The 288,358-nt window shown below is 44.4% G+C and overlaps 8 protein-coding genes across 12 annotated transcripts; 4 read left to right on the top strand and 4 right to left on the bottom strand.

The window, feature by feature from the left end:
- The first annotated feature begins 1,941 nt into the window (after nt 1–1,941).
- On the top strand, nt 1,942–32,162 carry CASR (calcium sensing receptor). The gene is made up of 6 exons (XM_004577850.2): nt 1,942–2,166; nt 4,605–4,911; nt 8,931–9,815; nt 21,894–22,128; nt 28,931–29,080; nt 30,626–32,162. The coding sequence occupies exons 1-6, from the start codon at nt 1,982–1,984 to the stop codon at nt 32,110–32,112; spliced, it is 3,249 nt and encodes a 1,082-aa protein (XP_004577907.2). The 5' UTR covers nt 1,942–1,981; the 3' UTR covers nt 32,113–32,162.
- A 46,700-nt stretch (nt 32,163–78,862) lies between these two features.
- Nucleotides 78,863–92,954, top strand: CSTA (cystatin A). Its single transcript, XM_004578272.2, has 3 exons — nt 78,863–78,957; nt 88,335–88,436; nt 92,794–92,954. Exons 1-3 carry the CDS (start codon nt 78,892–78,894, stop codon nt 92,923–92,925), a joined length of 300 nt encoding a protein of 99 aa, XP_004578329.1. The 5' UTR covers nt 78,863–78,891; the 3' UTR covers nt 92,926–92,954.
- Nucleotides 92,955–101,477: 8,523 nt separating this feature from the next.
- Nucleotides 101,478–122,774, bottom strand: MIX23 (mitochondrial matrix import factor 23). The gene is made up of 5 exons (XM_004577848.2): nt 122,074–122,774; nt 111,713–111,838; nt 109,853–109,999; nt 106,323–106,382; nt 101,478–101,776 (listed from the first exon to the last, which is right to left on the bottom strand). Exons 1-5 carry the CDS (start codon nt 122,122–122,124, stop codon nt 101,726–101,728), a joined length of 435 nt encoding a protein of 144 aa, XP_004577905.2. The 5' UTR covers nt 122,125–122,774; the 3' UTR covers nt 101,478–101,725.
- A 27-nt stretch (nt 122,775–122,801) lies between these two features.
- FAM162A (family with sequence similarity 162 member A) lies at nt 122,802–141,378 on the top strand. The gene is made up of 5 exons (XM_004578271.4): nt 122,802–123,069; nt 137,209–137,331; nt 138,945–139,053; nt 140,548–140,656; nt 141,111–141,378. Exons 1-5 carry the CDS (start codon nt 123,036–123,038, stop codon nt 141,201–141,203), a joined length of 468 nt encoding a protein of 155 aa, XP_004578328.1. The 5' UTR covers nt 122,802–123,035; the 3' UTR covers nt 141,204–141,378.
- Nucleotides 141,379–145,177: 3,799 nt separating this feature from the next.
- On the bottom strand, nt 145,178–146,715 carry WDR5B (WD repeat domain 5B). The gene has a single exon (XM_004578270.3). It carries the CDS (start codon nt 146,372–146,374, stop codon nt 145,319–145,321), a length of 1,056 nt encoding a protein of 351 aa, XP_004578327.2. The 5' UTR covers nt 146,375–146,715; the 3' UTR covers nt 145,178–145,318.
- A 9,101-nt stretch (nt 146,716–155,816) lies between these two features.
- Nucleotides 155,817–213,815, bottom strand: KPNA1 (karyopherin subunit alpha 1). 4 transcript variants are annotated; one of them, XM_058661970.1, is made up of 14 exons: nt 213,622–213,815; nt 190,951–191,084; nt 182,249–182,356; nt 180,368–180,467; nt 178,509–178,603; nt 171,716–171,847; nt 170,136–170,224; nt 169,703–169,802; nt 168,983–169,146; nt 167,645–167,723; nt 164,424–164,549; nt 162,319–162,446; nt 158,556–158,734; nt 155,817–158,124 (listed from the first exon to the last, which is right to left on the bottom strand). In XM_058661970.1, the coding sequence occupies exons 2-14, from the start codon at nt 191,077–191,079 to the stop codon at nt 157,937–157,939; spliced, it is 1,617 nt and encodes a 538-aa protein (XP_058517953.1). In that variant the 5' UTR covers nt 191,080–191,084; nt 213,622–213,815; the 3' UTR covers nt 155,817–157,936. The 4 variants fall into 4 exon arrangements, with proteins under 4 accessions (XP_058517953.1, XP_058517955.1, XP_058517956.1 ...); XM_058661972.1 differs by lacking the exon at nt 213,622–213,815 and adding an exon at nt 213,156–213,298; XM_058661973.1 differs by lacking the exon at nt 213,622–213,815 and adding an exon at nt 194,871–194,894.
- A 15,138-nt stretch (nt 213,816–228,953) lies between these two features.
- PARP9 (poly(ADP-ribose) polymerase family member 9) lies at nt 228,954–254,598 on the bottom strand. Of its 2 annotated transcripts, XM_058661976.1 has the most exons (11): nt 254,459–254,598; nt 253,248–253,281; nt 252,445–252,506; nt 249,726–250,579; nt 246,658–246,876; nt 245,003–245,218; nt 242,704–242,758; nt 239,307–239,666; nt 236,861–236,991; nt 236,067–236,241; nt 228,954–229,645 (listed from the first exon to the last, which is right to left on the bottom strand). In XM_058661976.1, the coding sequence occupies exons 3-11, from the start codon at nt 252,503–252,505 to the stop codon at nt 229,266–229,268; spliced, it is 2,451 nt and encodes an 816-aa protein (XP_058517959.1). In that variant the 5' UTR covers nt 252,506; nt 253,248–253,281; nt 254,459–254,598; the 3' UTR covers nt 228,954–229,265. The 2 variants fall into 2 exon arrangements, with proteins under 2 accessions (XP_058517959.1, XP_058517958.1); XM_058661975.1 differs by lacking the exon at nt 252,445–252,506 and having other exon boundaries at nt 254,459–254,583.
- A 5,856-nt stretch (nt 254,599–260,454) lies between these two features.
- DTX3L (deltex E3 ubiquitin ligase 3L) lies at nt 260,455–267,755 on the top strand. Its single transcript, XM_004578268.3, has 5 exons — nt 260,455–260,790; nt 263,125–263,336; nt 263,829–265,352; nt 266,092–266,309; nt 267,051–267,755. The coding sequence occupies exons 1-5, from the start codon at nt 260,607–260,609 to the stop codon at nt 267,139–267,141; spliced, it is 2,229 nt and encodes a 742-aa protein (XP_004578325.2). The 5' UTR covers nt 260,455–260,606; the 3' UTR covers nt 267,142–267,755.
- The last annotated feature ends 20,603 nt before the right edge of the window (nt 267,756–288,358 follow it).

Below are 288,358 nucleotides of genomic sequence, written 5' to 3' on the forward strand. Positions count from 1 at the left end.
AAACACACACATAACTAAGAAAGGGTCATGAGTCTTGTAAGAAGGACTCTCCCACATTCGAGATGTAAAATGCTGTGTTCTTCCAACTGGACCCTCTGGGTCTGAGAGCATTCAGTTCCTTGGAGACAGTTCCTTGGAGAGTCCTGTAAGTTGCTTACTGCACAAATGAGAGGTCAAACAGGACTGAAATTGAACCTGAGCTCCATTCCTCAAGCTGTGCACCTTGGGGCAAGGCTGTGTCTGCCCCAAAGGGAGATCTTTTCTTCCATCACACAAAGACCCCACAGTCATGAACACCTGAGAGCTCAAAGGCAAGCAGATGTTTTCCAGCCAAGTTTAGGCCAGTGGAAACAGGGAGGGAAAGCAGCATGTGTGAGGTCTGGGCGTTTACAAATTCTAGGATTTTTAAGAAACCAAAAGAGATTCAGTAAAGCTAGAGAATGGAATTCAAAGTAAGTGTGTGACTTGCATGGCGTTCATTATAGCCAGCATTTTCTGTAAGTTGACCAGTTGCACTGCATTGATGGCACATCCAGAGTCATTTTATTGCGATCCCAGAAGTCAAGTGGCTGTCCCACAAAGTCAAGTGGAACTGTGATGCAAAGCCACATTTAACCGCAGAGTCCAAACCACTTGTTTTATTGCATCCAAAGATTTCCAAAAGAACCTAAGTCCAGAAAGCAGGAAGGTCAGTTAGGAAATAATTGCAGAAATCCAGGTACAAAATAATGGCCTTAGAAGTGTGGAGGAGTGGCTGGATGCCAGAGAGAATCTATGGGATTTGGTAATTGAACAAGGAGGACAACGAGAGTGAGAAGAGGTAAGGATGACTCCTCATTCTGTTAATTTGTGGATGGCAGGTTATTTTATGTGATGATAAACAATGAAAGAGGAACAACGTTGAGGGGGGATCAGTGAAGATCTACTTGGTAGAAGCACCTGTGGACGTGCAGATGGGGATAAACAGTTGACCATTCTCATGCTGGGCCCTAAACCTCAAGAGAGGCCATGGGCTTAGCCATGTGACTGATCACTGGACTACCAATCAGGGTACAGAGGGAGAAGATCGGATGGTTCCTATCAAGCTAGTCAAGTTGGTCATGCTATAGTAGGAGGTCGTACCTCTGGATCCCGTTGTTGGATTTTATAAACTAATCTGTGATCCCTGATTTATCTGAACCTTTTATTCTTAAGAGGCTTGTAGAGTGTCATTTTGATCTTCACCAAAACACAAAACAAACAGAAACAAAGGCAGAGAGAAGCTATCATAACTATCATAATTAAAAAATAAAATAGTTGCCATTACTGACCTTTTTGTACAGCTCAAAGTCAAATTTGGATGTAAATATGACTCATTCTGTATTCTATAGAAATGTGTGTGCTAAATAAAATGTTATTAATATTTACATAATACAAGAAGCTGGAACTATGGTTGCAATCCTATGCATCATTCTTATAGATGGATGAATGGATTACAATCCAGCAACACTATCAATGAGGTCCAATGTGCCTTCTAAAAATGAAACCCAGTTCTTCCCCCAACAGGAGCCATTGACATTCTCTATATTTACATGGAGAGATGTAAAATGTGCCTCTAAACCATGTCTTCCCTGTCAGCTACCACCCCCCAAGTTCCTCCAAGTGGAAGTTCTGAGGCACCTCTGTAGTGGGCATCCTAAGAAGAGGGGGTTTCACTTTGGCTGAATCCATTTTGTCTCTTTTTTTTATTTTAGAAAGCACCCCCCACCATCTCTACATAATGCAGCTTCTAAAGACTCAAGGCCCACCTGCTGCACAAGCCCGCTGTGGAGAAGGACGGGACAGAGATGCAGACAGCACGGCTTCCATTCTGTCCATTCTGTCGTTAATCTCCGTGTAGGCTCTGCGCCTCCACCGCAGGGAGCCAGGAGCACTCAGGGAAGCCTCACAGGGCCCCAGGCCCCTGGCACACGTGCGTCTCTGCTACAAAGAAGGCAGAGTCATGGCACTTCACAGCCACTGTCTCATTCTTCTCGCCCTTGCCTGGCACTCCTCTGCCTACGGGCCTGATCAGCGAGCCCAGAAGAAGGGAGACATTATCCTTGGGGGGCTATTCCCCATTCATTTTGGAGTAGCTGCCAAAGACCAAGATCTGAAATCCCGGCCAGAGTCTGTGGAATGTATCAGGTAAGAGAAGTAGCCCACTCCGCAGGGCTGCTCCAAGTCCCAAGCACCAAGCAGCTGGGTTAGGCTTGGTCCTCTCTTCTCACCACGAGGGCTTGGTGGTCATCCTGGGGCTTATTGTTTCTCTCACTCCTCCGCTTTTATTTTCTAAAGAATTTTTCCCAAAATGAAAATGTCAAGGTTACAGAGTAGGAAAGTCCCTGAAACAGGCCTGGTCACTTGGCGGCCAATTTACTCTCATTGCTCATCCAGCAGCAGCATTGATTAATGGAAGCCCAAACCATGAGGGGGAAAGAGAGAGAGAAATCTTCCATCCACTAGTTACTCCTCAGATGCCTGCCACAGCTTGAGCTGAACCAGACCCAAGCCAGGAACCTGGAAACTCTGTCCAGGGTTACTGTCTGGGTGGCCGGGACCCAAATCCTTGGACCATCACCTCCTGCCTTGAAGGAAGCACTGGCAGGAAGCTGGATCTGGAGCAGAGGTGGAACTCAATCCCAGGCACTCTAATATGGAGTCACAGGTGTCCCAAACAGTGGCTTAACCTTCTGGGCCACAACACACACCCAGCTCACTTGTAACAATAACAACAACAACAACAATAGTATAATTTATAGTTAAAAGAAACTTCAATTGTTGGCATGATCCAGGAAACTTCAAACTGTAGTCCACAGCGTTTGGAATTGTGCACATTAGAAAGTCTCATAGAAGGATGAATCTACCCCCACCCTCATCATGCATCTCCATCCCACCTCTGCAAACACAGAACACACCTAACACAGATAGAGCAGCACAGAACCTATCTAATTCTCTCAGTGGACTCTCACTTACTATGTCCTAGAAAATGTCTTCCTGTTCAGACCAGACAGTCGGGTTTTGCACTATTTCCTCCAGGACATGAATTCTAGACCCCTCCCTGTTCTGGAGCCCTACCTCTGCTGCTTTTTCATCTGTCATGACCTCCTGGCACAATCCTTTCAAGTATTACCGGACTCCTACAGACGGCAATGAAACTGGGTGTCACCCCCCGTAATTTGGACACCAAAGACTAGAACTGCACCCCCAAGCCCTGATCCACTTCTGAACAGGAGTAGGACTTTCTAAAATTTGCGACTTGCTAAAAAGGTTCAGAACTTCCTCATTCTTCCTGAGCCTGACCAACGAACACTAGGACTGACCAAGCCAAGCTGAATTTCCATTCATAGTGCTATGAATACAGAAAAACTAAGTAAAATCAGCTCAGCCATATAGGTATTTTATGTAAAGAGAAATTTTATAATATATCTGAACAACTTGGCAGGTTATTACAATGAATAATTAGACAAACATATGAAGGAAACTTAGGGAAACTGATGAAGAGAGGATATTACATTAAAAGTTGGATCAAGAGGCAAGCATTTGGCCAGCTGATAAGATGCCCACTTCCGTATCAGAGTACCAGGGTCTACTATTCACCCTCCATGCCTCACTCCAGCTGCCAACTAATGCAGACCACAGGAGGCAGCTGGTGATGGCACAAGTAACTGGGTTTCTGCCACCAAATGGGAGATCTGAAGTGAGTTATCTCTCTCTCAAATAAATGAATATTTTTTAAGGTTACTCTGGGAACTTTGGAAGTCTGAGGAATACGATGAAGTATAATGGATCCTATTTCTCATATTACCAAGCTCAAATATGCAGCTCACAATATGAAGGAAGAACCTTCTACGCAGTTCTCTTTTTCCCTCTGGACCCTGGTATGCTGACTAAGCACATTCGCTGAGCCCTTACTCCAAGTCAAATGCTAGAAGAGGGAAAATGATGCTGCTGATCCTGGTTTTCCATTTGCTTGATCTTTAAAATACCGTTCTTCTTTGAAAATCAGTGCATGTAACATTTTTTAAATTTTTTTTAAATATAAAGAAGCCAAAAACACACAATTTCCATCTCTCCCCCTCTGTTTTGTTTTTGTTTACATTCATTTTGTTTCATTTCCCTTTCTCCTTTGACCTGTAAAGTTGTCATTTAAATTTGTGACTCTACAAATCCAAGACTCCATTTCAGCTCCCAGATAATCATAGCCTAATCCATTCATATTTTCCCTAATCCCTTTCCTCTTTAAGTCTATATATTACTTTTCTGAAAGTGCCCCACATCTCCTACTGCAAACCCTTTGCTGCAATCAACAGATAGAAACAATGCAGTGAATTACTAGCACCAATCTTGAGTTACTCTGGTCGCTGGACTCCATGTGAAGCACACACTGGAATTCTCACATCGCTGTCTCCCGGTGTCAGCTTCACCACCCCCATATGAGCAAGTGCTCTATCACCCTCTTACAAAGAGTCTGAGTTTCCAAAAGTGAGCCATCAAGCCCAGCAGAAACGAAGTCAGGATTGAAACCCAGCTTTTCCCAGTCTTTACCATAAGAACCTCCATTCATGCCCCCTTCTTTCTTGCAGGTATAATTTCCGCGGTTTTCGCTGGTTACAAGCCATGATATTCGCCATCGAAGAGATAAACAGCAGCCCAGCCCTTCTTCCCAACATGACGCTGGGATACAGGATTTTCGACACTTGTAACACCGTTTCCAAGGCTTTGGAGGCCACACTGAGTTTTGTTGCCCAGAACAAAATCGATTCTCTGAACCTTGATGAGTTCTGCAACTGCTCAGAGCACATTCCTTCCACCATCGCAGTGGTGGGAGCCACTGGCTCAGGAGTCTCCACGGCAGTGGCCAACCTGCTGGGGCTCTTCTACATTCCCCAGGTACCTGAGCTTTTGTAGATGGAGAGCTGGGGAAGGCGGCAGGAGAAGCAGCCTTTCAGGGCAGAGAGCCACAATAGCCTTACAATTTGTTGTTTTCCTGCCTTTGGCTTCATGTCAGCCCAAAAGATCCTGTGTTAAGTTGGGGTGCTGCCTCATAACCATCTGGAATTTCTTAGAACCCCAATGTCAGCAACATCAACTAGACCTTCACTAATCTCCCAAAATTTTTCATGTGTGCCTGTATACAACTTTGTCCTTTTTTTTCTTCCAACGTGTTGAGTTACATATTTCCCACTTGAATCCTTTAGTAAGAATTGTATTTTTGGTCAAAGGAATGAAACCCTACTTTGTAGACTTTGCAAATGCAAATTTTCTTTCCCCAGTCCTATTTCCTTAAAGCTCTCTGCTTCTCTGCTGTCTGGAGGAAAAATCAGCTTCAAGGAAAACAGAGCTTAAAAATGGCATCACCTAGTCTAGAAATGGAGAATATTCCATGTTATTTGGCATGTTTGTATAGAATGCATATGAATAAACCACTTTCGGCATGCAGGAGCTCAGCCTAGGTGGAGAACTGATTGCATTTGCAGATAGTAACTGTTCGCAATAAACTCTTTGATAAACAAAGTTGCGTTTTTCCACATACACAAAAAAAAGATGATAACAAACTCTAGCTATCATTTGATTGCCTGATTTTTTCCCTTTAGCACTATATAGGTAAACTCTTTTCTCAGTTTAAAATGTAGAAAGAGATCAAGGACATCATTTTATAATATTGAAAAGTGGGAAAGTAAAAATAACTTAAATGCCCATGGTTACTTCCATGACTTAATGGTGGCATACCCCTTATGTCAAATTTTAAATTAAACTATAAAGAATACTTTAAATGTATTCTTTTTCATGTTTGTATTTAAAATCAATTAAGAGTGCTCTCAATAAATTCTTGCTTCTGTCCTGGGAATGGCCATTATCCGTTTACACACACGTCACGATGAAGAAGGCCTTGTCATCATTCACGGAATCCTACCACAGGGAATTAAAGGTGATTCCCGTGGGGCAGCCCTGGGCTGGGCACTTTCTGCCAGAGTGACAAAGCCCACATGAGCAAATGTGTTGGGTATATTTACATTTCTGAATTGCCCAGTACAATTTGAAATGCAATGTAGGCTGTCATCACCTTATAGCCAATAGGCAAAAGACAAAATTGGCATCAACTGATGGAAGAACATGCAAGGGTGGATTTTCATTCGTGGAGGTACAGGTGAAAGGTCAGAGAGCGTTGCACTTGAATTAGAGAAGTGCAGAGAAGATTGATTGTAGTGATAACCCAGCAACAGGATGCGAGTTCATCCCCAGCACTGTCATTCTGGACTGTCCAGCTCATACTGGAATCACGTGGAGGCTTTGTAAGTATGGATACCCGAATGTCACCAGAGATCTGAGGTTAACTGAGTTGAGATGCAACCTGGGCCCTGGGAGTTTTGAAAGCTCCTCTGTGGGTTCTTGTGTACAGTCTGGGAATCCCTGCTTTGCTGGTAGGGTGAGACACCAATGCATTTCTAATGCCAGTTACGCCACCCAGTGGATGGAAGAAGCAGAGCAGCTAGAGCTAGCCAGAAATTTTCTGAATCATCCATGGAATTCTCCCTCTTTGTACTAATAATTTTTAAGAGTTTTGTGTTTCTGTGTTTTTTAAGAGTTTTTTTAGGAGGAGGATAAAAGCAAAGTACCTAAGGTGTATTTACCTCACTTTATAGGTTGTTATTGAAAAACATGATAAATATTTTAAGTGCATCTTTTAAGGGAGCATATCCATAAAGAGTATTTTTGTTTTCATTTTTATATCTCTAAAATTCTTCTGGCCTTTTTTTTTTTTTCAAAAAATCCAGAAGCAAGAAATAATGGGTGAATTTATGAGATGGTAGATTTAGCATTTGCAAAACCCTGATTCAGGAGCACATGTTAACTAAACCTTCTAAAAATATTAGAATTTAGACCAATTATTTAATTTAACCATCTACCTCATAAACGTCTGTGGAAGAACAACAGGCTTTATTCAGATCAAAGGAAAAATAGCCAATTCCAGATTACAGATCTAAAACCCGTCACCAAGGAAAGATCTTACTTGCCCTTTAGCCAAGTAAAACCCAGTCTCCTGCAGACAAATGCCTTTTGTGTTTTTAATGTAGAAACTGTTCACTGGTAAGAAGCAGCATGTTAGGAAACCTCCATTTAGAAACAGTCAATGGAAAAAAATATCAACTTATGATAAACGCTAAAATGTCATTCTTCCAAACATCTTCAAGTTGTTTATTTAAAAAAAAAAAACTATGTTTTAAAAGCTCTCTGGAGAGCACAAGGTATTAAACATTATTTCATTTCCTAAAAGATATTTTATTGAGTGCAGAAATGTTTTGTTCTTGGGGCTGGTGCTGTGTCACAGCGGGTTAAGCTACTAACATTTCATATGGGTGCTAGTTCAAGTCCTAGCTGCTCTATTTCCAATCCAATTTCTTGCTAATGTGTCTGGGAAAGAAACAGAAAATGGTCCAAGTGCTAGGTGCTGAACCCATGTTAGAGACCCAGAAGCTTCTGGGTACTAGCTTTGGCCTGGCCCTGCCATGGATACTGTGGCCATTTGGGGAGTGAGCCAGGGTTAGAAGATTCTCTCTCTCACACTCTCTCTCTCTCTCTCCCACTCTCTCTGTCTCTCCTCTTTCTCTGTGTGTGTGTGTGTACATACTCTCATGTCGCATGTCTGTCTCCTCCTCCCTCTCTGTAACTCTCAATAAATAAATAAAATATAATTTTATTTTTTCAAAGCAATGTGTTCCTAATTGCTGAGTCACAGTCACGCACTGAGTGCTGTGAATGGACCAACACCTGTCCCATAAAAGATCTGGACACACACCCCCCTCCAAGCTTTGGGCCAATGACTCTGCAGATGCTAGACAATCAGAGAACCCCCATTAGGGTTGACCAGTTACACATCTTATGTGTTTGCCACAATGTCAAAAACAAAGAGAGTTGGGGAGCTCAGTACTAGTTAATGCTTTGCAGAAATTGGAGGAGCCTCTTTAGACAACATCTTCTGACAGATGAGGCAAAGCTTTCTCTCCCTGGTGGCCCACATTCGTGATGACTTGGTAATGGCCACATCCTAGAGAGTGGGGACCTCTGAAGACAGTTTCGCAGGACTCCTGTTCAACCTGCATAAGGTTTTAGAAATCCATAGGAACAGCTTGTCAAACCAGATCAGCTATCACCTGGAACTGAATGAAAAGAAATGGCTCCAGATGGGAGTTGAACCTTCTTAGGACAAGAAAGGATTTTTTTCAGGCATTTCATAATGCCTGTCATTGTCATTCAGGTGCAAGGGGAACTGAATTTCATCTGCCTAAATAGCTGAGTGAGCCTAACAGCTGAAACGTTCCTAGAAGTGACTGTGATGAGGGTGATTCTGAAGCACTGCGGGGGAGGGAAAGCTGGAGGACAGGAAGAAGGCTATGAGACGGAATAAGAAAGAGCTCCTCTGGGCTTCTCTGAAGAGCCTCAAGCTTGTAAGGCACAGGTTCTTGCAGACATGGGTTATAAACCAAGCACTCATTAGGGTGGGGGAGAAGTCAAGTGTTCAGATCAGAACTAGACAGAAAATGGGTAGTGAGATCTGTTATGACCACTGAGGCTGCAGAGGGGAGGTGAGAAGAAAACAATGCATGCAAACTTGAAGGAAGAAGGAGGTCTCACTATGCTGGCTTGAGTTTACGGCTAGGCCCTTCCCCCGACATTTCTGAAGAATCACTCACTCCCTGGGATTACAGATGCTCCAGAAGAGACTAACAGGGGCTGGGGTACCCAGACTGCAATGGGACACATGCCAGTTGCCTGCCCCCTGTCGTCCCTTCCACAGAGGACGCATGTTTGATGACTATGGTGGCTCAAAAGACAGCCCCCACAGCAGCTTTGAAACTTGCTGGGCTCCTTGCTCCGCCACACAGTCACTCTGTGTTGGTTCTTTCCAGGTGAGCTACGCCTCCTCCAGCAGACTCCTCAGCAATAAAAATCAGTTCAAGTCCTTCCTCCGTACCATCCCAAATGATGAACACCAGGCCACAGCCATGGCAGACATTATTGAGTATTTCCGCTGGAACTGGGTGGGCACAATCGCAGCTGATGACGACTATGGCCGGCCAGGGATCGAGAAGTTCCGAGAAGAAGCAGAGGAACGGGACATCTGCATCGACTTCAGTGAGCTCATCTCCCAGTATTCTGATGACAAAGAGATCCAGCAAGTGGTGGAGGTGATCCAGAATTCCACGGCTAAGGTCATCGTGGTCTTCTCCAGTGGCCCAGACCTGGAACCCCTCATCAAGGAAATTGTCCGACGCAATATCACAGGCAGAATCTGGCTGGCCAGCGAGGCCTGGGCCAGCTCCTCCTTGATCGCCATGCCCGAATATTTCCATGTGGTCGGAGGCACCATTGGATTTGCTCTGAAGGCTGGTCAGATCCCAGGGTTCCGGGAATTCCTACAGAAAGTCCATCCCAGGAAGTCCATCCACAATGGTTTTGCCAAGGAGTTCTGGGAAGAAACATTTAACTGTCACCTGCAAGAAAGTGCTAAAGGACCTTTGCCCATGGACACCTTCCTGAGAGGCCACGACGAGGGTGGAAGCATGGTAAGCAATAGCTCCACTGCCTTCCGACCTCTTTGTACAGGGGCTGAGAACATCAGCAGCGTGGAGACCCCTTACATGGATTACACACATTTACGAATCTCCTACAATGTGTACCTAGCGGTCTACTCCATCGCACATGCCCTGCAGGATATATACACCTGCTTGCCTGGGAGAGGACTCTTCACCAACGGTTCCTGCGCAGACATCAAAAAGGTTGAGGCTTGGCAGGTACGTCCCTCACTTAGATAATCCGTTCTGTGTGTCATGAAGCAGAGCTGGGCTGATTCACGGTGGTAACTTCAGACTGGCAGTATCCAAATGAAACCACTAAATGGAGCTTTGGACTCAGGGTGTTCTTTCTTTTTTTTTTTTTTTTAACATATATTTTTATTGCATTTCCTTTTTGTTAGAACTAATTACATTGCATTATGTGATACATTTTTTTATGCACTGGGATTCCCCCCGCCCCTCCCCACACCCTCCCCCCATGGTGGATTGCTCCACCTTGTTGCATTTCCATAGTTCAAATTCAGTTGACATTCTTTCATTGGAGGTATTTACCAAGCATAAAGTCCAGCATCTTATTGTCCTGGTAAGTTCAATGGTTTCTTGGTGAGACCATCTCTGGTCTGAAGGTAGAGCCGGCAGAGTATCATTCCAATCAATTAAAAGTCCCAACATAATATTTCCAACCATTTACAACATTATGGCATTAATTGACATTAACCAATATGTTAATAGGAAAATGCAGATTCTCAACCACAACCTGTGACTTCTTCATAGACATTTCAATTTTGGTTTACATTCAACCGTATTCCATACACCTTAAAATGGCTTAGATTGCTATTCAGCTGTCTCATGCCTATTTTAATTTTAGTCTTTAGCAGTTTATAGCATTGAAGCATGATTTCGCTGAACCTGGCTGTTTTTCGGGTGGTCTAACTCTATAATTCTAACAGGATATATGTCAGCAGTTTAGGTGAGCATGTTTAGGAGGGGTGTGCAGAGAAATCTTCCATACCCCAGTTAGGAGTAACTAATCTTTGTGTCCCACCCAGTGAGTTATAAGTGCATCGCCGCTGACTGTTTCCTGTCTGGTTCTAAGCTTTCCTTGTTGTTCTCCGTCTATCTATTCTAGTTTTGTTTGTTTGTTTGTTTGTTTTGAGGGGTTTCTGGAGCGCTCCTGATGGTTATTATGAGAGGGGGTGGGGACCCAAAGTTGGAAGCAGGCAAAGACCAGAGTAATCTCCTCTCCCTAGTCCCGAAGGAAGTTTACTGTTCTTCTGTTTCTGCGGACCGCTCAGGGATCCTGGTTGTTGTTCCAATGACCTTGGAACCTGCAAGGCAGAATTTGGGTTTCTTCCATCCCATGTGGTAGATCCAAATGGAGGTGGTTGATCTCAGAGTTCTTGGTCTCCGAAGGCACTCCATTTCCCCGTGGTCTCCTTGGCAGTAGGGATGTAGTCCTCGGTGCTCCTTGGTGAGGTACTGGGAGTCTTCAGGATTGGGATAAAAGCCTCCTCCTGTCTGCCTGCTCTACTCTGGGGTCCCCCCCTACTCTATGCGTATGACCTCCTGTTAAGAGGATGTTAGGATTACTCCTGATTCCCCCATATGCCTTTGTAGTTTTGCTATTGTCTAATGCTAATTCGAGTCTGTTGTCTATGAGTTACCAGTTATGATCCTGATAGGTTATATTTCCCATCTTCCTCACACCTTCTAGGGTGATGTAAGATTTCTCTGCTCTCCCTCCCCATTTCCAAGTATCATGGGGCCTTACAAGTACATTAGGTTTTACAATTCTTTGATGTAGATCATAAGCAATCTGCCTCATATCATTGGTTACTTCACAATATCTTATTGCATGAGAGACAGGCTGTTTGGGGTTGAAATAATATTACTGTTTTTCGGATTGACATCATTTCATAACAGGCACATCGAGCACAACAACAACAACAGCATCAACAACACATTGCAACACCCTGATAAAATAATGTGCCACTGAGTAAGCAACACATGCTTAACTAAAAGGAAACACAGAAGTCTTTTGGGAAAGATGATGCCATCATATACTTCATGAGCACTTGATGAATTCTACTAGAGAAAAGAGATCTTTCAAACGTTTGAGCAACTGACTTCTGCAAAACAGAGAGTGATTTCATTTGATTATCTCTTAAACCTTCACTATCCTTTCATCCATTGGTTCAGAATACCTAAAGGATGCACTCTTAACTTTTTAAATATGCTAAAACAGACTTGGTGCTGAGTGGAGTGTTTTATCTAATGGCTTAATAAAGAGATCATTCTCTCATGAATAACAAGTACGTATTGCATGCTTTTTAGTGTTCCATACCTGTAGGGGCCCAAGACTAGTGCTATTGTGTCCAGCCATGTCTTTGCCATCATATTACAAATGGTGACGAACCTCCAGCAGATCAACTAGACACAAGCTTGGGACACATGCTAATCAAAGGCACAGCTTTAGTTGATGCAGAGGGTTTTGAAGAGAAGCCCTGTCATAGTGCTCACCAAGAAACCAAGAATGTTAGTGGAGTTGCCACCCTCATTGTATAATTCAGTCTTGTGTTTTTGAATCGCATGTCAGAGAGACATCACATTCTTTTTTGACTCCTGGAACTTCTAAAAGAAATAGTCTGGTCCAACTCACACCTTACCAGCAGTCCATGTCTTGCATATGTCCCTGTTTTAATTAAACAGGCTATGTCTCTTACTCCTTTTGTATTTCTTCCATTCCAAACTGACCTGTCGGAGAGAGTGCATGAGTGCAGGAGGAGGGATTCCTGCATTTAGGCTGAGTGCCACAACATCTGACTCCCCCATTTCCAAGCTGTGTGATCTTCAGCAAGTCACTGCTTTAGCTCACATCTCCTCATCTATAGAATGAACCTGATGTCTGGCTGACTGTCCAACTGAGATTCTTTTGAAAGCAAAATGCACTTGCAAAATTTAAGGTACCCATAGTCAACCACAATCCAAAGATACATGAATGTTGCCAGAAATAATTAATGAACTTTAAGTTATGCTCCTATCTAAGTAGAATGAACAAAATCTTGGATTCATCCCTCCTAGAATGGGGATCATCTGCTTAAAGAGCAGACCTGTGCCATATATAGCACCTGCCCATTAGTTACTTAAAGCCATCTAAGCTATCAGATCAACTGCCATGGAATACAATATTGTGCTCAATTGTTTTTTATTATATTTTTTTAATAATTATTTTGCATTATGTGACAGTTTCATAGGCTCTGGGAGTCCCCCCACCCCTCCCAGCCCCCCTCCCCCATGGTGGATTCCTCCACCTTGATGCAGTATTACAGTTCAAATTCAATCAAGATTCTTTCCTTGCAAACATATACCAAGCATAGAGTCCAGCTACTTATTGTCCAGATGGGTTAAACAGTTTCTTGGGGAGACTGTGCTCAATTGTTTTATAACAACTTAACTGTGTCACAATGCCTATATCATTAACTTCATTTCCTCATGTAGGCCTTGTTTTATCTCACATCATGCTAAGATGCAACATCTTGAGAGAGAAACCACATCATCTAACTTTTATGGTAGTATATTATTAATTGTTGTCCAGCACCTACTGTGTCTAACTTATAATTTAAACTTCAAGAGCCACAATGCTGAAAAATAAAGACATAATCTTTACATAGTACATACTGCTGTCTCTCCTCTCTTGTTCTGGAAGAAGGGCCCTTGAAAAGTTTGCCAAGACCAGAGTGAGGTTGAAGGGTAAGAAAGTTTCCAGTGGAAACATGGGAGTTCTTCTCTTGTAACTCCTCTCTCAGACCACGAAGTTAAGATCCAGATGGTCAAGGCCTGAGCTGGAGCCTGTGAGGAAAGCACCAAGGGTTGGGCTGTAGTTGATATTGGGACTTTGAGTTGCTCAATAGAAAATCCAGACCAAAATGCCTTAGAACTAAAAAAGAAAATTTAGTGTCTCACGTTACTGAAAAATCTCAGAAATATTCTAGGTACTAGTTATTTTGTCTCTGTCTTTTTTATTCCTTTTCACTCAGAATTTTCAGTAAATGCCCTAAACCCTTTGCTGCTAGGCTCTCCTTACTCCCTAGGTTCTCCTGGAAAAAGTCCCAGAATTCCTGTTCATTGACCAGTCCTGAGTTACCTATCCCTCTCCAATGGCAGGAGTCCATCCCAGCTACACAGACTGAGAGCAAAGATGAGAGGTTCCCCAGAGGGAGGCTAGGATACTACTAGGAAGAAGAGGAGGAAATAGAAGCAAAACAACCACGAGGTAAAATGTCCACTACATAGACATCTCCTGGGACCTGCGTCTGGGTGCGCAAGTCCTCCTGACTCAGACATGATCTGACACAATGCATCCCAGAGAGGGGACAAGAGAGCAGTGGCCAAGTTGTCCTCTGTACTTGTCAAGAGCACCCATTAAACCTCTGGGCCTCAAACCCGTCGGTGAACACTCCAGAATTTAAAATCTTGGTTATGTCTCCAGCAGGAGATGCACTGGTGAGGATTTACTCTGATTAAGACCCATATGAAAGCCATTTACCTGTTCAACCTAGTTCAGGAAACTCAACCTATAATTTCATGCCTGCTTTTTCTCAGCCTTTTGCTTCTAATTCAACCTAACTTGGAGCTCATCACATACACACATACAAACAAACAAACAAACAACCCTGACTAGTTTTTAGGCACAACATCTTTGCCTAAGCCAAATTCCCACACCATATGGCCCATTTAGTTTCATTTCTATCAACATTATCTACCTTGAAATTTTCCATCTTTTCAAAATGCACTTTTTCCTAGAAGTCTTTTCAAATCATATTCACACATACACAGACACTTTCCCATCATTATTCTTTGTTTTAATTGTTTATAAATTCAGATTAAGCTTCTAGAGTTCTTCAATGGACTGAAATAAAGCATAACACTTCTGCTTAGCTGAGCATCAATCATTGTATTTTTTCTTTGTTGACTTTTTCCCCTAAAGTGTGTCAATCAACTCATATGCCTTAAGGGATAACATAAGTTGGTTATTTAATAGCATATAACACATAATTGCCTTCTGGCCTCCCTATTGCAATCAAGCCTTCCTCATACCCTTCTCCAGTGCTTTCTTCACCCTGATTCCTCCCCTGAATTTTCAGATTCTATTTTTCTAAAAAACAATGTTTATTACTATTATTATTATTATTATTATTATTATTATTATTATATTACACAGTTCCATAGGCTCTGGAATTTCCCTCATACCCCTCCTCAAATCCTCTCCCCCTCCCACTGATTTCCCCTATATTATTACAATAGTAGAGTTCTTCATAAACAGACATAAGTCCATCATTACAGGCATGGACAATGGCAGAGAGTCCAGCATCCTATTGTCAGGATATAGTTAACAGTTTCATTGGGGGTCTTTGATTTGGAAGCAGAGATGCACGCTACATTGCATCCTCATATCTGGATATGTTAGTCTCCATTTCACAGTTACTATACATTCCCTAAGTGAAAAGCCACAAAACAAAATCAACAACAGGAAGAAGAATAAATAGAAATTTCCAATGCCATCAAGTTAAATAATATGTTACTGAATGGCTAATGTATCACTGAAGAAATGAAAAAGAAAATCAAGATCATTTTTGCAAAAAATGATGCTACTACATGACCTATGAATCAGTGAAGAATTTAATGAGAAAAAAAAGTATTTTGAAGAAATGAAACTAAAAACAAGGAACATCAAAATCCATGAGATATAGTTTCCACTGATCTTTGTTGGTGAGATGTGTCTCCTGTAGGAAACAGGTAGATGGGTTTTGTTTTTTGATCCAATCATTAATCTATGACCTTTGATTAATGAGTTTAAGCCATTTACATTCAGGATTAATATGAATTAGGTGGTAATTTGGTCCTGCCATTTTAGCAATGGGTTGTTCATTGCTTGATTTAGTCTTCTGTTGTTATTTTACTAGGATATTCTTCATATTTGCTTTTGGTTTTAGTGGGTGCTATTATTCTTCTCTGTCAAGAGAACATCTTTATCATTGTAGGGCAGGTCTAGAAAAGGCATATTCTTTGAGCTTTCTTTACTGTGGAAGAATTTTATTTCATTTTCAAAGACTAAGGAAAACTTTGCTGAGTACGTTACTCTGGACCAACAATTATTTCCTCTTAGAATCTGGAATATGCCATTCCATTCTCTTCTGGCCTATAGAGTTTCCTGTGAGAGGGTAGTCTGATTGTCATTCCTCTATAGGTAAGTTGATTTTTTTATGTGCATGTTTAAGGATCTTTTCCTTATGTTCAACTGAAGAGATTATGTATTACGTGACATGGTAAAAACCACTTTTGGTCAACCGTGTTGGGAGTTCTATGCCCCTCCTACATTCTGTTTCCCAATTCTTTCTCCAGATCAGGGAAATTTTTCTTTATTATTTCATTAAATACATTTTAAACCCAGCTTCTCTTTTTGTGCCTTCTGGAACTCCCATAACTCTTATATTTGGCTTTTTAATAGTGTCCTTTAATTCTTGAATACTTTTCTTACTTTGACTCACTTCCTCTTCAAACTATTTGATTGTTTCACCAGTGTGGCAAGAAATATCTTCCAATTCTGAGATTCTTTCTTCTGCCTCATCCATTTTATTATGGAGACTTTCCACTGCATTTTTAATTTGCTCCATTGTGTGCTTCATGCCTAATAATTCTGTTTGATTTTGTTTCAGTGTTGCTATTTCCTGTGTGACATGTTCCTTAAATTCCTTGAACTTCTGTATGTGCTTATCATTGTTGATAAGACACTTTGTAAGAAGTGTTTTGAATTCTGTATCCCCTATCTCTTCAGTTAGCTCTGAGTTTGGTAAAGGCTTTTGTTCCTTTGCAGGGGAGTCTTCAGTAATATTCATTGTGTCTCTGCCTCTTCGTTGGTTCTTTGTCATTGCACTTCTGGTTAGCAGATTCTTCTCCCTTGGGGCAAGTTTCTAAGCTGTGTCATCCACAGGTCTGCAGTTCCATTTTACCTACTGCATTTGGTACCCGGTTCTTTGTTTGCAGTCACTTGTGCCACTCTCTCCAGTGAGTTTCAGGCATGGATTCTTGTGTTAGACTTCCACCATGGTCTCTGTAGCCCCGGCTCCTGGCTTACTACTCTTCACCTCCTGTGATCCCATACTGTGGCTGTACCATTGTCTGTACAACCTTTCTCTCACTTTCAGTTCAAGCAGGTCCCAAGATTAGGGAAACACCATGCATCCTAAAAAACTAGGTTGTTGGTAGTGCTGATCTTGCTGGAACCTGCTGACCATTAGGTCTGAGGGCTACCCGGGCCTGTTTTGACCCATAGGATGCCAAAGCCAGTATTATTTTCCCTGTGAAACCAGTGCAATGCACTGAGCTGGAAGTGCGTTCACTCCCACCTCAGCACACACACAGTTCACTGTTGTCCCTGCAGTCTCAAAGTCTTTGCCACACTGTACAAAATGGTTCCCGATGTGCCACTGGTGGAGTTCTGGATGTGCTGGCCATTAGGTCTGGGGGCTACTCAGACCTACATTGGGTGGAACCTATAGGATGCAGCGTTAGTCCAATGCACTGAGCTAGTATTGAGTTTGCTCTTAGGTCATTGCATGCACAGTCCTGAACTATATCCTTTGCCTTCCTACACAACAAGATGGTACCCGATGTGGCTCTTGTAGGGGTATGGGCTGTGAAATCCACCCTGTTCCTGCACCATCTGTTTGGGGTCTGCTAATGTGTCTGCTCCTGGTCAAATCAAATGGATCAGCAGAACAGTCAGTTCTTTGCCTGGGTTCACCTCCTGAGCTCCTGTTGAACTCCCCTTCCCACCTGGCTGCTGGTAGAGCTCCAGCCACTAGTAGAGCTCAGAGCACTGCTCACTGACTGCCCCTGAGGTGTCTGGTTACTGCAACACCACACCATTGTCTCTGTTGCTTTCCTGTGTCCGTCAGTCTGCTTTGCCATTGGCCTGTCTTCTATTTCCTGGAATGTGCCCGCTCTGCTTCATGCTGAATAATGATTTTCCATCTGTTTAAATATGCCCTTACCCTATTCTGCCATCTTGATTCTCCTAGATGTCTTTTCCGAATTTTCAGCTTCTTAAGAGCTGGAACCTTTGCTCAGCTTTTTGTTCATAATGCCTGACACCAGCATATTAATGGAATGCATGAATGAGAAGCAATCTAGTTAATTTGACCTAACACTACTTACAGTCCCTTACAAAGAACTGTTTGATCTAACAACCCATTCTTTAACCAATCATAATGCCATGGCACCCTAGGCTCTGATTGGCCAAGTCTGGATTCTATGTCCACCATCAAGCTTGAATGGAACAGCACAAAAGTAGATACACTCAGAATTATTCTTCTCTTGGTAAAGAGTGATCAAACATAACTCACCCTTCCTCATTTCCTCCATCCTACCTCACGGGTTGAAAACAAGCATGCATGGTGACAGAACCATGATGATAACAAATCAAATGCAGTTGATCTGACAACTGCTGATACTGCTGGATGCTGGAAGATGCATAAATTGGAGTGAGAGTCAGAGACATGGAAGGCTGAGTCTAGGGAAGAGATTTGGCCCTGGAAATAGGTAAGAAGCAACAAGGTTTTATCCATGATAACCTCCCCACTCTATGTGCATAGTCACTATGTACTGTATTGAGAAAAGGTGCCAAGTGTAGGTGCTAGGAGTCCTGGACCGTACTGCAGTGTGTGTGTGTGTGTGTGTGTGTGTGTGTGTGTGTGTGTGTGTGTGTGTATTCTAGTCTCTAGTCTGGCTGAATTCAGTGGATTCAATGGACACAAATGCACGCCAAGAAGTCATTCCCATTTATGCTTGTAATGATCAAGAATTTAATTTTGGAAACCTTTAGAGGAAATACCCTAAAAGTCCACAAGATGGGAATATTACCACATAAAAGTGGTGTATGGCATGGCCTGTGTGTTTGTCCCTCTGCTTGATATATGTCTTTCCCATGCTCAGCTGTGTGAGCCTAACAGTCTTTCTGTGTCTGTATATTGTCTTCCATACGTAAGTCTTCTTCCTATAGCATTTTTTGTTTCTACTTCTTTTTCATTATTTTTTCTTTTTTCCTCTTACTACTTCCTAAATAAACAATTTGGAAGACTATGATACTGGATTATAATCTCAAGTGAAATTATTTCTTTTTTTTTTTTCAGTAAAACAGTTCCTTTTTACATTCTAAAGAGTAGAAGTGTTCTTTCTAGGAAAAATGTCTAAATTAATTTTTAACTAGCATTGTTTTGGGGGAGTTAATGATTCTCAATTTAAAGGTACCCTGAGGGTGTACATTTGACACAAAGGTTAAGATATTTCTTGTGGTTCAGTGGGTTAAGCCACCCACTAAATTGCCTGAGTCCCTTATGGGCAAAAGTTAAAGTCCCAACTGATCCATTTCCAATCCAGCTCCCTGCTAATGGGCCTGGGAAAGTGGTAGAAGACAGTCTACGTTTTTGGATTTCTGCACCCATGTGGGAGACCAGAATAGAGTTGTAGGCTGTTGGCATCAGCCTTAGCTGAGGGAGTAGACCAACAAATAGAAGATTTCTCTGTTACTGTCTCTCTGTTGCTCTTTCAAATAAAAATTTCATAAACCCTAAAAACTACACAATTAAATTATATACACTTTATTCTATGTGAATTCAATATCAATAAACCTACATCAATAAAAGATAATGAAAAGTCACTGGAATGCAAAAGCACAAGGCTGTGTGTAAAGATCAGGATATCACTCAGTTGGACCACTTTTCAGTTAAAGGCCATCCATTTTGAAATATATCCATCTGCTTGACTGAATTTTTACACTAGCTTGCCTGTTGTAAATAAGCACAATGATGCATGCATAAGTGGTAAAGTGTAATGATTAAGAGTTTATCCTCTTGAATTAAATTGAGTTGGTTGAAACACTAATTTGTCACTTAATAGCTTTAAGACCTTAGCAGTCATTTACTGTCCCTCACACTCTGCACCCAAACATGGAAACAATGACACATATCTCCTCAATTTAGTACAAAGATGACCTTAACTAATATCTATAGAATGCTCAGAATAATGCCAGTACGTAAGAAGTATTCAGTAAGCATTGACCTCAGGTACTGTGCCTTTGTGGGTGAGGAAAGAAAAAACCTGAGGGGCCCAAATAGCTTTCCCAAAGCCATGTATCTAGTGATTTAGACTGCCCGCATTCGCCCAGGTATCTGTTCCCTTATGGAGCTAAAGTAACTGCTAAAAAAATCGGATGGTCAGTTTTTCCCTCTCAGTGCATGGTTTTTATATCCTGGCTGACTGGTCTACAGGTTCACAGCGTTGAGCCCTGGATTCTGCCAGAGAATCCTGACACACTGGTTCACATACAGACACGAAGTGTAGGGTGTAAGTAATGAAGAATGGCCACAACTAACCACATTGGAGTATATCAAATGTTTCTTTGTCTTGAGTATTTTTAATATTGTGTCCCTAGAACAGTCCTTGCTTGGGCCATAGTAGTTTCTCAATAAATATGTATTGAATAAACAAATACATAAAGGATGAGAATAGAACAAAGGTAAATACTGAACAACAGAGGTTAAGCTTACAGTAAAACATTGCATGTGAGAGGTCTCAGGGAAATGGTCGAGATCTTTTTTTTAAAGATTTATTTATTTTTATTAATAAGTCACATTTGCAGAGAGAAGGAAACAGAGAGAAAGATCTTCCATCTGCTGGTTAACTCCCTGAGTAGCTACAATGCCCAGAGCTGAGCCAATCTGAAGCCAGGAGCCAGGAGCTTATTCCATGTATCCCATGTGAGTACAGGGTCCTAAAGCTTTGGGCCCTCCTCGACTGCTTTTCCAGGCCACAAACAGGGAGCTGGATGGGAAGTGGAGCAGCTGGGATATCTTATCCAATAAAAACCACAGCAATTCTTACTTCACAAATTTGGGCTGAAGCTAAACCTATGCATTAGCAAAGACATAAAAATGAGAGGAAAATAACACTTTAGAAAATATGTTAAGAATATAAACAGGGTTTTGAAGCATAAAGATCCAGAAACCATTGCATCTTAAATTCTTAATATTTAATTAATGTATGCTTCCTGAGACTCTTTTATCAGAAACAAGTTCATCAGTCTAATATGCGCTAATAATTGTGCTTATATAAAAAAAGCAATTTTAGTTTTCATAATTATTTTGGCCCTTTGATTTACTTCTTTGCTTGCATTTGCTTCAATATAGAACTTAGATCTTTATGTTTTCAGTCTGAAGCAGCATGATTGATCTGAATGGCACCGGCTAGAACCTCCAGCACAAAGGCATACAAACAATATGAGAACAGACATTTCTGTCTTGTTCATAATCACAATGGGAAAACATTCTGCCTTTTCCCACAGGGCCTGATGTTAACCTTTGTAGATGCCCTTAGTTGGGTGGAGAAATGCTACCAATAGCATGTAAATCCCTTCTGGTGTTATACCTTTTCATGGAAATTTTACATACATTTTTATTGGTTCCTTCTTTGTTCAAGTTAGGATCTGCAATATTTAACACTTGTAGCGCATGATGATTTCTGAGTCATTTTTCCAGACTGACCAGTGTGAAAGGTGATCATCTGGCTGTGAAGTGAATTTGTCCCGGCTTCCTTCCCAGCTTGGCCACTGAGGCCTGGTCATTGTGGCCATAGCTAAATCTTTAAATATAGATACATATTCAAGGATTCACCATGACTCTGACACACAGTGGCGGCCATGCTGCACTCACAGCCTCATTTCTTTATTCCTTTAACCCCACCCTTGAGGCTATTTGGCACCCAGACACCTCCACAGAAGCAGTACCACAGGGAGAGAAGGTGCACAGAGAACATATCCAGTTGCTCTTCATTGGCTTCCCCCATAGCCCACCCCTTCTACCCATTGTGAGGAAGGGGTTCTGCCTCACACACCCCACCCCTTCTGAACACCACAGAATGATGGTGTCCCTGTAGAAGCCTTGACTGGGCCAGTGGCCAGACTAGGCCTCCTCCTTTCCATTTCCTAGCTTCAAGAAAATGTTTCTATTCCTCTTACAATCTGTATAATAAGTAAAGCCCGTGTCTTACCAAGGTCCCTGCTAAGACATTCGAGTACCTTGGTGCAAGCTGGAAAAGAGGCCTCTTCTTCACATCATTATCTTCCCACTTTGCTGGAACAAGGTAGTTTCTTCTCTTTGCAGTCTTTGCACCATGCAGCACACACAAAGCCTTAGGTGGCCAACCCATGGCTGATACTCATTCATCTCTCTGCCTCTTCAGGTTCTGAAGCACCTACGACACCTGAACTTCACCAACAACATGGGGGAGCAGGTGACTTTTGATGAGTGTGGAGACCTCATGGGGAACTATTCCATCATCAACTGGCACCTCTCCCCAGAGGACGGCTCCATCATGTTTAAGGAAGTTGGATACTATAATGCCTATGCCAAGAAGGGAGAAAGGCTCTTCATCAACGAGGAGAAGATCCTATGGAGCGGGCTCTCCAGGGAGGTATGTGTTGCCCCTTACAATGCCAGACACCTCTGTTGTTGCCAGGAAACCATGCTGGGCTTTGCAAGGCCTTGGGCCACACTTCTGGACCTCCAAAGTGATGGATCCAGTTTCCTCAACTCACTAATGCTGCATTTCTGGGGCTCCTTGTGACATCAAGAAGTGTAGAACATAGAGAAGAGAATCCCTCTGAACCTGAGCCAATGCTTTTTTGTTAATAATGCATCAGTTTTGCTTTTCACAAATATGATTCCCTTGCAAAGAAAAGGGTTTTTATTTTCTTGCTGTTAAAACTATCCACAACTAGAGAAAACTAGTTAGGCAAATGTGAACATCACTCAGATCAGGGCTCTGAACTGGAACCAAAGGAAGCATCTTACCTGGGGTCGGGGAGGCAAGTTTGTGAGGTGGAGAGGGCTGCTTGGGGACAGATAGTCACAGTTAGCAGGATATACTAATGACCTTCAGTACTCAGTGTCCAGAAGCACGAAGTGTCCGGTTTATGTGGGAAATATACTTCTTTACATAACAAAGAATGGGTCCCACCTATGTTATTAAGAGCAGCTATTGAAAGACCATCAAGTCTAATACAAAGCTGGATTATCTGGACGAGCCATTTAGTGATATTACTCTTGGCCCTGGACAATTCACACAGAGGCAGTTCCCTGTCTTCCAGATAGCTCAGGTCTGACTGATAAAGCAGAGGGATAATTTGTTCTCACTCCACAGAAGACTTGTAACAAAGCAAAGGCTGCTGACTGCCTGTGACAATGGTCATGCCCGCCCCTTCAGGATCAGGATCCCTGTACCTGAAGCCTGATTAACAACCAGAAGCCCATCAATCAGCGAGTGTGCACTTAGGAAAGACAAGTGATGGACTGAATGTCCATTCTAAGACATACATGTTCTAGAATGTTCTGATGGTATTCCTCTGCCACTAATTACAGTGTTATCTAAACCATCACACATTTCAACTGGCTGAACCCTAAGTTGATCATCTATAATATCACCTGTTTACACTTATTACATTATCCAGATTATCTCCTACCTCCATTGGTGCACATAATTTATTGTCTCTAATTGGAGATATTTTCCCTCCTGCATGAAAATTATTTCCTGTACAATTCTCTGTAATTGTAATGTCTTCTCCCAGGCTATGCACATCATAGACTTAACACTAGTAGAAAATACACAGAATCCTCATAAACTCATCTCTTATTTTCCTGGATTAGTTGACCCAGTTAGAGATTAAATCTGGGTCTTCCATAGAAGCCTTACCTGAAGCCCAGCACACATGATAGACCCAGTCAATCTTCAGGTCAAGTTTACTGTTTCTTTCCTGTGTATTTTGTAGAACTGATTATAATCATATCATCTGTGTTTAACTACAAATTTTATAGTAACAACTTCTCTATGTATCTCATAGTTGATCATGAAAAAATTAGATAAACTGAATTTTACTATATAAATGTAAACTGTCACTGACAGAGCAATTACAGCTTAGCCAAATTTACTTACAAATGGGCCCCTTTAGACTTGGGTATTTATTAAAGATCTGTCTCCAGCTGTGTAATTAAAAGTTGGTGATACTGAGTTTTAGAGAGGAAAAGGTTACTACCTGGGCCACACAGCTGGTCACTGTGAGATTCAGATCAACCACCAAGTGCCCCAACCCCAACCTTAGTGTTCCATCTTTTAGAATGTACTGCAAATACTTCTTCTTGTGCTACAAAAAAAAATCAGGATAATAGGAGCCACTTTAACCAGAGACTTAGAATTTGGATGTGCTTTCTAGGCCAGAAGTAGCCAGGCATCTTTATTAAGGCTGCAGAAGACTAGAAGATACTTACAAAATCAATCTTGCCAGTGGCTGCCTCAGCCCATTCCTGTGGTGATGGGGTTTTTCTTTAGCTCATGGATGCTGAACATGAAGGGCGTGCAGAGGGAGACATTTTTCTCATCCTTGACTAGGATAAAGCAGAGCTTGGTGTGATGAAAAGTGCAGACTTGAAAGACTGGTTTGTGTGAATCTCAGCTCTCCAGCCCAGACCACTGTGTGGCCTTGAGCCTGTTCCCTAAACATTACAAAGAAGAGAAATTAAAAAGTATGGCACAGACTGCTGAAAGCCCCCAGTATTTTGACTTCCTTTTTCCATTCAAGAGAAGACTCTGTTTTAGCTGGACACATGACCATCCAGAATAAAGATGACATTTTCCAGCCCCCTTTTCTGCTAAATGTGAGTTGCGATGTTAAGTGGAAATGCTGTGTGATGGCTTCCAGGAATCTTCTTTAAAAATATAATGCCTCCTGTCTTCCTCATTCCTACCTCTGTCTTTTCTTCTGGAAGCCAAATGCTACTTTCAAAGGACCATGAGGCAAAGACCAAACATGTCCAAATAGCAAAATGAAAGAGTCGAGGTCTCCAGTACCGTGGGGCGGCAGATCACTATGGACCACACCCACAGATGTTGCTAGGAGAGACAAATGCGTTTCAACCTTCTTGGTGCCAAGAAGGAAAACTAAACTCATTTTGTGAAGCTAAATAAATATTGATATAAAAAAGACTAAAGCAGCACAAGCAAAGATAGTTACAGGACAATGCTGTTTATAAACGTAAATATTCAAATCCTAAATAAAATATCAGCAACCCTCTATCAGCAATGTATTAAATAGTGTATCATGACTCAGTAGAGTTAACAGTGAATTTACATAAATATAATGATAGCCAAATATAGCAAATTTCCAACATGTAGCTTATCACATTTATAAAGGCAAAAAGTTCTGTAATATCAACACATACAGAGAAAGTATTTGATAACATTGAGTACTCTTTCAGATTAAAAGCAAAACTTCATAAATATAGTAATAACACAGACCTTACATTGTCTTACCTTGATAAAGGCTGTAACAACCATCATTCTTTAATAGGAAAGATTTAGAACCGTTCCTGGTGCAGGTGTGGGAAGCAGGATCCATTGCTTTCACTCCACAATCAAGCAGGTTGGTAACTAAAGAAAGCTGAAAGCTGGGCCCTGGGTAACTGGTCATGAGGGCTGAAGCATTCATGTGAATTCCTTCACCCTTTCCTTCATTTCCCAGGGTTCCCAGGGTCTTAACAACCACCAAACCTACTTCCTTTTTTTTTTTTTTTTTATTTTCCATGATACAGTTCCACAGGCTGAGAGATTTCCCCTTCCATCCTCCCCATTTCTCATTTCTCCCACCCCACACTGTTTCCCTCCACATTATTACAGTAGTGTAGTTCTTCAGCCACAGTCCCAAGTCCATCATTCAGTTGCTTCAGTGTATCATGACACTGTAGGTATAGACAATGGGAAAAAGTCCCTGTCCTGCTGTTGTTAGAGCACAGGATTGAGCATCTTCTGTTCACATGTTTTGGAACTCCTCTGTCAAGTCAATATTTCTTTTTTTCTGCTAGAAATAGTGACAGTTGTTTGATTGCCTTTTATGTTTTCAATTTTGTGTCATGCCCTAAGGCAGTTAGGTAAAGGGGAGACTTGGAAGCAGTAAGGGCCCTGGTGTATATTAAGTCTTATCTACACATTATGCCACTGGAGCTATGAAGATGAATGACATTTGCACCCTACCGTTATAAATGTGAGATCAACATTCATTCTTGCCATATATTATCTCTGAAATGTGATAAACTAAAGTTCTAAAGCACTTAACTACTCAGCATGATGAGAGAATGACAGAGAAATTAGAAATGGAGGAAAAGTGAAAAAACTGAGGAAAACCATCCAAGATTTCAGGGATCTTGAAATCAACAAAAGCCCCCAACAAAACTAGTTTCAGGTTTTGTTTGTGCGTGTATATTAGGAAAACTAATGTAGCTGTTAGGGAAAGTGGTCATCTATGACATTATATCCAATAGTTTGGTTGGTTTTCCTTTGAGTTTTTTTTTTTTCTGTATTGACAATCACATCACTTGCAAACAAGACAAATGTATTCCATTGCTTCAGTATATATGCAGTTAACTTTTTTGTCTTAATCTACCAGCTAGCACCTTTAGCACAACCCTAAATAAAAGTGGTGATGGTGGACATCTTTGCTCTCAAGGAAATGCTGTTGGTGTCCTCACATACAGAATGATGTTTCCTATAAGAGAAGGTTTATGTTACCCCGTTTGAGTTGCAGGTATTTCTTCCTACCCCTTTTTCACCAAGTTTTGCCATTAGTTTGCGTTGAAGTTCATCAAATTTAATTGCTGACCATATGAACTGTGTCTATTAATTGTTTTTAATGTCATGAATAATATTTATAGGTTTTCTAATTTTTTGGTGCACGACCAATATGGTCAGGGTATATCTTCTTAGCATTTCCATCTCTCTTTTTTTAGAGATTTATTTATTTTTATTGGAAAGGCAGATTTACAGAGAGAAGGAGAGACAGAGAGGAAGATCTTCCATCTGCTGATTCACTCCCCAAGTGGCCACAAAGGCTGAAACTGAGATGATACAAAGCCAGGAACTTCTTCCGGGTCTCCCATGAAGGTGTAGGGTCCCAAGGCCTTGGACCATCCTCTACTGCTTTCCCAGGCCACAAGCAGGGAGCTGGAATAGAAGTGAAGCAGCTGGAATATGAACCAGCGCCCATATGGAATCCTGGCACATGCAAGGCGAGGACTTTAGCCACTAAGCTACTGCGCCAGGCCCTTTCCATCTCTTTTAAAAGTGGAAAGTGGTGGTGCTTTTTCAGAAGTCTTCAGATTCCTCACACTTTGTGGTTCCAGGGCTCCTGGATACTTTGGCCTTCAGTTACCGGAATGTGCTAGTCTTTTTCAAAAGTCTAGCTACGGTTCAGGGGACCTCACCTTGCCTGCAGACTCAGGAAGGTATCAGAACCTAGGGATTTATATGCCCTAAGACAGTCTTAGCCCAAGAGTGATGTGAACAAATCAAGTCCCACCTGCTTCTCAGGACACACGGAGCAGAACTTCCAGGCCTGAGTTACCCTGTGGAACCAGGCAGAAGCTCCTCTCCAAGGGACCTTGCTGATACCCAAACACCGTCCCGCTTGTCCCTTCCCCTTCTTAGGTCCTGTGTCCTTCATTCTTGTCTGTTTGCATCAGGAACCCCTGCTTGCAGGTAAATCCTTAGAGTCAGCTTGTGAAGATAGTCAGTGAGATGTAAGCATGGCTGTTTTCACTTTCCATACGATTCTTGTCTGGTTCCTCAGGGTTGTACCAAATGACGAGAATGAGTAATAGAATGCCCACCCACTCCCACCCTTTTTCCTCTCCTCGAGTACATTTTTTTTATAAGATTACACTGACCTCTTCCTTAAAACTTTGGCATTACCACTTGTCTGCAATGAGTATAGAACAGTGGTCCTCTTAGGTGTGAATATGTGATGGGGAGCTGGAAGTGAGAGATGGAATAAAACAGACAATTAGATAGCTGTTATAGATTATTGGTTATTAGTTATTGGTTATGGGACAAAATAGGCTATTTTCCTGGGTCTGGCTTTCTCTTTGAATGGCAGAAATTAAAAATAAAATTCAAAAGGATCCAGGGTTGACCTTTTGGCCTAGCACTTAGAGGGCCAATAAAGATACTTGCATCCAGAGCCGGCACAATGGTTCAATTGGCTAATCCTCCACATGCAAAACCCAGCATCCCATAGAGGCACCAGTTCATGGCCCAGCCGCCCCACTTCCCATCTAGCTCCCTACTTATGGCCTGGGAAAGCAGTAGAGGATGACTCAAAGCCTGGAGACCATGCACCCACAAGAAGAAGCTCGTGGCTTCAGATTAGCTCAGCCTCAGCTGTGACAGCTATTCGGGAAGTGGACTAGCAGACAGAAGATTTTTCTCTCTGTTTCTCCTTCTCTCTGTAAATCAGCCTTTCCAACATAAATAAATAAGTCTTAAAAAGAAATAAAGACACCTGCATCCATCCCACATTGGAGTGGCTGGCGTTCTGGTTCCAGCTTCCTGCTAATTCAGACCCTGAGAGGCAGCCGGTGTTAGCCCAAGTCACTAGGTCTCTGCCAATCCCATGGCTTGGCCCTGGGATCTTTCAGGCATCTAGGAAGTGACACAATGGATGAGAGTTCACTCTCTTTTCTCTCTCTCTCTCTCTACATCTCAAATGCATAATGATTTTTAAAATAAAAATTGTAAATAAAATTTAACCAAACGTGAACCAGTGATGACAGAAAGAAGCAAGGACTAAAATTGACCAAAACTGTGTGCCTGAATTCCATTAATATAAATAATTCTATAAATTGTACATAAAACCTGTGATCAGGATTTCCTGCAGCTCCCACAGCATTTCCTTCGGCACTGCTCTCTGACCCGTTTACTTCACATCCTTCTATACCTCTCCCGTGTGCCTCACTGGGCTGTTGCCAAGGTCTCAGAAATTACCCTGCAGTGCTTAAAATAAAAATACAGGAATTGCAATTCACCACAAAGTTCAGAGTCCCACTTTCAAGCAAATTTCCCCTTGTCTCAGTTTCTCCCCTGGTGACTGTTCCTCTGAGTGGCAGTTCACGTTCCCGTACCTTGTGGTGTGTGTCAAGCTTTTACATCCATGAAGAACAAACAGGTGTTTCATTCTGGGACTGAGACACTGATGGGAGAGTGAATTATTTAAGTAGAAATTGACCACGTGTAGACTCTCAATAATTAGTCATCACAGAATCCCCCACAGACATCACTCCCTTTCACAAGTAACAAAATCGAGGACCCCACCCCTCCTCTGCCTGGAAGGGGCGCTGTCTGCCACACAGATCCTTGTGCCTAACTCCTCCCCCTCATCTAGGTCTGAGGAGCCAAAGTCACTTCTGTACCTTCTGTCTTCCAGGTGCCCTTCTCCAACTGCAGCCGGGACTGCCTGGCAGGGACCAGGAAGGGGATCATTGAAGGGGAGCCCACCTGCTGCTTTGAGTGTGTGGAGTGTCCTGACGGGGAGTACAGCGACGAGACTGGTAAAGGAACCGCCCCATGCCAGCACTGTGTGGTACATGGTCTTCCAGGGGGAGGGGCCTCTGTGCCTGACACAGCGAGGCCCATGGAAGGGATGGACTGAGGTGGTACTTAACCTGGTTTCTCCTCTGACAAAATTATGTCTGAGTACTGGACAGTGCTGGGTACTGTCAGGGAGCAGGAATGAATGTTAGGTGTTTGAATACCATGAGAGCTTCCGGACATACCTGCTACATCCCTGTTTCTCACTTTTTTAAAGACTTTTTTTTTTGAAAGGAGAAGTTGCAGAAAGAGAGATCTTGCACCAACTAGTTCACTCCTCCAAATGACCACAACAAGCTGAGGTAGGCCAGTCCAAAGCCAGGAGCCAGAAGCTCTCTCCAGGTATTCCACATGTGTGCAGGGGCCCAAGCATGTGGTCCATCCTCTGCTGATTTCCTAGGTACAGTAGGCAGAAGCTGGGTCAGAAGTAAGCATCTAGAACTCAACCCAGTACCCACATAGGATGCTGACACCTCAGAGGCTTAACCTGTATGCCATGGTGTCAACCCTCTGTTTTTAACGTTGATGCTGCTCTCCAATGCCGTTTTTTTCTTGGCACTCAGTGGCCCTGAGCTGAGAAAGTTCCAGCTGCCCCTGACTCCAGAGGCAAGAGGTCTGGATAAGTTTGATTGCTGGCGTCTGGCACTGTATACATTGTCTGACATTCTTCCTGGCCCTCAAGTCTTCTTAAGACAGGAATAACCATGAAACCTACCTTAAAGATCTTTGAGAGTTAAACAAATGAGTAAAGCACATGACGAGTTCTACATAAATCTTTGTTAAAAAATAACTGTGGCATAGTGGAAGCATTCTAAAATGTTAACTGTAATTGTCATTTAACTTCATCCTTGTGACAATAATGGGGTGTTATTGCTTCCACTTTTACAAATGAGAAAACCCAAAGCCACACAGCCAGTAAGCAACATGGCCAGGGTCTTGTGTAGCTCACTATCTACATCCAAACTCCCTTTGCTATCCAAAATTGCACACTGCTGGGGACATAGCAGAGACCTAGTAACCATGTGGGGGTTGAATGAGCTTGCAGCCAGGTGGTAGCTGGGCTTCTCTGCCCTATCATCATAACTGCTTTACTGTCTCTAGGTATCTCGTACCTGCATGGTGTAAACCTCAGATACACACAACACAACTCATTAAAACAGCAGGCAGAACAGAATCAGGCTGTGAAGAGCTGAGGAACCATGCTACACCACTGGTGGCCAGGGCAGTGTCTGCTACAATCAGGAGATAAAGGAAGCACCTACTGTCCACCCAGGTGCAAAGGCAAAACAATTGATAGAATCATCAAAGGCACTTGAAATCCATATTCTTGTTAGTGAACAGAAACCAGAGCTTAGTACATTGTGGGTAATGCAAAAGTTAGAACGATTTCGTCAACAAAGAAAACATAGTGGCCACATGCAATGCTGACTGTCTGCTCCCAAGACCACTCACAGATTTTATTCTAACCCACGCAGTAACCGATTCTTCCCTGGCACATTTTGCAGATGCCAGTGCCTGTGACAAGTGCCCAGATGACTTCTGGTCCAATGAGAACCACACTTCCTGCATCGCCAAGGAAATCGAGTTCCTGGCCTGGACGGAGCCCTTTGGTATCGCGCTCACCCTCTTTGCCGTGCTGGGCATCTTCCTGACCGCCTTTGTGCTGGGCGTCTTCATCAAGTTCCGCAACACGCCCATTGTCAAGGCCACCAACCGCGAGCTCTCCTACCTGCTGCTCTTCTCCCTGCTCTGCTGCTTCTCCAGCTCCCTCTTCTTCATCGGCGAGCCCCAGGACTGGAATTGCCGCCTGCGCCAGCCGGCCTTCGGCATCAGCTTCGTACTGTGTATCTCGTGCATCCTGGTGAAAACCAACCGCGTCCTGCTCGTGTTCGAGGCCAAGATCCCCACCAGTTTCCACCGCAAGTGGTGGGGACTCAACCTGCAGTTCCTGCTGGTTTTCCTTTGTACCTTCATGCAGATCGTCATCTGCGGGATCTGGCTCTACACGGCGCCGCCCTCCAGCTACCGCAACCACGAGCTGGAGGATGAGATTATCTTCATCACGTGCCACGAGGGCTCGCTCATGGCCCTGGGCTTCCTGATTGGCTACACCTGTCTGCTGGCCGCTGTCTGCTTCTTCTTCGCCTTCAAGTCAAGGAAGCTGCCCGAGAACTTCAACGAAGCCAAGTTCATCACCTTCAGCATGCTCATCTTCTTCATCGTCTGGATCTCCTTCATCCCCGCCTACGCCAGCACCTATGGCAAGTTTGTCTCTGCGGTGGAGGTGATCGCCATCCTGGCCGCCAGCTTCGGCCTGCTGGCCTGCATCTTCTTCAACAAGGTCTACATCATCTTGGTCAAGCCGTCCCGCAACACCATTGAGGAGGTGCGCTGCAGCACGGCCGCTCACGCTTTCAAGGTGGCTGCCCGGGCCACGCTGCGTCGCAGCAACGTCTCCCGCAAGCGCTCCAGCAGCCTCGGGGGCTCCACGGGCTCCACACCCTCGTCCTCCATCAGCAGCAAGAGCAACAGCGAAGACCCCTTCCCACAGTCTGAGAGGCTGAAGCAGCCACCGCCGCCACTGGCCTCACCCCAGCCGGGGCCGAAACAGCAACAGCCCCCACACCAGCCCAGATGCAAGCAAAAGGTCATCTTCGGCAGTGGCACTGTCACCTTCTCCCTGAGCTTCGATGAACCCCAGAAGAACGCCATGACTCCCAGGAACTCCCAGCGCCAGAACCCCACGGAGGCCCAGAAAAGCAACGAGACCCTGACTAGGCACCAGGCATTGCTACCGCTGCAGTGCGGAGAGACCGAGGCAGAACTCATGATGGGCCAGGAGGAAAGCATGCACGGGCCTGTGGGCGGGGACTGCCGACCAGACACGGAGGCCCCAGAGGAGATGTCCCCTGGGCTTGTGGTGTCCAATTCACGGAGCTTTGTCATCAGTGGTGGAGGCAGCGCTGTGGCAGAAAACAGACTGCACTCCTAAGGTGGAAGGAAAAGGCCTGTCCAGGAGGTGTCCAGAGAGCCTACGTGGAATCCCAGCCACACAGAGGAGCCCCAGAACCCTTCCTCTCTCAAGGGAGGAAGCCCTGACAGACACAGCCAGTGCCCAGAATTCAGTCGCCCCCTTTGCGATGACAGCGGATGGACTTGAGCCTTAAAAAAGAAAAGCCGTGTGTTCCTGTGACGCCATTGGTCCGAGTCCGGATGAGCAAGCACAGATTGGCTGCACCCCTGTGCCGGCATCTCCCTGCACACACCCAACTCCTGGAAGATAGGCCAAGCCTTTAAACCACTCATGATGTCTGGCATGGACCTCCGGCCTGCTGCTGCTAGCCTGTGACAGCTGGAGAGAGAGTTCCCCCTTGCCGCAGCTGAGCAACTGGAATGGGACAGTGACCTCTGGTTTAGATCCAGGCTGGTGTGAGCCACCACAAGGGACTGGAAAAGGGCTGCACAGATCCACTGAGCTGTAGCTATAGTTCATGCTTTGGCTATGGAAGTGGCCCTCTGTTGTAATGACCAGGAGAAGTCATGGTCTGATTTCTACAAGACAGTATTATCGAGCTCTATTTTCCTCCCTCCATGCCACCCTCACCCACATAAACTGAGCCCCTTGTGGGCTTTATCAGAGTCCTGGAAATCTGGAAGCTCCCCTTTCCTCACCTCAGAAACTTTCAGAAGCAAGCTGCATGCGTGACCCCTGTGGAGAATGAGCTTGAATTGCTGGCCACCTATCTGTTGTTGAGTAAGAAAGAACACCACTCCCCCAGTGCCACTCCCCTTTCCAGGCCAGTGGAGTTGAAGGCATCAGATGTGAACTGCTGAGTATGCACACGTTAGGGCCAGTGAGGATGGGATCCAAGTGTTGGACTGGTCCCTTGCATGCTGGGTGAGGACAGGCAGGGAACTGTCACCTCTCTGAGCCCCATCCTCTTTGTCTCTAAAATGGAGGTAGTAGTCACCCCCTTCCTTCAGACCTGTTCCAAGAATTAACCTGAGATAATGTATGTATTCTAGCGTGGTGCCTTGCACGTAATAAGCACACAATAAATATTAGATAATATTGTGACTTGTGATTATTAGTTGTTTCTTGCTTACTATATAAAGAAGCCATCGTCTATTTACTTCTTATAGTCCAGCAATCTATGATTTTCTAAAACACTTATTATATCGGGAACATATAGCCTGGCAGCCCAGGCTCTCTCCCATGGACTAGCTGTGCCAGGTGTACAAGCCATTTTCCTTAGTGAGTTAGACAAGAATGCCACCCACACACACTGGGGACACAGCAGATGCTGCCAGCTTTGCCATGGTAAGGTGCAGGGATCCTGCCTTTGTATACAGTACACAATCCCTTGATGAGTGCCATACCCCCATTCTCATGGATCCCCATAGGTCCATGCTTTCTGAAAGGCCCCGAGAACATGTCCTGGGCAGCCCACCATCTCTGCTTGTGTCCTTCAGCTTGGCCAATTTCTGAAAGACGGTGAAGGCATCCAGTGGAAGGCAAAGCTTTTCCTTGACAAGTCAGATTTTTCATGACTGCCAATCACAATGGCAGTCTCCATCAAGGGTCCACCAACTCCGGGCCTCAGCTCAGGCCACATAGGTTACACTGGTTGAGAGTGAAGAAGCCAGAAATTCAATCATGCCCCAGAGGGCCCAATGATGCCAGCACCTGCACTTCTGGCACCACAGGAGGGTATCCTCATTCCAGCATTAGCTCCTCGGGTCACTCTAAATGCTACTCTGAAGTGGAGGCCAACATGCAACACTTCAGTTGGCCTGAGGCTTGTGGAAACTTCCTCCTCTGACCAGTGTTTTTCCAGTGCTCTTTGAGGTGACTTCAGCGTATGTTGTGGGGGTGCAGGGCTGGGGGAACAGCCTGGTGAGCACCTTCTCCCCAACTCCACCCAGCAACCTGCCCACACACTGGGAACTGACTGGGGACTTACACTTCACTCAGTTAAAAAAAAAAGGCTGAGAGTTTAATGACTTCCTGTTTACATGTCAAAATGGCCCCATAGAAACTCCTGGGCAAGATGTCATAACAATACCCTCCAATATCTCCCCCAAGGCTGGACTTGGGCATGCTTGCCTCAGTCAAGTGGCCCACGGGAAGTGGGACTCAACATTTACAGAGGCTGGCCAGCTCTCTAGTCAGCATGCAATGGGGGTAGGCAGACTTTAGTGTATGAGAGTGTGAGAGGGGCCAGAGTCAAGACCTGGAAGCTCCTCAGGCTGAAACATACTTGATCACCTTACACATGGGTCCAGCTCCCCCCCACCCCGGGGTTAGGAAGCAAGAACTTTGAGTATTTTCCTAGAGCAACCAGATCTTTACCTCAAATTCCTATTTAGCCTAGTGGCAGAAAGTTGGTCAAACAGAGGTTATTTTGAACCCCAGTGTTTGTTTCAGTTTCAGTGTTTGGGGATCAGTTTAGAGGGTTTTTCCCATCCTCTCTTGCAGGAGGGTTTCTGTGGTGTGGTAGTGAAGGACTCCTTGGCTTTCAGCAGCTCCTGTTGATGTTACTGAGAGCCACTTTGTCAGGCCTCAGTAGGTGGGCCTCAGTGCTAGCATACTGGAGGCACCATACCCTCACGGCTGCACGGTGGTTTCCATGGATGCATCACTATCCCAATTGCCAGGCCCTTTCAGGCCTGCCAACTCATTCCGTCACCTCATTATCTACCCCTGGGGCTGGGGTGGACACCTGTAGTTCTCACAGTCACATCCACGACTGAGTCCCCTTCACAATATGAGAATTCATGGTCACCGGTAAATTGACTTTGAGAAACAATATCTTGAGGTGTCTGTGTTCACTCAGGTGTAACCACAAAGATTTTTAAATATGGAAGACAGAAGAATTTGTCAGAGGGGTGAGTGTTTGGCCTGGCTGCTAAGATACTCACATCAGGTATTGGTGAGCCTGGTTTTGAACTGGTTCTGGTTTCACTTCCAATTTCAGCTCTCTGCTGATACACATCCTAGGAGGTAGCAGGGGATGGTTCAAGTAGTTAGAGCCGTGCCTCCCAGCTGGACTGAGCTCGTGGCTCCTGAGTTTGGACCAGCCTAGTTGTTACAGGCATTCAGGGAGTAAACCAGCGAACGGGATATTTCTGTCTGTAGCGTTCTACCTAGTCCCTCTGCCTTCCAAACATTCTAATTACAAAAAAGGAGTGTGTCAGAAGGACACAGAATAAGAAGACTCCACTGACCGTGGCTGCCTTTGTAATGCAGGGGTCACAAGCCAGGCATGCAGGCAGCCTCTAGAACACGGCCCTGCTGGCACCATGGCTATATCCCAGTGAGGCCCTTTTTGTGATTCTAGCTTCCACAAACACATGATAACACATTTATGCCTTCAGCCGCTTGGTTTGTCATCATCTGTTTCAACAGCAACAAGAAGCAAACACATTGTCATTGCCATCTCCTTCCTGGAGCTGGCCAGGGCTTCTCAGTGCCTCATCCCCACCCTCACTGTGTTGCTTTCCCTCCAGAGCGTTCTCTGATACATCTGTATCATCCGTCTCCATCATCTCTGACTTGCATCTCTATCATCCCTCCGCCTCTCTCCCCGGCCTCCCTCTTTATAGCCATCCTCTCGCTCCTTTTTTTTTTTTTTTTTTGAAAAAATTTTAAAGTTTTATTTATGTTTTTTGGAAAGGCAGATTTACAGAAAAGGAAAGCCAGAAAGATCTGCCATTGGTTGATTCATTCCTCAAATGGCTGCAACAGCTAGCCCTCTCTCCTGCAAGAGAGAGAGAGAGAGAGAGAGAGAGAGAGAGAGAAAGAGGGAGATTTGTTTAGTTATTTGAAAGACAGTTTAAAAAAAGAAGAAGAGAAGAAAAGAAAAATAGAAACTGACAAGACAAAAGATCTTCCATCTGCTGGTTCACTCCCCAAATGGCTGCAATGGCCAGAGCTGAGCTGAGCTGGAGCAGAGAGCCAGGAACTTCCTCCGAGCCTCCCATGTCTGGGGAAGGGCCCAAGGACTCAGATCATGCTCTGCTGCTTTGCCAAGCTACAAGCAGAGAGATGGATTGGAAATGGAGCAGCTGGGACCTAAACAGGTGCCCATATAGGATTCTGGACTTACAGGCAGAAAATTAACTTACTACACCATCTCATCAGCTCTCCCTTCCCTTCTTTTGAAAATAAAACTGGTGTTATCATAGATTCATTACATGGTGGTGGGCTTTTCAGTCAAATCACACCATTTCCTAGAGTATCTTCAGAATTTATTTAGAAGTCCAGCGTATAACATCGTCACCCTGAAAGTCCCTATGACCACCAAAATTAATCTGATTGCATTTATTTCTATTTTAGGGAAGTTGGGGCTGCCCTACCCCTACTTCCCAAAGTCACATTTCAGAGTAGTGTTGTCTGTCCTTCGGGTCTGGCTGACATCACCAGCTCTGCACAGTCCCAGCTTCCCTTTGCTCATCACCTGCGTGTGAAATCAGTGCTGGAAGGAAGACAGAAGGTCACTAAAGGGTATGGTTTTGATTACTGGAGGAGGCAGTCTGTCCTGGTGTGAGCCTGGCTCCTCATTTTAGGAACCCATTCAAGACGAAGGCATCCCCCAAAACCTGGGTGAAATTGGGGTGTGAGGAAGTTTTAGAAAGATGGCTGGACTTCAGAAGATCTTACAGCTCCTGATCTATTTCATGGAATTTCACTAGGATCCAGATGAGAACAATGGATGAACTTTCCGTTAGCCCAAGAAAGACTGCAGTCAAGGCCAAGGAGACCCCAAGGACCAGGTAGGATCAGGCACAGGAATCACATATGGTGTGTTCCAAAGGAAGGGAGGAGGCTTTTAGCCTTATGAAAACTGCTCAGGGAGTGGACCAGAATCCAGTGGGGCTGGGCAGGGCCACCATCTCCCTCTGCTCTCCTGAGGTCTGTGCAAATGTGGAGGCAGTTGGAGCGGAGACCAATGGGGGTGTCTGTTTACAACACGGCACAGGCTGGAGGGTCATCAGAGTGGTGGAGTTGATTGCCTCTGAAATCTGCCCTTAGCCACCTGACTGAGTAACTAGTACAGGAGGCTACCACCTAACCTAACCTAGTCCTAACCCAGGACTAAAACCTCAGGGCAAGGAGGCCAAATGCTTGCAAAATGAGTAAAAACAGATAAGAAATCAAAACCCAAGAACTGTTGGGAGTCAACACAGTATTTGCTCCCCCGACAAAATCATTTGGAAATGTTTTTAAAAGAAGGGAGTATTGGGCCTAGCAGCTAAAGTCCTCGCCTTAAACATGCCAGGATCCCATATGGGCACCAGTTCCAATCCTGGCAGCTCCACTTCCCATCCAGCTCCCTGCTTGTGACCTGGGAAAGCAGTCGAGGACGGCCCAAAGCCTTGGGACCCTGCACGCCTGTGGGAGACCTGGAAGAAGTTCCTGGTTCCTGGCTCCAGATCGGCAAAGCACCAGCTGTTGCGCTCACTTGGGGAGTGAATCATCGGACAGAAGATCCTCTCTGTCTCTCCTCTTCTCTGTATATCTGACTTTGTAATAAAAATAAATAAATCTTAAAAAAAAAAAAAAGAAGAAGAAGGAAGTGTCTTCTTTGACAACCTGGCTATTGCTCAAAACCTTCTGTGTTCTCTATCTCCTGTGCTCTCTGAGCTCCTTCGACATTCACATTATAAACAGGGAGTGCTGCTCGGTTGTGGGCTAACCAGTGATCATTTGTGCTTCTTTCAAATTTCTGAGTATTTACAGGATAAACAAGTCTAGAGAGCTAATATGCAATAGGAGCGCTACAGATAATAAAATTTTACTCTCTTTGGATTGTCTGCTAAAGGAGTAAATTTTAGGTGTTCTTAGACAAAAAGTTTAAAAAGTGGGGGTGGGGGACAGCGCCGGTGCAGTAGCTTAATGTCTAAAATCCTCGCCTTGTACCCACCAGGATCCCATTTGGGTGTCAGTTTGTGTCCCGGAGGCCCCACTTCCCATCCAGCTCCCTGTGGCCTGGGAAAGCAGTCAAGGACAACCCAAGGCCTTGGGACCCTGCATCCGCGTGGAAGACCTAGAAGAAGCTCCTGGTTCCTGGCTTAGGATTGACTCAGCTCCAGCCATTGCGGCCGCAGAGGGTGTACTGGCAAAGCAGTCACTCCCTCTCTCCGCCTTCCCCCTGGCACCTGGAACTCAGCCAGCAGAGCGGCAGAGTGCACGTGGCCCCACTCACAGCAACCTTCCAGGCGTCACATGCGTCCCACGCAGAACCCTCACCTCTGCGAGTTCAGAGAGGGATCAGAGAAAGACGAGCCAGGAGGTCAACGTTGATGATGAAAGGGCCCATCTGGCATCTACCTCCAAGGCAAATATTTTTAAGATCAAACACAAAATGGAAAACACAGTCTGCTGAGAAAAAGACGAGCAAAATATGATTGCCTTTCATCTTAGCTGTGGTAGACCAGAAGGACCCTTGTGTGGGAGACAGCTACAGTGGCAGGAACGGTGGAGAGCAAGCAGCAGTGAGCGCTGGAAGCAGCAGACAACAGGTTCGCCAGAGCCCATTAACACCACAGACATGATGTGCTTGTGTGTGTGTGTGTTGGGGGAATGGTACAGGTTAGTGTCCATTACCCTGCAGAAAAATTGCATGATTAGCTCAAGGTGATGCTCTCTGGGGACTAGAATTGTTATCAGTGGCTTCTAATTTCTTGTTAATAGTTTTCTGGGTTTCTATTTGTTTGATTCAATTTGGTTCCAAGATTTATAGCAAAACAAAAAATCTCTTACTGGGGTTAGTAGATACATGAATTATAGTCATGTTGGGGGGGGGAGCTTTTAGTTTTTATGTGAAAATAATTCCAAACCTACAGAGAATTTGCAGAAGTAGTACAAAGGGTGGAGTCCCCATTCTGAGCAGATTCACTTAGGGTGACTGCCTTACTCCACTTGCTTTGTCATTTGTGCATGGTCTGTTAACAAAATATGATGCACACTGAAGGATTTATGGGTGCAGTCATATAATGTCAATAATTTTCTTCTGAAAATAGCAATGGAGAACAAAACAAGGGTGCAGTGGGGAGCTTTAAAATTTTTCCATAATAAAAATCAATGTTGGGATGGATATTCAGCACAGGAGTTTAGCTGTGTGGGACACCCACAACCCGTGCTTTATTGCCTCGATTCTGGTCATGGCTCTGCTTCCACTTCCAGCTTCCTGCTAACGCACACCTTGAAAGGCAATAGACAATCATGGGTCAAGTGCTAGAGGTCCTCCCCCTGTGAGAGACCCAGGCTGAATTCTAGGCTCTTGGCTTCAGCTGGTAGCCCTTGCTATTGCTGATATTTGGAGAATGAGCCAGCAGATGGATGGCTCTGCTTTTCAATAAATAAAACTTATTAAAAGTCAATATTCAAAAGCAGCTAAGGAGTTTTTTTGAATTATGTCCAAAAAATCACATAAAAGAATTTCCCTACTTTGGTCCTGTTAGTCACCAGAAAAGTTAGTCAGCTAGTCACACCCACAAAAAGAACCTGAAAAAATCAGGCATGTAGCTAAAATTTTAGCTGAAAAAATAGAAGCTATCAAATGAAGGCCTTTACAACAAAGTTCGAAATGTGACTCCTAAGCACATCCAAAAGGCTTTGCAAAGACATGTGCTGCAATTACAATCTTTCCCTGAGATGAACCTACTGTTGGCTGGTTCTATTTGGTTGACTGTCCTTTGGAAAAATGTTTTAAAAGCGGGGGAGGGTGTCAGGGGAAAAAGAAAGAAAGAAAATCCTTAAGCTGTCCTGCTAGCTGTCTGTGCCAGTAACTTCTCTTTTATGCACACCATCCCATCATTTGTAAGGCAGGCTTAGAAGAGGCATATTCTTTTAACTTTTCTTTACTGTGGAAGAATTTCATTTCATTTTCAAAGACAAAGGAAAGCTTTGCTTTTAGAATCTGGAATATGCAAGGAATATCTGGAATATGTTGCTCCATTCTCTTCTGGCCTGTAGAGGCAAGCATATTTGTTCATATCAAAGTGAAAAGGAACCTGCTGGGCCAGGCTGTAGAGATGCTGCACCCGGGCCTTACCAACAGCAGCTGGGGACCTGGAGGAAAGCAGCAGCCCATCCACTCAACACCAGATCATGGCTCACGACACAGCATCAGAATCCCATGGTGGTGGCCAAGTCCACGATTGTTAGATGTGCAAGTGTACAAACTACATCCAAACACACATCTTACTCCACTCTGTAGCTTATGCTAGAAGAATTCAGAGCTATCCTAAACTCAAAGACAGAGGCAGGAGGCTAGTGTGAGGGAGATGAGGGGAGTTAACAGATACAGGCCGGGCCCCAAACCAGCAAGACTGGTCCACATTCTAGAATGTATATCAAAACCTGAATTTAAAACCCTTGCCAACAGACCCCCAGAGGTCACCACCTCCTGCTTCCCTAGACACTTCCAGGACTGCTGACCCCAGAAGCAGCAGGACCTCCTCGCATGGGGTGGCCTCCCTCTCGTCGCAAAACTCTCTGATCCCTCTTATCACAGCCAGTATAGGTCCAACATAAGCAGTTGGTGCTTTGTTCCCCTCAAGTTCTCATTATGAAAGAGCTCATAGTTCTTAGGTCTGGCCAGCATGGTTCCAGCTCCTGTCTCGCCTTGCATCTGGGAGTTGCAGAGCCTGATCCAGCCTGGTCCTTTTGCAGTTAGCACCTACAAACAACTCAACTTACCCTTGAGAATCCTGATCTCAAGAGTTTAGAACACAATACCCAGGACTGGATAAGCCACAAAGGAGAGCTTTGAATTGACTCACAAGGACAAGTGGCTCCATCCCGGGATGCTCTTCTTGCTGGCAAAGAGGCGAGGTAGCACAGGTCTACCTCTCTGTTCCTACAAAACCACCAGGATCCAATCACTGGGTCTCTACCCTGAGGATCTGTATTACTTCTAATCACCTCCCATAGGCAACACCATGAGCTCTGGGAAGCGATAATCCCCTTCACCACCCACTGGCCAATGTGGTAAAACATTCAATAAAAGGGCCTTCATGCTGGCATAGCAAATTAATCCTTCACCTATGGCGCCAACATCCCACATGGGCACCAATTCATGTCCCAACTGCCCCCACTTTCAAGCCTGCTCCCTGCCTGTGCCTAGGAAAACAATGGAGGACAGCCCAAATCCTTGGGCACCCACACCCACATGGAAGACCCGGAAGAAGCTCTTGGATCTTGGTTTCGGATCAGCTCAGTTCTGGCCATTACAGCCATTTTGGGAGTAAACCAGCACAGGAAAAATTTCTCTCTCTGTCTCTCCTTCTCTCTGTAAATCTGTCCTTCCAATAAAAATAAACCTTTGGGGAAAAAAAATGAAGATTAATTGTTATGCCAGACTGGGGGCAATAGGGGCTGGGTCCATGAGCCTTGATGTGTGGAGTCTGGTAGAGTTCAGGTTGCCTGGCCCAGGTCTTTGGGCCTGCTTGCACAGTGGGTGCCAGGTCCATGAGCCATGAGGGGGTCCAGTGGGGCCCAGATCTCCTGGCCTGGCTCCTTGGGCCCACCTGTATGGAGGGTGCCAGATTCATGAGCCCCAGGGACAAGGTTGCCTGGCCTGGGTCCTTGGCCCCGTCTGTGAGAAAAGGTCCTCCTCAGTGGAAAAGACAGAGCAGTTGACAGCATCACTCTGATCCACATGGAGGATATGGCAGTCCATCGGGATCTACAGAGGACATCTAGTACCATAGGAGAACAGACCGACTTAGACAACTACCCCAGGCAAATAATGACAGCAAGTAATGTAGGTAAATGGAGACTCGAAGGTCAACTATGTCAGCCAATGGACATGGGGCTTACTCATCCTCGGATCACCAAAATTGATAGCATTTCAGAATTATCAAAACCACCTGGACAGAGCCCTCGGAGCATGTGCCACATCAGGACCCTGGGTTGATGTCAGGTGGCCATTCCCCATCCCTGGGTATTGTGGCAGTTGGGAGGTTGGGTATGGTAGCTTCCCTTATCTCCCTTCTTCCCCCAGAAACAGGAAGAAATAGAAAATTTGGAAACAACGGTACACTCATTTTCTCCAACCTTAGATCCTTCCCGCCATGATCAACTATATAAACATAACTAAAAATAAAAATGAATTGTTAAAAATCATGTGTTGTTTTGCAAATGTATTAAACACACTTTAAAGCAAATACTACACAAGCAAAATACTATTAGCATTATTCTTCCCATCTCCATTTACTCTCCCTCTCCTGCATGATCAATAAGGCACCAGACCCCCGCAGCCTGGACCACAGCAGGGTAAGCAAGGCTGCTGGGCTATAACCCCACCGTGATTTCTCATCTCCTGCTGCTCCCTGCCTCCATCAGCTGCGTGAGGCGGTTCCCCTGCTCCTAAGGAAAACCCTGAGTATGGCATTTCTGGTTAACTCCAAGTGACACTAAGTCCCAAAGAGCAGGCGATTCAAAACCCAATTTCTCATTATAGTCAGCACTTGACATTTAGGCCCCAGCTCACTCCTCAGCTCAGGCATCCTACAGAGGGCCAAATCCATGGTGAGGGACCAGGGTGTGTTCAGGCCTGTTGGGAAGGTGAAGTGAAGTTGCTGCCTTATGGGTCCCTCCATGGCAACCAGCGTGATGGTAACCAACAAGCCCATCTGCCTGGCTAGGTGCCCACAGCCCCATTATGTAAGTGGTTGGCTCTGAGTCACTTCTTTCTATAAGTCCATAGAAGCAACATGGGGGCAGGGCTGGTTAGGGGCAGATGGGAGTATTGGCAGATGCAAGCAGGTGGATGTGCAGTCACAGATGTGGGAGGAGGTGCAGATGTGCATAGATGGATCCACGCCCACAGAGGAAGATATGCAGACTCGAGAACATACCTCTGAGTGTATCTCTGACCACCATCACGAAGTCCAGTATCACCTGTATGTAGCCAGTCTGCCGTCCCTCGCAAGCTGGTGACCGCTGCCTGTGTATTTCTCACCTCCACTGTGAGCAAAGGAGTCATAACCCCACAAACATCTCTGAACTGTTCCTTGGCCTGTCGGAATCTCAACCTGCTTGTGAGGATACGCAAGCCCTTCTTCCATTCGCCCCACATGTACTCTGCTCTCTCCACCCCTCTAAGACTGCAGCACAGGGAGGAAGAAAAGGAAGTGGCACAGAAAAGTCTCCTATTGGCTGGCTGTCCAGCAGGTGTTCCAGCTGACTCTTGCCATGGATACTCTCAGGTGGAGGGGAGCCCCTCAATGGCTGGGGACCTCTCCCCTGCAGCTTTCTTAGAGGACACACCTTTCAGCAAAGTGTCCAGTACATGACCCACCTCGGATCCGGCTGGAGCAGATAACCCAGGAAGTGAGTGTGGGGAACCTGCACTTCCGTATCGTGGATCCTCCCTGCTGCAGGGGGAGATGCACTCTGCTTACTCCTAACTCTCCTGCAATATATCTACCTTCCATTTACCCCTGCAGGAAGCAGTTGCAAAGAGGATCCAAAACCACACAGCTGACCACTCTCCAAATTCCCCCTGCCCTGGGGTTCTAGCCTAGGTAGCAGTAGCCATGGGGGAGAATCAATGGTCCAAGGCAGAGGCACAAGAATCCTCCGAGTTTTCCCTGACATCCCACTTGACTGGGAGACTGACCGCTGCTGAGTTGTGCAGGATGCTCTTGTAGAAACGTTGTGACTGGGGCGCTCTCCTTTGACCCAAGCTGGAGTCTCTGAGACCTCTGCTGGACTAGGCCCAGCCTGGGGCCTCCTTCCTTGTCCTTGGAGCAACAATCCCATTCAGACAGAGAAGGGGAAACCTCTCAACCTTGCTATCCCACCTCTCTCAAGACCCTCTCCCCCTGGCATGCTGTAGCAGCCAAACACCCCTCATCCTCCACCTCTTCTCTTGGTGATTGTCCACCAGCTGATGCCCACCACCTCTGGTTGTGAGTCCCTACGTGTCCCTGTAGGAGTCAGAGTTGAGCCCTCTGGGTAGATCCTGGCTGCTGTAATCCCTGCACCTGTCACCAAGCCTCTTCCCACCCCTCACCTCCAGCTTTAAATAAATAGATCAGCCTATCCCCTTCAAAGGTGCTTCAGTGAACTTTTTCTAACAGCTGTAATTTCAAGACCTTTCCCTTGAAGGTCACTTCCTGGGGTTCAGCTGCACAAGCTGCTCACAAATCGCTGTGGACCTTCCCCTGCAAGTGGAGGCTGTGGCTCCTCCAGGTACAAAATCCTCCAAGAGAAAGCCCATAATCAGGGCAACCGGGAGGAGAGTCCAGGCCTGAACCGAACCCTCTGACAGCGCTGGGTAAGCTCCCGTTATCTTCATGGCTTAACCTTCTGGTTGTTTATTCAAGATTCAGTAGCTTTTTCTTCTCACCTGATTTCCCTCAAGAAGCCACCAAAAATCATTAGCTTGAAACATTGCACGTCTACCAACCCAAACCCAGTGATGCCCGTATCCCAATAAGCGAGGTTTCCCCAGTGGCTCCACCCACTTCAGAAAACCCACCAACAGTGGGACAAGGTGGACTGCCTTTATATTGCTTTTCTCAATCCACACAATCTGGGGGAAATATCCATTTGAAGCCAAAAGAAAACGTTTCTGTTTAAGACTGCAGTTATGCAGATTACTACAACAAGATGTCAGCAAAGGGGGCCTGGTGAACACTGAACCAGGCTCTTGGCCACAACAGAGACCGTGCTGAGCTTTGACACCACACAAGCCTGGGTGTCGATGGCATGTTCCACCTTGGATCTGATTTGTGTAATAACACACAAGGAGATGCACTTGACCTTTTTATCTTTCAGGATTCATTTACTACACCCTGAAGTGACATCTTCAAATGATGTCTGAAATGTAAGATGTCAAACTGAAGTGTGTTCTAAGATGAAAGTCACTGGGATTCCCTAATGATAGTGAAAGAAAGCACTTAGCTTCCTTAGCAAAACCAAACCAAACTAGCAAACAGTCTGACATCAGAAGCACAAATCAGCCCCCAACTCTGGAACCAAACGATGGATGCACCCGACTATCAGAACAACATCTTTAAAATAAAATTCTTGCAATGCCTGTCTTTATGAAGCTGTCTTGAATAAGGTCCAACTAAGATTACTTATAACAGAATTTCAATTTTAAGACAAACAGATATAAAAGATTGCAAATAACAAAAAGTCTTGTTGAGCAGCCCAGTGGAATCTTTGCTCACTTCCTGTGAAGGACAGATAATAACGCTGGTTCACACCTCAAATTGTCTTTGTCCTAAAGCTCAGAACCTGCGTGTTCATCACAACACACAGGTTGTGTGAAGGATGGTGGCCTTGATCAGAGAGGGGGCGTGCCATGGATATTACAGATTTACCCAATGTGATCCCAAGGGCTGAAGGGGAAGCAGGTGCAGAGTCAGAGAGAGAGACCTGAAGATACACTGCTGCTGGTGTGCTGCTGGTGCGAGCCTGGTAGAAGGAGGAAGTGACCACCAGCCAAAGAAGGCAAGTGGCCTCCAGGAGCTCCACAAAGCAAGGGCCAATTCCCCTCTGGGTCTGCTGAAAAGAATGCAGCTCTGCCAACACCTTGACCTGAGCCATCTTTGAACATCTGACCTCCAGAACAACAAATGTCTGTCTTCCAAGCCCATAGTTGATAGCAGGTGGTTTCAGCGGCCACAGGAAGCCATTGAGCTCACAATTTCTGGGTAGCTGTGCTCACGAGGCTGCCCTGCGCTGGCTCTCTGGTGATGTCTTTCTGAACCACAAAAGAATCAGTCAGACTGGAAGACTTTGTGGGTTCAAACCACAGCAACCTCTAAAACCCTTGCATGATAACCAGAACATGTTGAGATAAAATCAGCTTTGAGAGTATGCCCATGGGATCATGTGACACTGCGATGAAAAATCAGAAAAATCCAAAATACTAATGTTATCAGCCAACAGTCCCGGTCTCTTCAAAATTTAATATGGTGTATGCACTTAAAAAAAAAAGGCTTCCTGGATTCTAAAAGTCAAAAGAGACACAACAGTCTACATCACTTGTGCACTTTTAGTTTGGGAAATGTGAATACTCGCTTTTGGATGGCATTAAGAAAAGCATTATCAGTTTTCTTAGGAGTGACAATGTGTCTAGGATTTTCATTATTGGGCGCAGTTCGATGGCTCAGTGGCTACGGCCTCATCTTGCAATGCCAGGGTCTCATATCAGTGCCAGTTCACATTGTGGCTGCTTCACTTCTCATCCAGCTCCTTGCTTATGGCCTGGGAAAACAGTAGAGGATAGAGGATAGTCCAGAATCCTTGGGACCCTGCATCTACGTGGGAGGCGCAGAAAAAGCTCCAGCCATTGCAGCCATTTGGGGAGTGATACAGCAGATGGAAGATCTTCCTCTCTGTCTCTCCTACTCTCCATAAATCTGATCTGCCTTCCCAACAAAAATAAATAAATCTTTAAAAAAGAAATTAAGAAGTTATTTATTTTTAAAGGATACATGCTGAACTTTTTAGGGGAAAATAGTCACAATATTTCCAAATTACTTTTAAAGGTCCCACAAAAATACATATATAAATATGGAAACATGTATTAAAATATGTGACAAGATGTCCATAATTGCTGAACCTAAATGGAAGTATGGAAACATGTGCAGCACTATTTTTCTGAATGTTTGGAAAATTTTTGAACAAAATCTGGGGGTTTCTTTTTTAAAACAGCTTATTAGACTCTGGCTGACACATTCTACCTTTTAGCTTCAAAGTCTCTGTATGTAGAATTTTTCTTTCTAAACCTACTTGTTTAAACTCAGGGCTACAAGATAAATGTTTACCATGTAAAAAGGTATAGTAAGTTTCCAGTTAGAAAGCTGATGGGAAAACAATGAGATCATCCTATGAATCAGTGGAAAATTACTGCCCTCTGATTGGAGAGAGGCTGCCATGGGGTGTGGGGGTTTTTGGTCTCCACAGATCACAGATATTTTCATTTCTTGATTTTGCCATCAGAAGGAACAAAAGTGAAACTCTGAAAATAGTTAAAAGGAAACTTATGGACAACTGAGAAAAAGCAGGCACTAAACCCCACATCCTACAACCAGTAGCCAAAGGAAATCATAAAAAGCTTGTGTTACCAAATTAGACTGACGTGCCAGGGTTGTGCCAGTCATTTCCTGGTGACACGTGGCAACAAGAGGCCATCAGAGACAATTAACAAGTAGTGTTCTAGTCAGTGTGGAGATAAGAACAGGATTTGCCAGAGATAGAGCAAAGATACGTATAATTAATACTGGCTTCTATTTGTACTAAAATAATTCCTAATAATCTAACCTTAATCAAACTACAAATAACGCTTTAGTGTTTCAAAAATACAACGGGATTTATATATAAAATTATAACTTGATCACATGGAGATAGCCTAGCAAAGGTTTCTGCTACCACCTAGTGGAGTATGGCTGAATTGCAGGAAAAGCCTGTTCTGAAAGGATAAAAAGAGCTTACCAATTTCTAGCAATTTTGAAACACCTTCAAAGGTTTTTATGTTTCTCCCCCAGAATATCTGCTTCTTACACCAGTGCATAAAAATAAAGCTTCTCCCATTATGATTATAAAATGCAGCAGTACCTCAAAACCTCCCATGGGCTACAAATGAAATGTTTTTCTGTCCCCTTGTTATTGCCTTGGACCAGTCTTTGTTAAATCTCTCTTTCTCATCTCTTAACAACATTTTTTAGCAGAATGTGTGTATTTCTTGTTGCTTTTATTTATTAAAAAGCATAGTTTTAAAAATACATTTTTTGAGGGGTGAAGATAAGACGAAGCAGTTAACCGCTTGAGTCCTGGCTATTCCAGTTTCAATCCAGCTTTCTGCTAAGTGTGCCCTGATGACTCAAGTGCTTGGGGTCCTGGCACAGATATAAGAGCTTGGATTGAATTCCAGTTTCCTGGTTTGGCTTTGTCCAGGCCTGTTTGTTACACGCATTTGGGGATTAAACAAACAGATGCAAGAATTCTCTCTTTGACTTTTCAATAAAATTAAAGTAAGTAAGTATTTTTTAAAGATCTATTTATTTTTATTGGAAAGTCAAATACACAGAGAGGAGGACAAAGAGGAGCATCTTCCATCCGATGGTCAACTCCCCAAGTTGCTGCAACGGCCAGAGCTTAGCTGATGTGAAGCCAGGAGCCAGGAGCTTCTTCTGGGTCTCCCATGCGGGTACAAGGTCCCAAGGCCTTGAATTGTCCTCAACTGCCCTCCCAGGCCACAAGCAAGAAGCTGGATGGTGGGGCGAGCTTGGTGGGGGTTATTGTGGGTCGCCCCAACTAGGCTGCAGCTCCCACTGGTTGATGTAAGGGCCGAACCAGACTGGACTGCAACACCCATTGGTTCCAGTGCAACTCGGGACTGAAAACAGAACCAACACAGCAATTGCAATCACCAGCTGATCGGGGTGATGGACTGTGCCGGGCCCTGTGCTTGCTAGAACATATAAGAATCTAGTCTGGGAATACCTCAAAGTATCTTTGGAGATCTCCCCAGTCGAACTGCTGGACTCAGAACTCTAACCAAGAAAAGACAGAAGACAGAACAGGACAATCATTCATCTCAGCTATATGTTGGCAGCAAATTATGGGGCAAACGGAGACTTTATGATGGACCATATCAATCGGTGGACGACCTCATCGAGCGAAACTGGCAGCGATTCATAACTAGAGAACTATCAACACCACTCGAGCACATATCTCAGAGCATGCCCCACATCTGGGACTCGGGGTGGGCGGGAAACCGGGTGGGGCTTCTCCCTCAATATCCCCCTTTACCTCAGATACATGATGGAAACAATATGGACATAATAGCATTACCCACTTTCCTATCCCCCTGAACCTTTTTTTTTTTCTTCTTTTTCCTTTAACTGTAATTAACTATGTAAAAATTGTCAACAACAATACAATAAAAAGAAAAAATAATAAAAAATTAAAAAAAAAAGAAGCTGGATGGGAAGCTGGGCCTCCAGAACACAAACTGGCATCCATATGGGATCCCAGAAAATGCAAGACAAGGACTTCAGCTGCCAGGCCCAAAAATATGTCATTTTTAAAGGATTTATTCTAGAAACTGGTTCCGGGCATAATGGTTAAAGCCACCACCTGCAGCACCAGTATCTCGTGTGGGCACCTGTTTGAGTCCTGTCTACTCCACTTCCAATTCAGATCCCTGTTAATGGACTGGGAAGTCAGTGGAGTATGTCCAAGTACTTGAACCCTGGCACTTATGTAGGAGACCCCAGTAGAAGTTCCTAGCTCCTGGCTCCTGGCTTTGAATCAGGCCAGCACCAGCCATTGTAGCCATTTGGGGAGTAAACCAGTAGGCAGAAGATATCTTTCTCTCTCTCTCTCTCTCTCTCTCTCTCTCTCTCTCTCTCTCTCTCTTCCTGTTTATTTCTCCATCACTCTGCCTTTCCAATAAATAAATGAGTATTTGTAGGGTAGGATGACAGAGGACAGCAGGAGACAAAGAGAGAAAGAGTTCTTCCATCTGCTGGCTTGCTCCTCAACTGGCTGGGTCATCCAGGGCTGGTCCAGGCTGAAGCCAAGAGCTTGCCACTCCATCCAAGTCTGCCCCATGAGTGGCAACAGCCTAAGCACAGGGACCATCTTTAGATCGTTAGCAGGGAGCTAGATTGGAGGCTGAGCAGCCAGTCTTCAAATCAGCGTTGCAAGATGGGATTGTGTCATCACAAGGGATAGCTTAGCCCACTGGGACACAATGGCAGCCCCTAAATCTTTTTTAATAAATGTTTTTGAGAGATCCCTGTCTCTGGTTCACTCCCCAAATGCCCACAACAGCCAGAGCTGGATCTGGCCACCAGGAGCCAGGAACTGAATCCGGGTCTCCCACATGGTTGGCAGAAACCCAGTCACTTCCTGCCTCCCAGGGTATACATTGGCAGGCAACTAAAATTGGGAACAAAGCCAGAACTCAAACTGGGGCTACTCGATGCTCACATTCCTTCCTCTGCCCACTCAGCAGGTGCACTTTGGCTTCAGAGACTGGGGCGAGAATTGGCAGTATCTGCCCTTACACAGCTCATTGCCCAGCCTTTGACTATAGAGATAAGCAGTCAGAAACCTTGAGGAAGACCTTGCGGTTCACTCCACATCAAACCTCCTGAAGAAGCAGCACAAGACCCAGGTCCCCTTTCCTAACTGTTGCTGTGGTAAGTAAATGCAGATAGTGTGAGCTAAAAAAATAATAGGCAAAATAGAATGACATTATTTGAAATAATCATGAATTATTACCATCTCTGATCTTTCCACAAATGACAAATGACAAATTGCAACAGGTATTGGATGCAGTGGTTAAGTCATCCCTTGGGCTACCTGCATCCCGTATTAGAGTGTAGGTTTGCACCCCAGCCACTCCACCTCCAGTTCAGCTTTCTGTAAACATGGACCCTGGAAGGCAGCAGAGTTTGATCAAAGTACTTAAGCTCCTGCCACCCATACAGGAGATCAGGATGGAGTTCCTGGCTCCTAGCTGTGGCCTGGCCCACATCTGGCAGTTGTGTTCATTTGGGGAATGAACGAACAGACAGCAAAACTCTCTCTCTCTCTCTCTCTCTCTCTCTCTCTCTCTCTCTCTCTCTCTCATTTCTAACAAATAATCTGGATACTCGGTCCAGCCACCTCTGCTTTCCCAGGAGCATTAGCAAGGAGCTGGAGCCAAAGCTGAATGACCAGGACGCTAATAGCTGCCCGTATGGGATGCTGGCACTCAAGGCAGTCGTATAACCCCCTGAGTCACAGCACAGGCTCCTGATTCAGACTTCCTAGAAAAGCTTTTGTCTACTGGGGATGAGGGGGGAAACAGAATAATGTCATGCAGGAAGACAAGAAGTGTCACCAAATGGTGATGAACAGTCACCATCTTGATCACTTCCACATGACTGTTGAATAAACATGTCCATTCGTAAAATGAATCAGTGAAAAAAAGAGATCTGTAGTGAGCCCTGCTGGCCTGTTGGATGTAGGAGTAACAAATAATGAGAGTTGATTAAACCTACTTGAAACTTAAGGAATTTGGGTACCTGTAAGTTACAAGGCAGTGTTCATTCCAAGCTTTTCCGTTTTGGTCTATAAACTTTACAGTGTAACACAAAGATGAAGTCTACAAAGTATTAGTGATCTTGTACAGAAACAAGAATTCCGAGTGTTCTTACACAGAAGTGTAGATAAGATATGCTGTTGGTGCCATTGTGCCCCTGTGCACCTGATGCCCAGTGTGCCAACCCTTTCCTTCAAGGGTGAACCGTGAGTTTCTTGCCGTTCCACCCAGGATTAGCTAAAGGGAGGTGAACAGCAGAGTGAGACAACCTCCAAATAATGTCACTGTTTGCCTAGTAGATATTATCTCAATGATTAACGTACAATTCTTTGTAAAAACTGGTAGCATTCATTATATTCCCCAAGTTTAAAGTCTATTTTAGTTCATTTTTTAAAGATTTATTTACTTATGGTTGGAAAGTCAGATTTACAGAAAGAAGGAGAGACGAAGAGAAAGATCTTACATCCACTGGTTTACTGTCTAGGTGACCGAAACAGCCAAAGCCAGGAGCTTCTTCTGGGTCTCCCACGCAGGTGCAGGGTCCCGCGGCTTTGGGCCATCCTCCACTGCTTTCCCAGGCTACAAATAGGAAACTGGATGTGAAGTAAAGCAGCCAGGATACAAACTGGCACCCATATGGGATCCCAGCACATGCAGGCAAAGACTTTAGCCATGAGGCTACTGCACTGGGCCCTATTTTAGTTCATAATTTAAAGAAATATGAAACTACAGCAAAAGCCATTGCTAGTTTTACTTCAGAGCGGTAGTTAGTGAATGCAAACAGGTGAAAGAGATATGTTTCAGGATTGAGGTTTACTTCACTATGTTTAATGGAAACTTTTTTTCAAAAAAGATTTATTTATTTATTGGAAAGTCAGATATGCAGAAAGGAGGAGAGGCAGAGAATAAGATCTTCCATCCAATGATTCACTCCCCAAGGGGCCGCAATGGCCGGAGCTAAGCTGATCCGAAGCCAAGAGCCAGGAGCTCCTTCCAAGTTTCCCACACAGGTGCAGGGTCCCAAGGCTCTGGGCCGTCCTTAACTGCTTTCCCAGGCCTCAAGTAGGGAGCTGGATGGGAAGCGGGGCCGCTGGGACATGAACCGGCAGCTATATGGGATCCCAGTGCATGCAAGGCAAGGACTTTGGCCACTTGACTATCATGCTGGATAGCCTTTTCCTTAATGGAAACATTTGTTTTCAGTGCCTTTAGAGAAGGCTAAAACTTAGTGCTTACATGAAAATGTTTGGTGGTCCATTTTCAACATAGAATAGGAAATTACTATTAGATGACTTGTAGATGTGGCAAAACTCACTAGCAACAAGGCATAATGGATAGCCAACTCACAAGAGGAAATAAAGATACAGAAGAGGAAGGAAGAAGGTACCTAAAACAGGTGACTTCAGAGAAGATTGGATACTCCCTAGCACTCAGCCAGTGAGGAACTGGGGGAAGGGACTGTGTTCGAGGCTATAAATCACTTGCTGTAACTGGTCAGCTTGTGCCCGCTCATCAGTCATCAGGTCTTGCCTTCCCTGCACTGAGCGTGAGTCCTTCTCTGGAGTGGACAGGTGAGGATTCCCCACACTGATTAAAGGTGGGAAGTGATGACAACTCTTTTTCAAAACCCTTTATTACGCATTGTACAGCTACTTTCCTTTCTCATGAAATGTCTCCAGGTCCCTACTGATAAACACAATAATAAGTACAAAAAAAGATAAATGCCGCTGAGGAAGACTCCATTAAAAACAACAGAACGAGCTAGACAGGTGTGAGAATCTGTCCAATGACAGAGCTGCTTTGGTCGATGATTAATAATAGCTGAAGCCTTAGTGCTAAATTGCATGTATGAGGTTTGAATTTATTTATATTTGGGCTTCAAAATGACTATGAAAAGTAGCATGCTTGGCTTTGAAAAAGCAACTCTGCTTTTACTTCTTTTTGAAAGATTTATTTGTTTTTATTGAAAGCAGAGTTACAGAGAGAAGATGATACAAAGAGAAACACCTTCCATCCCCAAGCAGCCATAGCAACCAGAGCTGAGCTGATCCAAAACCAAGAGCCAGGAGCTTCTTCCATGTCTCCCATGCAGGTGCAGGGTCCCAAGGCTTTGGACCATCTTCTACTGCTTTTCCCAAACCACAAACAGAGAGCTGGATGGGAAATGGAGCAGCCAGGACACAAACTGGTGCCCATATGGGATCGCAGTGGTTGCAAGGTGAGGAGTTAACCACTCGGCCATGGCGCCCATGTCTAGTACTAAACTATACAGCATTGTGATCTCTGTGACCAATGGTTTCTCATTAAGTTCTCAAGATTTTAGATCCCCTGCCACCGTGTAAGCCTGTGATACACTAGTTTTATGATAGACCTTTGGGAAAGTATAACCAAGGTGTGACTGGCCACTTGGTTGCAATAAACCTTGACTGAAGAGTTCTTGAATGGTATTAAAGGCCTGCTAACAGATCAGGAGCCTGACTTACAAAAACATTTCAGGCAGGTCCCAAGATGCCGTCATTGGAAAGGTTAGCTAAATGCTTAATGTCTTTTAAAAGTATATAAGAAGCAGAGGGAAACATAGCTTGGCTTTGTCAAAATAGTTGTGGATATATTCTAGAACATTCTATGAAGAGAGATCTTTGAAACTAGAAAAGGTCAAAGGATGAAGAGGACTTACTATCACTAGTATTCAGCAATATCAGCCTCCAAAAAAAAAAAAAAAAAAAGAAAGAAAGAAAGTTAAATTTTTGATTTCTTTGCCTAAGCCCTGATCCGGATAAGCAGTCAGCAATTTTTTTCTAACGTGCTAATAATAAGTATGTTAAGTTTTTCAAGTCCTAGCTCGCCTGCTACTTACTCACTTCTGTCCTTCTAACACCAAAACAGACATGAACAATGCTTAAACAAATAAGAATGCCGAGTTCCAAGGAAACTTTACCTAGAGACGCTGAAATTCTAATTTACATAGTTTTCACACATCATGGAAAACAGGATTCCTTTTGATTTTTTTTCCAGCCATTTAGAAATGTACAAACCATCCTTAACTGGAAGGCTATTTGGAAATCAGGCAGCCGGGCTGGGTTTGCCAATATCTGTGCTAGATGTTCTCCAAACCAGCCCTCCCCTCATTCCTATGTCTGTATATCTTCAACTGCTGTTGATCCATCAGTTAGCTAACGTCAGGGTTAGACTTCGTAGACACCTTTTGGTACCTCCTACAGCCTGAAGCACTTTTTCATGTTTTATTTGCATGCATCTCTATTAGCCAAGAACTGAAAAGGTGTCACATCTATACGATTCATATTACTTTGAAGTAGTTATCCTCCTGCTTCCAAAAATGTGTTTGGATTTTCAAATTTTACCTGTCTTCCCTCTCAGGTACCACTGTCTACTCTCTCACTGCACAGATCCCCGGAACTGCCCTGCCCTCACATGACACTTTGTTGTCTTGAAAATTCCCAGTTGGAAAGCCCCAAAAAACCTCCTTCTCCTTTCTGCTGTAATGGAGTACCAGTTTCACATCAACTGTTGCAAATCAGGATGGCACACAGACTCACTCTGGGAACAGGAAGGCCCAGGTGAGACCACTATTTGATTTCCTCTTGGTCCTTCTTTTCCTCCAATGAAGAGAATCCAAAATATGAGAGTGCCACTTCATGCATTTGTCCTTCTGCCCTCGTTGCTTGAGACCATGGGACACCCACCTTTCAGCCAAACTCTCAATGACTGCACTAGTTGTAATGGCTCCATGAACATACATACAGGGATTCTCTATGCGAAATGTCTCAAACCTGCGGTTTTTTTGTCCCCTACTTGTCAGCCAGCAGCTTTGCAACAACCAAGTGAGGTGGGGATTGCAAAAGACCCCATCTCATTCAATGGGCCTTGTACTCTGATGGAATCTCATTGGAAAGCAGGAAGGAGCCTCACAGGGACACAAGCACTGAGTGTCCATAGCAAGCACAGTGCCTCATTTGGTCCTCCAGTGCGTGAAGAAATCGGGCAATACTATCAAGACATGTGAGGCGTGCAACATCCTGAGAGCCTGCACACAGCTGGAAGCCACCCTGCTTTCTCCAGGCCTATCCCTGCTCCATCACTCCCCTTCCTCTCAGCAGAGACAACAGTGTCAAGTCTCACTTCAGTGTCAGCCAGACATGTTGTTTCCCAACTCTACATTCTACAATTTAATCTCTGAACAACATAACTTGGGGCTAGGACCCTGTGACGAAATCCTCTCCTTGCAAACACCAGAGTCCCATATGGACGCCAGTTCATATCCCAGCCTCTCCAGTTCCCATCCAGCTCTCTGTTTGGGGCCTGGGAAAGTGGTGGAGGACAACCCAAAGTCGTGGAACCCTAAACCCATGTGGGAGACCAAGAAGAAACTGCTGGCTCCTAGCTTCAGATTGATTCAGCTCCAAATATTTTGGCCACTTGGGGAGTGAACTAGTGGATGTGAGATCTTTCTGTCTCTCCTTCTCTCTGTAAATCTGCCTTTGCAATAAAAAAAGAAATAAACCCTTAAGAAAAAAAAGAAGAAGAAGTTAGGGCTGCACTGTGGAGCAGCAGGTCAAGCAGCTGCCAGGGACACTCAGATCCCATATTGGAGTACATAGGATTGAATCCTGCCTCTGTTTGCAATGCAGCCTCTTACTATGCAAACCCTGGAAGTAGCAGATGATAGCCCAAGTGCCTGCGTCTGCCACCCCCAACAGGAGAGACTCTGATGGAGTTCCAGGCTCCTAGCGTTGTCCTGGATACCCACGCGGAGTATGGACATTTGAGTGGTATCAGTCAGCCTTTCTTATCATTAAAAATGAATCAATTAAGACCACTAGGGGTTGATCGCAGCTAAATAGTCTCCCCAAGAAGCTGTACATTCCATCTGGACAATGAGCAGCTGGACTATGTGCTTAGCATCTGTTTGCAAGGGAAGAATCTTGATTGAATTTGAACTGTAATGCTGCAACGGGGTGGGGGGGCCCACCGTGGGGGAGGGGGAATGGGGAGGGGTGGGGGGGAACCCCAGAGCCTATGAAACTGTCACATAATGCAAAATAATTAATAAAAAAGAAAGAAAATGAATCAATAACATAGTTTTAAAAGCCAGGAAGTCTCTCAGACTTAGCATGCAGCATCCCAGTCTTGAAACAATGAGGACAGAATACAAAAATTAAAAAAAATGCAGGGGAAAATCCCAAACAGCTCTAGCCACACACTGTTTTTCAGAGTTTACAAAAATTCCTAGATGTCTTGCCTGCATAATTCTGTATCTATCACCAACTCATCTACTGAAAGATATTGGAAAACTCATTTTCTACTCACAATTCCATTTTCCTCAGTTGAGCATGTGTGTCTGCTATGGCACATGACAAAATCCTGTGTAACTGTTAAATGTCAGGTTACAAAAGAATATGTGATAATATTTGTGACAAAAATCATAAAAGGTGACGTGAACAATGCATTTGTGTAATCACCCCTCTGGAGACTGCTTCCAGGACCTCCAAGGACATCAAGATCTATTTTATATAATAGCACCATATTGGGCCTGGCACCGTAGCACAACAAGCTAATCCTCCACCCTGTGGTACCAACATCCTATATGGAAACCAGTTCATGTCCCAGATGCTCCACTTCCAATCCAGTTCTTTGCTTGTGACCTGGGAAAGCAGCAGATGATGGCCCAAGTCCTTAGGACCCTGTGCCTATGCAGAGACCTGGAAGATCTAGACCCGTTTTCAGATCAGTACAGCTATGACCATTGGGTCATTTGAGGAAGAAACCAGCAGATGGAAGACCTTCTATCTATCTCTCCTCTCTGTGTGTGAAATAAAAATAAATAACAATTTTTGGGGGGCCCGGCATGGTAGTCTAGCGGTTAAAATTCTCACCTTGCACTTGCTGGGATCCCAAATGGCTGCCAGTTCTAATCCCAGCAGTCCCACTTCCCGTCCAGCTCTCTGCTTGTGGCCTGGGAAAGCAGTTGAGGATGGCCCAAAGCCTTGGAGCCCTGCATCCTCCCATGTGGGAGACCTGGAAGATGCTCCTGGCTCCTGGCTTCAGATCAGCTCAGCCTCGGCCATTGCAGCCACTTAGGGAGTGAATCATTGGACGGAAGATCTTCCTCCCTGTCTCTTCTCCTCTCTGTATATCTGCCTTTCCAATCAAAATAAGTAAAATCTTAAACTATTTTCTAAAATGTACAATATTTACATTCAATCCATGCACAAATTTCCATATACTTTAAGTCATTCCCAGGTTACTTATAACAGCTAGTACAATGTCAATGCTATATAAATAGTCGTTACACTTTGTGGAATAATGGCAAGAAAAGTAATCTCTGCATGTTAAGGAATTTTTTACACTTGATCTTAGTCAAAAGGCCAAGAAGCAATAAGGCTTTTTTTTTTTAAGATTTTTATCCACAGCTGGTGGAATTTGCAGTGCCAGAGCCCTTGGATATGAGTACAGCCTATAGAACGTAGTTGGAAAGTTCCTTGCCCAGATTTGAAAAGTAAAAATGCTGCATGGTGAGATTGTAAGTGATTTTTAAAGCTAATCATTTATACTTTCAAATTGCACTATTGTATAATCAGAGAAATAGAATGAATAATTTTATCTAAAGACTACATGCATTCATGGGGTTTATGCCTTACACTATGTATCTGTGATGCCTGGATAAAGAGATTTTTAATAAAACAAGCACAGAGATCATCCATGGGCTTCCTTTTTAATCAATCTCTTATACTGGTTAAAGTATTAGCAGCCCTGTGGAACATATGCTGTCTTATTTTTTGATCGTCAGATTAATGTGCTTGATAAACATGTTTTGCAAATCATATTTACACTGATTTCTGACCCAAAGATTTCCCATGACTGATTTCAGGAGCCCAAAAAAATCTTAGTACATTCTACAAACTACCAGGCCCTGGTTCGCAGGCTGGTTACATGACTCATCAGAAACCTGGTCTGACTGCTTCTCCCAGTCTTCACAGCACCTCACTCCACCTTGTTTCAACAGGCTGTTCTGTGTCTCATTTTGTTCCCCATGGGAAATCTGCCTGCCTTGCCTTGTCACGTAGTCTTAAACGCCAGGAACGGTAGAGAACCAGTGCATTAGAGAAGGCAGATACGGGTGCTGGGCATAATCTATGAAGAATAATTAATAAGAAAGGCAAGAATGTTCCTGCTATTTTGACATTTGGGTGCACTTCACTTACAACCTATTTCTCAGTTATCTTTGGTTTTGTTTTGTTTTCATTTGGCATTACAAAGTGGTTAGGATCAATCAGCAATGGCATGTTTTGGCTCTTTCCACTGAGTTCAGAGTTGCTGTATAAGCAGATAGCAGAAGAGGGATACATCTGCTGTATCAGGATATAACTGAGAACTATACACTGGCTAGTATTTCTTTAGAACTAATCTCACACTCTTTGAATCCTTAGCGAATTCCTCAAAATTACATCTTGGGTCCCTTGCAATGACTCAGTGGCTAAATCCTTGCTTTGCAAGGCCCAGGATCCCATATGGGCACCAGTTTTTGTCCTGACTGCTCCACTTCCCATCCTGCTCCATGCTTGTGGCCTGAAAGAGCAGCAGAGGACAGCCCAAAGACTTGGGACCCTGCACCCACATGGGAGATCCAGAAGAAGCTCCTAGCTTCAGTTCCAGCTGTTGCAGCCACTTGGGGAGTGAAGCAGAGGATGGAGAATCTGTCTCTCCTTCTCTCTGTACATCTGCCTTTCTAATAAAAATAAATAAATCTTCAAAAAGAAAGATATAACCAGATATAATCAGATAGGGCTTGCGACCCTGTAAGAGAGTGAAAACTCTGGGCCCAGCACCATGGCATAAACCTCTGCCTACAGCTCCTGTATCCCATTTAGGGGCTGGTTCAAGTTCCAGCTGCTCCAGTTCCAATCCAGCTCCCTGCTTATGGCCTGGGGAAGCAGCAGAGGATAGCCCAAAGCCTTGGAAGACCCAAGCATCTATGTGGGGGACCCAGAGGCAGCTTCTGGCTCCTGGCTTTGGATTGACTCAGGTCTGGCCATTGTGGCTATTCGGGGAGTGAGCCAAGAGAAGGAAGATCTCTGTCTGTCTCTCCTCTCTCATTAATTCTGTCTTTTGAATAAAAACAAGAAAAATCTTTTTTAAAAATGGTAAATCTTCAACCTAATGTCAGTGAAAAGCTATTGAAAAGTTTCGCTTAAGGAAACCACATGATCAGATTTGCTTTTTTTTTTTTTTTTTTTTTTTTAGAAGTATCTGGCTGCCAGCAGAACCATCCTACAAATGAGAATTCCTATTTCAAATATACTGTGAATCATGCCCCTGGAGCTGGTTAATCTAACAGCCCCATGAACTGCCCTGGCTTGGATCCAACTCCCCTACCTCAGGTTGAAGTAAAAACCAGATGCACAAACTACCAAAACCTCTTGTCCACAGGAACAGATCTGATGAAAATATCAAAGCATCTGCCCAGCCCATGACCAGCCCATAACCCACACTGCAGAGAACTTGGACCCCAGCTGATCATCAGAGCCCTGAACCTCAGACACCCAGCTATCTGAATCTATTTCCTTTGTTTTAGATTCTTTAGAATAGACCACTTATGCTGGTAGCCAAATCAATCACTGTGAACCCAAACTGATCCTTGGCTCCCTCAGCTGCCAAGTGAAAAAGTTGGCTAAGACACGTTCAGCCAATGGCCTTTAAAAACAAAAGTCTGCACTGACTGGTTGCTCCCTTTCCCCAGTAACACAGTGTTACGATGGAGAAATTTGCTCACCCAGCTACCTAGCAGATTAGTCAGGTCATCTAGGAGATACTAACAGGTAGGGCTGGTCTCTTCCATGGGAAATATTTCCATCAGATCATGGACAAGTCAAATGGAGGCAGTGTCTGATCTATGAAAACAGAAATATGCAGTGCAAAGAGCTACAACGCACCATGCAAGGTCCTGTCATCGTTAAGAGCAGGATTGGATGAGGAGCGAAAGAAAAGAAGAGGAACGACATGCTTCTGTCACAGGGTATCAAGATGGAGACACAAATGAGAATGTGGAAGGGATTTGACAGCCATAAAGACCCAGCTGGAAGGGAGAAAACTTAGTTCAAGAAGACCTTCTAGAACCTGAGCGCTCTTAGGACCTAAAGGGGATTTTACAGACATCAGGAAGTCCTTGAGCAACAGAGCAACATTATCTTCTTTACTGTAGGAGAAAGAGTTGGATCCTCAGGAGGAACTAAGAGGGACAGGACCCAGCCAGGAAGTGTTGGCAAGAAGCCAAAAAAGGAAGCAATGAACGCTTTGCTAGGGTGCTTTCCATGAAGACAAATGAGGACAGGTATATTTGAAAGAACTTGGGAAAGCACAGAATCTGGTATATTTGAGCAATTTCTGAGCACACTGCCCTTGGGTTGAGCTGTTAGGTTGGAAGGTTTTCAGCATTCTAGAAGTATCATGCCAATAACTCCTTGATTCAGTCTAAAGATGCTAATGTTTGAGAAGACAGTTTTTCTAAATAAAAATGGATATGGTAAAATTTTTAAATTATTTATATTTGTGGGAAAGGCATATTTATGGAGAGAGGGAGAGACAGAGAAACAAAGATCTTCCATCTGCTGGCTCACTCCCAAAATGAGCACAATGGCCAGAACTGAGCTGATCCAGAGCTGGGAGCCAGGAGCCTCTTCCAGGTCTCCCATATGCATGCAGAGCCCCAAGACTTTATGGCATCCTCCATTGCCTTTCCCAGCCATAATCAGAGAACTGGATTAGAAGTGGAGCAGCTGGGACACAAACTGGCGCCCCATGGGATGGACATGGAGGTGGAGGATTAGCCAGTTGAACTATCACATTGACCCCAAGAGAAGCATTAAAATCTGGCTCTGCCTTTCTTTCTCCTCCAGAGAGCTGGAAAAGCACAGAGGAAAAGGAATATTAAAAGAGTGAAAATGGAAATGACACGGGAACTAACAGCACTCTCTAAGCTGTGAAGAAATACTGATCTTCTTGGCCTTTTGTTTCTTTTGAATTGACACATTGTACATTGTACATATTCATAGGGTCAGCTTGGCATTTAAAATTTATTTATTGTACGTATTTGAAAGACAGAAAGGGGAAAGAGAGAGGAGAAAGAAGCATTCGTGGGTTGTTTAGTCCCCAGATACCTACAACAGTTGGGACTGGGCCAAGCTAAAATCAGGATCTAAGAATGCAATCCAGGTCTCTCACAGGAGTGGCAGAGACCCAATCACTTGTGCCATCATCTGCTGCCTTCCAAGGTATATAAACAGGAAGCTAGAATTGGGATCCACCAGCAAAACTCCAGCCAGTCCCTCTGATATGGTGTGTGGGCATCTTAACTGCTATGCCATGTGCCTGCCTCCAGGTTGGCTTTGAATGATGATGTGATGCTCTTACCATCCTCTGTCTGCTGACTAAAGAGTTCCACCTGTGTGGGCATGGAATCCTCAGCTGGGATTGGGTATGCACGCACTGGGATAGGACAAACACTCTCAGGACTGGCACCTTACATGCCCTCATGTAGCATATGTTGGATGTATTGCGACATGAATCCAGGATCAGCCTGCATGTGCCTCAATATGAACAGCACTTTGCCAACATCCGTGGAAGCTCTTTGCTATGTTTTCTCTGAGACTTCCATCTAGTCTGCTCTTCCAGACTTCTGCCTTTTCACCTCTCTATTGTCAACACCATAGGTTTGGTTTCTAAATTTAGTGTTCAAAAGAATTGCCCAGGTGGGATTTTGTGCAATGCACAGATTCGAGGGCCCACTTCCAAAAGAATGGAATTTAATAACTCTGAACCTGAATCTGTATTGAATAAGCACTGCGGGAGATTCTTGCCTAGGTGGTCCCCAGGTCATGTCATCAGAGATCACTGCTTAGTGGAAGCCCAGCAACCAAATGGATCCATGTCAAAACCAAATACATACATTATCAGTGATCAAGAAGCCTTTGACAGCATGGCTCTGTATGTGTTTGCATGAGTCCTGGTCAGTTTCCTAAAGGTGTCAACTCACACAAAGTCATGCTGGAAGATTCCTGGATCCAGAGTGTAATTCTGAGAGGGAACAGAGTTTTTCCTTGCCGGCAGGTGTAGCAACATTGTTTACGTAATATGACCCCACCCTGGCAGTTATTATTAGTCATAAAACCTGAGCCAACTCTAGTATTGCCTAGTTGTCTGCTGTATACTCAGGGTGAGTAGACCCATACTAATCCCTTCCATTTCCCTTTTAAAAAGAAAAGCAAGACAGATCGTCCAGGCTCCGGAGCAAAGTTTGAATGACCCTTGAGCTCACACAAGCTTTTCTGTATTGTTCTGAGAGCACCCAGGAGCTATGAAGATTCCTGAAATTAACTGCTCCCTTTGTCCTGTGCAGAAAGAGGAAAATTCTTGCAGTTGTGCTTGTGTCATCCTAAACAATAAAGAGAGATTCTCCAAAGATTATTCAGTTTACATATATGCATACACTGCAATGGGAATATGGGTGCCAACTTGAACTGTGGGTGTATCCAAGGAAGGCAAGGCAAGAGGGAGTTTGCAAAAACAACATGGAGAGGATTACAGAAATGATTTTGAAATGATAATCCCTGGCTGCCAGGATCAATAACAAGGGTGACACTAAGCCAAGAATGAACATGCAATCAACTGAATAGGACAATCTTCAAGAAGTGTTTTCTGTGGGAGGTTGTGGTGACCCTTGGGCAAGGTCATGGTTCTGGCAGTCTTGGATGACAGGTCTAAGTCTGACATTCCCTCCTACAGAGCCTCCTGGCTTTGTTTGTTCTTGTATGTGGTGTGTAAGGCTTTGGACAAAAGTAGCTTCATGTTGATTCTGACAACTTTCCAATTTTATAGGGAGAAAAGTTGGCAGCTGAAAATTCTTCTCTCAAAAAATGTCTCACATCTTGTCATTTCTTCAACCATCTAGACGATGCTCCCACCTTTCAGTGTAGTGTTCTAGAACGCAGAGGGAAGTGCTGGGGTAGGGCACAGCCCGCAGGCATGTTGGCTTGAGCTGCAGGAGTCCCATCTTCAGCCTCAGGGTAGTTGAACAAGACTGGGCTGATATTGACAGATATGGCTTAAACAGCCCCTTACAGGCCAACCTCACCTCCCTCTCAGCCAAGTTATCTCCATCTGTAACTCAAGGCAAAGTACCAACCTCTGACTCAGGCTCAGAACTCAACTTTTAGGGGAGACCTCACTCCCTGATCACCACTGACAACCATGCCAAAAGAAAAGCCACAGCCCTCTGTGACCAGAAATTACTTTTTCATTGCTTTGTTTGCACTTTTTGCTCTATTTTGCAATAGAAAAGCATTTCTTGCAGTTTCATGAATGTCCCATAGCCAGAGAAGTCTGAGATGTCCAAGAAATCCCAAGTGGCTAGAATACCACAAGTCCAGTGATTACAAAATGATTGGTCAGGAGATGTGAGCGCACAGGTACATCTTACTTTCTAAAATAGAATTACTAGAGAGGAAGCATTTGGTGTAGCGGTTAAAAACCTGCATCCCCTAACAGAGGACCTGGGCTTGCTTCCCTGCTCCAGCTTTTCACCACAGCTTCCTAACAATGCAGACCCTTAGCAGTGATGGCTCAAGTGACTGAGCCCCTGCCACCCACATGAGAGATCTGGATTATGCTCCCAGCACCTAGCTTTAGCCCTGGCCATTGAGAGATAATCAAGGAGTGGACCAGCAGATGGGTACTTGCTAGCTCTCTATATATATCTCTCTCATATTTTAAGATTCATTCATTTTTATTTGAGAGGCAGATTTACGGAGAAAGAAGGAGAGATTGAGAGAAAGGGACTCTTCCATCCACTGATTCACTCCTCCAAAAGACTGCAATAGCCAGAACTGGCTGAGCTAATGCAAAGCTAGAAGACAGGAATTTCTTCAGGATCTCCTACATGAGCACAAGGACCCAAAGACCTGAGCCATTCTCTGCTGCTTTCCCAGGCCATAGGCAGAGAGTTGGATCAGAAGTGGTGCAGCTGGGACTCCAAACAGTGCTAATATAGGATGCCAGTGCTGCAGGTAGAGAATCTTTCTCTCTCTCCCTCTCTCCACCTCTCAAATAATGCTTGAAGTGAAAAAAAACTTACTATCTTAGTAGAGGAGAATCATTAAAGAAGACTTAATGCAGATACAGACCAATCGCTAAACTCCACATTTCAATAGATGACTAAGAGAACTTAATATAAAAATATGGGAATAATTAGATACAATTACTTTCTCAACTCTTATCTAGCATTACTCAATCTAACACTGCTTTATCCACATTATAAATTTACTTCCTCCCTTGTGCAATGACTTATGAATTGTCAGTCTTGCTAAATTTTAGAGTGTTGAAATTATTAAAAGGCAGGACCCTGGCAAACAATGGTGGTGAAATAGATTGATAAGTCAGGTAAGGAAACACTTGCTTTACATGTTAAAAGATAAGCAGTCACTCAGCTGATCAAAATTCATAGATCCTATAAACAAACTTACTTAGCAAAATGTATCTCGCATTGCACACATAAAATTCATGCATAATTTCATGTTAATGTTTCTTTTTCTTTTTAAAGATTTATTTATTTTCATTGGAATGGCAAATTAGATTTACAGAGGAGGAGAAAGATCTTTCATATGCTGGTTCACTCCCCATGTGGCCACAACTGCTGGAGCTGAGCCTATGCCAAGCCAGGAGCTTCTTCCAGGTTTCCCACTCAGGTACAGGGTCCTAAGGCCTTGGGCCATCCTCAACTGCTTTCCCAGGCCATGATCAGGGAGCTAGATGGGAAATAAAACAAGTGGGACACAAACCAATGTCTGTTTGAGGTTCCGACGCTTTTAAGGAAAGGATTTAGCCATTGAGCCATCACACCAGGCCCAGCTGTTGTTTCTGTTGTGCCGGATTTTAAAATCCCCAGATAATCATCAAGTCTGAAGTCGGAGCTAAGGCATAAAGGTGGTTTATTCAGGTTAACCTAGGTCTCCCAGTCACCTCCCCCAGCCCTGCATGGCTGGGCGGGGGAGGGGCAGCCACAGCCAAGGCTACTCAGGGAGGACAAAAAGAGAAGGAAGCGCAAACCAGAGAGAGAGAGCCAGCCCAAGCCCCCCAGTTCTTATACATTTTAGGCTATTAATTATACAGTCATGATTTAGCAGGCTTCTATTGGTGGGCTTGAAGCAAGCAACTTTCAAAAAGTACAAATCGATGAGCTACAGGGCAGTGGATCTTATCTAACACCAGTTACCTCCTTCCTGAGGAGTGGTCTGCCTACGTGACCTGCCAGGTGTCCTGTCGGGTGTCACGTAGACCATCAGGCCTGGAGTTCACACAGCCCCCAGCCAAGCCGTTAGGGCAGGAATTACAAAAGGCAGAAAACACCTAGGTTCTTCATTTCTCCATCTCAAAGTACATACTCCAGTCAAAACATAAATATATATGATGCTTTTCACTTGTACTAATTTGGAGAAAGTTACTAATTCCTTCCTAGGAGTACATTTTAATAGCTGATATAGGGAAAGTAGATGAGTTTAGTAAACATCCCAGGGGAAACACAAACCTTAAAAAATAAAAACAAAACTCACAATTTTGACTTCAGCAATCACTGAATCTACAAATCCTGGTCACCAGTGTGACACTGAATTCCTTCATCAACAAAAGAACTCTACACTCCATAGCCAAGGCCAGTGGCTCCATTTTGATAAGAGCCACCATCCTAATTGCTGAGTTCCTTTCCAAGAGGTTAAAGTCCCTAAGGCTCTTTACAGACTTGCCTCACAGCCCACCAGTTTGTGCTATTTGAAAGTTGCTCACTTCAAAACCCAACAATAGGAACCTGCTCCTTTGTTATGTAACTATGAGGAACCCCCTGAAGCGTATAAAAACCCTGCACCTTCCTGCCTAGGGGCTCTTTCCTGAATCACTGGGTCTGTAACTGTAATGGCTGGGAGCCCAGGCTGGAGCTCGAATAAACTGTCGCTGTGTGTTTGCATGACTTCAGACTCCTGGTGATTTTGGGGGGAACTCTGAATATGGGCATAACAGGAACCCCCTTCCTTTTCCTTCCCCCTACCTACCTGGATCTAGGCATCCTAAGAAAAATGCCTGAAGCCAGCCACCCTTTCCCCATCTATTTTCTTAGTTTTTCAGACCCTGGCATCAAAAAAGTCAACCTAATTTATGAAATACACAAACCCACATTAACACGGTAACTTTATTTTTAACAAAGGCATCTACAAAATTCAAGAAAAGATTTGTTTTCCAGGAAGAAAGGTTGTAAGTTGCTATCTGCAAAGACAAAAGAAAGTTAACTTCCTCCAGCTTCTCCACCAACACACACACACACACACACACACACACACACACACAGAGTCTATACACCTGTACATCATACAGAAAGAAATCTGAGGTGGGTCATGCCCTTAAGTGTAAAAATTAAAACCATAAAACATCAAAAATAAAAACAAACAAGCTATATTCCTGAAAACATAGGGAAAGGAAAGCAAAGAATTTTTAAACACATCAAGCAATGTCCAGCAAAAGAGAAAATGGACTTCATTAAAATTTTTAAATTCTGCTCATCAACAAACACACAGTGCAACAGCAAAATGGCAAGGTAAATGCTAACCAGAAGGGAAAAAGAATTTTTCCAAAATGGAAGGAGAAATAAGAACCAGGAATGACTTAAATAGGCATTTCACAAAAGAAAACATCCATCAAAAAAAAAAAAACATCCAAATAGCCTGTAAACACATGAAAAGGTTCTAAAAAGTACCATGCATCAGGTAAATGCAAACTAAAGCCACAGTGAGGCATCTTACAAGAATGTTTAACATTAGAAAGACAGACAATACCAAGTACTGGAGAAGAACGAACTACTAGAATTGCCATGAATTGTAAGCAGCTTTTAATTTATTATTTATTTTCATTATCTGAAGTCAAAGAAATTAAGAAAAAGAGATTTTCCTACCCACTGATTCACTTCCCAAATGCCCCCAATGGGTGGGGTAGGGCCAGGCCAAAGGCAGGACTCTGATATCCGTCCAGGTCTCCCACGTGGATGAGGGGGAACAAAGGACTTGAGCCATCAGCTGCTGCTCCCTCCTAGGGTGCACAACCTTTGCAAGTTGGAATGGAACGTGAAACCAGGAATCCAACTCAGGCACTCCCAACATGGAATGCAGTTTCCCAAGTGACTTCCTAACTTCTGTGTGTTGGGGTGGATCCACCCTACTGGAAATCACTTGGCAATTTCTAATAAAATTAAATGTACACCTTCCCTATTTCCCAGAATAACTACTCGCCAAGAAAAATAACTTCAACAAAAACAAACAACAAATGCTCATCAACAGACTATTGAATTAACAAACTTGTTATATTCTTGCATTAGAATACTACGTCACAACAAGAACACCCCACTAGTAAATCTAGTAACATGAATCAATCTCAATCTCATGCTGAACAGATAAAGTCAAACCACAACTGGCTTCCACTCACAGAAAGTTTAAAAACAGACGAAACCAGCAGTTAGATGGCTGCATTGGAGGAGAAGGAACATGAGGCAACTTTCTAGAACGATGGAAATGTTTACAAGCAATTGTGTGAGTGCGCCATTGCAAAAAGAAAAAAAACTACTAAGCTGAGTGCCTGTAAGTTGTACTTTTTACTAAGGCACAGAAACCAAGCTTCAACTTTGAAAAAATTAAAATATCCCCCCCTTGGAATCCAAAAACATGTAAAATCCAGAGGGGAATGAGGAATGTCCCAACCAAACAGATCTTGGTGGAGCAGCCTCACCCTCCACACCATGAGACCTTGGCCGGTTCCAAGGGCTCAGCGGATTGCATTTCCCTTCTGGCCCATCTAGGCAGGACAGCACGCTTCACACCCCTCCTCAGGATACCTAGGCCAAGGCCAGGAATTTAGAGCCTCCGCCCACTTTCTGCAGGTGTTAGGGTCACTAAGAGGGATCTCCTCATGGAGTCCAGCCAGGCCCTCCTACCACCTTCCCTCAGCGGACAGAACAAACACTTGGCTCATTGTCCACCTGAAAGACTGCCAACAAGCTGTGGACACCCTGCACACCCTGGCCATGGGCTTTCCACTCCTTAGGGGCCTGACAAGAAAGTTCGCTGAGGAGCGTGGACAGCACCCTCTGTAGGAATTTTCTGGGAAAAGCAGAACATAAACTCCCACCCAGCCCCTGGGTGCATAGCCAGTCGGGAAGGGGCCCCTGCTGTGTCCTCTGCCCCATTTCCTCAGAGTGCCCACGGAGAGCCCTGTGAAACCTTTAGAATCCCTTCAGGTGGGCCCGGCGGCGTGGCCTAGCGGCTAAAGTCCTCGCCTTGAAAGCCCCGGGATCCCATATGAGCGCCGGTTCTAATCCCGGCAGCTCCACTTCCCATCCAGCTCCCTGCTTATGGCCTGGGAAAGCAGTCGAGGACGGCCCAAAGCCTTGGGACCCTGCACCCGCGTGGGAGACCTGGAAGAGGTTCCTGGTTCCTGGCTTCGGATCGACGCAGCACTGGCTGTTGCGCTCACTTGGGGAGTGAATCATCGGATGGAAGATCTTCCCCTCTGTCTCTCCTCTCTGTATATCTGACTTTGTAATAAAAATAAATAAATCTTTATTTAAAAAACTGAAAATATAGAACTTAAACAAGAAAACATAGGGAGGAAATCTACATAGTTTTTAGTCAGCCAAAGATTTCTTATAATCGTGATGGAATGATTCAGGAAAAATGGCACAATTAAACACATCTGATCTTCCGAAGACACCATTAAGTGGATGAAATGACAGACACTTCCAAAAAACATGTTCAGACATGTAGCTGGATAACAAACTTGTATATAAAGAACTCTCAAAATTTACTAAGAAATGAACAGGACCTGATGCTGTGGCATAGCAAATGAGGTTACCAGCTGCATCTCTGAATCCCATCTGGACACAAGTCCCACTCCCAGCTGCTCCACTTGTGATGTAGTTCCATGCTAACGTGCCTGGGAAAAGCAGTGAAGGGTGATCCAAGCATTCAGAGCCCTCCATCCAGGTGGGAGACCCTAAGAAGCTCCTGGCTCTTGGCTGCAGCCCAGCCCAACCCTAGGCATTGCAGCCATTTGGGGAGTGAACCAGTGGATGGAAAAATTTCTCTCTTTCTCTGTCTCTCCTCTCCTCTCTATAACTCTGCCTTTCAAATAACTAAATCTTAAAAACAGAGAGACTTGTCCTAACTAAAAATTAAAAACAAGTCAAGTGTTCATCAGTAGATGAAACGATAAACTGTGGGATATCAATACCATCTCAATAAGATCCAACTCAGCAATGTGCAACAGTATAGACAGGTCTCGGTAACTGTGTCAAGTAAAAGAAGCCATACAAAAAGAGAGGACCTGATATAGTAATTTCATTTGTGTAAAATGGACATTGGAGGCAGGCATTTGGACTGGCAGTTAGGACACTAGGGGAAAAAAAAAAAAACACCTGCATCCCACATCAGAGTTCGATTCCAGAATCAAGATGCTCTCAGTTGGTGAGTAAAGGCTATTGATACGTTGTGGTGTGACCCCTGACTCTGCGTGGTGATGTCCAGGCCAGGAGTCTAAGGCTCTGGCTTCTGACTCCTCGTTTCTAATTATTCAAACCTGGAGAAGCAACAGGGGGTGCCTACTCTTATGTGGGTGACCTGGAAACAAAACAGTCCAGGCCCCCCAGTTCCCAACTCCAGCTGTTGTACCCATTCACAATGAACACAGTCTCTATCTCATCTCTGTCTCTGTCTCTTAAGTGGAATGAATCATTATTTTGACTAGTGATAGTAAATGGATTCATGGTCCCTTAGCAGTGGAGACAGGTGTAGAGAAGCTGGAGGTGGTAGGGTGCATTACACCGGGCGTAAAGAAGCTCGGTAATGATTGTAGTATCCACACATCTGCATTTATGTCAAGTTATACAACTGAACATTTTAAATATGTGCAGCTTATTGTAAATCAGTTGTGGCTCAATAAAGCTGCTAACTCTTTAATTTTAGAATAACACAAAAACTCGAACTGGGAACCAATGTCAGTCATCCTCAAGGCCCACTTCATATGTCCCCTCACCTCAAATTTTTTCCCCAGCTCTCTGACATGGTTTGTCCCAACAAAGGCACTTCTTATGCTGTAATTATAGGTGTTTTGAATATTTAGTTGAAAGGCAGAGTTACAGAGAGAGAGGAAGAGAAAAAGAGAGAGATCTTCCATTTACTGATTTGCCAGTGCTGGGCCAGGCAGAAGCCAAGCGACTGGAGCTTTCCTTGGGTCTTCCAGGTGGATGGCAGGACCCATGCACTTGGGCCATCTTCCACTGATTTCCAAGGTACATGAGCAGGGAGCTGGATCAGAGGGGAAGTAGCTGGAACTGAGACCAGTATTCCAGAATGGATCACTGGCATTGTGAGCAGTGGCTTAACCTGCTGCACCAAAGTGGCAGTCCCAATAATCATTTTTCCTGTATTCCTCTTTCCCTCTGAATGAAGGGAGATCCATCTGAAACCTTGTAGGTTGAACAGTCCATCATGATATGTTTCCCCAGTGGTGAAGCTTTCTGCACAAGATAGATGCCTTGTATTTTAAATGAGCTTTGGCCTAGAGATCACCATGAGCTAGTTAGAGCAAGCCGAGGGGCTGCTCATTCTCTCACCTCAGAATTCCCCACTGGGACCCCGCCTATACACACAACAGTCACCACCTGCTGGCCAATATTTCCTGGATGTATTCACGTTGACGTGTGTGTGTGTGTGTGTGTGTGTGTGTGCGCGCAAATTGCAGCTTCCCAACTAAGTTCATATAAACAACAACTCAGAACTCTGTCTCAGCAGGTGCCCAACTTTAACGCTGGTGCTCCACTTCCCATCTAGATCCCTGTTTCTGGCCTGGGAAAGCTCATAGCCTTGGGGCCCTGTATCCCTATGGGATACCTGGAAGAAACGCATGGCTCCCAGATTCAGACCAGCCCAGTTTGGGCCACTGTGGCCATTTGGGGAGTGAACCAGACCTATCTTTCCATCTCCCTCTCTGTGTAACTCTACCTTTCAACTAAAATAAATAAATATTCTTAGATAGTTATGTATTTATTATTTGAAAAGCAGATTTAGAGAACTGGGTCAGAAGTGGAGCAGCTGGGACCCAAACAGGCATCCATGTAGTATGTTGGGGCTTGCAGGCAGAGGATTACTCAATTGAGTCATCACACTGGCCCAAAAATAAATAAATCTTTAAAAAAAAAAAGCAAACATGAATTTTGTCATCTGGATTGAGCAGTGGGTCAGTTGGCAGAACTCCTTTACTAACCCTGCATGTTGGTTTTCATTTTTAATGTCATTGTTCTCGGCCATCTCGCCTTCCCCTGCCAATCTCAGGAGTACTGTGCCCAGGTTCTCAATTCACTTAGTGATTCTCCACCTTGTATGGCAAACTACAGAGAAACAAATGTTCATATTAAAAGTGTTCCCAGAGAGCTATTGGAAATCTGCACTAAGTGGAGTAACTAAATCCTACCCATGTGTAGTGTGGGATGGAATGGCGCGACACCTTTTCTCCCTGTGATTGAAGTCGTAGGCCCTGCAGCTGCACTCCTAGCAACAAGTTGATGGGGAAAAGCATTAACAGATCTATTTTATTTACTTACATGACACAGGAAACTTCAGAAATGAAGACCCAAAGACCCAGGGAAAATTGACTATTTTTACCCTTAATAAAGAACAGGCAGCCACATAGAAATGTCACTGGTTGGAAAGAACTCGACCTAAAGGTGATACATTGAGTGGAGAAACCCAGCAAGCTCCACCTGTCCCAATCCTCTCTGCATAACATTCTTTCCTCCCATGAATAGAATCTCTGGAATGAATAGCATCTGGTCTACTAACACAGAACTAGACCATGAGGCCAGTGCTTTGTCACAGCAGGTTAAGCCACTGCCCTCAAGAGTGGTACCCCATATGGGTGCCTACTCTACTTCCAATCCAGGTTCCTGTTAATGTACCTGGAAAAGCACAGGAAAGTCGCCCAAGAGACTCAGGAAGCTCCTGGCCCATCTCCAGCCAATGTGGCCATTTGGGGCATGAGCCAGCAGATGTAACCTATCCCTATGTGACTCTCCCCACTCCGTAATTCTGATTCTTGAATAAATAAATAAATCTCCGAACTAAAAATAAAGAGAGATCAGAGACTGTCTCTAGGGCAAGCAAGGAAGGGCGGCGGGTTAGAATATATTTCTAGGTCTTATGGCTGTTGCTGAAAGAAAGGGTTTCTCATTACAATGGTCTTCCTTGGAGGATAGGAGTTCTTCATTTCCATGATCTGTTTAGGGTAGAAAGAGAAGCAGGGGAAAGTCCAAAGGCGACTCTCTGGGAAGCCCCTCCAACGTCGTTGCACCACACCTGGGGTCGTAAAGAGGTTTATGAAAGCAAACCATCTAAAAACAGCAGTTAGCATGACTGCATTATTTGGGAACACACTTATGTAAGTGTATTATTGGAACAGTAATAACCGGCTGCCTCTACAATTAGTGAACAAAATATAGAAAGCTCAAATTATTAAGACTTTTTATAAATGAAAACCTTTACCATTTAATGAGAAAATGACTAGGTTTCCAGACTAAACCCTAATTCCATTAAAGTTAATCTGATAATTTCCCAAGTATTTATCTAATCAAGAAAGTGAAATTTCTTCTCAGAAATTATAAATTATACTAAAAAAGAAGTCTGGATTAGATCTTTGAAAAAAAATTCAGCTCTAGGGGAAATCATTGCATGTCATAGTAAAGTAACAGCACAAAACTAAAGTTAATGTTTACAGCATACTGAGATAAAATCTGCTCAAACTGAAGAACCCAACTCTGCTACAGTCACTGCTTCTTAGTCTCTGTACCCCAGAGGGCAGCGCTCTGCTAATGCTTTCCAGTCTGCTATCCTCAGTTTCACTGAAATGGCAGTGATAAAAGTAGCATTTTTTATTTTGCCAGGAGTTTGTATGGTATATGATGAAAAATTTCTTTCAGTAAAGTCACTGAATATCAAGGTCCATTATTTCTCATTTGTATCTTACACTGATAAAACCTGGATTAAATTATTTTGCAAAAAAAAAATCATTCTCCCAAGTATTTTTCTGAACAGAGTTGATTTATTTGTTACACTTTTTTTAAATTTATTTTTTTAATTGGAAAGGCAGATGTGCACATAGAAGGAGATACAGAGAGAAATATCTTCCATCTGCTGGTTCACTCCCCAAGTGGCCGCAATGGCCAGAGCTGAGCCAATACGAAGCCAAGAAAAAAGACCACCCCAAAACAAGAAGAGAACAGATTAGTAACACATTCAACAGTGTAGGTGAGCCTCAGGACAAGTCAATGTGAGAAGGAGGCATTGGAGGAATAAACCAGGGGCTGGGAGAATTCTGCTAGTCAGAGAATCTGTCTGTCTCTGCTTTTCAAATAAAAAAAAAATTAGTAAACAGAATTCTTTTTTTTTTATTACAAAGTCAGATATACAGAGAGGAGGAGAAACAGAGAGGAAAATCTTCTGTCCGATGATTCACTCCCCAAGTGAGCACAACGGCCGGTGCTGCACCGATCTGAAGCCAGGATCCAGGAACCTCTTCCGGGTCTCCCACGTGGGTGCAGGGTCCCAATGCATTGGGCCGTCCTCAACTGCTTTCCCAGGCCACAAGCAGGGAGCTGGATGGGAAGTGGAGCTGCCGGGACTAGAACCCAGTGCCCATATGGGATCCCAGGGCGTTCAAGGCAAGGACTTTAGCCTTAGGCCATGCCGCCGGGCCCTAGTAAACAGAATTCTTAAAAGCAATGTATCGCAGCTGTATTTTGCCATTCACCTGAAACTCCACAAGAGAAGAAATTACAGTGACAAAAAAAGACCAAGTTGCTGAGCGTGGGAGGTGAGGGAGGGAGTAGAGTGCAGGCAGCTGAGGACATCCGGGGAAATGGAGCCAGTGTGTATCTGGAGTGTAACCGGGGTCGTACAATGATATTCAGTTACCAAGATCCATCACACTGCACACTAAGAAAGGTGGGGAAGCAGCACTACCTTTGGAAAACTTGGGTATTCTTGGTCTTGCTCTTATCTTGCTTGCTTTCATGAAAGTCTAAACTGCCTACTGCATCAACTCACTGCCGTAAGAATTGTGCAAAGGGGGCCCAGTGTGGCAGCATAGTGGCTAAAGTCCTCGCCTTTGGATCAGCTCAGCTTCAGCAGTTGTGGCTGCTTGGGGAATGAATCAGTTGACAGAAGATCTTCCTCTCTGTCTCTCTTCCTCTCTGTAAATCTGACTTTCCAATAAAAATAAATAAATCTTTTTTTAAAGAATTATGTGAAGACCCAACCAGACTCCTCCTGGCTACCTTCATGGCACATGGCAAACCAGGAGGTAAGGGTGAGTGAGAACAGATCATAGAAAATAGGTTACACTGTAGTTGTTAGGTAAGAGAAACCATTGAAATTTTTGTTTTGTTTTTCTTTTCTCATAAATTTTATTTTTTAATAATGATTACATGGTGGATCATGGTGGGAAGGATTGAGGTTTATGGAAAGTTGGGTGAACTCATTGCTTCCAAATTTGCTATTTGTTCTTGTTGTTTCTAGGGTGAGCAGAGACAAAGAGGGAAACCACTCATGACTTTCCACATGTCCCAGTACCCAGGGATGAGGAACCGCCACCTCATATCAACCCAGAGTCTCTTGGTGGGTACATATTCCGAGGGTTCTGTCCAAGTGGTTTGCATAGTTCTGAAATGCTGCCAATACCACCAATCCGAGGATGATGTCACCCTCCCAATGGCCATTGGCTCCATTCACTGAGATTTTTTGCTGTCATCGTTTGTTTGGGGTTGTTGTCCAGTTAGTTCTGTTCTTCTGCTGCAGTACCAAGTGAGCGGTCATGTTCTCCTTTTACAACAGGGCCTGTGTCCACTGCTCCACCTTTTTCATTAAGCAGGTCATTGAAAATTTTAAACTTTGCCAATACTATTTGTGCTTTGGGAAGATAAAATAGAAAGCCACGAGTAGACAGGTGTATGGTTAAAACAACAACTGACTGCTATCCTCTACTCTGCTCTCAACGTATTTCAGTGCACTTCTGGTCATCAAGGTGGGGCCTATCACCCTCCCACACAGTGCACCCCACAACCACTCACACACCAACAGGGTACCCTACAATTCAGTTGGATTCTGATACTAACCAAAGTTAACATTAGATATCATTGTATAAAGGCAGAATCTTGTAAGATCTCTTCCTCTGCTCCTACCTTCAAACGTTAAAAAACCCAGGATGTATCCCATAGGGACTTCTGACTGATTAGCTGTAATTTGGGCTCTCACATCCCTTCCTTAGGTTTGATAATTTGCTGGGATGGGTCCCAGAGCCCAAGGCACCACATTTATCAGTTTATAATTTAATAAAGGGGTTGATCTCCAAACCCCACAGTTTATTGGTTTTTATGGTGGCTTCATCACAAAAGAAAAATTGATTACTAACTCAGTCTCTATTCCCTCACCCCTTCCTAAGGAATGGAGGTGGGGTGGGGCTGAAAGATCCAAGCTGCTAATCATGGCTTAGTTTTCCTGTTGACCAGAACTCCACCCAAGAGCCCACCAACAATTATCCCAAGAAATTCCAAGAGATTGGAGGCCCAGGATCCAGGGTCAAAGACCAAACATTAGAGCAAAGGATTTTGATAGCATCCCTACTACTCAGCCATATTATAAGGGCTTGGAGAGTTTTGCACCAGGAAATGAAGACGATGATCAATATATTTTTCATTGTAAATCATAATATCAAAGTTGGACCTGGGGGGGGAGGGATTTTGGAGACAGCCAGATTAATTGGCAAGTTGTCATTAGAACAAGGGAAAGGTAATAAGAGCTTGACCCAATGTCATGAAAAATGGACAGGGAGAAATAGGATAGGTGGGACAACCTGTATCATCAGCACTAGCAATGGAGAAAGGACAGAAAAAGGAAGTCAAATGACTGACAGACATTTTTGGGGAGTGAGCAGGAAGATAATTATATTGTTAGTACAATTTGGGAATACAAGAAGACCTAGCTTGATCAAAGAAAGCAATGACAAAAGTACAAAATTATTATTATTGGGCCAAAAAAATCTACCTCTTGGGCCTGGCACAATAGTCTAATGGCTAAATCCTGCCTTGAATCTGCTAGAATTCCATATGGGCACTGGTTCATGTCCTGGCTGCTCCAGCTCCCTGCTTGTGACATGAGAAAGCAGGAGAGTATGTCCCAAGGCCTTGGGACCCTGCATCCATGTGGGAGACCCAAAAGAAGTTCCTGGCTCCTAGCTTCAAATCAGCTCAGCTCCAGCCTTGTGACAACTTGGGGAGTACACCAGTGGATAAAAGATCTTTCTCTCTGTCTCTCCTCTCTGTAAATCTGACTTTCCAATAAAAATAAATGTTTGCCCAAAAAATGAGCAATCATGAATATACTTTAGTGCATGTTTGATCAATTGTATGTTTAATCTAGCAGGTAGAGACAAAAGTAATATTTGCTTTGGAAACAATTTTTACATCTCAAACTATTAAGAATCAGAAGTAAGAGGGAATAGACACATTGAAAAAAAAGGAGATTTGGTTCTTATCCAATCCCCAGGGATACTGGACATGGGTAGTCTGGGCTAGGAAGAAAGAAAGGAGGTGAAAATTAACTGTGACTTCAGTAAAAGGTGCAGACCTGGCTATGGAAGACTTAACTTGGCAAGGCTGCAAGCAGATAAACAGAATCATATAGGACAGCCTAGGATTGTCAGTGGCTAAGGCCAGTGGCTTCTAAAAGCTGAACCGTTCGTATGTGCTATGCTTCTCCACACAGTGTGAAGGCGTCCAGTAAAGAGCCGCCTGCACAGCACCCCCAGATTAGCCAGTAAGATCCACATCTCCAAGGATTTGCTAAGTACCTGCAAAATATAATGAAGCTCCCCTCTGTGTAGTAACACATAGCAATCTCCAAAATGCACCGATAAGGAAAATCAAAATTATAAGAGTTTTTGTAGCAGAGTGCTTTCAAGCAAATATAGGTATATATATATGTATGTTGGCATATATACATATATAACACACATATATATACTCGCATATGTCTACTTGTTCATATATAAAGAGTCTTCAAAAAGTTCACGGAAAAAATTTTAAAAATTAATTTTTTTTAATCATAAATAAAGATTTACAGGGAGAAGAAGAGACAGAGAGAAAGAGCTTCCATTTGCTGGTTTAGTCCCCAAATAGCCATAACAGCTAGAGCTGAGCAGATTCGAAGCCAGGAGCTTCTTCTAGGTCTCACACATGGATGCAGGTCCCAAGGACTTAGGCCATCCTCTGCTGCTTTACCAGGCCATAAGCAGGGAGCTGGATTGGAAGTGAATCTGCCAGAACATGAACTGGCCTCATATGGGATGCTGCTGCTTGCAGGAAGGGGATTAGCCTGTTGAGCCACCGTGTTCAGCCATGAGTATTACTTTTTAATCCCATTTTCACAACAACATGTTGAAATGCCCTGTGTGGGTGTTCATGGCTAGTTATTTATGTATCTGTGTGTGTGGATAACATCTCTGTAGCATACGTAAGGAGACAGTGGTGTCTGGAGAATAGAGAGGCAGACAAGGACTAGGACATTCAACAAAATAACATGAATAAGCATTCAGTCAGCACAGCAATTTTGCTTCTAGATAATTGCCTACAGAAGCCCTCACCCATATATAAAAGAAAAAAATGTAATATTGTGTATATGGATAAAATACTAGAAAGAACCAAATGTCCATCAACAGTCACAGACAGAATAAACAGACCTAGCAGAGAACAGCACACAGCAGCTAAAGGCCACGAGCTGGACACCCACAAAAAAGTCTAAAACTCGGCTGTCAGAACCCAGACTCCCATTGTCATCATCCTCTGGGGTGGGGGCGGAGTTAGGTGGGACCGGATCAGGAAGTTCCCTCCATGGCTGCAATGGATTATTTTTCAAAACATCTACAAAAGAAGGACAGGAACAAAGCATCTAAACTGCTACAAGATTCAATGCCACGTGACAGAAATATGGGCATCTGCTTAATCTTTGTATTTTTCTGTGTTTTGAAAGTTTCTAGACATTCAAGTACACAGAGAAGCTCATTCAGAGAGGTGATCATTCTTTTGTTTTTTTTTATAAAGTGAATTCTACACAGTCTTAGCGTTCTCCAAAAGTATTCCTTGTGAAACAATAAAGTTTTGCAGTGGAGGTCTTAAACAGGTGGGTGTGGTTTCAGGTTTCATACTTCAGACTACACAACAGGAGGAAACCAGGGGCCAAGGGAATGCAGGGACTTTTGATGCTGATCTGTGCTAGTCAGGCACATCCGCTTGCTCATCCCCCAGTCCTGCCTTAGTTCTTCCAAATTCCACTCCCACTCCCACTCCCATGTTCTGTTGAAGAAGCAACAAGATTTGCCCTGAAGCAAGTCACTTCCTTTGCTTCTTCAACTTCATAGAATAAAACGGGTGCGTAACTTCCTTTGGTCTTCCTTTAAAGGCGGAGCTTGGGAACACCTTTAAAAAACTCTGGACTCCACCTCACCCAACCACTTGGGTTCCAGCAAGCTGTTCAGCAAACAAGCAATTAGCCAAAATGATACCTGGAGGCTTAACTGATGCCAAACCTGCCACTCCAGAAATCCAGGAGATGGTTAACAAGGTAAGGAAAATTCAACTATAAGATCTTGTTTCACGGGTTGGCCTTGTGGGTGAATACAAAAGCCAGAACACTGGGAAATGTGTGGTTTTGTTTGGGTTTTCTTACAACGATACTTGGGAGACTGAGCTTTTCTGATGGAACCTTGTGAGAGTGACCTTAAGTTAGTCACATCCCTTCTCAGACCTCAGTTTCCCCCATTTGAAAAGGAAGAATTTGTACTGGGTCATCTCTAAGGCTGGAAAATGTGTGGTTCTAGAATTATTAATTTAATTTCAGATAAAAGCTTTCAGAATCTCATGGAACCAACATGTAATTTAAGTCTAAGGTTGTTAGCTACAGGAATGATGGAAACTGTGCTCTTCGGGGAGATTTATTTGATTGGGAGTTATATTATAAAGGCAATCCACTTACATACATGCTGCAAATCTGCTTTAGTCTTGTAATATTTACAAGGTGGTCAAACTAGAAGAGAAGTGATAGTCTAAGCTGCTTCTGAGATGTTCTAGGCAGACAGATTAATTGTGGGAAAAGCAGAACTTAAGGTCTTTTGCAAGCTGATACTCTACTAACTGCTGTCTTAGGAGCTATCACGCATATCATGAAAAGCTATTACAGTTCATATTTTGTGAAAGAAAAATAATATCAATTGTTAACAGGCTTGTAATTTGTTGCTTATAGTGTTCCTTCTTTTCTCTCTCTTGGAGAATCTTTTTGTGATACTGTTTGAAAACAAGATGGAGGTGGAAGGAATGGGAACCTTGGGATTCCTGGGATTCTACGGTTCCTTCTTTGGGGCTAAATATTTTCCTTTCAAGAGATGTTGCCTGTTTGTTTTTCTGTAAATACCTTGGAGAGTTCCCTTACTTGGAGAAGATATTAGCTCATCAATAAGTTCATTTGAATCCACACATCAGGTCAGGGATCTCTGTCTTGACTGTGGGCAGGAATCACCTGCCGGTCTTGATAAAGAGCAATTCTGTCTGAGTCTGAGTGGCCTAAGATTGCGTTTCTGCATACGGCAGCTGCTAAACTTGAATTCTCATGCTACAGGACCTGTAATACGTGTTGTTCTCCAAGGCCTAATGGAGATGAGGCTTTTAAAAACCAGGGGGCCAAAATGAAAGTACCCTGCTGATCCCAAAACTGCGAGCATGAGATGAGACAACATGCATTAGAAAGGATTACATAGGTCAGGCATCATAATAAATTTTTTTCAAATTTTTGCCTGCAGTCAACTCTGACCCTGAAAAAACTAATCAGACTTGCCAGCAATTTGGAGCTACAAAGGGACAGGGAAAAACAGGCAGTGGAACTATTGATGATCAGAAGGTTTAAGAGTGTTTTTATTTAAAAAAAAAAAAACTGTCAATCTGGTTAACAAGAATAATCATTCTGTTTTCCAATAAGAAGCTACTGCAATGTCTTGCATTGTTAATAACACCTACCTGTTTGCTTCATGTTAAATTCTAAAACTGATTTGAATGTGTGTTTTTTGCTGTGTGGTCACAGGCTGCAACTTTGTCAGATGGTTGTAATGAGAGATGAGTACTAACAGGCTACTTCACCCCCAGAAAGATGCTATACCATTTTAAAAAGCCTTGACTTCCATTTAACCTCTCATTTGATCTTCATAACCCCTGGGGCAGACCGGGAAGATATTATGTCCAATTTCAGATGATGAAACGAAGATTTAAAGAGGTTAGGCTCACTTAGCCCACCTCCAGACTTTTGACTTTCAGCCCTTTTCACCACACAGCAGGTGAATATGGAGAAACCTGGTGAGGGTAGGAAAATTTAACTGAATGACTAGAGAGAGTGTGGCCAACTCATTTGCTCTAGGCAAGCCCCAGCCTCACACTCAAACCCCATGTGAGAAGTGCATGTTGACCAATTGCTTCCTGGTAGATGTATTTCTGGAGTATCTGCTACCTGTTATGTATTATACAAGGTGCATAGGGGAGACAGCCTCCACCTTCAAGCAACTCATCGACTTGGCAAAGTCAAGATAACTGGAGATAATCTAAAGCAATAGCCAATTATGTGCTTTTTCATAATCATAGGTTGTGGAGCAGAAAGGGCATTTGAGTTTGCTCATCCACTCTGCATCCTTTCAGTATTGCTATGCAGCACTTCAGTTCCCCCCATGCCCACTGCCTGGATATCTTTCACCCGCGCTTTCTAGAGGGATAGAGCCTTAGGGTCATTCCCTGTGAAGTGCTGTAAGTCAGAGGCCAAGAAATCAGTAATAGCTTAGGAAGCACTTCATAGCTTAGGAAGCACTTTCACATTAATTAAACCATTTATTTCCCTACAAACAACCCCATAGGGCAGGCATTCTTTTAAACACTGTGTAGGTGAGGAGATGCTACAACTGGTTAGGTCCCCACATAGGGCTAAGCAAATTTGCTTATCTAACATGATTTGTTGGGGTCCTAGGAAGACTTCTACCACCAATTCTTTACTTTGTAGTTTATCCTTTTGGCTTTTAAATATATTTCTATTTTTCTAATTACCTGTAAAAATAAAAATATTTTGGGGAGAGTGGGTATGTGGATTGGCAGATACAACATTGATCAGCATCCCTTCTAGTCTTGGCTCCAGTTCCTCATTGCAGCTCCTCTGCTAAAGCAGACCCTGAGAAGTAGCAGGGGATAGTCCAAGTAACGGGTTCTTGCCATTCACCTAGGGCATCAGGTTGATGCCAGACCGCTGGCTTCAGCTCCCCAATCATTACCTTCATCCTGGGCATTTGGGAGGAAACCAGCAGATAGAAGTTCACCTATACCTTTTCTTTCTCACACCCTTCCTCTCTCCCCCTCTCTGTGTGTCTCTCAAATACATTTTGAATAGGAAATTTTACTGCAAATGTTCATAAAGAAGCAGATGCTTATCAACTTTCTCTGCCTTTATATAGGAACTTCCTTGTGGAATGTCCCCAAAGAAAGCCCCCCCCCCATTACAAAGAGAGGGAAAGTGTCAAAGAGAGGTAATGCCTGCATGTTCAAGGAGTTTGGAATCTAAGTGAAAAGGCAATGCTGGATGAGATCAAAAAGAAAAGAAATGGAAAAAAAAAGTGTGAACATTTTTGAGGGTAAAAGACGAGAGTGTCCACACTCAGTAGGAGACAAGCTGGATGTGTGGTTGTGATTTCAGACACCAAAGGCAGCTACAGGCACTTAGATTCCAGACTGAACTTAGAAGAAACTCCCTCTTCCAAGACTGTGTTAGTTGAGGCCATTGCTACATCTCTTTCCTATTTGAAGAGACACCTTGTCACAAAGGGAAAGAGCTATGGAAGGCCTTTCCATTCAGAAGATATTGGTGATGCAAACAGCACAGTCTGAATTGCCATGGAGGTGAAGACGGATATAACCTGATCGATCCCTGCCTTCCAGAAAATTTGCAAAACCCATAAAAAATGAACAAATAAAGAGCCATTCACAGGACACCATTCAAGAAAAGCCTAAGTATGTGCAGTGAAGGCCAATTAAATGAGTGGCCCCAAGAGCAAAAGGCTATGGGTCATTACTGTTGATCCATTATCTTACAGCCCACATAAATACCCATTGGATGGGAATCCTGAGTATGTCTATGTGAAGAAATGTTATTTCAATCATTATTTTTAGAAATAAGGTCTATGACACACGCATCCAAGCATGCATGTACACACACACACACGCCTCCACCATAAAGCTGATTTGCTGAACATCATTCTTGGCAAACACACATACAATGTGATTTTGTTGGCCAAGACACTACACAAACACCACATCTGCATACCATGCAGGACACACCCTGGAGCTTAGCATGACATGGCTGTCACTCATTCCATCCACAAATGTGTGTCGCCCTCTCTTAACCGCAGCTGTCACCTTTCCCGTTGCCCCACGCCCAGAAAACCTGCTATTCAGCTGCATCAGAATTGGTAAGCTCTTACACTTCCATCTCAATCAGGACATGCCAAGGCCCACTCAGCGCCTTGGGCCTCATGACACATGGTACACACGCTCCTCCACCCTGGTTCCATGACTCGGAGCCCCTGGCCTTGCAAGCCTCAGAGATCACCCCCATCTGTCAGCATACCCTCTCCAGCTTCTGCTCCAGGGACAGCTCTGCTCAAGGAAGACATGGAACCACAGCAAACTCAGCCATCACAAATCTACAGATTAATACCAAGCAACCGCAACAGGCCCTGTAGCTATCACAACACCCTGTTAATCACACATGTTGGAACTTTACAAGAAACCCTACAGAGGTGGACCTGTGGCTCCTCTCCCCTCCATTCCTCCATCTCTCCCATACTCCAGGGTCCCTCCAACAGGGTTGCTCACTTCTGACTCTTCTTAGAAGATTGCAGAGCTCTGGGAAGAAATGGTTCCATTTGTCTTGGCTTTTCCTCCAATCTTAGACTCTACCCTCCTGTCTACAGCCAGCGTTTCCTCTCCTCAGAAGCTTCATTTCTTGCACTTTAAAGACCTCACCCTACACTTTCCTCTTCCTTCAAAACACTGTCATATGACAAATGTCTACAAGTACCTTACTGTCCATTATATTATTGCCTAAACTCTCCTGTATTTTTCTGTTAAAAAAAAAAAAAAGCTCCCAAAGATGGCTTTTTCACATTGCCACCCTATCGTCTACCCTTTCTCTATGAAAGTATGCACAGCCTCCAAGTTTCGGCAGAATGATGAGATTCAGGGAGATGCCAGGAGGTGCCAGGCGACTCAAATCCTCAAATCCCAGGGGACTAACAACCCACCAAGCCATGCTGTATACCAACCAGAAAGGTCTCAACAGCTCTGGGGTCAATGGACGTTTTTCCCAAGGTGCTCCTCCCTAGCAGCCTCCCATTCTTGACTGGGGATGAAATAACAAGCCCACACTGTTCCCTGCAACTCCTCAGCCAGCCACATCATGTCTGAGAAAGGTATGTGCCAAGTGCATGCAGCGCAAGGTGTGTTGGTTCAGCATCAGGCTCTGGCCACCATTCCTGTCTGTCTTCCTCTTCCAGTGCCCATCCTGATGGGCTTTCAGCACCAAGCAAGCTGCTGAAACTCTAAGTTTCACTGCACCTCTACCCTGCTCCCAGTTCAAATCTCATCACCCAGGTCCACAGCCTCTAGCATTCAACAATGGAAATCTGTTTGGTGGGAGAGGGTGAGGAAACTGTGAGTGGTCCAGTGAACCAGAAATCAAGGCACCATCTGACAGGTGCTCATGTTCTTAAGGGAAACAAACAGGAACACTTGAAATCAGTTCTCTCATGGGAAATGTTGGGCTTGTGACATTGTATAGATGTAGTGGAAAGTTAAAGATTTGGCTCTAGATTGACATATGTCTTGTTAGAGTTATAAGTCAGTTTAGACTTCCCAAAAAAAAGCCAGGTTCAGCAAAATTATGCTTCAACGCTATAAAATGCTAAATATTATAATGAAAATAGACACGAGACAACTGAACAGTAATCTATAGCCATTTTAAGATGTATAGAACCCGGTTGTATATAAACTAAAATTAAAATGTCAATGAAGTAGTCACAGGATGTGGTTAAAATTTGCATTTTTTTTCTTTAACATATTGGTTACTCAATACTATGTCAATTAATTCCATTACATTATAAATTGTTGTTGATGTTATGCTGGGGCTTTTAATTGATCAGGATGATACTCTGCCGCAACAGGCCCTGGAGGGTCTCCCCAACAAGCCATTGAACTTATCTGGACAATAAGATGCTAGACTCTATGTTTGGTATATGCTTGCAATGAAAGAATCTCAACTGAATTTAAACTGTGGTTATGCAACAACGTGGAGGAATCCACCATGGAGGGAGGGTTTGGGGAGGGGTGGGGGGAATCCCAGTGCCTGTAAAACTGTGTCACATAATGCAATGTAATTAATAAAAAAAAAAGATTTGGCTCTAGAAATAAAAACTTAGGATGAATATTAAAAATAAATATGACCATCTGATGTTGTCTGTACCAGCAATGTCAGAGCACACTTAAATAATATACTGTGGGAATTATAACTCCTTGTGAAAGACTATACTATCGTAACAATATAGGGAAAATCAGTCAATGGGTGGGAATTTGGAGGGGGTACCCCAGACTTTATGGAATTGTACCATAAAATTCAAAATAAAAATTTTTTTTTATTATTATTATTTAACTTCATTAATTACATTGTATTATGTGACACAGTTACATAGATACTTGGGTTCTCCCACCCCTCCCCAAACCCTCCCACCATGGTGGATTCCTCCACCTTGTTGCATAACCACAGCTCAAGTTCAGTTGAGATTCCCCCATTGCAAGCATATACCAAACATAGAGTCCAGCATCTTATTGTCCAGTCAAGTTCAACGGCTTCTTAGGTATACCCTCTCTGGTCTGAAGACAGAGCTAGCAGAGTATTATCCCAGTCAATTGAAAGCTCCAACATACCATCAGCAAAAATTTACATCATTATGGAATTAATTGACATAGTAATGAGTAACCAATATGTTAAAAGTAAATGCGAGTTCCCAGCCACCTTCTGTGACCACCTCACCTATACTTCAATTTAGTTTATACACAACATATAACATTCAAAACATAACATGTTATACATAACATCATATCATCTTAAATTAAGGCAAACATGTGGTATTTAACCTTAAAAAAGAAAAAATATGACCAAGAAACAGAGCACCAGAAGATATATCAAATACTTATTTTATCATGTAAGGAATTTAAAATTGACTATGATAAGTAATTTTTTTAGCCAGCCATGCTGTCCTCAGGAGCCTCTTTTGTAAAGTAAGGCTGAGCTGAATCAGTTCTGAGAAAGTGCAGAGTGAGCCCTTTCCACTCAGTTCCTAACTCACCCGGTGCCTGGCTGGTTCCCTCTCCTGCAGTAGCTCAAGACAGGTGGAGCTGGGAGGGCCTGAGACAGGAGCCTCTGTCCTCCCTCGGTTTCTCTGTACACAGAAGGACTGAGAGACTGGGACAGGGTGGTGGCAGGGAGGGCACAACCCAGAAAGAGAAAGCCCAAGAGAGGATTCAACCTGCACGTTGCCAAAAACATCAACAATGTTTTGGAGGGTAGAAAAAAAGATTAAGTATCTAGATAAGACCTGAGCATACAGAGGGGACAGTTGAAGCCAGAAGCCAACAGATTCTCGCTGCAGAAAGTTTAAAACAGCTTGTGCGTTAGCAAGCCCAGAAATGCCAAAGGCAAAAGTGAGGCATAGTTCCAATCAGGGGGGTTGATGGGAGATTTGTATAAGGAACCAATTGGATCTCTCAGCTCCTTCCCTCTCACTACGTTCCAACTGGGAAATGCCTGCACAATCCCAAGATCTATCATTAGCAGAACTGACTGGGAGAAAGTGTGGCCGATGCTGACCTACCAGACCCAGTGGAGAGTGGGAAGGAGGGCCAGCACTGAAACCCACTACGTTCAGTAAAACTTTACAGATTACATGTGAAGCTGTAGCTCCCTCCTCCTGCCTGGTCTGGGAATACTGGCCTCTAAACTCATCTTCTCTTGGGGTAGACAGAAAGATGACTCTCTGAAGGCCTGCACACCTCAAACCTGGGCCCTGTAGACATGTTGCTTTGCATGGCCAAAGGGAATCTGCATGAAAGAAACCTAAGGTGGGAAGATTATCCTGGATGATCCAGGTGCACGAATGTGATCACAAGCTCTTTGTAAGAAGTGTGCATTTGGCTGCACACTGGGTTATAAGTTAGTGTTCATGGAGATTAGAAATTCTAATATTGTTTTATATGCTTACTGGATCTGAACAAATAAGCCAGTATATTGCGGATACTAAGCCAGGCTTCTTTCCTGGAGTTTAAGAAGGAAGTTACAAGAAGGAAAAAAACAAAGCAAGTGAATCTGGACAGATTTTAATCACAAGAATATACATATATTATATATGATAGGCATAAAGTATATTAATGCATACATGTAACTGTGTAACATATATGAGCACACGTATGCATAACAATATACAAACTAAAACTGTGCACATGGGTGTATAGATACATGCATTCCATCGCTCTCTCTACCAAACGACCCATCCAATAACATTGAGAGGACACAGAACTCAGATCTGGGGTCCTAAATGCCATTTTTCAAAACAAAACCAACACCTCTCGGAAGACTAGTTCATTCCCGGCTAGAGGTAGGGAAATTTCAAAATAAGCCTGGAAAGTTTTGCAGTTCCAGAAACTGAGTCAGTCCCGTGAAATGACAGGAGCATGTTGAAACGACAACTGGCACCTGCTCAAAGGCCAAATATAGGAAGTTTTGAACACCAAAATAAGCAGCAATGAATCGTAACCTACAGATTACAAGAAATACCAGTGAGTCATAGTAACAAATAACTGAATAAACAAACAGGGAGTGCATAAAGGTCTTCCTTATTTTCAATTAAATGTAGAAGGAATTACAGAAAATTTTAAAATTTACCATTTGGCAGAAAACATTTTTCCTAGACAAGACTCATTCACAGATGCTGTAATTAGTCAATGAGGGAATGATGAAGCAGGATAGTTGCATTAATTGCCAAAGAGAAGACACAGTGACCATACAACGGAGATAGTCAGCAGACAGCCTTACTCAGTAAACTCATCAAACAGGGCCAGCTACAGAATGCGTAGCCCCCGCAAGGACATACTAGGAGCGCATCACTCCTGTGCTGTCCTTACCAAAAGCCTCTCATATTATCATAAAATCAGACAAATCCAAAGGGAGACACCTGCTGCAAACGAGCAGGCCAGTGCTTTTTCAAAGCATTCATTCAGGTTGTGAACAGCAAAAGTTAGGAATTAACTGTGAACGGAGGAGATCAAGATTAATGTGGGAGCCTAGATGGGCTCCTCGACCAGAAAAGTGACATTTTTTGGAGACAACTGGTAAAATCCTAGTAAGACGGATAGTCTACTTGATAGTACATACTAGACCATGTTTAATTTCCCAGTTCGGGCTGTTACTGTATGAATGCTATAAGGAGATTCAGCATACTATTTTTGCAACTTAAAAATTATTTCCAAAAGCTTAAATAGTAAGTAATGCTCTTCTGGGTTTTTTTTTAACTAATCAAACATGATTGTTAGAAGCTGTACATGACTGTTAAAGCATCAACAGTCAAAATTTTACTAGTTTGCCTTGCCATATTGACTCGATGTATAGCCAGTCCCAATATAACAAAATTTGACTGTTTAATCCATTTTGCTTTCTTAGAACAGGTATTTTTGTTGAAATATTTAAAAGAGCCACAGATCTCATTTCCATTTTGTAGGACATTTAGGAGCATGAGATTCTGATATTTGTAGATCACATAAATGGAGTTCAATATAACTTTGATAATTTGCTTCCTCTTTTCTCTTTTTAAGTTTAAATCACAGCTGGAAGAAGAAACGAATGAACGTTATGAACAATTTGAAGCTGTGGAGTACAAAACTCAAGTAGTTGCTGGAACAAATTACTACATCAAGGTCAGACTTCCATATACACTTTAAACTAAAAGATACTGTGTCTATAATTCGATGTGAAGCTCCCTGTTTCCACTTCTCCATAATTTATTTCTTTTGAATGTCCTAAAACTAAGATGCCTACTGTAATAACTTTTGAGTGGTAAACTCCCAAGCTCACTAGATGATATGATATTAATACTGTCTTTTTCTTGTGAATTTAAGAAGCATTCTTACATTGATTATTAACTCAATTAACGGGAATTGTATAAAGAAAGATGTCTCATTTGGTCTGTGACTGTGGCTGCTTTGTATGTAAGATGGAAGCAGAGTTTCACAACTTCCTAAAGGCATGGGGATGCTCCAGGTGGCATCCTGAGGCTTTTTCCACCTCAAGCTTTATGAGTCTCAAGACTAACTGAATGCAAGTAATGACTTGATTTGCATTTGGAGAAAATAATGTCTTATTTTTTTTTACTTTATCTATTTGAAAGAGAAACATAGAGGCAGATATAGTTAGACACAGAGAGAACTATCCTCTGGGTCACAGAGGCAGGGATGGGCTGGGCTGAAGCCGAGACTCAGGGTAGGTCTCCAACACGAGTGGCAGAGACCCCCAGTCCTTGAGGCATCCCCTGCTGCCTCCCAGAGTGCACATTAGCAGGAAGCTGGAACTGGAAGCAGAACCCTGATACAGGATGCTGGCATCCAAAGCATCATCCTAGCTGCTGCACCTAATGCTGGCCTCTGGCCTTGTCCTTTATATCAACTTAACTACTTTTGCAACTCGAGTCAACTCAACTGTAGCAATAAAGTAGTGAATTATTTTAAATAAATATTAATTTATAGCAATTTAAAAATAAATCATGCACTGACATATCCTAATGGAAGACAACACTTTTGATTTTTTTAAAAGGGAATCCAACAAGTCTATCATAGGCCCTTGAGAGACAATTTTTTCTTAAGTATTAAAAAGATTATCACCCTTGGGCTTGGCACTGTGGCCTAGTGGCTAAGGTCCTCGCCTTGATCCCATATGGCCGCTGGTTCTAATCCCGGCAGCTCCACTTCCTCTCTATCTCTCCTCCTCTCAGTATATCTGACTTTGTAATAAAAATAAAATAAATCTTAAAAAAAAAAAAAGATTATCACCCTCATTTTTTAAAAATATCATATATTCAAGTGTATACACGTAATCCAGTGGATGATGGCATGGTTTACTTTACTTCTTTTAAATAATTAACTGCAGGCACAGCACAGTAGCCTAGTGGCTAAAGTCCTTGCCTTGCATGCGCCAGGATCCCATATGGGTGCCAGTTCATATCCCAGCTGCTCCACTTCCCTTCCAGTTCCCTGCTTATGGCCTGTGAAGGCAGTCAAGGACAGTCCAAAGCCTTGGGATCCAGCACCCATGTGGGAGACCCAGAAGAAGCTCCCTGGCTCCAGGCTTCAGATCAGCTCAGCTCCAACTGTTTCAGTCACTTGGGGAATGAAGCAGTGCATGGAAGAGCTTTCTCCGTATCTCCTCTCTGTAAATCTTCCTTTCCAATATAAACAAATAGATAAATACTTAAGACAAAAAAATTTTATGCGTGTTTTCAGCACAAAAACAAAGTAAGTGGGGGCAAGCTGGCTCAGCATATGGAAGTTCTAGCTCTGCGAATGGGTCAGCCCAGCCCTGCTCAGTTGACTCTTCCTGTCCATATCAAGCCTTGGTGAGACACATGTGACCCACCAACTATTCTGAGAGACCAATTGCATTGTTTCCTCCTTTCCCAACTTGCTTTTCCACACAGCAAGATCACTTCCAGGTAAAAGTGTTTCTGAAAAATAGAAATTTACAATGCCATGAAGTTAAATAACATGTTACTAGATATGACAGTCTCCATTACACAGCTACTATACATCCCCTTAAATGAAAAGCCACAAAACACAATCAACATCAGGAAGAAAAAAGAAATTAACAACACCAAGAAGTTAAAGAACGAACCTGCTACTAAATGACTAATGTGTAGCTGAAGAGATGAAAATCAAGAACCTTCTTGAAGAAAATGATGCTACTCTATGATCTACGAGTCATTGAATGATTTAATCAGAAGAAAGTGTTTTGAAGAGATGAAACTAACCGAAAACATCAAATCCCATGAGATACAGTTTCTGCTGATTTTTGTTGAAGTATGTCTCTTCTAGACAACAAATAAATTAGTTTTGTTTTTTAATCCAGTCTGCTAATCTATGATGTTTGATTGAGCTTAAGCCATTTACATTCAGGGTTAATATGTATGGGTGGTATTTTGGTACTGTCACTTTAGGAATGGGTTGTTCATTGGTTTAGTCTTCTGTTGTCATTTTACTGGGATGTTCTTCACATTTGCCTTTGGTTTTGTTTGGTGCTATTCCTCTTCTCTGTCAAGATTTTGTATTATGATTTTTCATTTGAGGGTATATGTATAATAGCTGTGAAACAGAGACTAACATCCAGATGTGAGGATACAATGCAATATGCATTTCTACTTCCAGACAAAGATGGACTTACAATGAAACTTTACTATATCTTGACAATAGGATGCTGGACTCTGCCATTGTCCATGCCCGCAATGACGGACATATGACTGTGTATGAAGAACTCTACTTTAGTAATGATATAGAAGAACTAGGCGGGGGTGGGTAATTGGGGCTGGGATAAGGGAAATACCAGCAGCCTATGGAACTGTATCATAAAATAATAATAATAATAATAAGAAGAAGAAGAAGAAGAAGAAGAAGAAGAAGAAGTAGAAGTAGTAAAAAAAAAAAAAAGTGATTCTGTCCAAAGAAACAGCCCACCAAAACTGGGACCAGTTTAGTAACGTTCCCTTCTCTCTCCTTCCCTCCCACTTTACCTTCCCTTCCCCTGCTTTCTAATTTCTCCCACTGGTTTGCAGCCACTAGCCCCAGCTGCTCCCTTGCTTTCTGGCTGTCTGGGCCCTGATGTCTTTGCCCTGTGCCTCTCTGTTGATTTCAGGCCTTGCTAGTGACTTGAACTTCTCTTATGGATCTTGACTAAATGCCAGGAGGCAAGGTGGTAGAGGAAGGAACACAGGCTTTGGTGTTCCAACAGTCCTGGTTTTGAGTTTCAGTCTTTGAATTTTTCTATTAGAACCTGTGTGATTAAAGTTCCTGCTCTTCTCTGAGTCTCAACTGCCTCATCTGCACAATGGGTATAATAAGCGGCTTTACAGGGTGTGGCGAGGAATGCAAAAGAACTCACAGTGTATCAGGCATTGTTCTAAAGGTCTGAGCTGGGCATGTACCAGCTCGTTTAATCCTCACAAATCATCTATAGGTGTCATCGCGTAACTTATATTATTAAGAAGCAGAAGCCCAAAGGAAATGAAGTAACTAGCAAAGCTACAGACATGTAGGAGGGAGTTTCAAAATATTTGGGAAACATATTTAGGAAAAACCTGTGGATGGATTTCACAATTCTCTCATATCGAAATAAGCTTACCTTTTATTTCTAGTTTTCTACGAACCTTTCGAAGTCTGTGGTCAGAGCAGAACCAAGCTTTGGATCTAGCGAATCTAAGGATCTTCCTACTGACTGTGCTGCCTCTAGTCCAGTTTGTAAAAATGATGCCCTGTTCAGGTGCAAAACAGGAGCTTTTACACAGTTCCATTTGGTACCAAAAGTGCTCATTTAGTGTATGGCTCATAGCTAACATTTCACAAAGGGAATTTGCTATACAACATCAAAGGATGATAGCTACTGTAAGACAAAAACTTTTATCTCCAACAAGAACCCAAACAGAAATTCTTACCATAAATATCCCAAGCCCTGGATAAGGGACAGTGATGCCCTTCTGCCTTCCCCACCCATGACTTCCCAACCAAAACCAAAGGTGGCCTTCCACCTCCTACCAGCAAGACTTGGTGAACTAGGTTCAGATGCAGCTCAGATTTGCTAAGGCAATTCTGATTCTCCTCTCTTGTTAGCAAACCATGTGGCAAAGAGTGTTCCAATTGAGGAGTCAGAAAACCGAGTCCCCAAAAACACGGGCTGACAAAACAGCAAGTTGTTTTCTTGCTCTGCACATCTTCGAAAAACAGAACATGATCTTGGGCTACCCTTTGTGCTAGATTATAATAACGATTACAATAATAATTATTATTACTACACACACACACACAATGAACGTGGGACCTGGTGCTTCTTGCTGTGCCATTAACCTGCCATTTAGCTCATAAATTAAGGCAGTGGGTTTATGAAAGCAGAGCCTAAGTACACAGCCCAGAGGCTAGAAATGTTGTTCTGGTGAAATTTTCATAAACCTGCAGACCACTGCTTTGTTACAGAACTGTATGAATAAAAATCTCCTTTTTATTTTTTTATGCCTTTCAGGTAAGAGTAGGTGAAGATCGTTATATTCACATGAAAATTTTCAAAAGCCTTCCTGGACGAAATCAGGATTTGGTGCTTTCTGCATACCAGACAGACAAAAGCAAGAATGACGAGCTGATTGGCTTTCAGTAGCATGTTCCCAAAGTGGTTTGATTCCTTCCGCTGGCTACTGATGAATGATCCTTGAGAATATATATATATATATATATATATATGTAATCGTCAATAAAGAAGTATTCCTCTTCCAACATATTATTTTGTCCATTATTATTAATTTATTATCATAGGTAGAGATTACCTTTTTTTTTTGAAACTGCTCTTCTTTCTTTGTGTCAATGGGAAATCTTAGAAAAGTCAAACCATATGCAAGGGGCTCAAAGACAGTACTCACAGCACCCCACCAACGGCATGTTCCAACTTGCTGCAGTTCCTAAGAACACAATCAATCCGTCTCTCCCCTCACATTTCCAAATGAAAACAGGTATTTAACCAAATATACTTTTATTCTGAATGTTAAAACAAAAACTAGGAACAGCTAAGTTTAACAAATTTGACTTGAGCAAGAAAAAGCTCCAAGGAACCAGGCAACATTCCAGACTAGAGAAGATTTCCACCCACCCCACACAAGGGTTACATTTATAGTCAGAGAAGAGCAAGCGACACACAGAAACAACCTACCTGTAGCCGGCAATTGCCTTATAAGGACATGGTATGATCAGCTGGTAGTCTATGATTGGCTGCTTTGGTTGAGACTCAGTCGCTTGGTTACAAAGGAATATGCTTAAATTAGATTATAGCACCTTTACACAAGTTTGGCTGCAGTTCACTATGTAGGGAGGATGTTTTGGGTCAATTCATTGGTCAAGTAGAGAGGACACTTTAAGCCATATTTAATTTTAGTTCACCAAAAAATTATTTTAAACTTATGGGACAATTGCCAAAAGGAAAAAAAAAAAAACACTTTTTCATGAACACTTATAAGTTAGTGCCATAATGCCATATCAATAACAAATACTTGTACAAACACCAGAGTGCACTTTCTACATAAAAAGAAATTTTCCTGCATAATTGAAATAAAACATCAAAATCAGGAAATAACATTGACACAGTTAGCATCTGGTCCTCAGACGCCATTCTGATCCCCCAAGTTGTCCCAGAATGTCCTTTGTTACAACATGAATCCAGTCTAAAACCATATGTCTACTTAATTGCTATTTTTCCCCAAATTTTTATTCATTCAGTTGTTTACTTGAAAGACAGACCGAGAACTCCCAACTACTGATTTATTTCCCAAATTCCTGCAATGGTCCAGGTACTGACACTCAGAGCTGAGAACTGAATCTAGGTCTCCCACACGTGTATAAGGAATTCAACTACCTGAATTGTTAAGCCACCTCCCAGGGTCACCATCATCAGAAAGCTGAAATCAGGATCTAGAGGAAATTAAACTCAGGTACTCAGAACAGTGATAGGGGCATCCTAACCAGGGACTTAACCACCAGGCCAATTACCTACATTCATTCATCTTACAGATAAAGACAGAGGGAGCATCCATGCACCGGTTCTCTCCCAGGGCCAAAGCTATGCCAGGCTGAAACTAAGAGCCTGGGCCTCCAACCGGGTCTCCACATGGATGGCAAAAGCTCAAACACTTGCATCATCTGCCATCACTTTCCCAGGCCCATTAACAGGGACTTGGATGAGAAGTGGAGCAGCCTGAACTTAAAACAGGTGTTCTGAAATGGGATGCCAGGCACCACAACACCAGCCCCTTAACAAATCTTAACCACTGTGCCAACTGACCAACCCTTGTCTTTTTTAACATCTTTGCTGAGATAATTTCTATTCCATACAATTCATCTATCTAAAGGGTGTGGTTCACTGGTTTCCCAGAATTTTACAAATGTATAGGATCATCCCCCATGTTAACATTTGCCTCAACTCAAAAAGAAATTCCATACCCTTTAGCTATTATGTGTACATCCTCCTCCACCTCCTCTGTCCCAATCAACCTCTAATTTACTATCTGCCTAGACCTGTCTACTCCAGACATTTCATACTTGTGGAGGAATATAAAGTGTGATCTTCTGTAACTGGCACTCCTGTAAGGGGGAGAGGACTCAGCCTAGGTGAATTTGTGGGCCTCCTGGTGTATGACGCTTTCAAGGTTCATCCAAGCTGTAGCTTGTATCAGCAACAGATTTCTTTTTGGAATATTTGATAGAATAGTCTTCATGATATTCTGTAAACATATTAGTTGTCACTATGTTTCCACGATGTCTCTTTAATTATATACTAATAAATTACAGCTGTAGGCTCTGTTTCAAATGCCCACACCAGCCAGGGCTGGATCAGGCTGAACCCAGGAACCAGGAACTAGGTCCAGGCCTCCCAGTGCATGGCAGGAATCTAATTACTTGAGCCAATGCCTGGTCACTGTGCTCCAAGTCCATCATGATCGGGAAGCTGAATCAGGAACAGAGCTGGGACTCCAACCAAGGCATCCTGATGTGACATATGGTTAGTTGTAAGCATTTCCCACACCATTTGGCCAACCTCCCGGCCCAACGTTATGATTTTTATACAAAATGAGATGATTAACTCAAACATAATAACCCACCACTACCTCAAACATCTGACTTTTTGTGATGAAAACTTTTGAGATTTACCTACTTAGCAATATTGACATGTATTCTACTCAATCAGTAACTATATTTTCTACACTGTGTAACATCTTTTTTTTTCAAGTCACCAAAAATCAAATTTATTCTTTCCATCTAAGGTTTGGTATTTTGATTATCATCTTCTCATTCTCCCTTTCCTCAACCCCACCCTCAAGTAACACCAATTCTACTCTCTGCTTCTAGGAATTCAAATGTTTTGAATTTACCAGGAGCAATGTAGCAAGGGGCTGGACTGGAGGTGGAGTAGCCAGGACTAGAACCAGAACCCATATGAGATGCTAGGGTCACAATCACAATGTCCGTCCGTATTTGTCTAATTTTGCTTTTGAGGTCAAATCTTTAAAATCTTCAGTAATGTTATGTCACTCTTCCCCATGAAGAGTGGTTATACAGCTTCACATTTTAAGTGTTAAATCCATTTTGAGTTGCTATTTCTATGTACTGTGAGATAAAGTGCAACGTTACAGAGCAAGTCCTCAGAGAGTTGGGGAAGATGGGCACCCCGGGAGGATGGCTGCAGTACTCGAGTGTCTGCCATCCACGTGCAGCCCTGGACCGTTGGGATTCCCAGCGTCTGGCTGCAGCCCTATCAAGCTCTGGCTGGTGTGGGCACTGAGGGATTGACAAAGGATAGTACTGCACACTCCTTCCTGTGCTTCTCAAATAAATCAGCTACATTAAAAACAAAAACAAACAAAAAACCACTGGTGAAAAGATAAGTTAACAACTGGGCCTAGTGAGATAGCCTAGTGGTTAAGCTCCTCCTCGCCTTGCACGTGCTGGAATCCCATATCGGCGTCTATTCTAATCCTGACGGCCCCACATCCCATCCGGCTCCCTGTTTGTGACTTGGGAAAGCAGTCAAGGATAGCCCAGGGTCTCGTGATTCTGCACCTGCATGGGAGACCTGGAAGAGGTTCCTGGTTCCTGGCTTCGGATTGGCTCAGCTCCGACCATGGCACCTGCCTGAGGAATGAATCATTGGATGGAAGACCTTCCTGTCTCTCCTCTCTGTATATCTGCCTTTATAATAAAAATTAATTATAGAGATTATATATAGATTATTTTGTAAAGTTCTCTTTACAAAATAATAATAAAATCTTTTTTTAAAAAAGAGAAATCAACAACTTAGCCATGATAACGGTATTGGGCCCAATGCAATGGTTCAGTGGCTAAAGTCCTTACCTTGCATGCACTTATAGGCACTGGTTGATGTCCTGGCTGCTCCACTTCCCATCCAGCTCCCTGCTTGTGGCGTGGGAGGGCAGTCGAGGATGGCGCAGGGCCTTGGGACCCTGCACCCACGTGGAAGACCTGGGAGAAGCTCCTGGCTCCTGGCTTCAGATCGGCTCAGCTCCAGCTGTTGTGTCCACTTGGGTACTAAAAAAAATTTGGATGAAAGATCTTTCTCCCTGTATTTCCTTCTCTCTGTAAATATGACTTTCCAATAAAAACAAATCTTCAAAAAAAAATATTAAGATACTGGTACAGGAGTTGACAAAAAATACCTAATTCATGTTTAACAAATCAGGAAGTGACCGCTGAGACATGAAGTGTGGGTAGGCGTTGACCACGGAAGGGAGTTGGGTCCTCTCTGGGACCAAAGTCATCAATATGGGGGGGAGGGAATAGAGTGCACCACACAGAGCAGTGAGGCAGGAGGCAGCAGCAGGTGGAACTTGACTTTGTAAGTCATTCCAAGGAATGTATGCAAGGCAATGAGGAATTTTCAGCAGATTCAGCTTACCAGTTTCAAAAGCTGCAGTAGAACGTCATTCTTTAATTCTTCTTTAATTGCCAGGCACTTACTATCCCTGCAATGCCCTAGGAGGCCCACACACTCACCTAGGCTAAGGGCTCTCCCCTTTGCAGGAGTGCCCTCAACTGGCCATTACATTCAGGTGTGACCCATGTTTGCTTAAGCCTTTTAGCACTTTGCATTTCCTCCGCAATATAAATCTAGGGAATAAAGTTAAGCTTGCTGTAGATGTACTGGACGTGTTATGTTCTATTTTTTTTTTTTCACTCTTTAGTGTGTGTGCTCAATAATAATGAGATTTCAGGCCTAGCATGGTAGTTAGTGACCAAAATCCTCACCTTGCATGTGTCAGGATCCCACATGGGCGCCGGTCCTAATCCCAGCAGCTCCACTTCCCATCCTGCTCCCTGCTTGTGGCCTGGGAAAGCAGTTGAGGACGGCCCAGGGCCTTGGGACTCTATACTTGTGTGGGAGGCCTGGAGGAGGTTCCTGGATCCTGGCTTCAAACCGGCGCAGCTCCAACCATTGCGACTACTTGGGGAGTGAATCATTGAACAGAAGATCTCCCTCTCTGTCTCTCTTCCTCCTCTTTGTATATCTGCCTCTCCAATTAGAATTTTTAAAAATGGGCCCGGCGCCGTGGCCTAGTGGCTAAAGTCCTTGCCTTGAAAGCCCCGGGATCCCATATGGGCACCGGTTCTAATCCCGGCAGCTCCACTTCCCATCCTGCTCCCTGCTTGTGGCCTGGGAAAGCAGTTTAGGACGGCCCAATGCATTGGGACACTGCACCCGCATGGGAGACCCGGAAGAGGTTCCAGCTTCCCAGCTTCGGCTCGGCGCGCGTACCGGCCCGTTGCGGCTCACTTGGGGAGTGAATCATCGGACGGAAGATCTTCCTCTCTTTCTCTCCTTCTCTGTGTATATCTGGCTGTAATTAAATGAATAAATCTTTAAAAAATAATAATTTTTAAAAATGTAATAAGGAGATCTCATGGGGTATTCAAAGATATTTTGCAAGGTTAAGTACATACAGAAATCACAAGTAATGTGGGATAGTGAGTTAAGCTGCCTGAGATGCTGGCATCTGGTATGGGTGCCAGTGGAAGTCCTGGCTGCTCCAGTTCCAACTCAGCTCCCTGCTAATGCGATCAGGAAAGCAGCAGGAGACAACCTGAGTCCTTAGGTCCCTGCACTCACGTGGGAGACACAGAAGCTCCTCGCTCCTGGTGTTGGTCTGGCGCAGCTCAGGCCATTGGGGCCTTTTGAGGAAAGAACCAGCAGATGGAAGAGCTCCCTCTGTCTCTCCTCCCTATCTATCTCTTCCTTTCAAGTACACATTAAAAAATGATAATAATCTCTACCAACGTAGATTTTTTCAGCTAACTTTTAGCAGAATATTGCTTTTTCTTATTTTAACATGGACAACATATTGGATGGATCTCCCAGGGTGCAGGCTACACTTTAGCAAGGGCCACTGCAGGATGGCACACTGCATACATTACCAGTTTCTCAAACAGGTATCTTTGGAACCAACTTAGAATACTTATTAGGGCCTAGCACCATAGCCTAGCAGCTAAAGTCCTCACCTTGACTCCTGGGAATCCATTTCGGCGCCAGTTCTAATCTCAGCAGCCCCACTTCCCTTCCTGCTCCCTGCTTGTGGCCTGGGAAGGCAGTCGAGGATGGCGCAGGGCCTTAGGACCCTGCACCCATGTGGGAGACCCGGAAGAAGCTCCTGGCCCCTGGCTTTGGATCAACTCAGCTCTGGTCGTTGTGGCCACTTGAGGAGTAAATCATTGGACAGATCTTCCCGTCTCTCCTACTCTCTGTATATCTGACTATTCAATTAAAAAAATAATAAATTAGAAAAACCCTTTTAGCTACTGCACTTCAACTTCTAATTTTTCCAAGACAAGGGAATCATAACATTCTCCAATCAGCTTAAGTCATTTGCCGCCCACCCTCCATCCCCATTCCTGTTTTCATTTTGAATACAACTTTATCATACTTAATATCCTATATAATTTATGTACAGCTGCCTCCTTTCAGTAATTTGCTTTATTATCACACGTATTCCTTCACATGGCAGTTTTCTAGCCTGCTAAACTTGTCCTTCAAATTTCTTATAAATTCTACCTCTCTTGTGAGCCTGTGTGGCTAACACCACCTATCCAAGCACCACTGTTTTTACACTTTTTTTAACAGCACTTTGAAGGGCAATGAACCCATCTTCTGAGGCCTCACATGCCATCCATCACGAACTAAACACACTCATCATACTGTCACGGCACACATTGCTGTAACTGCACATTGCTTATGGTAGCTGTCATGCTGCAATGATTCAGGCGCCCTACTGACATAATGGAGGAGCAGGCTAGGATTTTGGCACACCGGACATTCTGGAAAGGCCATTGTGACTCTTTCCCCAGGATCTGAATTGCTTCCCCTAGAACAGAACCACAAAGATGTTGTTCATCTTAGTTTCGCTCTTGCTACCCATCCTTTCGACTCACCCATCCATCCATCCAAAAAATTACCCACCAACTCCATACAACTTTTTTTCCACTGTTAACTCCTGAGAAATTTAAAAAAAAAAAAAAACTGCTACAAAGGTAATCTTGTTTCACAATATCCTCAATAAGCTAAGTGTCTGACTCACAAGTGTTGAGAAGATTTCCTGAAGGAAGAATGAACACTTTATGCCTTTATTGCTCATTTCCAAATATGTCATCTGATGAAGGTCAAGGTCCTGAAGACCCAGGCCAACAGCAAACTAGGGAAAAGGTCTAACTGGGTCAGAGCCATAGACCTGTGTCTGCATGCTTGTGGCAGGCAGATACTAAACTGGTTCCCCCAGATGCACTACTTTATTCCTATAGTCTGTCAATTAGATGCCGTACCTGTGATTGGATGGTAAAAACGAAAAGTCCCAGAAACCTCCTTATATGTGTAATTAAATTATAACCAGTTAAGTGACTTGACTAAAGATGACTCTGGCAAGCGTACAAACCATTTGAAGGTGCAGTTTATTATGTAGAGGCCAGATTCCCAATGTGTTCACATGAAGAAAAAGATGGGTTCAGTGCTCAGTGGAGTGGGTAAAATGTTGCTTGGGACATTTATCCATTCCCCGGATCTGCTCCCAATGCCAGCTATGTACACCCTGAGAGGCAGCAGGGTTGGCTACAGTTGAGTATGTCATCCAGGATGGAAACCTGCATTGAGCTGCTGATCCAAATCCAGCTGTCATGGGAATCTGGGCAAACAAGAGGATCGGAGTTCTTTTTTTCTGATAAATAAAATTAAAAGCAAAACAAAGAAATACAGGTAGCTTCTAAAAGCTATGGCACCTGGCAACCAGAAACGAAACAGCTCTAGTCTCTACCAACAAACTGATTCAACCCTTTGAAAAGACAACAAACAAGAGATCTGTTGACTCTCAGCTTGCTTTCAGCTTCAAGACCCTAAGTGAGAACTTGGTCCAGTGAAGCCTGCCAGGCTTCCAACCAACAGAAATGTGAGACTATGGGTGACAGAAACCAGCCAAGTTTGTAGTAATTTGCTTAGCAATCATAGAAAATTACCGTAATCTTCCCACACCAGAAAATGTTTTTCTGCAATGAACCAACTCTGTAAGTGTATAAGCTCATAGTGAATATCATGTCAGCCCTCTTTTGCTTTTCCTTTTGGATTTCATAGAAATATCATCCAGGAACAATCTCCAACCAAAATGAGTTTCTATATCTGCAAGACAAACCTAAGGCACTAAGACAAAAGTTTCTTTGGACAGTGTCTAGCTTGCAGTCCTGGTGTCTGACAACAAACTCAGGGGTAGATTTTTAGCCTCATGGTTAAAACACCCACATCCTACATTGGAGTATCTGAATCCAACTTCCTGCCAAAGCACAGCCCAGCAGGCAATGGTGAGTTCAAAGAATCCACTTGATTCCTGGATTGAATTTCTGACTCCACCGATCATGCTCACTGTGGGTATTTGGGATATAAACCAGTGGACAGGAGCACTCCGGCTCTGGCTCCCTCTCTTTGCCTTTCAGAAGAAAAAATTTAATTGCAGTAAATCCACAAAGATAAAGGGATAAATGCATCGTATCCAGAAAGTTTGACATCCATGCCAAGAAACCTGCACAATTAAAAAAACGTAGAATGCAACTAAAATTAAAATTGTGTGCAAACTTTCTCATTATACTCAATCTGGAAAACAAATAAATATATACACTGAATCAGAAAATTATTTTAATAGTTACAAAACATCTCTTTTTATAGAATCAGTATAAAATAGCAGTTGATTTCTCCATAATTATCAGAATTATTTATACTTGAGGTCTTGGCTAAGCGGGGCTGAAATCAACAAAAGGTCTTGGACTGTTGGCTCAGAAATCATCCCAGGAAGCCGTCCTGTTGATGCCTGTCATGCTTAACTCTTGTGAGATGACCTGATCTTAAAAAAAAAATTCATCTTTTCTCTTCTTTACTCATTCTTTGGAGGCTTGAAGTGAATTCGGCAGCGTTCATTAAATACCTGAGATAGTTAAACAGAAATAAGTCACTGAGTCACTCTGCACAAGTCTGGAACTAACTTGCATCTGCCATGCTGCAGGATGACAGCAGTTCCACCCCAGCTCAACAGAGCCGGGAAACTAACTTCCTAGGTCCAAAACGCACTAAAGGGCTGGATATCCACTCAAAGCGCAATATGCGCATTTTTCTAAAACTTGAAAATAGTCAAAGAAAAATGAAGACCAAGGTAATTTAACTAACAAACATTTCAGATGTATGTTCTGAGCATATTATAATCAGATAAAATATCTAAAATAATTTTAAGATAAAGCATTTTTCTTTTTTAAAAACAGAGTTTGTTACCTAGACACAAATTTAACTTTTCTAGACGTGTTCTAGATCTCACAAGCAGGTACACTTGCCAGGTAAACAAATCTTTCATTATAAAACAGTGTGTTTACCACACTTCCCAAGAAGCTAAACAAGTAACATGCTAAATGTTACCTGTTTTCAATATGAGCCTGTCTTAAATAAAAAATTTTGATATAATTATTCAGTGATACAATGTGAATTTAAAAAATAAGGAAGTTCCTTATGCTGCGATTTGAAAAGATCTACAACATATATATACTTTTTTAAATTTTATTTTTTAAAAAGATTTATTTTTATTGGAAAGTCAGATACACAGAGAGGAGGAGAGACAGAGAGGAAGATCTTCCATCCGAAGGTTCACTCCCCAAGTGGCTGCAACGGATGGAGCTGAGCCAATCTGAAGCCAGGAGCCAGGAGCTTCTTCCTCCAGGTCTCCCATGCAGTCGCAGGGTCCCAAGGCTTTGGGCCGTCCTGCACTCCTTTCCCAGGCCACAAGCAGGGAGCTGGATGGGAAGCAGGGCCACTGGGATTAGAACTGGTGCCCATATGGGATCCTGGCGCATGCAAAGCAAGTACTTTAGCCACTACGCTATCGCGCCGGGCCCAATCTACAATATATATTAAGGGAAAAAAATAAAGTGCGGATAGGATACTCCTATTTGGATAACAAAAAAGGAAAATCACAACTAAAATTAGAACAGTTACAAATACCTGAAAGCCTGTAACATTCTTTCAGAGGGAAAGGAAATGAAGTAAGTGAAACAGAGAACAAAGAGAATGTGTACTACACATACATACATCTTGTTTAAAAATAATTTAATTATTTATTTATTTGAAAGGGAGAGTGACAAATGGGGATAGACAGAGAAACAGATCTTCCATCCGCTGGTTCACTCCCCAAATGCCAGCAGTGCTAGGGCTGGGAAGGCTCGAGCCAGGAGCTCAGAACTCCATTGAGGTCGCATCCAATCCTCCACCGCTTGGCCTGGGCCATTCGCAGGCAGCTGCACAGGACTCAGAGCAGCTCAGACACAAATGGGACTCTGACACGGAATGCTAGTGTTGCAAGCAGGAGGTTAACTCACTGCATCACAAGTCTGGCCATAATATATCTTTTAATACTTAAAAACCTTCTGAATCAGGTGTGTAACATCGTAAATATTCAATTTAAAAAGTTTTAGTGGCGTGGGGAAGACTGACATTGTGACACAGCATGTTAAGCCACCACCTGTGATGCTGAAATCCCATAAAAGTGCCAATCCCAGTCCTGGCTGTCTCACTTTTCTTAAGGATTTATTTTACTTGTATTTGAAAGGCAGAGTTACAAAAGAGAGTGATCTTCCATCTGCTAGCCCATTCTTCAAATGGCCTCAACATCAGGAGCCATGATCTGAAGGTTCTTCGGTCCTCCTATCCTCTTCCGGTTTCCCAAGCCATAAGCAACGAGCTAGATGGGAAGTGGAGTAGCGGAGAAAGGAGTTTGGCACTGGTACCACGGTGCAGGTTTAGCAGCATCAGCCTATTTCACTTCTGATCCAGCTTCCTGCCAATGGATGGAAGAGCTCTCCCTGTTCCTCTCTCTCTGTGACTCTGCCTTTCACATTAATAATCTTAAAAATATATATTGAGAAATAATTATTTTTAGAGGTAGGAGTTGCAGTGTAGTTAAGGGACTGCATGGAATTCTAATATCCTCTATCAGAGTGCTGATTTAAGTCTAGGCTACTCTGTGCTTCTGACCTGGCTCCTTGGTAATATGCTGGGGGGATGTGGGGAGTGGGAGCAGGCTGCAGATAACAGCCCAGGGACTTGGCTGGGTTCCTGTCACCACATATGGCAGACATTCTGGCTCCCGGCTTAGGGGGCCTAACTCTGACAGCTTTGGGCATTTGGAGAGTGAGACAGTGGGAGGAATATCTGTCATTCCACCTTTCAAATAAATAACTGAGTGGCTTTTATTTTTATAATTCTAAAATATGAAAGAATTTCACAGAATATACTCTAATGCTTCACTGATAAAAGACAAATTCTTTCTAAAGTTGGAAAAAATTCCTCATGTTAGCTATTAAGCATCATCAAAACAAAGCCCTCTTCCTTAGCCATTTCCTTGTAATTCATTTCACCTCAGTTTCCAGCCCTGACACTTCACTGAAAGTCACAAAAGCTCAGGCCAGAGGAGGCTTCAGATTGGTGGCCCTGGCATCCCTGGCTGGGATGATACCAATGACTTGGTTGAATCTCTCCGCACCTTTTTCCTAAACAATCTCCCAGATCCTTTTACTGGTTTGCTGTAAAGAGTGACACTTCCCTCCACTCCTTAAGACATGAGGGGCCTTCCTTTCTGTGAAAAAGATAGAGCAGAATTTCTTAAACCTAGTATCGAAATCAAAAAATGCTTCACTTTTTCCGCTTTATTACATTTTAGGCATCTCACAAAAGTTTGTATAAGGTTTTTCAAGCTAGATGTCCACCATATTCCCACATTCTATTCTAAGAGTAAAGATCATTTCTTGACAAATGTTACCAAAATATTTCAAATAGCACACTTATCATACCAGTGCAACCAGCAAGAGTGGGGAATGTTGGGAAAGGGGAGAGAATAAAGTGTGATAAAGCAAAGAAAATAGTTTAAAAAAAAAAGATTTGCAAGGCCAGATATACAGAGAGGAAGATCCTCTGACCTACAATTCACTCCCCAAGTGACCACAACAACCAGAGCTGAGACAATCTGAAGCCAGGAGACAGCTTCTTCCGAATCTCACTTGGGTGCAGGGTCTCAAGGCCCTGGGCCGTCCTCGACTGCCTTCCCAGGCCACAAGCAGGGAGCTGGATGGGAAGCAGAGCTGCCGGGATTAGAACTGGCACTGAAATGGGATTCTGGCACATGCAAGGCGAGAACTTTAGCCACTAAGCTACCATGCCAAGCCCAGAAAATAGTTTCTTAATGGCTCTATAAGTGGGTGCATTCTAGGTTTCTGAACCTCTCTTCTTAAATACCAGACTGAATACCACTCTATCAGCTAATGTGAAAACAGAATTTTAAACGTTGGACTTGGGCCCAGTGCAGTAGCCTAGTGGCTAAAGTCCTCAACTTACATATGCCGGGATCCCATATGGTCATCGGTTCGTGTCCTGGCAGCTCCACTTCCAATCCAGCTCCCTGCTTGTGGCCTGGGAAAGCAGTCGAGGACAGCCCAAAACCTTGGGTGCCTGCACTCATGTGGGAGACCTAAAAGAAGCTCCAGGTTCCTGGCTTTGGATTGGCTCACTCCATCCGTTGCAGCCACTTGGGGAGTGAATCAACAGATGGAAGATCTTCCTCCCTTTGTCTCCTTCTCTCTATAAATCCTACTTTCCAATAAAAGAAAAAAAATCTTAAAAAAATAAAAGTGTTTGACCTTTGGAAACTTCTTAGAACCCTCTCCAGTCAGACTTTTGTACTTCCCTGACTTCTACATGTTAAGGCCTGGAACTCCCATCTGATTCCTGCTCAGCATCATGCCAAGTGGATAGAAAGCATGTGAACTGGCTCTATCACCATGCAAACCTGCACAACAGGACGGAGTTTCATGATCAGATGCTAAAAGACACACAATTGTAAGTGGGAGCTAAAGACATAAAAGTTTGTGGCAAGGCCCACTGCAATAGCCTAGTGGCCGAAGTCCTCGCCTTGCATGCACCAGGATCCCATACGGGCACGGACCGGTTCGTGTCCCAGCTGCTTTACTTCCCATCCAGCTCCCTGTTTATGTCCTGGGAAAGGAGTGCAGGACGGCCCAAAGCCTTGGAACCCTGCACCACGTGGGGGACCCAAAAGAAGCTCCTGGCTCCTGGCTTCTGATAAGCTCATCTCTGCCCACTGCGGCCACCTGGGGAATAAGCCAATAGATAGGAGATCTTTGTCTCTGTCTCTCCTTTCTATAAATCAGCCTTTCCAATAAAAATAAATAAATCTAAAAAAAAAAAAAAAGAAAATAACCTCTTTGAAGATTCTAATTATAAACATTAAATATGCCCCAGTTAGTTAGGATACACATGGAATGTCTCTAACTCTGTGACCCTTGCGGATCACTAGACTCTAACAATACCCTACCATCCTCCAAAAAGGGGAAAAATATTCTTTTAAGCGAGGATTCCAAGGCACTCTGTACTTCCTTGCTCCGTCCCACTGCTTTCTGAGAATTAGCATTTTATACCTTCCAGCTCCTGTCATTTACCACTTCTTCAACGTTGAGTTCCGACTGCATCCATTTCAACTGCAAGGAAAGGCGGGAAAGTGAGATTATTACATTGAAAGAGCTAAGACAACTCTAATTCATTTTCCTAAAGAAACCAGTTACCACCCTTCTATGCCTTATCCAACATTGGTTTGGAACCTTCATTGTCATAACCCTCACACTCCTATCCAATTAATTTTAAAACCTCATACTAGAGTAGTTCTCAAACTGCTGCATGTTATAATCCTTGGGAACCCACCCTAAAATCCTAATACTCAGGCATTTCACACAAGACAGTCAATAAATATTTTTTCAAAAAGCGTAATTTCACTTATGGACAAAGTGCAAACCAAGTCACATAACAAAATGAAATGGAAGATGTCTGAGAAAATCTAACATTAGTGAGGATGTGGAAAGAGATACCCTGAAACACACTGTCAATAGAATAAGTTAAAACTTGCATGAAAGGTAATTTGGTAAAAAAAAAAAAAAACTTAGCAAAACCTTATATTCATATGCCTTTGAATCAAACAATTCCAGTACTAGAAACCGATCACTGAACTCCAGATTTGGAAAAGGTAGCACAAAGGAATAAAACGGGGAGGCAGCAACCTGACTGGACAGAAAATTACCAAAGACAGAAAGAGAAATACAGCAGGAAAACAGGGAGAGGGCATGGGGAATGTACGTATCCAGTAACCCAGAGAGGCACCAGTGTCTTCATTTACAACGGCCAACCTAACTGTTCAACCAAAAAAAGGAGCACTCCCACTGCCAGGTCTGAGCGGCAATGTCCATAACACTGCTTCTCCTGCATTTGGTCAGACAAATCAGAAAGGAAAGCAGGCCTCAAGCGCTGGGAAGAGAGCTTGGAAACATTCAGGAAAATGAAGAACAGAAGCATGAACCCTCAGGGTCTCACACTGGGGCCATAGATCCTCAGCCACTAGCAGGGCACCTCAGGAAAGAGTCTGAGAAATTTTCACATAACACTAATAGCAATGGGGTCTGGCAGTGATCCAACAGCTCCTTGTAAACTCCCTTCCCAGAGACAGACCCTACATGGAACTGTAGGCAGGCACATGTGGCCCCACTGTGGATGGAGGCTGAACTGCCCCTCTGCCTGGTGGTCCTACTCTGGGGAACAGTGATGAGTGTGACGAGACCCAGCAAAGCAGCCTCTGTTTCTGAGTTTTAATCAACGATGAAGATCAAAAGTCATTAAAGCTTCCCCACTCTCAAAGCCTAGCCAGGCTGCCAAAGAAGCAACTTCAGTCGAAGAATAGGGTGTGACTGGCTATGCTGCTACTAACACAGTATAACAGCTCTCACATGTTTAAAGGAATGTCAAAGAAAAAGTGTATAGACTCCCCTGGATAGCTCCAGAGGGATGATTAAGCAGCAGGATTTGCATGCTACAGGGTGAGTTTTCTCCACACTCAAGAAAATTTGAACAATTATAACTGTTCAAGAAGGGAATGCAGAATGAGCCCACCCCCTCTCAAAACCTCCCTCTGAGCAGTAGTCAAACAAAAGGGCAGTGTTAAAACAAAAATCACAGGAGGTCACTGTTTGGGGCCCCCAAAAAGCCGACTAAAGATCACAAACCCAAACTGAATTGTTAGCTGAGCTTTCTAGAAATCAGGAGTTTTAACACTGCAGAGAGCAAAGCCAGTTACTCATGGTTTCAAGGCTACCAACACATTCACCTCTCAGATGGCTGTTTTGGAGGCTCTGGATCCCAAACAGGTAAGCCTCCTCCTAAGGCCCTACTAGCAGCAGCAGTTAAACAGTTCCAATGAGACAAGCACTCTATCTAACAAACCACTCAGGTAAAGAACTGGGGATTTTTAGACTGGCACCTCTGCACATAAATAAAACATTGATTCAAGTCATCAGAAGGTGACCACCAGTCACAATGTTGTGTCCACAGCTGGAAGACCTGGAGAACGACTCACTTCCAGCACTTAGTAGCTTGCGAGTCTGCAGATGTTAACATCTCTGTTTCCTCCTATGTCAAACACAGAGACTGAGCTGGGACATCCCAAAGAGCTCCTGGTTCTGATGCCACAATCTGCACAGCAAATTCTGGGGGAAAAATGTTTCCTTATTTGCTTACCTACTGATCTAGCCCTCTATACTATCAGGTGAAAGCAAACCTGAAGTCACTTACCCTTCCTGCAGGTGATTTTCTCTGCCCCGAAGGGCCAAAGGGCAGATCTGAGGGCTGCCTGAGCAAACTGTGACACAATCACTACCAAACACCAAGTGGTATAGCAGAGCTTTGACCTTTGTTCTCCACTAACAAGGGTTACTCTTGTCTGACACTTTTTTAACCCCAATTTGCAAACGGTGATTTTTCAGCTTCTTATTTAACTGCCCTGCCCTGCAGCTTCAAGAGTCTGTTGAAATACAAAATTCAGTTACCCAGACTTAACCAGTTTTACATAAAGCACATTAAGCCTTCCTGAAGGGTAGAGGAAAAACATTTAGGCATTAAAATAGAACTTTACAAGCCTGAGTGGTGGCATACCAGCCTAATCCTCCACCTGCAAGCACCAGCATCCCAAGGGGCACCAGTTCGTGTCTGGGTTGCTCCACTTCCTATCCAGCTCTCTGACCATGGCCTAAGAAAGCAGTGCAGCACAGCCTAAGGCCTTTGGCCACTCCACTCATGTGCAGGGCCAGGAAGAAGCTCCTGGCTCCCAACTGTGAATAAGCTCAGCTCTAGCCATTGCAGCCATTTGGAAAGTGAACCAGCCGATGGAGAACCCTTCTATCTCTCCTTCTCTATCTATAAAAACCTACCTTTCACATAAAAATAAATAAATATTAAAAAAAAACACGCCTACATTACAACTGATTTGGAAAAACAAGGCTTCCTTTGACACATCTCTGAGGACCCACCCTTAAAAATGAAAACACTGCGTTGATGGCAGATGAAGTGGGAAAGGGTATGTCCGCAAAAGCCAAAGGCCACAGCAACTTTACACAGCAGGGAAATAAACTATAATGATTTATGTTACAGTAACTGATAACTACTGTTTCTGCACTCTACCTTTTTTTATGGCTGAAGAGTGTAACTTTTTGAAGCCAAATAATCTGTATTACATTTCAGTAGATTTCTACAGAATGAAACCAGAAGTAAAAATTTTTTTAAAAGTAAAAATATTAAGAGATGTTTCTTCTCAAGTTAAGCCCCAAAAAGTAGGCGATTTCCCTAGAATTCCTAATGTGATGTTGGTCTGTTATGATCCTTTAATGGTAGGGAACAAATCAGGGAACAAAAATACAATCTGATTGCAGCTTATTTTTAAATAAAGCTGCATTAATTTACCAATTAAACTCTAAATGTAGTAAAACAATGTTAACTAAAAACAAAGATCTCATCTGCTGGTTTCAAAAAGTAATCCCATGTCTTTCCCTAAATTTTGCATATCATAAAATGCCTTTATTTGAAAGGCTACATTTGGAAAAACTCACAGAAATGTAAACTGTGTTCAACTTACCTTTGTCTGTTCTTTTCTAAGTTGTTTTAATAATGTTAAATCATCCAAATTCTTTTCTCTTTCTTCTCGGAGGTTTCTTACTACTTCTGAGGTCTGGGCTATACAATTTTTTATGACTCTGTCCCTACTGGCATGAGCTGCCATTAACTAAAAGAACAAAGGAACAAGCGGGAAGGAAAATCACATCAATATATCACGTTTTAGTTTTACATAAAGTCCTTACTTTGAGACTATAGAAAAATGATACTTTCTAAAGTAATTAAAAAACAATGAATCCGGGGCCTGGCGCAATAGTATAGTGGCTAAAATCCTTGCTTTGCATGCACCAGGATCCCATATGGGCACCGGTTCTAATCCCAGCAGCCCTGCTTCCCATCCAGCTCCTGCTTGTGGCCTGGGAAAGCAGCTGAGGACGGCCCAAAGCCTTGGGACCCTGCACACACATGGGAGACTTGGAAGAAGCTCCTGGCTCCTGGCTTCAGATTGGCTCAGCTCCAGCCATTACGGCTGTTTGGGGAGTGAACTTTCGGACGGAAGATCTTCCTCTCTGTCTCTCCTCCTCTCTGTATATCTGACTTTCCAATAAAAATAAATAAATCTTAAAAAAAAAAAAAAACAAAAAACACAGGAATCCATGTAAGAGTATCTGCTCAGTCGCCTAAGGCACAGGAAGGAAGCTCCTGAGGGTGAAGGCCGAGGTTCCTCAGTGCGCCCACTGCTCCCTGTTCTTCCCTTCCTGGAGCACGGCCCTTCCCGACACCCCTCTCTCCCTGTAAGCAATCCGTGCCTTCCTTCACCCTACTCCCACCCTCATGCACCTCCAGGCCATTCACTGCTACTCTACCTCACGCTTTCTGGTCCCTTCATACTGTTTTCCAGACTTATGCTAAAAAGACCTTATAAACTTAAGTAATCTGCACATGGTCTTGGTTACAATAAAGACAAAGAATACTACATTTACTCATGTCAGAGCCATTTCACCATCTGAGGTGTAATAAGTATTGATAATGAACATGAGTATGAAGTACAGATTAACGGTTGCACTGATTGTGTGTGTCAATTACAAAGATACCTGCTGGAACAACTCCTTAACAACATCCATCTTAAAAAAAAAAAAATCAAGTACTTCTCATCTATTTTCTACTTTGATTCACAGGGAACACGGTCATGATTCAAACACATGCCCATCACCATAGTCAAATTTTGATAACATTCAGAAATTCAACATTGTTAAAGCACTATTTCAAGTCCATTTACTTTTTAATGCTCAGTACTGATTTTTATGTTTAGTTTGGACAAAATCAACTAAAATTAGAAAAATGCCATAGATTTAAGGGAATATGTTCTACTGGGGAGAACCACACTGCAATTTTTTTTGAGCATTTCTGAAATTTGGAACTGTGCTAAACACCTTAGAACACATTAGAGAAGGCAAATATTCTTCCATGAGCTATAGAAGGAAGCTGGGTCAGGAACAAACGTAAGTCAGGGTGACTATGGGCAATCCAACGTTCTTGAAAACACAGAGTTCCATTTCTTGATTGAGACAAGACTTAGGGAGTCCAGTGGTACTTACTGGCATGGGCATCCTGCTGCAGGCCTAATCCCTCGTGCAAACCTATCTGATCAAAAATCCTTTATACAATAACATGTTGCCCTCTAGGATACAGATGTAGACAGAGAAACCAAAGCATGTCTATGGAACTGTTTGCGTATAGAAACTAGATCAAAACTTCTATATACTTTTAGGAAACCAAAGATGCCATTCTTTTATTCACAGTCATATCTCATTAGATTTATTCTGCCTATAAAGAAAGGCACAAAAAAGCATGAAAGAAAAGACTCAAAAGATGCACTTACAGACTCATAGAGCTGTTTACAGGTTTGGCTGGCATCAATCTTCCCTGCAAAGGAAGCTGTTGGAACCGTAGTGTTTAATTCATGAACTATTCTGTCATCAATTGTCCTCATCACCTTGAGCAATTCCTATATGCATTTAAAATAAAAGAATATAGCCTGAATGGAAAGTTAAATAATAAAAGACAAGTAAGCAAATAATTAGGTCCTAGGGTTTTAAGACAGGAGTTGGGAACCCAAGCCAAATATAATTCAGCTGTAAGAAATTTTTTGTTATGAGTTTAGGCAGGCTATCAAACAGTAACTTCACACTTGACTACAGCCAAAAGGCCCAAGAGCGATACCATCAGTAATTCCAACAGAGAGCAAACTGTCTCCTTAGCTCAGCAGTGACTGTCCCAAGGATATGAACATTTTACTCATGCTGAAAATCCACCTGCTGGTTATGCTGCTTAGCAAATACATTCTTTCCAGTTCTAGCATACATCCAAGGAAGGGTTCTACTTGATTCCCACAAATTCTCCACAGCGCATCCCCTCTCTACCTATCACCGTAAAAATTACTGTGAAAGGAACAAAATTTATGGAAAGATACAAAAAGAAAGTTGTAGCAATTAATAGATATCCTCTTAGGCTTTTATACATTATTTTGTGACAAAATTAAGTTGAACAAAACATGCTGCTACAGCAGAAATTGAATCTCTTTATAAGGTTCTCCTATGCCTGAAACAGGCAAGAATTAGTTCAGCTTTTCCCCAGTAACCTTAACTCCTATCTCCCCGGTATATCCTCCCTCCCAAAAAACCCAACAAAATGGCAGGAAACAGGTGAGGGGAATTGCAGATTCTTCCTCCCCTTGTTGCTACAGAAAGGTTGTGTATCAGCTCATCTGTCTTTGGTTATCATGAGTGGCAGAAGTTTCTAACAGTATCCTCGATTCTGTTTCTTAAAGGTACAAGCTATACATTCCTCCCAAAAAAAACAAAAACAAACAAAAAAAAATCACTAAGCACAGAGAATTAGATATTAGAATATTTTTCTTTTTTTTTTTCTTTTAAAGATTTATTTTATTTTTATTACAAAGTCAGATATACGGAGAGGAGGAGAGACAGAGAGGAAGTGGAGTTGCCGGGATTAGAACCAGTGGCCATATGGGATCAAGGTGAGGACCTTAGCCACTAGGCCACACTGCCGAGCCCAGAATATTTTTCTTACTAACCCTAATATCTATCTGGGCCTGGTTTGGGCTACAGCCGATTAAGCTGCCACCTGCATATCTTTTTTTTTTTTAAGATTTATTTATTTTTATTGAAAAGTGAGATATACAGAGAGGTGGAAAACAGAGAGGAAGATCTTCCGTCCGACAATTCACTCCCCAAGTGACCACAACGGCTGGAGCTGAGTCGATCTGAAGCCAAGAGCCAGGAACTTCTTCCAGGTCTCCCACACGGGTGCATGGGCCCAAGGACTTGGACCGTCCTTGAATGCTTTCCTAGGCCACAAGCAGGGAGCTGGATGGGAAGTGGAGCTGCTGGGATTAGAACTGGCACCCATATAGGATCCCAGCGCATGCAAGGCAAGGACCCTAACAATTACACTATCGCGCCGGGCCCAACACTGATTTTTCAAAAGCCAAGTCTGGCTACTGGTTGGAAATGAGAAACTCAACAGCCTGTCAGGAGAGTACTATAGTGGTCTCCTAAAGGATCAAGATGGTGTGATACAGCTGTGGCAGAGTTAAGAGGTGGTAGTTGGATTTAAGAGCAGCTTTGAAGATAGAGCTAAAAGGATTTGCTGATGAAATGGTGGAAGGAGGGTGGAAAAACCAGGCAGCCTGAGGAACTGAATGTCCAACAGTGACAGTAACTGAGGGGACGGGAGAAGACTGGGAAGGAACAGGAAGATCCAGAGTTCCATTCTGACCCACAAAGTGATGAATATTATGGGATACTGTCATTTATATGATAGAAGTATTGTGCTAATAATTATTATAATCTTTAAATATCACACAGACATATTCACAGAAAGAGAAGATGTCTGGTATGGAATGTTCTAAACAGTACAGCCAGTAACAATATGCAGATGGGCCCTAGTGGTGCAACAGTATGCAGATGGTGGCCTAGTGGCTAAGGTCCTCGCCTTGCACACACCGGGATCCCATTTGGGCGCCAGTTCTAATCCCAGCAGCTCTACTTCCCATCCAGTTTCATGCCTGTGACCTGGGAAAGCAGTCAAGGACGGCCCATTTGGGATCCTGCACCCATGTGGGAGACCTGGAAGAAGTTCCTGGCTCCTGGCTTCAGATCAGCACAGCTCAGGCAGTTGCGGTTACTTGGGGAGTGAATCATCAGACGGAAAATCTTCCTCTCTCTTTCCTCCTCTCTGCATATCTGACTTTGCAATAAATATAAGTAAATCTTTTAAAAAAAAACAGTATGCAGATGTATCCTAATTTACGAAGGCTTGACTTAAAACTTTTCTACTTTACAGTGGGGGAAAAGTGATACATATTTAGAAAAAACTATCCTTTGGATTCTGATCTCTTTGCAGTAGCAATACTTGGTCCAACACTATCTCATGCTTAGCAGCTCCCAGCAGCGAAGTGAGCGTGAGGGCTAACAATGTATCCTCTACAGCACACTGTGTTACTAGCCTACGCTGTGCAGTAGCTCAGGCGTACTAGATGCATCTCCCACTTACATGGGAGATGGAAAGCCAAGGAACTCCTGCCCCGATGAAGCATCAGCTGACTGTTGAAGCTGGGGGACAGGAACATGGGGCTTGATGCAATTACCTCTATTTTTGCATAGGATTAGATTTTTCTAGAACAGAAGTTTTCCTTCTTTTTAAGATTTATTTACTTGAAGGAGATCTTCTATTTGCTGGTTCACTCCCCAGATGGTCACAATGGCAGCAATTTCAGTGAAAAGTTAGGCAGCTTGACATTTCATAAGGGTTTTTTTTATCAACACTGAACTTTAGCCAGTTCTGAGGTTGAACACTGGCCATAACCTCAATCATTGCAGTCAAGTTCCCCTTCAATAAAACAATTTCAACATACTATTAAGTTCCTCATAGAGCAATGGGAAGTTATTTGCATCAATTAGGTAATTAATCCATTTTCCAGTCTCAAAAATGTGACTAGTCATGCACTGCTTAATGATATAATGATCAATAAGGTGTTACATTTCAAAAGGTGGTCCCATGGGATTATATAACGTAGGGATACTGCAGCCATCTAAATTTGTGTAAATACAGTCTATGTTTATACAGCGAGAAAACTGACTAATGGCATTTCTCAGATCATACCTTACAGTTACGCAGTGTGTGACTATCTAATCCAGAGTTTGCGGCTCAATATGGCAGACACTAGTCATGTGATGTAATTTCTGGTTATTATTATTATTACTTTTTAAAGTTTTTTTTAATTTCTAAGAAAATTCAAATTAAACACATCACAAGAACACGACATAGCTGGCAAGCTGATCACAGTGCTGGCTCAAGTCCCAGTCCTCTCAGCTTCTGATCTAGCTTCCTATTAATGCATTCAGGTAAGCAGCAAGATAACTCAAGTGGGCCTGGCACAATGGCTCAATGGCTAAAATCCTGGCCTTGCAAGCGCTGAGATCCCATATGAACACCAGTTCATGCTCCGGCTGTTCCACTTCCCATCCAGCTCCTTATTCAGGACCTGAGAAAGAGTGGAGGACAGCCCAAGTCCTCGGAACCCTGCACGCGATTGGGAGACCCGGAAGAAGCCCCTGGCTCCTGGCTTTGGATTGGCTCAGTTTCAGCCACTGTGGCCATTAGGAAGTGACCCAGTGGATAGAAGATCTTTCTCTCTGTCTCTCCATCTCTCTGTAAATCTACCTTGCTAATAATAATAATAATAATAATAAACCTTTAAAAGAAAAAAAATCAGTGGTTCTGTGTATCTTTGACTAGGACCTGGAACTCCAACAAGCTTCTAGATTTCAGAAAGCAGAAAAAGACAACTCTGCAAATTTTGTAGTGTCCCAGCTTCTCTTACCTTTGTCTCCAAGAAACCATAAAGCTTCGTATGCCATGAAGCTTTAATTTTAGGCTGATGCTATAAAATGTTCTGGCACTTTCCTTGGAATTGCAGTTTGTGTCTAATCTCTAATTACAGGGAGGAAACCTGATCTTCTTGGGAGACAATTTAGGTATGGAAGGAACTCCCCTATTTAACAATGAGATGAAGCACACAGGAAACTTTTTATGTCACAATTTATTGCTAAGATTAATTCTCAGGTAAATTCTTATTAGTTTGCTTCATTTTTCTAGGACATAGGAGGTAATGATCCATGACTCAAACTACACTATACTATGAAGAATGACCTGGAAGTTCTCTTTTATTCCGTCCCCTCTGCCTCAAGACACACAGAAGCAGATCCCATTCTTCCTTCCAAGAAACCCTACCTTTACAGCCCACTCATACTGTGCTTTCCCCAAGTGGGAGACAGGGATCTCCCAGTAACCTACAGAGGCCACTGACAGCCAGCACCTCTAGGGTGTAACAGGCAGCTTTGCACATTACAAAGGGACCATCAAGGATGCTAGAAATTTATCTAGCTAATTACCACATGATTCAAAATCAATTCTGTATAAACAGAGAATAGTCCTCATAGAAATACCAAGATCCAACCATTCTGGGAAGGAGTGCTTAACTGACTCAGGAGGAAGGGGTTTCAGAGTGGTAACAAGTGGAAATTCCAAGTACAAAAAAACACCCAACAGCATGGTGTGTCCAGGAATAGCAAAGTCTGCATGGTTGGACAGCAAAGCTGAACACATGCTGGTGTGGTAAGACACACTTAAAAGGATAGTAGAAAGAAATAAGTAGGCCCAAGGAGAGGCACTTTGGGATCAAACTTTAAAGGTCATCTATGCTATTTTAAGTAGTTTGGGATAAACTGAGCCTAAAAATGGCTGAGACTGTATAATTCACAATAATATGAAGCCACAGGATTCCAGAGATTAAAATGAAAGAGAGAAATGTTGGAGAGCAGAGGGAAGACAGAAGACTACTACAAACATGAGAGGGCTTTAGCAAGGCCAGTGCAGGTGATGAATCTTCCTACAGCCTCGCCTTCATCACCTCAGCCCAGCCAATCAAAAATTACCCCCTCTGGGGCTGGCGCTGTGGCACAGCGGAGAAAGCTGCCATCTGCAATCCCATATGGGTGCTGGTTCAAGTCCTGGTTGTTCAACTTCCAATCCAGCTTCCTGCTAAAGCAGCAGGAAAGCAGCAGATGTGCAAGTGCCTGGGCCCCTGCACCCACAAGGGAGTCCTGACTCCTGGCTTTGCGCCAGCTGAGCTCCAGCCATTGGCGGCCTTTGGGAGAGTGGACAAGCAGATGGAAGGGGTGTGTGTGTGTGTGTGTGTGTGTGTGTGTGTGTGTGTGTGTTCCTTTCTCCCTTTGCAACTTATCCTTTCAAAAAACAGAAACTCTCTAGATTGAAACTAAAGTCTCCCAAACTGGCTTTAATCCTTTATATAATCACAATGTGGCCCTTTGCAAATCCTGCATTTCAGCGATACTTATTTGCTACTTCCCTCAAATACACAATTTTAGGGGGTGGGGTTATACATTATGGCTTGTCCAGAATTCACTCGGTCCTATCCACATAAGGATTCAATTACCATCAGTTGACGTGTTTCTCTCTGAACTTTTAATGCTGTATGTTTTATGCCCCTATTTGGATTAAGTTGATTCTATTCTCTGTGCACTGGGTTTCCAAGTATTGGACATGTTTACAAGTTCCTTTAGGCATGTGGATCAAGAGTCGGAGATGGACATGCAGAATCTCGAGATGGGCACCCAAGTGTCGGCTGCATAATTCCTTAAACATTTTTGTACTGTTTGAACATTTTCATTATTAAATTCTGCAAAAAGTACATCTCATCTTGAAACAAACACAAAATGCCCTCTCATTTTCTGCTCATAAACTAAATGTACTGCTTTCCACATTTAAGATACTTACAGGCAAAATGTAATGATTTAGCAGTTTAAAAAAATATGAACAAAATTTTTTTAAAAAATGAACTTTGGGGCACGGACACTAAAGCACAGTGAGTAAAGCCACAACCGGCTATGCTGGCAACCCACAGGACCCCTGGTTAAGAGTCCCTGATGCTCTACTTCTGACCCAGCTCCCTACTAATTAATGTGCCTGGGAAAGCAGCAGAGGATGAACCCAGTGCTTGGGCCCCTGCACCCACGTGGGAGACCCAGAGGAAGTTACTGGCTTCAGACTGACACAGCTTTCGCTGTTGCAGCAACTGGGGGAGAGAAGTAAGGGAGGAAGGATCTCCATCTCTTCTTCTCTCATTGTGCCTTTCAAATAAATAAATACGATCTTATAAAAATAACTAATTAAATAAGTTAGGTCATTTAAAAAAATTACGGGGGTGGGTGGTACGGTAGCCTAGCAGCTAAGGTTCTTGACTTGAATGTGCCGGGATGCCATATGGGCGCCGGTTCTGGTCCCAGGTGCTCCACTTCCCATCCAACTCCCTGCTTGTGGCCTGGGAAAACAGTTGAGGATGGCCCAAGGCCTTGGGACCCTGCACCTGTGTGGGAGACCTGGAAGAGGCTCCTGGCTTCGGATTGGCGCAGCTCAGGCCACTGCGGTCACTTGGGGAGTGAATCATGGGGGAGTGAATCATCGGATGGAAGATCTTCCTCTCTGTCTCTCCTCCTCTCTGTATATCTGACTTTGCAATAAAAATAAAATAAATCTTTTAAAAAATTACAGGGGCAGGTGAAATGGCTCAACTAGCTAATCCTCAACTTCTAAGTGCCAGGATCCCATATGTGCTGCTTCATGTCCCAGCTGCTCCACTTGCCATCCAACTCCCTGTCTGTGGCCTGCGAATGTATTTGAGCACCCACGTGGGAGATCCAGAAGAAGCTCCCGGCTCTGGGTCAGCTCAGCTCTGGCCACGGCAGCAATTGGGGAGTGAACCAGACGACTGAACATCTTTGTTTCTCCTCTCTGTATATCTGCCTTTCCAATGAAAATAAACTCTTTATATACGTACACACACACACATATGTTATGGTCAGTATTGTAGCCCAAGCACATTTAGTGCTAACTTGTTGGTATTTAGATATAAAAAGTTAAACCTTTACTGAATGGCACGTGGGACACACCAGACCAGTCTACTGCACACAGCTGTACGCACAGGAACCAGGGCTGGAGGCAGGTCTGGTGGAAGCTACTGGGGGTCACTCTAGCTGGGCTGCAGTTTCCACTGGCATGCATGAGGGTCAAGTGTGTACTGGGCAGGGCTGGGCTTGGCCACAGCATCTACTGGTTTGTATAAGAGATGGGGTTGGAGACAGAACTGACTGGACCTCTACAATCACCAGTGTGTGTAGGCTGATGTGGGTGACAGACTGAGCTGTACTCCACAATGGCTAGTACACGCAGGAGTCAGATCTGGGTTCACCTCAGATAAGTTTCTTTTGGGACAATCCCTCCACAACTGAACTGCTGCATTCAGAACTCGAACCACAGGGAAAATCAAAATTTTAGGATCTTCAGTCTGACCGTGTAAAGCATGAGTCAGAACTGGGCCTCCTCAGCTGTTGCAGACAGTGCAGTAGACAGCATGCCCAGATATGGCCGTACATTGGGAACCACGGAGGACACCTAGTACATCAAAAGATGGAGAGCAGAACAAAATGGACAACTCTCCTAGCCAACCTCTGACAGCAAGTAGTGAATGTAGACTCTAAGGCGGACTATGCCAGCCAACGGACCTTGGAAGGATATCTTTATCCTTGCAGCAACAAAAACAGCATCTCAGAACTATTAAAAACCACTTGAGCAGTACCCTCGGAGCATGCTCCACGTTAGGGACCCTGGGGTGACAACAGGTGGCCGCCCCCACCCTCAGGTACCAAGGCAGTTAGGATGCTGGGTATAGGTTCTTCCCTTTTCTCCCTTTCCCCAGATACAGGAAGAAGAAAAAGAAAATTGGAGACAACGGTCTCATCCACTTCCCCCTATGACTCTTCCACTCTATCAGCAGTCCACAGGGGCATGCATCTTTTTCAACTATGTAAACATCACCCCACCCCCTCAAAAGTTAAACCTTTAGGGCCAGCATGGTGGTTAACAGGCTGATCCTCCACCTGCAGCACTGACATCCTATATGGGCACCAGTTTATGTCCTGGCTGCTTCACTTCTGATCCAACTCCCTGCTGATCGAGTGAGAAAGCAGTGGAGGATGGCTCAAGTCCTTTGGCCCTTGCACCCACAAGAAAGACCTGGAAGTTCTCAGCTCCTAACTTCAGATTGGCTCTGCTCCAACTGTTGCAGCCATTTGGAGAGTGAACCAGTGGAGGGAAGCTTTTTCTCTCTCTGTAAATCTGTCTTCATAAAAAAAAAAAAGAAAGAAAAGAAACAAAAACCCTTATAATGGTTAGAAAGGCAATAGCATCACAGCAGGTACTAGAATAAATCTCCCCTCCAAGCTTCCCAATATTCTGTTCTACCAAAAACAAAACAAACAAACAAAAAAATCAAAAAACAAAAAACACAGGTTAAGCTGCTCCCTGCCATACAAGCAACTCTTATCAGAGTTCCAGGTTTAAGACCTGATCCAGCTCTCTGTCCATGAGCCTGGGGAAGCACTACGACAACCCATGTACTTCAGTCCCTGTCACCACGTGGGAAAGCTGGAGAGCTCTGGGCTCCAGGCTTCAGACTGGTCAGCCTCAACCACAGCAACCTGAGAAATTAAACCAACATAAGAGCTCTCTTTTTGGCTCTGCCTGGCAAATAAATAGGCAAATCTTTTAAACACACACAGACACACAAAGTTGGGTTAACAATTTGTGATTAGCTCAAGAACATAAAGCTGTTAATCGGAGCATCAACTCCCTAACCTAAGAATACCACTGCTCAATTACAAGTTCATTCATTCAAGTTTTGACATGGTAACGTGACACAGCTAAGGCTACCAAGAGGTCAGTGAACCTTAGATGTTTCTCTAACCATCTATGTCTAGCCTGTGAAATACTTCACACAAATTTCTATTTACTGGGCAATCCAATCACATGTGAGGTGGCTAAGGTCATGCAGAAAGGAGCAGCTGAAATGGAAAACAGGGCACAAATGACGGCAGAAAGACTGCCTAGAAACTGTTTTTGAAGAAGTGTTTTTGTAAAAAATTTAATCTTGTGGAGATTATCCAAAAATATCACTATCTATACACCATTCAAAATACAAAGCCTGGGCCCGGGGCAGTCGCATAGCGGCTAAAGTCCTCTCCTTGAACACACCAGGTTCCCACGTGGGTGCCAGTTCTTACCCCAATGGCCCGCTTCCCATCCAGCTCCCTGCTTGTGGCCTGGGAAGGCAGCAGAGGATGGCCCAAAGCCTTGGGACCCTGTACTCGTGTGGGAGACCTGGAGGGGTTTCCTATCTTTGGATCAGAGCAGCTCTGGCTGTTGTGGCCACTTGGGTAATGAATCATTAGGTGGAAGATCTTCCTCTCTGCCTCTCTTTCTCTCTGTATATCTGACTTTCCAATAGAAATAAATAAATCTTAAACACACACACACAAAGCCTGCTACAGACAGGTCAATAGCATGTGAAACAATGTTTCTATTTTTAAGTGCTCATTAAAAACGGGTGACTTTCACAGTAACTCACTCAAAATCCAAATCCCTAATTCTGAAATTGTGGTTAATAATTAGCCTTGAAACTCTGATATTTGGGCAAAAGTAGCTTTGTCTCCCTTCAACGTTACAACATATCCCTTGCTAGGAAGCCAACAGCACCCGATCATTTAGCTCACTACTTGCTAAATAATAAAGTGCAGCTTTCTCTCCAATGTTATGATATCTCTAAGAGTCAAGAACGCCAAAGCACCAGGGCAGGTTCTAGAACGGATCTTCCCTACAAGCTCCCAACCATGAACTGCACTTACCGTTTTGTTTTAGCAAAGAAATAAATCGTCCTCCTTCGCTTTTTTTCTCTGCCACCAGAGCTCAACTTTAAATCAGAGAGGCGAACTTGAGTTCTGGGCACTGCTACAGTTGTGACACTCCCGAGTTTGGCCCCGACAAAGAGGAACGACCCCAAATTCCCAGTCCAGGTCTGCACAGCGCAACAACTACGGCCGCCCTCCCGCACCCCACCACGGGGCAGCCTGGCTCCCTGAGGCCGAACCCGCGCCCCCCGTGACCTCCAGCGGCTCCATAAGGAAACCTTGACCTGGCCACTTCACCCACGGCTGGCCCGCACTCGTTCCAACGCGGGACTAGGACATGGGGTCTAGGGACCAAAGGACGGACACACCTGCCACCTGAGGAAAACCCCATTACCTGGAACTCGGCGAACTCCTCACAGTTCACACCGCCACTGGGCGCCGCCATATTGGACAAACGCGAGGACCCCGTCGCAGGCCAATCACCGCGGAGCAGAGGTGGCCGCGGGGCCGCCTGACGAAAGATGAAGAAGAGAAAGAGCCCCCGGCAGCGCCCCGCGAACCCCCGGAGCGCACGACCCGTCTTCGCGCGACCTCCAGGCCCGTCGGGGCTCGTCACCCCGCCGTCCTGCCTTCTGACCCCACTCCCCCCCTTTAGGAGCCGGACGAAGTGTCAGAACCTGAGGGGCTTGTTGGCCCCCTCAGCATCTTCTTGGGAAAAGGAAAAGGATCTGGCGTGTCCACCCACCAGGTCGTTGGAGGAGGGAATCTTCATCTCGACAGGGGAGACTGCTTTAATCCCTCCCTTTCCTTGGTTTTCCCTCAGTTCCCAAAGTCAGGGGCAGGGCGTGGACATTTCTGGCAGTATGGATGGATAAGCCTTAGAAATGACAAAATGCTGTTTCAAAAACAAGTCCGCAGTAACCCACATGAGATCAACAGACACGTTAACTTCTCGGTTTAGCCTGAGAGACGCGCCAAAGGCCAACAAGAATTGGGGCTACAACGACCACAGGGTAGCAGCGGTACATCCTGGTTTATCCAGGGAGCGCATCCTTTCGGGAATTCGCAGGTGACGAACGTCCTGCGTCGTCCCTCCTGCTTTTGCTCCGTTTCTGACGGAGGAGCGGCACCCCGAAGCCGCCGAGCTGCGCCCAGCGCCCCGCAGGCAGGGACGCGTTCGCGGGCCCCGGCGCGTCGCGCACGTCCCACACGGCGCGCGCGTCCCCGCGGCCCGCCCCCGGCCCGCCCTCTCCGGCGCTCGGTGACATTGAGCGCCCCGGGCCGCGCCACCTACCGCGGTGCTGTGCTGCGCCTTGCACAGCTTGTAACATTGAACCGGGAGCAGAGCAGGCGGCCATGGGGAGTCTCCGCGGCCTGCGCCTGGCGGCAGGTGAGGAGCGGGCCGATCCCGGGGAGGGACGCGGCTCGGGGGCCTGTGTTGCGTGCGTGGCCGCGGCGGGAGAGGGGAAGGCCTGGGCGAGCTGACTCCGGCGGTTGGCCCGGAGTGGTCCTAGCACCTGGCGCCCCGTCTGCACAACTCCCGCCAACTTCCCAGGCCTTGACTCCCACCTTTTCTCCTCACTCTGTCCCCTGCCACTTCTTGGAGGTCCCTCCTTAAGGCACCTGCCGTCCCCAGCAGTCCCGGTCGCTGGCTTCAGTCCATTTTCTACCCTGACCCTCAGCACCCATTGAACTAACTACCTGAGTCTTCCCGCTTCTCTGCTTACCCTTCATCTCAAGAGTGTCCCTGCTCCAAGAAAACCCCGGAGTGTGATTTCCCACCCTTTCAGGCGAGGGATGTGAGTCTCAGAATAAGAGTAATTTTATTTTTTTAAATAGGGAATCCAGTTATCTTTAGCTGAATACTACAGTTCAGTGCCGTTTCTTGTGTACACTTTGTCTTCATAGTAGACAGGTGTATGATGGCGAGTTTGGAAGTCAGAAGCTAACTCTTTCTCGGAGAAACAAACGGGGCCTTTGGCCAAGAAGCTGTTTGGAAACCAGTGTTTGCTTGCTTCTCCACTCACCTGGGTACCAGGTCACACTTACCAGTTCACGTCTGCGAACTTTGAGACAGCATGCTTAGTGGACTAGTCATTTTTCTATGCAAAGTCAAAGAAAATGTTCTTCAGCTGTTCAGGTAATGTTGTTTCAATTATGTACCTAGTCATGAACTTCTCAAACACCCAAGTCTGTAAAAACTTGATAAGGTATGAGCTTCTGTTTCTTGGTACCAAGTTACTCACAAATTGCTGGATTTCAGTTTTCAAAGGAACAGTGGGCTCCAAATTTGGCTGCTGAAACTATGTTAAACGTATGTTGTAAATCAAATAGTGGAAAAGCAGTTTGAATAAGGAATCCTTTCTCAAGTTGGATACATAGCTAAAGATAAGGTTCTGTTTTCTGTGTCTTGTTTTCCAGTGCAGAATGCATTGGAAAGCATGGCTCGGCTGGACATTATTATTCCTTTAGAATCAAAAACCCCCTCGGTTCAAAGTCCCAGGGCGGTTATTGATTTCATGGATATTCGGCAATTTTGAACTAGTTCACCTAAACTATTTGTGTGTGTCCTGGTAAATTTATCAAGCTTTTCAGCAGGGCAAGTAACAGAATCATGGCTCAGAGGAAAACAAAAGACAGACTGTGAGAGGGACTTTATTTGCAACTAAGACTGAATTTGTTGAAAATAATCCATCTTACTTTGAAACTATGTGTATCATGAAAAATCTCTGTCCTTACAGACTTGGATGTTTGAGAAGTTCATGACTAGGTACATAATTGAAACAACATTACTTGAACAGCTGAAGAACATTTTCTTTGACTTTGCATAGAAAAACTTGACTAGTCCACTGAGCATGCTATCTAAGCAACTCTGGCCAGGAAATCTGCTGTAAATGTCCGGTATTTTGTGAGCAGCTTCAGTCTGATTTGTCTTACCATTTTTAGCCCAGCTTACAGCTGAACACTGTCACAGGCATTTTTTTTAAAATTTGATCTCTCTTAACAACCTTTTTGAGTACTCTTAACATCCCTTCTCCATTTAATAAATGAAAAATGTAGGTCAGATCTTTGATTAAACCTTTCAAGATTACAACACAAAAAAAGGATTTGAGCCGTGAGGGCTGTCAGTGTCTTGTTATTCTAGAATGCAGGTTCTTGGCAGGGTTTAGGCCTGCTGGACACTGAAACTGAGGTGACATTGCTCTTTGGACAAGCTGGTGAGGAATGTCCCTCCATTCAGCCCAAGTTCCAGGTTTTGAAAGGTCTAAGAAAAGGGAGGATAAGGGCGTTTTCAGGTAGTCCTTTCGCCAAATAATGGCACTGTGATTGAATGAAAGGCATGCATAATCCTGTTGACCTTCCAGTCATATTAGAGGTCACATTCTATATACAGGGTTGGAAGTTACACCCTAGACCAGGGCAGACAAGCTCTAGGTCATGCCCACAGGTAGCGGGCTGAGACCCGGGGATGATTTACCCACTGGCCATTGGTCAAGCTGCTCTTTCAGCATGTGCCTTTATATGTATTTGTCATGGTCAGTTTGATCTCATTAAAGTAAAATGGAAGTCGTCAAATGCTTATTTGTTAGTGAAAATGGCAGTACATATTCATGTGCAAATGTATTTTCAAGAAAGAAGACTGACTTAATAAACATCCTTAACCAAAGGGACGGCTAATGGGATACAGATATACTCTAGTTAGACTTCGCTTAGCCACAGTATCATTTAGAGTAAGTTGTTTTAGGTGATTGAAATTTCAGAGCACCAAAAAAATTAACCCTTTATATAATGGACTTTGAATTATTTCCATTGCATATCTTTGCTATCCTCCCTTGACAAACAGGTGAGTAATAGAAGCTTTTAGGAGCTTGAATTTGTTTGTTTTGTGCAGGTTAATTCAGACAATCTGTAAGTAGGGATGGTTGACTTCCTGCACTTGAACACGGATGAGAGATCTTGTGAATTCTGAAATTGTGTTCAGATTTGTAGACAGGATACACCTCTCTGCGAGAGCATAGCCTCCAAGTGTTACTCAGGGCACTGATGGAGGTGACGGGAACACACAGGGAGCTGAATGGCAACTGCCCTCCCTCCCCATCCTCTCAGGTAAAGACTGGGTCCGTTTTGTTTTTACTGACTCCTCAGCACTTAACAATACCCAGTTCAAGGGAGACGTGCATACATTTTTGATGGAAGATATACATAGAAAGTGAATTTGTATTTTCCCCTGATGGTCTTTCTCAAACAAGATGGTAATTAAGTCAACAGAATGGAATGGGCCAACCAAAGTCTCTTTGCATCCTCCGAAATGCTTTGTTACCCTAAACTCCATTGGCTTGTCAAATGTTAAAATGAATTTAGTGTTAATATTACCCGTGTACTGGGGGCTGCCTCCTTGCAGGTTTAACCCATATCCCAGAGCTTGAGTTGAGTGATGTCTCAGAAGTCAAGTTGTCCAGTTCACTAATTTTTGTGGATGAGGAGATCTGATGCCGGCAAAGGTAACTGACTTGCTAAGGGACGTGGATGCAAAACCAAGACCTAACCTTGATTTCTAGGCTGCCATTCCCATTTTGTTTGTACTGCACTCTGCTCCTTCATCTTCCTTTCGCTTTGTTCTTACTAACCAACCCTAAATGAAAATGTTCGTTTCAACTGCTCCTGTCTTTGTCTTTGTTTATTACTCTTCGTTTTTTTTGTTTGTTTAAGGATATTTTAAAAATTGTTTTCTTTATTTGAAAGGCAGAGTTACAGAAAGGGTTGGGTATGGGGGAGAGAGACAGAGAGGCTTTCATCCACTGGTTCATTCCCAACAGCCTGGGCTGAACCAGGCCAAAGCCAGAAGCCAAGAACTTCTTGTGGTCTATCATTCCCACCTTTCCCAGAAGCCCGAGTAGGGAGCTGGATTGGAAGTGGAGCTGTGGGGACTCAAACCAGCACTCCAATGGGATGCTAGCCCCACAGTCTAAGGCTTACACATTGTGCTTCAATGCCCGCTTCAGTCAATGAATTTTCAAGCACATCTCCAGCCTGTACACTGTGCAAACTATATGAATGGATTGCTTCACTTTCTAAGACAAGTTTATTGCACAGAACAACCACTCTAGGAAGTAAACCTAGAGAGCATCATGAAATAGTATATATTATTGAGTTCTGGCTTACAGAAAAGATCATGAAGTGTGGCGTCCTTTGATTTTGTGCCTTCTCGTCCCAGTTTCACAGGCAGCAGTGTTACACAGGTGGCTTGAAATCTGGTGTGCTGGGGATGATTGGCAAACACCATAGTTAAAGGCTTCTCCCTGTAAGCCCCTTTTCAAGAACCAGTACAGTAGTGGCTTTCAAGAATTCATAGGAAGGAAAAGTCAGGTCGTTTATGACTGTCGGCTGAAAGGCTCTGTAGAACCAGGCAGGGTGGAAGTGACATGAGTAAAAGTAGGGGTGATAATGAGTGAGTGCGTCTGAAGGTTAGTAAGAGAAAAGGATAAGCTTGGATTTTGATCCAGAGGTGATAGAAAATACCGTGTGACCTTTGGATTTGAATCAGATATTTGGACAAAAAGTAAAACCTTTAAGCAGCAGTCATGAAAGAAACAGTTCATGATTGCTCAATGGCTAAATCCTCATCTTGCAAGCACCGGGATCCCATATGTATGTGGGTTTGTGTTCCAGCTGCTCTATTTCCCATCCAGCTCCCTGCTTGTGGCCTGGGAGAACACTAGAGGATGGCCCAAAGCCTTGGGACCCTGTACCCATGTGGAAGACCCAGAGGAGGCTCCTAACTCCTGGCTTTGGATAGGCTCAGCTCTGGCCATTGCGGCCATTTGGGGAGTGAACCAGCAGATGAAAGGTCTTTTATCTCTTTCTCTCTATAAATCTGCCTTTCCAATAAAAATAAATAAAACTTTTAAAAAGAAAATAAGTTTTTTTTTCCCCAAATAGTGAAATTGTGTGGTTATGACTATATTTATTTTTCTTCTTACCTTTTGTTATTTTCCACATTTGTTTTGGTAATAAACCTGAGTTCCCTTTATAATTTAGAGCTTTTTGTGTAAGATGGGTGAGATGCCATTTTGGCAGAAAAAAGGCCATGGAAAGTTGAGTTTGAAATAGGTTTGTTCCATCATCCCTCAGAAGAGGGATCGCAGATGGAAGGGCTCAGAATGAACAAGGACTGGAATGCTCTCGGGCATGCAGGGAGCGGGGAGAAAACAGCTGCCGACAGCCCAGGTCAGGAGCGAAGGCCTACGGCCTTCCAAGGCCGCTCGGCTGGTAGTGAGCTGCAGTGTTGATGGGAGGACAAGCGATCTCTGAAGTGCAGCACCATCTCACTGAAGCTTGAAGCACACTTACATAGCCTTGGAAAGCTTTTTTGCACAAGTTTTCTACAGTTTGAAAACTGGCCAGACTCCAAATGTTTATTTAGAGATATGTTTTTTGGAAGATTCCCTACCCGCACAGAAACATTTACAAATGGGGATTGAGCAAGCCCGCAGATGCTAGGTGTTGCTGTGTCTGGTTCATTTTCCTTCTCTAGCCTGGTTCTTGTTTGTTGGCTTCTCAGTTACCACAGCTGTCCTATTTGCTTTATGCAGTGCACTTGATCTGTCATGTTGTGGCATCACCTGCTCCCTTCACCATGCTGTGCCCTCACCCCAAGACATGTCTGTTGGGGTTCAGTGAGTCTGCACGAGACTCCAAGGCGAGTGAGAAGATTTTATTGTCTAGTCCAAGGGGCAACCTCTTGCCATAAACAGAAGCTCCCCAAATGAAATAATCATGGGGTTTTTATAGTAAAAGAATCAAAAAGCTATGTGACAGTGAGTAAATACGTGATTATGGGCAAGCAGTGACACAAAACAGCATGCGACAGGAATGTACAACATATAGGCTTGGGGATCCCAATCATATCACTTCAACACAGACAGTAATGAAATAGCATGCCTCAGAGGTAGCTGTCTTTCCCAAAAATCCAAAAACTCCAAGATTATCCCTATCTCCTGTCTGCCTCCTGGTCTTTCAGGAAACAGGAGCTTTACAGGTGTCTCTTTGGAGATTCCAGACTTCCAGGAGTATAGTCACCTTTACAATTAACCCTTTCACCTGTCCTGCATTCTATGCTCAGCCTCACCTTCCTCTGTCACCATTACTATCACTCCCCACTCCAAGCTGCTCAGTCTGTTTGGCCAAAGTTTCCTGGGGTATGGCTGACAAAAGGACTCTGACAGTGGAGGAGAATGGTTGGCCACAGTACCAGACCCACAGAGAGTTAGGCTACAGTCATTGCTTAGAGTTGAGAAACCACCCACGAGATTACTCCCCAACTAGATGCAATGGCCAGAGCTGAGCCTATGCAAAGCCCGGAGCTAGGAGTTTCTTCCAGGTCTCCTATGTGAGTACAGGGTCCCAAGGCTTTGGGCCATCATCCTCCTTTGCTTTCTCAAGCTGCAAGCAAGGAGCTGGATAGGAAGTAGAGCAGCCAGAAGGTGAATGGGTACCCATATGGGTTACTGACACTTGCAGGTGGATTATTAGCCAATTGAGCCATCATGCTGGCCCCTGGAAGGGGATTGTAAACCCGACCAAAAACACAAGTATTAGGCTCTGCAGGTTTTACCTTCATAACTCATACAGCCTGTGTCAGCGAGGCCTCCTGTCTTGGTTTAGTTGAAGAGGATCCTTTCTCCAGTGTGGCAGTACATCAGAATCACTTGTGGAGTCAGAAATTAGAGCTGAACTGGTCTGGCTTGGGTGTATGCAAAGTGTGTAATCTACCTTTTCTAAAGCAGTGCTTCTCAAAGTTTAAAATGTGTCAACATCACCTGCAGGACCGAAGAGTAAAATAAATAAATTACTAGGCCCCATCCCCAGAAATTCTGAGTTTAGCATGGAGCCTGCAAATCTGCATTTCTGTGAGCCAGATTTTAGGCTGTGAGATGTGCTGGCTTCTGTGTATGGATCATAGAGCACGCACTCAGCAACTGTTGAATCTATGAGTGTCTGCTTCTCAAAATTTAATATTCATATGAATCACTCTATAACTAATCAAAAATGCAGATTATATTATTCTGGAGTGGGACTGGGAATCCACCTCTTTAAAAGTTCCCAGGTGAAAAGAGCGACACTTGAGGATGATAAGGTTGTACGTTAGAGTTAACCCAAGTACAGTTTTGTGGGTTTTTTGTTTTTGTTTTTTTAGCAATACCCATCTACTGTTCTTGGATCTGATCCAGGATATTGTGTTGAATTTTGCTGTCATATCTGCTTAGTCTCATAATCTATGGCAGCTTCATAGTCTTTCTTTTCTGTTCTTTTCCTTTTTTTAAGATTGGTTTGCTTTATTTGACAGAATCACAGGAGGGGAGGGACAGAGAACTCTTCCATCTGGTGGTTCACTCCCTGGATGGTGAGGACTGGGTCAGGCTGAAGCCAGGAGCTTCATCTGGCTCTCCCAGGTGGGTTGCAGTGACCCAAGGGTGGGGCCATCCTCTGCTGCTTTCCCAGCTCCATTGGCAGGGAGCTGGATCAGAAGTGGAACAGCCGGGACTGCAACCAGTGCAACAGCTTATATAGTATAGCCAATGCTACACCATAGTATTGGCTCCCTCGTGGCTCGTTTTGATACTGTGTTAAGAAACAATAAGCAGATAGTCTTTCTCAGTACCACTTTTTTCCTGCAGCATCCGTTGACCCTTCATTTATCTTCACCGATCTGAGATTTGGCAATCCCATTTGACAACACTACGATTATCTCCAGGTTGAGCTTAAAGAGCAAGGGAACACACACACACACACACACCATCTAGCACGGGCTTGGAAGGGAGGAGATGTGAGAAGAGAAGCCATGCTTGAACCTCCTTAGTCAGATGACCCACTGCAGCGTGCCACTAGCAAAGACACTTGTAAGGCACGGGCTTTCAAATTCTGAGTTGGCTGACCAGCAGAACCCACATCATTGGTGAATTATTAGAAGCGCACACACTCGGGCTGTGGCAGGGGGGCCCAGGGATCTGCATCACAAGCCCCCAGGAGGCACTGGCAGACACCCCCAACGGCAGACCTGTCCCCTTCCCCATTTACCACTTGGAACTGCAGAGGCAGCCGTGAGGGCTCGTCTTGATTTGTTGCCTGGGATCTGGGGACGTGCAGCTGGTCAGCCAGCTACAAGGTTGCTGGCAAGTGCAGCCAGAAGGTTCAAGGACTGTTTTTCTTTTGGTTTGTGTGTTTTTCATTGTGACCCACCAGAGGATGAAACTTTCTCCCTTTTTGGGTTTTGTTTTATTTTGTTTGGGTTATAACTGAAAGTTGAAGAATAAATTTTTACATTCATTCATTATTTGACTTCCAACAGTTACCAATCTAATTTAATCACTAAGAGATCCAAAATTCTTTGTGTGTGTTTAATTACGATTCATCCTGAAAGATAAAGATTGTTGGCTTACAGTCGGGAAATTGCAATAAGAAAAAGTTGACTTGTTTTCTCTAAATTTTTTTTAAAATTAATTACATTGCACTATATGACACAGTTTTATAGGTACTGGGATTTCCCCCACCCCTCCCCAAACCCTTCCCCCATGGTGGATTCCTCCACCTTGTTGCATAACCACAGTTCTTTTCTCTAAAATTAATGAATAAATTACAGCATAGAAACAGGGACAGCAAGCTCCTATGCATTGGATCATTCCCAAAGTGCCTGAATCAGCTAGCCACAGGAGCTCAGTCCAGGTCTCCTACGTCAGTGGCAGGCGCCCTACCATTTGAGCCATCACTGCTTAACTCCCAGGGTTCAGTCTGTAATAGCCAGAAGTTGGAGTCTGGAACCAGAGCCAGATCAGTCCCAGATGCTCACTGCCTGTGGGACGGGGCTGTCTTAACTGCTAAGACAGACTCCCACCCAGCCCACTGCTGCCCCAAGTAACCTCTCTAACAACAAATTCTACTTATTCCCTTATTCACTCCTTCCCAGCCCTGCTGGGCACCTCTGCGCCTGAGAGCCACTTTAGGGCCTTTGCACTTCTGTTTGGAATGTTCTTTAGCCGCAGAGCTAGCTCCTACACATCCTTCAAATCGGACTTCCCTATCAGAGCTAAATTTTTGCACAAACACATCCCATTCCAAATTCACAAATACTTGTCCCTCATGTCCGCTCCCCCCTGCCCCACCACACACACATAACCCGGCACTTGGTACCCAACCATAAATGGAGAATGTACATCTGTATATTGTGTGTATTTTACATATTGTGTAACACATTATAGGTACCTGGTTATTTGTTTTTGTTTTTGTTTTTTTTTTTTTTAAAGATTTATTTTATTTTTATTACAAAGTCAGATGTACTGAGAGGAGGAGAGATAGAGAGGAAGTGGAGCTGCCGGGATTAGAACCAGCGGCCATATGGGATCAAGGCGAGGACCTTAGCCACTAGGCCACGCTGCCGAGCCCGTACCTGGTTATTTGTTGAATGAATTCTTCAACATACATTTTATGTGGCTGAGGAGGTATACATGTTAACTTTTTTTTTCTTTATTGTTTCTCAAACTGAGAGGCTCCCTGGCTTCTGTTGTATTTCGCTGAACTACTTCTCTTTGAATTAAGAGGGATAGGCACAGGCAGCTCTCTACAGAAATGATCATTGACTTGTTTCTGCTCAGAGAGCAGAGTCGTTGCAGCCTGAAGGCAGTTGACCTTGTTCCGTTGTGTCTGCATGCCTGCCAGAGATAGGAAGGACACCGTGCTTGTGAAATGGGGCTTTCTTAGGAGGCCTCCTGAAATGGCCACTCCTCTGGGGAGAAAGGCCTGGAGGTGGATGGTAGTACTGGTTTCACAACACTAAGTGTATTTAGTACCACTGAATTGTCCACTTGAAAATAGCTGAATTTGGGCCCGGCGCCGTGGCCTAGTGGCTAAAGTCCTCGCCTTGAAAGCCCCGGGATCCCATATGGGCGCCGGTTCTAATCCCGGCAGATCCACTTCCCATCCAGCTCCCTGCTTGTGGCCTGGGAAAGCAGTCGAGGACGGCCCAATGCTTTGGGACACTGCACCCGCGTGGGAGACCCGGAAGAGGTTCCAGGTTCCCGGCTTCGGATTGGCGCGTACCGGCCCGTTGCGGCTCACTTGGGGAGTGGATCATCGGATGGAAGATCTTCCTCTCTGTGTATATCTGGCTGTAATAAAATGAATAAATCTTTAAAAAAAAAAAAGAAAGAAAATAGCTGAATTTGTAAAATTTGTGTTATAGATGTTTTGCTACCATTTTGGGGGTAATACTAAATGGTTCCCAATGTCAGCCTGAAAGCCAGCAGTAAGTGGCAGCATGACCAAGGACCTGCGCCCCACAATAGTTGTTTTGAAAGGTGGAAGTAGGTGGGCCAGAGTGTTGTGGCTGAACAAAGCAGCCAGCTGTTACTGTCAAACTTGGAAGTTGGAGAATCGCAGCATTTGAGTCACTTTTTCTTAATCCTGAGAGCGATAAACAACTGTGGAAGACTTTCAGACTTTTCTCATCCCTGCATAACTGCATACTTGCCTTAGTGAGAAACTTTGACAATGTCAGGGGTAAAATTGCAGTGTTGTGGGAGTTCCATGTAAGTAGTATTTCACAAATGAACATCCCATTAAAACAACTGAATTTCATTACCACATGCTCCCATTTTTGCTTTTCCTTTTAACCCTAAATCAGCTTTTCTAAAGATTTATGTGTTGTTATTTGGAAGGCAGATTTTACAGAGAGAGAAGGAGAGATAGAGAAGGCCTTCCATCCACTGATTCGCTCTGCAAGTGGCCACAATGATCAGAGCTGAGCTGATCTGAAGCCAGGAGCCTGGTTATTAACTGATTGCTAAGCTGCTAAAAAGAGACTTCTGTGGCCACAGAAAGAGGGGAATACTGAACAGTTGTGTTCCCAAATGGCCTGAGTGGGGCCAGCCCAAAGCCAGTAACTAGAACTGCATTCTGGTCTCCCCTGTGGGCGGCAGGATCCCACTTAGGTCATCTTCTGTGACTTTCCCAGTTATACTAGCAGAAAACTGGATCAGAAGAGGAGCAGCTGAGACATGAATCAGTGTTCATTTGAGATTCTGGCATCAGACAGTAGCTTAACTCACTGCATCACAATGCCACCTCCAAGGGCATTTGAGATTCTGGCATCAGACAGTAGCTTAACTCACTGCATCACAATGCCACCTCCAAGGGCATTATTCTTTTTTTTTAAAAAAAGATTTATTTATTTTATTACAAAGTCAGATACACAGAGAGGAGAGGAGAGACAGACAGGAAGATCTTCCGTCCGATGATTCACTCCCCAAGTGAGCCGCAACGGGCCGGTGCGCACCGATCCGAAGCTTGGAACCTCCTCCGGGTCTCCCACACGGGTGCAGGGTCCCAAGGTTTTGGGCCATCCTCGACTGCTTTCCCAGGCCACAAGCAGGGAGCTGGATGGGAAGTGGAGCTGCTGGGATTAGAACTGGCGCCCATATGGGATCCCGGCACGTTCAAGGCGAGGACTTTAGCCGCTAGGCCATGCCGCCGGGCCCAAGGGCATTATTCTTAAGACAGTATTCTGTACACTGGTCTATAGATTCAGTACAGTCCTAAAAGAAGACCTGGCTGAGTTCTTTACAGAACTGACATGCTGTTCAAGTTCATCAGGAAATTCAAGAGAGCCCAAGTAGGTAGGCCACGGTGGGCATCTGGCACAGCATCAGAGAAGGCCACAGGGAATACCTACATCCTATACTGAAGTACCTAGGTTCAAGTCCCAGCTCTGCTTCAAGTTTTAGCTTCCTGTTAAACTGGGAGACAGCAGTTGATACCCCAGGGTCCCTGCCAACCGCATGGGAAGCCCAGGTTGAATCGTAGGCTTCTGCCTTCAGCCTGAACCAGCCCTAACTGTTGCAGGCATTGAGGCAGTGCATGGAAGATCCAATGTATGGATGATCCCTGTTTCTCAAATTAAAAAAAAAGAAAAACTTTTTAAAGATAAGCCTCCTTCCAAGATTTCCAACAGCTTTTCATCTTTGAAACCAGAGCTCCTTCAAAGAATTTGGAAACATTCCAAATAGTCTAGCAGTTAAAATGCCAGTTGGGGTACCCAGAGAGCACACCAGAATACCTGTGTTTGCTGCATGTCTCGGGCTGCCTACTCCAGCCACAGCAATGGATCCCAGTGATTGGGTTCTTGCCACCCATGCAAATGACCTGTATTGATTCCCAACTCCTGGCCACAGCCAGAGTCTAGCCCTGATCTTGTGGTCAATTGGGGGAGTGAACCAGCAGATGGGAGCACTTGCCCTGTCTGTACCTCACAGCTAAATAGTTTGGGAACACCTTGTTAAAAAGTAAGGAAGTGTCAGTGACCACTGAGTACATGCTGAAAGGATTCAGGAGTCAGCCTAGTAGGGTTCCCAGTAGCTAAAAATCACAACATTTTAATATTCAAAAGAGTAACTGAAGTGGACTGGACCATATCGTGTGTTATAATGTGAAAGTTTCTATGCTTCTTTCAAGCAGAAGATTACCTTGCAAAGTATAAGGGAAGCCAAATTTGTTAATTTAAAAAGTTGTAAGAAGGAAAGAACCACACATGTGTTCCACATTTCCTATGTAACTTATACCTTAGGGGCCTGGCGTGGTAGCCTAGTGGCTAAAAGTCTTCACCTTGCTCGCGCCGGGATCCCATATGGGTGCCGGTTCTAATCGCAGCAGTCCTACTTCCCATCCAGCTCCCTGCTTGTGGCCTGGGAAAGCAGCTGAAGATGGCCCAAAGCCTTGGAACCCTGCACCTGCATGAGAGACCAGGAAGAATCTCCTGGCTTCAGATTGGCTCAGCTCCAGGCGTTACAGTCACTTGGGGAGTAAATCAGTTGATATAAGATGTTCCTCTATCTCTCCTCCTCTCTGTATATCTAACTTTCCAAGAAAAGTTAAATAAATCTTTCTATATGTATGTGTGTGTGTATATATATATATCTTACATCTTAGGATAGCCAAATAATTATGAAAAAGAATAGCATAGCTTGCAGCTTCTAATGGGGCAAGGTAACAATTACGTTTGCTGAAAACCTTAGATGGAAGGTTGACGAGGTGCTTTGTAAAGGGCAAATCAAGCTGAATGCAGCTACTGATCAGACCACATAAAGTGACGTGACTGACATACCCCCTTGAGATACAACAAGGTACCACTTAGGATATGTTGCTAATGACTCACTGGAATCTTCTCAGACCTCCAAAATCTGCCTACAAGAAATAGAAGAGTTAGAACACTGTTTTAGACAACAACTTGGGGAGCAGAATATAGCATAAGGGAAACTATAGGACTGAAGATCTGGTTTCTTCAACAAATAAGTGGCAAGAAAAAAAGTTTAAAAGGAAGAATAGACCTATAGACTTGTAGAAATGTGAAGATCCTCAGCCTTATTCACTGTAGCTGTTTTGAATATATCAACTGTATAAAAACCAATGACCCTGTCTAGGAAATGTAACATGCTTTGATCATTTTAAGAATATTTATTTTATTTTTTTATTAGAAAGGCAGATATGCAGAGAGAAGATACAGAGAGAAAGATCCTCCGTCCACTCATTCACTCCGCAAGTAGCATCAACAGCCGGAGCTGAGCAATTACATACAGCCAGGAGCTTCTGGGTCTCCCCCACAAGTACAGGGTCTTAAGGCTTTAGGCTGTCCTCTACTGCTTTCCCAGGCCTCAAGCAGTGAACTGTGTGGGAAGTGGAGCAGCAAGGATATGAACCAGTGCTCATATAGGGTCCTATCAAATCAAGGTGAGAATTTAGCCACTAGTCTATCATGCCAGGCCTATGATTTGATCTTAATATACTGATGTTAAGGAGATAGTAATCCACTCAGGGATCCAAAAGTGAATAGTGTTGGGCCCGGTGCGGCAGCTTAGCACCTAAAGTCCTCGCCTTGCATGTTCCAGGATCCCATATGGACACCAGTTCTAACCCCGGAGGCCCCACTTCCCATCCAGCTCCCCGCTTGTGGCCTGGGAAAGCAGTAGAGGCCCAAAGCCTTGGCACTCTGCACCCTTGTGAGAGACCCAGAAGAGCTCCTGGCTTCTGGCTATGGATCAACTCAGCTCTGGCCATTGCGGCTGCTTGAGGAGTAAATCATTGGATGGAAGATAGCTTGTATATCTTACATATAGTGTAGCATATTCACTTTCCTCTTTTTTTTTTCCCTTTAGTGTATTTTCCTGAGATAACATTTTAAATTTACATTATAGTCAAAGGCTTAGTAGCACCAATGAAGGAGTTCAACAAATAGTAGTGCAAGACCATAATCCAGCAGGAAACTAGGCAAGTGCTATAGACAATAATCAAATGAAAAGATGTTCATCTTCACTCACATTGAAAAATCATCACAGAATCATTACTATTATCAGAATGTTAGACAAATATTAGAAGCAAAATTGGTAAGACTGTTGTTTGCGACAGGACTGGTAGTTGTCTAAATGAGCTACTTGAAATGCAGAACTTGCATGCGTTGCTCAACCATCCGATTCTTGTTTTCTAGGAAACTGTTTTAGGTTATATGAAAGAGATGCTTCCTCGTCGCTGGGACTCACCAGAAATTCCGCTGTGAAGAGAATAAGTGAATTTTGCACCAAACCACAAGAAACTTCTAAAGCTTCATCCAGTGAGTGTTGTATCATTTTTTTGTTTTGTTTGTTTGTTTGTTTGTTTTGGAGTAGATAGCTTCTGAGAGTTGAAAGGAGAGCTGCTTCCCAGGGTTTCTGCTTCCCACCCCAACATCCAGTTCAGGCCTCCCCCTTTGTCCTCACACTGAATGTGCTGGTATACATGGTGGTCTTTCTTCTTCATTTCTCATTCTCATCTCTGTTTGATTGTTGGGATTTTTTGAGTACAGATGTACTTAAATTAGGTATGCTCTGGAAGTTATCTTGTAAGGAACCCCAGAAATGGAAACCAAATGAAGGCTTGATTTGGGGTACAGTATAGCTAGAGCTAAGCTCTTGTTACAGCGTTGACTTCAGCTGTGTCCAGCCTTTCCCTAAGTCAAACCCAGTCTCTGTGACCACTGTGGGCAGGAGGAGCACGCAGAGAACTGTAGAGTCCAGGGTGATGGGGCACTCTTCGTAGGAGTGCACTTGGCCAGGCAGGTTTTGGTGAGGGGAAAGAGCCATCCTTAAAGAATAGTCATAGGTGACTGACCTTGTGGTGCAGCAGTGTTAGACTGCAGCTTATGACACTTGCACCCCAGACTGGAGCACCATTTTGAGTCCCAGCTGCTCTGCTTCCAGTCCAGCTTCTTGTAATGCCCCTGGAAGATGGCAGAAGGTAGTCCCAGTACCTGGGCCCTTGCCGCCCATGTGGGAGACTAGGGTCAAGTTCCTGGCTTGTAGCTTCAGCCTGGCCATTCAAATAGCTAGCAGATGGAAGATTCTCCTCTCTCATTCTCTCTCTCTGTGTTGTTCTTTCAAAATAAGTACATCTTGGGCCTGGCGGCGTGGCCTAGCGGCTAAAGTCCTCGCTTTGAACGCTCCGGGATCCCATATGGGCGCCGGTTTTAATCCCGGCAGATCCACTTCCCATCCAGCTCCCTGTTTGTGGCCTGGGAAAGCAGTTGAGGACGGCCCAATGCATTGGGACCCTGCACCCGTGTGGGAGACCCGGAGGAGGTTCCTGGTTCCTGGCTTCAGATCGGCGCGCACCGGCCCGTTGCGGCTCACTTGGGGAGTGAAACATCGGATGGAAGACCTTTCTCTCTGTCTCTCCTCCTCTCTGTATATCCGGCTTTCCAATAATAATAATAAAAATCTTTAAAAAAAAAAAAAAAGAATTAAATCCAAATGTCACACAATGAAGGCTAGGTCTGCTTTGATAAGATATTACACAGCTCTTGGACATGTTGCTGACAAATACCAGATACCAGGGTTGGGCATGTTACAGTATCAGTGAGCAAAGCAGGATAAAAAATTTTATATTGCATATAATCACATGCATGATTCCCACACATCAGACACCTAGTCATCCACACTTATGAGCATGGAGACATTCTCTCCGTGGTTGCCCAGCTTTTATGCTTCCTGTCTTCAGTGACTCCCCCCTTCGTTTTTTGAGGAGGGCAAAAAAACAAAAGGCATCTTAAGAAATTCCGTCCAAACAAAGCTCTTCATTGTTTCTATTCAGTGATTTCTTTTAAAAGCATGAGTAGCATTTTTCTTAGGTTACATTTGAGGGCCATACTCTCAGCTGAGTACCAAGTCTCCTGTCTGGCTTTTCCCACAGCGACCTACAGCCACAGAGTACCGCTGCACAAGCCTACGGACTGGGAGAGGAAGATCCTCATCTGGTCGGGTCGCTTCAAAAAGGAGGATGATATCCCGGAGACGGTCTCGTGAGTGCTCGGCTTAGCCTGGGAAACAGCTTTCATGTCCCGCTCGTCTGTGTCAAGGGCACACTTCCCACTTGTCCAAGTACTTGGCACTGGGCTGCTGCCTGGGGTGACATCGGTACCAGTCACCTGCCCTGCCACTCGCTGGGATATTAGGTAGTGACCAACGAAGAGCCTCAGTTACTCTCGTTTGATTGCATGCCCCAGCTACAGAAACGTGAGGAAGCATCCTTTGTGTGCCCGTTTGTTTGTTTTGAGCCTGGGTATACCAAGTGGGTCATAGCAACAGCAACGATTTGCATAAAATCCACTCACCCTCAGATTATGAAAGCAGTTCTGTGTGACACATTTTTTTTCTCTGAGGTTCAGGGAAGAGTGCTCCTTTCTGTCACCACTTCCTGTAAGTTCGGTTTTAGTGGGGGTCCTGGGCATTTTCCAAGTTTGCAGCAGATGAGAACAGGTGTTCCCCAAGTCGGGGTTTCTTAAAGAATTGTTTACCTCTTGTTTCTTCCCCACTGGTTTTAAAGTAATGTATGTTCAACATCGGAGAGACTGTGGGAACAAAGCACTATAATCCCATTATATAATCCCTTCCTGTTTGTACCCCTGTGCAGACTTCGTGTGGTCTGCCTCGTTGACTGTACTAGACACCCGGGTAATAGAAACTCGGTACACCTGCAGAATCAGTCAGGTGCAAGGGGCCTTCCCTTTAGGCTGTGAGACCTTTTAGCTTGCACACAGGAATGATGAAACCACCACCACTTTGTTAAGGCCCAGGAGGCGGGTTAGAGAGCTATATCCAAGGCACCTGCCCAAGATCATAATCTTAAGTTCATCATCATTCAGTGTTAGCAAAGCATTAGAAGCAAACATTAGGGAAGCATTGCTTAATAGGCCATTTCTACAATGTGTTCCTGGTTCAAGACAACAGAAAGCTGGCTGTAGTTGTAGGGACTTCCAAAAAGTTGTGAAAAAAAATGGAATTCAAGGTTAAGTACAAAGATCTTGAAATCCATGCACAGTTTTTCATAGTATGCATTTTTCATGAACTTTTAAAGACCCTGTGTTGAATTCTTCTGTGATTTTGTTGTGTTTTTGCTTTTTAAATTGAACTCTGTTGAAACTTAACAAGCTCATTACATTATCTGTCATCAGGACATCGTGTGGCTCTCATATTATGTAGTGTTGCCTTATGGAGAAATAGTGGCTGCTCAAAAGCAGAGTCAGAATTGGGTCCAGCACAGTCAGCAAAGACTAACAGTGCCTTGCCTTTATCTGAGTTCCTGCCTTTCTCTCTTCACAATCTCTCCTTCCTTCTTATACACTAAAGCTTTAGGCTGGTGCTGTCTCACTTTTTGTATGTAAATAGTAATGAAATGTCCCAGTCTCCCTGAGGTCCTAAGAACCACCACTGCCCTTCTAACCTGTGGCACACAGAGCTTTTCCTTCTGCTGCAGCTCAGAGAAATGTTGTTTCATGGTCTCCCTGTATCATTAGGTTCGAGATGCTTGATGCTGCGAAGAACAAGATCCGCGTGAAGGTCAGCTACGTAATGATTGCCCTGACGGTGGCAGGCTGCATCGTGATGATCATTGAGGGCAAGAAGGTGAGTGTGGGCTTCCTTTCTGCATGTTCTCCACAGAGGACTGGCCCTAAGAGTTACTCTCTGAGAAAAGGAGGCTTTTTATTTTTTTAAAAGATTTATTGTATTGGAAAGTCAGAGAGGAGGAGAGACAGAGAGGAAAATCTTCCATCTGATGATTCACTCCCCAAGCGGCTGCTATGTCCGGAGCTGAGCCGATCTGAAGTCAGTGGCCAGGAGCCTCCTCCGGGTCTCCGACGCAGGTGCAGGGTCCCAAGGCTGTGGGCGAGGGGAGAGGTGCGGTACTTCTCCCCTGAGCTTGTTGCAAGGCACATGGAGGGCAGTGCTGTGCCCTGACCCCAGCAGCTGCCTGCCCCCAGCCCACGCTGTGCTGGTTAACTGCCTTCATGACCACATAGTAATGACACCCTCCCAAAGCAGTACAAATAACCACCTATTCTAATTTATTACACTTCAGGCTATGAGAAGAAACGAGTCTTTAACAAGCTTGAACCTGGAAAAGAAAGCTCGTCTGAGAGAAGAAGCAGCTATGAAGGCCAAAGCCGAGTAGCAAAGGTATTCATGTTCGGCTGCATTTTGAAAATCCAGGAGTCATGTTGCAGCACCAAGCCCGTGTTGAAAACACTGTGGGATGAGGCTTCGTCTCACAAATATGTTTTGCACAAATTTACACTCTTCTCCCTTTTTCTGTTCCAGAGGTACAAATAAATTTTCTTGCAGAATGACTTGCCTATGTTTTATAACTTTGATCCAAGTAAAATGTAACCTTTTAGCTTTTTGGAGAAAATAAAAGATGAGAATTTATTTCAACTTTAAATTCTTTACAGAATCAAGTACTGTCTTCACTTCTTACTTTTATTCCCTTTAACACAGCAACTTCTCTCCAGAGGCCAAAATAGAGTTCCATCCTTTGTCTCTGTCCTGTGTAAAGCCAGCCTTCCTCGATGCCAGGGTGCTTGCACAGAGCCTGGCTTCAGAGGCAGCCATGCCACCCACTGTGGGTCTCCAGGTTTCCTGGCAGCCAGAGACACTGAGAAGGTGCTCTTTCAACATAAAAATGTAAACGCAGCAAGGTGAACATGGTGGTCTGGCCAGGATTTCTGAGGACTCAAATCCCAACACTGTGGGATTCTTAACTCTGTGCCTAAGAGTCCCCTCCTGATCCCTTCCTGCCACCTAAGAAACTAAATTGCTTAGTCACGAGGTCTCATCTACAGTGTGAATCTCATGTATCTTACTCTCTGGACTTTGGGCCTCCAAGTTGTCTCCTCTTTAGGTATGGTTACTGGTTCCTGTTTTAAACGTGTGTGTTTTCTCACGTGCCTCCTAAGTATTCCTGGGTGGGAAGGTGTTCTAGCCAACCCAATGTGCTAATCACCTGCAGAGTTAGGAGATTAAGAAGTCACCTGTATAGCTGTTTGGGAAGTTGCTTTACTAAGCTATTATGTAGAACATAACCCAGCACCCACAGCTCAGAGTCCACCTGGTGGTTGTAACACCTCTGCACACTTTACAATAGCTGCAGCTTAGCTTCTGTTTAGGTATCATGTGCTCTGAGTTTTCTCATTCATTTTCCTGGATTCTTTTAGGACACCTATATAAATATGGGTAAGTTAAGTTTTAATGTACCATTTTTAACTGTTGATGTTGAAAAGCATTTCAAAGGCTGTACCTTGGAGATTCACTGTAATAAAAATATTTTACTCAACTCCAACTGACAACTGTCATGCTTCCAAGAATTTTCACAATCCCATCCTGTATATTTTCCTATTTGTTGATATAGTGATTTTTTTTAAGATTTATTTTTATTGAAAAGGCAGATGTACAGAGAGGAGAGACGGAGAGGAAGATCTTCCTTCTGATGGTTCACTCCCCAAGTGACCACAATGGCTGGAGTTGAGCCAGGAGCTTCTTCCAGGTCTCCTACGCGGGTACAGGGTCCCAAAGTCTTGGGCTGTCCCCGACTGCCTTCCTAGGCCACAAGCAGGGAGTTGGATGGGAAGTGGAGCAGCTGGGACCAGAACTGGCGCCCATATGGGATCCCAGTGCGTCAAAGGCGAGGACTTTAACCACTACGCTATCACGCCGGGCCCCTATAGTGATTGTTTCATTAAGTGTGCAGTAGAAATTTCTTAGCCAGACCTGTCCCTAACTAATCTTACATCTCTCAGCATCTTCAAATACCAACCTCTGCATAGCTACCTTCTACTGGCTCGAACTATCTTAGATTCTCAAATGTGTCAAACACACAATTTAATGAATGCTATAAAATACATGGTCCCAAGGCTTTGGGCCATCCTCAGCTGCTTTCCCAGGCCACAAGCAGAGAGCTGGATGGGAAGCAGGGTTGCTGGGATTAGAACTGGCGTGTGCCAAGGCAAGGACTTTAACCACTATGCTATCGCGCTGGGAGGAAATTGGATCTTCTAGCTAACAGATGATCCTAAGGCTCTCCAGAGAATCAGAGATGCCATCCTGTGCCTGTGGACCATTGGAGAAATGCACTACTTCAGGTTAACAAAGTTAGTTTCAGTTAAATTATTGCTGTCCTATTTTTGCATGCTTAGCATGACTTTATAGGTTAGGTAGGCAGAAACCACTTTCTACTTTATATTCCTTTAAGTTACCATGTAAGTCTATAGCTGGGTCCTTTTTTTTTCTTTTTTAAGATTAATTTATTTTTATTGCAAAGTCAGACAAGAGGAGAGACAGGAAGAGTTTCTGTCTGCTGATTAACTCTCCAAGTGGCTGCAACAGCAGGAGCTGAGCCAATTTGTTGGGGTCCATGCAGTGGTTGTGGGGGGATGCGAAGGTGTGAAGAGTATTGTTCCATTGCAGGCAGGGCCACAAGGAACCTCCCTCTATATGGCAGGGCCCAGCGGATGTCTCTACAACCACCTGAATGCAGCTCCACCTTCCTTTGCGTGAACACCTGACCACCCTGCGGAAGAATTCTAATCCATTCAGGCATTGTTTGCTACTGTGAGGCTGGCTCTTGAACTCAATGTGAGCTTGGAGGTTAATGTCAATAATAACTTCTTGCAAAAGGGCCTTCTATTATTTATAATGTCTTGGCTGTCCCCATTGACCTTAGGCTAATCAAGGGACCTATATTTAGGGTTTCATTCTTTCCTTGATCTTTTGGTTCTCCTTTTCTTTGTGATACAAGATTAAGTTGTAGAATAAGAATTGTAGCAGGAACTTCTATTGTTTTTAGGTAAAAAGGCAGAAATCCTTAGACACATCCACCTGACCATGGTGTAAAAAGTCTGAGCCAGAGTTTAACTGTTTCTGTATAAATAAAGCGGACAGCTTTCCCGCATTCTCCATTATGATCATGAAATCGTAGTGGTCCATTTCTTTCCTCTTTATGCCTCGTCCACACACCCTTCTCGAGTTCCGAACTCAGCTGGAGCTGGACTCCGGCACAGGATCCCAATTCCTTGGGCTGTCCTCGACTGCTTTCCCAGTCCACAAGCAGGGATGGGAAATGGGATGGCCAGGATTAGAACCAGTGCCCATTTGGGATCCTGGCAGGAGCAAAGCAAGGACTCTAGCCACTAGACTATAGTGTCAGGCCCTATGGCTGGGTAAGTTAACATAATAATTGGGGTATTATCGAAAAGCAGGCAAGGAATGAAGGTGTGCTGTCGGGTATCATTGTTTTTTATCCAGCATGACCCAACTCCTTTTTCTGCATACAAGATCAAGGATACAGAGATGACCAAGACACACTTTCCAATTACAGAGACTACCACCAACTGGAAATTGACCCATGAAACTATTACAGTACAAACTGGTAAATACTGCATTTTGAACCATGTAACAAGCTATGGACGCAGACAGGAAAACCTCGCTTGGCTGTCCACTGAGCTACAGGCTCCACAAGTGGCGCATTCTGAACTGAGAATGAAGTACCGGGAGGCATGGGTCAGGCAGGGAAGCTCAGCCTGCCTGCCTTTCACTGGCTTCCCACTCCCAGGGGGGGCACAACAGCAGCTGAGAGCCGCTTCCCCGAAATGCCTGGTCGGGACTGTCTCCATTTACAGATCTGAGTCCACCCAAAATGTGTGGTGGCGTCTGATATGTATTTCAGTCCTTCATCCTCATCTCAAGCTCCTCTCTTGTTCATCAGATCCTTCCAGACAGAAACCCTGGCATTATTTCAAACTCCCTTGCTTTCCTTAAATCAACCTTACTTGTAAGCATTTCCCAAGTATACCAAGCCTCCAGTCATTAGAACAAAATAAGAAACCGTATACACAAGAGAGACGAATAATGACATTCAGAAGTCAGAAGCTCTCTGTTAGACTGGCTTTTCCAGCTCTTTTAAAATCAGGAAGCAGAGGACAGCAAGAGTGCTAGGGGTAAAGTAGGAAGCTGGAAACCCCACGCAGGTTTTCAACTGGATGGCAGGAGCCGATTACTGGATGAACTGTGTTAGCTACAGCTGTGACCAACTCAGGGAGTCTGATGTGGGACCCAAGCATCTCAACTATGAAACTAAACACCTGCTCCTTCATGTCATTTTCAAAGTTTAGGTTATATGTTTCAAAATCTTACAATCAAAACCTTTAAAAGATGTGTAAAACCATACCGCAGGGAACGGAAACTACCTTTTTAAATGTTTGTTAACCTGGTTCTTAACACCTGACTGCAGTGAGGTTAGTAGTTACTCATCCACAGCTTAATTGTTCTGTCATTTCCTAATGCTGCGGATGCAATCATGTTTTCTGTAGGATGACAAGCTACTGAGATCACGACGTCTGTGTGGCCTTGCAATGTCTGGACAATCTCTTTAGTTTGCAGGTTCCAGATGTAAACCAGGTGATCCTCAGAACCAGACACAATCCACTTTCCAGCAGTAACTGAGAAATTCGCGAATATACAATATTTCTCATTTTTATGACCCTTGTATGTCTTCAGGCATCTGCCCCTGCTATAATCCCACAGTTTCAAAGTATTGTCCAAAGTTGCCGTGAGAATATATTTGCCATTTGGAGAGAATTTTACAAAAGACACGGGAGGGTTAACATCGTCCACAAGCATTTTTAAACACTGACCCGATGCTGCATCCCAGATCCTACAGAGACCATCATAGCTCCCTGACACAATCAGCGACCCACTGCAATTGAAGTGGACAGCAGACACGGGGTCAGAATGGGCAGACAAAGTCTTAAGGCACCTCCCTGTTTCCACCTCCCATATTTTCACACTCTCATCAAAAGAACCTGAAACGATGAGGTTGGATGCTGGGTTGAAATTACAGCAGAAGACGTAATTGGTATGGCCCCTTAACGTTTGCAAACATGTCCCAGATCTCACATCCCACATCTTTAGAGTTTTGTCGTCTGAAGCAGAAACAAGCCGACTGGAGTCTGACGACCAAGCAACATCTGATATCTCCAGCCTGTGGCCGGACAGGGTCTGTTCGTGTTTTCCATCATAGGCGCCCCAAATCATAATGCGCGCATCAGCAGAGGCACTGGCCAGCCACTGTCCGTTAGGGCTGAACTGCACGGCGGAAACCGCCTGGGCGTGTCCGGCCAGAGTGAGCCGGAGCGCGTAGCCCGGGCTGCCCGGCCTGCCCGGCGTTTCCCCCGGCTGCGGGGCTGGCGAGACGTCCGACTCCACTTTGGCGTCTCCTGACCCACCTGCAGCCATAGCCGAGAGACCGGCGGGCCAGTGTGCTCTCCGTCCAGGGAGACGGAAATAACACATGGATTCTAAAACGGCCTGTAGTGGCAACTTCTGGATCGCCTTAACTATGACATAAACTATGACGTCAGCCACGGAATCCGCAGTGTGGCTCGGGTTTCTCCGTCGGGTTCATCTCGGTAAGGAGTAGGGCTGGGTTTTTCGTTAACGTTCTCTAGGGTGGACGTCCACACCCGAGCGGGACGCGGGCACCGTCCCGTTCCCTCCCGGATCACAGCGATCCTGACCAGCCCGCCCAGGCACTAAACGCCCTCTGAGCCGCCGCTGTAAACAGATGATCCCAGAAGTTAAAAGGAAACCTACACAGGCCCGGGAACTGCGAGGCCGCGGCTGCAGGTCACGCTCCGCGGCTGCATCCACCTCCAGCCCTGAGGACAGCCGGCCGCGCGTGCGCAGAGGCAGGCCGGGCGGCCACTTCCGTGCCCGAGAAACCTACGGCGGACACCTGCTTGCGCCTGCGCAAAGGCGCCTAGGCACCTCATCTTTTTCGCCAGGACTCTGCAAGCACGGAACGGGTCTTGTTCTGGGAAAGCAGTAGGTCTGTTTATGCAAGGGATTGAGTCTTGGCCACCGACATAAACCCACACTTGGCGGTGAGCCGTGTACAAGTGGCGCATCGCGTCCCGCCGCCACACCGAGGCGGCTCTGGCTGTGCCCATCCTGCAGGCGGTGCGCAGGAGTGGCAGAATTTACACGACCCGACTTCAAAAGGTCTTGGTGAGTGTTGCAGGAAACACGTTAGAAGTTTTTCAGACATAATGGCATTATACGAAAAAATAAAATAAAACACCAGCAAAAAGTAGGCGGAAGCTTAGTTCACAGCCTAGGAAAGAGAACAAGGTGGCAAATGGCCGTGCCCTTGCATCCACAATGGAGACCTGGACGCTTGGCTCCGACCACCTGGGCACACAGATCCGTCCCTTCCTCCTCCTACTCAACCCTGCCTCTTAACTCTCCTTTCCTCCTCTTACTAGCTTTGTGAGTGGCATATTGCTGAGAAGTTGAGGAACTCAATTCAGTCTATGCTGAAAATATTTGCATTTTCACTCATTAAGGCCTTTTTAAACACCTTGAGGAACAAAGTCTTTGCGTTGAAGAATCCAGTGCTTTTTCCTAGTAAAGCAGCAAAGACAAATAAATAAATAAAGTTAATACTGGACTTCAGGATTGCTGTTAGGGGAGGGGATGCTATAATATTTAAGATCATATGTCTGGAGGAGAGAGTATACAACGAAAAATTTTGATAGGAATATCCAGGTTTTCACAAAATTCAAACCCATTCCTTGTTTATTCCCTCCCTCCACAAACAGCATCAGGAATTAATGTAAAGAATTCAAGGCTAGGGCCAGGCGTGATAGTGTAGTGGTTAAAGTCCTCGCCTTGAAAGCCCCGGGATCCCATATGGACACCGGTTCTAATCCTGGCAGCTCCACTTCCCATCCAGCTCCCTGCCTGTGGCCTGGGAAAGCAGTCGAGGACGGCCCAATGCCTTGGGCCCCTGCACCCGTGTGGGAGACCCGGAAGAGCTCCTGGCTCCAGATTGGCTCAGTTCCAGCCACTGCAGCCGTTGCAGCCACTTGGGGAGTGAACCATCAGATGGAAGATCTTCCTCTCTGTCTCTCCTCCTCTGTGTATATCTGCCTTTCCAATAAAAATAAATGAATCTTTTTTAAAAAATTCAAGGCTATAAAAGTGAGTAGTTAAGGCTTGCTCACAACATAGTCCTAACGAGCTAAGACCTGAATTGTCAGTTTATTTCCTTGGAAGGAGGCAGGGCATCAATGGTAGGAGGGCCCGCTGGTGTGCTGCAGTAGGCTAAGCTCCCTCCTGCATCCTCCTTCACTTCCAATCCACCTCCCTGCTTACAACCTGGGAGGGCAGGAGAGCATGGCACATGTCCTTGGGACCCTGTACCCACATGAGAGACCTGAGAAGCTTTTGGCTCCTGGTTTCAAATCAGCTCAGCTCCAGCCATTGGAACCACTTGAGGAGTGAACCAGCAGATAGAAGATTAAAAAAAAAGAAAAAAAAAAGGAAATAATGTCTTAAAAAAAAAAAGTTTTACTGGAAAGGCAGATTTACAAAGAGAAGGAGATAGAAAGATCTTCCATCTTCGGGTTCGATCCCCAAATAGCCAAAACAGCTGGAGCTGAGCTGCTTGGAAGCCAGAAACCAGGAGCTTATTCAGGGTCTCCCTCGTGGGTATAAGGGTCCCACGGATTTGGACCATACTCTATTGCTTTTCCAGGCCATAAGCAGGGAGCTGGTTGGGAAGTAGAGTAGCTGGGATATGAACTTTCACCCATATGGGATCCCAGCGCATGCAAGGAGAGGATTTAGTGACTGGGGCAATCACACCAGCCCTCTCCTCTGTAAATCTGCCATTCCAATAAAAACAAATCCGTGAAACAAATAACTGTAGGAGCAAGGAATACTAACAAAACAGATAATTCCAAAGAGAAACCATCACTAGATTTTCATTTGGAGTTTTCCACGAAAATTTCTTAAACAATCCTTTCTATTTTTGAAAGATTTACTGAGAGGGTTGGGTGGGCAGAATGGGGGGATGTGGATCTTTTACCCACTGGTTGGTTCATTGCCCAAATGGCTGCAATGGCCAGGCCTGAGCTGAGCTGAAGCCATCAGCCAGGATGCTCTTGCAGATCTCCCATATGGATGTAGGGTCCTAAGGACTTCAGCCATCTTCTGCTGATTCCTAGGCCACAAGCAGAGAGCTGGATAAGAAATGGAAATGAACTGTCATCCACGTGCGAGGTGAGGAACTAGCCTCTAGAGCCACCATACCAACCCCACACAACCCCTCCACCTTTTTTTTAACGAGTTTGCATGTTCTTTTATATTTTTTAAAAAAAATTTTTAATTCATTTTTATTGGAAGGTCGGATATACGGAGAGGAGAAGAAACAGAGGAAGATCTTCCATCCGATGTTTCACTCCCCAAGTGAGCCGCAACGGCCGGTGCTGCGCTGATCCGAAGCCGGGAAACAGGAACCTCTTCCAGGTCTCCCACATGGGTGCAGGGTCCCAAAGCTTTGGGCCATCCTCAACTGCTTTCCCAGGCCACAGGCAGGGAGCTGGATGGGAAGTGGAGCTGCCAGGATTAGAACCGGCGCCCACATGGGATCCGGGGCGTTCAAGGAGAAGACTTTAGCCGCTAGGCCACGCTGCCGGGCCCAGTTTGCATGTTTTTTAAGATTGATTTACTTTTGTTGCAAAGTCAGGCATACAGAGGAGGAGAGAGGGAGGATCTTCCTTCCTTCTGATGATTCACTCCCCAAGTGGTCACAACAGCCGGAGCTGAGCCAATCCAAAGCCAGGAGCCAGGAACTTCTTCCCGGTCTCCCACGCAGGTGGCAGGGTCCCAAGACTTTGGGCCGTCCTTGACTGCTTTTCCAGGCCACAAGCAGGGAGCTGGATGGGAAGCAGGGCTGCCGGGATTAGAATCAGCGCCCACATGGGATCCCAGCTCATGCAAGGCAAGGACTTTAAGCACTAGGTCACCATGCTGGGCCCACAATTCTCATTTTAATTGTATTTCTTTCTGCCCTTCATCTTCACTGGATAGATGATTTGGAAGCTTTCCTCCTGGGAGAAAGTAGTGAGGATTTTCTTATAGTTCCTATGGAAATCTCATGGTCCCTCTCTGTAGTTGGTTATTCCTGTTGTACTTCAGTCAAGTCTGTGAATATTAATACAAATGTTTCCATAGGCTCATGTTTGGTGCATAAATGAGAGCCTGGGCTCAAGTCCCAACTCCCAAACTCTGCTAACATACATACATGCAGGCAGGCAGCATCATGGCTCAAGTTCTGAGGTTCCTTAACTATGTGGGTCTGGAGACCCAAACTGAGCTCTTGTTTTACCCTAGCTCAGCCTCACCTGTTGCAGGCACTTAAAGAATGAACCAGCAGATGATCTCTTTGCTTTTCAAATAAAAATTTAAGGGAAAAGGGTCTGGCACAATGACTCAGTGGTAACCCTCACCTTGAATGCACTAGTCTGTGTCCTGAATGTTCCACTTCCCATCCAGCTCCCTCTTGTGGCTTGGGAAAGCAGTAGGGGATGGCCCAAAGCCTAGGGATCCTGCTTCCATGTGGGAGACTCTGGAAGTGGCTCCTGGCTTCAGATCAGCTCAGCTCCAGCTTTTGTGGCCATCTGGGGAGTGAACTAGATATTGAAGATCTTTCTCTCTGTATCCCCTTCTCTCTGTAAATCTGCCTTTCCAACAAAAATAAAAATCTTTAAAGAAAAAGTTATGTATAAAAATAAATACTGCCACAAGTAGTTTTTAAGATTTATTTATTTTTATTGGAAAGTCAGATATACAGAGAGGAGGAGAGACAGAGAGGAAGATCTTCCGTCCGATGATTTACTCCCCAAGTGGCCGCAACAGCTGCAGCTGAGCTATTCTGAAGCCAGGAGCCAGGAGCTTCTTCCAGGTCTCCCTCACAGGTGCAGGATTCCTAGGTTTGGGGCCATCCTCAACTGCTTTCCCAGGCCACAAGCAGAGAGCTGGATGGGAAGCAGAGCTGCCGGGATTAGAACCGACGACCATATGGGATCCCGGTGCATTCAGGCGAGGACTTTAACCACTACACTATCATGCCGGGCCCACAAGTAGTTTAATTAAAAAATTTTAATAAGACATACTAATAGTCTGGAAGTGATTCCGATATTAAGGAATGTCTTGACTAACTTCATAAACTCTTGACAACCAAATCTACTCCTCAGAACCAAGTATAACAGAACTACGTCCATATCCAATTAGGACCCCTAACAATTGTACAAAACTCATTTAGGTTTACTATAGGGAGACCACATAAAGTTACCCAAACTGAAACGTTTTTAAAGTTAAAGGGAGTAGGATGGCACGATGGAGTAGCAGTTAAAGTCCTCACCTTGAGTGCGCCAGGATCCCATATGGTTGTCAGTTCATATCCCGGCTGCTCCACTTCCCATCCAGCTCCCTGCCTGTGGCCTGGGAGAACAGTCAAAGATGGCACAAAGCCTTGGGACCCTGCACCCACGTGGGAGACCCCGAAGAGGCTAAGGGCTCCAGGCTTCAGATGGGCTCAGCTCCATCCATTGCGGCCACTTAAGGAGTAAATCATCAGACAGAAGATCTTTCCTCTCTCCTCCTCTCTGTATGTCTGACTTTGCAATAAAAATAAATCACTTTAAAAATTAATAAAATAAAAACAAATGGCAACTGATGAGTTTAAAAAAATTAAAGGGAGCACTAAAATAATGAACTGATGTTAAGTGATACATAAATACAAACTAGAATGTTTCCAGCAAGCCAAGGGCTAACAGGGACCTGCAACATTTGCCTCATCACCATAATCCTGGAAAATTTATCCAAGTATATCAACGGGATCCCCTGCCTTCTGAGATCAGAAGATCCAATATGCATTGTATGCTTAGACAAAGTTCAACTCTTACTATGGCAGCTTATGCTCACTCCAGCCCAGCCTCACAGGCCCTGTTCTGTTCTCTCTCCACCATTTGGGGGCCTTTGGGGTTTCTAGTCTCTCCTTCCTAATCACTTTCTTACTGCTGTGTCCAAGTGCCAGTGATCCTTAATGTGGAGCCCACTGCATTCCATCAGTTTCCTTAGGTTAAAAGGACATGGAACAGAAAATTTAAAAAGGAATTTTATCTTTTGCAAAATCAGTCCTGATCACAGCAATAACTATATTTTGGTTTTAAATAGTAACATTTTTCAAAATGCAAATAAGAGGCAAAAAAGCCATCCATGCCAGCAGTAAGCTTGAAACCCAGCAATTATTATTATCTTTACTAAGATGAAACAGCTGTCATCTGCAGGAACTAAACCCGTGTTCTGCTACAAGACTTTGCTTTTAGAAAAAGTCCCAGATCAGTGGAATCTCTCAAAAAGAAAAAAAAAAAAAAATGAAGGCAAGCAGTCATGGAATGACAAAATTAACGTTTTTCTGTTTCTATCCATCTGTCAAATCTGAGGAACAGATAGACAATGTTCTTGTATAATCTATACAATATGCAAATCCCTGTTTAATAGCCTATGACAATCACCAGCTTCCACAGAGGTTGGTTATAATTCACAAATCTTTTGTCAACATCAATCTTCCAGAACACTGATAATGTGTTTTTAGTATATATATAAATAGACCAGGACAATTTTTTGTTTGCTTTTAATTAACAAACTCCTTCTACTATAATGCTTGCTTTTATAAACTTTAAGTTACATTATTTCTCCTGAAATGGTACATACAGATTTTGAGACACCTTTTTAATGTAATTGTGGTTCAAAGCAGCAGCAAAAAGGAATTCCTCTGAATTTTCTTCAGTAATTATGAACAGGTTACTGATATCACATTGATGCAAATTCATCCTCATTCATTTAGCACTTCCTGGATGTCTACTGTGTAGAAGGCACTCACCCATGCCGTGACAGAACAATTGCCAGTAGAATCACTAGCCATTCTAAATTAAAGTGTTTATAACTCTTTGAGAAAGGATATGGAGTGGACCAAATGACCTGAGGTAAGCAGAAATAACAACCAACACAAGAAAAGTTTCTAGGAATTTTTGACACTCCTTGGAACCGTACTCCTTCAGGAAGTAGGCTGTGTTAAAGTTAACATCCCGGCCCTGCTTTCTAAAGCACAGGTATTCATTAAAAAGCTTTGTTGCCAACACCATCTACATTTGCATTTGAATGGAAACTTGTTTCCATAAGTTTTGCCATTATGTGGGCATATTCAATCAATAACCCACACATCAGTATTCTGAACCTATATTGCATTTACCATTTATTTAGAATTTTAGCACTACAAGGGGTAAAAAGTTTGAGTTGCAAGGATTATGTAACTTAAAGGCAACCGAGATGCCATCCAGTCATTGTAAGGATGCTAGGGAAGAATGCAGGCCAACCCGGGTCTGCTCACTCTCTTTTCTGGGAGTTCTCACATGCAGACCTACCTACCGTGGGACCAGTACTTCCTTGGAGAAGCAGCATATGTGAAGGCTCTTTCTCCACCCTTGGGCAGCCAGTATCTGTGGGCAAAGTAATTTCTTCTAACTCTTGATTTCTGACATACATAATGCAGTGATAATTATCTACGTATGAGAGCATTAAAAGGAAAGCTCTTAGCTAAGCACCAAGAATGCAGCAGATGCCCAAATGGCAACAAACTGAAGAATCCAACCTCCAAGAAAACCTGCTGGTCTGGCCATCCTCAGTTGAAAGCAGAATACCACATCATCTAATCTTAATTCTTCCTTCTTACCCTAAGGTGCATTTTATGTCTCAGAACAATTTGGTACTTTCAATCAATATATTAAGATTTGTTTATCATGTATCTTTTCCACAACCTGTTCTTTTCTGCCAATAAAGCATATGGGATACTCTGTATTACAGCCACCCTGACTGCACTACACATATGAACTTGCTCCTATTAAAATTCAAATGGACAAAAGTTCAGATTTGTGACTTCCATATAGAAACAAACCTCTCTTCTAATGAGCGAGTTTTAGAATGCGGGAGGCAGCATACAGTATGTCAGTTAAGGCAAATGTTGCTCTCTTGTATTATCTTCATTACCCATCACAATTTCCAAATATACACAAAAGCTCACCCTCTAAAATAGGTATGACTTGGCTGTTGATACTAAAATTTTCACAAAATTTATCCACAGGAAAGAAAAGAAACCCTTGGGCCCAGGTGCCATGACTCAATGGCTAAATCCTCACTAGGCAAGTGCAAGGATCTCACATGGGTGCAGGTTCGTGTTCCAGCTGCTCCACTCCCTTCCACCTCCCTGCATATGGCCTGGGAAAGCAGCAGAGGATGGGCCAAGGCTTTCAGACGCTACACCTGTGTGGGAGACCCAGAAGAAGATCCTGGCTCGCGGCTTTGGATTGGCTCAGCTCTAGCCGTTGTGGCAATTTGGGGCATGAACTAGCAGATGGAGGATCTTTCTGTCTAAATGTGATCTGCCTTTCCAAGAAAATAAATCTTAAGAGAAAAAAAAAACAAACCCTTGACCTAAGGAAACATTCTCATGATGCTACCCCAAGTCAGGGGATTAAACAGCTGAAATTTTTATTAGCACTAGAGAAGTAATTTCAAAGTTGCCTACAGATAGCCATGTACAATGCAGGGTTTGGTTGACAAAATTTGGTTCATAAAACACATTTTTTCTAGAACCAATAGTAACCTGGAATAATTCAGATTTACTATGGGACAAATGTTAATGGTTTTTCTCTGTGCCAATAATGCTGAAAAGAACCCAGAGCCCAAACAACTTCTTCCCTCAGGTATATGGAAAAAACAAACCTGGGGCAACAGAGTTTTCAGGCAGAAGTAAAAAGTCTCAATTAGTGACAAGAAAGCAAAAAGTGTTTCAGGGGCTGGTGCAATGGCTCAACTGGATAGCCCTCCACCTTTCAGCACTGGCATCCCACGTGGGTGTCAGTTTGTGTCCTGGCTGCTCCACCTCTCCTTGTGGCCTGGGAAAGCAGTGGAATATGGCCTAAAGCTTTGGGTCCTGCACCCGCATGGTAGACTTAGAAGAGGCTCCTCTTTCTATGTCTCTCCTTTCTGTGAATCTGCCTTTCCAGCAAATAAATCTTAAAAAAAAAAAAAAAAAGTGTTTCACAGAGAGTTTCACCTTTCTTCACGTTGGTGGTCTCCACCTTTCCTGGTACTCGCCAGCCCAATAACATCAACCTCGCCGGGCCTTTAGGTTCAGATGCCTTTTCATCTCCTATCAAAGCTCACAGTATGCTGAATCTGACTAGAAAATCTGTAGGAAGTGGAAAAAAAAAAGCCAATGTCCTCTAATCAGTACATCAACCCACCAGAATATTCTTGCAGTGGAATTAACATAGTTTGGTAATATGCACCACCTTAATTATAAGGCATTCAGTAAACTGAAATTACATTAACAGAATCTTCCAGGAAGAGTTATAAACAGGATTTACTGTTATCCCTTAAAATGCCATTTCTATTACCAAAAGGCTGCTTTATCGGTACATCTGAATTACACTGGGACTTACCATTTAGTCAATTCCAATTTTTATACTCCTTTTATTATTTATATATATGTATTTCATTCCTACCTTGTGATTCACGAACTACTTCGAGAACAAAAGATAAATTCTTCAGTTATAGACAAACTAGATCATGTCAGTTAAATGGATTGCTTTAATTCACTCACTGAATTTCACTTCATTCACCTGAAACTGCTACCAAAAATTCCCACCAAATACTAACTACTCTTAATGTAGGGAGATAACTTTGTGTTCTTATTTTTCCACTTAAATGGGCTTATATAAAAATGAAATGGAACCATTCAATAAAAGGTACATAATTTAAAACATCCTACAGAAATGACGTTACCAGTAATTTACAATTAAAAATAAAATTCAACCACAAAACGTCAAAGCTAAAAACAAGATTTTTACTATGAATCAGTGCTTCTAACCCTTCTGAAAGAAGTTATATTTTAATGTGATGTAAAGGCAACATTGAAAGTTCTTTAAATTAACCACCTAATTTACCCCTAAAATTACAAAGAATCAAAAGTCTTTTACAGGTCAGGTGCAGTAAACTAAAATGTTCTCTCAGCACAAAGCAGCACTAGAAAAGTAACAGTTATAGATGGGAATTGACTAGTTTTGCAGTGGCTGATCCATCAATGACAGACAGACATCAGACGGTATCCATCCCAGAGCACAGACACAACTACAGACTAGATGCGAAGACTGTGTCACACTCTTGGCTGATAAATGTCCTTTGTCTTTGAATCTTTCAATTTGGAGGGAAGTGGGGTTTCTGGAAGTTTAAGTCAGGTCACGTAAGCTGGCTGCTTAGATAACATCATGATGAGGTATGAGAACTCTGCATATCCTTTACATTCAGCAGGATTTACCAGAGATGTGTAATAGCTTGTCAGGGGGCAACTTCCAGATAGTTCTTACACTTTGGGGTTATAATGAATTCTAGAGGACAAGTCTAAAGAGGTTTAACAGGGTATGCTCTGAAACAGAAGTGAGCAATTTTCCTTCAGGATTCATTTTGAATAGCAAATCATTAACAACAAAGAATCTTCTCTGATAGTGTATCCCAGCGTTTAGTCAAGACGGCCAACTAGCACCGAGAAGTCATTTGCAGTTCTCTTGGCAATTTAAGCTTATTTCTCCATTCCAGTCCAAGGACAGTGTGGATCAGTGAGCACAGCACTGGAAGCGCCACTTGTAGGTACAGAGTGCAGCTGTCATTAAACAAGTCAGAGGTGGACACTGTTTCCACTGGGGAGGGGAGGAAGTACTAGCTGGAGATGAAATAAATGATCAGGGAACACTGAAGTCATCAGAAAAAGATCACTGCCCTTATTTGGGTTAAGCAAGTCATGTTGAGAAGACAGTTATTTCTTATGAGAAGGATGCTACATTAAAGGTATGCTATGTGCAGCATGAATGCATTAAAATCAAGCTGCACTTTACTAAGAAAGAAAATCCGTAAGTTACCTTTGTATGTAATCTGCCGGTTACAGAGGGGAAAGCACCTAGGGCGAGCTCCAATTCAATGAGGACCTTGATCAGGACCACAAAGCCTGACACATTTGTTTAGTGCACAACCTCTAGTCATACTGGTTGAGTCTGGAAAAACTAGAGGGGTATTTTTTTGTTTCTCTTACCTTTTTTTTTTTTTAACTAAATTACAGGATATGGTTTTTTGATCACTAAGATTCTAAATCACTGAATTGAGCCACTTCCAAATCCCAAAACACAATAAGACCAAAGAGAAGCTAAAACCATACAAATTAGTATGTGCTCCTCTTCATTCTGCTTTAAGGGAATCTGCAAACCTGCATCACACTTCAGAGTCAAAGTGTTAATTCTTCAGCATTCCTGACAATTAAGCACATTCACTGAAGGCTGAAGGTGAGGGAGTGGATGGTTTAACCTTAGTATCTGAAGATTGGCTCCAATAGAAGAAAGAAAACCATCCAATCTCAGTAAGGATTAATGCAAATTTGGCTAGAAAAAGCCACCAGGTAATCCAAGGGTTCAATGTGGAAGAATTCATGAGAAGTACTCTGAAGTTTACACATCATGTCTAAACATCTCCCTTGTCACAAGTAGTTGTGTGAAATTCAAGATAAACATTTAGTTTCATCTCTTAATGTCAGTATTTTTCCCCCACTTTAAAGGGAATGAGGAGTCCTCTTTTTTCCCCTACAAAAAAAAAGGGAACCACCACACACTAATGTGTGTATCCCCATGATTCTAATAGTGCAGATCTCCGAAGCCTAGGAATTTTTCCATAAGACAGTGGGCCGTTCTGGTTACCCTTTTATTAGAAGGGCATTCCACCACAGAGAGCCAGAGGTTTTCCAGATGTGTGTAAGAGAGCAGGTGCGCAAGGCAAGCAAATGAGCGCAACAGTATTATGGAAAACATTTGAGAAGTTAGCTCCATGAGGACTGTGGGCTCCACAAGAGGACTTGACTGGGTAGCCTGGTGTGACACAGGAACACAAAAGCAGAGTATTGCTTCAAAGCTGGAAGCCTTCCATAGGAGCCTCACACTGCTGGAAGATGTACTGCTGCTGGCTAAGGTCAACCTGGGGTGCAATGCTGCTGTCCTCATCTTCGGTCCCAAAGTAGTGCTCAATAAGATCAAAGGCCTTCTGGTAGATCTCCTGGTTTTCATGACTCTGTAAGAATTCAATTTTATCCAGACCTAAAAAGAGGAAAATATTGGAAATTTCAGATAAACTATATTTTACTGTATCTTTCCTTCTTTGATATAAGCAGGGGTAGGGAACATCTGGCTTGCAGATCACGTAAGACAAAAAAAAATAATTTGGTCTGGTCCTACAAGTAATATAAATATCCAAATGGCCCTTGACAGAAAAATGATCCCCTGCCATCCAGGTAGATTCTCTACATACACAGAGTGATAGCACAAAAATAACTGGTGGAATTACATCTGAAAGCTATATTATAAACCGTCTTCCTAAAAACACACAGACAAACATCTAGTCCGTAAAACCAGCAATTTCAGAAAAGCAGTTTCACATCACCCAGGGCCTAGCAGCACTTTTATTGCTGTTATTGGACTATTTATGACCCAAGGATTTCTCAGTCATAAATTTTATCAAAGCATCTTACCATAAGCCTCTTCAATTAAAGCACAGTAAGGGTTAATGCCAGCGCCATTCCTTTTGGCTTCTTGTTCGCCAAGCCTCAGGATGTTTTCCAAGCCATTTAGGGCAACCTGGACAATCTTAGAGTCCATGACTGTGAGAAGATCACACAGTGGTTTGATGCAACCCAGTTCTACCAGGTACCTAAAATTAATACAAACAACAATTAACTCCAACAAAATCTAAAGCTTCATAAAACTATTATAATAGTTGAGGAACCTCAATCGGATTCCTCAAATTCACTGCAGAGAAAATAAGCAACCACCCGAGCACAAGGCCACAACTCACTGCAAGTAAATTCATCACAGCCAGCCAACGGCCAGCCTTTTCATTCCCTCCACAATTTCTGGACTCCAAAAACAGAAATAGTTTTTCTACTTTGAATAAAGGCAATTGATTACTACTTCTTCTTCTTCTTCTTTTTCTAAGATTTACTTTTATTGCAAAGTCAGATACAGAGAAAAGGAGAGACAGATCTAGACTTTCTGTCTGATGATTCACTCCCCAAATGACCACAATGGCCAGAGCTGCACCGATCTAAAGCCAGGAGCCAGGTACGTCTTCCAAGTCTCCCATATGGGTGCAGGATTCCAAGGCTTTGGGCCATCCTTGACTGCTTCCCCAGGCCACAAGCAGGGAGCTGGATGGGAAGTGGGGCTGCCGGGATTAGAATCAGCAGCCACATAGGATCCCAGAGCGTGCAAGGCGAGGACTTTAGCCGCTAGGCCACTGTGCCATGCCCAAAATAGGATAACTTCTTAGGAAGATAGACTAGCAGTTTCTTCTTCTTTTTTTTTTTAACATTTTATTTTTATTGAAAAGTCATATATACAGGGAAGAGCAACAGAGAGGAAGATCTTCCATACACTGATTCACTCCCCAAGCAGCCACAATGGCAGGAGCTAAGCTGATCTGAAGTCAGGAGCCAGGAGGCTCTTCCGGGTCTCACACATGAGTGCAGGGTCCCAAGGCTTTGGGCTGTCCTCGACTGCTCTCCCAGGCCACAAGCAGGGAGCTGGATGGGATAATGGGGCTACTGGGATTAGAACCAGCACCCATATGGGATCCCAGTGCGTGCAAGGCAGGGAGTTTAGGCACTAGGCCACTGCGCCAGGGCCAGACTAGCAGCTTCTTAAAATGTCTTTTATCAGGGAAAGCATCAGTTTATTTTCTGTGATTTGGATCATAATATTTTTACAAAAAAAATTTTCACAAAAACTTCTAAAGATATTTCAATGAACTGATCATTAATATTACTGTAAATATGGTGAATTTTACAGAGGGCTAGAGAGTGGGCATGTGGCACAGCAGGTTAAGTCACAGCTTCACATACTGGATGAAATCTCAGTTGCAACTGCCCTGCTTCCAGTTCAGCTTCTTGCTAATAATGCACCCTGAGAAATGATTAATGATTGGTTCAAATATCTGGACTCCTGTCACCATAGAAGAGGCCCAGATTGAGTTCTGGCCTCCTAGCTTCAGCCTGGTCCAGTCCTTGCTGTTGTAAGCATTTGGGGAAGCAGAGGATGGAAGGACTCTCTTGTTTGCTCTCTCAACGTGGGCTGGGGGGCACACAGCAGGTTCAACAACTGCTTACAACTTCATCTTATCGGAGCCCCTTCACAGGTTCCTTGCTGCTCCACTTGTGATCCAGCTCCCTACTAATGTGCCTAGGGAAGTAGTGGAAGATGAACAAAGTGCCTGCATACCCAGCACCTGCAGGGAGAACTGGGCTGGAGTCCCAGGCTCCTGACTTTGAACCAGCCCTGACCCAGGCCCAGTCATTACAGTCTTTTGGGAAGTGAACCAACAAACTGAAGATCTCAAATAAAGAAATTCTTAGAAAAGGCATAAAAGGCCTTCAAAAACAAAAGAGATGTTTTTAAAAAGGGGGAGGGGAAAAACAGTAGTAATTCTACTCACCTTCAACAGAGCAAACAATTATAAAAATTTGAACATAAAGTTTATTCAAATAACCAGATTACTCTATATTATTATTTGGTGATGACACTCAAAATAATTAGTGTCTCAGAAGAGAATATTTCAGATTCTGATAGACATGGAAGATCAATGTTTCTAATCTTAAATGCTTCAAATCTTACTTCCTCCCATTTCCCTTTTTCTAAAAATAGTTTAAAAAGCAGTGTAAAAGAGACAACTGTCTTCCATCTGCGGGAACACTCCCTAAATGGTAACAAGTAAGTCTGGAACAGGCCAGGAGCAGAGCTAAAGGTTCCAATCTGGTCTCCCACATGGATGGCAGGGACCCAAGTACTTGGGCCATCTTGCCGTGCCTTCCTGGTATGTTGTGGGCTAAGGAGTTGATCAGCACTCAAGCTGAGCACTACAGGAAATGGGCTTGCAGCTAAAAGCACCTGGTCTAATGGGACTCACTGGCATCCTATTGTTTGGTAAAAGCTCTTGGGGGAAAGAGTATATAAGGAGTAATAAAGAGAGGCTTGAGAGAGACTTGCGCGATCACTGGTCTCCTGTCGGTGCCTCATCCCCAGACCCTTGCCGTGTCCACGTTACTGGCTCTGCTGGCTGGAGCACTGGCACATTAGCAGGAAGCTGGATTAGACCCAACTAGGCATCCAATAAGGCATGCTGGTGTCACAAGGGGGCAGCTTAATCCATTATACCATAATCCAGCCGTGAAGTCTTCCTTGAAAAGCCATTATGATAATCGCAGCCAATTTGTCCCTTATCTTACAAACCCTTTGTTAAGGGGGTTATTTTCAATATACTGCTACAGGAGACACACTCTGCGATATACAAAAACCTGATCTAGAAGCAGACTGCCTACAAAGCAATGTTCTTATTTGAGGCACATAACCCTCATCTACACCTAACCAAGTCTTGCACTGTCAAGACTCAAACACAGTACTAAAAATCCTAGCATTTAATGACAGGCTAAATTTATTCCACAAAGCACTACCAGTAGTAGCTGTGTTTATCTGATACTACTGCATGAAGACGGTTTTTTGAGTTAGCACTCCTTTGAAACTTTCCTCTCCCATCTACATTCTCAATAAAGTTAAGGCAGGCTGAGTTTAGCTTCCCCTGTTCTTCTCATTCTTTTCTCTTTTTTCTTACTTGTAGTTTTATTTTTTCCGATCTTGATGCAGAAATTAGCATTTCACATATGATGCTTCTTTGAGGAAAAGGATCATTCTTGCCCACGTTTATGTATTCTCTAAACATTTTTAAGATACAAGCTTCTACCAAGTGAACACATCTCTCCCTTTACTGAATAACCACAGTACTTTTAAGTGGCTCTTCTGAATTTGACAAATCATGATAAAGCACACTTCTATCTCAAGTCTGGTCTAATTCTATCGTAAAAATGCCTAATCTAGAAACAAGAGTTACTTGTTAAAGTTGGATTCTAAGTTCTACAAGTAACCTTCTAGACTAGCTAATCTTTTTCTGATCAACTGAAAGCTGACTGCAGCCGACCTGTACATATTTCTACTGCCAACTCTTAACTATGCCTTACTTCTCACATTCCAGATTTTCAGCAGTAAGAAATGGGAAAAGTGTGCAGAATTAAATGCACATGTGAGGATAATTATGACAAAACAAACTTCCAAGGGCTGAAATGAAGTACTCATCATTGATACGATCATCTACTACCTATTTCTCAAATATAGGTTACCCTCCACTCAAGGCAACAAGGGAGGCAGCAAACCTTCAAAGTTACAAGGTCCTACCTGGTTAGTACTTACTTGATCTGTTCAGCTGATCCTCCAGACGTTGCATTTGTGATGGCCCAAGCTGCTTCTTTTCTAGTCCGAAACTCAGCAGTTTGTAATATACTAATAAGGGCTGGGAAAATGTTGGCATCTATCACAGTCTAAAATTTAAAATACAAAATGGGAAAAAAACCGGAAAGGTGCATTATAAGATTTATTAAAATGTTTATGATATCAATTATAACTTTAAGCCACCTTCACTAATGACATTTTTTTTGCTATGTATTCATATATTCACTCTACATTTAATCAGTTACCAAGACTTATCTTTTAATTCAAAATGCCCTGGTCCATCATCTCCTTTGTAACAGCACTGCTATCATCCAATTCCAAGCTACAACCTCCCAGTTAAGATTACCACAACAGCCTTGTAGTTACTTTACTCAAGCCCTTACACATACTAATGCTAAACAAGTCTTCCCCAAATCATTTTGTTCATGTTTCTCCTTGATCAAGAATCTAAATGCAATAACACCACTTTGCTTAAGAGTTGAAGTCATCTCATATCCACACTGTAATATAAACCACCATTGCCATCAATCTCGGAATCCAGTCCAGCAGCCCAGGAATAACCAACCATGTTTTACAAGAACTCTCATGAGGAAGGAGGAAGGCCAGCAAAGTTTAGTGAAAGGACATAAAATTCTTGTCCTATGAATGATTCACTGGAGGTGCCTGTAGGGAAATCACATTGATTTCTCTAAACCTCAGCCTCATCAGTTTATCTTTTAACTGTTAAATGCTAAATGTATATTTTTATAGGGCAATGTGAGAATGGTCTGGTAAATGTATTAAAGTAAATGAGGATATCAGGTCAAACAATCGCTATTATTCCTTTGAAGTCCAAGCCCCCTAAATCTTTGCTGCATTCTTTCCGACCCATCATTCCAGGCCAGCTTGGAACCCTATGCTCTGATCTGATCTTTCATATAACTTACTCTACTACTGACAGAGAAAGAAGTAAAAAAACACCTGATTATTTCAGAGAAGAACGGGTATCTAATGGTTCATTAAAATTTAAAGCAACAGGGCCCGGCGCAGTGGCCTAGCAGCTAAAGTCCTTGCCTTAAAAGCCCCGGGATCCCATATGGTCACCGGTTCTAATCCCGGCAGCTCCACTTCCCATCCAGCTCCCTGCTTGTGGCCTGGGAAAGCAGTTGAGGACAGCCTAATGCATTGGGACCCTGCACCCACGTGGGAGACCCGGAAGAGGTTCCAGGTTCCCGGCTTCGGATCGGCGCGCACCGGCCCGTTGCGGCTCACTTGGGGAGTGAATCATCAGATGGAAGATCTTCCTCTCTGTCTCTCCTCCTCTCTGTATATCTGGCTGTAATAAAATGAATAAATCTTTAAAAAAAAAACCTTACAATCACAATTAAGTTTGAAAAACCCAGTTCTCTGCTATCATCCCAATTCTTAAAAAAAAAAAAAAAAAAAATTTAAAGCAACAGATCCATTAGGAAGCAAATACTGTACTTGACAAGAGTAAACCTATGTTTTGTTTGAAAGTCTAACAAAACACTTTGAAACTACAAGACACTACCTGGATTTTGGTAAAGCATTCAATAGTAAAAGCAAAGGGAAAAAACAAGGCACACATGTAAACTTTAAAACACATAGCATTTACAAGGTAGAAGAAAAGAATAAAACATTATGGAGACAGGTAGTTAATCTAGTAGATAAGCCTTTGGTTAGGATGCCCATAAATCTGACTAGAGTGCCTGGGTTCAGATGCTAGCTCCACTCTCCATTTGAGTTCCCTGCAGAAGGGCACTGTGGAGGCAATCAGCAACAGCACAGGAGCTGAGTCCCTGCCGACCAATGAGGGATGTCTGGGTGAGTTCCACTTCCCAGTTTCATCCTGGATCAGCCCCAGCCACTGGGGAAACCAGAGTGGACCAGTGGCTTTGGAACTCAGTCTTGCTATCTTTATGTCTCTCAAAACAAAATAGCAGAAAATGAAAATAAAACAATATTGGCAGTGGCCTTCAAGGAAATAATGAAAACTGATTTTGTTAAAGGCTGAGAAAAACAACTTATTTCACAATAGAAACAGAGAAAAATGGATAGTATATTACCTGGATCTGTGCTCTATTTCCAGCTGTGATATTAGATATTGTCCAACATGCTTCCTTCTTGATTGATTCCTTTGGGCTACTCAACAGATGCAATAAACTCTGTAAAGCTGAGCAATTCAAAATTACCTGAAAGGAAAGGTTTTGAAATCTTACTGTATTATTCCTAAGATAACTGAATCTTTAATTTTAGGAAACCATATGTAAAAAAAGTAACATTGCCCCTTGTAAAGATGTGTGTCTGTGTGTAAAAACAAAGTAGTAACAGCTAATTGGAATTCCTAAGATTATAACACCAGTTTCACTGTATACATTCACAACTGCTAAACTGTACTTATCCAAGAACAAAAGTAGTAATGTTAATCAAAAAGGCCTCTCACTGACCTTCCCATACTACAGCGTAAGGCTTTGAGGTGGGTACATTTCCCCATACTTGAAGGTGAGTTTATTTGGACTGGTATCATGGTAACTGGTTAAGATGCTGCCTGTGATGGCTGGATGCGCTAAGGGCCTATCTGAGGCCTAGCTGCCCACTTCCAATTCACCTTCCTGTGCATTCAACTGCAGACAGTCACTAAGGGCCAACGACTGAGTCCCCATATCCCAGGTGGGAGACCCTGTCAGGAGGCGCTGGTTCCTGATTTCAGCCTATTATGCCCTGACTGTTGTAATCATTTAAGGAGTAAACCAGCAGTCCCACTGTCTCTCACTGTCTCTCCTTCTCACTGTCGCTTTGCCTTTCTTTAAATAAAAAAAAAAAAAGGGAGAGAGAAATCTATTTTGGTGTGCAAAAACATTCCTAAACTCATGAATATAGCTTTTTCATAATATATATTTTCTATAAACTTTGAAAACCCTGCTCTGTATCAAATGATCAGAAACTCTTATAAATTTTAAGTCTTTTATTATTCTATTAATTTTTTGGTGATCAGTGAACCAATACGTTCTTAATGAAGTATAATAGATGTTTATAGGGCACAAGGGTAAAAAAAAGACAATTCCACCTCTCAAAATTGGATACAGACAGACAAGACAAATACACATGGTAAGGGTCTCCTATCCTATCAGAAAATTTAAACCATAAATTCAGACTGATTAACACAGTAGCATTTATTTTACAAAGAATTAAGCATAAAAGAATGCTTTTCCTCTATGACTTTTCAAAGACTTTCTGAGTACAAAAACAAGAAATTTTAAGAGAAGTAAAATCACAGTTAAGCAGTACTTCCTAACAATTAATTGGTCGTAAGCATTAATATTCACTGGGCCCAGTATGGTAGCTTAGTGGCTAAAGTCCTCACCTTGCATGCGCCTGGGATCCCATACGGGCACCGGTTCTAATCCCAGCAGCACCACTTCCCATCCAGTTCCCTGCCTGTGGCCTTGGGAGGCAGTCAAGGACGGCTCAAAGCCTTGGGACCCTGCAGCCACTTGAGAGACCTGGAGGAAGCTCCTGGCTCCTGGCTTCAGATCATCTCAGCACAGCCACTGTGGCCACTTGGGGAGTGAACCGGCAGTGAACAATGAGAAGATCTTTCTCACTGTCTCTCCTCTCTCTAAATCAGACTTTCCAATAAAAATTAATCTTTTAAAAAGATTCACTAAAACAAATAAATGATTTGCCTTATGTGAATCTACTTCTAAGATATCTAACCAAAGGAAATTATGCTTACAACAGACTGCTAAGGAAATACCAAGACCTATCACAATAAATACATGTATGAACATACATTTGAACTATGAACAGAAAAAAAAAAAAGATGAGAAGGAAATAGAAAGATATTACTTTCATATCAGTGGACCCTGACACTCACATGGGTACCAGGACCGAGTTCCAGGATTTGGGTTTCAGCCTGGCCAAGTCTTAGCTACTGCAGGCATTAAGGGAGTGAACAGGACCCAGCATGGTAGCCTAGTGGCTTAAGTCCTCATCTTACATGTGTTGGGATTCTATATGGGCGTCAGTTCATATCCCAGCTGCTCCACTTCCCATTCAGCTCCCTGCTTGTGGCCTAGGAAAGCAGTGGAGGACGGCCCAAAGCCTTGAACCCTGCATCTGCATGGGAGACCTGGAATAGGCTCCTGGCTTCAGACTGGCTCAGCTCTGGGCATTGCAGCCACCTGGGGAGTGAAGCAGCGGATAGAAGATCATTCCGTCTCTCCTTCTCTCTGTAAATCTGCTTTGTCAATAAAAATAAACAAATCTTTAAACAAAAACAAACACCCCCCTACAAACTCAGGCTACAAGGATGATCACTAAAACTGTGAAGGAAGCTCAGAGGATGCCCCTGGAGAATGCCTAAAAGCAAGAAGAGGAAAGTTGACTGGAGAGAAAGATTCAGTGAGGCAGAAGAACCAAAATTCTTCATCCTCACAGAAGCCCTAGAAAATAAATCAGAAATTTCAGCTGGTGCATGTGAGACATTAGGAAGAAAAGTGGCTACAATAACCCACTGGCGGTGATAATGTCCTGGTAGTTAAGTTGAATGGACTTTAGAAAATAGGAATGAGGACTCTTTCTCACACAGGGTACTTGCCACATACAAAAGGGAGAAGCTATCAGAAAAGACACCAAGATGACAGAAACAACAAAAAAGCTGTTATTCCTAATTCTGATGCTCACAAGCACCACTTTTAGAGTTAGACAAATCTGCCTGACCCAAGGAAAAGTCATTATCTTTTTTTTTTATGGATTTATTTATTTTTATTGGAAAGCAGATATACAGAGAGGAGGAGAGACAGAGAGGAAGATCTTCCGTCCGATGGTTCACTCCCCAAGTGACCACAACGGCTGGAGCTGAGCCAATCCGAAGCTAGGAACCAGGAACCTCTTCCAAGTCTCCCACGTGGGTACAGGGTCCCAAAGCCTTGGGCCTTCCTCTACTGCTCTCCCAGCCACAAGCAAGGAGTTGGATGGGAAGCAGGATCGCCAGGACTAGAACTGGTGCCCATATGGGATCCTGGCACGTGCAAGGCGAGGACTTTAACCACTATGCTATTATGCCGGGCCTGAAAAGTCATTATTTTAAGGGAACTTAAAACTGTTAAAACAGGTCAAGAAATACTGAAGGTTAAAAGTGTATGCCTAAGACAACATTTTAAACATTGGCCTCATCAAATAGAATTAAATATTATGAAGAAATACCACACAGCTCAACATTGCTTTTGTGGGAAACACACACACACACACACACACACACACAAACCTTGCCATTTATTCATACCTGTGTCTGAATATCATCCCCTGTGACAATGTTTCCCACAGCCCGTAAAGCAGGGGACACCACTTTGTAATCATTATGCCTGTAATCACAAAGAAAAAAAGTTACAGCCAACAATTCTATCTATGACCTCTTTTCCTTAGGACCAAAATACAAAAGAAACAAATATGTGACATCAGTGCTCCTTAGAAGAGCTGTTTGTCTCTTCATTTATTACTTTTTTGGGAAAAAATACAAATCTTTTCAAATAACATTACCCAGGTATTCTATCAACTGGATTGTGAATTTACCCCTTCCTCAGCTCAGATCTCATATCCCCATTACTTAGACTTCCATGATACTGGAGCACAAAGTTATCATCAAAACAACAATTTTAGCCCCTAGACACTTAGACTATCTTGAAAATCAAGATGAGGACTTATACTTCAACACTAAGCTTTTTCTACTAAACCTCAGTCATGGCTAGTTAAAAAAAATTAAAACCTACATGAACCCTTTGTTATACATTTGAAAAAAGAAACTAAGTCCTAATGTCAAGCTAAACAAAATTATTTGTTTTCAGCTTCCTTCAAGATCCTTTTTTCTGATGTCTAAAAATAATTGGCTAAAGTGAATCTAATGAGTAACAATCTAATAAATAACAAATATAAACAATTGCTTTCCAGATTTTGGATACTATACTTTTGACAACATGACTATCATGTGCTTGTCATTCACAACAGCACTGTATTACTGATCTATATCCATTCTGTGGCTAACCATAATCCTAAAACTATGTAATGTGCATTTAATTGATGTAACCCAATCTACACATCACATTTCAAACAACGTCTCCTAGAATCTACTTTGCACTTTAATTTTTATCTTCCTTATAATTACCTTTTCTCCATTACATTATTCTATTTTTTTCTACTACTGGATAACCTAAAAATCTGAAACACAGTCCAAAATGATGTACATCCTTAGTAAAACTTACACTCCTCTTCTAAGGCATTACAAACAGAATAAAATAAAAGTCAATACCTGACACTATATTAAATCCTAAAAGTAACAATTTTAGTGACAATATGCTTTTTGAGGCCAACTTGTTGGTCTCAGGTTATCTAGTACTAGCTAAAACTATAGTTCAGGCTTCCAGTGCTACAACAAAAACCTGTCAGGCTCTGTATAAGTTTCAATAAAACAAGACAATCTGATACAGACATAACAAGCAGCAAAAGAGAGTAGCCTAAAGCACCATCAACCAGTGTAATACACAATTAATACTTAAACATTAGCGATTAGCAAACAAATATAACAGGAGAAGGGGCAGTCAGAAACAGCTGGTTAAAGATATCTTACATCAGTAGCTCCACAAGTCTCCTACACACTCCTGCATCAATGACTGCTTGAATTTTGTCATTGGGTCCATCTGACAGATACGAGAGGGCCCAGCAGGCATCCGCCAGCACATCAGTGTCACTGACAAATAGTAACCAGGAAAGCACATTCAGACAGGGAGAAACCTGTAAAAGGAAGATAGTCTGATTATGATATTAAATAATAAAAGTTAGAAATGAGATGAGATCCGCAAGACGGTAACAGTAGTCACGCTCTTGTAGATGAAGAAGCAAGAGACTAAGTGGCATTTCCACAGGAATGCTGTTTGTTAGTGATTTTGCAGCTTACATTGAAGCAGTAGTCAAAGCTCAAAGAAAATCATTTCAGGGAACACAGTTTTGCATACACCAATTCTTACAGTGAGACTCTTTGCCAAAATGCACTCTTTGCAGGCCAAAGTTAAAAGAACTAGAAAATTCTGTATTTTAGATTCTTCATTTTTAAAACTAAAGTTTTAAGATGAATTCATAGATCTTTCATAGCAGTGAAAAATAATTCCAATCAAAAAAACTACAAAAGAGAAAATAAATAAATAAATAAATCTGCAACAAATCACCTTTCTTGGAAACCGATAAAGTTCTATTTTAAATATAATCAAAATAATCTTTCCGTGAACATGAGTGGTCGTCCACTCTTGTAACTTGTATTTTTTCTAATATCCCACACAAGCACAGTTGTTACCTTTGCAAATTCTGGTGGTGGACTTTTCCCTCTACAGAGATTCGACAATGCCCATACTGCATTCCGGGTCATGGTCAGGCGGTTTTGCTTTGAAAATAACCTAAAAGCAAAATGCATATTATTCAATTATGTAACAGACACTAACATCCTACTGACATACATAAATACTACTAATGCTACTGATAAATATACGTCTTCAAGCAGTTTTCCTCTAGAACTTTTGTGAAGATTCATTAATTCTAATGTAACTAATTCAGACATTTCATCACTGGACTAAGACAGGTGTGACTAAGATTTAAGTGTTTGAAAAAAGCTCTGGACAAGTCAACAACAAACAGTAGCAAGCCCCAAATCATTTCCACAAAGATTCCCAAACCATTTCTTCTAAAGTATTTCATGTTTTTATTTATACAACATAAGAAATGAAACTTACTGCAAAAGAGGAGGAAGGATATTGCAGTCCAAGACATAGTCCCTGCACATGGTACTATCTCCAGCAATGTTGCCAAGAGCCCAGACTGCCTATAAAGGAAGTATTAATAAAGGACAGGTATATAATTTATTCCTTCATAAATTTCTCAAGAAAGATGCCAATACATCACAATTACACTTGATAAAATTTTATGGTAGTTATCCAATATTTTATACATGGATACATATTAATACTCCTCCACTCACCAAGAAGTCAAACAGTTGTAGAATTGGGATAAGAATACTAATACTATTTTCAAGTTCAAAGAAACAGAAGTATAATACACACGTCAGCGAATCACTTCCATTATCTTTATATGGAACCTCATTCCCCCCACCTAAGCAGCACTCCAAGTAACACCTGACTGATACAGGACAGAAATTCAAATGGCTTAATCAGCTCATGAAACATGAATACAGAGAACAATCAAACACAGATAACCTCATTAATCTTGGGGTGAAGGATTTAAGTATTCTTATCATGGGCCCGGCGGCGTGGCCTAGCGGCTAAAGTCCTCGCCTTGAAAGCCCCGGGATCCCATATGGGCACCGGTTCTAATCCCGGCAGCTCCACTTCCCATCCAGCTCCCTGCTTGTGGCCTGGGAAAGCAGTCGAGGACGGCCCAAGGCATTTGGACTCTGCACCTGCGTGGGAGACCTGGAAAAGGTTCCTGGTTCCCAGCTTTGGATCGGCGCGCACCGGCCCGTTGTGGTCACTTGGGGAGTGAATCATCAGACGGAAGATCTTCCTCTCTGTCTCTCCTCCTCTCTGTATATCTGACTTTGTAATAAAAATACATCTTTTTTTAAAAAAAGTATTCTTATCATAATGAGGGTTCTATGTGTATTCATACATGTCAAAATTCAACTGTGCAGAATAAATGCAATTCACTGTCAAATATACCTTTAAAAACCTGTAAAAGAAAATCACGGTCTTTTAGCAGCAATCTTCACAAATTTCATAAAGCTGGCATCAACCTTCCAAAAGCCCATGTTTTCTACAGCTTTTTCTGGACACAGTGGCAGAAACCTGCTACTTCAGTCACACTAAACTGAGAGATCTCCACAAGATAAATCTGTATGTCAGTAACTGGTTACATGGCCCAAAAAAGTATTATCTATAGAATTAAAGAATTCAGGACTGATTTTAAGGGATGAGCACAATGGCTCAACTGGCTCATCTTCACCCTGGCAAGCACCAGGATCCCATAGGGGTGCCAGTTTGTGTCTTGGATGCTCTGCTTTCTTTCCCACTCCCTTCTTACAGCTTGGGAAAGAAGTGGAGGATGGCCCAAGTCCTTAGGAACCTGCACCACATAGGAGACCCAGAAGAGGCTCCTGATCCCTAGCTTCAGATCAGCTCAGCTCCAGCCAGTGTGGCCATTTGGGGGAATGAACCAGCAGATGGCAGACCTTTGTCTCTTGTTCTCTCTGTACATCTGCCTTTCAAATAAAAACAAAAAACAAAAAAAAAAAAAAGAAAGAAAAAGGAATTTTCTGCTTCATCTGTTTCTCCTGTTTCTCTTCCTTTTCATTTCTTACCTGTTCCTGAACATCTTCAAACTCCGAGCTTAGCAATTCTATGAAGATAGGCACCGCTCCTGCCTGAATCACAATCCGGGTCTGAAGAGAATTTCCTGAAGCAATATTTGTCAGTACCCAAGCAGATTCAAACTAGAAAGATAAAAATAATTTTCGTTATCTTACTGTAACTTCTAGACTTGATTTTTTTCTAACAATAATACAGGTGTTGCACACAGAGTCTGATAAGAGCACCATTCACATACAGCCTGTCAACTGAACACTGTCTGAATTTTAAAAGAAGAATCCTGAGAAGAAATACTTGGACTGAGAGAAATGATCAGTGTCTAAACTTTCAGCTCAGGGTGATTTGACATGAGATCATAAAAAGGTAAGGGACTGCTCATATGCTAACACAGAGCTATCTCCCAAGGTATAAACACAAAGAAAAACAAAGTAATACACAGGGCACATCAGATAGTATCACCTTAAAATGTTAAAAAGTCACACATTAATTCACTGCAGATTATCTAAGTGTCACAACTAATTATAAACATTTTTGATACACTTAGAAGAGATATGGGGTTACAAGCGCAACAGGGTGGGAAAAACTTCTCATTGAAACGCCTTATATGACTTTTGGTCTTGTATCACACATAATAAAAAATAAAATAGCTTCTATAGGATGGACAAGGTGAAATGGGTAAAAATACAATCACAGTGAAGAAGCAAAACATATTTTAAATGCTGAGCAGGTTAAAAGAAATTAGAGGCATACAATTAAAGGACAACTTAAACACCTAAGTGCTTCCCATAATTTGAGAAGATGTTAAATGAAGTACAGAGATGAGTTTATTTCAGGGGCCAGGCATTTGCGACGTGGTAGATAAAGCCATTGTGTGTGATGCTGACATCCCACATGGGCACCAGTTCAAGTCCTTGAGTCCCTCTCACCCACATGGGAGACCCAGAAACAGTTCCAGGCTCCACACAGCCAATCTCAGACTGGTGCAACCATAGCCCCTGCAGCTTCTTGGGGATTGAACCAGCTTAAGAGAACTAACTCCCAGCCTCCTAAGCTGGTGTCCATCTCTGGTTTCCTTTCTGAGACATACCCATAACACTGGCATATATTTTGGGTCTTAATTGCAAGGAAATTTGAAATAAAAGTACAGGATGGTTCCTAAAATTCAAGTTTATTTTGCTAAGAAAGTTAAGCAAACCAAAAACACAAGCTGGAAGTATAAAATCAAACTGTCTCATCAGAGGTAGGCTTAAAGCGCAATCAACAGCAGAAAGCAAGTCAAAGAAATGATCATTTTGAGGCCAGGTGTTCAGCCTGTTTTTGGCAGCAGTTAAAATGCTCATAACCCTTGTAGAGTGCCTGACATCATTAATAGCTGACTGGATTGGCTGATTATTTGGAGACTTATTTATTTTGATTGGAAAGTCAGATCTACAGAGAGAAGGAGATACAGAGTAAAAGACCCTCCAGCCATTGGTCCACTCCCCAAGTGGCCACAATTGCCGGAACTGAGCCAATCTGAAGCCAAGAGCTTCTTCTGGGTCTCTCATGCAGGTACAGGGTCCCAAGGCTTTAGGTCATCCTGAGCTTGTTTCCCAGCCCACAAGTAGGGAGCTGGATAGAAAGTGCAGCAGCTGGGATACAAACCAGTGCCCATATGGGATCCCAGGCACATACAAGGCAAGGACTTTAGCCACAAGGCTACCGTGCCAGACCCTTGGCTTTGCTTTTGACTCAATTTGATGCTAAGACCCTGGCAGACAGTGGAGATAGCTCAAGTAACTAGGTTTTTAACACCTGTATAGCAGAATTGGACTGGATCTGATTCCTTCCATCGGCTCCTGGCCTGGGATTGCTGCAGCTGTCTGGGGAATGAACCAGCGGATGGTGTGTACACACTCCACTGCTCTTTTCTCCCTGTTCTGCTCTCTCTTAAAGAAACAAATAAATAAGCTAATCATGGGGAAGAGCAATCTTGAAAGACTATGATCAGCATACATACCTATCTGTATCAAAGAATAGAAGTATTATAATGAGATTGTGATGCAAAATAAATGGTAGTAAATAAGGAATATATGAAATAGTTGTAGTTACAATGATTAGGAACATGAAAAAGGAGTGACAGCTTGAAAACACGATTAAAAAAACGAAAAATCAGAACATTTATCGAAAGAACAATGTCCTATAGTTATGTAGTATTAAGATGATAACGTCTGAGTACAAAGACTGAAGAACAGAAATCAAAAAGTAATCTTCCTATCATCAGGGAAAGAAGAGCAAGTCGCCAAAAAAATGACCAGATTTACACAAATTTAAGGCAGTATGAGTAAACATCTGTGGGGGAAGCTAAACTGCCAGTTGAAATACCAGCATCCTATAGTAGAGTGCCAGTACAATCCCAGCTACACCACATCCCTTCTTTTTCTTTTTTAACATTTATTTTTATTGGAAAGGCAGATTTGCACACAGAAAGAAAAGAGAAAGAGATCAGATCCTGAGGTTCATTCCCCAAATGGCCAGAACTGAGCCAGGAGCCAGGAGCCAGGAGCTTCTTCTGGATCTCCCACATGGACACAGGGGTGCAAGGACTTGACCAGCCTCTGCTGGTTTCCCAGGCTCATAGCAGGGAGCTAGATCAGAAATGGGACAACAGTTACGGCAAGCACTGCAGACAGAGGATTAGCTTGTGAAGCCATTACGCTGCCCCCCAGCTACGCCACGTCTGATTCAGCTTCATGCTAATACACCCAGGAATGCTGTAGAATGGCCTGAGTAGTTGGCTTCCACCCATCCAGGAGACAAGGATGGAGTTCCTGACTCCTGGCTTCAGCCTAGCCCTGACTGGCTGCTGTGGCCTTTAGGGAATGAACCAGGAGATAGAAGATCCTTGTCTCCCACTCTTAACTCCCCCCGACCCCACAGCCACTCTCTATAACTCTGCCTTTCAAATAAATAAATTTTTATTAAAAAAAAAAAACACCACATGCACAGGACACATACTACTTTGCAATTTTCATCCTGTGAAATTCTTTATCTACATAAGTGTCTGTAACACGAGTACATACCTATGAGAAGGGGCAGGTGGGGGATAAAGGTCTCCCCTTGGAGACCCAGTGCCTATGAAACTCTGTCATAAAATAAAGGAAAAAAAGTTCTCCCCTTGAGTACAGACCCAGCTGACAGAGAAAGCAACCACCCATGTGTCTTTAGCATTTATATATATATATTTTTTAAAATGCAAATGCATTTTGAACTATGTAACTTTCTCTTTGTCACAGATTGTATTTTAGACTGTATTTCACTAAGATAAATTATCTTTTGTAATTTTTTGCTTTTACAGCCTTGGGCACTGGATTACATTTTAATGTGAAGTAAGAGTTCTGAAACAGGAAAGCCCAGAATTAATGAGAAAAGCAAATGCATGAAGCTATGAGACTAATTTCAGTAATCATACAACTCAAAACGAAATTAGTGACCTGATAAAAGAATCTAAGAAACAGTATCACCCAAAGGAACAAACAGTGGTCAACTAAAACCTTCACTTCCTTCTCTTTTTAACTACTATGCTCTTAGTATCCCAAGAATGACATCATATGGAAACAACCTATCAAGCAGCTATAGCTGTTTATAAACTAACTCCACTATTGTTTACTCCACACTGTCCGGAACTTGCTGCAGCTGAAATCTGCACATTTGAGATTGGATGTTTTCTTTCCTCTCTCATCCTCTACCTTCCGGTGCTCAGTTCCTTCAATAAGGAAAGTGAGAGTTCAAAGCTGAAGTACTTCTGACCTCCTATCAAGTTTCCCACTCCAGGTTGAGGTACGCCTGGTTCCCTTTCTCCACTTGGATCAGGACTCTGTTGCTGACCACCTTGTCGGTTCCACTCTGGCTCCTAGCAAATGCCAGGCTCACCTGGAGAGCAAGTGAAAAGAAAGGCTCACATCAGAAAAGTAAACCCAGATATCAAACTCTGCAGAGAACAGTGCCTGAGTCCTCTGAGCGACCTTCCAGGAAAGGCAGAGATCAATGGAGATGGGAAAGACACAGCAGGATGAAGGCTTACTGCAGTTTATCACATTAGGCTTTGAGAGGAGACAAGAAATGCAGGAAAGGGGGAAACTATGCCAATTTAATTCAAATACACAATTTTCAGAGGTGTGCCCATCTCAAGTTTGGAAATGGAGGTAACTGGCCTATTTCTAGGTGTTGTGATATGTTTCTTTCAGGTTAGGGAATACACCATCTTGGCACTGTTACGCAGTACAGACACTGGGTCTGGACTCAAAACACAAACTAGGCCCAAGAATAAAACACAAAACAGACCAGTCTCATGCCGAGGGCTCAAGTGTGCCTGAGACCTCACTGTCACCGAGCTTTACAACACACACAGCTCACAGCACCACTTGCTGCCCAAAGCCTAGATTCCCACATTCCTCTAAGTCTGAGGGCCTGCAAGGCCCAAAGCAGATTATGTCTACCTTCCAGGTTTGGGGTGCCTCACTGATGTTGGAAGCTAGAAAGACAGACCCTTCACTAGATTTGTAGCCCTTCATCTACACAATAAGAAATAAGTCCATCCACCAAATTTATTAGTGAGTTACGTCACCAAATCGCCTTTGGTGGGGGAGGGGATAAGATTCTGGAAAAGAAGTGGCAAAAGCCCTGTTCCGAAGAGTCACTATTCCTATTTCTGAGAAGCAGGTAGGATCACCAAGAAGGCCAGTATCCTCCAGGAAGACAGAAGCTTTTCCAGCTTCTGAGATGGCGAAGGTTACCCACTAGTCACACTGGATAAAAGACACCACACTGTGCTTACAGTCACAGAAGAAAAGCTGGAGATATGATACCTGCTGGATAATCAAACACGTTTTCTGGCTATTTCACTGTTTTAGAAGATGTAAGGTAAAACTCATAAGGTGGTCACTTCTAGAGGAATCATCTTTAAATCTTATAGACTTAAGTCTGCACTGAATGAAATTTAAGAATTTGGACAGAAACAAATTAGAGCTTTCTGAAGGTTTTTACCTTTTTGTGTTATGATGTCAGATTTTTACCTTTATTGTTTATGTAAGATGTTAAGTTATAGAAGTACTGACTCAAAATAGGATTTACGTGTGTCAACCAGGAGAGGGCGCTGTCTGAGAACATAAAGCCCTCTTTTGACAATACAGAACGAACGGGAAAACACATGGCTAACTTTTTTTTTTAATTTTAGATCTGGAAGTTAATATCATCTTTTATTACTGTATTAACAAGCTAGACCTCTACTACCACCTGTTAAGAACTGCTAGGTCCAGAAATAAATTCAGTTATCTCTTAACTCCTCATTCTCAGAGATAGATTAAAAAACAGTGTTTTCAGAATGAATAGAATGATACACATCCCTGCCTCCCTCTTCCTACAAAGTACTTTAAGAGATAAACTGCAATAAGGCACCTCAGTGGGTCCTCCTGGATCTCTTGGCAAGCTGCTTACAAGGACTCAGGCTCTGTTCTCTGCAGTGTCGAGTGCTGGATTTCCTCTCTTTTTTTAAGTCTCTCTCTCCTTGCTCTCAGGATGAAGGTGATCGCTCAGGTTTCTGGTGATCCTGGCCTTAGATGGGGACCAGAATTACAATTCAGGAGGCAGCTAGCAAAACGGAATCTTAATTCAAATGAACATGAGATTGGTAAATGTCGAACTGGAGAAGAAAAACTGACAGGACATCCAAGTACTCTACCTTTTCTGGATTTCCTGCTTTTCCTCGGGAAGGGATTCATCACTGCAACAAGGATGTGAAAGAAGGAAACAGAGGGGTAGGAGAGGAAAGGAGAGCAAATCTCACGACAAGCATCAAGGCTTACGGATACCCTACAGCAGCCTGGTCAGAAAGGAACCTGGGACCAGTGGCCATTATTTATAGAAAGGCCCCAATTCAATGTGATAGCAGCCTGAAGAAAGACAAACATAAGGGAGGGGGTAGGAGGTAGAAGTGAATTATCATTAAATTAACTTGCTATTGACAAATGGTTGCTCAGAAAAATAATCTCACTTTGTGATCTACTTGGCACTTAACCAATTTTTACACTTAGGCTCCCTCTGAAGGACCTGCACCCTTGCCATGAGATACTAAATGTAGCAATTTAGGGATCACAGATATCCATCAATAACACAGATACTGAAAAACAACCAGTGTACTAAAAGTCCAACTGTATTCAGGGGAAACAATACAGTTTAGTAACCTGCAAAGTGAGTCAACTGACATTTGGCTCCCTTTATTATAAAAACTATCCAATCCAGATGTTAGCGATTTTCTCCGGGAATCCCTATATACTTCAGTATTAAAGAATTGAACTGACATAGCAGAAAGGACAGATCACCGGCAAGGCTATGTCCTTGTCAAGTCTTCTGCAGTAAGGGGAACCAGGCTTGGGAATCAAGGACTCTGATCTGGCCCACATAAGATTTACTCTAAAAAAACTAACAGAGCTTAACACTTCCTTACATCAAATGTCGTGCAGCCTATACTTAGGTTTCTATCTAAAATGGAACCTCTAACACAAACAGTTTCTCATCAGAACAATATTACCACAAATCATGATGAACATGGTAAATGATCAAAGTGACACAAATTCTGAAGATGCCTATATGTTAACAGAGCTATAAAGGTAACTTGCAATGTAGTTGTAAGAGATACTATTATAAACATAACCTTTGTAAACATTTAAAATAAGTAACAAACTTATATGCAAAAATAAGAATTCACAGTAAATCTAGTTATTAGGCAAGAATGAAAATGGTTCGCACCTGCAATGTACAATTCTCTTTGCGTTTGAGGAACTCCACAAACCTGGCCACCACTCCTGGAGTGCTGATAACTTCATCAATAGGAGGATTAGGTTCTGTTTCCCCATAAAACAAAGAAAAACAGCCCTTTGATTTCAATGCAGACTTTTTATATATCAAAATTACTTCATAACACTCCTCATTCATTGTCTACCTCTTTCATGCTGGAAATCTACTCCCCAAAAATACTAAAATTGGGTTCACTCGTGTTGAGATGTGACTACTCCGAATAGTTTCACAACAAAGTTAATCCTTACCATGAGAATGAAGGATGGTCATATTTTGAAAAATTAAAAATAATGCCTCCAATATATTAGAAATCTTACAAAGTCGGGGAAAATAATATCAGATACCTAGTACCAGTATTTGCTAATTTCCTTCTGGCCCCTTCCTGAACCAGATGCGGCTTATGTTTTTAAAAAACAAAAATTGCATTAAACGAGTTTCATGTGCTTCAGAATTAACTTAGCACTGGTAATAGTTAAGCAAAAATCAGCAAGGATTTATTCAGCCTGACTTTTCAGGTTAAGTTCATCTATGACAATTCAGTACACTACAAACGGAGCCACTCAATAAAAAACTTTAGAGGTAACAAACTTCATGAACAACTTCAGGAACAGATGTAACAAAAGTTTTTGAGGAAATGCACAGAGCAAGATCCAAAAGTGACACCTTCATCACAGGACTAACTAAGAGATTCTGAGCCAAGTTCATGCTTTACTAAAAAGAGGAGATTAACAATTGGCTCAACGCTAATTTGGATAGGGCTCGAATGACATGCCCTTTACCTAACTCCACATCCCATCTAGCTCTCTGCTTGTGGTCTGGGAAAGCCGTGGCGGATGGCCCAAAGCCTTGGGACCCCGCATCCACATGGGAGATCCAAAAACTCCTGGCTTCAAATCAGCTCAGCTCTGGCTGCTGAGGCCATTTGGGAAATGAACCAGTGGATGGAGGATCTCTTGTCTTTCCTCTAAAATTAAATAGATCTTGTGCCCGCTTCAGCAGCAAATACACCAAAAATAAATAAATCTTAAAAAGAAAGCCCACGACTTTAATGCCAAAATCTTAAAATAGTTCATAAAGAAAAGCATTAGTGAGTTTAGTCCACTAAAAGCAGAATCAGCCATTACCGTGTCACACTAGCAAAACAACTAATGTGTCCTTGTACACTAAGCTAGCTCCCTTATCCCATCCTCTAACAAACCACAGACCTGGAGCACTGTATTCTAATTACCACATTGTCAACAAGGGTGCCAGCAAATGATTACATTCAGGAAAGCAGCAGATTCCTGAAAAGACAATTTCCTTTTTTCTTTTCGTGGTAGTAGGCTTTGATTTCAGCTAACTCCAAGGTATATGTTAATTTCTGTAACATGAATGACTGAACAACCACACAATACTATTGGATATGTTTAGGTATCTGGTAAGAACATTTTACAATGATTCAGAATTCTTTTTACTGGTCTAATGTAATAAACACATTCCAAATAAAGAAGTTATCTTGCCCACCAACAAATATATATACTTAACATTCAGTGATAAATTACTAACATTAAAATTATTTATTTTTTCCTTAAAAAAAAAAGCAAATTTCTCAATCTGAATTACCATGACATGTTGTTACTACAATTTCTAATATATCTAAACAATGACAGTAATGCTACTTTGGATAAGAAAAGTTATACACAATTTGTAAGTACACCTATCTGCATGTATCACTTTATTTTTATTAACATACTCCAAATAATCTATGATATAAAAAATAATTATGGGAAATGAATGTTTACTAGAGAGATGAAAAAACATTCAGGTCTCACCTTTTGAAAGCAGTTTTCTGAATTTTTGTGTTGCAGAAAGCTGTTGCTCTGGGCTATTGGAAAATATCATTTCAATCATGTCAGAAGTAATAACACCACCCTAAGATCACAAACAAAAAACAAACATAATTAAACATGAATCTTGCCTCAAACAAAAACAAAAGCATAAAATTACAGCAAAGTTACTCATAATAATCCAAATATTACATGAACATAGGACAATCTTTACAGGTAGCTTAAGTCAAACTCCTTGTAAATACTCATATACAAGGGAAAGTAATGCCAGCAGGAAATACTGAGACCAGGGGCTTAGGATTCTTCTTGTCCTTGCTCATCACATGGTTAGCTATGTTATACAAACTACATGTCAGCTTTTGACAGGCTTTAAAAAGCACCCATATCTCACATCACCCATCACCCTATTTCAGTCTTGTTAAGTTCTTTTTAGCTAGCTAGTCATTGTCTAGGCTCCCTAAGTATACTGGAATCGCCTTGAAGGTCAAGACCCTGCCTATCTATGTCACCACTCAACAGACATACATCTGGGGCTGTTATGTTCAATATTGTTAAATTACAATAGTCCTGCAAAACTCTTAAATTTTAGCCACTGCTAAACAAAACAGATGACACTTAAAACTTGTAAGATTTCCATTCTCTTGTTTTGAGTTTCTTTTTAATATCTCACCATTTTTTGTTTTATTAGAGCTTTGTATTTCCTACCACCACCCATCTTCAGTATTACATTTTATTTCTTTTTAGGATCATGTGCCATAATGAACAAAATTCTTATTTTATGCAGGGTTACAGCCAATTAAATCAACCATGAAGGGGCCTACAAGGACACAGGCACCCAATACCAGAGTGTTCACCCGTTTGGGTCCCGGCCCCTCTGCTTCTGATCCAAATTCCTGCTAATATGTTCTGGGAGGCATTACTTGGGGCCCTGCCATGCATGGGGGAGACCAGGATGGATATAAAAGCTTTAAAAGCCAAGACTAAGGGGTCTCTTACAAAAAAAAAAAAAAAAAAAAAATTCAAGACTGCAACCTCAAATTACAGCCGCCAGCTTCCCATATAAATTTCAAACATACTAGCTCCTAATCACAAACCTTTTTATTAAAATCAACCTCTCTTCCTAATACAATCCATCAAGTACTTCTCATTTTTAAATAAAAATTGGAAAATTAACTTCCTGAAGAATATACTACAAAATAATTGTGTCAGTTAACACTTTGACCCCAAGAAAATTGCATTCCCGTTCCAATTCCAAAATAAGTCTGATTCACATTAATCAGAGATCTTTGCTACTATTTGCAAAGGATCCAACAAAACACAAATATTCTTAAAAAAAAAAAAAACAGATAAATAAGAATTAATTAATAGTAGTCACCATGGGAAAAAATACTAAGAGAAACAAACAAAAAAGATAGCTTTTCAATGTAATTTTAAAAGGTTACAAAACACAACAGAATCAGTATTTTTAATTATATACTTTAATCGAAATGCTTAACAAACTGATTCCTTTAAATTTGCTACTTACTTTTCAATCAATAATGCCGTTAATTACATTTTAACTCTTGGAAAGATAATCAAATCACCTTTTGATTTATTTCTGAGTTGACAGATACTTGTACTTGTTCAGCACATTTAACTCCTCTGTAAGTTTTAGAGATGTATTAATCTTCATATTTATTTTTGCTTGACTGCACACTATCCAAAATATAATAAATACTTAACAAAATATGAGATGAATTGTGTGGCTTCTCCTTAAAGATGAAATGCCAAGTACTTTTTGTAGCCATCTAACCTTTAAAACAAAAAAGAGATCTCATATCTTCTTGACAAAATCACTGGAAAGACTGCTTTTATCGTCTCACTTACTGGGGCCATCTCCATGTTATTAATCTGGGCCTCATGAAAGCCTCCATCTGACATAACTTCCTCTTCCGTTTCTTCTTCTGCTGTGGCAACATTTCTTCGTTTGAATAACTGAAAAATAAAGGACTTTTAGTAATGTACTGAAACAGGGATTTAAACATCCAAACTCTAGGCAGCCTACACTCAAGAAGGAACAGTGATGGAGCTCTTGGAAAATCATTTTTAAAATACTTAAGCTTGTGCTGTCTTCAGCCTTTCTTGACAGGAAACGACTTCAGATTTCATCCTATAACCTAATACATAGAAATCTCATGATATGCTATAGCGAATACCTGATGAGGTAAAACTTACTAAGAGAGGTCTGACGCTGCAAGAAATAACCAGTTAAAGGTTAGGAAAAGCAGCCAGGACATGCCTGGTCATTCCCCCTCATCCTTTAATGTAAAGTAAGCAACAAGATAATCTTAATACATGAGGAAAAATAAAAATGAAAAAACCACAATAATGTTACCCATCTTGGAAGGCAGAATGAAGCTTTGCTTTCGGCTGTTCAGCCACCAGTGACAACTGATAACTGTGAACATTACCTTTAATTGCACCAGCAAAGTGCCCAGAGCACTGGATGGCACCATCAAGTCATAATGGGTTAACAGAAAATTATCTGTCATCCTGAACAACTACAGAGCAGGCAAAAACTGATAAAATGTTTTTCATACACTGCAACATCGGGCAGCGAGCTAAAATAAAAAAAAACCCAAGAATAAGAAGAAAAGAAAGAAAAAAAGTAAGATCTTCCCCAATGATCCACCTAAACAGGAGCTTCCAAACTGTAGGGCCAAAAGGCTGACACCAAAACACAGCTCATAGGGCCTTTGAGTTGAGTACAGTTCAGAATTGAGACTCGGATATCTAGAATCCACAAGAAGGGTAGTGCAGAGGGAAGACCTACAGACAGCACTTCACAGACGCACAGAAGACGGAAGCAGGAGGAACACCACTCAACTCAGGCTAGGACATCAGTGCTATCCCAACACCAAAATACCTTACAGTTCTTTTTACAGTTGGTCACATCCAGCTATGAAAAAACAAATTACAAGGCAAACACACATACTAAAAGATAAAAAACATGATCAAAAAAAGGCAAGTATCAGATAAGCAGATCTAGAAATGCAGGGATACTGGATTATGAGAGCAAGGAGTGAACCAGCAGACAGAAGATCTTTCTCTGTCTCTCCTTCTCTCTGTATATCTGCCATTCCAAAAAAACAAATCAATCTTAAAAATAAAAAAGAGAGAATGAGGGGGGAGGGTTAGGGGAGGGATGGGGAGAATCCCAGTACCTATGAAACTGTGTCACATAATACAATGTAATTAATGAATAAAAAAAAAAAAAGAATGAAGTATTGCTACACGTTACAACATGCATTAATCTTCTGAAAAGAGAAAGACAATAGTCACAAAAGAACACATACCATGTTGCTATATATAAAATGTCCAGAATAAGCAATATATAGATTAGGGCAGGGATGGAACAATAAAAAATAGCAAGAAAGGAGAGGGACTTCAAGTGAGCAGAGTTTCTCTTTGAGTTCTTTCAAGTATTCTCAATTAAGGGCCTGGCATGTAGCACAGTAAGACTGTCTGTGTACCAAACTCAACACAGGAGCGCCAGTTCAAGCCCAACAACTCTTGTTTCAAAACCAATTCCCTGTTAATGCAACAGAGAAAGCACTGGAAGTCAGCCCTGGTGCTTAAAACCCTGCCACCTAAGAGGAACATTCGGATGGAATTCCTGGCTCCTGGCTTTGGCTGGCCCAGCCCTAATCACTGTTGTCATTTGTCAAGTGAATCAACAGCTTGAACATAAATTGCTGTCTGATTGCCTTTCAACTAAAAAAACAAATCTTCTTTAAAAATCGCTCAGAAATTTTCCTAGGTGGTAACTATATAGCTGTGAATGAAAACCACTGAACTGTAGACTTTAGATGAGTGAGCACCTGAATTCTCTCTCAGCAAAGTTTCTTTGAAAACATAATGGACAGGTCCGGGCACAATAGTGTAGTGGTTAAAGTCCTCGCCTTGCACACACCAGGATACCATATGGTGGCCAGTTCTAATCCCGGCAGCTCTGCTTCCCATCCAGCTCCCTGCTTGTGGCCTGGGAAAGCAGTCAAGTACTGCTCAAAGCCTTGGGACTCTGCTCCCATGTGGGAGAGCCAGAAGAGCTCCTGGCTCCTGGCTAGCTGTTGTGGTCACTTGGGGAGTGAACAATCAGACGGAAGATCTTCCTCTCTGTCTCTCCTCCTCTCTGTATATCTGCCTTTCCGATAAAAATAAATAAATCTTTCACTAGGAATATTTGTACACTTAATCAACTACATGGTGTCCATTAGAAACTGAATTCTTTTTTTTTTCTAAGATTTATTTTATTTTTATTGGAAACTCAGACAGAGAGGAGAGAACGCACCGGGATCCCATTTGGGCACCAGTTCCACTCCCGGCAGCTCCATTTCCCATCCAGCTCCCTGCTTGTGGCCTGGGAAAGCAGTCGAGGATGGCCCAGAGGCTTGGTACCCTGCACCTGTGTGGGAGACCAGGAGGAAGCTCCTGTCTCCTGGCTTCGGTTCGAAGAAGAACCAGCCGTTATGGTAACTTTGGGAGTGACTGATCAGACGAAGATCTCCCTCTCTGTCTCTCCTCTTTGTATATCTGGCTTTGCAATAAAAATAAATCTTAAAAAAGAAAGAATAATTTACTACTCAGCAATAATATATACATACCAAATTTAGCTATACTAACAGGACAGATGCTAAGGGTATGGGCAGTATAAAGACTTAAAATTTGGCTAAGGACAGGTTATACTGTTCTTTGGGGCACTGTCTAGACATTCATTTGTTTTTGTTTGTTTGTTTGAAGATTTATTTTTTTTTATTGGAAAGGCGGATATACATAGAGGAGGAGAAACAGAGAGGAAGATCCTCCCTCCAGTGGTTCACTCCCCAAGTGAGCCCAATGGCTGGAGCTGAGCCCATCCGAAGCCAGCAGCCAGGAGCTCCTCGGGGTTTCCCACACGGGTACAAGTTCCCAAGGCTTTGGGCCGTCCTCAACTGCTTTCCCAGGCCACAAGCAGGGAGCTGGATGGGAAGCAGGGTCGCCGGGATTAGAACCGGCTACCACATGGGATCCCGGGTTGCACAAGGCTAGGACCTTAACCACTGCGCTACCGTGCCGGGCCAACAGACACTCATTTGTATTTGTGCTCTCCCCCACTGTGGCCACACCTCAACATAGTTTCTCTAAGAAGAGCATACTAAGACATCTTCCTCAGGCTAACCAGCCAAAATCAGCCAACGCATTGCAGCTACTCAGCAACCTTCAGAAGAGCTCAAGCTTCATTATAATATAATTTTTATGCTGAATGACACAAGAACCATCACCACAACAGTAGACAATGTCAAGACAATGCCAGGTAAGCCCACAAAAGGAATAAAAAGTGTCATGCACACCGAGTTCAGAAATCCTCACTTATTCCAGGAAAAACACACACACAAAAAATAGGATATTCCACCCTCGAGCCCAGTCTGTCCTATACTCAACACTCTTCAAGGCTCAACAACTACAGACCTCTAAGCGAGGTCCACTTTCCATTCTCCAGCCATTGAATAAACTTGTGTTACCAACATTCAACTTTGGTCTTATGTTTGGCTTCAGTATACTGAATGAACCCAGCACCCTGCACTGGAGTTTCTCCCCACAAAAGGGCAGGGAAGAAGACAGTAATGTACTGATCACAAAATTTGACATTAATAGAGGTATATGACAATATACAAATATTACTTAGAAATCCATCAGTGTAAATCATATTGGCTCTAAGGAGAGCTGAAAACTGGTTCACTGAAGAAAACGACTGGCTGGCTTTCAGGTATTTTACTATTATTCAACTTATTCAACTATGTGCGTATATTACATAAAAGTATTATTTTTTAAAAAGGAAAAACTGCCAAAACATAATTTGCAGACAATCTTATTTATAGGCTACAAGCTGTCTGGAGCTATTAACTAAATTATCAATGAAAAAAAGTTCACTGCAAGTCTATCAACTTGCTCGCATCAAAAAATATTTCTTATAACTAACAGTACCAGGGAACATAAAGGTTCGCACAAACATTTTATCCACCTACCTACTCACACTGAATTAGCAAGCTTACCTAATGTAAATTATTTTAATTACTATACTGTCTACTTCAAACACTTTTAAACTTTGGGGGTGGGGGAATCCAGCATGGTAGTCTAGCGGCTAAGGTCCTTGCCTTGAATGCACTGGGATCCCATATGGGCCTGACTCTGATTTCAGTGGCCTCAATTCCCATCCAGCTCCCTGCTTGTGGCCAGGGAAAGCACTCGAGGATGGCCCAAAGCCATGGGATCCTGTACTCACATGGGAAACCCAAAGAAGCTCCTGGCTTCAGATCAGATCAGATCACCTCCAGCCTTTGCAGCCGCTTGGGGAGTGAAGCAGCAGACAAAAGAGCTTTCTCTGTCTCTCCTTCTCTCTGTAAATCTGCCTTTCCAATAAAAATAAATAAATCGGGACTGGCAGCGTGGCCTAGTTGCTAAAGTCCTCGCCTTGAATGCCCCGGGATCCCATATGGGCACCGGTTCTAATCCCGGCAGCTCCACTTCCCATCCAGCTCCCTGCTTGTGGCCTGGGAAAGCAGTCGAGGACAGCCCAATGCATTGGGACCCTGCACCCACGTGTGGGAGACCTGGAAGAGATTCCAGGTTCCTGGCTTCGGATTGGCGCAGCACCGGCCATTGCGGCTCACTTGGGGAGTGAATCATCGGACTGAAGATCTTCCTCTCTGTCTCTCCGCCTCTCTGTATACCCGACTTTGTAATAAAAATAAATAAATCTTAAAAATAAATAAATAAATAAGTAAATCTTAACAAAGAAAGAAAGAAAGAAAAGAAGGAAGGGAGGAATAGAGGCAGGAAGGGAAGCAAAGGGAAATAATTTTGCCTAGTGGTGAAGATATCAATGAAAACACACACATCAGGTGGCCTCAGGACGGGGCGTCTTGCTCGGATCCCAGCTCCAGCCACCACGTGCATGTGGTGAGCTGTCCCCAGCCCTGCCTGGGCTCCAGGGGCTGCTCTCTTTGGGAACTTGTAATCACTTAACAATGCTGAGCACTGAACAGCAGTTCATGCAAAAGCTAAGTCTCGGGGCTTGTCCAGCAGGATATTCTATTACTTGACATGATGATGGATCAGGGGACTGGTCACATTAGGCAGGGCCATGACATTAACTATCACTCAAGAACCATATCCGGGGGTAGATTCAGTGGGAGATGTGTGGGTCAAACCCTGTGGAAATACTAGCCCCACTGGATAGCTTAAGAGTTGGGGTGGGGGGCCCGGCGGCGTGGCCTAGCAGCTAAAGCCTTGAACGCCCGGGGATCCCATGTGGGCACTGGTTCTAATCCCGGCAGCTCCACTTCCCATCCAGCTCCCTGCTTGTGGCCTGGGAAAGCAGTTGAGGACGGCCCAATGCATTGGGACACTGCACCCACGTGGGAGACCTGGAAGAGGTTCCAGGTTCCCTGCTTCGGATCAGCGCGCATCGGCCCGTTGCGGCTCACTTGGGGAGTGAATCATCGGACGGAGGATCTTCCTCTCTGTCTCTCCTCCTCTGTGTATATCTGGCTGTAATAAAATGAATAAATCTTTAAAAAAAAAAAAAAGAGTTGGGGTGGGGCGGGTTCGGCAGCGTGGCATAGTGGCTAATGTCCTCGCCTTGATCCCATATGGCCGCTGGTTCTAATCCCGGCAGCTCCACTTCCTCTCTATCTCTCCTCCTCTCAGTACATCTGACTTTGTAATAAAAATAAAAAGAAATCTTTGAAAAAAAAAAAAAAAAGAGTTGGGGTGGTGATGGATTAAGTTAGGTGTGACCAAGGAGCTTGCCATCAATCACAGGTAAAGGAACCGACAACACTATGAACTGGTCAAGGCAGCAGCACCCAAATGTGCATCCTGAGTAGGGTGTGGGGTGGGCCGAGCTGCAATGTTCACCAGCTCATACATGGCCAAATGGAAGGCCAGACTGTGCCGGGCACTGGCCTAAAACCCATTGGCATGTATGAGAACTGGATCTGGGAGTGGATCAAGTGGAGGAACTTGGGAAACTCCCCTGGCGAGTCGCAGCTCCAGCTGATGAACATGTGGTCCAGACCTACAGGTTGGACAAGCTGGGCAAAGTAGCTCCAACGGCTGGCTAATGTGTCAATTGGTAATGGAGCAGGATGTACTGGGCAGGACTGAGCAAACCTTAGCCTACAATTGAAACTAGAAACCAGCATGGACCACAGGTCATGCTGAGCTAGGTTCTTGCACCTACTGGTCTGCGTGAGCCAGGGACGACGCTAAGCCACAGTGTCTAAGGCAGAGGCTGGGACAGGTGAGGGACTGAGCTAAGCTGAGTCAGAGCAACCACTGGCATGCACGTGATCTATGGCTGGGAACAGGCCTGGTTGGGGAGCTAAGGGGACACCCTAACTGGGTTGAGGTTCCCACCAAGGTGCGTGTGAGCTGGACTGGGGGCTGCGTTCTGATCAGGATACGGTTGTAGCCTCCCTTGGCACTAGTGTGGACTGGAACTGGACACACCAGGCCAGGCCATACCCCAACACCGTCTGGTGTCCTGGAGGACCAGGGTAGATGTGGGACGGACTAGGCTAGTTCCCAATCCCTCCTAAGCTATATGTGAGCCATATGTGGGTATGGATGAGCCATGGCTGGGCTGAAACATCCAACAGCAAGAACCAGATTCGGTTGAAAGCCAGTCAAGAAAAGCCACTGTTTCTGCTAGGACAGGAGGTGAACTGAGTATGTCTGTCTCATGGACCACTGGTATGCGCAAAATCTGGCTTTGGGAAGGGTTCTGAAGGAGGAGCTTGGGCAACTCCTCTGGCAGGACACAGTCCTTGCAGGTAAGTGCAAGAAGCATGATAGGAAACAGCCCAGAAGAGGCCATGGAAAGTTTCCCACTGGCATACATTTGGATGTGACTGCAGCACCCAACCAGCATGCATGAGAACCAGGAAGGGAGGGAGCAGAGTCAGCAAGGGGAATAAGAGGGAGTCCCCTACCTGGACAGCTACTCCCACTGGAGAGCGTGGGCTGGGATGGGGGCAGATCAGACTGGGCAGGGCTACAACACCTGTGCGCCTCCTTTGGACTAGATCAGGGAAAAGCCAGGCTGGGCAGATTATTCCTACTGGTGTATGCACAAATTAGAGTGGGTGAGGGTTGTTTGGGCTTAGCCACAGCATCAGCTGGCACTGGGGGCTAATTCTGTCAAGTCTAACCACAGAACCACCCGAAGAATGCATAATCTGGGAGAGAGACCTGGGAGAGAAATAGTGGGCTCCTCCCTCTTGGGTTACCACTTCCACGGGAGGGCACGAAAACTAGGACAGGGGCTGGGGTGGCTAGACAGAGAGGCACTCAACAACATCCGTGAGGGCTGGATAGTGGAGCTTGTTAGATGGAATTAAGTTTCAATACCCATCGACATGTATGAGAGCCAAATGGGATGTGGGACAGACTGGACTAGTCTGCTACACATACTAGCAAACTAGGGTAGGGGGCGGGCCTGGTGGGGGTTATTGTGGGTCGCTCTGACTAGGCTGCAGCTCCCACTGGTTGATGTGAGGGCCGAGCATGTGCTGGGCAGAAGCAGGCTGGACTGCAACACCCACTGGTTCCAGTGGAAGTCAGAGCTGAAAACAGAACCAACCCAGGAATCGCAACCACCAGCTGATCGGGGCAATGGACTGTGCTGGGCTCTGTGCTTGCTAGAACACACAAGAATCTGGTCTGGGAATACTTCAAAGTTTCTTTGGGGATCTCCCCAATCGAACTGCTGGACTCAGAACCCTAGCCAAGGAAAGACAGAAGACAGAACAAGTCAATCAACCACCTCAGCTATATGTTGGCAGCGAAATACTGGGCAAATGGAGACTCTATGATGGGCTATGCCAATCAGTGGATTCTTCAACCACCTCATCATGCTTGGAGTGGTGAGATTGGCAGCAATTCATAACTGGTGAACTATCAAGACCACTTGAGCAAGTATCTCAGAGCATGCCCCACATTCAGGACTTGAGGTGGGTGGGAAACTGGGTGGGGCTTTTCCTTCAGTATCCCCCTTTACCTCAGATACATGAAGGAAACATTATGGAAGTAATAGTCTTACCCACTTCCCTATAGCCCTTGAACCTTTTTACTGTAATTAACTATGTAAAGATTGTCAAAAATATAATTTAAAAAAAGGATTCAACAGTAAAAAAGAAAAAGAAAGAAAGAAAAGAAAACACACACATCATATATGGAGTATGGAGTGCCTGGATATTGCAGGCTCCTGCTGCCACCTGGCCCAGCTTTGGCTACTGTAGACTTTTGTTGTTGCTACTGGTTTTTTTTTTCCTTTGAGATTTATTCTGAAGCAGCCAAGACTTGAATGAGTGTCCATTTAGGATGTGAGTGTTACAAGCACTATGCTACAACACCAGACAGTATTGACCCAGGTAAAAACCCAGCAAGACACTTCTCGCTCTCTTTCTGCCTTTCAAGTAAAATAAAAACAAAATTTTAAGGAAGCTGTAACAATGTTAAGTTCTTTGTCAAGTAGAAGGGCTTACCTGCTCTTCCCTTTTCTGTTTGCGGAGCTGTAGTCCTTCTTCTTCCCTCCTCCTTCGCATCTCATCAGGATTCAGAGATTTGTTCTTATAGCTTTTCAGGCGAAAGTTCTCTTTTCCTGGGGTCGACATGATTTCTGTAAGACAGCAAAGAGAACAGTTGAGCTTACTGTCTATAGTTCTACTATTCTAGGCGCTCAGCCTTTGAGACATATACACACCCAGATTCACTCAACAGACCATCCAAAATGGTTACTTTAACAATTTCAATGAAATATGTAATCAACAAGTTTTTAGTGTAATTGCAGCTGTACGCAACCATAACCAAGGTAAATTTTACAGCATTTCATTACCTCAAAAAGAAATACTGTGTTGCGTGGCTATCACTTCCATTCCAGACATTTCATAAGAGCATAAAACATGCAATCCTTTGCTACAGGAATTACTTAGCATGTTTTCAAGGTTCAATCACTTTGTAACAAGTTATTAAAACTCTAGTCCAGGTAAGCCTGAGCAGTGGAGCGGAGCAGGTTCCACGAGGCTGTGGCTGGGAGAACCAGTGCTGTACCAGGCTGCCTGCTGGGGATCCTAGAAGCCCATCTACCGCTGCTGATGCAGGGAGGGTCCTGGGCTTGTCCAAGTCCGAGGTCTGAGAATTTCCTCTGTCCACAGTGACCATGCTGGAGACAGATCTCAACGCCTGTCGGCATGTCCGGGCACATGGCTCCACCGACCGCCACCATCTTGACCAAGTACCTGCTAACAGGTGTGAGATCTAAGTCTGGGAGTGTCCCGAATGGGAAGAACCTGGGCAACTCCCCCAGTGGGTCATAGCTCCTACTGATGAGCACATGGCTCAGGCCTGGGTGTTGGGCAGGCTGCGCAAGGTAGCTCTGTCTGTAGGTAAATGTGTGAGTCGGTTTTGGAGGGGGGCAGACTGGGCAGGGCTGAGCAAATGTTAGCCCACTGACAAGTACAGAAACCAGGATGGAGTGCAGGTCATGCTGGGCTAGGCTGCCATACCTGCTGGTTTGCATGTGCCAGGGATGAGAGAAGACTGAGCAGGGTCAGGTTGCAGCAGCTGCCAGTGAGAGCTGGGACTGGGGATCAACTGGGCTACGCCAGGCTGTATCTTCCAAAGACAAGGGCCAAGACAGGAGAGAGACTATGCCAAACTGAGTCAGAGCAACCACTGGCATGCGCAGGATCTGTGGCTGGGATCAGGCCTGGTTGGGGAGCTGTGGACACCCTGGCTGGGTTGTGGGTCCCACTGGTGACCACAGGGACTGGAGTGGGGGCTGCAATCTAGTCTGGACATGGCTGCAGTGCCCCTCGGCACAAGTGTGGACTGGGTCTAGGGTGCGCTCAATTGGGTTAGACTCCAGCACCAACTGGTGATCATGAGAACCAGGGTGGGTATAGAATGGGTTGGGCTAGGTGTCTGAGCCATGCATGAGCTGTGTCTGTGTGTGGACTAGGCTTAGCTGGGCTGTAGCACCCAACATTAAGAACTGGAATGGGTGAGGGTCAGTCAGGAAAGGCTACTGTTCCTGCTAGGACAGGAGGTGGACTAAGTAGGGCTGGCCCATAGGCCCACTGGAGGGTACGAGATCTGGCATTGGGAGAGATTCTGATGGAGGAGCTCGAGAAGCTCCTCTGCTGGGACACAGTCCCTGCAGGTGAGCACAAGAACCATGATACGGAGCAGCCTAGACCAGGCCATGTTACGGTACCCACAGGCTTACCTTTGGCTCAGGTCAGGGGCAAGACAGGCTGGGCCAGTACGTATCACCTAATGGCAAATATGAGAGCCAGAATGGTGTGTGGGTCATGCCTGGTAGGGCCACAATACCAGCCAGTTCACATTAGAGCTGAAACTGGGGGCCAGCTGGGCTGGCTAGGCCGTAGTCCCCACCAAGCGTGAGCTGGAACTGGGGGCAAGCCGGGCTGAGTCAGACTACAGCACTCACCGGCCATGCCAAACTGAGTTGGCCATGCCCAACCAGCACACCTGAGACAAGAGGAAGAGCAGGTGAACCCGGCAGGAGGCTGCAGGGAGCTTCCCTGCAGGGTCACTATTCCCAATAGTGAGCACGAGAACTGGGATGTGGGCAGACCAGACTGGGCAGGGCTATGACACCTGGTAGCCTGCACATAAGCTGGATCTAGAACAAGCCAGGCTGAGCAGACTGTACCTACTGGTACATGCATAAGCCAGAGTAGGTGTGGGTTGACTGGGCTTTGCCACAGCATCAGCTGGCAGAGGCTGGCACAGGGGTAAAACTCTGTCGAGCAAAAATGCAGAACCACCTGGGAAGAACAAGATCCAGGATCCAGGAGTGGGCCCATTAGGGAAACAGTGGAGACCTCCCTCTTGGGTTGCCACTCCCACTGGTGACCATGAGACTCCAGCAGGCGTGGCTAGACAGAGAGTGGCACCCACCAGCATTTGTGTGGGCTGAATAGTGGAGCTGGTTGGGTTGAACTAGGCTTCAATGCCCACTGACACGTGAGAGCTGAATGGGATGTGGAACAGACTGAAGCAGTCTGCTGTACATACTGACAAGCACAGGAACCAGGGCATGGGGTAGGACTTGTGGGGGTTATTGCAGGTTGCTCTGACTAGGCTTCAGCTCCCACTAGTGTATGTGGGGACCAAGTGTGTGGTGGGCAGGGTCAGGCTGGACTGCAACACCCACTGGTTTGCATAGAAGACAGGGGAAACAGAACTGACCCAGCAATTGTAACTGTCAATGAGTGCAACAGACTGTGCCAGATCCTGTACTGACAGGCATACAAAAGAATCAGGTCTGGGAACGTCTCAGATGAAGTTTTTGTGGGGATCCTGCCAACTGAACCAGTGGACTCAGAACCCCAACCATGGAGAAAATTGCAGGTTCCACAATCTGACCATGGAATGCAAGTGTCAGAGCTGAGCCTCCTTACTGGCTTAGACGGAACAGTGGACAGCATATCCAGGTGCACATGGAGGATATGGCAGTACAGTGGAGTCTGCAGAGGACACCTGGTACCATAAGAGAGGATGGAGGACAGAACAAATCAACCAACTACCCCAACCAAGTGTTGGCAGTGAATACTTGGGCAAGTGGAGTCTCTAAAGTGGACTATGAGAGTCAGTGGAGTCTGGAGAGATTGTATCGTGATTGGAGTGGCAAGATCAACAATACAGAACGTAAGGACTTTCAAGTCACTTTGTGTTCTCTAGGCATGATGAAGGTGTGTTAAGGATTCTCACACAGGGTTTAAAAATGCAGTCTCACTCTTATGGGGTTCTCAGGCAAGAAAAGTGTGCTGTTTACTTTTAAATTGGATTATTTTTCTTTTTTTAATTATTTTTTAGATAAAAAATCCTTTATCTGTTACATGATTTGAAATACTTCCTCCCATTCTTTTTCCTTTCTTGATGGTATGCTATGAAAGACTTAAAAAAAAAAAAAAAGATGTATTTACTTGAAAGAGTTAGAGAGAAAGTAGCAGAAAGACACCATCCATTCATGGTTCATTGCCCAAAAGTCAACAATGAGACTGGGTCATTCTTTTTAGGTTTACTACCTGAGCAGCAGGGGCTCAAGCACTTGGGCCATCTTCTACTGCTATTCCCAAGCCGTTAGCAGGGAGCTGAACTGGAAGTGGAGCACCTAAAATACGAAAAGGTGCCTAGATGTGATGCTGGATGCCAATGGTGAAGGCAGCAGCTTTACCCACCATGCCAGCCCCACAGTGTCAATTTTGATAGAGTCCAAACCAACCTAGTAATTTTTTTTTAATGCCCATGCTTTTGGTGTTGTCTGGGAGAATCCTTAACCTTACATTTCCTTCTATTATTGTATATAGTTTTTCCTTTTGCAGTTTCAGCTAATTTTTGTATATGGTACGTGGTAACAGTCCAAATTCATTCTTACACATATGGCTGTCCATTTATCCAGCACTGTTGAAAAGATCATTTTTCTGGTAGCGGTGCTGTAACATAGGTTTAGCCTCCGTTTTGATGCCAGCATCCATATAGGCAATGGTTCATGTCCCGGCTGCTTCTCTTCCCATCCAGCTCCCTGCTTGTGGCCTGGGAAAACAGCAAAGGGACGGCCCAGGACCCTGGGTTGCAATACCCACTGGAAGACCTGGAACACTCCTGGATCCTGACTTTGGACCAGGTCAGCTCTGGGCACTGCGGCCTTCTGGGAAATCAACAAATGGATGAAAGATGTCTATTCTTATCTCTCTATAAATCTGCCTTTCAACTAAATATTTTTAAAGGATGATTACTCTTTCTCTCCAGTGAATGGTCTTGGCACCTATTGTACTGTTTGTGTCTCCCTCAAATCCATACATTAAGTCCTAACTCCCAAAATGATGTTACGTGAAGGTGCTGCCTCTGTGAAATGAATGGGATTAATGCACTAATAAGAGACCCCCAAAGAACAGACTTGCTGGTTCTACTAGGTGAAGACACAGTGAAAAGATACCCTCTGTGAAGGCTGATATCAGGTGGCCTTTCCCCATCCTTGGGTACTGAAATGGTTGGGAGGCTGGGTATGGCCTATCCCCTTACCTCCCCTCTACCTCCAGAAATGCAAATAGAAAATTTGGAAACAATAATCACACCCAATTCTCTCTAACTCAAGATCCTTCCCACCCTGATCAACTAGGTAAACATCATCTTAACAAAGAAAAAAAGAATAGGATTATCAGCCTGGTGCAATGGTCTAGTGGCTAAAGCTTCGCCTTGCATCACCAGGATCCCATATGGGCACCAGTTTGTGTTCCGGCTGCTCCACTTCCCATCCAACTCCCTGCTTGTGGCCTGGGAGGACAGTGAAGGACAACCCAAAGCCTAAGGATCTTTTTTTTAAAAGATTTATTCATTTTATTATAAAGTCAGATATACAGAAAGAGGAGGAGAGAGAGAGAGGAAGATCTTCCATCCGATGATTCACTCCACAAGTGAGCCGCAACAGCCGGTGCTGCACCGATCCGAAGCCGGGAACCAGGAACCTCTTCCAGGTCTCCCACGCGGGTGCAGGGTCCCTATGCATTGGGCCATCCTCGACCGCCCTCCCAGGCCACAAGCAGGGAACTGGATGGGAAGTGGAGCTGCCGGGATTAGAACCGGCGCCCATATGGGATCCCGGGGCATTCAAGGCTAGGACTTTAGCTGCTAGGCCACGGTGCCGGGCCCAAAGCCTAAGGATCTTGCAACCACATGGGAGACACAGAAGAAGCTCCTGGCTCCTGGCTTTGGATCAGCTCAGCTCTGGCCATTGTGGCCACCTGGGGAGTGAATCGGCATGTAGGGGATATTTCTATTTCACTCTGTGTATCTGACTTTCCAATAAAATTTTAAAACATCTTTTTAAATAAAAAATCATGGTTATCATGACTTCTAGCATGCACAACTGTTGGGAAACAAATTTCTACTGTTTAAGTCACCCACTCTGAATACAAGGCAGCTATAAAGACTAATACATCTACCCAGTGCTATCTGTGTCAGACTGAACTTTATCAATATGAAATATAGCATAGCAACCACGTTTCAATGATGATCCAAATTCAAGACTCTTTAGCTTTAGGTCAGAGAAAGGAAAAACCCTGTAATAACAGAGCAGGAAGTGAGTAAAGCTGAACAAAACAAACAAGACTTAAAGAAGTGACTGGAAGCTTCAACACGCAGCTGTCTATGAAGCAAAGGCAATGTCGGGAATCCATGTGAAGAACAAGAGTAATGATAAACAGCACAAGTGAACTGAGTAACCAGGGAATGTGGATTAAGGTTATACAGAAGTCTTCTACATATCTTGAAACCAGTAAGCCTGAAATCATTTTAAAATTTAAGACAAAATTAAAATATTTACACAAAACTTTTCATTTTCCTCTTTTTATCAAGCCACCCTTTCTTCTCTTTTTTTTAAATTAAATTGCCATAAGAAACAAGTTTAGAGTTGAGAGTCTGTTAAAACCTAATTCTCAGCAAATGATATACGGAAAATATTAATTTTAAGTCTTGTTTCCTTATTTAAACCATGACATTTCATAAAAAGTGAAATAACAGAGAAGTTGCTGCCTATTGTCTCTCTACTTTATTTATATATCTGTCAAATGAAGAAACGGTTATAAATAGTGCTCATAAAGCAGACCTCTGGTGACTCAGGTGACCAGGCACAGCTAGGCTGTGCCGGACAGAAAGGATTTTAGCAGTTAGATCAGAAAAGAAAATCCTACAAAAACAAGGGCAGGAGCAGAAGCTATAGAATGTGACTAATGGGAAATAGCAGCAAGTCCCACTTTATCTGAGCAGCTATTCCTCAAAAGCAGTAAACAGAAGACACAACAGGAACTTGTTATCATCTCTGCCTTCCTTTCTTTTTATTACATTTCGTTTTGTTACAGTTTCATAGGCTCTGGGATTCCCCTAACCCCTCTCCGTGCCCCCATGTAGTTTCCTCCACCTTGTTGCAGCATTACAGTTCCTTTTTGTCGTTAACCATAGTACCCCAAAGCTCACAAATACCTCCAACACTTTAACAACTTCTGTCATCCATACAAAGCACTTGCGGATTTAAGTCTTTCCTTAAAATCCAACTGTGGGAAAGGATAAAAGAAATTTGAAAGTGTTCTTCCTCTAGTTTCCAAATGTAACCTCCATTAGGTTCTCCGTACTCTTTCAAAAACTGGTTATGTAAGCACATGCATGTCTTTCATTTTTATGTTACAATGATGGGATAATTATATACAGTTCTGCACTTTTCAATATTGGACAACTTTCTATAGAACTATTTATCTCTTAACGAGGAATCAACTTACATTCCCTAGCTGACAACTAATTTGTCTTTCATTTTCTATCATAAATGTAATTTTCACTCACACATGTGTATTTATGCAGTTATACCTATAAATGAACTTTAGCAGTGAGCCACAAACTCAAAGGCTACATAAATTTTAAAATGTCACACTGAGCCTGGCATTGTGACACAGCACATGAAGCTCCCACTGCTATGCCAGCAGGAGAGTGCTGGGGGCCACGGCACTTCCTTCCCAGCCTCCTGCTAATGCCCCTCAGTAGATGGCTCAAGTATCTGGCACCCGCCATCACCATGGGACACCAAGATGGAATTCCTGGTTCTGACTTGGCCCAGACCTGGCTGCTGCAGCCCTTTGGGGAGTAAGCCAACAGATGGAAGATCTCTGTGCCTCTCCCTCCCTCTCAGTAGCTATGGCTTCCAAACAAGTAAATCTTTTTGAAAAATGAAAGTCTTGTATTGCGGAACTACTCTCTAATATGCTACATCAATCTATCAATGTGAATAAATATACCAGTACCCCCTGATCACTAAGAGCAAGTACAGGACTTATTTGTGTTTTCATATTCAACAAAATATGAGAAACATGCTTCTGATAAAAACCATTTCCATACTACTAAGATGTATATACCATTTGAATTTTTACTCTCACACCAAGTTTTTCAGAACTTTGTGATTTATGTCATCAACATCTCACAACACAGTACGTACTTGTATATTTTTATGTTTCTATTTTCAAGCCAGCACAATGGCTCAATTGGCTAATCCTCCACCTGCAAGCACCAGCATCCCATATGGGCACTGGTTCATGCTCCGGCTATCTGCATCCCATACCCCAGCTCTCTGCTTATGTCTTGGAAAGCAGCGCAGGACAGCCCAAAGCCTTGGGACGCTGCACCAGCGTGGAAGACCAGAAGAAGCTCCTGGCTTCAGACTGTTCAACACCCACCATGATGAAACATCACAAGCATGCACAAACTGAGGAGCTGCTACCTTCTCCCATCCCCTGGACCTAGGATGTATAAAGGCCCAGTGCCGCATACCTTGAGCAGTCATTTCCCTCACACAGTCACCCTGCACTGTGGAAGCCGTCTGTCAGACTCTCTCCCCTGATTGATAAACTCCTTTACTTAAACTAGAAAACTCTTCATTCAATCAGTTTCATATTGTTTTCATTCTATACTGGTGGGTTGCTGCTTGCTCTCTCTCCGAGAATACAACCTTGCCAGCGTGAGGTGTCAGATGGGTTAAGCAGCAGCTACGGTCTCTGGTCCCTGGTCAAGTTACTCTTAAAGTATAAAATCTTGAGACCGGCACAACAGCTATCCTCCACTGCCTTCTCAGGCACATTAGCAGAGAGTTGGATTAGAAGATGGGACTCATGGGCCTGAAGCAGTAGCCTAGCAGCTAAAGTCCTCGCCTAGAATGCATCAGGATCCCATATGGGTGCCAGTTCTAATCCCGGCAGCTCCACTTCCCATCCAGCCCCTTGCTTGTGGCCTGGGAAACCAATTGAGGACAGTCTAAAGCTTTGGGATCCTGCACCCACGTGGGAGACCTGGAAGAAATTCCTGGCTCCTGGCTTCCAATTGGCTCAGCTCCAGCCGATGCGGCCACTTGGGGAATGAACCATCAGATGGAAGATCTTCCCCTCTCTCTTCCTCTCTGTATATATCTGCCTTTCCAATAAAAAAATAATTTTTAAAAAATAAATAAAATCTTGCCTCTCCCCATTTCTTACTCTTTCAAGAGTTCCTTCTCCCTAGCTCTGTCCACTGGCCCCCTTGAGAGAGAACAAAGGGACAGACAGAATCAGAATATCAATTCACATCACTTAGAACTGTTGACAAAAGCAAGGAGATGAGTCCAGCAATAGCCTCATGGCTGAAGTCCTCACTGTGCATGCCACAGGACCCCATACGGGTGCTGCCTCATGTTCTAGATACTCCACTACCCATCCAGCTTCCTGCTTGTGCCCTTGGAAATCAATAGAGGACTGCCCAAAGCCTTGGGACCCTGCACCCATGTGCAAGACCCGAAAGAAGCTTCTGGCTGGCTCCTGGCTGCAGACTGGCTCAGCTCCAGCCGTGGTGGCCACTTGGGGAGTGAACCAGGGCAATCTTCCCTGGCTTCCCACGAACAGACTCCAAGACAATGAGCCCCTGAGCATGGCCCCTGTATGTCTGTACTCCTCACCCTCTGTTCACTGCTTGGGTGAATCAGTGAAGATGGGAATGCTAAGATGCTTTGTACTTCTAATCTGTGTACTTCCAACAGTTCCAGGAGAGGTCAGGCCTAGCAGTGACGGAATGTGGGCAGAGAAGCCAGGAAAAGGTGAATGTTTGCAGCCTTGTGTGTCCAGGTTGTTCGTTGATGTCTCTTGGATGAGTTCCACGGTAACGACCGTTTCTCCCTCTCAGGTTTTCGATTCAGACTGAATTGCCATGCGGACTTGTCATTTGATAATTTCTAGTGGGCCCTGATACCACCAAGCGTGGCTTAAAAAGACTCCTTAATATACCCCAGACTTGCCTGGTCTGCTCTCGCTCGCACCCTCCAGCAAACAGACCTGGAATAAGTTCTGCACTCCTGGCTTTGGCCTGGTCCTGTCCCAGATTGTAGCCGGCACCTAAGAAGTCAAACAGCATACAGAATATCTGTATTTGAATTTTTGTCTCTGCCTTTCAAATAATAGTAAATTTGGAAAAATAAAAAGCCTCTGAATTCCTATATGCAATAGAAAATCTTTCTAGAACAGAAACTTTATCATACAGCAATGTAAAATACAGCCAAAAGTGTAGGCTAAAATTGCCCTGAAAAGAGTTGTGATGGCAAATAAAGGAAATGAAATTTTTCCTATAAATGTTAGATGATGGTAAAATAAACTCACAAAATATTAATTTACTAATTAAGGTGGCAGCACTAGACCCCAAACGCAAAGGCTCAGAAATGGTCAGCATCTCAATATCAGGCTGTATTCTGACAGCCTCACAGAACTCACACCCCACCCTCAAGTAATAGCTAGCCTAAGACTAGACCCCACAAAGACAGGAGGACACCATGCCATCACAAAAACACATTGGCCCTCCACTATTGATTAACAAGGGCCACAAGCACTGGGACCAACCAGACACCCCATACACGAGTTTTGATTAAGCACTGTTCTGTAAGACCATTCTCACTTCCTCAGGACTTCACCAAGACAGGCAGCTGCCTGACCTCTCCTACACACTTTAAAGTAAATGTACATCATATTCTATCACCCAGTGTTAGTAACTGGCCTCTGCATTTCTAGTTGAGTGGAGCCAGTTTTGAAGATTGTGTAACGATTCCTCTAGCCAGTATTGGGGATGTTCTATGGCAATCTCAATAGCTTTTCACTGTACTGCTTCAAGGGATGAGGACCTTCAATGTCTTTACTTCTAAACCAAGTTCCAGCTTCTTTTTACCACAAGAGTATTTTGTCAGTACAAAACAATCATTTAATGCCATTGCTATTCTCCAGCAAGCTACATCCATGGGATATACAGTGATATTTTCCATGCTTATTATATTTAGGGTGTCATATATTCACATTGTGTTGAGACAGCCTAGTCAGTCAATTCTAAAACATACTGAAACTTCTGAACACTCAACAACTGCAATATTCTTTCTGGAACACCATGAAATGCCAAATATACTTAAATGCACCATAAGCCAGGCATAATTAATCCACCATATAAATCAGGTGTATTTTTAGAAAATATGTTTTTCAATAGACAGGAATGTACCACATTACACTAACCTACTGAATGAGATACCCACATCCTAGATCTGAGCACCTAGGGTCAAGTCCCACCTCCTTCTTGGGACTGACACTGTTAGACAGGTAGCTTGTGAATGAAGACTGCCAGCAGCACATGTACACATTCACAGCACAAACGCTCCACCGCTCCTGTGCCCATGGGCTGGAAATATCCAATGCTGCCTACAGGCTCAGCACATCCATTCACAGACTTGAGCCTCACTTGCCTAGAGACCACAACATGTGAGCTCCAACCCTACATGGGTATGCCAGAACACTCCCAAGGTTCCCAAAAAGAGGGACACAGAGAATAGTACAAGTTTCTGCTCAAACCTACCTTCCTTTGAATATTCAACTAGCTCCTGCCCCACAACCCTATAGTGGGATGAATCCCAAATTTGGAGAGGGACAGCAATCTTTCAGGTGGAGAGCTGTTGCCTATGCTTACATTTGAGTGTGTACTATTCCTTTCAATAAATCTGGCTTTCCTATACCCTTCACATCTCCTCTTCAAGAACTGAATTTTTTTCCCCGTGGAGACAAATACTTGGAACAAAATTTTAGATAACTTACCCACTCCTTCTCTGCACAACAATTAATGAGTACTTACATCCTATAGGTCTAACCCCTACCAGAACCACCATCGGCTGCTCTCCAGACACTGTGACAGTACGAAACTAGGTTGGAAGCCAACAAACAGGAACCCAAATCAAACACTCTTGACAGGGCACGTGAGTGCCTCAAGTGGCACTTAACAGCTGTGCTAAATGCCTGCCCCAACATGCTATTCTTTCTTTTTTACTTAGTTGCTTGAACTGAGAGTGACAGGAGAAAGGGAGACAAAGTAAGAAAGATCTCCCACTCAACCAGTGCAATCCCAGGAGATCTTGTCCAGGCCAAAACCAGACAGAAGCTACGAACTCCATTCTGGCCTCCCACCTGCGTGACAGAGGCCCAAGGACTTGAGTCATCTCCTCCTGCCTTCCTAGGTATACTGACAGGAATATGAACTGAAAGCAGAGCAGCCAGGACCCAAACCAGCACTCCAATATCGGATACAGGGACATGTTACCCCAACATGCTATTACTTCAGCAGAAGTTCTGCAGTTCATAGGAGAAATTATCACTTATCTAGTAGTTTGATGGTTTTTGCTTTGTGTTGGTTTTTAAGCCAAATCTTGACAGGATCAATAGCTGGTATTACCCAAATCGTATACTGAATCTAATAATCACCGTATTAGATGTTTACATGTACATATTTCAAGTTAAAAATTAGCACAAAAAGAATATATGAAGTTTTCCTCCGAAATCACATTAATATTGCTGTGTGAGAAATTTAGCTTTGATTTTTTTTCTTTTTTTTTTAAAGATTTACTTACTTTTACTACAAAGTCAGATATGCAGAGAGGAGGAGAGACAGAGAGGAAGATCTCCCGTGATTCACTCCCGAAGTAGCCGCCACGGTCAGTGCTGTGCCGATCCAGAGCCAAGAGCTAGGAACTTTCTCCAGGTCTCCCACGTGGTTTCAAAGAATTGGGCCATCCTCAACTGCTTTCCCAGGATACAAGCAGGGGGTTGGATGGGAAGTGGAGCTGCCGGGGTTAGAACTGGCACCCATATGGGATCCTGATGCATTCTAGGCGAGGACTTTAGCTGTTAGGCCACAGTGTCGGGCCCAAGCTTTGATTTTCTTTTTTTTTTTTTTTTAAATTATTTATTATTTAACTTCAGTAATTACACTGTATTATGTGACACAATTACATAGATACTTGGGTTCTCCCCACCCCTCCCCAAACCCTCCCACCATGGTGGATTCCTCCACCTAGTTGCATAACCACAGCTCAAGTTCAGTTGAGATTCCCCCCAAGCTTTGATTTTCATTACCAAGCACACAACAGTATCTTAAATACTGCGCTGTGTAGGGCAGCTAATCTTCCACCCTGTGGCAGCAGCATCCCTTATGGGCACTAGTTCAGTCACGTCCACACCCTACTTGTGGTCTGGGAAAGTGGTGCTGGAGGGCCCAAAGCGTTGGGCTCCTGACCCACAAACAGAGAGCTAGAACAAGCACCTAGCTCCTTTTTTTAAAAGAAAGATTTATTTATTTTTCTTACAAAGTCAGATATACAGAGAGGAGAGACAGAGGGGAAGATCTTCCATCCGATGATTCACTCCCCAAGTGACCGCAACAACCAGTGCTGTGCCGATCCGAAGCCAGGAGCCAGGAACTTCCTCCAGGTTTCCCATATGGGTGCAGGGTCACAAGGCTTTGGACCGTCCTCCACTGCTTTCCCAGGCCACAAACAGGGAGCTGGATGGGAAGTGGAGCTGCAGGAACTAGAACCAGCGCCCATATGGGATCCCGGTGCATTCAAGGCAAGGACTTTAGCTGCTAGGCCACGGTGCCGGGCCCAGCACCTTGCTCCTTGTTTCAGATCAGCTCACTGCATCCATTTGGGGAGTGAATCAGCACATGGAAGACATTGCCTCTTTCTCCTCTCCCTGGAAAATCTGCCTACAATCTTCCCAGAAACAAATAAATCTAAAAAAAAAAAGCTTGTGAAAACAAAAAAAGAACCCAAAAAGCACATTTGGGCCCGGCAAGATAGCCTAGTGGTAAATCCTTGCCTTGCACACACCGGGATACCATGCAGGCACCAGTTCACACACCAGCTGCTCCACCTGCCATCCAGCTCCCTGCTTACGGTCTGGCAAAGCAGTAGAGGACCGTCCAAAGCCTTTGGCCTGCACCTGCGTGTGAGACCCAGAAGCAGCTCCTGGCTTCAGACTGGCTCAGCTCTGGCCATTGTGGCCTTGGAGATTAAACCAGCAAACAGAAGATCTTTCTCTCTGTATCTCCTCTCCATATATCTGTCATTCCAATAAAAGGAATTAATCTTTAAGTAAATAAATAACAAACAAAAATTAGCTTATGTAAAAGCAAATACAACACATACTTGCACTGGCCAAGCTGAGGCAGGAGCTCAAAATTCAAATCTATCTCCAACAAGACAGGGACCCAACTACCTGAGTCATCACCTTCTGTTTTCCAGTGTGCAGAAACAGTAAGAATCAGAACCAGGAGTAGAGCTGGGACCAAATTCAGAAACGACACTAAGGATATTGTGTCTAACGTGCTAGGACAAACACCTGCCCCAGAAATAACTGGTTTTTTTTTTTCTTTTTTTTTTTTTCTTTTTTTTATTATTATTTAACTTCATTAATTACATTGTATTATGTGACACAGTTACATAGATACTTGGGTTCTCCCACCCCTCCCCAAACCCTCCCACCATGGTGGATTCCTCCACCTTGTTGCATAACCACAGCTCAAGTTCAGTTGAGATTCCCCCATTGCAAGCATATACCAAACATAGAGTCCAGCATCTTACTGTCCACCCAGAAATAACTGTTAAAAAAGTAGTGAATCACAAGAAAGAACAGGAAGAATCACAGATGGTGTCAGACCCCAAGGTTTCCTGCAAACTGAGCAACCAGTAAGAACTGCTGGAGCCAGCACTGTAGCACAGTGCATTAAGCTTCTACCTGCAATGCCAGCATACCATGAGCTCCAGTTCAAGTCCTGGCTGTTCCACTTCCCATCCAGCTCCCTGCTAATGTGCAGAGAAAGCAGTAGAAAATAGCCCAAATACTTGAGCCCTGCATCCACACAGGAGACCCAGATGGAGTTCCTAGCGTCAGTTTGACACAGTACCAGAGTGAATCAGTGGATGGCAGATCTCTTTAATGCCTTTCAAGTAACAACAACAAAAACACTGACTGATACAAGCAGGAGGCTTGATACGCAATGTCCCAGGTACCCTGCAGGTAGAATGAAGAGGACTAATAGAAAATGTTAGTTGAAGTGTCCAAAACAGCCATCACACATCATATCTCTTCCCCTATTCTTCTTCACAGCTAAGCAAACATCCCTCACAGAAGCTTTCAGACAAGCACTGTTAAGAAACTCACTCAAAGGCCTGGCACCATAGCCTAGTAGCTAAATCATCACTTTGTTTCCCCCAGGGTTCCCACACGGGTGCTGTTTCATATCTCAGCTACTCCACTTCCCTCCCAGCTCCCTGCCTGTGGCGTGGGAAAGCAGTAGAGGATGGCCCAAAACCTTGCAACTCTGCACCCACGTGGGTACCTGGAAGAGGCTCCTGGCGTCAGATTGGCTCAGTTCTGGCCACTGCAGCCACTTGGGGAGTGAGCGAGTGGATGGAAGATCTTTCTCTCTGTAAATCTACCTTCCCTCCCCCCGCCCAAAAAAGAAAAATCTTAGTTCCTTTTCCAAATTAATGAGTCCTCAAACATAATGACTGCAGCCAACACTGCAGTGCCATCACCCCCTATGTGAGCCAGTTCAAGTTCCAGTTGCTCCACTTCCAATCCAGCTCCCTCATAATGAGCCTGGGAAAGCAGTGAATGATGGCCTAAATGCTTAGGCCTCTGTACCTCTCTGAGACCAGGAAAAACCTCCAGGCTCCTGGCTTCAGCCTGCCACATCCCCCACTAGTAGCCATGTGGAGAGTGAACCAGCAGCTGAAGATCTCCCAGCCTTGTCTTCCATTCCTCCCCACCACCCTCTGTCACATGCGCGAACTCTCCTTCTGCCTTTCAAATTAATTAATTTTTTAAAAGGCAACTAGTCATATACTCTAGGCAACAGACTGGAGACTTCCTCGGGAAAGAGGATCAATGGCAGAGGAGGGGTTCTCCACTGGCCCTCCAAAGAAAAATCACCAGCTACCCCGTCCACCCTTCAACAAATCACACCTATGCAGTTCCTAAGTCAATTTTTGTCGCTTCATTCTTGAAATGTGAATGAACTGTCATAAGATCACCACCACGTATCCAGGGAAAGTTTTTAGACAGAAAAAACAGCAACGAAAACAAGGAAAAAGAAATAGAGTAATGGGGCGGAACACATCCTCAAAAGGATTATAACGTCAACGAAGCAACACAAACATATATAACCTAGAAATGGGCTCTATGAAATATGCCTGTAACGCTGGCATTCCATTAAGGATGTCGGCATTGTGGCATAGAGGATCATCCCATACAAGTGCTACTTCATGCCCTGCTGCTCCACTTTGCTCCAACTCTCTACCAATCACCTGAGAAAGCACCGGAAGATGGCCCACATGTTTGGTCCTCTGCTACCCACACAGCAGACCAGGGTGAAGCTCCTGCCTCCTGCTTGTCAACCCCCCTTGGCCAGTAGAGCCATTTGGGGGTGAACCAGCAGACTCTGCCTTTCAAATAAAGGCTTAAAAAAAAAAAGAAAGAGAAATATGAATAGAAATCAAAAATTCAAGAAAAGAACTAGAAGAACACTGAGGACATCTCTTAGGAACAAAACAAAGACTAAAAGACAGGAAAAAAATGGAGTAGAAAGACATGAACATTAAAGCCACCTAAAGTTCCAACATCCACAAAATTTGAGTATAAAGTCCAGAAAGCACAAAGGGTTGATGAGGAAGATACTATCAAAAAAACAATCAAATTTAATACATGTTCAATGAATGGATTCTGGACAAAATCAATATACAGATGAGAGACTTAAGAGATTTCGTCTAAAGCTTTTCACAACATTCAAATCTAACCAACAACAAACTGCAAACTGAGAATGCCAAAAAAATGCACAAGGAAAGACAAAACACAGCCCGGCACAGTAGCCTAGCGGCTGAAGTCCTCACCTTGCACACGCTGGGATCCCTTTAGGGGACCAGTTCTAATCCCAGTGGCCCCGCTTCCCATCCAGCTCCCTGCTTGTGGCCTGGGAAAGCAGTCGAGGAGGACCCAAAGCCTTGGGTCCCTGCACCCACGTGGGAGACCCCGAGGAGACTCCTGGCTCCTGGCTTTGGATTGGCTCAGCTTCCACCATTGCGGCCACTTGAGGAGTGAATCAGTGGACGGAGGATCTTCCTCTGTGTCTCTCCTCCTCTCTGTATATCTGACTTTCCAATAAAAATAATCTTTTAAAAAAAAAAAGACAAAACAGACAACTGTCAAAAAGGAAACTCTTAATAGATTCAAGAGATGTTAATTCATTAGTAAACAGAGGATATAAGAGACATGATGAGATACCAGTTCACACCCATCAGACTGACAAAAAAACCACAAAAGTTAAATAAAACCAAGTAGAGGCAAACAAAGTGCCTGCCAGTAGGCACACATATTAATTCTCATGTCATGTCTCAGGAGCCACATTCCTAGGTATACAACCCAGAGAGTCCACACAGGTCCCTAAGGCCATATAAGTAAATTATGGTAGAAAGGCAATTTTACATCAGATACACTTCAAACGGAAAGATTCCCAAGCAATAGAAAAAAAAAAAAAAAAAAAAAAAACAAGCAAGCAAGGTTCACTACACAATGCACAAACCAAAGATACACACACCACAATAGATATTTAACTATGCTTCAAAGACTATCAACTACAATGCTGTCAGTAGAGGTAAAGAAAATAGGACCAAATTTAAGAGAAAAATCTAGGACCCTGAGCAATGGCTCAGTGGCTAAATCTTTACCTTGATGCACCATGATCTCATACGGCGCTAGTTTGTGTCCTAGCTACTCCACTTTCCATCCAGCTCCCTGCTTGTGGCCTGGGAAGGTAGTAGAGGACGGCCCAAAGACCTGGTACCCTGCAACACTTGAGAGACTTAGAAGAAGCTCCTGACTCCCGGCTTTGGATCAGCTCAGCTCTGGCCACTGTGGCCACTTGGGGAGTGAACCAGTGGATGGAAGATCTTTCTCTGTCTTTTCTTCTCTCTGTAAATCTGCCTTTCCAAGAAAAAAAAAATCATCAAAAAACAAAAGTCTAAGGGAATCTATTGTTCTGATGAATGAGTATGTCCAGAACTAAGAAACATAATTAACTTATACTCCGTTTTTCTATAGGGTCCTAAAATGATACTGGGGCAGGCAGTTGGCACTGTAGTTAAGATACCACTTAGGACAGCCGCATGCCTTATCCCAGTCTGGGTGTCCCAGCTCCATGTTCCAGCCAAGCTTCCCACTACCATGCACCATGAGGGACAGACAGCAGAGACAGCTCACACACTGGGATCCCTGTCACTCACACAGGGACTAGCAGCAAGTACCAAGTCCCTGGGTTCAGCATAACCCAGACATCTGAGAAGCAAAGCAGCAAGACTTGTTTCTCTGTCTCTCTGCCTTCCAAAATAAAAAGTAAACAAAGAAGCTAAAATTTTACAAGGTAACAAAAACTCCTCAAAACTATCCCTAGCTTCTAAGGGTTCATGGAGTGCTCTTAAGTGCGCACAATTGTGCACAACATAATGGAATTTCAAAGGATAAAAATAATATCCTAAAAGTTTTTCGAGTTTGGAAGATAAAAGATCACATACAAATGAAGAAAATATAACTTGCAAACTTTGCATAAATGATCTCCCACCCTAAAATTTTACAGCCAACCACATACTGATCAGATGTGAAAATGGAAAAAGACTTTTTTTCACCAAAGATTATTTGAGGAAACAACTTGATCAACCTTTCAGGAGTCAGTGACTTACACCTTCAGCTTCATTTAATGATGTGCAACCAACTATGTCTAGTCTGTTCTGGCGGGCAGACTGTACTGCTGGTAAAGCCAAGTTCTTATGATTCATGTGATCACAGCACAAACTGCCCTAGACTAGAAAACAGGCTCTTCCCTCAACTCTGGGAAGCAGGGCAAATTACATACCAATCTTGAAACGCACAACCACTCCTCAAAGTGGCCCTGCAAGGATATAAGTGAAAGCACGTAAGAGCTCGACCCATCAACAACTCTTCGTGCTTCCCTGTGGGTCTTTTTTCCCCAGCCACAAACCCCCATTCTGACCTCACAGAGTAGAAACTCAGACAACTCAGCACATACCCCTCCTCAAGATGAGTAAGCCGACTAATCTTTGCATATGAAGGGCAGCATTATTCTTGTTACATGAAGGAGATCATCCCTGTTACTCACATTCTGGATTAATGCCTGTTCTCGAGAACTGTCCCAGTTAGTCTAGCACACTAGCAATCATTTTTCCTTTAAGTAGGTCTGCTCTTTGTGACATCTGTTTAAAATAAGAAATTCGTTTTGTTCATTCAATGCACAATCTCAGAACTTCCAATGCAAGACCTAAATGACAAGAGTTGGCCTGGGGCCTCTTCCTCCTGCTTACTGCAGAGAGAATAGAGAAATCAGCTCCAATCAGCTCACTGAACTGTGAACCATTCGCAATGTTTTCTTCTATCATTATGACTAAATTCTTAATATCTATCTAACACAAGCAAAAAGAACAATGGGATCATCTTTGGCACTGCATCGTTTGTCTCCACTCCATGGCCAATCAAAGGTCTTCAAAGGTTTTATACACAGTACTCATACAGCTAAAAACAATCTGAAATCCTCCTACAAACACCAGCATCCCATGAGTACCAATCCAAGTCCATGCTGCTCCTCTCCCCAACCAGCTCCCTGCTTGTGTCCTAGGAAAGCAGTGAGGACACTCAAAGCCTTGGTTCCCTGCACCCGCGTGGGAGACCTGGAAGAAGCTCCCAACTCCTGGCTTCTGATCAGCCCAACTCCGGCCACAGTGGCCATTTGGGGAATGAATCAGCGGATAGAAGATCTTTCTGTCTCTCCTCCTCTATGTAAAAATCTACCTTCCCAATTAAATCAACATAACCTTTTCTTTAAAAAGGCAGAAATACCATTAATCATTAAGCCTTTTATTACTAATTCAAACAACATTGTACTAAAACACTGGAGATGAAAAGAATGGAAAACTCTATTCTGAAAATTAAGAGGAAAAGTACAAGGACAAAATAATTAAAAGCAACAACAAAAGATGGAACAATGGAAAAGGAACAAAATCAACCCAGAAAACAAGAACAAGTTCAGACTACCTAGTATGAAACAATTCATAACACAGCTCGAACTAAGGAATATTAATAACCTTGAGCCTCCAGACAGTCAAGGTATAAAGAGAAACTGGATGGCTTAACAAAACAAAAGTGACTAATAAAAGGCAGTCATTTGTCTGAAGTCTACCACTAGTGTCTTAAGAATATTCCTAAGGGGTCCAGCGCACTAATCTGCAGCCAAAGTCCTCGCCTTGAACCTGTCGGGATCCCACGTGGGCACTGGTTCTAGTCCAGGAAGCTCCACTTCCAATCCAGCTCCGTGCTTGTGGCCTGGGAAAGCAGTCAAGGACGGCCCAAAGCCTTGTGATTCTGCACCTGCATGGGAGACCTAGCTGAGGCTCTGAGCTCCCGGTTTTGTATCAGCGCAGCTCCGGCCGTTGTGCCGTGTGGCAAGCGAATCAGTGGAGGGAAGATCTTCCTCTCTTTATATATATAGAATGTCCCTAAATCTGTGTTTTACAGAGACCAATAAATTAGAAAGTCTCTTGGATGGCAATATTTCTTTCATGGTCTCCTTTGGCAGGGGTCTTCAAAACACCCACGGAAAGCCCACATTATACAAAAAAATCTCTGTGAAAATCAAAGCAAATTTTTAACATTTACTTACTTATTTTCTTTTACTTGAAAAGTAGTGACAGAGGGAAGAGAAAGGATAAAGAGACCTTCCACACACTGGTTCCCAGGACAAATACTAGCAAACTGCCAGGACTGGGCCAGGTTGAAGGCAAGAACCAGGAACTCCATCCTGGTATCCCACATCATTCACTGGCTCCCAGGATGGATTATCAGCAAGCAGAAAAGGGAAGCAGGGCAGCCAGTACTCTGACACTCCAGTACTGATGCAGGTGTTCCAAACAGCAGCTCAACCTCAAATGCCACAATGGCCACCCAGCAAATATCCTGCCAACAAAATGAACCTTTTGAGCCTAGCACTTGGCTCAGCTGGCTAATTCTCCCCCTTCAAGTGCCAGAATCCCATATGGGCTCCATTTTCCATCCAATTCCCTACATATGGCCTAGGAAAGCAGTAGGGCCCAAAGCTTTGGTACCCTGCACCTGCGTGGGTGACCTGGAAGAAGCTCCAGGCTCCTGGCTTTGGATCAGTTCAGCTCCAGCCACTGCAGCTACTTGGGGAATGAACCAGCAGATGGAAGATCTGTTTCTCCTTCTCTCTGTAAATCTGCCTTTCTAATAAAAAATAAATAAATCTAAAAATATATAATTTTTTTAAAAATACACACTTTAATTCCATTTTTTATTAAATCTTCTTAGGCACTCACATATTACTTCTGAATGAGGTCAAGGTGCAAAATATTAATTCATGGCTCTATGAAAAATATCCATGAAGACCACTTTAGAAAGTAACACAACACAGTTCGACTCCAGGTGATATGTTTATTCCTGATATTTAGTTTATTCTTAAGTTTCTATAAATGTAGTGTATGTTCTGTTTTCCTACAGGTTTATTTTTCCCAAGGTTTATTTTGTTTGCTTCCATTTCAACTTCCTTTACTATTCTGCAAAATGATTTACAATTCTGCCCAATTAGAATGACTGATAACAGGTTCCCAGACTACACTTGCATTAGTCACCAGTCTTCGCTGCTCTATACATTTCATGAGGACGGAGGCAGAGTGGCATGGCCACGATGACACCTTTGGTGTCAGTCACATGAAAGCGTTAAACCGAAAAGACACAACCAAGTAAGACAGGACAGAGCTAATTCTTAAAATAGCAGTGTGACTTGGGATTCTAACGTGGGTCCCAACAAGTGCTGCATGACCTTAAATAAGTTACTTAGCTTCTCTGACCACCTTCAATGCTTTTTCCACTGTAATGCAGGAAGACTAACAGCTACTTCCAAAGTTACAGTGGGGCAGGTGTGTATGGCACAGCCAGCCCGTGCAACCCCTGCCAGTGGCCCAGGAAAGCACAGGAGATGGGCCCAGCAAGCACATAAAGACGAGGACGAAGCTCCTGGCCTGGCCACCCTGGGAAATGAACCAAGCTGGGTAACCTTTGGTTTTCCCTCTCTCTGCAATTCTGACTTTTGAATAAATACCCCAAACTTTTTTTTAAATGTAAAACTTGTGCTAATACATGCACATTACACAAGAACTCAACAGATGTCAAGTGCTTTGCTCTCATGCACTCTACATCCTAAAATCCTACACAGAAACAGCACCAACAATAAATTAACTCCCGTAAAAATCCAACAGCGCCATTCACAACCATCTCTCCAAAACCTTCAACGGGGCCAGCCAAACAAGGGGCGGATTACTTTCAAAATGTCAGAGATACAAGAAAAAAATGAAGGGAAAAACAAAACACGTCCAGAATGAGGCTTGAAGCCAACAGAGAGTAGAAGAAAATCACCTATTTGTTTCTGAACCTAGTGGAGTTTTTTGGCAGAAGCCCTTGAAGAAAAAATGGATAGAAAGTAACTGGTGCCCAACAGCGGCGTGCTTTGGGGAGAAAACATTCCGCGCCGGCCCTCGCACATCAAGGACAACTATTTTGAAACTTTTCCTAGGGAAGCGGAAAATGGAGCGCTTCCACGCGAGTCCAGCATGCTCGTATGCTCGTACCCAGGGACCTGCTTCCTTCCCGTTCTCGCCCCCAGGGAGACGTGCGAGCTGCCCGCACGCGCCGCCGCGCAGACCGAGTCCTGTCATTCCTACCATCACCGCTCCTCCCGGTTCCGCCGGCCCTGCCCCGCTGCCACCCTTACGACCCTGGGAGACTGCAGCCGCCGGCCCGGCCGGGCTCCGGCCCCTCTCGCCGGCTCCGTCCTGCCCGTCACGGCCCGCACCCGCCGGCGACGCAGCCTGCGCGCTCGCCTCCCAGCCGCCCCGCAGTCCCCGGCGCCGCCGCCTCCAGCCCCGCCTCGACCGGCGTTCCTGACGGCGATCACACCCGCGCTCCCCACCCCCACTCGGCCCTCCGCCGGCCGCGCGGCCGTTACGAACAGCCGGGCCCGTGACGCATGGACGCGCCCCGGGCGGCCAGCCCCAAAGGCGCCCCGGCCGGAGCCACGGGCCGGATCCCCGCGCCTCCTCCCGGGGGCCTCTCCCCGGGTCCGACCCAGGACAGCCCAGATCCGCCGGCGGGAGGGGGAGGGGCCGCGGCCGCAGGGCCCCCACTCACCGGGCTCTCGGCAACCGGCCCCGGTGCCACGAAGCTGAGGCGCTCGCTCGCTTGCTCGCCCGCCGGCCCGCCGGGCCTCTCGCGCGCACAACCCCGAGCAGCCGGCCCGCGGCCCGGCGGTGCTCACCAGGCCTCGCTCTCCGCCGCGCACCGAGCAGCGAGCCTCAGCTCAGCCGGCGTGCGCAGTGCGCCTGCGTGCGGGGGCCGGCCCTCGCGCCTGCGCAAGCGCCTCCACCGCCCGCCGCAGAGGCTGCCGGGAGTTGTAGTCTCCCAGCAGTCGCGCACGGGCAGCCCCTAGAAGTAGGCGTCCACGTGGGTGAGAAATCCGGAATGAAGAAAGGGCTTCTTGGAGCTGGTTTGCAACCTGGCAAAGGTTGGACAAAGGGATGTCTGCAAACCTGTCTTTGCTGATTATTCCCGAAAGGATCTTCTTCTCCATCTGCCTTCTTGCTAGGCAAATAGCAGTTTCAGTTCTTGATGACGTGATGAATGACTGATGACATGAATACAGTGTTGTCGGCCCCCTCGAAGCTTAAAGGGACAAGAAGCTTCTATAGATATTGTTGTTTTAGGCAGCTAGTTCAAGGTCACCAGCTTGGAATCCATGCCTTCCCCACCCACGTAATCCTTTCTGCCCACCTGTGATGCTAAGCCATCCCCTAGCGCCTGGGAGGAGGGTGGTGATATGGCACTGTTGGGTAACCACTCCCTTCACAAGCCCCCGAAGGCCCGTAATAGGGAGGGGCCCTCTCTCTCGGTCACACGCTTCTATCGCTCTAGCACGCGGACTCTTGCCCTTTCCAGTACCTGCTTCCTCTGGCTTCCCACGAACAGACTCCAAGACAACGAGCCCCTGAGCATGGCCCCTGTATGTCTGTACTCCTCACCCTCTGTTCACTGCTTGGGTGAATCAGTGAAGATGGGAATGCTAAGATACTTTGTACTTCTAATCTGTGTACTTCCAACAGTTCCAGGAGAGGTCAGGCCTAGCAGTGACGGAATGTGGGCAGAGAAGCCAGGAAAAGGTGAATGTTTGCAGCCTTGTAACTGTATCCAAGGTTATTCACTCTATATTGTTGGGGAAGCTGGAACATAGGCCTTCAGTTTAATGAATAGACTTCATGGTATTGACCATTTGTTCCTCTCAGGATTTCAAATCAGACTGGATTGCCACATGTACTTAATGTTACTTTCTAGGGCCCTTTTATCACCAGAATTGGTTACAAAAAAATTCCTTAATATATTCTGGTCTTGTTTGGCACAATCTGTAAGGAGTTATTCCAATATCCTTCCCATCCCAATATCCGCGCCATTCCTTCTTCCTCACAGCTCGTGAAGTTCGCCCGGCTAAGCTATCCACCAATCAGATGTAACCTGGCATTCCACCTGAGAATCCCACCCCAATCTTCCAGCCCCCTCCCCAACTCCGCCCACTCGCCAATCATCCCTAGGCATTCACCTGCAGGCGCCAATCCCCTGGGGGCCTGGCCTCAATCCCTCCCAATCCCCACCCCCTACACCTGGAAGACAAAAAGGCCCCCCAGGTGCGGCTCGCTCTCTTATCCCTCCCTCTCTTACCCCGCTCTTACCCTGCTCTTACCCCTCCTTCTCTGGTCTCTGTCTCTCTCTCTCTCTTCTCTCTCTTGCCTTTCTTTGCTCTCTCGTCTTCCTCTGGCCTCCCTCCCCTTCCCCTCCACCCTGTCCCTGCCCCGTTGGAATAAACCTCCTAAGATACCTCGTTGCGTCTGGTGTGTTTCAGCTCATGGTAAAGAACCAGGTTGTGGGAATTAGCTGCGCGTAATAATATCGTAATAATATAATATCATATGAACTAGAACTCTCCAATCTTTTTAAATAACTAACACAGTCTCTCTCGGGCCCCTAACAATATTGCTTTTTCAGTTCTCTCTTGTCCCCTTTGCCTGAAAACATGTGCACTATGTCAAAGTTGGTGCAGAAACAAGAGACACACACCTGCTTTAGCCTCTATAAATACCGTCAAGTGGAAAGTTGGGAACAAGTGATTGTGACTGATCAATCTGATGCAGTTCTTTGGGGGAAGCAAATGGAGTAGGTTTAAAACTGAAGCCAGTCAGGGCCCAGTGCAGTAACCTAGTGGCTAAAATCCTTGCCTTACATGCACCAGGATCCCACATGGGCACCAGTACTAATCCCAGCCACCCAGCTTCCCATCCAGCTTCCCATCCAGCTCCCTGCTTATGGCCTGGGAAAGCAGTCAAGGAACGAGCCCAAAGCTTTGGGACTCTGCACCCATATGAGAGAATCTTCCTCTCTGTTTCTCGTCTCTGTATATCTGACTTTCCAATAAAAATAAATAAATCTTTAAAAAAAAAATTGAAGCGGGCCCGGCGCTGTGGCCTAGCGGCTAAAGTCTTCACCTTGAACACGCCAGGATCCCATATAGGCGCTGGTTCTAATCCCGGCAGCTCCATTTGCCATCCAGCTCTCTGCTTGTGGCCTGGGAAAGCAGTTGAGGACGGCCCAATGCATTGGGACACTGCACTGCACTGGTTCCTGGCATCTGCACTGGTTCCTGACACTGCACTGGTTCCTGGCATTGGATCAGCGCGCACCGGCCGGTTGCGGCTCACTTGGGGATTGAATCGTCGGACTGAAGATCTTCCTCTCTGTCTCTCCTCCTCTGAGGAGCAAGGTGAAAGAGATGGGGTAGGTTAACACGTGTCCCAGCCCAGGGCCTTGGGAGAGAGGACTGCGCTAATCGAAAGCTCAGTTATGCAATGCTCATTTGTCACGGATCTCTCTCCCTGCTGCATCAGCATTCCCCCTCTAATGCCTCGTCCACTAGGATCAGAGCTGGGTCTGAGCCAGGGGCTGGGGAGAAGAGAAGGTAATCTGTCGGGTAGATGGAGAGACAAGTGTGCCTGGTGACAACCAGGCTGAGGACACAGTACCTCATCTCCATCAGGAGCCACAGCTGATGAGAGGGGAGCTTCAGTCTTTGTGAAAGCTCCTTCCAGTACACCCTTCCTCACAGATAGGACACAGGCCTGGAGAGTCCCAAGCCAAAGGCTTGGGTATTTGTCAGGGCTCCCCCTCTTCAGCAGAGTCTCTTGAACCTCCAAAGACAAAAAAAAAAAAGCCAAAAGCTTAGATCACTGTCCCCAGCCAGTGATTTTAGAATCAGCCATCAACTCTGGTTTGGAAAAGGAAGGGCAAATGTCAGCTCAGGATGCTCTATCTTCACTTGTTAGCAGGTGTGGTGGGCAGAATTCAAGGATGACTATTCCCCTCCCCCACCTTATAAACTCTGCCCCTGCTGTAGAACTTCCACCCTTGATTGTGGCTGGGAACTTTGACTGGCTTGCGGCCAAAGAACATGGCAAAGATGTAAGATTGCACCTTAGCTGACTGGAGCTAGAAACCTTCATGCAGGCCTTGAAGTCGTGAGCTATCCACGATGAGAGCTTCGTGGCAGGACGGCTAGGAGTCAGAGATGGGCCCTAGGACCCAAGTGGCACCTCCGGAAGCAAGTCAGGAAGAAGCCAGAGCCCCCAGTTACACAACCACAAGATGTGCCAACAGCCGAGAGAACGTGGAGGCAGACTCCTCCCAATCCAAGCCTCCAGATGAGAAGACAGCCGGACCTGGACTTTGATTGCACGCTTTGTTAGATGCCGAGCAGGAAAACCAGCTCAGCAGTATGTGCAACATGGGCTCACAAAACTGTGGAGCAGCATGCTGCAAAGGTACTAGGTTTGTTGTTCCTTTTCACACAGTAATAGATAGTGAATATACTAGACATTGTTGGATTATTTCATAAAGTGGATTGCTGGTTTACACAGATTTTTCTTTATAGGAAAGAGAGGCAAGAGGAGGGAATGAAAAGAGGTTAGATAAGATATCTCAAAGTATAGTTCAATAGAACTAAGTTCTGGTGTTCTGCAGTGTGGTAGGGTAACTACAACCAATAGCAATCTATGATATATTCAAAAATAACTAAAAATCTGATGGGTCTGAACAAATAGAAATGATTAACATTTCAGGAGACAGAAATGCCTGTTAGCCTGAGTACATTGTAAGCATGCTGCACCCTGAAATATGTACAAGAGTGAATATTATGTGTCAACAAAAAAAGTTCAACATAGATTTACCATACGGTCTAGCACTTCCACGATAGCCTTACACATAAAAACGTGAAAACATGTCCACACACAGAAGTTTGGGTATGAATGTTGACAGCCACGTTATTGACTACAGACAAAAAAACAAAAGTAATCCAAATGCCTATCAACCGTGGAATAGATACAGAAATAAACTGCACGAACTCTCCAAAGGTATGTTATCCAGTGATAACAAGGATGAAGTACTGGTACATGCAACTAATGATGGGCCTTGAAAACAGGATACTGTGTGGGAGCAAAAAAAGTCACGAGAATGTGTGTAGTGACTATAAATTTTCTTTTCTGTAACATTCTTGCTGACATTTACCTTTTTGACAATATATGGGCAGGCACCATGGCATATCAGGCTAATCTTCTGCCTGTGGTCCTGGCATTCAATATGAGTGCCAGTTTGAGTCTCAGGTGCTCCACTTTCAATCCAGCTCCCTGCCGATGTTCAAGAAAGGCAGCTGGAGGACAGCTCAAGGCCTCGGACCCCTATATCCATGTGGGAGACCTAGAAGAAGCTCCTGGCTCCTGACTTCAGGAGTTCTGGCTGTTGTGGACATTTGAGGAGTGAGCCAGCAGATGGAAGATCTCCCTCTATTTGTCTGTCTGTCTCTAACTCTGACTTTAAAGTAAAATAAATCTTACCAAAAAACCTTGTCACAATATAATAGGTGTGAAATGGAAATAATATAAATTGAGCATAAAAATAATATTACTTGAGCATAAAAATATGAAAAGTAGGCACCAATGTAGTGAGTGGTGCAACAGGTTAGGTGGTGCAATGCAAGCTTTCGGTATCAAGTTGATGCTTTGGGTACTAAATCCTCCACTTCTGATCCAGGTTCTTGAGCCTGAAAAAGCAACATGAAATGACCCAAGTACTTCCACCCCAGCCACAAAGGTAAACATCTAGAATGCAGCTCCTGGCTCCTGGCTTTGGCCTGGTCTAGACCTGCCTGTGGCAGCTTTTGGATTGAACAGTGGAAGATCCCTTTCATTTCTCTCTCTCTCTGTCTTTCAAATATATCAATCTTTTATCTGTTTTTTTTTTCTAGAAATTTTTCTATTTCTGGAAAGGCAGATATACAGAGAGAAGGAGAGACAGAGAGAAAGCTTGGGGAACTCCTGTCAGTATGCAGTCACTGCATGTGATTGCAAGAAGCAAGACTGGGAGCAGCCCAGAGCAGGCCAAGTTATGGTACTATCAGCATATGTATGGCTCAGGTCTGGGGGCGAGTCAGGCTAGGTAAGTTCATAGCACCCACTGGCAGATGTGAGAACCAGAATGGGGAGCAAGGCGGGCCCAGTTGGGCCACACATCAGGCAGTTCACATTAGGGCTGGGACTAGGGCAGTCCAGGCCAATCTAGATTATAGCACCCAGCAGCATGAGCTGGGACTAGGGGCAAACTGGATCAAGCCAGGCTTCACCACCCACTGGTAAATGTTGAAGTGAGGCAGGCCATGCCAGATTGTGCCATAGCACCTACCAGCACAGGTAAGACCCTGTGTGGAAGGGTGGAGGGGTAGAAGTCTGGTAGGAGGGTTGCAGGGGACTCCTCTGCTGGGCCACTGCTCCCACTGCTGAGCATGAGAACTGGGGCCAGGAACAGACCAGGCTGGGCAGGTCCATGATACCCATTAGCTGGCATGTGAGCTGGATTAGGGCAAGAGCCAGGCTGAACTAAGTGGCCATATTCACTGGGGCATGCTTGAGTCAGATAAAATGCAGGCTGGTTGGGTTTTACCACAGCATCAGCTGGTAAGTGCTGGGAATGGGGGCAAGTCTTGTCAAGCTAGACTGCAGAATCACCTGGGAAGTATAATATCCGGGGCTGGGACTGAGCCTAGAAGGGAAAATGTGGGTACTCCTCTGATGGGCTGCAACTTCCACTGGTAAGCATGAGAACCAGAGCTGGAGGTATACCTGGCTTGAGAGGTAGTAGCGCTAGCACCCAATAGCATGTGTGAGCTGGATAGTAGGGTTGGTTGGGTTGAGTTAGGCTGCAGCATTCTGCTGTGTACAGAAGTTCAATGGGATGCAGGACAGAACAGACCAATCTGCTACATACACTTTCCTGTGCAGGAATCAGGACTTGGGGGCAGGCCTGGTGGGCGGTGGTTATTGTGGTCGCTCTGACTAGGCTGCGGTTCCCACTGGTGTGCATGAGGATTGAGTGTGTAGTGGGCAGATTTGGAGTGGGCCACAGCATCCACTGTTTCGAGGTGTAGGCCGGCCAGCAGGCCATGAGGTCACCGAGGGTAAGGCAGACGGTGGCCTTCAGCTGCAAGAACCACCGGAGACAAGCTGGTAACCGATCCAAAGTCGGGGGCCAGGAACTTCCTCCAGTGTCCCAAGGCTTTGGGCTGTCCTCGACTTCTTTCCCAGGCTACAGGCAGGGAGCTGGACGGGAAACGGGGCTGCTGGAATTAGAACTGGTGCCCAATGGGATTCCGGTCACATTCAAGGTGCGGACTTTGCCACTAGGCCATGGCACTGGGCCCACAGGTTACAGATTTTAAAGGGTAAGGAGAGGGAGTTCAGGAGGAAGCCTTCAGGCAGACCTCACACCCATCAAAGACACTGCAATTAGCAGTATGAGGCATCTATTTCCCCAGATCTTCCAGTCATGTCAGAGGTCATGTTCCAGGTGTACTCCCCTTGACCTTGTAGCCAAATTGGAGGTCAGACTCCACGTGTAGGCCTGAAAGCTGTGCCTCAGGCCATGGGGAAGGTTAGGGTTAAGCCAAGCCCTCCAGGCAGCAGGGAAGGGCCTGGGGTGATCCACCCGCCACTGGTTTGTGTCTGAGATGAGACTGGGGATACAGCTGTCCAGGTGACTGTAACCACTAGTGTGTATATAGGCTGATGTGGGTGATGGATTGAGCTGGACCTTGCACTGGCTGGCACACACAGGAGTTAAGTTGGGATCATCGCTGGTGAGCTTTATTTGGGGATTCCCCCACAAATGGACCCCTGGACTCAGAATTCCAACCATGGTGAAAATCACAGGACCTGTGGTCTGTTGAGTACCTGTGTCAGAACTGGGTATCCTCATTTGCTGGGGGCTGTATCGTGGACAACATGCCCAGATGCTAATGGGCAACATGACCACCTTCATTGAGGCCAGCAGAGGACATCAAGTACCATGGAGGGCAGAATAAACTGGATAGATCTCCCAGCCAAGCTTTGAGAGCAAGTATCTGCGCGAATGGAGACTCTTAAGGTGGACTATGTCAGCCAACAGACCTTGGATTTCTTCATCCTTGGAGCAACAAAATCGGTAGTATTTCAGAACTATTGAAACCACTTGAGCAGTATTCCACATCGGGGACCCTGGAATGACATCGGGTGGCCATCCTCCATCCCACATACAGAGGCAGTTAGGTTGCTGTATGCGGTTTCTCCGTTTCTGTGCCCTCTTCCCCCAGATACAGGAAGAAGAAAAAGAAAGCTGGGAACAATGGTCTTCTCCTTTTCTGTGAGCCTCCCCACCCTAATCATTGTTCCACACGGGCATGCATCCTTCTCAAGTATGAACATCATCAAAAATAAAATTTAAAAAACTAATTTTCTTAGTAACACAGCTAGAGCTAAGACTTGAATGCAGGTAGGCTGTCCATAGCACTGTGCACTAAGCATAAGCCGCCACCATCACTCTGCTTTTCTGTGTGAGGACGTGGGCTGCTCTTGGTCAGCAGCAGCCACTCCCTCTGTCCCCTCTGTCCAGTGAGCTAGCTTCTCTTCTGGTGAGGGCATGGTGGAGTGATGCAGGACGGACACCCAGGACTCTAAATGCCAGTTCACTCCCACAAGACTCTGAGACCTCAGAGCCCATCTGCAATTAGTAGTGGACACTAAGTGTCATTAAGAGACTGTCAGCATTCCCTGAGGAAGGGGATAGGTCCCCTCCAGTCATTTAAATCCTATGGAATACAAAGGTTTTGTTTGGTCACTCTTACGCCTATGAATGCTTCACATTCTTCTCTCCAATGTCATTTGAACCAACTCAACAGTCTGTTACCTTTGTGTTAAAACCGAGCTACAATTTGTACACAATAAAATGTAAAGTACACAATAAAAAATTTACCTGTGCAGTTTATTGTTTTTCCTATCATAAACTTTATTAAACAAAATAGAAATAGAAATAGCTGAAAGTGGCAACTAGTAATAATTAATAAAACGGATTAGGCAAAAACTATGTGTGAAAAACATAGCAACTTTATTCTTTTTTTAAAAAAGATTTATTTCTTTTTATTGGACAGAGAGGAAGATCTTCCAACCAATGGTTCACTCCCCAAACAGCCACAACAGCTGGAGCTGAGCCAATCTGAAGCCAGGAACCAGGAGCTTCTTCCGGGTTTCCCACACGGGTACAAGGTCCCAAGGCCTTGGGACTGCTTTCCCAGGCCACAGGCAGAGAGCTAGATGAGAAGCAGGGCCATCGGGATTAGAACCGGCGCCCATTTGGGATCCCGGTGTGTTCAAAGTGAAGACTTTAACCACTACACTATTGTGCCGGGCCCAGCAACTTAATTCTAATTATTTATTGTATATCCAAATTTTGCAGGTTGTATTTTCATAAGATATGTAAAAGAAGGAACTTTTTATAGAAGAGTGTTACATATATTAGAACTGATTAAATGGCTATTTAATGACATATTTCTTTCTAAACCGTGTGATGGTGGGGTATTTTTGTTCTTTCTGCTTCCTTTTCCATCTGCATCCTTCATTTCCTTTCTGCATCTTTGAACTGTTTGGCGTCTTTAGAACATCTTTCTTTTCTGTCATGGCAACATTGAGTACAATCAAAAGTAAAATGAATTTTGACATGCAGTTCAGCCCTTCTGCTACATTTCACAGATGTCTGTTGTCAGTGCAAAGTAACTATCAAGCTAAAAAATTCATGCAATAAAAGTGTTTGAGCATAAAAATCTCGATATTTTATCTGCTATCACAGTAGGCTTTTTTTAAAAAAAGATTTATTTATTATTTTTATTACAAAGTCAGATATACACAGAGGAGGAGAGACAGAGAGGAAGATCTTCCGTCCGATGATTCACTCCCCAAGTGAGCCGCAATGGCCGGTGCGCGCCGATCCGAAGCCGGGAACCAGGAACCTCTTCCGGGTCTCCCACACGGGTGCAGGGTCCCAAAGCATTGGGCCATCCTCGACTGCTTTCCCAGGCCACAAGCAGGGAGCTGGATGGGAAGTGGAGCTGCCGGGACTAGAACCGGCGCCCATATGGGATCTTGGGGCTTTCAAGGCGAGGACTTTAGCCGCTAGGCCACGCCGCCGGGCCCCACAGTAGGCTTTTAAACTGGTAGAAATTTGTTTCCAGATATGCAATAGGTCTGTCCACTTTACAGTCAGTCTATAAATTAAGTGTGAGGGTTCCCCGCATCTGAAACGTCCATCAATTTTAGAACATTCTGAAGTCAGTTGGACATCAAGCAATCAAACCTCTCCTCTTAGGCACAAGGGTGGTTAAGCTCAGATGTGATTTGAATTTATGGAACTGAAGTTAGATTTCAAACAAGTCGATGGTTTGGCTAAAAACATCCAGAAAATTCTATTTACTTCGGTTCCATGTTTCTTGGGACAAGCTTCAAAGCAACCTTACTGCCCTAAATGTCATCTGGAATTTTCATTACATCCCATATGTAACTTTCTCACCTCCCTTTCAGCCTCTTGGACGATCATCGGACAGTTGTGGAAGAATCGACAGGTGAATTTACTTGGTGGTAATCCATTCTCACCCTTGATGCATTTCCAAATTAAAGTGGAAGTGGCATTCTGCTTGTCCCCACACTTGAAAATAGGATTCTATGCCATCTTTTTAAGATTTATTTATTTCATTGGAAAGGCAGATGTACAGAGAGGAGGAGAGACAGGGAGAAAGATCTTCTGCCTGATGATTTGTAGGAGGACATTGTGACTCTAGAACATCAGTGAGCACAGGATTACAGTTGGTTGGATAATATTTGGAGGAGAATAACCAAATGGCTACCTTTTGTATACCTGACTGGATATCATTTGCATAAGAACAGTTGAGTGGACAGTATGTATATGAGAACACCTGGTGGAATATACAAGACAAAAGGAGTTCCAAACAAAAGCATTGATGGTTTTGTTGATAAGCTCAATACTTCCTCCCTTATCCTGTATGGCCCTCAGTGTATAAAGTTTGATGCCACGAATAAACTACGCCTTTGACCATCAGTCAGGGTCCACGTGTGTTATTATCGGCTCCGAGCACCAAGTCCATCGCTGCGGGACAACGACAATGATTCACTCCCCAAGTGACTGCAACGGCTGGTGCTGCGCTGATCCAAAGCCGGGAACCAGGAACTTCTTTCTGGGTCTCCCACTCAGGTGTAGGGTCCCAATGCCTTGGGCCATCCTCAACTGCTTTCCCAGGATACAAGCAGGGAGCTGGATGGGAAGTGGAGCTGCAGGGATTAGAACCGGCACCCATATGTGATCCCAGCAGGTTCAAGGCAAGGACTTCAGCCGCTATGCTATCGCGCCAGGCCCTATGCCATCTTTTTCAAGGCAAGCAGTGATGGCAGCCCTCATGACTGTAGCTCACATTTGAAAGGCTATCCCTTGCCATTCCTATAAAGTCAAAATTTTCACTAAGTGCTGCACTCTTTGCAGAAAATGAAATGACTGAACACTTCATCATGAAAGATGCCCTAGCACCAAGAAACAAATTATAGCCCTTTTTTAGCAGGCTAATGTATGAAGTGTCTAGTAGACGTGATTTTCAGAAGAAAGTTTAGAGACAATAGAATCTGCCAAAGCAGTGTGTTCATGAAAAGCAGGTAAGTAAGCTAAGGCAAGTTTGTGTTTAGATAGGCTATAATGCCCTTTGTATACATTTTTGCAACATCATTAATATCTTAATGGACATCAAAGTGGCAATTTGGAAAGTCAGTTTTCAAGTCAAATTAGCTGATAATGTGACAGCTCCAAACTATTCAGCACTCTTTCGAGAAAACCAACAACAACAACAAAAAATTTTGGGGTCCAGTGTGGTAGTGTAGAGGCTAAAGTTCCTGCCTTGCATGTGCTGGGATCCCATATGGGCGCCGGTTCTAATCCCAGCAGCCCTGCTTCCCATCCAGCTCCCTGCCTGTGGCCTGGGAAAGCAGTCAAGGATGGCCCAAAGCCTTGGGACTCTGCACCTGTGTCGGAGACCCGGAAGAGGGTCTGGCCTCTTGGGTTCGGATCAGCTGAGCTCAGGTCGTTGTGGCTGCTTGGGGAATGAATCATCGGACGAAAGATCTTCCTCTCTGTTTCTCCTTCTCTCTGTATATCTGTCTTCCTAATAAAAATAAAATAAATCTTTTTTTTAAAAACATATTTTTATTGCATTTCATTTAAAATTAATTACATTGCATTATGTGATACATTTTTTTATGCACTGGGATTCCCCCGCTCCTCCCCACACCCTCCCCCCACGGCGGGTTACTCCACCTTGTTGCATTTCCATAGTTCAAATTCAGTTGACATTCTTTCATTGGAGGTATTTACCAAGCATAAAGTCCAGCATCTTATTGTCCTGGTAAGTTCAATGGTTTCTTGGTGAGACCATCTCTGGTCTGAAGGTAGAGCCGGCAGAGTATCATGCCAATCAGTTAAAAGCCCCAACATAATATTTCCAACCATTTACAACATTGTGGCATTAATTGACATGGTATTGATTAACCAATATGTTAATAGGAAAATGCAGGTTCTCAACCACAACCTGTGACTTCTTCATAGACATTTCAATTTTGGTTTATATTCAACCGTGTTCTATACACCTTAAAATGGCTTAGATTGCTATTCAGCTGTCTCATGCCTATTTTAATTTTAGTCTTTAGCAGTTTATAGCATTGAAGCATGATTTCGCTGAATCTGGCTGTTTTTCGGGTGGTCTAACTCTATAATTCTAGCAGGATATATGTCAGCAGTTTAGGTGAGCATGTTTAGGAGGGGTGTGCAGAGAAATCTTCCATACCCCAGTGAGGAGTAACTAATCTTTGTGTCCCACCCAGTGAGTTATAAGTGCATCCCCACTGACAGTTTCCTGTCTGGTTCTAAGCTTTCCTTGTTGTTCTCTGTCTATCTATTCTAGTTTTGTTTGTTTGTTAGTTTGTTTTGAGGGGTTTCTGGAGCAATCCTGATGGGGGTGGGGACCCAAAATTGGAAGCAGACAAGGAGCAGAGAAAGCTCCTCTCCCTAGTCCCGAAGGAAGTTTACTGTTCTTCTGTTTCTGCGGACCGCTCAGGGCTCCTGGCTGTTGTTCCGATGACCTTGGATCCTGCAAGGCAGGATTTGGGCTTCTTCTATCCCATGTGGTAGATCCAATTGGGGGTGGTTGACCTCAGATTTCTTGGTCTCCAAAGGAACTCCATTTCCCCGTGGTCTCCTTGGCAGTAGGGATGTAGTCCTCGGTGCTCGTACTGATAGTCCTTGGTGAGGGTCTGGGAGTTTGATCTGAAAGTCTTTGTTTCATCCCAGACTTGTAGGATACAGTGCTTCCACACTCCCTCTCCTTTATCAGAATCCCAATTCTTCCCTGCATATGGTGCAGTGCGTTCTGTTTGGTTATGCACTTTCCAAATTCAGTTATATTGTTTTTCCATCTGTCATTAAAATTACCCAGTTTAGCTTTCTTTGATGGTGCTGTCTGGGTCATGCTGGTGTTGCCTCGCCTTGTACATGTCGGGATCCTCTATGGGTGCTGGTTTGTGTCCTAGCTGTTCCACTTCCATAACAGAGGACAGAAGATCTTCCTCTCTGTCTTTTCTTCTTAGTAATTCTGACTTTCCAACAAAATAAATAAAATATTTTAAAAAATGGATAAAGTGATCAGATTGGTCCCCTGTTAAAAAAAAGATTTATTTTTATTTGAAAGGCAGATTGTTTTTTAGTGAGAGAAGGAGAGACACAGAAAGAGGTCTTCCACCCATTGGTTCACTGCCCAAATGGCTGCAACAGTCAGAGATAAGCCGATCCAAAACTAGGAGCCAGGAATTTCTTCTGAGTTTCCCACATTGGTGCAGGGGCCCAAGGGTTCCACTGCTTTCCCAGGCTATAAGCAGGGAGCTGTATCGGAAGTGGAGTAGCTAGGACTCAAACTGACACCTATATGGGGATGTTGGCACCACAGGTTGGCTTACTATGGCACCATCTGGCCCCTCCAAGCAGCATCTTAAGTGCTAGACCAAACATCCGCCTCTCTGGATTTCTGTTTATCCTTGTGATCAGTTTATCATCTCTAGTTTCTTGACACTTCTATTAAACAAACGCCAGACCTCTCACATCTGTCCTTTCACCCTCAGCTCTGCACCACTGGTCTTATGCACATTTTACGTGGCCACCCCAGTCCACATGACCAAATGTCATCCCCATAAACACTCCTCCCTTGGCCAGGACTGCAGAACTTGGCACAGTACACTTACAACATGAGAGACACAAGAAAGAGATCGAAGCAGGCCCTGGAAGTAGATTCAGAGCTGTTGAAGCAGACATTTGGGGGTTTCTGGTACCTGGAGGATAGCTTGGGATTGAGGAGCACAGATCCTATGGGCCATGTTCTGGGCTCTGGGATTCCTCATCTTGTGGTGATGGACACAGCCAGAGGAGGGTCAGCCCGGAGCATCTCAAGGGTGAGGCCCATGGGAAGGGAATTCACAACACAGGGGTCCAAAGGAGAGCCCCTCCTGTTCAGGATTCAAGTGCAGTGCTGTTACGGCTTAGGATTGTGGGGGTCAAAGAAGGAGAGGAGGCAGGAGCAGAGAAGATAGCTTTAGGAGGAAGGGAACAGAGGAGTAAAGAGAGAGTGGGAGTTGAGCCTTCCCAGAAAGATAGCACAGACAGCAGGGGGTTTGAAACTAAGTTTCATTCTGTTTGAGAAGCAGGCAGAATTCTTTCTTGAGCTGCTTACTGGGGGAGGTGCAGAGCCCATATGGGCCCTGACAGGGTGGGTGGGAGAGGTGTAGAAAGGCTCCTTGGTGAAGTTTTATGAGTTTGGAATATCCCAGGTGCCAGGCTTAGCAGGCAATAAATATTGCATTAGCTTTTACTTGAATATCTGTGCCCAACTTCACCAGGCCTAGGGGTTTAGGTTCAGTGTCATACCAGTATCATCTGAGACAATAAGTAACACGCTTCTTTCAAGAGGGAGAGTGCCAGCCAAGCTGTGACACTGAAGGTGCCAGGATACAAGGGCAACAGTAGAGAAGTATACTGCAGTGTGGATTCGAATTCATGGTCATATAAATTCGGGGCTGGAGGCAGTGGCTTAACATGCTGTGCTACAGCTCCAGCCCAGCAGTGTGGATCTGACAGGGGTACACAGTGAAATTACCTGACCCCCACACTGAAGTCCAATTTGGCCACAGTAACAGAGGATACAGTCTTCATGATACTCTGCTCCTGATGGGCTACACCGCCTGTGGTCCCAGCCCAATGCCATTCTCTCTCGGAGGCCTTTCCCCATATTTAGTATTACTCCCCCTCTTTAATGTTTTAAAGGATCTGCTATTCTTTGATCACTTGTTAGCTGCCTTTCTCATGGCTCAGGCTAACGGTTTGTGAGGGCATGTGTCTTCTGCACCATCACCTCCCTAGCACCCAGAGAGTGGCTGAGGTAGATGTGGCGACCAATACATTTTTGGCAAACTAAGAATTTGATTTCATGGTGCTTGGGTGGCACTGCTTGAAACGGCTTAAACCACCCAGAATATCAACATTTTGATGTCCTTCTATTTCAAATGATTTTATCTCACACATAATTTTTCAGAGCCAGTTACTTGGACAAAGGTGATTTATTTGAATATATACAAGACTTTATAAGATTCTCTGGAAGATCCAAAATCATCATGTTGTCCTCATTGTTATACCTGCATAGTTTAGAAAACTAAAGGCTTGGAGTATAAACTAGAGAATTCTTTTATGACACATAAATGTTTCTGATGTTATTATAGTAGGTGATAACTACTATAGGAGTTGCAAAAAACAAGTGAGTAATAGTCAAATGATTGTTTTAATTGCTATCTACCCACTAGGCCCCAAGAGATAGTGACGAAGATCCAGGCAAAAGATGTTGGTAAGTGACCAGTACCTTCAGAAAAAAAAATCAATCCATTTAGACAACCTATTTAATATCTTCAAATCCCTGTGTATTTTTGTCTACTTCTTTAAATAACCAAATTAAATTGCATGAATTTTCATGCTGATTCATATCTATGCTATTAGTAGAGGAAGTAATTAACCTGCAAGCCTCTCACAAGGCAACTATACCTGTCTACCTTGTTTTATTTTGACGATGCTATTATTTTAGAAAAGAGTTATCATATATATAATCATTCCCTTAAGGTTCCATCATAGGATATTTTCCATAAATCAAATCACTGTTTGAGTCATTGGTGGTCTTTGGTTAATTCTTTGCCTGAAAAAACAAGGGCTTTCCGATGCTTAAAATGATGATATGGAGATCAATCAACAGAGCTGCCACTTGCAGGTCTCCCCCAAGGCTGCGGGGACAAGAGCATCACTGGTCCCGATGAATAATTCTGGTGCGGCACATACGTCTGTGTGCAAGTCCACAAAAACAGAGGCATGGCCTGTGTTCCACTAAAAATCACAAAAGTGTCAGGGTCGGAGACACTGTCAACCACGCTGTCATGACTGTTGATGTCTCCGGGACTCAGTGGTGGGGGGACGACATGACACCGCTTACCCTGGCAGAAGGAGCCTGTGAGTACTTCAGCTTCAAAAATATAGATCAGTTTGTCTTTGGCAGGGATATTCTTGGCTTGGTCTGCTAGGGTTCTGAGTTTTCTGGTGAAGTATATACCAGCTCCATATGTGGGATCTAATAAAAGAAAAATAAAGATGATTATGATCCTGTGAGCAACATGACCTGTTTGCCTACTCGTAAATATTCTCACTTCAGTTCTCAACTAACCACTGCCACCTGATCTCAGCTCTCTGCGTTTATAACAAAGTTGTTCCCTTGAGACAAGTTATCACTGATTTGATGAACATAATAACAGCTGCCATTCACAATACCACTGCAGTTTATAGCCAAGTCAATGGTTTTCAAATGATTTTTACATTGATTGGATTCAATTAGTCTGTGAGGTAGATGGTATCACTATTTCAAGATGTAGTTCATGAAGATTCAGAGAATTCTCATCAACTTCATCAGCTAAGAAGCCAACAAAGGGAACACCATGGAGGTTAAGTTGTGCTTTTACAATGTTGCCTGACTTGCAACACTATGAACAGGAATATCGCCAGCAAGCCTGAGTGTGCCTTGCACACAACATCTAAGAAAAGAGAGCAGAACGGGTTCCAAACTCACGGATAGCACCTCAAGGAAAATAATATACCAAAATAAGAAGAATGCTGAATATGCATGTGTCAATGTGCACGTGTCACTGCTTAGGAAGATTGACTTTGGACTTGGAAGGCATGGACATTGGGGGTCACTAGGGTATTATTCTGTACTGTGGGGCAGGGAAAGGTCATTGGTACTCCCACAGCTTGGCACAACACCCCACAAACTTCTCCACATGCTTTGGACCCAGGTTCATGTTCATCAGGAAAAATTCGACTCATTGGGCATTTGAGGGACTGTGGTACCCAGGAGGATGTGCCCTATTCCCACTACAGGAAATGAGTCTGGCATACTGCTTATGATCTTCTTCATCTTTCTGGGAAATTACGAAGACTTAAAAAGCTGAAGCTCAAATCTTAAACCATGAGGTAACATAATGCCTGTTCAATGTTCTCTAAAAAATGTTTATTTATTTGAATTTGAGTAAGATCTTCCATCTACAGGTTCCCTTCCCCAAATGGCCACAACATTTAGGTCTGGACTGGCACAAGGCCAGAGGCCAGGAACTCTACCTAGGTCTCCCATGTGGGTGGCAGGCGCCCAAGTAGTTGGCTCATCATCTACTGCTTTCCCAGATACACTAGCAGGAAGCTGGATCAGAGACAGAGCAGCCTGGAGCAGAATCAGCCCTCCGATTCAGGATGTTGGAGCTGCAAGCAGCAGTTTGCACCACAGAACTTGTCCCATGATGTCCTTTCTAGCATCATTCAGAGATAAAAATTCAAAACTTTGCTTAGAAGATCAAATTCTCATTTACTCCTTCATTTCATTCCTTCCCATTTCTTTGCACTTACATGGGACATAATCAAATGTTGTTTACAACAACACTGAAATGCTTTTCTAAAAATGCCATATGGGCCTGGTGCAATGGCTCAGTGGCTAAATCCTTGCCTTGCATGCAACAGGATCCCATATGGGCGCTAGTTAGTATCCTGGCTGCTCCACTTCCTTTCCAGCTCCCTGCCTGTTGCCTGACAAAGCAGAGTGTGGCCCAAAGCCATGGGACCCTGCATCCGCCTGGGAGATTCAGAAGAAGCTCCTGGCTTTGGATTGGCTCAGCTCTGACCATTGCAGTCACTTGAGAGAGTGAACCAGTGGATGGAAAAACTTTCTGTCTGTATCTATGAATCTGCCTTTCCAATAAAAATAAGTAAATATTTTTTAAAAGATTTTATTTTTAAGATTTGTTTATTTTTATTGGAAAGTCAGATATACAGAGAGGAGGAGAGACAGAGAGGAAGATCTTCCGTCCAATGATTCACTCTCCATGCGGCCACAATAGCCAGAGCTGAGCCGATCTGAATCTAGGAACTTAGAGTCTCTTCCAGGTTTTTCCGCGGATGCAGGATCCCAAAGCACTGGGTCATCTTCAACTGCTTTCCCAGGCCACAAGCAGGGAGCTGGATGGAAAACAGGGCTGCTGGGATTAGAACTGGCACCCATATGGGATCCCAGCATGTGCAAGGTGAGGACTTTTAGCCAACAGGCTACTGTGCCGGGCCCTATTTTATTTTTTTAAGTTCTTCTTTCCTGAGGTTGAAAACAGATTCAAGAAGAGATGTGATCAGGGCTGGTGAGAAAGGGTCTTCTTCACTGGCTCACGCCTAAAAGAGACGGCCTTTCACAACCAGATGGCACAGAATAACAGAAATCTGAGAACAATTGGAGGGACACCCAGACTGGGAGGGACCCTTGCCTGACTCTGCTGGTGCAGTTCTTCATCTGGCCTATAGCTTCGTGGAGAACTGCAATGGCTGAGGAAAGTTCCAGAACATGTCCCTGCATTGACCTTGGAAGGTAGGCATGCCTCCAAATTTTCTACACTGCAGGAAGAACATGATCACAGTCTGGAAAGGGATTCCATCCTCATGAAAAAGAAGAGTGTCCTGGACTGACAGGGTGTAAGTATGAGGGGGCACAGTGGGATCCTGCATCCAGAGCTCAGGCTGGTTTACCCAGCAGACAGCACTGGGAGGCAGAGGACAGGTGTGAGCCAGAAGCCAGCACCCTCCTGCTCCCAGTCCCCATAGCTTGTCCACCACTGCGACCACTCTCAGAGAGTAGGATAGGATAGGAACGTAACATGGCAGGAACTGAATCGAAACTCTGAAGGCACAAGGACAAGCTTTAAAAAATGACACAGCTGATCTTGAGTTACTGAGATGGGGTCTTCCACATCCAACAATAGGGTAGCATAAGAACCAGGTAAAGTTCAATTGTAGAACCATAAAGGAAACAAGTGTTAGACCTGAGTTTTAGCACTTGCTGAAATCATTGTTGTAGCAAAGGAATGGGGGACGAAGAGAGGCACAAAGGAGGACGTGACTCATTAGGGCCATAGGAGTTGGAGAAGGTGCCAACCAGGAGCTGTCCCTGACCTGTGTCTTGAAGAAAGAATCGAGGTTTTCAAGGAGAGCAGGCACTCCACACACAAAACCAGAGAGCCACGAGGCATGCTGGCATACAGTATGTTTAGGAAACTAACAAGCTTAGTGAATAGAGTGCCAAGGGACAGAATGAATGATGAGCCTGGGCAAAACATTTGAGGGCTAAGGCCTCATGTATTCTGGGAAGACGTTAAAGTCTTGTAGGCAATTGGAGACATAGAGGTTAAGCCATGATGTAATTATTTAGCAGAGTAATTCTGGTGATCAAGGGTAGGTTAGACATGGGTATGTTTTGAGGCAGGGAAAGAACCTGGTGATAGTCTACACCAAAAGAAAGACCTGGGGTCGTAGGAGTCAAGACATGAAGATGGACCAGACCTTGGTGTGACTGAGCCACGAGGACTGTGTTCAACTGTGAGGAAGTGGTGAGAGAAGGTTGTAACAATGATTCAGGCTGAGAAGACCTGGTAGGTAGATGGTGATGATATTAGATAACTTGGAGAATATCAGAAAACAAAAAGCTTTTGGAAGAATGGCCGAGAGGCTGGCTTTGCAGTGCAGTAGGTTAAGACACTAGCTATAATGTCAACATTCCATATCAGATGCCCCATTTAAGCTTGCTGCTCCACTTCTGATTCAGCTCCCTGCTAATGTGTCTGGGAAAAGAGAGGCAAATAATCCATGTACAAGGGTCCCTGCCATCCACATGGGTGATCCAGATGGAGTTTCAGGTTCCTGGCTTTGAACTGGCTCAGCTGTAGCTGTTGTAGCTATTTGAGGAGTGAATCAGCAGGTGAAAGAGCTCTCCCTCTCTTTCTCCCTCCCTCCCTCCGTCACTCTGCCTTTCAAATAAATAAAATTCATGTTTGAAAAGAAAAAAGAAAGAAATGTCAAGAGCTGTTGGAAACACCTATGGAACATCTAGGTACAGCTATCCTAAAGACAGGTGCACAGAGCTGCCTGGTAGGAGAGAGTAGAGGGTAGAGTCAATCACCATCATGGAGGTAAGGAGTGGAAATCATGGACAGGTACAACCACCCGGGAGGGGACAGGGACACATTGGAAAAGTCTCTTTTAGATCTTGGTATAAACACTTAGCTTTTAAAGACAAGGCAACAGGTGGACTCGGGAGATTATAAATTATGAGGGCAGGGACTGTATTTTCATTCCTGCTGTATCTCTAACATCTGGCACAGGGCCTGACTCACAGAACATGCTTACTAAATACTTGTTAATGGAATGAACAAACCCAATAAAGGAACTGCAAGTGTACACACTCCTTCATGCTGTATTCAACTAAGTCCTATAAACAAGTGTGAACTTAGAACTGGCTGGAGTGCAAACAAAAACAGGCAAAGGAAACACAAGAGACTCCTCTGCCTATGGGTGGCCATAGAGATTGCCTGAGGATCTCACGGTTTGCAACACTGCAGAGTTGGAAAAGCATTCCAGGTTAAAACAGTTTCAGTGCTGGCAAGGCTGGCCTCTCCTGGGCTCGGCTACTGCAGTCATGCTGTTTGAGGTTCCCAGCAGTCCACAGAGATGAGCTCACTAGCCTGGGTCACATGATGAGACATTCTGAGTCTGCTATCCACAGATCCATACAGCAGAGTCTACTGACGGGGCCAGGGAAAAGCAGAAGGCAGAGATATTGATAGGTAAGAAATGAAAAGCTTAGATGGAGACAAGCTTCTTCGCTGGGTTATAAAGACATCAAGTTGATCACAAGCAAATGGGCTTCATGCCTGCTAGAAACATCACAAACCTGGCTGTTACACCCTGAGAACATTCTAGCCCATCATGCAGTCAGAGCCCTCCATGAGTAGTGGGTGTGCAAAAGCCAAGGACCTTATTACAAAGGTTTTTCCAGAGTGTAAAACAAGGGTTTTATTCCAAGCCAAGAATATGGAGACTGCTGATTTCTGTCTGTCAGTCCACAGCAAGTGCTTTGGGCAGTAACTGTTGTTTGTTCTCCTGCTCTCCTTTCAAAAAAGAAGTTTTTATTATACACATTTCAGATTGTTTTCAAATATTGATTTTATTTATTTGCAAGGCAGAGTGACAAAGATCTTCCATCTACTCCTCAAATGGCTGCAACGGTTGGGGCTGGCCAGCTGAAACAAGCAGCCTGGAACTCCATCTGGGTCTCCCCTCTGGGTGGCAGGGACCAGCATGCTTGGGTCATAATCCACTGCCTGCCCAGGCACATTAACAGGGAGCTGGATTGAAAGTGGAGCAACTGGGACTTCAGTCAGTACTCTGATATACAATGCTGGCACTACAAGCGGTGGCTTCACCTGCTTTATTATAAAGCCAGACCCTCAGAAAGGGGCTGTAGATATCTTCAGAAAGTTTTTGGAAAATGTGCATTTAAAAACCCTAGGTGTGGATTTCAAAAGAAGCATCTTTTCATTCCATTTTCCATTAACATTCTGAAGTTTCCTCATGTCTTGCCTCCACTGCCTGAACCTGCGGCTGACGATGACCTTGAGTGAGACTCTGGGACTGTGTTCCCTGAGGGGAGGGGTGTGTATCTTAGATGTTCTGGAAAGAGAGATACATACAGATGTTGTCATTGTCTGTCCCAGGAGTGGAAAAAGGACCTCACTAGATGTGGAAAAGAAGAGGAGAGGGGTGATTTTACTCAGAACAGTGTAAGTCAAGCAAAAAGTCGATTCAAGAGCGAATGGAAGTTGCTGATTGTTAAGACTTTGCTAACGAAGGGACTGTTTTAATCAGCACTGACATGGTTGTGTTTAAAATGATGTCTTAGTCAGCAACTGTCAATGCTCTTTTTTTCCCCAGTTGTTGCCCATGCTTTCTGTAGGACAAACAAGAGATGATTTCTAGACAGCAGCCAAGCCTCAGGCCCAGGTTCCTCTCCACGATTCTTGCTGCAGCTCTCTGCCTCCTCTGGAGACATCTAAAGGCAGATGTCACTGGTGACTGAAGAGGAAAGGGGACAAAGCAGCAATGAAGTATGCAGTATTTTTATGCAACTGAAAAGAATCATGGAAGCTGCACACTGAAGCCTCTTAGACTATTATTCCTGTCCCTTGTCAGATGACACTGATTTTCTGCACCAGTAGCAGTGAGAAATAAGGAAGAGGGGGCAGAAAGATGAACTCTCTTAGACTTAGGGAAATGTCCTTTTCATGAAAGGATGAGGATAGCTTGCTGGTGTTGACAGCCAGTGTATAGAGATAAGGAAGCAAAACAAGAAAAAGCCCCAAGGTGGTCTCTGCAGATAGGACACAGAAACGGCTGTGAGAAAAACAGGGACCCATGGTGACAGTTCCTTGATGTAAAGCCCATCATCCATAAAAGAAGTGAAGGGCACAATTTTCACAATATGACTTTCCCAAGATACTTCACCTCTGAACCCCAGATGCAAATGATCTCTTTCTCACAGCCACGCATGCTAGTTATTAGTGGTAGCCAACTGCTGATGTCTGCCCACCAACTCCCACAGAGCAATGTCCTGATATTGATGGGCCAACACCTACCCCTGGGCACAGAATACATTCTGTGAAAGCCAACTCTGCAGATCAGATCACAGAACTGCCTTGGGACTTGCTGAAACAACCTGTGGCTCACGGGATCCTTGTGCTTTCTCTCTTCCATCATCTTCTTCGTATTTTGGAAGGCAGCCAGGAGAAGTGAATTATCAATCTTCTCCACCTAACACAAGGACAAGAAAGAGAGATGAACTGGAGGATGGCCACCTATGTTGATTGTCACACTACATCAAAAATAAAGGTGCTTACCGCAAGGGATGTGGCAGTAGTTTGTTTCTCACCTGAAGTTGCCAAAGGATCTCTCTGCCCCTGATCCTATGCCGGGCTGACTTCCAGCTCTTCGAAACTCTCTACTTTTACTTTGATAAATTCACTGAAATTTATCAAGCAACCTCCAGGTGTTTGGGACTTGTCTTGAAGTGGTTAATCACACACACAAGGTATCTGACCTCTTTAAACCTCCCAGTTTAGTGTGAGAGATAAAACTCAATAATTGTAATGCCATGTGAAAAGCGCCTTTGATTCTTCTACTCAAAGCCGAGCAGACAGCTGTTTAGTGGATCTGGATTTTATGCCCCTGTGTGTTAACAAGATTGAAACATTCTGATTCAAAATGTGCTCTGACTTCCTCTGACTCTGTGCTTCCTTCCAGTCTTACTCCTAGGAACTCAGGTCAATTAGCAGCTAAGGTAGAGTCATCAACAGGTGGACTTTTCTTTTGACTATAGAACCAAGCTAATTAATAGCCAGATAAGTCCAATCCCACCCTTCATATAGCGTACCTTTATCACCTGCAAACCACATTTTTGAAACTCTTTCTTTTGGTCTTCAGGTAAAGTCACCTCATATCTCATAAATCTGATTTTTTCTTTCTTTTCCTCCTGGATTGTTGGTTGTTGGCCAGTCCACTGTCCTAAGAAAAAAGTAACACGAAACTTTGTGTCTCTGCTCTATGAGACAGAAAGAGTTGATTAAGAAGGTGAATGAAAACAAGTCTGCAAATGTGGAGGCAGAGATGAGCCAGCTTGAATTCTAGGTTGCAGGTGGTCCAGGACGATGCAAGGAGAGCATAACACCATGAGGAGTCTCAGGAGGACATAAAGGGTAAACGGCTTGGATAATTTGGTTCATGAAACTGAGAGGCTCTGACAAACAAATAAATAGATAAATGCATGAATGACAGCCCTCTCCCACAAGCAAGGCTGCGATGATGAGACATAGTTGTATTACTTCTAGGAAATGTTAGCATTTCTAGCTAGGATACCAATCTGCAAAAGCAGACAGGGACAAAGGAACACAGTACAACATTTACGTAACACTTCAAAGCTTTTGAAGAGATTTCACACCTTGACCTTGAAAACTTGCAGCACCAGCGCTGAAATAATACATAAGGATAATAATACATAATTAATATGTAGTAATAATTAATAATGCATAATGAAGAAATAATACATAAGGAAAATAAGTTCAGAGAAGTAATGTGCCCAGTTTTACACAGCTGGTAGGCACAGATCTAAGATGATAAACCTGGCTTTCACCAGGGCATTCGGTAATGAACAAGACAACATACTTGGAACCTGAGTGGCTCATACATGACTCAACCAAGAGCAGAATTTGCTAAGTGGGAGTCCAGGGTATCCTTCCTTTCTTTCTCTTTCCTTTCCTGCTCTCTTCCTTCTTTAAACTTCAGAGGATGATCCGTTTCTGTCCAAAAATGCTTCTAACTGAGCTAATTCCACAGCCCAGTGAAGCACTCCCCACCTCCTACCCCTTACCCCCATCTCCCAAAAGGCTTGTTTTCTCCTGGGCTACTTTCAGTGGTATACTAAGAACAGAAAACTGACCCAGGGCATTATCTAATAGAGTGGGCCCAGTCTGACCACAAAAAGAAAGCAGCAAATCCAGAGCAACTTCCTAGAGGATCAAGTTGCAAATCTGAAAAACAAGAGGGACAAAACTCCACAGTAGTGGAGCTCAAAAGCCAGGAAACATCAAAGGAAGAAACTTCAATAGTTTACACTTAAATGAACCTTAGAGTTTAATATTTTCCAAGTTCTAACTAGGGTCCAGGCCCGTGACTGGACACTGAGAACCAAAGGGACACACCCTCCTGCTGTCAGAAGGATGAAAGAGTTGCAAAGAGGACTGCCGTGATGCAGTGCGCTAACACTGCAACATAGGCACCCCAGCAGGTATTAAATACCAGAGAACCTCTTTCAATCCAGCTACCTGCTAATGCACCTGGGAAAACAGTGGCAGATGCCCCCAGTGCTTGAGTCTCACCCTTCCATGTGGCAGGCCCAGATACAGTTCCTGGCTACTGGCATCAGCCTGGCCTTTGAAGCCACCTGGGAAGTAAACCAGAGGATGGTAGATCTCTCTCTGTCTCTCTTTCTCTCTCTGTAACTCTTTTTTTTTTTTTTTTAAAGATTTATTCATTTTATTACAGCCAGATATACACAGAGGAGGAGAGACAGAGAGGAAGATCTTCCGTCCGATGATTCACTCCCCAAGTGAGCTGCAACGGGCCGATGCGCGCCAGTCCGAAGCCGGGAACCTGGAACCTCTTCCGGGTCTCCCACGTGGGTGCAGTGTCCCAATGCATTGGGCCGTCCTCAACTGCTTTCCCAGGCCACAAGCAGGAAGCTGGATGGGAAGTGGAGCTGCCGGGATTAGAACCGGCGCCCATATGGGATCCCGGGGCTTTCAAGGCGAGGACTTTAGCCGCTAGACCACGCCGCCGGGCCCTCTCTGTAACTCTTTCAAATAAAAATAAATACATTTAAAAAATAATGCTGATGGTACAAATAGAGCCAGAGAAAAAAACGTATAAAAAATTATGATGCAGGAGCTGGTAACATGACACGGCAGGTAAAGCCACTGCCTGCAACACTGGCAGCCCATATGAACACAGGCTCAAGTTCCAGCTATACCACTTCCTCTCCAAAGCAAGATGGCCCAAGTGCCTGGGCCACTGACTGCAGCTTGCACAGCCTCTGGCCATTTGGAGGGTGAACCAGCAGATGGAAGATTCTTGTCCTCTCCCTTCCCCACCTCTCTCTCTGTCTTTAAATAAAAATAAAATTAACTTTAAAGATTTGTGATCTAATAGAGAAGCAAAATGCTCTGCTTTCTCCTCTATTTCTTATCCATATACATTCACGTACTCTCATGTCCTAAAAAGGAACAGCAGGAAGAGTTGGCTTTCTAACTCACACAGTTACTCACCCAATAAGCTCCACAGGGCTTGCTCCTTTTTTCTCGCCACTTCCTCCTGGACTTCACACAGCATGTGTTCAATGTTCATGATCCCCTGGATGAGATCAGCCTGGGCTCCTTTAATCTCCAAACATGCTCTTCCTGGATTGAGAATCTCACAGATGGAGACACCTGTGTTTTCTTGAAGTTGAGACAAAATGTCATATTCCTTCTTCCCAAGGTAAAAAATATGATTGTTCTCAATGATGTGGTGGTCCCACAGGGTCTTCATCTTCAGGATCCATGCCTGGGCTTCACACATCTGCTCACTGTTGCGTCCCATTAGATCCATAGTAGGATATTTTGCCTCAGGTACTGTCCACTTGGGCACTGCAATGAGGATCATCGGTAACCACAGAAGGCCGGAGGGTTGTTAAATAGTGCAGAACAAAACCCCATGGCCAGTATTTATCCCAGGGAGGTCATTATCACTGTCAGCAGCAGAAGCTCTCATTAGCTACCTGTACCTGAAAGCTGTACTGAGTATCAAGGAAATCTGAATGGGAAGTTTACAAGCTCCCTGGGAACAGAGCAAGCGGCCTGTGTAAGGGGTTAGCATCCCTGTCTGGCTTTGCCTGCACTGTGTTGTTCACACACGCCCTGCACTCTCACCACGGGTGTTAATTATTACTGCCTGCTGAATAGGATTCCCCTGAACCTCTTGCTACTATCAGATTTCAAATCAAATGTCTCCGAAAGCCATAGAGCTTAAGGAGTGAATATGATTTTTTAAAATCTGAAGATGAATTTCTGATTGTAAAAAATAATACACGCTATTCTTAAGAGTGGGGAAATTGTCCAAGTATACTGAAAGAAAAATCTGCAATCCCACTACTCTGTAACTTACCTGTGTGTGACAGACCACTATGGCTCCTGTTAGTTAAAGGGTGGAGTTGGGGGGTCCCTATCACCCCCATAACAAGCCCTTGAAGCTTAGCTGCTGCTAGATATGGCATATCTCATCGGAAAGGGGAAGGGGCCCGATCCTAACCCCACCCCCAGGTAAACACCCTCCAAAAGGAAATATAAATGTAAATATATGCATAGAGATATTTTAAGAAGAATATTTAACAAATTCACGTGACTCTGAGCCCAGATTGCACAGTAAAAGAACAACTGACTAACTGGAAGGGAATTCATAGGTGAAGCAGTATCTAGAACACACAAATAATTCTCTCAAATCATTAAGAAAAAAAACCACAGTGGCTACTTGGGCAAAAAACCCAAAATTCATAGAAAAGAACATACATACTTATGTGTATATATGTGTACATATATACATATATATGAAAAGGTGCTTATCTTCTGTGGTAATAAAAAGATGAGCAATCACCCATCAGACTGACATGTCTGGTCATATCAAGTGTTGGGATGAATGCAAAGTAACTGGAACTTTCACTTACTCCCAGTGGACAAAAAAAGTGGAACAAGCCTTTTTGCGCTCCGTGTCTGATGTATACATGTTGGTACCAGCACAAGGCAGAACCCATCCAATGTGTCTCAAAGACAGGATATTATAACGAAATGAAAAGAAATAAATTCTGAATAGATGAATCTCAGACAAACGTATTTTGAGGAGGGGGAAAATAAGTTGAGTACTCCCTATGTTCTAAGCTTTGCTTCATGTGCATGATTTTATTCAGTCCACAGATTCCTATGAAACAGGGCCTACATACAGTCTGATTCATTCTTGGGTAACTTGGCCATAGTTGTAGCCGTAGCTGGTGGTAGTCATGGAGCTAGCAGGTGTGGGAGTCTCACTCCCAGGCTCACACGATGCTTCTTTCCAGTAGTAATCCTGGGACAGCAGTAGGAATCAGTGTCTTTCTCCTGATGTTGCAATTGAGTGATATTAAAAAACATCAGACATGACGTAAAAGTAAGAGAGAGAGTGAGGCTTCCTTCCCAGTAAAATAAAAACCCATAGATTGGGCAACTTAAGTGACAAGATGGGGGAGGGGGAGTCACTTCTTTATAATAATCTATCCATATTCATATCCAACAATAATGTTCCTGTCATTATTAGAAAAGAATTATTCACCAAGATACATAAAAATGCTCATATCACTAAAGGTTAGTCTTCTAGCACCAAAAAACATTTAATGTCAACTATTTATTAGCTGAAGATTTCCCAAAGAAAACATATTTGCCTGCCCCCTAAAATGTAGCCATTTTGATCATCTGAACTGATCATTAGTTGGAATTAATGTCAACTGTTTTCCTATGCAATGTTCTCAAGTATTACTGAAGTACAAGGTCACATCTGTCCCTATTATTGATTAATGACATATAGTTCATTTGGGGGAGTACTCCTCTGTATTATGCTCCCCTAAAAACTCTCCTTGTGTCTAGCCACCTTATATTCCTTATGGATCTACAAATATGCATGGTGCTTGTTTTCCGATGAGGGTTTTCTTTACCCGGGTTACATCCTCACCAGCCTCATTAGCTCTGGTCCAGTGAAAACCTTGCCATCCCCTAAGCCCAGCTTAAACCTACCCTCATACATGAGCCATTCTCCATGCCTCTTCCTCCTCTGGACAGCCTGGTGTGTCTGTCTATCCTCATTATTTACTCCATGGAACATTTTCTGTTTCATGCTTTGCAATTTACACAACGTCTTTACACACACAAGCTCCAGTAATGCTCCCAGTGGTCTGCTGCTCTTGTCGTCATGCAGTGAGACAAACAGACTCAGAGGCATGTCCATGTCCAGCACTGCCAGGCCACTGAACACTGCCTCTTCAGTACTCAAACTCCAAAGAAACAGAGTTAGCAGACTTCTCCTACCCTCAACAACCTGGAGTGCTTGCTCCAGTGTTCTCAAATCTCGTTCAACAGCAAAATAGAGTACAAAGCAATCAAAACTAGACCTGCTTGGAACAGATTCAGAGAGGATCTGAATCAATCTGTGGCCTACACAAATTCACGTGTTTGTGTGTGTGCGTGCAGGCACTTGTGTGAGTAACATTTCCATTACAATGCAAGTGCTGACTCGGATTTGAGTAGCACTGGGATAGCTGATTTGTTGGGTTTAGCCAAGATGTGCTTTCTGTAATTACTAATGAGTAACCTGAGTTGGATGGTCTAGAGCAGAAACAGTGATCAGCTAGGGAGCTTTCTGAAGAACTTTTCAGCATCTATTTGTGAATGAACTACACACACTGTGGATTACCCATTGTGGCTGAACATCCCTTTGTATTGTGAAACTGAGCTGAGTAAAGATAGAACCGCAAAGGGGAACAGAGCAGGGTCAGGAGCACAGTGACACATGTTGAACATAATCCTCCGCTCCATCAGTTCAGGTAACAGAGACCGGGACACGCCTAGCATGGGACACTCACAGGTCCATGAACTGCTTACTCACCCTGGTAACTGAGTCCCAACATCTTGTTCGTCTCTGTCATTTCAGTTGTGAAAGCCTACAGTAAGCAAAACAGAGCAGACAAGCATAAACAGGGTTAAAGCCAATGTCATCATGTTGTCACAAGCTCTCCTGGCACATATCTCTGGCCTCGTCCACTCTAAGCCACCATCCTCGCTGTCCCAAATATAACATTGGGCATTAGGAAAATCCTAGGGAGTAACGGGGCCACACCACCATCTATTACAGCATAAGGAGAAAACGAGCTTAGAAGAAGTGTAAAGAAAATGTAACCATTCATTCATTCAGTAGACATTAATGTCCAGCTTATTACAGGTACTATGAACTACAACTGTGGTTATGTCAATGAATCATGGATCAGGGATTGTAGCATAACAGGTTAGATAGCACCTGTGATGCAGGCATCCCATTAGAGTACTGGTTAGACTCCTGGCTGCCCAACTCCTGATATAGCTTCCTGCCAATGCACCTAGGAAAGCAGAAGAGATGGCCCAAAGGCTTGGGCCCCTTCTACCTATGTGCAGACACGAAATGGAATACCAAGTTCCTGGCTTCATCCTGGCCCAGCACTAGTCATCGTGGTCATATGGAAAATAAACCAGCAGGTGGAATATCTCTGTGTCTCTCTCTCACTCTTTGTATTACTGCCTTTAAAATAATTCTTAAAAAAAAGTAAAATGGCCCTGCACGGTACCCTAGCACATGCCCCGGATCCCATATGGGTGTCAGTTCTAACCCTGGCAGCCCTGCTTCCCATCCAGCTCCCTGCTTGTGGCCTGGGAAAGCAGTTGAGGATGGCCCAAAGCCTTGGGATCCTGCACCCTCATGGGAGGCACAGAATAAGCTCCTGGCTCCTGGCTTCAGATCAGATCAGCTCAGCTCTGGCTACTGAGGCTACTTGGGGTGTAAACCATTGGAAGGAAGATCTTCCTCTCTGTCTCTCTTCCTCTCTGTATATCTGACTTTCCATTCAAAAAATAAAATAAATATTAAGAAAAAGTAGAACAAGGGACTGAGTAAAGTGAATAAAGTAGCCAACTGTGATGCCAGTCTCTCATGAGTCCCACTTTTTTTTTTTTTTTTTTAGGATTTATTTATTTTTTATTGTAAAGTCAGATATACAGAGAAGAGGAGAGACAGAGAGAGAGAGAGATCTTCCATCCACTGATTCATTCCCCAAGTGGCCACAATGGCCAGAGCTGAACCAATCTGAAGCCAGGAGCCTACTCTAAGTCTCCCATGCAGGTGCAGGGTCCCAAGGCCTTGGGACATCCTCAACTTGTTTCCCAGGCCGCAAGCAGGGAGCTGGATGGGAAGCAGGGTCACAGGGACACAAATCAGTGCCCACATGGGATTCCAGATGCGTGCAAAGGCAAGGACTTTAGTCACTAGGCTACTGCTCCAGGCCCATGAGTCCCACTTGTAATCTAACTACCTTCTAGTGTTCCTGAGAAGGCAGTGTAGGATGTCTCCAGTGCTTGGGGACCTGTAACCATGTGGAAGACCTGCATGAAACTCTTGGCTCCTAGCTTTAGCTTACCCCAGAAACAAGTCTATTGTCTTTGAGAGGACAGATATTGATGTGGAAGTGAGAGAAGGCCGGGGACATGCAAGTGAAGCTGCACAGACAAGGACAGAAAAAGATAGGGGGGTGAGGAGCAGAAGGACCCCACTGGAAATAAGTTTACTTGCTTTAAGGAACAGAGGGAAGTAAGAGTTAAGAAAGAAAAAATGAAAACTAGATTGTGAGCTAAATACAGCTTCTATAATGAGATTGGAAATTAACTTTTACCAAGTTTGAATATCACCGTGGAGCCCCACAAATGGCTCAATTGGCTAATCTTTCCCTGGCAAGTGCTGGGATCCCATGTGGGATTTGTGGGTTTATGTCCTGGCTGCTCCACTTCTCATCCAGCTCCCTACTTGTGGCCTGGGAAAGCAGTGGGGAATGACCCAAAGCCTTGGAACCATACACTCGTATCTGAGACCCAGGAGAAGCTCCTGCCTCTTGGCTTCAGATTGGTTCAACTCTGGCTACTGTGGTCACTTGGGGAGTGAACCAGCAGATGAAGGATCTTTCTGTCTCCCTTCTTTGTAAATCTTCCTTTCCAATAAAATAAATTGTAAAAAAAAAAAAAAAAAAAAAAGAGAGAGAGAGAGAGAGAGAGAGAGAGAGAATCACCATGCTTTATAGCACCTAGCCCTGTGTTTTGGACTGGAAATGAGAGAGGGATGCTGAATGAATGAATGAACTGTAGGACAAGTATAAGATATTCCTTACCTTATATGTATCCAGTTCGCCTGGAAAAATGACAAACTTTACAGTTAACTGTTTTTTCCATTTGTCTTTGGCAAATTTTACAACTTCATCAAACATAATCTTAGCCACTGCAGCCTTGTCCATAGAAAACTTTCTGTTTCCAAGCACAGGAAAGGAAATGGAAGTTACGTTTAGCTCAAGGCATTTTTCCAAACAGGTTTTCATTGCTCGTTTCACCTTTAGGAGAAACATAAACTTAAGATCAACATTTGCATTAAAAATAAGATTTCGCTTACCCCTTGATCTACATTTGGCCAAATGTCACTCCCTGTCAGGCTCACATCCACGCCTCTTATGGCTGAGAAACTGAAGCAACTGAGTGGTCTGCTGTGTGCTATTACAGACAGTTGGGCACGGGATGTCTCCTACCTTACCGAGCTTGGTCTGTTTTCCTAAGTCAGAGCCAACCATCATTTTATCTCCATGCATCTGCCATTTCAAGATCAACACAAAGAACTCTTGGATAGGTAATTGCAGAGATAGTAACTAAATTTAGACAGCACACTGATTCAACGTCATTGAGTCCTATCATGTAATTTCTATTGGAGAAGCATTCATGTTGTGGGCAGATGTTTTTCAACATCAAGTTGAATTACTGATGCAGTAAAGGCATTTACAGAAGGGCCTTAGAAACTGCCAATCTGGTTGTAGAGTACTCTTTTGCCAAGAAATGTTGATGAAAACAGGTCTACAAAGACAGGAAATGGATTAAGCTCACTCTCCCATCCCCCCGGCCACATCCGAGTGTGCCTGTCTTCCATGACTGTTTTCCATGCCTGTGAGCCTCAGATGAAGAATTGGCAGGAGAGCTCATCTCCACTGCAGGCAGAGATCACAGGTGACAGACTTGATGGAAACAATGCTGGGAGGGAAATTCCAGCTCCTCCTAGAAGGTAATGCATGGAGAAAAATACGGAGTGGCTCCTATATTTTAAAGCAGGTTCCCCAGGCCTGCTTAAGTAAAGGTCTACAAGGTAGGGCCACTGGGTGAACTGGTGTGCAGATGGAGGGGATTGCTGATCTTTGAGAGTCCATTTGCGACACACCCACTTAAAACTAGGTGTAGCTTAAGCAACATTCTAAACCAAATTTCTTAAGGATAACTTGTGACATGTATACTTGTTCAGTAGTTCAGGTATTCACGGCCATGCTAAAAAAAAATGACGACTCTACCTTTTAACAGTGTTTCATGAAAATAATGAAATGATGGAAATTTTGAAAAGACTAGTTAGACATATGTATGGAACTATAATGTGTAGAGGCAGTGGGTTAGCCTGGTGGTGAAGACAGCCATGTCCCGCAATGGAGTACCTGGGTCTGACAGCTGTCCCCAGCTCCTGACTCCAGTCTCCAACACACACCATGAAAAGTAGCAAGTCAGGAGTCAAGGGTTTGGACTCCTGCCACCCCCTGGAAGACCTGCATTGAGTTTCTAGCTCTTGATTGAGGGTTGGTCCAGTTCCAATCACTGTGGCATTTGGGGAGTAAACCAATGAATGGGAGCTATCTCCCTGTGCCCCAAAGATAGATGGAGGATAGATGATAGAAAGATGTCAATTTTTTAAAGTAAGTTTGTGCAAGGAGTTACATAAACAGAAATTTATCTTTGAGCTTACCTGATCTTCACATTTTCTTTCATTCCAGACTACATGGAATACATATTGACAAAACAATTCAAATCCTTTTGTGACCACTACTGCCTGGGACTTCTTACGCTGTTTAATCTCTTTGTCAAATTCTAATTGTATTTCATCTCCTGCCTTTTGTAGAATTGCTTTTGACACCGCTCCATTTGTAAGATTAGGTAGGCTTACAGAATTAACAATTACATCTGTCTGAAAAGGGAAAAAAGGGTCAAGACTCATTGTTAAATTTCTTATTCTGAATTGACTCACCTAAATCTTTATTTCTTTGAAGGGATTTAAAAATACTTTCTGAAGATGGTAAGTCCACAAAAAAACCCCATGAATGTTGCATTTGGAAACTCATATTTCAGATGACGGATCATTTGGTTGCCATGAAGCTTTGTTCCATTCAAAAATCATGTAAATATGGGGCAAGCATGGTGGAACACTGGATTAAGTTGCCTTCCACAATGCCAGCATTCCATATGAGTACTGGTTCACAGCTGGCCTGCTCCCTGCTAATACACCTGGGAAAGCAGCTGACTGTTGGGGCCAAGTTAGGAGTAAACCAGCAAATGGAAGACTTTCTCCCTTTCTCCAAATCTGCCTTTCATAAATACAGAAATCTTCAAAAAAGAAATAGTGGAAATATACAGATGATCATTTTATTGCAAATATCTGTTAACCCTTTGCTAGAGTATATGTTTTACATCTCTACATTATGAGCAGCCTGTGATTTTATCTCCACAAGCTTTATCCATAAATGGGGTCACACTCTGCCTCACTGGCAGCACTTTGTGGGGTGGTTTTTGGTTTTAAACAGAAAGATTAAATTTTTCAAAAATTCTACTTTCTAATTATTTTATTATTTTATTTTATTAAGGTAAGCAGTATAAGCTAGAAAATTCAAAGTCCAAATGACACATAAAAGGTGTCAGAGAAAAACAGGCTTGGCCCTCAGCGAGGTCCCCAGAGTTCCTCATTCACTCAGCCATCCTACGAACATTCACTTTCTCCAGCTTTTCATCCCTCTTCCAAAAGCAGCGCCACACCAGCAAGAGATAGTTTTTAAACAATATCTTCTTTTCAGGCTTGAAGTCGTGTCAAAAGGGGTTTCATCCTTCCTCCCCACCCATGCCTGGGTTCCTTCACTACTTCCCCACCTTCCTCAGTCCAGTTTCTTGGGCTCCCTTTGGGGACAACTCAGATATATCTCATAGATGTGGATGCATCACTCCCAAAATGAAGCCAAAATCTGCAATGTGGGGGCCCTGGCACCCTTTAAAAATGTTAAGGCTCTTATATTGTTGGCAATAGATAAATTTGATAATAATCTCAGTTAAGTGGGTACCATTCAACTAGGAAGTATCCACTTTTAATTTCAAATGATGTATTTACAACTTCTCAAAGAAATAGTTCATTTCCCGGGGTTTCCTCATTTCCTTCTGCTTCAATGTCTTGGAGGCAATTAACTGTGTGTTTACTGATGATCAACTCCATATCTGACTGTCATCACAGAAGACTCTTAATTTTCACATCACTGATCCACCCTTCCACCCAAAAAGTATATATATTCTTATTTATTTTTTATAAAGATTTATTTATTTTTATTATAAAGTCAGATATACAGAGAGGAGGAGAGATAGAGAGGAAGATCTTTCATCTGATGTTTCACTCCCCAAGTGAGCCGCAATGGCCGGTGCTGCACCGATCCGAAGCTGGGAACCAGGAACCTCTTCCGGGTCTCCCATGTGGGTGCAGGGTCCCAAAGCCTTGGGCCGTCCTCGACTGCTTTCCCAGGCCACAAGCAGGTAGCTGGATGGGAAGTGGAGCTGCCGGGATTAGAACTGGCGCCCATATGGGATCCCGGGGCGTTCAAGGCTAGGACTTTAGCCGCTAGGCCACGCCGCCGGGCCCTATATATTCTTATTCTCTCCCTCCCTTTCTCTCCCTCTTCTCCTGTCTGCCTTCTTCTCCCCCTCTTTCTCTCTCCCTCTTTTTCCTCCCCCTCCTCTCTGCTTTCCTGTCCTCCCCTCTTCCTCTCCATCCTCCTCCTCTCTCTCTCTCCATTGCAGTCCCTGCTCCATGCTGCCCCCTGCACTAACTCAATATTAATTTGCTGAACATTTAGATGTCTTCCCTAACCAGACTCCTGGGACTGCTGGGCTGAGCAAGCTGTGATCTTCATCCCTCCCTAGATGCTCTCTGCCCCACAGGAGAACTGCACGGACCCCCCCAGATTCGTGGATTCACTGTCACCCTGGCCCGCCTCTCCCTCCCTGGGGGCCAACAACCCTCAGTAACCCTCAGCAAAGACATAAGATGCTCCTTGTATTCTCTGGCCCAGAGCTAAGCATACATAACATGACTTCAAACCCCACAGCTCCTGACTCCAGTCAAGCCAGTTTTTTTTTTTTTCCTGTCATTTCCTCTGTCTCTCATTCTAACAACCAGGAAAGATTTTCCTACAGCCACTATATCCATCATAATTTGAAATCAGATGCAAAACTCCCATCTTCTGAAATCCTCCGCTGGCCCCACTACTCCACTCTGGCCCTGTCACGCAGGCACCTACTCTTAATTGTTATTTGTGGTGATTCAGAAGCGTCAAGATGGTTTGTCTCTCCAGTGAGATTTTTTTTTTTTCAAATAAAGAGTTGCTTTAACGTAAAAAGATAGAGACTTAAAGTTCCATAGGATCAAAGGTTGCTCTAGTTCCCCATGGTGCCCAAGCAAAATCATGACAACACTAATAAATACAAATACCTCTCAAGTGCCAAGTCTAACCAATTTGAATGTAAGGAGTCCGGCTCTAAGATGTGAGTGCTATTATTATCTTTATTTTACAGATGAGGAAATTGGAGATAAAAAGACAAAGTGAGCTGTTTTGGGTCACCCAATTAATGAATTACAAAACTGGCTCTGAAGTCCACAGTCTTAGCCCCACCAAGATGCTATGGCGTAGTGCTGCATGGCATAGACCCAAAAACTACATATTGGGTAACTGACAAGTGAAAGATCCTCTTGGGAAGCACCAGAGAACAGCAACAAAGACTTACCGTCTGCTCTTCTATGCCCTTCTGGACAATCTCAAGAGTCAGGTTCTTGCAAGTCAGGAGTTTCCTATCCAAAGGAGGAGGCATTCCTTCTGTCCCACAGCACCCCAGCTCATTCTTCCCCAGGATGTTTTCTGCAGCACATTTAAAGGCAGCAACAGTAGGATCCTCATTGCTCACCAGGTGAATTTCTTTCAGGTTACAGTCTGGTTGATTCTTTTGGAAGTAAAAATTGATAGTTTCTACAATGGTACGTACACACAATTCGAGAGGGAACTGGAAAATCCCAGAGCTCAGGGCTGGAATTGCCACAGACTCAAATTTTGGGTTTCTAATGCTGACATAATCTAGAATATTCAAAATGGCCCTCTGCAGCTTATTAATGCAACCCTGTGCATCCTTGTTGGTCCACCGAGGCCCAACGGCATGGATGATCAGTTGGCAGGGTAGCTTCCCTGAACCAGTGATGGCTATCTCTCCAGCTGGTACTTTACCATACGCAGCAACAAATCTGAAGCTCTGATCTTGAATTTCATGGCCACCAGCTTTCACCAAGGCCATAGCCAGGCCTCCCCCATGATTAAGATCTTCATTGGCTGCGTTTACCACGGCGTCCACAGCGTGGGTGGTGAGGTCATCTTTCCAGACTGATAACTTGAGCTGTGGGGTGAGCCATTTCCAGAAGACCTGTGGGGAGCGGCTGTTAACTTCCACAGCTGGCGAGACCAGGGTGGAGACACAGCCAAACTTATTCCGCAGGACTTCACACAGCTGACTCTCATTCTTTTTAAAAATTTTGAAAACTTGGTGATGTATGCGAATTTGCCAACAAGAGTTTTCTCCAAAAGTGCTAATCTCTGGAAAAGGAGGGAAGACCAAATAATAATATTAATAATAATAATAACAACAACAACAACAACAAGCATAACAAAATGAGCAAGGATTCTTTTTTTTTATTATTCATTAATTACATTGTATTATGTGACATAGTTTCATAGGTACTGGGAATTCTCCCCACCCCTCCCCAAACCCTCCCACCATGGTGGATTCCTCCACCTTGTTGCATAACCACAGTTCAAGTTCAGTTGAGATTCCCTCATTGCAAGCATATACCAAACATAGAGTCCAGCATCTAATTGTCCAGTCAAGTTCAACGGCTTCTTAGGTATACCCTCTCTGGTTTGAAGACAGAGCCACCAGAGTATCATCCCGATCAATTAAAAATGAGCAAGGATTCTTTTGAAAAGGATGCAATCTATGTCACTCCTGGACAAATTCTTATGTACAAAAGAGTTGAACTTCTTTTCATCTGTTCCTTGATTCTATTTTTTTTTAAAGATTTATTTGTCTTTAATTGAAAGGCAGATTATTTATCTATTTATTTATTTTTGTGAGAGAAAGAATGAGACATAGAGAGACAGAGGTCTTCCATCTGCTGGCTCATTCCCCATTTGGCCAAAACAGAAGTTTCATCTTGATCTCCCACATGGGTGTGGGCCCCAAGGATCTGAGCCATCCTCTGCTGTATTCCCAGCCCACAATCAAGGAGCTGGATGGGAAGTGGAGAAGCTGGGACACAAACCAGCACCCATATTGGATCCCGGCATTGCAAGGTTAAGAATTATTCTGCTATGTCATTGCACCATCCCCCCTTTCTCTTTTTTAAGATTTATTTTACATATTTGAAAAGCAAAGAGAGGGGAGGGAGAGACAAAGAGAGGTCTTCCACGTACTGGTTCACTCCTCCAAATGGCTACAACAGCTAAGGATGTGCAGGTCAAAGCAAGGAGCCAGGAGCTTCATCCAGGTCCCACACATGGGTGGCAGAAGCCAAGGGACTTGGGCCATCCTTTGCTGCCTTCCTGGTTGCATCAGCAGGCAGCTGGATAGGAAGTGAAGCAGCAGGGACTTGATCTGGCATCCAGAGAGATTTGGCAACGCAAGAAGTGGCTAAACCTAGTGTGCCACCTCCAGAAACTTTTTGAAGCAGGCTCAGACAGGAAGTATCACTAGCTCCCCCTTCAGTTTGGCAATGAAATAGGAAAATGGGGGAATCTATAGTCTCCTGCCTTAGCCTATCACAGGACATCTCAGCTTTCAAGCTACAGCCATGCTGTTCTCAGGCAGCCTCTAGCAATGGCTGGGCAAGGCCATTTATGACCAACACGGGACACCTCTTAACAGGCCACCTCAGGTCAGTAAGGACCAGTCAGGCCCTATAGTCAGATGCACCCACTTGCCCCAGCCGGCTTCCTCTCTCCTCTCACAGTGAACTTGTTGTAGGTCTAACAAACACCTCTCCAGCTCCTGCTGCCTCTACAGCACAGTCTGCCACACTGTATTCCATGCATCCTGAAATATCCTTGCTAGATGACTCTGAGAAGGAGAAATTATGCCTATGAAACTATGGCACAAGAACTAGCACCATAAGATAGCAAGTTAGCCTCTGCTTGTGATCCCTTATGGGTGCTGGTTCAAGTCCTGGTTCTGCACTTCTGATGTAGCTCCCTGAATAGGCCTGGAAAGCACTGGAGGATGGCTTAAGTGCTTGGGTCCCTACACCCATGTAAGGGAACCCAGAAAAAGCTCCTGGCTTCCACTTGGCTGTTGAGACCATCTGGAAAGTAAAGCAATAGATAGGAGATATCTCTCTTTCTGTGTAGATATGTCTTTCAAATGAAAATAAACAATAAATCATAAAATATAAAAATCCATGACACACCATCAGTTGATAGGCAGTGGTCTTCTCTCAGAGATTTGAAAAAGGAAAACATAATATGCATTCTAAAAAAGATGAAATGTGGTAATTACTTATCGTTAAATTCATCTCCCATTTTTAATATGAATCACTTAGAGGGACCTCTTGTAGCCTCCATTATCAAAAGAGATCATAAGCAAGGAGTTGAAAATCTCAAATGCAGTCAGCATTGTGGCAAGGTAGATTAAGACACTGCCTGCGATGCCTGCATCTCATATCAGAGAACCAGTTCAAGTCCCAGCAACTCCGCTGCAGATCCAGCTCCATGCTAATGTGCCTAGAAAACAGCACAAGATGACCCAAGTATGTGGAACTCTGCCATCCACCACGGAGACCAGAATGGAATTCCTGCCTCCTGGCTTCAACCTGGCCCCGTCCTAGCCATTGAAGCCCTTTGGGGAGTAAACTAGTGGTTAGAAATTCTGTGTCAACATCTCTTTGCGTCACAATACCTTTCAAATAAATGAATCTGAAAGGAAGGAGGATAGGTCACAAAACTAAGGCTGTTTGTGCCACTTGGCTCTTAGAGCCCTTGTACAGCAAGGGGAGAGTTTGTCTTGCTCTCAGAGTATCACATCTTGTGGGGTCAGATGGTATCCACCACCAAGGCAGGTCCCCTGTGAAAGTGTGTGCTGGGGTCTCCACTAGAACCTGCACCCACGCACCTGAGTGATGCTCAGGAAACGGACTCCTGGTGTGTTCCCCTTGTTCCCCCCAGGGCAGAGCAGAGCAAAGACTGGAATAGAGTGAGAACGAGGGACTCCTACCTGATGGTGGGTGGTAAGCAGCTGCCCCAGTGTCCTGTGCAAATGAGAAAGGAGGGGAGAAAGTGAGGCTGAAATGAGTACTGATGACTAACAGTAAACACGTTGCAATAAAAACCAAGCAACAGAAACGCTGCACAAAGCTCTCTGAGTCTGGGAGAGAGAGGGCACATGGATTTTCTTTGTTTTTCAATCTGAGTGCCTGTAACACCTAAAATACCAAAGGTTCCAGCAAACACTGGCCCTATTCCACTCCTCTAGGGGGCAACAGTGCCTAAGACACTACTGGGGGTATAGGTACAACCCATTTCAGAGGCTCTGGTCCCAGTGCCTCTGCTTCCTATTCTGCTCCCTGCTGACATGCATGGTGATAAGGGAAGGAGGGAGGTGGACAGCAGGCAGTTCCTGCCATTCATGCTGTGGATGCAGGTAGAATTGGGCTCCTGATTGGGCCTGGCCCAGCACAGGCTATGGTGAGCATCGGTGGAGTGAACCAGCAGATGAAAAATTCCTACTCCACCCTGTCTCTTTCCATTTCAAATGAATATAAATAAATGAGCAGGCTTTTTTTTTTTATCATGAATTTGGGAAGGCCCATATTAACTAAGGCACACGTATTGGAAAGGACTTCATTATGAGTCACAAATAGGAGAGATGCAGTAACTGTACTGATCAGTCAGTGTCTTCGTTTGCATTCCCTGAGAAGCCGACCCTAAAGTATCAAGGGTTCAATAAACACCAACACTATTCCATTCCCCTAGCGGGCAACACACTCGTACTCGCAGGGCTTCCCAGGACAGAAAGACAGTGTGGACACATGGGCCCACTGCTCTGCTCCACCAGGCACGATCCACTCCCCAGGGCCTACTTCACACCACACGGCTGAACATAGTGCTTTCAAGTTCAGCCAGGGAGGTGCTTTTGGGCTTCCTTGTGTTAATTCTTCCTCCATCATCCCCCTTATTCCATCCCAGAAAACAAGACAAAATGATCCTGAGGTGACATTTAAAAAACATCCTCAGGTTGGCTCTGTCCATTGGCTTGGCACAGTCTCAACGCTCGTTTCCCATACAGTACAAGGGAAAATCTTGCTGGGCTCATAAAGCCAGATGAGGATGCTGAGTGTAATGGAAGCCCGGACTTCCTGCTGGTACAGGAAGTAGTGCCACTGTGCTGGCCAGCGTTCATGAAGTACTCACAGTTCTGCTTCCTACCTTGACAGAGGCCGTCCTCCAGGTCCCAAATGGGGGAAGGCTCTTGAAATGTCCTCCCTCTGCTTTGCAGTCTGAGGCATTCATTGTTCTCAGAGATGGTGACCCAGTTCAAGGAATGAATGGAAAAGATATGGTAAGTATGGACTAGAGTCTTAGGGAACTTGGCAAGAACACACTGTGGGAGAACTATCCAGGATGTCTGATCTCATAGATGAAGTTGCACACATTGGGGCCTGGCATGTTGGTGAGGTGGGCTATGTCATCACCTGTGACACCAGCATCCCACTCCCACTGGGTACCAGTTCAAATCCCAGCTGCACCACTTCTAATCTAGCTGCCTGCTAATGAGTCTGGGAAGACAGCAGATTTTAAAGATTTATTTATTTTTATTGGAAAGTCAGATATGCAGAGAGGAGGAGAAACAGAGAGGAAGATCTTCCTTCTGATGATTCACTCCCCAAGTGACCGCAACGGCTGGTGCTGTGCAGATCTGAAGCCAGGAGATAGGAACTTCCTCTATGTCTCCTACACGGGTGCAGGGTCTCAAGCCTTTTGGGCCGTCCTCGACTGCTTTCCCAGGCCACAAGCAGGGAGCTAGATGGGAAGTGGAGCTGCTGGGATTAGAACCGGTGCCCATATAGTATCCGGGTCGTTCAAGGCGAGGACTTTAGCAACTAGGCCACCACATTGGGCCCAGCAAGCACATTTTAAAAAGCTGTACACATGGCTGTGTTATTGTTGCCCTTCTCCACTATCCTTTCCAGGACAGCCTCCAAAGGACCACAGTGCAGTTCAGAGAAGAGAAAGGACTGTACGGTGTAGATAAATGTTAACCTGCAAAGAGCCACTTGGATATTCATAATGTCATACAGAGCTACACAAGATTGTAAATTTAAAAAAAAATAGTCTGTTTTACATATATTGAATCTTCAGCCCCACCAGTAAATGTCTTGACAGAGCCAGACCAAATGATTTCACACACCTTATATGGTCTCACATGTCAGAATTTCCCCAACCCGATAAGAAGAAGGGGAGACTATGGGCAGGCATTGGAAGAGGGAGGAGGTGTTAACATAGCAGGAAGGAAAGCCAAGGGAGGTGCGGTGGCAGTTTGGTTTAAGCAGAAGCTGGTGATGCCCGCATCCTGTGTAGGACAGCCAGTTCAAGTTCCAGGCACCCTGTTTCTCAACCAGTTTCCTGCTAATGCACCTGAAGGCAGAGGAAAATGGTTCAAGGACTCAGGACTCTGCTACCTACGTGGGAGTCCTTGGTGATGTTCTTGATTCCTGGCTTTGCCCAGGCCAGCCGTGGCTGTTGCAGCCATTTGGGGAGTGAACCAATGGATGGAAGACCTCTCTGTATATATGTGTGTGTCTCCTTTTCTGTCACACCCTGCACCTGCTCCATCTCTCTACTTTCAAAGAAATAAATAAAACATCCTAACCAAGAAAGAAGAAGAAGAAGAAGCAGACAGTGAGGATTGCATTGAAAACACAGTGAGAAAATTCCCCTTATGAGCAAGTAAAGATTCCTGGAGTGATTGAAGAAAGAGAGCTGTGTTTGTGTCTGCAAGAGGTCTGTACTCCTGAATTTTTGATAAATACCTTTGGCCTAATTATGTAGAGGAACATTTGGATTAAAGACAGAACGTGGGAATATTAGGTTTTAATAATTTTCTAACTAAATTTCTAATTAAAGATTCTGAAGTTTTGGGATGGTCTCTTGGCACAATATGTTAACTTAAACCTGTAAAACCAGCATTCATATAAGCATCAGTTCGAGTCCCAGCTGTTTCACTGCCAATCAAGAACTCTGCTAATGTGCCTAGGAAAGCAGTGGAAGATACCCAGGTACTTGGGCACCTGTTACCCGTGTGGGAGACAGATGGACTTCCTCCCCACTGCCTTTAGGCGGCCCCCAGTCTAGGTGGTTGTGACCACTAGGAAGTTAATCAGAGGGTGGAAGAGTCTCTCTCTCCCTCACTCAGTGTGTGTGTGTGTGTCTTGTTTGTTTGATCCTTCTCTGCATCTGTAATACTACATTTAAAATAAAAGAAAACATTCTAAAGCTTTAGAAGGATGCTGAAAAACACTCAGAGCCCCCGTTGGCCATGCCTGTTTCTACCCTTAGCCTCTGAAGTGATTTCTAGTGTCCTCATAATAGAAATGTGCACCACATGCTATCCCATCAGGACACTCTCATTCTTATGCACCAAGGAAAACAAGGCAGCCATCCTGGAGTGCCAGGACAAGAAGCAGCAGTGCCCGCAAGAGGGCACTGCTGCTCTCACAAAACAAGAAAACCTGTGCAGCTGCCTGGGCTGGCCTTCTGCTTCTCTGGTTTCCATCTGGAGACCTGGTTTACACCCCAGGGCTGGACTCAGCAGTGAGAGGGGCATTTGTTGAACCCCAAAGATATTAGAAACAAGGGTCACGCTGCCTAAACATTCACTTCCTTCCAGCTCCACATCAGCAGTTACTGAGACAGGCCACTTGACCTAGTGATTACCAGGCCACACCACAGTGCCCAGTGTTCTTCCCAGCTGCAGCTCCACCCCAGGCCCTGAGCAGCACAGCAATGTCTCAGGCAACTGGGTTCCTGTCACCCACCCCATGTGGGAGACCCGGATGGAGCTCCCAGCACCGGCCTGGCCCAGCCCTGGCTGCTCTGGGCCTTTAGGGAACAGAACAAAAGTACTGTGTCTCTCTCTGCCTTCACAACAATAAATAAATACCAACAAAAGCCTTCCCAGCCCTCTATCTACACTGCTTCCTGCCATGTTTCCTTTAATCCACAGGCAGCTACACTTGGGGAGAGCACAGTTGCCTGGACCCCTGCCCCTGCCCAGCACACCAAGGTCCATGTCCCCATGTGGTTCCCTAAGGAGACTGTCTTCTGTCCTAATCCTGAGCTGGCCCCTCCACAGCTTCTCATTCCTGGGTTCTCCAAGTGGCCCCAGGGTTTCTCCCTTGCCACCCACCCAGCAATGAACTAAGGTTCATTGCCCAGTTCTCTTTCTAGGTCTTTCGTCTGGATTCACTTCTACCATTCTCCCCTTTTTCCCTTTTCCTATGATTCTGTCTGAGAGGCACCTCTCATCCCAAGGTTGTTTGAACCTCCTCCTGTGGCTTCCCCTCCGCAGCTGCAAACACGACTTTCATCTGTGCACACTCAGGCGAGGCTCTCCTGAGGGTCACTTTTTAACCATAAGCCAATGTCCCCGAGTTCCCACTACACTCTTCGTATGAGTAGCCACAGCAAAACTGGACTTTTCAGTTCCTCATCCTCACTGCCCCCAAAGTCCACCATTCTGCTCATGGACTCTGCCTGTTCAAATCAGAAATTTAGGCACTACACTTGACTCTCCTCTTTCAGCATCCATCCAGCCCATCTCTGGGTCCTGGCTACCAAAGTCGAACACACCGCCACACCCTCTGCCCCAGCACTGCTCCCTTCAGGGTGTCAGCATCTCTTGCTTGAGCCGCGCCAATAGCTCTTCCCCAAATCATAAACATATCTACTCTACATGTTGTTGACTGCATGTGCAGTGTTTCACGGCTTATATCAGGAAATGCTAAAGGCTCCTCTTCCCTCCCTCCCTCACTAAATGCCCTGGGAGAGGCAATCAGCACTTGTGCTGTGTGTGGCCTTCAGAAGAAAGGTGGAGCCCTAGGCATACTCTTCTATCCTCTCTTCCTCACTGGTGTATCCTAGGGATCTTTCATCCCAGCACACCCAGAGTACCATCATCTCCTCTACGGCTTGCTGTATTTACACTAGAAACACATCATCTACTCTAAGCTAGTCAGCTGCTGGTGCCATTCTGTGTATATCTAAGGAGTTCCCAGGCACATGCCATCATACACAAGGCTAAAGAACAACTGGGTACACAGGTCTCTTCACACAGAGGCTAACAGGACAACGGGACACATTCCTGCAAGAGGAACGGCTGAACCACCAAGTTTGTGTGATTGCAATTATAGTGCTAGCAAGCTGCTGTGTATACAGACTGCCCCCACTGCAGCCCCACCAGCCATAAAGAAACAGCTCAGCCCTGTGTTTGCCCTGCCTGCAGTCATCCTGAAAGGACGCCAGTCCTCCTCATGGTCACCTCACCGTCCTTCTCAAAGCAAACCTGCCCCAGCACTCTGCACTGCCTGTCTCCCTCCTGATATGCAAGGCCTTGCACCATCTACACTGTCCACACACAGCTGTTGAGCACACGACATGCAGCCCGTCTGAGGAGTTAGATGGGCTGGTGGGCACTTAGGTCAGCTCACCACACTTAGTTGTATCAGGAGAGAAGGCCAGGGAGGACTGAAACCCCTGCCTTCTGATTGGCTGTGACTCTGCTCCTTCCCTGATTGGTTATATATAGCTCTGGTTTTCAGAAAGAACCATTCTGTGCTTAAAACAGCAAGCCCCAACCATTGCAGGACCACAACTGGCAACTTGAAGTCTTTCTACTGACTGCGATGGTAGGAGGCTTTTTGCTTTCAATAACTCTTGGTTTGCTCAATGTCTCTGTGTCTGCTTGGAAATTCTTCTGTGAGAGGCAGGAGTCAAGATTGTTTCCATGCAGCATCAGTGCCAGCGCTGGGCTACACAGGATGGCAAAGACAGTGGGACAAAGGGTACGTAAAATGTCTCGTTTGTGCTGGAATTTTTAGTTAAATAACACCTTGCAATTAATTTACTTGTTCTTCACACTCCTTAAAATACGCTGCTAAGAATTTTAGATAATGTGAGTGGCTCCCGTTTTCTCTCCAGCGCTGATCTAAGCTGTCCCCTCTAACGCCTTTTTGTGTACTTTGAACCTCCAAGACTTCAAGGGGCCTCCTCTGTGTATCCAACCATTGCGAACCCAGGGCCTAGGAACTCCCATTCACCCTTCTTATATAAATTTATTTGTTTATTTATTTAGAAAGAGAGAGACAAAGAGGGACATCTTCCATCCCTGGTTTCACTCTCCAAATGGCCACAGGTCAGGAACCTGGAACACAGGCCAGGTCTGCCAAGTATGTGCAAGTGTCCAAGCACTTGAGTCACCCTCAGCTCTTTGCCCAGGTGCTTCAGCAGGGAGCTGCATGCAAAGTACAGCAACCAAGATCCTCCTCCTCCAGCAATCAGTCTTAGACCCTGGGGCCATTCTCTCAGCATCAATGGCTGATTAGGGTGAGCAAGGCTGAGAGTTGGCAGGGTAAGGATTGTGGGGGAATGGGGCTGGCAAGATTCTTCCAAGAACTGGAACTTCCCCTTAGGGAAGCGAAAATGAAACTTTGTGTGAGGTTTGTGGAGAAGGATGTGCCCTTGTTCCTCAGCTGCCCGGGTGTGGGCCGAGCAGGGGCACGTGTACAGGCCCAAGCCTCCAGGCCCTGCCCTCTCAGTCCCTGCTCCTGCCTGCAGGTGCCTGAGCCCTTCCAGAAAGCTACTTCCAGAGCCCACAAGAGGGCAGCCGGGGGGCTGCCTCCTTCTCCCACTGGGCAACACTCCCCTGAACACTGCCACAACCAGAGTCCCTGGCCCATGCTTAACCTTCTCCTCCCACCCCAAGTCCACACTTTTAATGTGGTTCTGCTGGAAACTTCCTCTTTGAGAGCTTAAAGAGAGGTTGCCCAGCTGGACTCCCGGGCCCTCCTCCATTGGCCACCCTCCAGGGCAGGAAGGGACCTCGGCTAGCTTCTCTCTCTGTGGGGCAGTCCCTGTGGCAAACCCTAACAGCACTTCTGAAGAGCTGAGGAAATACGGAGCAAAACGCATGAAAATAAACTCCACTCTGCTAGTTTAAGTTGAATTCACAAGGCGGCTTACATATTCACAGCAAGCAATCGTCCTAACAAATTACAGAGAACTTACCTTCTTTGTCTCTCCTCGCCCACTGAGGCCTGGCCCAGGACCCAGGTTCCACCTACCCCGCCGCCGTGCCCTACAGCAGCCCGCGAAGAAGCCAGGGGACACCCAACTGGCCCAAGTTTGCGGCTCCAAGAGAGAGCCTAGAGGAAGGTCCTGCTGAGAACAGGGAGGGACCTCCGGGGAAGCGAAACTGAAACTTAATTCCGGGGTCGGCAGGGCGGGACGGAACGCGCCCTAGTCTCCTGCTGCTCAGACTCGGTCCCGAGCCCCGCGCGCCGTTCACGCGCCCACCGCCATGGACTCCCGCCTCAGCCCGCCTTCCCCGCTCCTCGTGCGGGTATCCGAATGCTTCCCACGCGTGCGCCTCAAGTTGGAACTCTACTTCCAGAGTCGACAGTCTGGCGGCGGGGAGTGCACCGTTCGAGCAGTTGGCCTGGAGGCCCCGGACACTTTCCAAGTGAAGTTCTTAGAAAGGGCAGGTGAGTGGTGGGTAACAGGTGCATGCCTGCCTGGGCCCTCACAACTCTTGCCAGGCCCGCAGGGAGGGGAGCGGGCACACAGCTCAGCAGGCTTCAGGGCAGATTCAGGGTAAGTTGTTCTAAGGTGCAGGTTGTGGGGACAGGACCCCGGGCTTCTGCCGCTGGAGTCCTGACAGCCTTTGGTGCCTTTGTCCCTGCTACTCCCAACTGACTCACGCAAGTGGAAAAATAAAGCTGAAAGAGAAGTTTCAATTACTTCTAAACCCCAATTCGGGTTTCGTGCATCAGTGTTTGGTTTTCATAATACATATCTTCCCATGAGCTTTTTGAGGCTCTTTTCCTGCCTTTAGACACCTGTTGACTATACTGCCCCTCCTCTGATTTTTAACTGTTGCAAAGCGGTGATGTTCACTGTAGAAAAGACAGAGAAGGACAAAAACCATCGACGAGAAACAGAATGAGCCTTTCAGGGTATTTCCTCCAAGTTTTTTTTTTTTTTTTATGACCTGTTTATTTAATTGAATGTCAGAGATACAGAGAGAGAGAAAGACCTTTCATCCTCTGGTTCCTGTGACAGAAGGCTGCAAGGGCAGGGCCCTGGGCTGGCCAAAGTCCAGAGTCAGGAGACTCCGCCTGGTCTCAAACGTTCATGCACAGGACCAAGCACTTGGACCGCCCTCCACCCTTTCCTAGGCGTGTTGGCTGGGAGCTGCGTGGAGGTGGAGCCTCCAGGACACCACCAGTGCTCTTATGGGGTGCCACATTGCAGACAGTGGCTTTACCTGCCAAACCACAATGCTGCCTTCCTCCATGTTTGTTCTTTATCAGCAAACATCTGCATTTACACAATTCTGAACCCATGACTTGGATTTTGAGGTTATTTTTTTCCACTTAACTGTGTGATAGGTATTGTTTCACATAATCAAAATACAAACAGTCTTAGAAACATGACTTTAAGGCAAGGTTAATATACATTAAGTGTTCATTTCTGGAGACCAGCAGTGTGGCGTTGTGGGGTAAGCCACGGTGTACAATGTTGGCATTCCATGTGGGCTCCTGTCTGAGTCCAGGCTGCTCCACTTCTGATCCACTTCCTTACTAATGCACTTGGGAAAGCAGTGGAGCATGACACAAGTGCTTATCCCATACACACGCCCACATGGGACACCTGAAGCAAGCTCCTGAACCCAGGCCTCAGCCTGGCACTGGCCCAGCCTTTGCAGCCATTGGGGAGTGAGCCAGTGGATGGAGGGTCTCTCTCTCTCTCTCTCTCTCTCTAATTCTACCATTCTGCCTTTCTAGACATCAAATGCATCCTATTTTTTGAATAAGAGTTTGTTTTTCTTCTTCTTCCTCTTCTTTTTTTTTTTTTTTTTGTTAAGAGTTCAAAGCCTTTTTAAAAAGGCTTTCATTCTCTGTTCACTTCCCGCATCACTAATACTCTCTGGCCAGCCCATTTCTGGATGCTGGAAGCAGCTTAAGGAGAAGGGCCTGGGTGGGGAGTGAGGAAGAATGAGAGCATCGTTGTCAGGCCCTGTGCATCTGTGCCTTCTGCAACTGTGGTTTCTATTCCTGGGAAACATTCAAGGAAAAAAGTTGGTTCTGTACTGAGCATGTGTGTTCACTGTTCTGCAGCGATGACTTGAAGCACAGAGCTTAAGATTAACATGCTAATAACACGCATGGAGCCTCCAGCTGATATTAATAGCTGAAGTTTATTAATGGCATCAGAATTGTATAGATGGGGGGGTCACATAGGATAAGAGAGGAGGTATGAAGCTTATCTACAGAACCCATCAATTGTTTCTAAACCCTTGTTTGAAACTCTTTTGTTTTATATATTCCACCAAATTTTCTCATTCACATTCTATCCACTCAGTTGTTCTTATAAATGATATCCATTTAGTTAGATGAATGGAACCCACTCAGTTGTTCTTATACAAATGATATTCAATTAGTTATACAAATGGCAGCCATCCAGTTGTTCTCATACAAATGTCATCCTATCAATTGTAATCCTGTGCGCACAGAACTTCTACGATCACAATGTCCTTCTCCAATGTGTAGACATTTTTCTTGCCCTTATTCCCAAAACAATCCCATGTACCAAGTATTTACATATCTTTCACACTGTGATCCTACTTTCTAAGTGAAATAAAGTATACCAGAGGTTATGTAGTGGACAGTATGAAAATCCTGCACTATTTTATACAAGATGTGTGCTTTATGGATTTTAAGCTCTCAGAGTGGCCCTGGAATGAGGCCATTGTGACTTCCCATGTGTGACCATGTTAAATCTCGCCTGTTTGTATGTGTTTACTGTCCCCACTGAAGCTAAGGAGAGAGCAGTAGCCAAAAGGGAGCACCAGATTACGGTTGACAACAAAACTGTGACGGTTTTCCTGGAAGCCAGTAAGACCCCAGGAGGAGGAGGCAGAGGGGCCTCAGATTCTCCATTGACAGAGTTGCAGGAGGAGGCACAGCTGGCAGAGAAGCATCCACAGGAAGATCCTGCGCACAGTACCAGAGGTGCCCAAGTGCCAAACGTGAGTAGCAAAGACATGGCTGGCCATGCTCTTGCCACTTGTCTTCAGTCACAATGCCAAGACAGCCACCTGTGCGTGGGGACTTGCCACTTGGTGGGCACTAACTTAGGCACTGGGACACAGAGGGTGGGCTCAAAATGCAGACTCCCTGGTGTCATGTGGCTAACCTAGGGGATGGAGAGGTCTACAGAAAGACAATGAGCGAGTGACAGGTGCTCAGAGGAAGATGACAAAGAAGAGGAAAGTGGAGGAGGCTCTGCTCCTGACCGAAAATCCGAAATGCCCCCTGTGCAGAGGTGACTCTGGACAGCTTGGAGCCAGGGCTGTGTGTGATCTGATTTGTACAGTTGTAAAGGGTCCCTGTGCACCATGTGTGGAAAACCACCCTTAGAAAAGGGGCTTGAGTGGAAGGTCAGAGCCCAGTGGGGAGGGAGTTGCCACAGGCCAGCGGGGAGATGGTAACGGTGAGGACTGTTCCTTTTACCATTTCAGATCTTTCTTGATGTGGTTGCTGATCTGAACTGTAACCTCTTCTCCAAAGAGCAGAGAGCATGCATAGCTACGCAATTCCCCAACGTCAAAATAATGCAGGGTCCAGAAGGAATTGTGAAAGTGTGCGGTGACTTCCAAGAGATTGAAAAGATACATCACTTCTTGAGTGAGCAGTTGCTGCAAAGGAAACCATCTCCTCCAACAACGGAGAGGAAGTCCCATGAGGAGCAGGACTGGAGCAGCCATCTGGCTGCTTCCAAACCACACACCAGGTCTGGAGAAAGACACAACCGTTACGAAGTCCCCTTGCCTTTCTTTGAATACTTCAATTATGTCTGTCCCCAGAAAATAGACTGGATAAAGAAAACATTTGATGTAGACATCAGAACTGCACCAACTTCTCCAAATACGGTCTATTTAGACTTTGTCGCCAGTCCAACAGGTGATTTGGAAAGGGCTCGTGAGTTCTATGTCAGTGAATTCCAGAAGATCACAGAATCTCTGACCCAAGCTCATATCTCTTTAGCTGACAACACACAGGCAAATAAAATGAAAAAGCAATTGAGTAGTCAGTTTACAAAACTCCTTATAAAACAGGATGGAAGTCACTTAACTCTCCTTGGGACCCAGGGAGATATTGCAGAAGCCAAACAACAGATCAGTGACCAACTCGACAAGGCATCTCTGAAAATATTGACTTCCAGTGGCATGGCAGATGGAATTGAAGTAGACACTCATCACTGGCAGCTTTTAGAGAATGAATTATTCCGTGATTGTTCAGAGATAGAGCAAAAGTACCACACTACCATGCACGTTTTGCCGAAAGATCAGAAAATCTCCTTTCTCTTTAAGCCTAAGGATAAGGATGTGGATCTCTCTGTGCATGCATATGCAAGTTTCATTGATGCCTTTCAACGTGCCTCAAGCCAGCTGATGAGAGAAGTTGTTTCCCTGACACCTTTGGACAAAGACAAGAAGCCCTTACTGGGCATAAAGTTCACTGATGACTTCAACAGAATGCATCCACATGTGCACGTTGTGCTAAATCAAGGGTCGATCACTTTGACTGGGTTGCCAGTTAACCTTGCTGCAGCAAAGCAGTGTGTCTTACAGAGATTAGGAGTCTCTCCGTCGGCCAGTGAGAAAGTGCATGAGGATCACAAAACACACATGGGAATTCATAGTCATTCCTCAGACCCAGCATCTCCTCCAATAAGAGACGCTGGGAGTTTTGAGGCCTCAGGAAAGGACAAGAAGGAAAAGGACCTCTGTGCCATCTGCTTGGAGACCATCAGAGACAAACAAGTGCTGTCCAAGTGCAAGCATGCGTTCTGCGCCCCATGTATCAGCCAAGCCATGGCCACTAGGCCGGTCTGTCCCATGTGTCAGACTCACTATGGGATCCAGAAAGGGAATCAACCAGAAGGAACCATGACACACTCTGTAGTAAAGTTCTCACTTCCGGGTTATGAGTCCTGTGGCACCATTGTAATTACGTACAGCATCAAAGGAGGCATACAAACAGTAAGTGTCTCTGAGAGCCAGGGTTGCTCTGCACTGTGCTGGCATCTCCAGGACAGAAGAGATTATCCTCCCGTCTAGTTGACCATGGATTTCCCAAGGAGTTATCCCAGTCAAACACAAGAGACTAAGATAGTGATCAAAGTTGCAGTGATTGCTTATAACTTTAGATGCTGTTTGTGTCTATCTGCTTTTCTATTTTTTAATGATGTAGTATTTATATGAAAGGTAGAGCAAACAGAGAGAGTAAGAGAGGGAAATCTTTCATTGACTGGTTATTCCCAAGTGCCCTCAACAGCCAGGACTGGGCAAGACTGAGGCCAGGAGGCCAGAGTGCAATGCACACTTCCCCTTTGGGGAGCAGGGATCCAATGTGTTGTGCCATCACCTGCTTCCTCCCACAGGGACAGGAAGCTGTGACTGGAAGCAGAACCAGAACTTGAGCCCAGACCTTCTGATAGGCGAGTCAATGTCAATGTCATTGGCATTTTAGCCATTGACCCAAACCCTGCCGCACTATTTCTTAACGCAGAGAAATGTGGTGAGGGCTGGAGAAGCAGGAAGAAAGATATTGCCAGCATACATTTGAGAAAGAAAAAAAAATGTAAAATTTTGGAATATGAGCAGAGCAAACATCTTTCTTCCTTCTGATTTGTTCTGCCTACAAATTAAAACATTTGTACATATAGTAAAATTTAGAAAAGGGAGTGTTTTTGTCTAACATATTCTTGTCTTCAAACAGGAAGAGCACCCAAACCCAGGAAAGTCGTATCTTGGAACACAGCGAATTGCCTACCTACCCGATAACAAGGAGGGAAGAGAGGTGTTGGAGCTGCTTCAAGTGGCCTTCAAACAAAAGCTGATTTTCACAGTGGGCTTCTCCCGGGTATTAGGGAAATCAGATGTTATTACCTGGAATGACATTCACCACAAAACATCCCAGACAGGAGGACCAGAAAAGTAAGAGCCTGTTTGTATGCAATGGTTGCTAAACAGAGTTTGCAAGTTGTGAAATACAGCAATTTGAGGGTATGGCTGCAAGGAGACCTTACAGTGATGGTGTTGGGTGCTGTAGACTATTCTGAGAAATGCTAATCTAGTTGATCAACTCAAAGACAGAAAGATTGGCACCCCTACTCTTCTACCTGCCAGCCATTGAATAGTCTGCTGCTCTCAAGTTGCGAATCAAAGGGCAGAGAATTTCAGAATCCCAAGTGAATGGTGTCTAAGATGATGTAATTTGGGGCTTCATGTCTGAATCATAGAGGCTACAAATGTTTCTTGCTTTGCTTTCTCTCAAGATCACCTTTCTTTATCCTCTTTTCCCCATTAATCCACAGAGAATGTGACTCAGTTGGCCAATGACACTCGTAGAGAGAGTCTTAGAATATTTCAAATCCTTATCATCAAAACTGAAATACAGTGTAAGGCCTTTTCAGATTCCTAAGTTTGAATGCATTACTAGCAAGGGATTACAAACACCCCTCTCCCCCAAAGAAAAGGAAGAGGCCAGCTAAGAGGCAGATGCTGGTCAGCTGACTAGGCTCATCGCATAGCTGAATGGCCCACATCTGCACACCAGGAGTGACTACACATAGACACCTACCTTCAGGATGTAACTGAATGTTTGCAGCATGGGCCTGCTGGGCAGATGCTAAAGACCTGTTCATGAGGCAACTAAAGCACACTTTCCTTCTGCAGCTATGGCTACCCCGATCCTCACTACCTGAAGCGTGTCAAGGAGGAGCTGAAAGCAAAAGGAATTACCTCACCTGCTGGAAGAACGGCTTAGACCCGAGTTTTCGAAAGGCGACATTTTCAGATTGAGTTAGTGCTGATATGATCATTCTGTAGAAGCACCTGACATCTTTCATCTCAACAAGTGGTTCGTGCCAGAATAAGACACTGATGCTCTGTCATTTCTGGTGGGTAATTTTTTATGGAAGACGTAAGTCCCACTGAGTGGTGTAAGCTGACGGCAGCAAGGTTGTGTCTCCCTTGTACGATTGTTGGCATTGGGGGACTCCAGTCACGTGTGTTGTTCATTTGGGTGTTAACTCTCCTTGGGTACTGTTCTTGCTGCCAGCTCTGGGATGCCCCATTAGCTTTTCTCAATCTCTGCCAGTGAAAGTGGAATCCCAGTGTAACCGGAAAACAAACAAACAAACAAACAAACAAAAAACTGGCTTTGAGAATTGAAGATCCACTTTCTCTTCCTCCCTTACAAGGAAAGTGGCCAGGAGCAGATTGGAGGTGCGGGGGAGAGGGGAGTTTGATAATAGTGGAGTAAGATGATCCGGAATGACAAAGCCTGGTATACATTTGGTGCCTATTACCTGTCTTGCCTGATTCAAGCTGCTGGTCACCCAGCAGGGAGAGAGCCACTCCCCGAGCCTTTGGCAGAAGCAGGAGAAAGGAAGCACATCTGGAGTCCTCAGCGCTGACTTGGCAGTGAGCTTCTTACTCTGCCCTGCTTTGGCGTCTAAAGTCTAACCAGGTGCTAATTGGGACTTGCTGCCTTGATTCTTCTAACCTGCCTTGCCAGGCACACTGACCCCGTGACAGTAATGCTACACGCTTCTGCACACTTTCTCTCCCCCTTGTGGAGACTGTTGTACTTGTAAGTGTAGGATTTTCTAGTTTAAACAATGCTTTAGATTCTATCATGTATCATTTAAAATACTGTTAATTCCCACTAGGGCAGTTTCATCCCTTTACAGAATCATTTTGATTTGTGTTTTATCCCTGAAAATCTTTCTCATATTCTCTCTGAAAAAAGAAAAAGCAAGAGTTGAGCCTACTACAAGGAATGTATGATGTGTCAAATCTTACTTTTAAATGATTTGCCTGTTTAGAGAATAACTGCATTAAAAAATGTATCTTTGTTTCCAAAATTGTGAACAAGGTATCTTGTTCTAAATATACACAGGTGTGCACACACACAACACATTCTCTCTCTCTCTCTCTCTCTCTCATCCCCAAACCAATTTTGTGTTGGGTAATTGTAGCTAATGCTGATGGGATACTTAAACTTTGTCCTGGAGAATCAAGATGGCAGAATAGGTAAGGGCATGTTTAAACAGATGGAGAAACATTAACCAGTATGAAGCAGAGAGAGCACACTCCAGGAAATAGGAAAGGACATAATGACACCAGAGGGGTAGCTGGAGACTGACAGACACAGAAAAACAGCGAGAACAATGGTGTGGTGTTGCAGTGACTGATGCCCCAGTACCATTCAGCAAATGGCGATCTGAACTCCACTGGCAGCCAGAACTCCACCAGCAACCAGGTGGAAAGGGACTTTCACTAGGAGCTTAGGAGGTGAACGCAGACATAGAACTGCTTGTCCTGCTGGTCTGTCTGATTTGACCAGGAGCAGAGACAGAGCAGCAGATCCCAGACGGGCAGTGCGGGAACAGGGTGGGTTTCACAGCCCAGTCTGCCCTCCTAGAATGGAACTGGGTGCCATTTTGTTTAAGGAGGAAAAAGCAGGGAAAGGACTGAGCATACACTAAGCTGGGAGTGAACTCATTTCTGACTCAGTGAACTGCAACAACGTGGCATCCTACAGGTTCCACCCAAATAGGTCAGGTAGCCTCCAGACCTGAGGGCCAGCAGATCAAGAACTCTAGTAGTGGCACATCAGGCATCATCTTGTACATTGTGGCAAAGTTTTAGGACTGCAAGGACAACAGTGAGCTGCACATGTGTTGAGCTCATGAGAACTCACTGAGCTCATTGCACTGCACTGCACTGGTTCTACAGGGAAAATAATTCAGACTTTGACATCGTATGGGTCAAAATAGGTTCGTGTGGAGTGTGCTCTCTCTGCTTCATACTGGTTAATGTTTCTTCATCTGTTTAAACGTGCCCTTACCCTATTCTGCCATCTTGATTCTCCCCACGGTGAGTATGCCATGAGCAAATCTTGGGACTGGGATTAGGTCTCTGTCCCTGCCCTGCCACCACCTTGTGGCCAAGGATCCTAGGGGATGGGTGTTCAGTTGTGGGGCTTTTGTGAAAGGAGCCCTCAGCAGCATGGCGGAGGTGGGGGGTACTTGTGCCAGGTCAGACTCAGTGCTTGGCACTCTGGCCATGAACACTGTGGCCACACAGTGAGAGAATCCTGGGGTTTTGGATAGCTAGTGTAACAAGCAGCACCAGGCTCCACCTGTTGGCTGCCCTGCGGCGAGCTCTAGGGTTTTGGGGGGTATGTAATTGCTGCCTAGGGATATCCTTGAATAAGGTCAATGTGAATGTAGGTGAGGGATGAATCATGTGTGACTCCTAGCGACGGGGTCACTGAATTTGCTTGTAAGCGTGGCGACTGAAACCTGGTTGTTTGGAGGGGAGAGTCCATAAGATCTGTTTGGGTCAGACTGATTCACTAGCCCACATGGGAGTCCTGAGATGGGCTGTTAGCGTAGAACATCACTGACTGCCACATGCCAGTCCACACGAAAGCTGTGGCTAAGGACCTGTCTGGCAGAGCTAGATCCCAGTACCTGACTGATGGATCACATTAGGCAGGGTCATGACACTAAGCAGCACACAAGAGAACCAAGACCTGAGGTAGATCTTGCAGGTGATAAATGCACTCAACCTGTGGAAACACAAGTTTCGTTGGTTAGCTTAAGAGGCGGGGGGTGATGAATTGAGCTAGGTGTGATCATGGAATGTGCCAACTCTCATGGGTACAGGAACACAAAATAGTCTGTGCAGGTTCAGGCTGCAGTACCTGCATGTGCATCCTCAAACAGGGTGTGGGGTAGAAGAGGTTGCAACATTGACCAGCTCATACAAAGGTCAAGATGCAGGGGCAGGCTATGCTGGGTAAGGACCTAGCACCTGCTGGAGCATGTGAGCTCTGGGTCAGACAGTGGGCCAAGTGGGGGAACATGGGGACTTGGTGAACTTGGTGAACCTATTGGGATCATAGCTCCCACTGGTGAGCATGTGTTTCAGGTCTGGCTGTTGGGCAGACTAAGCAGGATAACTCCAACTGTTGGCCAATGTATGTGTTGGTTTTGAGGGGCTGCGAGCGGGAAGGGCCAAGCCAACCTTACCTCACTGGCAAGAGCAGGAACCAGGCTGGAGCACAGGTCCAGCTCAGTTAGGCTGTCACACCTACCAGGTTGCTTGAGACTGGGATGGGAGCAGACGGAGCAGGGCCAGGATCCAGCACCCATCGGTGAGTAGTGCGACTTGGTTTAGGCTGGGTTAGGCCAGGCTACAGCATTTAAAGGCAAAGTTCGGGCCCAGTGGCGTGGCCTAGCAGCTAAAGTCCTCGCCTTGAATGCGCAGGGATCCCAATGCTTTGGGATCCTGCACCCGTCTTGGAGACCTGGAAGAGCTCCTGGCTCCTGGCTCCTGGCTCTGGATCGGCACAGCACCAGCCGTTGCACTCACTTGGGGAGTAAATCATCCAACACAAGATCTTCCTCTGTATTTTTCCTCCTCTCTGTATATCTGACTTTGTAATAAAAATAAATAAATCTTTAAAAAAATAAATAAAGGCAAAGGTCATGACAGGTGAGGGACCAGGCCAAGCTGGATTGGAGCAACCACTGCCACGTGCAAGATCTATAGCTGGGAACACACCTAGTTCGGGAACTAAGGGGACACCCTGGCCTGGTTGTGGTTATCACTGGTAAGTACAGGGCTAGAATGGGAGCCGTGTTCAGGTCTGGATATGGCTGCAGCATACCTTGGAACAAGGGTGGAATAGGGCTGAGTGTGCCAGACTGGGCTAGACCCCAGCACCCACTGGTGCTCTTGAGGACCAGGGTAGGTGTAGAATGGCCTAGGCTAGGTTTTTGCCCCTAATGAGCCATGTGTGAGCTGTGTCTACAAGTGGACCAGGCTAGAGTGGGCTGTAACACACAACAATAATAACTGTAATGGGTTGAAGGCCAATCAGGAAAGGCCATTGTTCCTGCTAGGATAGGAGGTGGACTAAGTAAGGCTGGCCCATGGACCCAGCCGTGTGAGCAAGATCTGGCATTGGGAGAAGTTCTGATGGAGGAGCTTGGAGAACTCTTGTTGGGACACAGTCCATAAAGGTGAGTGCAAGAACCATGAGAGGGAGCAGCCTCAGGCCTGGGAACGGTACCCAGCAGTATACATTTGGCTCAGGCTGGGGGTAAACTAGGCAGGGCCAGTTCACTTCAGCCATTGGCAAATCCAAGCACCAGAATGGAGTGTGTTTCAGGCCGGCTTGAACCACAGCACACCTATACACATGAAGGCTTGGACTGGGGGCTGGCTGGGCTGGGCTAGCCTTTATCCCTCACCAATCTGAACTGGAATTGGGGGTGGGCCAACCACAGACTACAGCACCCGCTTGCAAAAGCTGAGGTGGTGCAAGCATAGGTCAGAGTGGGTGTGAGTTGGTTGGACTCTGCCATAGCATCAGCTAGCAAATGCTACCAGGGGGGCTAATTCTGTCAAGCCAAGCTGCAGAACCAGCTGGAGAGTACATGATCCAAGAGTGGGAGTGGGCTCAGGAGGGAAACACTGGGCACCTCTCTCCTGGGATGCCACTCTGTCTGGTGAGCATGAGAACCAGGACTTGGGCAGGCATGGCTAGACAGAGAGTGGCACCCAGAGCAGGTGTGTGGGCTGGATGGTGAGGCTTCAATGCTCATTGACAAGTATGAGAGCTGAATGGATGTGGGACAGACTGGACCAGTCTGCTGTACATACTGGCAAGCACAAAACCAGGGCAGGGAATGGGCCTGGTGAAGGTAATTGGGAGTCGCCCCAACTAGGCTGCAGCTCCCACTGGTTTACATGGCCAAGTGTGTCTTGGGCAGGATTGAGATGGGCTCCAATCCCCATTGGTTTGTTAGAAGATGGGAATGGAGGCAGAACTGACACAGCAATTGCAACTGCCAGCATATGCATAGACTGAAGGAGCAACAGACTGTGCCAGACCCTGTACTGGCAAGAACACACAAGAATCAGGTCTGGGATCACCTCATGTGAAGTTTCTTTGGGGATGACTCCAACTAAACTGCTGATCTCAGAACCCCAACCATGAAGAAAAGTGCAGGTTCCACGGTCTGACCATGGAGTGTGTGTGTCAGAGCTGAGCCTCCCCAGTGGCTCAGACAGAGCAGTGGACAGCATATCCAGGTGCACATGGAGGATACGGCAGTACATTAGAGCCTGCAGAGATGGTACCACAACAGAGGACAGAACCAATAGATCAACAATCCCAGCCATGTGTAGGCAGTGAAAATCTGGGCAAGTAGAGCTGTTAAGGTGAACTATGTCAGCCAGTGGATCCTGAACAGATTTCATTGTGCTTGGAATAGCGAGATTGGCAGCAATCCAGAACAGTTGAACTCTCAAAAGCACTTGAACAGTGTCCTCAGAGCATGCCCCATGTCGGGGACCCTTGGATGGTTGGGAGGCTGGTTGTGGCTTCTTCCTTTGTCTCTCCGCTTCCTTCAGGTACAGGAAAGAAAAAAGGGAATGTGGAAGCAGTGGTCTTACCCACTTTCCTGTACCGCTTGACCCTTTGTGCCCTAATCAACTATGTAAAGATTACCAAAATAAAATAATAATTTAAACAAGTTTGGTCTAAGGCTTTCTCAACTTCTCTGATGATGTTCTTTCTTTCTTGGAACTATCAATGCAATGAATTACATAAATATGCTTAGTAATAACTCTCTAATATTGACTCAACCTTAATTTGATCAACTTTTATGTAACTCATATTCTAGCACAACAGCTATATCTTAAAGCTCCTTCAGCATTCTGAAATACCCTCAGGCGAGCCATCTGATTGTAGGCTGTTTTGATTAATCACATGCTTTAGAATTTTATGTGAATCCATGAAATTGCCATCTGTAGGGTCCAGAACAGTAGCCTAGTGCCTAAAGTCCCCACCTTGCACATGCTGGGATCCCATATGGGTGCTGGTTCTGGTCCCAGCTACTCCACTTCTCTTCCAGCTCCCTGCTTGTGGCTTGGGAAAGCAGCAGAGAACAGCCCAGGGCCTTGGGACCCTGCACCAGCATGAGAGATCTGGAGGAGGCTCCTGTTTCCTGGCTTCAGATGGCCTCCCATGCTGGACTGCCACTCCCACTGGAGAGCATGAGTTGAGATGGGGACAGAGCAGACCAGGCAGGGCTACAGCATCTGTCAGTCTTAGGCTGTACTGATTGTTCCTACTGCTGCAAGCATCAACCAGAGAGGGCGAAGGTTGGTTGGCTTTGCTGCAGCATCAGTTGGCAGAGGCTGGCACGGGGGCTAATTCTGTCAAGTTAAAATGAAGAACCACCTGAAGAGTGCATGATCCGGGAGTGGGAGTGGCCCAGTAGGGAAATAGTGGGCACCTCCCTCTTGGGTTACCACGCCCACTGGTGAACATGAAAACCAAGACTGGGGCAGGGGTGGCGAGACAGAACAGCATCCACCAGCATATCTGTGGGCTGGATAGTAGTGCTAGTTAGGTTGTTCTAGGTTTCAATGCCCAATGACAGGTAAGAGTTAAATGGGTTGTGGGACAGACTGAACAAGTCTGTGGTACATACTGGCAAGCATGGGAACCAGAGTAAGGGACAGGCCTGGTGGGGGTTATTGGGAGTTGCCCCGACTAGGCTGCAGTTCCCACTGGTTTGCGTGAGGGCCGAGTGTGAAGTGGGAAGAAACAGACTGGACTGCAACAACCATTGGTTCCAGTGGAAGACAGGGATGGAAACAGAACTGATCCAGCAATTGCAACCACCAGCACATGCATAAGCTGATTGAGGTGATGGACTGTGCCGGACCCTGTACTGGCAAACACACACAAGAATCAGGTCTGTGATCACCCCAGATGAAGTTTCTTTGGGGATCCCTCCAACTGAACGGCTAATCTCAGAACCCCAACCATGAAGAGACTATGTCAGCCAGTGAATTCAGAAGAGATGTCGTGCTTGGAATGGCGAGAATGGAAGCAATTCAGAACTGTTGAACTAGAAAAACTGCTTGAGCAGGACCCTCGGAGTATGCCCCACCTCAGGGAACTGGGATGGGTGGGAGGCTGAATGGGGCTTCTCCCTTTCTCTCTCCCCTTACCTCATATACAGGAAAAAAAAGTGCATGTGGAAACAACGGTCTTACCCACTTTCCTGTAACCCTTGACCATTTGTGATCTAATTAACTATGTAAAATTATTAAAATAAAAGAATTTTTAAAAAAGTGACCCTCAGGAGAGCCTCGCCTGAGTGTGCACAGGTGGGAGTCGTGTTTGTAGCTGCGGAGGGGAAGCCACAGGAGGAGGTTCAAACAACCTTGGGATGAGAGGTGCCTCTCAGACAGAATCATAGGAAAAGGGAAAAAGGGGAGAATGGCAGGAGTGAATCCAGACGAAAGACCTAGAAAGAGAACTGGGTAATGAACTAAGGAACTGAGCTGGGTGGGTGGCAAGGGAGAAAACCAGGGCCACTTGGAGAACCCAAGAATGAGAAGCTGTGGAGGGGCCAGCTCAGGATTAGGACAGAAGACAGTCTCCTTAGGGAACCTCATGGGGACATGGACCTCGATGTGCTGGGCAGGGGGCAGGGGTCCAGGCAGCTGCGCTCTCCACAAGTGTAGCTGCCTGTGGATTAAAGGAAACACGGCAGGAAGCAGGGATAGAGGGCTGGAAAGGCTTTTGTTGGTATTTATTTATTGTTGTGGAGGCAGAGAGAGACACAGTACTTTTGTTCTGTTCCCTAAAGGCCCAGAGCAGCCAGGGCTGGGCCAGGCCGGTGCTGGGAGCTCCATCCGGGTCTCCCACATGGGGTGGGTGACAGGAACCCAGTTGCCTGAGACATTGCTGTGCTGCTCAGGGCCTGGGGTGGAGCTGCAGCTGGGAAGAACACTGGGCACTGTGGTGTGGCCTGGTAATCACTAGGTCAAGTGGCCTGTCTCAGTAACTGCTGATGTGGAGCTGGAAGGAAGTGAATGTTTAGGCAGCGTGACCCTTGTTTCTAATATCTTTGGGGTTCAACAAATGCCCCTCTCACTGCTGAGTCCAGCCCTGGGGTGTAAACCAGGTCTCCAGATGGAAACCAGAGAAGCAGAAGGCCAGCCCAGGCAGCTGCACAGGTTTTCTTGTTTTGTGAGAGCAGCAGTGCCCTTGATGATGTTGTTGATTCCTGGCTTTGTCCAGGCCAGCCGTGGATGTTGGATAGGAATCAGAGGCACTGGGACCAGCGCCTCTGAAATGGGATGTGCCTATACCCCCAACAGTGTCTTAGACACTGTGATAAAATATCCAAAGTCATCAATTTTACACACATTTACATTGCAGAGCCTCCATAAACAGTTTTCTCACCACCAGTATTGTATTATAGTAGCCACCATTTATGGAATCTTCACCCTATGCCAGGTACAAGGTAAGCACAGGAGACCTGCCTGGGACAGCTGATAAGCCACCAGATGCAATACTGCATCCTGTATTTGAGTGCTGACTTGACTTGTGTCTTTGAGACCCGGCTGCTCCTCTTCCCATCCAGCTCCCTGGTTGTGGCTTGGGAAAGCAGATGAGGAAGCGTTGGGATCCTGCACCATGTGGGAGACCTAGAAGAAATTCCTGGCTCCTGGCTTCAGATCAGCACAGCTCTGTCAATTGCGGTCACTTAAGGAGTGAATCAACGAATGAAGATCTTCCTGTCTCTCCTCTGCTCTGTATATCTGACTTTACAATAAAAAATAAATAAAATCTTTTAAAAAGAGAGAGAGAGGGAGTGTGGCTGATGCACTGACACAGCAGGCTAATTCTCTACCCTTCAGTGCTGGCATCCCATATGGATACTGGTTTGTGTCCTGGATGCTCCACTTCTCTCCCAGTTCTTTTTATGGCCTGAGAAAACAGCAGAGGATGGTACAAGGCTTTGGGGTCCTGTAGTCATGTGTGAGACCTGGAAGAAGCTTCTGGCTTTGGTTTGGCTCAGTTCTGATAGTTTCGGCCATTTGAGTTGTGAACGAATGAATGGACGACTTCTCTATCTCACCTTTCTCTGTTAAAAAAAAAAAGCATACTGTCATTAAAAAGATAAATAAATCTTAAAAACAGCTTCATTTATTTGAAAGACAGAAATAGGGAGGATTCATATGTGTGTGTGTGTGTGTGTGTGTTTTAAGATTTATTTATTTTCATTACAAAGTCAGATATACAGAGAGGAGGAGAGACAGAGAGGAAGATCTTCCGTCTGATGATTCACTCCCCAAGTGAGCCGCAATGGCCGGTGCTGTGCCAATCCGAAGCTGGGAACCAGGAACCTCTTCCAGGTCTCCCACACGGGTGCAGGGTCCCAAAGCATTGGGCCATCCTCGATTGCTTTCCCAGGCCACAGGCAGGGAGCTGGATGGGAAGTGGATCTGCTGGGATTAGAACCAGCGCCCATATGGGATCCCCGGGCGTTCAAGGCGAGGACTTTAGCCGCTAGGCCACGCCGTCGGGCCCTGCATGTGTGTTATTAAGAGAGAGTAATGTTTTTCATCAGCTGGTTAGCTGTGCATATTCCAGGCTGAAGCCTGGTACCAAGAACTCTGGATGCTTACACGGGTGGCAGGAACTCATGCTCCTGAATAATAATCTGCTTCTCCTAGGTTCATTCGCAGAGAGTTGCAAAGGAAGCAGAGTGGTCAGAACCCAATTCCAGGTTCTCTGATATGGAATCCAAGTGTCTCAGGTGGTGACTTAATCTGCTGAACCCCAGTGTCCTCCCTCTCTAGCCCCAGAAAACAGTTGTTGCCTAAGGAAGTTGTGCTGAGGAAGATTCTGATTTAAAACATACGTGGATACCAATTAGCAGTAGCTGTCACAGATGCAAAAGGGGGGGACTGGTGTTATTTATTTATTTATTTATTTATTTATTTATACCATTTATGAGTCTGAGTATATGGTTGGATAGATTGGCTCAGAATCCACAAAGAGCAGAACTGAATCAGACATGTGATTCAAGTACCATGTCCTGCACTTGCTGGGGTTGACTTTGATCCCTTTTCACACTAGCTTTCTTTGCTGGCAGTGCTGTTTCTACATTGGGTGCTCCTGCAATTTTTTGACTTATTAGTAGGCAAAATGCCTATATTGTGGAGGAGTCCAGGGTGTGTCTAAGCTGAATTCCCCCAGAAGAAGACCTTGAGACAAGGCTCAAGGGTAAGTAAAGGATACTGATAGGATATGCTATCAAGTCAGTGTGCCTGGGAGGCAAGGTTGCAGAGGGGGTATCTTTACTCTTGCTCCTGTCTGTCACTAGATGACGGTTTGGAAGGGATGAAAGTGTAGTTGAATTAATCTGTATTGTGCTTCCTGTATGCTGCAACAGCGAGTCAAGCGAGTTTTTTTTTTTTTAAAGATTTATTTTATTTTTATTACAAAGTCAGATATACTGAGAGGAGGAGAGATAGAGAGGAAGTGTAGCTGCCGGGATTAGAACCAGCGGCCATATGGGATGAAGGCAAGGACCTCAGCCACTAGGCCACACTGCCGAGCCCCGAGTCAAGTGAGTTTTGGCAGTAGAGAAAAATTCCCAGGCAACAGAGACAGTTGGAAATATGCCCTGGGTACAGTTTAATAGGGACAGGGGCTGTTCTGCCAGGATTCTTGGGAGCATAAGTAGAAGAGCTCCCAGGTATTTGGGGCACTCCATTCAGTTGTTCCTTAAGCATTGTGATCATCAACCACCTGTGCAGAGTCTCAGAGCTGAGGCGGAAGTCGAGTTAGAGGAATTTCTAAAATCTGAAATCTCTTTTCTGTTGAGACACCATTAAGGAAAGTCTTCAGTTAGGTGTTGCCTAGAATTGCTTTCTTGTTGAGAGATTAGTTTAGCAAGAAAGACTGAATTTCAACAAAAGTGTTCTGGCCTTGATACAAACAAAAGGAAGTTTGAATCTTGTGTTGACAAGTAGAGATGCTCCATGTTTCTGGGTAGGCAGTGTTGTTTAGATAACGATCCTGGTTCTGGAGGCAGGGTCAAAGTGACAATAACACCCATCTGAGATGATGAACATCCCTAAGTTTCAAGTAGACACACTTACCATCACCTAGACTCTGCCACGGATATTCATGAGAAGTGGGTTCAAGTTTAACCTCAAGCCAGGCTGTATACATCCACCTCTTTTATTTCTCTATAATGTATTTTTACTCTCTCTCAACTCAATTCTGTATTTCTCTACTGCTCCAATCAGTATTAAAGAGGAGAGAATAGCACACCACACTACAGCATCCCGCTGTTTCTAAAGTATCTCAGGATACAGATAGAATGATGAGGGAGGAGAGGTCACCAAAACAGGGGCCAACATGTGGCAGAGCGGGTAAAGCTGCTGCCTATGACATTAATATTGCCTACGGGCACCTGCTAGTGTCCTAGCTAAAACAAAACAAAACAAAACAAAACAGCATTGGGAGGTGGCTCAAGTATTTGGGTCCCTAACCCCATGTGGGAGATCCAGATAAAGCTGTTGACTTCTTCTGCTAGGTACAACCTTGGCACTGTGGCCTTATAGAAAATGAACTGGCTTATGGAAGATTTTCTCTCTGTCTCCCTTTCCCTATAACTCTCTCTTTTTCAAGATTTATTTATTTATTCGAAAGTCATAATTACAGAGAGAAAGAAGGGGAGAGAGAGAGAGAGAGAAGCGGAGAGAGAGAATCTTTTTGGTTGAGCTATGCCGGACCGAAATCAGGAGCCAAGAGCTTCTTCCAGGTCTCCCATGTAGTGGAGGGTACAGGGTCTTGGGCTGTCTTTCATGTTTTCCTAGGCATATGAGCAGGGGTCTGGATCACACTGGAGCAGCCAGGACTCAATTAGTGCGTGTATGGCAGTGGCCAGATTTCTCAGTAGTCTCAGTCTGTTAATCAAGACCTTCCTGCTCCAGGTGCACTCTACCTATAACTTCTCATATCTGTGACTAGGTAAGAGAAACACATACCAACTTTGCAGGTGTTCCTTCAAATTGGCACACACCTACCTTTAACACCAAAGCCTACTAATTAATTCTTAGTCCTATGAAAGCAGGAGTTTGCAGTCCAACAGTAGAGAAAGTATGATTTTTGAGATTCCCAATAGGAATCCTGTTTAATTCATCTTTAAATTCCTTTCTTTATTCAAACAATTTCCAACCCCCAACAAGCCTCCATTTAAAATGTCAACTGTTTGGTTACTCAATACTATGTCAATCAATCTCATAACGTTATAAATTGTTGCTCATGTTATGTCAGGGCTTTTAATTGATAGGGATGATACTCTGCTGGCTCTACCTTCAGACCAGAGATGGTCTCCCCAACAAGCCGTTGAATTTGTCTGGACAATAAGATGCTGGACTCTATGTTTGGTATATGCTTGCAATGAAAGAATCTCATGTGAACTTGAACTTGGGTAATGCAACAAGGTGGAAGAATCCACCATGGGGGGAGGGTTTGGGGAGGGGTGGGGGGAATCCCAGAGCCTATAAAACTGTCTCACATAATGCAATGTAATTAATTAAAAAAAAGGGGGGGGAAGACTAAAAAAATAAAAGAAAAATAAAATCTCACATGTACATGTGCTCCCTTTTTCATTAGCATGATCTACCTCAGCACATATACCACCACACTGTACATTGCTATTCTGATGTATATTCCAAAAATTTTAATTTCTCCTGTGTATTTCCCTGAAAAAAAAAAAAACTTTAGTGTCTCCCTCCTGCTTTAGTGTCTTCCTACTGCTTATAAAGCTTCTTAAAAGTATGGATTCTCAAATTCTCCATTATCTGACCCCAAAACTTTGAAATTCCATCTCTCATCATTGAATATTTGCTTCAGCTAAGTTGGGTTACTCTCTGATCTTTCTCAATGAGGTGTTTTGTTACAATATACCTAAAATTCTTTGATTTCTTCTTCCTACTTGACCCAATTCTGCCTCTTCTTTGAGGCTATCTTTAGTTCTAGCCTTTTCTAAGGCCTTTGCTAATCACTCTAATCAGTTATTTCTACCTTTGTTGAAATCCTATAGTAGTTAATAAATATTAAGCAAAAAAGTCATTGTTTTGAATTAATTTAAATATTAGGACTGTTTAACTTTTTATAATATTAATATACGGAGTCCCCAAACTATTGAGAATCTGTAAATCATGAGCAAGACCTCAAATGAGGCTGAAAAGATGAGCTAGACTTAGTTTTGCTTTTATCAACTTTATTTTTGTTTTGTCTTTGTACAGGACTTCTCAGATCCCTGAGATTGATTTTTGCTAACTAAGCTCTCATGCAACAAACATAAAAAATGTCATTTCTTAGAAGGAAAAGTACAATCAACTATGTCCCAGAGACACTGTCACCTCTTAACTTACAATGAGGAATAGTTACCAAAGGAACCTGAATATTTGAAAGCTTTGTGATCAGGGCATTCTCTCCTACCCCACTACATGCACCCCAGTCAAATTGGCAGAGAATCAGACAAATGTTGGTGAACATGGAATTTTAGGAAGAGGAGTTAGGTGAATTGAACACGTAAGAGTAAGAGCTGATGCATTAGGCTATGACCCCAGACTCACCAAAAGGGTGGCTTAGCATGGACATTGGAGAAACCAGTGCCTGTGAACAAGCATGGTGGACACGGCCTCCCTTCCCCTCGATGGCTTTCCTCTGTTCAACCTTGAGGGCTAACCAGAAGCCCCTTCAGACGGACCTATGCTGTCCTTGGGAACGCATTCAAGTCCAAACAGCTGCTTTCCATTCCTGCCTCTCTATAAGCAGATCATGCTCCTTCTCTCTCAATCTGAAAACATGACAGCAAAGGATCCCTCTTCCGTTGTTTAACAGCAAGCTTCCCACAGATGCCTAACATTAGCAACCCATAAGGATTGTTTGCCTACATGTTGCATAGTAACTTGTAATCCCATAATTGTTGCTCATGCTAGAAAAAAAAAAAAAAACCTTCTGAGCTCTCTTCCCAGGGTCCCTGATAAGAGCACCCCAATTACCCTGTATGATCCCAAACCCCTTTTTGTGCAGGAAGATCAATTTGTGCTTCCCTTCAGCCTGTCCCTGTCTCTTACAGGTCTTCAGTTAATATTAAATGTGATTTTCTCAGCAGGTGAATTCAGTGTTTTTGTAACAGTAACATTGTATGCATGCATTTAGCAAGTATTACTCAATAGCAAATCTTCCTGTGTTTTTGTCTCTGTCAGTCTCTTTCTCTTTTCTCTCTCTCTGCTTCCCTTATGTCTTTGCTCTCTCACTCATTTTCTCAGCTCTACTCTGACTTATCAGGTGTTGATTTGACAGTAGCGGTTATTATATTTCATTGATTTCTTGGTTTGAGAGGTCACTTAGTACAGTGTCTAAGTACTAACAACAGATTATGAGCCTTTCGAAGATGCCACTCTAGTAGGCAGCACACATCTTGTATGCTTTGCCCCACAAATGTGTAACAGTTGCAGGCACTTGGTCAGGATTATTGATTTTATCTCTAGCAAACTGTTGTTATTTTCACTTTGTCATTGTCATCATCAGCACTGGTCTCCTGGATCTTCAGCTTGGAGGAGGACCCCATCACAGCCTGTTTTGTAGAAAGCTGGTCCAATGCTCCAGAAAGTGTTAGTAAGACAGGCAGGGCACAGAAGAGGAAGTGGGTGGCACATTCATGACAAGTGGCTGCCATCTGGGCTGTAAAGCTGTGCTACATGGTGTGGCTCCAGTCTGGGATAAGGAGCAAGGGAGCTGTGATGGGAGGAGACACCTGATTTAGTAACTTAGGTATGGATCTGTGATTGACTCTCAGGTTTGGCCTTCAGAGGTACATGTGGCTACTTAAGGTACTCCTGGGGTCTCCCACCTGGAGCCCAGGGATGCTCTGAAGCATCCAATGTGCATACCCCAGTTGTCCAGCAAAGGATTGAGAAACCTCAGACTTATGGAAGTCCTTCTCTGCTTTCCATGGAGAGTTCGTTGCAGCTTAGGGGTAGTCTGTGGGCTCTCCAGGAGGGAACTCTAAAGAGTGATGCAATAACCCTTCAGTATAACAAAGCCATACAGGAGTCAGTGCCTTTATTAATTCATTTATTTTTGGTAGCTTAATTCTCACTTCCATTTCCGGTTTAACCCCCAATCAACTTAAGTTCTTTTTTTTTTTTTTTCAGAATATAAAAAGTAATCCATGCTCGTACATTGTAGAGCTACAGAAAAGAATATAAAGAACACAGAAATCACAATCCAACCATCTAGAGATCATCCTGGGTAGCCTTTTACCATGTTTCTTTCAAATACATTTTCCATAGATTTCTTAGTTGACATTCTCTTTTTAACATTTTCAGAGTCTGTGCTTTTCACGTTTTCCCACGCTGTTAACAACGCTGCATGGCCGTCACTTTCAGCTGTGTTGAGGAGCTCTTGCTTCTCCGTGGGGCCTTCCCCTCCTAAATGACTTTGACTTCTGCTTTTCTGACTTTCTAAGCCCTGAGCAAGCCAACAGGAGCAGAGGGGTCCTGCAGTTCCCAAATGTTCAGCTCCACCTTAAGCTATCTTTCCCATTGATCACATCGCCCTTGACTGAAACAAGTAGTTTGTGGTTTCCCAAAGATCCTTTTGCTGAGCTAATCCTTTCAGAAGTGTTCCAGTTTGGTAGAGTGGCTGCAAACCTTCTACTTTACTGTCTGGTTCATTCTTCAATGTCCTTTTTTTTATTGTTTTTTTTTTTTTTTAAAGATTTATTTATTTTCATTACAAAGTCAGATATACAGAGAGGAGGAGAGACAGAGAGGAAGATCTTCCATCCGATGATTCACTCTCCAGGTGAGCCGCAATGGCTGGTGCTGCGCCAATCCGAAGCCGGGAACCAGGAACCTCTTCCGGGTCTCCCACGTGGGTGCAGTGTCCCAATGCATTGGGCTGTCCTCAACTGCTTTCCCAGGCCACAGGCAGGGAGCTGGATGGGAAGTGGAGCTGCCGGGACTAGAACCAGCGCCCATATGGGATCCCGGGGCGTTCAAGGCGAGGACTTTAGCCACCAGGCCACGCCGCCGGGCCCCGTTCTTCAATGTCCTTTTGCAGGTCATTAGGCATGGTTATGTATCTTGCTGGTCTTTCTGGAAAGGTCTTTGTCAATCTATAAATAGCAGTCATCAACCACCCTTCCCCCGCCCCATCTCCTTGCCTGGGTGCAGTGTTAGTTACATTTGCCAGATAAAGTAAATTAGCACTGGTGTTTTTAGAGAGCATTCTAAAGGCTGAATCACAACCCTTCAACATGAAATCTGCTGAGAACTATTGCTATTTGCTATGCAATGATCAAGGAATTCTACTAGTATTTTTACAAAACAGAATTGTGGCCAGTAGCTGTGTTTCTATTTCCAGGTATTTTTGTTTGAATTCATTGCATGGTTCAGCCGTAGTCCAAACAAGGACAGGGTTCTCCTGGTGGATATATTCATGGTCTGGTAAAGCACCTGGGGGGAAGAAATCTCTCCCTTTGTTGAGTCAGGCTCAGTGACAGCTGAAGTCCAACAGCAAGGGGCAAAGGTAGCAAACCTGAACTCAGTCTGTGGTGGGGATGATGGAGTGTGAGTCTTTTTTCAGGTACACAACCAGTTGCGGGCCTGGCGCAGTAGCCTAGTGGCTATTACCTTGCAAGCACCGGGATCCCATGTAGGCACTGGTTCGTGTCTTGGCTGCTCCATTTCTTCCAAATCCCTGCTTGTGGCCTTGGAAAGCACTGGAGGATGGCCCAAACCCTTGGGACCCTGCACCTGCGTGGGAGCCCTGAAAGCAGCTCCTGGCACCTGGCTGCTGATCCGCTCAGCTCCAGCCATTGTCACGACCTGGGCAGTCAGCCAATGGATGGAAGATCTTTCTGTTTCTCTTTCTCTGCCTTTTCAATAAAATAAAATAAAATAAAATAAATAAATAAAATCCTAAAAACAAAACAACAACAAAAAGAACCAATGGTATTCATTGAGCCAAATTGTTGATAATGAGGCCAAGGTTTGTAAGAAATGATAATATAAAATAACTAAATTATGCACGGCACATTACACTTTGTTCATGACTTTTATCTACAGGATATCATTTAGCTGATACACCAACCCACTGGACAGGTGTTCTGTAGTGGCTGTGTGAATGTGGAGGGGTTGGGAAGACACATTCAGAAGTATACTAGAAGATTTCTCCTCTGAGCAGCTCCCAAATGACCGTGCCAATAGTAATAAAAGAACTCCCTGAAGGTGTTGTCATCAGTGACAGTGGTCTTGGTGCTGTCTCACACTAGCCTCTGGTCACACCGGACCCACTTCCGCCAATGAAGAGATTCATCCACGCCTACGTCTCTGCCTCATCTTCATGGAGAAAATGTAGACGTTCCTACTGCCAGGATGTTTTTCTTCCTGATTTCCTTTGAAAAGAAAACCCAGCAATTTAACAGACATGGTAGAGTTCAGATTAATGCAGGGATCATAAGATGGCCTGAAAGAAAATTGCATCCCAGGATATTGGCTCTTGTTTCAGGAGCCAGCTTGTCTTATAGGTTTTTCTGTTTTTGCAGGTAGCTTGGAGACTTCTCGTATCCTTGGGCCAAAACACAGGAAATGAAATTTGGTGTGATCATGGCTGGAAAATGGTTGGCATGGAGCCTGGTACACAGAAAGTATTAGAAGAATGTTAGTTATCTGCCATTGTGAAAAGATAAACTATTGGTCTAACTATAAATCCTTAATAGTGTGTGTGTTCTCTGTGTGAAACATTCATTTATTTATTTTAGTTTTATTTGAAAGGCCGAGGGAAAAAGAGAGAGAGTTCCTCCAACTGCAAGGTCACTCCCCAGATGTCTGCAACGTGGCTGTTTGTGGGGGTGAATTAGCAGATAGAAGTGTTCTGTCTTCCTTTCAGATAAAGTGAAAGACCAATATCTAAAAAATGTAGCTGTGAAAAGCAAAGAACAGTATCCACCTCTTAGGGTTATTTTGAAGTTCAAGGGGATTAAGGCACCCACAGCGTGCAACAATGTGTTTGTTTTTTTGTTTTTGTTTTTGTTTTTTTTTTTATAATCTATTTTATTGTGTTGTTGACAATCTTTACATAGTTAATTACAGTTAAAGAAAGAAAAAGAAAAGAAGAAAAAAAAAAAAGGTTCAGGGTGATAGGGAAGTGGGTAATACTATTATGTCCACATTGTTTCCATCTTGTATCTGAGGTAAAGGGGGATATTGAGGGGGAAGCCCCACCTGGTTTCCCGCCCACCCCGAGTCCCGGATGTGGGGCATGCTCTGAGATATGTGCTCGAGTGGTGTTAATAGTTCTCCGGTTATGAATCGCTGCCAGTTTCGCTCGATGAGGTCGTCCACTGATTGATATGGTCCATCATAAAGTCTCCGTTTGCCCCATATATCGCTGCCAACATATAGCTGAGATGAATGATTGATCTGCTCTGTCTTCTGTCTTTTCTTGACTAGAGTTCTGAGTCCAGCAGTTCGATTAGGGAGATCTCCAAAGAAACTTTGAGGCATTCCCAGACCAGTTTCTTGTATGCTCTAGCAAGCACAGGGCCCGGTACAGTCCATCACCACGATCAGCTGGTGGTTGCAATTGCTGGGTTGGTTCTGTTTTCAGTCCCGAGTTGCACTGGAACCAATGGGTGTTGCAGTCCAGTCTGGTTCTGCCCAGCACGTACTCGGCCCTCACACAAACCAGTGGGAGCTGCAGCCTAGTCGGGGCGACCCACAATAACCCCCACCAGGCCCGCCCCCTACCCTGGTTTGCCAGTATGTGTAGCAGAAGACCAGTCTGTCCCCCATCCCATTTGGCTCTTGTACGTGTCAATGGGTATTAAAGCTTAGTTCCATCTAACCAACGCAACCATCCAGCCCTCACGGGTGTTGTTGAGTGCCCCTCTATCTAGCCATCCCAGCCCCCATCCCAGTCTTCATGCCCTCCCACGGGAATAGTGACCCAAGAAGGGGGAACCCACTCTTTCCCTCCCAGGTCTCTCTGTCCCGGTTTATGCACTCTTTAGGTGGTTCTGTGATTCGACTTGATAGAATTAGTCCCCAGTGCCAGCTTCTGCGGCTATGCCCAAACATCCCTCACCCACTCTAATTTATGCTTGCACCAGCAGGAATAATCAGCCCAGCCTGGCTTTTCCCTGATCTAGTCCACATGCAGCGCACAGGTGTTGTAGCCTTGCATAGTCTAGTCTGTCTCTATCCCAGCCCACGCTCTCCATTGGGAGTAGCTGTCCGGCGAGGGAACCAGCCCCTTAATCCCCCAGCCAGTTCTGCCCCTCCCTTCCTTCCTGGATCTCATGTGTGCTGGTTGGGTGCTGCATTCATATCCAGTACAGGCAACCACGCCCTGGCATTCCATAATGTGTACTGGTTTTGTCGCGACCAAACCCGGCTCATCCCACACTCTGATCTGGTGATCGGATTTGCCAGTGGGTGATACGGACTGATTCAGCCTGGTCTGCTCCTGACCCATGCTGAATGTGTGCCAGTGGGAAACTTTCCATGGCCTATTCTGGACTGTTTCCTATCATGCTTCTTGCACTTACCTGCAGGGACTGTGTCCTGCCAGAGGAGTTGCCCAGGCTCCTCCATCAGATCCCCTCCCAAAGGCAGGTTTTGCGCATGCCAGGGGGTCCTTGAGCCAACCCAACTCAGTTCACCTCCTGCCCTAGCAGGAACAGTGGCTTTTCCTGGCTGGCTTTCACCCCATTCTGGTTCTTGTTGTTGGATGTTTCAGCCCAGCCATGGCTCGTCCATACCCACATACAGCTCACGCATGGCTCAGTAGGGGGTTGAGACCCAGTCTAGTCAGTCCCACATCTACCCCCTGGTTCTCCATGCCACCAGATGTTGTTGGGGTCTGAACTGGCCTGGTGCATCCAATCCCAGCCCACACTAGTGCCTCGGGTGACTGCAACTGTTTCCTAGATAGAACGCAGCTCCAATTCTAGCACATACGCCCCTTGGTGGGAACCTCAACCTAGTTAGGGTGTCCCGTTACCTCCCCGATTGGGCTTGTTCCTAGCTGTAAATCATGCACCTGCCCGTGGTTGCTCTGGGGACCAGTAAGTGCAAGAGCCTAGCTCGGTATGACCTGTGTTCCATGCTGGTTTCTAGTTTTGCTTGTAAACAAAGGTTTGTTCAGTCCTGCCCAGTACATTACGGTCCATTACCAAGTTACACATTTTGGAGCTACTATGCCCTGCTAGTCTGACCCCCAGATTTGGACGGCATGTTCACCAGCAAGAGCTATGACTCGCCGGGGGAGCTTCCCAAGTACCTCCACTTGATCCACTCCCAAACCCAGTTTACATACATGCCATTGGTTTTTAGGCCAGTGCCCGGTGTACTCTGGCCTCCCATTTGGCCTTGTATGAGCTGGTGAATGTTGCAGCCCGGCCCACCCCACAGCCTATTCAGGATGCACATTTGGGTGCTGCTGCCTTGCCCAGTCCAGTCTATGGTGGATCCCTTTACCTGTGATTGATGGCAGGCTCCTTGGTCACACCTAGCTTAGTCCATAACCACCTAAAATTTAGGTTTACCAGTGGGGCCAAACTTTCTATAGGGTGTGGCCCACACATCCTGCACAGAGTCCACCCCAGTATAAGGTTCTAGAGTGCTAGTTAAAATTATGGACCTGCCTAATGTGACCAGTCTCCTGAACCAACATCATGTCAGGCAAAAAAATATCCTGCTAGACAATCCGGGGTTTATCTTTTGCATTATAGGCCAGTTCCCAAGTTCCCACATGGTGCACTTACCCTGAGGAATGAGCTCTCTTGGGTCCTGGATGAGGCCGAGGACTCGTTCACTGCCTTGCGGCAGTGTCTTTGGCGTGAGCCCCCAGCATTGGGTCCGACCCGGCAGGGGCACCCCCCACAGCCACCACACTGTGAGGAGCAGCAGTTGCCCCCGAATCCCAAGGCCCGAACCCCTCCCAAACTCACCTAGCTGCCAGATATTAGCAGCTGGGTGGAGCTAGGAATTTTAAGCCAGTTCCCAAGTTCCCACATGGTGCACTTACCCTGAGGAATGAGCTCTCTTGG

The sequence above is a fragment of the Ochotona princeps genome, chromosome 3, assembly GCF_030435755.1.
Source record: "Ochotona princeps isolate mOchPri1 chromosome 3, mOchPri1.hap1, whole genome shotgun sequence".
Classification (NCBI taxonomy): domain Eukaryota; kingdom Metazoa; phylum Chordata; class Mammalia; order Lagomorpha; family Ochotonidae; genus Ochotona; species Ochotona princeps.

Bases quoted from the DNA above. Each gene is read 5' to 3' on its own strand.
- CASR (XM_004577850.2), top strand. From the start codon at position 1,982: ATGGCACTTCACAGCCACTGTCTCATTCTTCTCGCCCTTGCCTGGCAC. The intron at 4,912-8,930 runs GTACCTGAGCTT...GGTTCTTTCCAG, and splicing joins GGCTCTTCTACATTCCCCAG to GTGAGCTACGCCTCCTCCAG. The intron at 22,129-28,930 runs GTGTTGCCCCTT...GAGGAGCCAAAG, and splicing joins CGGGCTCTCCAGGGAGGTAT to TCACTTCTGTACCTTCTGTC.
- CSTA (XM_004578272.2), top strand. From the start codon at position 78,892: ATGATACCTGGAGGCTTAACTGATGCCAAACCTGCCACTCCAGAAATC. The intron at 78,958-88,334 runs GTAAGGAAAATT...TCTCTTTTTAAG, and splicing joins TCCAGGAGATGGTTAACAAG to TTTAAATCACAGCTGGAAGA. The intron at 88,437-92,793 runs GTCAGACTTCCA...TATGCCTTTCAG, and splicing joins GAACAAATTACTACATCAAG to GTAAGAGTAGGTGAAGATCG.
- MIX23 (XM_004577848.2), bottom strand. From the start codon at position 122,124: ATGGCGGCGCCCAGTGGCGGTGTGAACTGTGAGGAGTTCGCCGAGTTC. The intron at 111,839-122,073 runs GTAATGGGGTTT...AAATGCATATAG, and splicing joins AGGAGTTCGCCGAGTTCCAG to GAATTGCTCAAGGTGATGAG. The intron at 110,000-111,712 runs GTAAGTGCATCT...TTGTTCTTTTAG, and splicing joins GTAAACAGCTCTATGAGTCT to TTAATGGCAGCTCATGCCAG.
- FAM162A (XM_004578271.4), top strand. From the start codon at position 123,036: ATGGGGAGTCTCCGCGGCCTGCGCCTGGCGGCAG. The intron at 123,070-137,208 runs GTGAGGAGCGGG...CTTGTTTTCTAG, and splicing joins CGGCCTGCGCCTGGCGGCAG to GAAACTGTTTTAGGTTATAT. The intron at 137,332-138,944 runs GTGAGTGTTGTA...CTTTTCCCACAG, and splicing joins AACTTCTAAAGCTTCATCCA to CGACCTACAGCCACAGAGTA.
- WDR5B (XM_004578270.3), bottom strand. From the start codon at position 146,374: ATGTGTTATTTCCGTCTCCCTGGACGGAGAGCACACTGGCCCGCCGGT.
- KPNA1 (XM_058661970.1), bottom strand. From the start codon at position 191,079: ATGTCGACCCCAGGAAAAGAGAACTTTCGCCTGAAAAGCTATAAGAAC. The intron at 170,225-171,715 runs GTAAGAAATGAA...CTTCCTTTATAG, and splicing joins TTGAAGATGTTCAGGAACAG to GCAGTCTGGGCTCTTGGCAA. The intron at 169,147-169,702 runs GTAACAACTGTG...TTCCTTTTACAG, and splicing joins CACCACCAGAATTTGCAAAG to GTTTCTCCCTGTCTGAATGT.
- PARP9 (XM_058661975.1), bottom strand. From the start codon at position 254,542: ATGAATGCCTCAGACTGCAAAGCAGAGGGAGGACATTTCAAGAGCCTT. The intron at 245,219-246,657 runs GTAAGCTCAAAG...TTTCTCCTAAAG, and splicing joins AAAGAAAATGTGAAGATCAG to GTGAAACGAGCAATGAAAAC. The intron at 242,759-245,002 runs GTAAGGAATATC...TGCTTACTGTAG, and splicing joins GCGAACTGGATACATATAAG to GCTTTCACAACTGAAATGAC.
- DTX3L (XM_004578268.3), top strand. From the start codon at position 260,607: ATGGACTCCCGCCTCAGCCCGCCTTCCCCGCTCCTCGTGCGGGTATCC. The intron at 260,791-263,124 runs GTGAGTGGTGGG...TCCCCACTGAAG, and splicing joins GAAGTTCTTAGAAAGGGCAG to CTAAGGAGAGAGCAGTAGCC. The intron at 265,353-266,091 runs GTAAGTGTCTCT...GTCTTCAAACAG, and splicing joins TCAAAGGAGGCATACAAACA to GAAGAGCACCCAAACCCAGG.